Here is a 285,513-nt window from a genome sequence, read left to right on the forward strand (position 1 = left end):
CATTTTAAGAATTAAAATGAAGAAAGGTTTGATAGCTGCATGTGTTGGTTTGGCAGCACATTTATGTTTTACATTTCTAGCAGTATCTGTCACAATCTCCTGGTTTGACTCACACAATAAAGAAAGGGATAGACGAAAAACACAGAGTTATGTTTGTCTTACAGGTCAGAATATCAGCAGATGTTTAATATAAGAGAAACACATGTATAATATTCATTATTTAGACTGATGAAGAGCAAAAATTTTATACATATTTGGATAAAAAAATTAAAATAAAATAAATAGATGAAGGAAAAATTGAACATATTCTTTAAAAACAACAACAACAAAAAAACGTTAACATATTGTAGCACTGTAGATATTTACAGATCGCTAGGACCAGAATCTAGATTTACAAGAGCAGTTTATACTGGAAACCTGAAGTAACAAACAACAGACCATCGTAAATTTTGAACTGCTGGCTGTTTTATGGAAAATGGAATACACAGAAGTGTACGTACAGTTTCGGCACTTAAGTTGTTGGATCTAAATCCCAGAAGGAATTAAATAAAAGAAGAAAACAACAACAAAAAAAACCCAAAAAAACAAAAATAAATCTCTCTCACTTCCCACTTTAGGTTTGGTTTTAAATCCTGATTTGTGTCCAATACCAGTTAACCCTGATTAGTTCCTTTCAGGTTAATCTAAGTTTCTTTTAGTTGTTGTTCTAACTCTCTGATCAATATGAGCCAACGTAGTTCTAATGAGTCAATTTAATTCAACCTTATTTAGTTCAACCAACCCATTCGCTCACTGTACGTACAAAGTGGCTGGTTATGAATACTCAGTAACACTTCCATGAGTTACCAATGCAATTCCAACAGAATGAATGGAATTAGGATGCTGAACATGAAATCAAATGTCCACAGATTTACAAGAAAATCGTTTGAAATCACAATTCAGAAAACCACAACAGCTCTAATCAGGCTTAAGTCCTCAGAAGACTGCAGCAACAGAAATTATTATCAAGGGGTGCTGTGTGGTAGGTGGAGACCCAATATGCAGGACTCCTTAGACAAACATAAACTCAAAATAAGCTTTATTAGCTAAATAGAAACATAAGGCATAAGGCAAACCACAATGGAATTTTGTTTGATTCGCAATTAAATGTGTGTTCATACAGTCCATTATTTCCATTTAAACTATGACTACAGAAATATGCTACCAACCAAAGCAGTCTTAAGGAGGTTTTCACAAACTGGTCAGAATACACATTTTCCTTAATAAGACATTTTCTTAATTCTTCATTTGTCAGTGAATCTTCCTGTAAAAGGCTATATATATGGAGAGAGAAACCACATACATACATATATTTTACTTCAAATATCTGATATATGAGAAAACAGATGATTTTTAAAATAGCTCAGTATGGTAAGCAGGAGTCTTACCAGAAATGCACTGAGGAATGGACACACCCTTGTGGAGACCCTGTGAAGCTACAGCTGTGAAGCTGATTTTGACCCATCATCCATGTGGAAAGCATCTGATTGGACATTTGGATTATTCGGCATGGCAATAATCCCAAACAACTTGCCAATGTAGTAAAAGCAAACCTGTATTGAAAAACACACACTGGAACACTATCAGTCACAGATTGACCTCCCCGGAGCCTGGATCTCAACATTACTGAAGCAGTGTGAGATTATCGTGACAGAAAATGGAACAAAAGGCAGCCAACACCCAAAGAAAAGCTTGTAATATTCTTTAGAAATTCTTTGGAGCTATTCCTGAAGCCTACTCAAAGAAATTACTAGAAATTGTGCCTATGAGAGTTCAGGCTGTGTTGAAAAAGAAAGGTGCTCATACCAAACATCGACATTCAGTCTCCTTAGAATTGCACAATCTATTTCTTGCCTTATACAACGCATCCACTTAACACACTGTTTACTGCAACAGCTACACATGTTTCTTTTCCAAATATTTATTTATAAGTGACTTATTTATGTATGTATGTATGTATGTATATATATGTATATATTGTACTATTCTTAGTTAGCGTATTGTCTGTCTTGTCTTAATGTTGGTTTAAAATGGAGCACTGTAACAAAAAATAATTTCCCCCAGGGATCAATAAAGTATTCTGATTCTGATTCTGATTCTGATATGCCTTATTTCCGTGCATGTTTACACATGTTCAAAAAACATTGCTGCATTTATTTACAGTATTCTTGTAAAATATTAAAAAATGAGGATTGGCTCAAGACTTTTGACTTGATGTATTATTATCACTGTTATCACTGTTATTATTGTTGTTACCTTTTTATGACAGTGTTTGTTTTGTTGATCTTCCTGCGCTATTTACACCTTAAAGATTTCAGTCTTGCGCATTTATATTGTCATATTCATAAATGAATTTGTGGTTAACTATTGTCACATAGCAAATCCACTTATTCAGCAGATGGCAGCAAGCAATCTGCTAGGGAAAGGAAACGGAACTACGTCATTGTTTGCGTTTGTTTTGGTGCGAACAAAACAAGTTATGTGAAAGAAGCACGGATCTTCCGCCTGGATGTTTCAGCTCGGCGTTTGTACTCAAGAAAACGGGATTATTTGTACGTGTCTTATTTCGCTAAAAATGAGTAGAAGCACGGTTTAGGAGTAATAAACAATACTTATATTGTGTTTTGCTTTATGTAAGACACACGCGTAGAGTTTTAAAGGCTATTTGTGCTTTTATTTTGAAGTGTAATCATCATCTTCCGGTGAAATGTAAGCTAACATGTGTGTGGTTTAACTGGAGGCGTTAAGGCGCTGGCAAACCTAGCAACAAAATAAAATTTGCCCACCGTAACCTATGCACCTAAAATGCTCTGCAATGGATTCTTAAAAGAGTGAAGGAAGCAGCGGGTTCGCGTTCATTAGGTGACCGGGCCAGCCTACTTTTCGAGACCCTGCACCCCGAACCGCAAACGTCTGTGCGGACGCTGGAGAAGCTACAATGAGCTCGGAGCACCAGAGCGACAGCGAGGACGCCGACGAGTCGCGGGACAGGCCCAACGGCGGCACCGTCTCCGACAAAGAGGAAGACCCTGACATTGACGATTCGGATGAGGAAGATGACATCGCTCGGAGAGTTTCTCCTTCACCCCCCGCGAGCAGCGAGGGTCTAGTGGCTCCTATCGCGGGGTCTCCCGTATTGGCGGAGCGAGAGCCCCGCTCCAGACCGGCCGTCGCACCGCTGAAGAAGTGCACTGATGGTAGCTCCGACACTGGTGGTGGCTCCGACACTGACAGCTTCAGGGGTGCTAGCCTGTTTTCTTGGTTGCAGAGCAGGACTATAAGACGAGGGGTGTTTGTGGACCCAGCTCGGGATAACTTCAGGACAATGACAAGCTTGTACCGCTCTATGAATCCGGCTGTAGAGTCAGTTAACCTGGGCACTCAGACCCATGGAGCCGTGTTTAACCTGGAGTACTCCCCGGACGGGTAAGGTTTGTCTGCGTTTTAGGGTGTGAAGTTGAGAGATTTCCCGATATTTGTGCGTTAAAAGCTTGAATTTAAAAGCCACATTCGTCCTCACCTACCTACTTCAGCTCACACACACTCACTCGGTGTTTATTGATGACATAATAAATAGTTTCCAGACAAACCCCATCAGTTTGTTCACTGATGATTTAACAGTACGTTCTTAATATCCTCAAAATGTAACCTCCAACGTCTTGTACAACTAGTGAGCACTTCTCGGACTTAAGCCAAGAGACAGCAGATGTAAGAAACAAATCCTGCAGACAAACCAGGTCAAGCTGTGGCCAGTCTGGGTCACATTTGTTTTGTGGGCTCACACTTCCTGTCCTGGCTGTACCGTGATAGCGCTGCTGTGCACAATACTCGTCAATACTCAATACTTTGACCTGTGTCTGCATTTGACGCTTGAATTTTTTTCAATTTTACCTATTCTTGTTGTGCAGTTTTAGTAACATTGTTGTGACTCATTATTATAGCAAAAACGCAATGAGTAGTGTAGCGTCAACGCAAGTAAAATTCATCCTGTCTACTTATTAGATTGCCTATAAACCGAGAAAATATTCTCCTTTTCCCCCTTATGCTTTCGTTTGCTGCTGCATAACATCTTGTCACACATGGACAAAGAGATCAACTGTTTTTTTTCTTTTGATTAGGTCTGTGCTGACTGTGGCCTGTGAGCAGACTGAGGTCCTGCTGTTTGATCCAATCTCATCCAGACACATCAAAACCCTGACGGAGGCCCATGAGGACTGTGTCAACAACATAAGGTGCATTATTCTAATCTTGAATCTCTGGGGAAAGGTTTTACAAATTGGGTCTGTAGCTCAGTAAAAGGGAGCAAGAGACCTGTGGGTTAAGGTAATAAAACATAATAAACAGTCTCTATTACAGCATGAGTCTTTAAATCAAGTATGACATGCAGAGGCTAATAAAAACTACTTGGATGCATTTTATTGGGTCTGAGCTCTCGCTGTGAGGATGCAAGAAAGAGATGTTGGATGGAAGAGCTGAAGGTGCCAAATAAGAAATCCTTCCGCATTTCAGTACAACCTTAGTTGAACAACAACACATATCATCCATTGCCTTTATTTATATGAAAAAAATTAAGCCAAAATGCTGAAGCAGTGTGTGGAAAAACAAAGTACATATTTGCAGCTTCCATAGAAATTGAGCAGGTATGTAGCAGCCAATGAAATGCGCTTCTTTAATAGATAATTAGCAAGTGTGAGCACCTCTATAAGCGCAGACGTTTTGTCATTTTGCAGCTTTGGAAAGTCAGGACTGTCTTAAAACAAACCCCAGGAGGAAAGACAAAAGCAGTGATCTTAGAGAAGCAGCTGTTGTTGTCCATCCATCTGAGAAGGGTTATGAGGCCATTTCCAAACAATTTGAAGTCCATCATTGCAGAATGATGGACTTCAAATTGTGTGAAAAATATATTCAAAGCGTGACAAATATTATTCACAAAAGCAAAATATTAAAGACAGCCAAGGCTCTAAGGCCTCCTTTAGTGTGTTTAATATTAAAGTTTATGACAGGACTGTAGTGAACACTTATGGCTTGTTTGGAAGGGTTGTCAGGAGAAAGCCTCTTCTCCCTAAAAAGAACATATAAGCACAGCTTAGATCTGCAAACCAACACCTGAGCAAATTGCAAAGCTTCTGGAACAATCCCCCTTAAGACAGAAGAGACCCAAGCAGAGATGTTTGGCCATAATACACACGCTCACGTTTAGAGAAAGCGCCTCACAGCAGCTGTCAACGTGGTTGTGGAGGGCTGATGTTTTAGGCTTGTTTCGCAGTCACGGAGTTGACCATGGACTGTTTTGTATACCAGACTATTCAAGAGTCAAATGTGAGGCCATCTGTCTGACAATTAAAGCTTGGCTGAAATTGGATTATGTAACAGGACAAAGATCCAAAGCACAGCAATAAAGTGAAGCAACGTTGTAAAGAAGAGTGGGCCAGAATTCCTCCACAACAATGTGAGAGACTGAAAAAGTCGTACAGAATGTGAGAACATCACGTTATTGCTGCCAAAGGTGGTTCTTCAAGCTACTCAATTATTGGGCGTACTTAGATTTTCACACAACTGCTTTTGCATGTTGGTTTAGTTTCTGTTAAATAAGTAATGATGCAGTGTAATGTGTCATGTATTGTTCTTCAGTGGAAGTTGTATTTAAAGAGAACCTGCTAGGAACCAGAATTTTATTTTCACCTAATATGTAAAGCCATAGAATTGGAGCAGGGTGTATTTTCTTTTCCACAGGACTGTAGTTTCATTTTAGTGGCATCAGGTTCTTACAGAGATGTGGCATTTGTACATCATCCCACTTGATAAAAGACTTCTGTGTAGAATAGCTCTCTTCTCGCTCCTCACAGTGTCCTCATAGATCTTCACGAGGATGGCAGCGTAGGGAAGCGCCCCAGATTGGTCAACCTGTGTCGAAATTACTATCCACTGGGTTTCCTAAATCTGTGTTTCTCTCCCTGTAGGTTTTTGGACAATCGTTTGTTTGCCACCTGCTCCGACGACACCACAATTGCATTATGGGATCTGCGTAAGCTTAACTCAAAGGTTTGCTCATTGCACGGGCATGCCAGCTGGGTGAAGAACATCGAGTATGACACCAACACTCGTCTCCTTGTCACGTCTGGCTTCGATGGTAATGTCATCACATGGGACACTAACAGGTTAGCCATTGTCTACGGTATGTTTATTTTACGTCCATGTGCTCGTTGTGTCTCTGTGCCATGTGCAGTTATGGTGAAAATAAAGTATATCCTTATTAGAAGTGGCCTGTACTTCAAACCAATTTCAACATGCCCAGGTTATCTTATTGTGATCTGGATTTTGTTTCTTTTGGCTTTCAATCAAAATGCTTTAATATAGTTAGTTAGTTATTTAGTTTCATATATGTTACTACATGTTATACAAAAATGACAAAAATTTCAAATACTGATTTCAGTCATGAGCTAAAACCTCGGGTTTCGCACTGCACTAAATCTTTCAGTCAGTTTTTCCCGGTCTCAGATCTATGCGATATTAATGTGGGTGGATAGCTCTAATATGATCATCTCCAGGATACAGCTTTGGCTGAGATAATCATATTACGTCTGTGATATTAGACCACAGAAGCCCAAACCACCTGCTGGTCGACCTTTCTGTATGCAAAGGGCAACCAATCAGAAAGCTGGGATAAAGGGAGGGAGCAGGAGCTAGAACAGCTGATTTGAGGAAATGGAACTGAGGGTCTGCACCAAGGCTGATCTATACAGGAAGGGTTTTATAAGATATTGTAATCTAACTGTCTGTTAAACCTTAATTACTCCTCTGCATTTATAGGTTTACAGAGGATGGCTGCCCACACAAAAAGTTTTTCCACACTCGCTACTTAATGAGGATGCGCCTGACACCTGACTGTTCCAAGATGCTCATTTCTACTTCCTCAGGGTACTTGCTCATCCTCCATGACCTGGACCTCACCCAGTCCCTAGAGGTGGGCAGCTACCGAATGCTGCGAGCACGACGGACTCCCCTCAGCTCAGGTCAGATCAGGCTCATTCGGAAATTAATGAAGTGTTTTGCTCATGTTCCTTCATGTTTATCAGCTGGATTGTTCGCGTTAGGTTGGTGTTTATTTAAAAAAAAAAAAAAAAAAACTATAAATGCCTTTTATGATTTTGTAGATGGAGGCACATCAACGTCCAGATCCGCTTGTACTCCTCGCCAGGGAAATGACTCCAGCAAGCTCCACCCTCATAGAGAAGGTCAGGGCGAATCATGATATAGAAGGGATAAACTACTGACACATGAGGTTTTGTCTTTAATGTTATGAAAAACTGCGCTCGTAGGGCTGTCTCCCAGAAACAGTCTGGAGGTGTTAACTCCAGAGATCCCCGGCGAGAGGGACAGAGGGAACTGCATCACCTCCCTGCAGCTCCATCCCAAAGGCTGGGCCACACTCATCCGATGCTCCAGCAACACGGATGACCAAGAGGTGAGAAACATGGAGCGGTGCATGAAGCTGACATAATCACATTTTTGTTTATTAAAATGCCTTAAACCACCAAGATCCCTCTTCAAGCTATTTCTGTAATCTACACAGGCTAAAATACGCCTTCACTAATATTTGTTCCCTCTAAAAGTTTTGTTAGCCATTAACAAGCGTAATTCTGGCTGTATATTTGACCACTTTTCTTGTAGAACTGAAGTGCAGTGTCATACTTTTAAGCAGCTTACAAGTAAAAGGCCACTAAAGGCTGTATTTCCAGTGATGACGCTGATGCGATTGCGTATTTAATCATCTGGTATTAAACTGCATCACTTGTATGTCTGTTTTCTCACTGCCTTTCTCTCTTCAGTGGACGTGTGTGTATGAGTTCCAGGAGGGAGCACCCACTCGCCCGCTGGTCTCCCCCCGTTGCTCCCTCCGCCTTACCCACTACATCGAGGAGGCCAACGTGGGGCGGGGCTACATCAAGGAGCTGTGCTTCAGCCCAGATGGACGGCTCATCTGCTCCCCTTACGGCTACGGCGTACGCCTCCTGGCCTTCGACGAGCGCTGCGGCGAGCTGGTCGACTGCCTGCCCATCCAGACCAGCTGCCTCAGGGAGATACGCTCCATCTACTCGCACAGTGACGTAGTGCTCACCACAAAGTTCTCCCCAACACACTGCCAGCTGGCCTCGGGGTGCCTCAGTGGGCGTGTGGCCCTTTACCAGCCCAAGTTTTAGCATCCGGTGCTGTTGAAGAAAGAAGTGTCGCAGACCTCAGTGAAGAAGTACTGATTAGGGTTTATGCACAGCAAGTCTGAGAATATATCAAAGAAGCATTAATTTATTCGTAATCACACACAAATCTATAAAAACCTTGCATTGCCCAAGTTTAGTGCAGCTACTTAATCGCTTTGATTTTTACTGTTTTGCCATTATGTGTTTACAGATTGTTTAGCTACTGAGAAATATGCTTAGCTTCTGTCGGAAACATTAAAGGAAAAGTTGTCAAAAACTCTAAAAAGGAGAAAAAAACATGTAGCAATCCTAAATCGGATTCCCGGCATCTGTTTGTCTGAATCTTTTTCCGATAAACTAAAGAAACAAACCCTAAAAGTACTTCTTGACCCAGGTCTGCAGCAGCTAAGCAGGCAAAGTTAGTTTGGATTGTAAGTGTCAGCTGATAGCCATTGACATGGGAGAAGAACGGAGAAGACTTGAGCTGTGGACCGGTGGCCAGACTGCAGCAGTGGATGGAAACCTCACTGACCCTGAACTTTAAGAAGAAAAAAAGGCAGTGCAAGAAAGATCAGTTGGGTTTTACTTTTCTCCTCAGAGACAGTGGCGCAACGTGGCATCAGTGAAGGACAAGCTCGTTTTCATATTAACGATTCATTCTCTATAGCAGTAAAAAACTTTGATTTTGTTGAGACTCGGCACACCCAGATGTTGCTGTCTCAGGACAAAAACACTAAGGATGCAAGCGGACATGAATCCTAAAGGGACGAGTAAGGAACGGGCGCTTTCGTCTGTCGCTGGTCGTCTCAATTCAGCGTCCTCTGCTGCACATCGTGTCGCTCTCTGCTGCTCTGCTCATGCCTTTTCTCCACAGGTGCTGCTTCTCTGCTCATACAATCTGAACTTTGACCCCTGACTTCAAGTACGTTTTCTGTCTCCACCCTGTTTCTGCCTTCATGGTCTTTGATAGTGTTTTTTTAAAGTGGTTTTATTGGTGTATGAATTATGGCACTACTTGTAGCACGATGTTTGATGCTATTCTCACAGTCACTGAGGCTACTTTAAGAGTAGATACATTGGAGTCACTTTTCATTTCCTGTAAGTGGAAACTGCTGAAGTCCAGCTGCTGTCGGTGTCTCATTTTCAGATTTTTCCACACCCACTCTTTGTAAAAATGAAAATGTAGTAGCAGTTAAGTATTTTTCCCTTAAACATTGCTGGCATTATTATAGATTTTCCACATCGAGCACGCTGCTCTGGCTTCCCAACCCTGCCTGCGTCTCGCAGCATCTACATCGTTTCATCTGAGAATGCAACTCTTTAAAATATTTTCATCTGACTTACTTTTTTCTTTTTCACTTTTTTCCCCTCCAGTGTTACTCAAACAGAATGGTGCACTAAACGTATTTACAGTTAGCCTCAGTATCTATGTTCAAATAGTGAGGCTAACTAATGTGTTTCTAATGTTTTTGACTGCATTGGAGCTGTCAGACAGCTGGAGACAGACAAATAAGCTGTTTCATTAATGCTTGCTGTAGAATATTGCCGGCCTTTTTATTTTATCAGTGGCATGTTCACTTTTTGACTGAGAAAGATTCTTTACATTCTTTATTTAACATTTGCAAGATGAAATTGTGCTTTTTCTACCCCTGAACCTAAGTTTTTTTGGGTTTTGGACAGTGCTAATCCACACTGTTTTGTCACACCTAGTGTTTCACGTTTGCTTGTGTTAGCATACAGTTGATAAGCAAGGCTTTTCTCCTCTTTAAAGGAGCAAATTGCTTTGACTGTTCTGGTAAGAGCAATGCTTTTGTGTTTTGTATAGCTGCTGTAAGCACATGCCTGATTGTTACAACTGTAATGTATACTGGCTACAGTACATACTGACTGACTGCAGAGTAGATGGAAACTTGCTGTTAGGGAAACAAAAAAAAAAAAAAAAAAAGACAGAAGCGTATACTACTATGCATACCAGCCTCTTAAGATAATTCTTCTTTCTTATTTATGTGAGACTCTATGTTGAGCTCTTAGATGCCAAATGTTTTGTTTCTGTTTGTTTTTCTTTCTTTCTTTTTTACTTGGACTTCTCTGCCGTGAGCTAAAAGTGGGTATCTATTTGTGGATTTGGAAATATCTTCTCTTCTATCTATCTTTTGGGAAGTGTCTCATTCACATCTGGTGGGGTGTTGAGATGGAACTACATTCATGCCTTTGGTATTAAAGGGGGAACTGTTGCTTTATGGATATATTGAACACTCAGTATTTAGTGGTGTATATTTGACAGTGTTTAGATGCTCTAAATTCTGAACCTGTGTCTCTAAACCTTAATGTTAAAAAAAAAAATACTGCAAAGATAAGAGTGCAGCAGCACCCCCTACAGTCACAAAATGTTAAAATGCTGGCTAATCACTCCAAATATTCAGGGTTTTACAGTCATGTGACTACCAGCTCTACTTGTTTGCCATCTTGGATGAGTCTTGGACACAAGTTTTGGACACTGTCCTTGACTGTCTGTCATTTACAAGTTTTAGATAGAAGCTGATGGCGACACCTGTGAAATCGGTTGTTAAAACCCCCCAATTATTCCCCCCCCCCCCCCCCCCCAAAAGAAAAAGCCCTCCGTGTGATTGCTTTGATTGCTACCAGATTCCTGTGGTTGCATGGAGTTTGCATCAAGCAGCAACTTATCTGCAAACACTCACCAACTAGTCTGACTGCTAGTTTAACAAAATGTTCACCAAGTAAAAGTTTGCATTTTTCCAACCCACGCTCCAAAACTTTCTGGTTTTGTAGCGTTTCTGGTTTGTTTTGCACTTTTTTGCTTGACTAGTAGTTGGCGAGTGTTTGCAGACAAGTCGGTGTCTTCCACGAAGAGAACATCCAGCCCTGGCAATTTGAGAGCGACCAAAGCACTCTGAGATTTTGCAGTAGGACCCTCTTTGAGGCAGATTTTTACCTAGCAACAGCATGCAACCGCTCACCAACTGTTGGGGGAAATACACATTTTCTTCCTGTCCTGAATGGTGATTGTATCTCGTCCAATTTGGCTGACAACGAGCGCCTTGCATATGACCTCAAAAACCTTTATAAAGCCAGTGGTAAGATTAGCATAATCACTGGGAAGATTATTAATTAGCACTTCTGTCTCCCTTGGCTACTCAGTGTGCCAGTGGATAACATTTAATTCTGTTAGAGAAAGCTGGGCTAGCTGCTTCCAATTGTTTCCACTTTGTGCTAATCTAATGCAAACTGGCTGTTAGGGGTAATTTTATATTAATTGTGAGTGCTATTATTTCTTCTTTTCTGGTCTCAACTCAGTGCCACAAAATGTTGGGGGGAAAAGTGCGTGATAACATTTAACTTCATTTGGGTTTGAGGTGATAACACAGGTGGAGTCTTAGATTCTAGCTCACTGTATGGTCCTGCAAGCAATGAGAAAAGATGCTTTTAACACTTTGTACCTCAGTTACATGCTCAAAATGTGTTTTCAGTATGTTGCAAACGGAGTCCATTTCACCTTCAGCTCTGTCGTCTTTCTTTCCCTTAAAATTATTTAATTTCTCGGATTACTGACATTTAAAAAAAAGTAGACATTTCTTCTGTAAACAGCTACTTTAAAATGAACTGACTGAACTGATGGTTAAAGGATGCTGTGTATTCACCGCTGCTTTTATTTCACTTATTATACTCACGAGCTCTTTGAGGAAAAGTGTCTTATCTGCCATTTTCACTTCAGGTATAGTAACTAAACACCGGGTTCATTTTTAGGAATTTCTTTGTTGCTTTATTGCTCCGGTTCTGGGTTTTTAACCTGTTTTCAGCTGTGGGTTAAAGGAATGCTCCCAGTATTTGTGGCGATCACAGCTGGGGAGGGGGAAGGGTAGATGCACTGTTGTTTCCTACCTGGTTACACAGAGTAAGTAATCCTGACAGCGATACTAAAAATGGTACTTATCAGAAATAAAAACTTAGCTTCTTTTTCACTGCTGACTGCTCTGTGTTTGGGTCCTTTATTGTTAATTTTCTCTTCATTTATTGATTTATTTTTAAATTGTCTTTAGAATTTCTTCTCTATATGTCAGTCAAACTCTTTCGCATCTGTTGCAGTCCCAACTCTGAGAATGACTTTCCTCATGGGAGGATTAGCAAGTTAAAGGAAGAAATGGTTTTTATTTTTATGATCTGGTGAGTCAATTAAAGATTATCTAAAGGGGAGAAGAATCCTATTCATTCAATCACATCATATAAGGACTAGAGATGGCACGATACCACTTTTTTATGTCCGATACCGATATCATAAATTTGGATATCTGCCGATACCGATATGAATCCGATATAGTGTTTTTTAATCAACAAAACTGTTTTTTAAATATCTTGCTGCATTTTGTATAAGTTCATACTCAAGTTTAAAACAACAACTACACTAAAGCTATTCTGTTATACCTGTATCCAAAAAAAATATTTCATAGTTCAGCAATACTGATCAATCTAATAAACTTAAACCTACACCATCCTCCCTATTCTGGTATTTTAAAGAGTACTTAGCATATATATTAAGCAACCTAACTAATAGGGTTCCAACTCCCAGCAACAACAAAAATAAATAAATAAAAAATAGGGAACCACCCCTCACGCTCCACCTCATGATGCTTAATCGACGTAATCAACCTTAATTTGATGCAGTGTGGAAAAAAAAATGCACAGAAATCAATTATTTTTCAAGAAATATTAAATAGATTCAACATCTTTCTTCAACAAAATTGCAGACTGCACAGATGGTACCTTCACAAAGGAAAAAGTACTATAGCTTACTAGGGTAGTCTAATATATGTATATATGTATATACACATATATACATATACATATACATATATATATACATATACATATATATACATATACATATATATATACACATATACATATATATATACATATATATATATATTAGACTTAATAGTTACTATATACAGTAATGGACTTCTATTCATTTTGCATCAAATTAAAACTTTGGCTGTCAGATAATTATTTATTAAAAGCTGGACATTTTAAATGAGAATAAGAAAGAAAAGTATGTCTTTGTGCCCCCTTTTCCCTGTTAATGCCCTATCGGCCCCCCTGGCTAAACTTTGCTAGATCCGCCCCTGCACAGTTACCAGCCGTCAGCTACGTAGAAAAAGATCCTCGAGTAGAAAGTAATATTAAATAAATTCTAACAACAGCTTATAGAGCTTAAACGTGCTGCTGTTGTTCAGCCGCTGGTTTCCTCTTTTCTGGTGCAAAGTGGGCCAAAAGCAAACTAGAGACACGGACTCCCGACAGAAAAGCCGATCAGCTGATCGTTAAGCAGTTTCATGATTGAAGTAGCAGCAAGAAGAGGCAGTCGTTTGTTAAGCTTAATGCAGGAATGCTTTACAAACATTCAGAGATGGACTTACACACTTGCTGTACTTCTCTCGGGGATAACTTTGTCGGAGATGAAATGCCGGGTTGCTAGCGAAGCTCCAAATGCTATCCAGACCACCTACAGGTCCCGCATGCCACAGCCTCTCTATCACGTGATGCATACTGCTCCGACGTGCTAACGTTCTGAGGTGAGTTACAGCCTGTTGCAAGTTTTGTGAGGTGCTTTCGTGATATTTAATGGATCGGGTTACATTTTTTATTTTTCTCCGATATCCGATCCAGTAATTTAGGTCAGTATCGGACCGATACCGATACGTAATATCGGATCGGTCCATCTCTAATAAGGACTAGACTGAAAATGAAGAGTCAAGACTTTTTCACGGTGCTGTAAATACACAGGAGGACGAGCAATGCAATTTCTGACCACTTTCATGAAAGAAGATAATCCAGCCAAAAATACATGTAGGAATTGCAACAGTAGTAGCAAAGGATCTCACGTACATATGTACAGTCTGTCATTTTTTTTCTGTCAGTGGCAGAAACATGTTTACACAGGTACATGATTGGCCTGAAAATGAAAGACTTTGGTTGCACCTGAAACACCCTACATCACATTATTACTTGACTTGCAGGGGGTGTTTATCAGTGGGAAAAACTGTAAATCTTATGAAAATACAGTTAAAGTCCAAAATCTATCCCCTCCTTCAGATTTTCCAAGAGCCATCCAGTTGGACATATTGGATTCTTTGCTGGGGTGTTTCTGCCCCCTGGGCCTTATGTTTATACCCCTGCTCTATATTGTACAGATGTTAGCCTATCTGAGCTACCACAGGGCAAGATGTGTAATTTCATTTATTTATATATATATATATATATATTTTATTAGTTTCAGTTTTAGCTTTTCTTAAATATTTTTTATGGATGGAGGGCATATGTCAAAGGCAAGATATAGGAAAATCCGTACAGGTGTTATAATAAAAACAGTTGATGTTCAATCTTGCAGATGTGCAGAGTCTCAATAAAAGCACCTGTCAGTGAATAATTAGGCATGTTGTTAGCAGATTTCGACAATACTAACAGATAGTTACATAATCTATAATCTTTATATTTTTATTTTATTTTTTTAAGTTCAAGAAATCATTTTACTTTGATATTTTTCAAAGGTCTTAAATTTGTTTTGTTTTGGGAGGGTTTTCACATCTAGTTTTAATTAGCTGTGATAACTTTGGTCTGCATGATTCTTTGGGCTTAAGTTGCAAGAATTAAATGTGTACAATTGCAGACAAAGTTGTGATAACTCTTTGGCCAGACTGTAATTAATAAAACAAAGTTTTTATTAAAAGACATAAAAAATCCTTTTTGCAGAAATGTTTGTAGTAGATAGACATTTATTGTTTGTCTATTGGTTATCTAATTTGGTGTAGTATGAATGGGCATGGCAGTATTTAAGCATTAAAACAGATGTATTTATGAAACCTAAGCCATTCAGTGGGCTGGATTGGTGTCTAGCCACAGGCTTTATTTAGATGTTCACAGTGAAAATAAAATTTTTTATCTCATTTATTTGAATTCTTTCTTTTATTTTGACTACATTGTCCGTCTGTTCAGCACTTTAGCCAACGCTTGATGTCTTTTAAACGTGCTATACAAATAAAGCTCATTTGATTTGAGGTTTGTCCACGTGCCATGCAGATTTCCCTCTTTTTCATCCTTCCACTCATCTCATGTCCTCACTTTCAGATTGCAACCAATGGCAGTTTCTTTCATCTGTTCACTTCTGTTAACCTTAGGTTCAGATTAAATACACTGGATAACACAGTTATTTAACTTTATTGGTCCAGTTGGACTTTAGTCAGACAACCAAACTAAAAAATAAAAAAAAACACTTTTAGAAAATTTATGACATCAGACCAGCTGACACGGAAATCCTCACCTTAGTTAATGTACAAAAGAAAAAAAAACGGTAAATTCACAATTTAGGAACTCTTTGCGTAACTTTTAAGGATACTTGAACCAATTTAAAAACCTGTTCTGCAATAACATTGTCCCCAAGAGTTTATGTGCCTGTCATAGCCTGAAGGGTCCCCAAACTGAGAACAGTGTCAGAGACATAAAACGGTCTGCATGTTTTGATATCTGAGAAATACTTTTTGTTAACCAGGTAAGCTCCTTTAACAGCAGAAATGTAATTTTCCCAGAGGACAGTTCATGAACCCGTTCTCCCATCTCCTCTCATGCTTTCCAGGCTTGAGAGGACCGAGCTCTTCTCATCCGCTGACCCTCCCTGCGGCGGTTGATTGCCTTGGTGCTAGCCCGTAGCTTTCGGAGCCTCAAAGCACGAAGACGCAGCTGAAGATCCTGCGGGATCTTCCCCCCTTTGGCCCTGATCTCCTTCAGCCTCTGGATGGGTGTTTTGGTGAGGATGAAGTCACAGATGGTGGGATTTGGTTCCATGCCGACATTGCACCGACGCATGGATGGGAAGTAACCCACGGCCCAAACGATCACCTTGTACTCGCCTGGGTTCAGAAGACGCCAGTAGTCCCCATCAGTGGCTACAGAAAAAAATGAGGTTTGCAGAATTTTAATCTAAGTTTCTGGTTGTACTGGTTAATGCATCTGTAGAAGATAAATTAATAATTTTGCCAAAAACTGATTGCAGCTTCTATCTTGTGACGAAAATGTTCTTTGGGGCTCCAAATGGCTTGATATCAGAGATATGTTTGACGGATTACAGGTCAGTAAGTCATTTACAACAGTTCAAATACAGCAATTGTCAAAATTGTTCTTTCGGTGTGTTTGGTTACAGGCTGTTAACTTGGTATACACAGAAATACAGCTAAAACAAAGATGCATTTGATGGTTGTAGTTTGACACTTTTTACTTTAACACCCTGCTCATTAGAAAGAAAATCAACTGGCTGACCTGATCGGATGTCATGGTCATGGTCCTCCACCTTGATTATAGCATCTGCTATTCCTTTTTTGGTGAGCTTGTCCCTGACCACACCTTTGATGCCTCTGTGAACCTGAGAGAGGAGAAAATGCTGCCGTGTGAGCCACTGCTTTGAAAACCACGTGATAACTTGTACCATTTTCTTTGAACAGGTTTACCTGCTCCATGTAAACCAGCAGAGACTCCTTATTGTTCTCCCACTCGATGGGGAGTTCACTAACATGAGGAAACTTATCACAGGACAGCTCCACTGTCACCTCGAAGCAGTTGGTGTGCAGGTAACTGAAGTCGTTCATACCTGCAGGAAAGGCAGGCACAGAAAACACAGTGAATACTGAGTGAAACAGTCGTGCAATTTATAGGTTTAAGGGGAAAAAGAACTGAATTTGATCCTTGAATAGAGAGAAATATGACATCTGTCAGTGATTAACTTGGTTAAATATTGATGTATTTTTTCCATCCATCCATCCATTTTCATCCGCTTTGTCCGGGGCCGGGTCGCGGGGGCAGCAGCCTAAGCAAAGAGGCCCAGACCTCCCTCTCCCCAGCCACCTCCTCCAGCTTATCCGGGGGAATACCAAGGCGTTCCCAGGCCAGCCGAGAGATATAATTTCTCCAGCGTGTCCTGGGTCTGCCCCAGGGCCTCCTCCCGGTGGGACATGCCTGGAGCACCTCACCCAGGAGGCGCCCAGGGGGCATCCTTGTCAGATGCCCGAACCACCTCAGCTGGCTCCTTTCGATGTGGAGCAGCAGCTGCTCTACTCTGAGCCCCTCCCGGATGGCCGAACTTCTCACCCTATCTCTAAGGGAGAGGCCAGCCACCCTTCGGAGGAAGCTCATTTCTGCCGCTTGTATCCGCGATCTCGTTCTGATGTATTTTTTAAGCTTGCAAATTATAGCAAGATTAAAATTTGATATGTACTGGAGCCTAGTTTAATTTAAGGGACATGTAATTTGACAGGATGTTTGCACATTGGTAGTAAATGTTTTTAAGTGTTTCAATCTGCTCTCTTGTTTTGTAACACTAACTGAAATCACACAACATCCTCTGAAGAGGACGATGCAGCATTTTTTGGGTCTGATGAGTCTCAGATGGCGGAAATCATGCTCAGAACAGACTGATGAAACTCACTGCCAGGAACCGTGTGCCAGGCTCCGCCGTTGATGATGTTGTTATGTGACTGAAATTCCTCGTAGTGGCAGATACGTCGGTCCGGGTTGGCCATCACCAGGTTAGTCGAGGCATAGACCGAGGCCAGCCAGCGAAAGAAGGCGTTGTCTGCTGTTGGCGTGTCTTCCTGTGGCGCCCAGTCACGGGTGCAGTCGAAGGGATAGGTAACAACAAGCTCTCCACCATGGAGGTTGGCGCTGAGCACAAAGGGAATGTCCTGCATCCAGCTGATGACCGCACGTGTCTCTGGTGCAACCTGGGCAGAGGTAGAAGGAGTTTAGTTTAAGCATGTGAATCTGCAAAAAAGTTAATTGTTAAAAGTAAAAAGGCATGCAGTATTCAAAAAATAAAAAGCTGCAGTATTAAAAGTAAAGAAAAAAAGGTGAAAACATATTATTTTATTAGGTTATTTGTCTTTTACTACAGCGCATTATCATATTTCTCTTTGACTTTATATTTGATTCTTAGCATGCTTTTCTATTTCTTTAGCATTCTTAGTTGCAGTTACTGTGTGTATGAGAGTCTTAGGTTCATTGGGTTTTTTCCTTTATGTTAAGTTTACTGTGATGTCCAAGTTTCCCTGTTTAGTTATTTCCTGTTTTAGTTTTCTAGTTAGTTGTCTCCTGTGTTTTGCATTTAGTTTTATGTCCTCTGTTTTGTTATCGTGATTAGTTTGACCTGTGCCTCGTTGCCCAGATGTTTCTAATTCCCTGATTTGTTAACTGACCCTGTTTTCCTGTTACGGAGTGTGCGATGCTTTTGTTTTGGACTACTTTCTTTGTTCATGGAAGACACTGCCAGATACAGTCTGACTGATATTAGGCCAATATTAGCTATTTGCTGATCTAACACTGTTGGTGTTTAAAAATCAATGAATAAAGATTAGATGAAAATTTAAAGATTAGAGGCAAGGCGCTCCTTTCCTGCTGGCATCATGTAAATACTACAAATCCAAAAACCAGCTGGTCTGAGCAGAGTTGCTACGTTATGGCGTCCAAAACGATGAAGCAAGATTTCACCTTATCTGGGTAACTTCAGGGTTGACCTTGGGGTTTCAGTACTATGACGATGGATCACTACTTTCTGATTTTATTGCCACGGTAACTTAAACTGCAAACCCAACCTGCTCCACATGAGGTTGTGTTGCAGGTTAGAGATCAACGGGTATGAAATCACCTCCTATTGACCAATCAGTTCTCTATAAAATCACTTTCCCAGACCTCTCTCCTGAGAGTAAGAGGGTCTAAAGATTTTTTTAAAGTGTTTAAAGTCATTGTGTTTCACTGATGAGCAATTATAAGAAATATATGTTCTTAGACATAACGTTGTGGTGGGATTGTCTTCATGACACCCGGGACGCACTCTAGTATAACTTCATAAATCAGTTGTGTAACTTCTGTAAGCCACTTCTGACGTGTGATCAGCGACTGCGTGTTTGCCATTAGTGAGAGCAACTTTTTGGAAAATCTTTTCTATATGCACTTTAAAGTTCTTTTCCTGTTTTTCTAGCATGATCTTGACTAATAATTGTAAAGCCAACATGGCAAAGACTGTAATCTGCATATGTGCAACCTTGTGCAACCTGCAAATTGATGGCCAGGAGTGTCTCTACACAAAAAAGTCTGTATCGATATTGATTAATATTAATTCAAAATTGATTTAAAAGTCCAGTATTGGTCGGGCTCTAGTCAGAGAGTTAATGGAGTAAAGAAGGAGAGGAAAATTCTAAATGTTGCACAGAAAAACTTGCTTTTGTTCTTTTTTTTGTGAACTTTTGTGGACTTGATCTTGAACAGGTTTTTAACATATACCTTTTTCTCATTTGTTTTCCATTCAACAACTTTAATGTCTGATAAAACGAGCAATTTCTCATTAGATCTATGCACTGCTTACACTGATGAAACATCTAACAACTCGCAGACATTTTAAACGTGGAGGAGCCCTGTTTTTGTGAAGTAAATTCTGTTGTCAGATGTATGTGAAGAAGGAGGGAAGACAATACTGAACCCTGAAATGTCACAAAGTCAAACTTCTAACAACGAAGCAAACAAGTGGAAACACTAAGCCTAGCTCCTAAAACTGGTACTTAAGTACAGTTCTCAGGTGAAATAATCAGACACTGGAAAGATTTTCAGAATAAAACACAGATGGCAGGATTAATAATCCTAACCCATATGATGCAGTTAAATAAATACCCTTTTTAATAACAAAACACACCCAAGAAGAAATTCACCAAAGAAAAGCTTGTATATAGATCTGGTGATCTTTTTCTGTCATTAAGCAGGATTTCAGCCTGTGTTTGCCTTGAACACTGTCACCAGACACTGAGTGACAATCCTCAGGCTTTCAGGAAATCTAGTTTCTTGGCTCTGAAATGATTTCCTGATCTGAGCCTTTGCATGTCAATGAAATGAAAATAATGGCACGCCGACTAAAGCTGACTAAAGCTGACTAAAGCTGCTCTTTCTCACGACCTTCGTGAGAACAAAACAGTGAGCATTGTAACATTGTAGTCAATTCTAATGCTTTAGTTTCTATTTCCTGTCAATGTTAAAATAGCCTCCAGGTGGTGCCAATGAAATGAATTTTTCAAATGCACAAATGAGATGCATTTCCTTACTGTGGCGTCTTCTTTGGTGTAGTATTCTGGGATGGGGATGTAGTGGTTGGGCACTTTGGATTTATCTGCTGCTTTTTCTTCGGTGTCCCACATAATGTTGTTCAGGTCTGGGAAGTTATGATTCAGGTCGATTCCTTCAAAGCTGTATCGTCCCTCAGCCCATCCAGACAGTTCTGAACCCTGCACCACATTAACAAGTATAATGTGGGGATTATTAAAGAGAATATATATATATATATATATATATATATATATATATATATACACACATATTAGGGGTGCAACGATACACAAAATTCACGGTTCGGTTCGATACTTTGGTGTCACGGTTCGATATTTTTTCGATACAAAAAAATGTTCATGCCTTTTTAATTTGTCATTTATTAAAATTATAAATATATATTTTAACTCAAAAGTACAGTTTTTAAATTTAACCCTAACCCTTGTGCGCGTTTTTTATTTTGACAGCGAATGCGCACCTGCGGACCACTTATGTGCACCCCTGGTTATTTAGCTCATCATATTGCAGCCACAGAAATTCTTTTGTCCATGAAACCATAAAGCTGCACTTTCTTTTTGCCTTATAGTCTCATTTGTCATAACTTCTCCGTTTTGTGGTAAGCTTTTCTTTGGCTGTCACTTCTTCACCCTGACCTCTCTTATTTGGCTCAGCAGAACTAAAATATATATCCTGCTACTTTTACACACGGACTCACATAAGCTCAGCGATTCTCTGCGCGATCAACCTCTCACATGTTTAAGCTTGCTGCGGGAGATTTCACTTGTCATGTTTGCATAGTAAGCTAACGATTAATAAGACGGTGTCAGAGGAATTGGTGCACAAATTATCATCACTCACAGATCAGTGCTGTCATTACAAAGTGAAAGCAAAAAAACAAGCGCAAATTCAAACGCGATTTCAATATGTCACATATTGACAGTGGCTCACCGATGCCAATGACATAATTACCCAGCTACATTTCTGAAAGAATGCAAAAGCATTGACATATATTTTTCCTACAATAGCCCGACGGGCAGGGCAGAGAGATTTTTGTAGCCCGACTGGAAAGATCGCTAGCTCCGGGACATCGGGCTAGCGATTTTGCAAGCCCTGTATCTGATTGAGGAATCACTCATCTTTGGAAAAGAGAGTTTATTACAGAGAAATGTCTCTTTCCAAAATAAAAGCTATACTATCCGCTTCTTCTGGGCTATATTCTCAGCAGCATAAGGAGAATCACGTGCTAACAGCTGTCTAAATGACTCAGCTAAAGTTAGTAGCATGCTTGTTGTTTTTGTCTTTGCACTAAATGTGCAGTCATATTCGTTGTGTTCCCACTAGTGCTTTCAGGTTAATCTCGTTGAAATGACCTTAACACGGCAAATCTCCGTTAACGAGCTACCGCCGATCGCCCCATGGGGCTAGACGGCCAACAGTTAACGAGCTAACTGCGCTAACACACTAGTTCACATCAATGTAATTAAGCATTGCATGGCACATCCAACATACTGTTTTACTTTAGTCCATGACTCGCTTACCTTCAGGGTCATACGTCACATGAAAACCAAAATAATTCCAAACGCCAGATCTGAATGAGGGTGGGGGAGGTCCATCTTGCAAGGAGAGCTTAACTTCTGTCTCGCTAGCTTGCCCTGCGCTCTTCCTCCTGACTATGCCGTCTGTGTTGAGCGCTCAGTGGATCTGCGCTCCACAGTGCAGCCTAGGCGGAGTAGTCGAACGCAGATTCACTGAGCGCTCAACACAGACAGCATCATCAGAAGGAAAGTTGATAAAATAAATTACAAATGTTGTATTGTTCGATACATATGCGTACTGAACCGAAAGCACTGTATCGAACGGTTCAATATCGATACGAATATCGTTGCACCCCTAAATATATATATATATATATATATATATATATATATATATATATATATATATATATATATATATATATAATTTTTTTTTTTTTTTTTTTAAAGAACAAGACATGAGCCTAATTAAGATTTACCCACCTTCACATAAGCCTCCTCATATCCATCTGGGTTCATGGAAGGCAGGAGGTGGATTCGCGTCTCGGTGACCAGCCGTACAATACGCTGGTTGCCCTTTTTGTATTCTTTGCACATATACTGCATGAGGTTTAGGACAAGCTCTCGACCAAGAGCTTCATTTCCATGCATCCCTGCCACGTAGCGAAACTCAGGTTCCCCTGCCAAGAGGAAAATTTAGAGCCACTTTACATGCCAAGGAATAAAACAATGTGGAAGAACTGACTGGGGCACTTCTAAAAGGAGGTCATATTAAACATTATCTAAGATTTTAAGTTTATTTTTGTTTTCTAAAGCTCAGCAGCACACTAGGAGGACATTTAATTGCTCAGATAAAGCAGTCTGTGTTAGGCAACAGTTTGGCGCCAGGCATTTCTAAGTACATGACTCCAAAGACCTGAAGTCTGGGCTTTTACCACAAAAATAAAATATGTTCAAGGCCTCAGTGTTTTCTCTGAGACTTGGCACTGATCACTACTCCATGAAATCAATTAAACAGCTGCTGACGCATAAGAGCAAATTGCCTGGGAGCAAAGTGATTTTGAAACGTGTTTATGGCATTTCTCTTAAGAAACAAAGACAAGCTGTACCATACTTGATTTTACTAATCTTGCTGGCAGATGTTGAGTGGCCACAGATCACATTTAAACCCAAGCCTGTATCTAATGGCAATGGTTCAAAGAAATAAAATCATTTGTTTATACAAGAGAGGCCTTCTCCTCAGGACCCCTGCCTCCCTGTGTGGGGCTGCTGCAGAAATCAGGCTGTATAAACAATGGTGGACATTGAACTGCACCTCTGAGCTGCGAAACTCTGGGTAACTTGAGAAATATGACAAACCAGAAAGTTTCATTCCAATATCTTCAAGTCTTACCGATTTCGTGTTTGCCCGGGTTATCTGAGATCTCCATAACGTAGAGTTTGAGGCCCATGTAGCTCCTCCCTATAGTGTAGACGCGGGTGATGTCGGGACACTCCTCCGTCACAGACTTCATGAGCTTCAGGGTTCAGAAAACATGCTGGAGTGTAAGGCTTAAAAGGGTTAAAGCTGAACTTTTACCAAATCTGCAAACCGTTAAGAGCATGAGTAAAAACCCTGGTGTTTATGGGAAAGCCACTCATCCTGTAACTTTCCTAACCTTTCTCATCTCTTTGTAGTTGTGGTGTCTAAAGTCCAGAGCATCCTTGGATCCTGATTCATGTGCTGAGTAAATGTCAGATGGATCTTAAAGAAAGTAGCAGATGTTTCCAGTTACATATTTTCTTTTAATTGACTTTCGGAGGTCAACATCTTAATGCATTTGAACATCCACAGTAAATGCTGTGTCCCTCTCGACTACTGTTTTTTTTTCCTACCGTGAACACGGCAGCCAAGTATTTCAGCCCTGAGGCAGACGGTCCCGTTGGAGTACCAGGTCTGTGGGTTGATGCGGATGAAACGGGCAACGGTGGGAACAGGAAGGAGCCCAAGAACCGGCGTCTCAGGATTCTGGTTTCCTTCAAATAGCTGCACAATTCAATGTGAGTTCATATAAGTTTGTGGAGTCATGGAAAAAAGATAGCAGACCCTAAGGTTTTGTATATAAGGATAACATAATAGTAATCTGGCCTTATCAGGTTTTATTTACGATGTTTATTAGGCCATTTCCAAAGAACTTAATTCTAAAAATAACATGCCACCACAGCTTATGTGTGCAAAATTGCCTCAGAACAACCACAAGGCATCTGGAACAATGTCCTTTGAAGAGATGGGATGTTTGGCCAAAATGCACAGTGCTACGTTTGGAGAAAACTAAACACAGCGTATCGGCACAAACACCTCATACCAACTGTCAAGCACGGTGGTGCGGTGGTTATAATTTGGGCTTGTTATGCAGCCACGAGACCTGGGTACCTTACACTCATTGAGTCGACCACGGATTCCTCTGTATACCAAAGTATTGTAGAGACAAATGTGAGTCCATCTGTTGGACAGCTAAAACTTGGCTGAAATTGGGTCATGCAAAAGGAAAATGACCCCAAGAAAATCACAGCAAATCTACAAAAGAATAGCTGAAAAAGATGGTGTTGCAATGCAACAGTGAAAGTCCAGAGCTTAAGAAGGCAAACTTCAGTGAACTGCAACAAGATTATAAAGACTAGTGCGCCAAAATTCCTCCACAACGATGTGAGAGACTGATAAAGTTGTAGACAAAACAATTCAAGTCGTTGCTGCTAAAATAGGTGCTACAAGCTCTTGAATCGTGGGGTGACAGGACAGTGGAGGAAGAACATGCAGGAAGTGGGCCTGAGTTTGATTCTGCAGTTGCCTTTTGGCAGATGGTTTGCCTGCTCGGCCCACTGTGCTAATGATTACAACACAAATATAGCTGAAAACATGACCTTCTTGGCAGAGTTAGCAATGGCTTTAAAATGAAGTGGAAAACTTTTGTCTTGCCTTCATTTCCTTGGAAAGAGCTTGGACTTTCCAAAATATGTGACATCAGGCAAAAAAAGAGTTTGAACTGCAGTTTTCAGTCAAACCTTAAATTTCTTTGTACACACTGCATGCTGGAACATTGATCAATTATGTACTTTAGTTTGTTTATATAGTGTGTTATAATGAGTTAAAGGCCACCCCCGAATTTCAGTTTTTGCCGTACTGTATTTGTTTCACTCTGAGTCCTCTCTAATCTGCACCAATACTTAAGGTTTTGGTTTACAGTCTATATTTCACTTTGGCAGAGAAACTTCAAAATCTGTTTTCCATCTATGTTCCTTAAATCGCAGAATAGAAGAAGTAGTTCTCACCGCTTCCTGCGTCCCGTTCATGGAGGTATGCCAGGTTACAGAGTCATTACTCATCTGAACTTTGTAGGTTTCGACCCAGTCCCAACTATGACATAGACCAAAAAGGAAAACAAACATATATTTTTTTCAGTGAGCTCATTGCAGCGGGCAGCCAAAGAATACCACAGCACTCCATCTTTGCTTTAGACAGTATGTTCAATGAAGAGCTAATGTCCATAATGCTAACAAATTATTTTGATTTTCAGCTTTAATCCTGATACTACCTGACCTCCAGATGGAGTTTCGCCCTTGCAGAATGACTCCAGTAAACAGAGTGAGATGAAGGGCATCCACCTCGAGCCACTGGTGCCGGTCCTTATACTCGGCACACCAAGCTCCATCATACAGATCTCCATCCTCAATGCCAGACTTGGGAAAAAAAGGAAGAGAAAAAAAGAAAAACGCACGTCTCAAAGAATCCAAGAAACACTCCCTGAAAACTTGAGGTTTGGCCTTCTTGTAAAGCATTGCATAAGAGTGCTGACCTAATTTTGAAATAATTACTTTCAGACTCCAGACTCAAGATTTTGGACCGCAGAACAAGAGGAGTGGACGGCTGCAGCGATAAACACCTCTGGCTCTGCATTCATCAGATTATTTTATTTAATTTTTGTACATTTTTTTCTTGGAAGAAACAATGAATCGATTTTATTTTATTGGCTAATGAGCCTGCTAAGTTAAAGGGTGGATACTTTATAATTTATAGTTCCTGTAATAAACACTAGAAATAAGTATTTAAGTTAAATATGACAACTTGAAAGGAATGGCTAATCCCATTATGAGATCAAATTAGTCGAGATATCTGATTATAGAATAGAATAGAATAGAATAGCCCTTTATTGTTATTGTACATGTACAACGAAATGGTGGATTGATTTTGGCTGAACCAACTCAGCTTCTCTACTTTTAATAGAAATACACACTTACTTTACTTGCCACTTTATTACAGAAATACATTATTTCCTCACCGATTTATCAAGGTACTAGAAACATGTCTCTAAGATTTTGCTCCACATTGACATGATGGCATCACACACAGTGGCTGCAGATTTGTCAGCTGCACATTCTCAATGTGAATATCCCTTTTCAGCTGCATCCCAAAGGTGCTCTGTTGAGTAGGGCTCTGATGATTACGTAGAGTATTTGAGTACAGTGAACTCATTTTTATGTTCAAGAAAGAATGTTCAAGACTTTTTAAATGAAGCAGTGTCTTTCCAAATTTCTGTTTTCTAATTTTGGTGAATTGTGGCCTTAGTTTCCTGTTCTTAGCCAATAGCATTTGCATCTAGTGGGTCTTCTGCTGCTGTAGCTTCAAGGCTCGACTTGTTGTGCATTCAGAGATGCTATTCTGAAAGATTATTTGAGTTACGGCTGCCTTCCTATCAGCTCAAAGCAGTCTGGCTAGTCTCCTCTGACCTCTGACACCAACAAAGCATTTTCTCCCAGATAACTGAAGCTCACTGGATATTTTCTGATGTTTTTCAGACCATCCTGTGTAAACCCGATAGGTGCTTGTGTGGGTAAATCCCAGTACATCAGCAGTTTCTGAAATGCACAGACCATTTGGCACCAATAACTATGTCACATTCAAAGTCACTTATATCACCTTTCTTCCCCATTTTGATGTTCAGTTTGAACTTCATCAGGCCATCTTGACCATCTGTGCATCCTAAATGCACTCAGACGCTGCCATATTATAGGTTAATGAGATATTTGCATTAACAAACAGTTGAACAAGAGAACCTAACAAAGCGAGAATAAATTTCTAGTTAATTGAATAGACCCCCCCCCCCCCCCCCCCCCAAAAAAAAAAAAAAACAACTTCAAAGCACCAGACATTTAATAATGTATTACAACATCCCAGTGGACTTTCTTGTCATTTTGGACCAAATCCTTTATTCCACATTAATCTGAGTCTCAAGTAAAGTAATTCTAACCGTGACAAAAAGTAACTGTAGTTTTTCCTGGACCTTTATGGTGACGTTTCTCTTCACTATGGTGATAAATTAAACATCTGTAGATTTTGCACGTTGACAGAAGAATTTTTTTTTTTAACTGTTTTTAATACGCTTTGCATAGAAACTGGAGATTCACACACACACAACATTTGAAACATAACAAAATAGTATTCAGTTGGTTCTGCTTGATTCATCAAATTTAATCCATTCAAATTCATGTCTTTGAAGCAGCAGTCAATCTAAATTAACTAATAAAGGTAATTTTAGGTTGTATTTCTTTATTTGATTTTCAAAGGGGCCAAGTTTTTAAAAAAAATGTGTGCAGTTTGTTTATGTTAATAAAATTTAACAATGCTTTCCAAAATGCTGAGAGATGAGTGTCTGTAATAGCCTCTGACCCACTGACCTGGATATTCAGCCTCCCCCTGTGAGGACCCAGCCCCGACCGCTGGTAGGACGAAGCTTGAATCTGGCTGTCATCAACTCGCAGGGACTCCAGGCCGAGGGGAGGACAGTCTGCGCGGAAAACAAAAGTGAATCATCACGCGATAAGATCTTCTCTGGGTTTCTGTCTCCACATGTTGATCCTCTGCAGAAGCAGCTCTGAGATTGACAGCGGAAGGGTTAACCTTTCTCTCTCTTTGTGGTTTGTCTGAGTAAGCAAACACATGCCAGATGTAAAACGAGCTCCAAGCTGTTATGTGAAATATCTCTGATCATCTTGGGCCAGTTCTGTGGAAGTTTGGAGGCCCCTCACCTCCTCCTCCCCCTGCTCTGCTTGTTTCGGGGAGTAGAGGAAGCTGCAGATATTGGAAATAGTGGAGGCTTTGGATGTAATTTGAGACAAAGTGCAGAAAAGTCAAATGTTCAGCAGATCAGGGAGGTGAGAGCTACAGCTGCAGGGGATTCTGTGGTTTAGGGAACAACTAATAACATTCACATCAGTCACAAGCAGGTCAAAACAGCTAAATCCAACATAATGAGCAACAGCAAGTATTACAAGCAGTAACAAATGCTAAACAGTGTTATACAGCTGTGTATAGCTGAAATACATATTCCTTTAAGTGACTGACTGAGAAGAGATTTTTAAAAGCTAAGCTAAGCTAAAACTAAACTTCAAACTAACTTTACTGGGATTTTTTTGACCTTCTATGATTGTAAATATAATATAATAATAGCAATAATTATCTCCATCTACTTTTACAGCTTGATTTGTGTTAAAGGTTTTAAAAAGGTAGGTATCACAATTTAATTGCCTCTTTAATTAATATGGAGTTAATACTGGAGCTCATAACACAGCTTCATGCAAAAATCAGACTAAATGGGTAATTTTTTTCCTACCCAGTTTCGATTTGTCATCTTCAGTCTTGCGGTCTCTTGGGTCTTTCTCTTTCTTGTTTCTTTCTTTGCTGGTGTCCGTGGTGTCCAGCTGTTTGTCTCTGACAGTGGTGGTGAAAATGTCTGGCTCTGCTGTTGCTGGAGTCGTTCCGTCCCTGCTCTCGCCCTTCACAGCCTCGGTCCAATTCAGAGTTGGCCTTGTTGTTGTTGTGTAGTTGATTAATGCATAACTCTTAGTCGGTGCTGGGGTGTTTATCAGTGCTGCAGCACTGTGTGTCAAAAGTCCCAGAAAAAGCACTGCAGGCAGCATGCACAATGACTTTTCCATCCTGGTCTTTGTTGCTGGAGAAGAGTGAGGGGGGAAAAATTCCCCTTTGGTTTATGAGATGACAGAGCCAGACCTCCATCCACCTCCCCTCCTCCTCAGTCCCACCTCCCCTTACTCCCTCACTCTTCCTCCCTCCCTCCCAAAATTCCAGCTGAAGTCCTGCAAAAAATTGTGACAGCAAACGTATCTGTGCGTGGTTACAATATAGGCTGTGTGTGCCCGTGGGAACCAAACACTGAGCTGCCTTCAAAAAATTTGTTAAAATGATGATTAGAAATGTGTTTATTATAACAAAGTGAGCATGTCGTTTTATAGCACTTGACAAGTGGGGTTTCTAGTCCTCTTATAATGATTCAGACTTACTGTGCCAAGCTCTTTTGAACAGGACTGCACAAGTTGTCCACAATGAGTTAAAAAATGAAATGGTTTTGGTGCATGAAGAACCACCTTCAGCAGCAATAATTTGAAGTAATTGTTTTCTGCATGACATGAAAAATTCCCCTTTGGTTTATGAGATGACAGAGCCAGCTTCCGTGCAGTAAATGCTTTACTGGAGTTTCCCCCCCCCCCCCCCCCCCCCCCCCCCCAAAAAGAAATAATTAAAAATTAATTAGTAGTGGATGTGCATCTGAGCAGCAGAAAACGTGTACGACATATGCTTTACTGTGATATATTTGTATGAACAACTGTTCAAATTCAGCCTGACCTTAAGGCAAATATTCCTGTCTAGCAGGTACATGTTTTCACTGTTTTAGCAAACAGTCAGAATATGCTAGTGTACATGACGGTTTCATCTGATATCAGCCCACTCAGGATATCCTTTGAAACATTCAGGTTTAGGTTTCAAGCTTCTTACAGTTTAGAAGCAGCTTAGTCTCTGTTTCTTTGTCTTCCTGATGAGTTCAGGATCTGACATGGAAATTAAAAAACACACAGGTACGTCTCATATTTCTCCAGGTGTGTTTGGACTACTGGTTTATAGCAGTGAATACGATGTTTCTGAACTTCGTAACCACTTTTCGGCAGAACGTCTTTTTGCCTTGTGTTATTTAAGTACATTTGCATTCAGAGGGACTCTTATTTCTTGTGACTCATGTTTCCTCCACCTCTGTCTGGTGCTATGACTGTGAGAAAAGCTCTTTTATCTGTGTGTCATCAGGCTGTTGTGTTCATGAGTCTTAGTGGGTCATGAGATGAGCTGCTGTTTCATTTCCCACATAAAATAATCTAATATATCACAGCTTAGACAATTTTAACTGTCCAAACAGCCATATGCTTGTTGTTGACTCAGCTCTGTCTATGTAATGTAACATGTTGTATAGGGTTTGTGTAACGACAAATGCACTAAGTACACATAATTCCTCTTTGTTTATATCCACATAAACCTTGCAGCATTACACTCGTACATCTGTATTATATTTAAGCTGTACATTCATGAACTTTACCCATATGTCTGTTGTGGTTTGGGGAATTTAATTAACTTAAATTGAAGGAAAACAAGGAGTCTCTGTCTCTTGTGTGAAGCAGTTCATCCACTGCTACAAGTTAAATGGAAATACTCCACCTGCTGCTGCAGGCTGCATGTAAAAACAGCACAATGAAAGAATAAGTTCCTGAAGAGGTTCTATCAAATACATGACCTGCAGATACAGTTTGTGGGAAAGTATCTCTCTCTCTCTCTCTCTCTCTCTATCTCTCTATATATATATATATATATATATATATATATATATATATATATATATATATATATATATATATGTATATATATATAGGGGGCGTGCTGGGTGTTTTTATATATTATATAAAAACACCCAGCACGCCCCTGCGGGCGGTTTATCCTTCAAGCTCGGGTCCTCTACCAGAGGCCTGGGAGCTTGAGGGTCCTGCGCAGTATCTTAGCTGTTCCCAGGACTGCGCTCTTCTGGACAGAGATCTCCGATGTTGTTCCTGGGATCTGCTGGAGCCACTCGCCTAGCTTGGGAGTCACCGCACCTAGTGCTCCGATTACCACGGGGACCACCGTTACCTTCACCCTCCACATCCTCTCGAGCTCTTCTCTGAGCCCTTGGTATTTCTCCAGCTTCTCGTGTTCCTTCTTCCTGATATTGCTGTCATTCGGAACCGCTACATCGATCACTACGGCCGTCTTCTTCTGTTTGTCTACCACCACTATGTCCGATTGGTCAGCCACCACCATTTTGTCCGTCTGTATCTGGAAGTCCCACAGGATCTTAGCTCGGTCATTCTCCACCACCCTTGGGGGCATCTCCCATTTTGACCTCGGGACTTCCAGGTTATACTCGGCACAGATGTTCCTGTACACTATGCCGGCCACTTGGTTATGGCGTTCCATGTATGCCTTGCCTGCTAGCATCTTGCACCCTGCTGTTATGTGCTGGATTGTCTCTGGGGCATCTTTACACAGCCTGCACCTGGGGTCTTGCCTGGTGTGATAGACCCCAGCCTCTATGGATCTTGTACTCAGAGCTTGTTCTTGTGCTGCCATGATTAGTGCCTCTGTGCTGTCTTTCAGTCCAGCTTTGTCCAGCCACTGGTAGGATTTCTGGATATCAGCCACCTCCTCTATCTGCCGGTGGTACATACCGTGCAGGGGCCTGTCCTTCCATGATGGTTCCTCGTCTCCCTCCTCTTTCTTGGGTTTCTGCTGCCTGAGGTATTCACTGAGCACTCGGTCAGTTGGGGCCATCTTCCCAATGTATTCTTGGATGTTCGTTGTCTCATCCTGGACTGTGGTGCTGACACTCACCAGTCCCCGGCCCCCTTCCTTCCGCTTAGCGTACAGCCTCAGGGTGCTGGACTTGGGGTGAAACCCTCCATGCATGGTAAGGAGCTTTCTTGTCTTTATGTCAGTGGCTTCTATCTCCTCCTTTGGCCAGCCTATTACCCCAGCAGGGTACCTGATCACGGGTAGGGCGTACGTGTTGATGGCCCGGATCTTGTTCTTACCATTCAGCTGACTCCTCAGGACTTGCCTGACCCTCTGCAGGTACTTGGTGGTTGCAGCTTTTCTAGCGGCCTCTTCATGGTTCCCATTCGCCTGCGGGATCCCCAAGTACTTGTAACTGTCCTCTATGTCTGCAATGTTGCCTTCTGGTAGTTCAATCCCCTCAGTTCTGACTACCTTCCCTGTCTTTGTTACCATCCGGCTACACTTCTCCAGTCCGAACGACATTCCAATGTCATTGCTGTATAGCCTGGTAGTGTGGATCAGTGAATCGATGTCTCGTTCACTCTTGGCATACAGCTTGATGTCATCCATGTACAGGAGGTGGCTGACAACTGCTCCGTTCCGTAGTCGGTATCCGTAGCCAGTCTTGTTAATGATCTCACTGAGGGGGTTCAGGCCTATGCAGAACAGCAGTGGGGACAGAACATCTCCTTGGTAGATCCCGCACTTGATGGTGACTTGTGCTATGGGCTTGGAGTTGGCCTCTAGTGTTGTACGCCACATCCCCATTGAGTTCCTGATGAAGGCTCTTAGGGTCCCATTGATCTTGTACAATTCTAGGCATTCCAGTATCCAGCTGTGGGGCATTGAGTCATAGGCCTTCTTGTAATCAATCCAGGCAGTGCACAGGTTGGTCAGTCTGGTCTTGCAGTCTCGGCTGATTGTTCTGTCTACCAGTAGCTGGTGTTTTGCGCCTCTGGTATTCTTGCCAATTCCTTTCTGTGTCCCGCTCATGTATTGACCCATGTGCCTGTTCATCTTAGCCGATATGATGCCTGACAGGAGCTTCCATGTAGTACTGAGGCAGGTTATTGGTCGGTAGTTGGAGGGGACCGGTCCCTTCTTGGGGTCCTTGGGGATCAGGACCGTCTGGCCTTCAGTTAGCCATTCCGGGTGTCTCTCGTTAACTAGCAGCTGGTTCATTTGTGCTGCCAGACGCTCGTGGAGTGCAGTCAGCTTCTTCAGCCAGTAGGCATGAACCATGTCGGGCCCTGGTGCTGTCCAACTCTTCATACTGGAGACCCTTTCTTGGATATCTGCCACTGTGATGGTTACTGGACCCTGTTCAGGGAGGTCGCTGTGGTCTGCCCTCAGATCCTCTAGCCACTGAGCATTGCCATTATGGGTTGCATCCTCCTCTATATATATATATATAGATGTATATAGATGTATAAAGTTGCAGTGCATCAGTGCTTCAGAGCCACATCTCATGACCCTAAAGAGACAGTCAGAGAATGTAATTTGTCATTTGGTTAAAAGGAATAATGACTTGGAGAACTGACTAGGAGAAATCTTGTGTGAAGAATAAGTAAAAAGCAGTCCATGATGTCCAAAAAAACCCTCTTAAAGCTGGACAATGATTTCAGATGAAAAGGTCCAGTTATCTATATAAAATAGAATAAAATGCTATACATAATAGAATAAAATGCTATGTTTCGTAAGAAAAATTAAACTTAGTGGTATTGCACATGTGTGGATGCGTGTGTCTGTGTGTGTGTCTGTGTGCGTGTGTATGGTCATCTGTGAAGTCTCTGTTGTTGAGTCTGACAGCAGATGTAAGGAAAGACCAGCGAAATCACTCATTCTGTCACAGTCTACAATTCCTACAAGGAATTAAATTATTATTTTTATTATTTTTAATTTTTATTGTTTGATTCGACTCTGAAAAAGATATGAAAATATTCATTACTTAAATTAGGTGACTTTTTTGCTAGAAGTACTCATAGATCAGGGTAAAGTGGCTTAGGAGACAAGAAAACAAATAAACACACACAAAAAAACAACAACATTCCTCTTTAAATGATCGGGTACACGGACTGGTCTGAAAATGGGTGAAAAGCAGTCCATGATATCCAAAGGAAAAAACTCTTAAAACTATTTCTCAAGTTCACTTTAAAATATTTCAAGAAAATCTGGCTAACCCTTGGAAACAAAATACAAAGAAATATAAAGAAACGTGGCTCAAAGGCTTTTGCACATCACTGTATGCAATGATCATTGTGTCACTTAAGTTGCACTTTTGTATACAAAAAATATAATCAGCATTCACTTCTAGAAAGTACAAGCGCGAAATGCATTTTCTTCCTTTTGTCAACATTACTGAAAGTTGTAGTGACAGCCGTCGTGGAAAGACGTTACTTTTATTTTGAAATCAAAAATACTTGAACCTGATTGGTGCCTTTCGACGTGACGTCAGGACAGGAAATAGCCACGCAAGCCACTGGAATCATAACATTGCATTTGAAGAGTCTTTACTAACCCTGACATCATGGTTTTAGCTTTTTAATTTCGCTTTTTCTGATGACGGTTATTTCCGTTTATCTCGGAGAAGCGGAAGTTAGAGAAAAACTAAACTATATTTGAGCGCACTGCTAGCAAAACATGTCATTGGCCGCCGCGAAAGCAGCAACAGCAGCAACTAGCGATAGCTAGCAAATGGCTGCTTGGCTGTGATGTTTGTCACTGAGCGAAGTAAGTGTACCACTGTCACTTTTTTTTTTTTACACAGTATCTACTTTAAAATGTGTTTAATTCGCAGTAGTACTCATGCATTTATCCAGCAATAAATAATAGTGGCTGGAAATGAGGCGCAAAAGCAGCTAAATAACGGCCTGGCAGCTAAGAGGTTTCTTCTCATCACCCTAACTTGTGTTTTTGTGTGTTTTCCAGATGACAAGACGACGAGCAAAATAGTTGTGAAGGTGCTGGGGGCTTGTGTCCTGTACAGGGAAACTGTTAGTTAACAGTATGTGACACATTAGCACTCTGCTGACTAAAAAAAGGGGGGTGGGAGTTGGTTTAAATCAAGATGCCTCGTCTGGAAGTGTTGGCCAACGTTGCTCTCAGGGTGCCGAGCATACTGGTGCTAGACCTGCTCTACAAATGTGACATTGAAGGTGTAACGGAGCACCTCAAGGCAAAAAATGAAGACATGCTCTTCAAATACAAGTATGTCATCTGGAACATGTATTACATTGGTAAGTTTCATCAAGTAAGGAGCTGGGAGAATAAGTAAATCTCTCTAATGTTAAGCTCCATGGCTTTTATTTGTCTCTCCTAACAAGAATTACACTGAGTCGCCCTCCTTCAAAAAGCTGTTTGCTTCAGAAGAATGACCTTAGTCTTGGTTTTACTGGAGTTTACTGTGGTGGTCTAAATCAGGGGTGGACATTTAATTTTCCCAAGGGGGCAAATGAGAAAGTGGGACTGTTGTGGAGGGCTGCACTAATAAGCAGAACTCAAATCTACTCAATATTAATTGGGTCATTACATCTTAAATAATCATATTGTTTTTAGAGTATTTTCTGCTTAACCACCTCTGATTTGCCTGAAAATTTTATGGTTTCAAAATGTGAATTTTTATTGCTTTGTATATAAAATATTTTTCTATATGTTTATTTTTTTAACAGGCCCACCCACACACTTTCAGGCCTTTTCTAAAAAAATATTTTTCACTTTGAAATCTGAGCTGGTGTTTGAATATGATATGACTATCTTATTCAAACAGAGTTTTTAGGACTGATACATTAGAGACATGAATGGGTATTGGTTAGTTAAAGTATGTTTTACAAAAAAAAAATAAAGCCACCCTTTAAAAAAATAAATAAATAAAATTCACATGAATAGTTTGTAGTTATATTTACAATAATGTAAAATAAATCATGTGCAGTACTTTTTAACATGAAATTCTTAGTCACAATATTGAAGAAAATTCTATTTTCATTCCGCCTTCATGCTGATTTGAGCAAATCTGAATGAAACCAAATTCTGGTGCTTCCAATTCATATTTTAATCATAGCTGAGAAAATAATTGTCATAAATAAATGCATATTTTTCATTTTCAAGATCCACTTTTTAGGCATGCACATTGCTCTCGAGGAGTCTGATAATTCAGGTACAGCTTAAAATATACAGAAAGACGTAAAAACAAAACAAGTACCAATAAGATATTTGTGGTCTGACTTCAAAGTGCAAAAAAACGCGCAGGAAGTAGGTCAATTGTTTTTCTTAAAAAAAAAAAAAAAAAAAAAAAAAAAGAAAGAAGGAAAACTTGATAAGTATGTCAAAAGTTAAGCTAAAATTTTACAGCTATCATTATATATGTTTGAACTTTGGACTATTATATTTTTTGGCAAATCAGAAATGAATGAGCAGGGGGCCCATGATGATTTGAGAAGGAAAAACCAAGTTTTATCTCTTTATAAGATTATTGTGGCTCTTCACATCAGTCCCAGTTTCCCATGTGGCGCTTGTGAAACATAACTGTCCACCCCTGGTCAAAATGTTACTTCAGATTGCTTTGTCATCTTAAAAGACACAGACTTTATCCAAAGAAAAGCTAATGAAAATTAGAAAACCTACAGAGAATTACCTTTAAAAAAAAAAAAAGTTGAAAATGATCTGCATTTTTAAGTCTTACGTGCATTACTATGTTTTACTGCTTCTCTTGAAAACAAGAAACCAATAAAAAAATATTGAAAAGGGTCCTGTGAAAAGCAGCATTTGGGTGATTAGAATAACGGAATAATATCACATTTATAAACACTATAAATATTCTTGTTTTTATTCTGTTTCTCTGTTGTGGAATAAGCAGCTGTAGCTGATTAATTATTTCATAATATTTTCTGGGTTGTCATAGTGTGAGGATTTCCTGTGTTTACCTGGCTTGTGTAACCGTAAACTGAATCTGTTTAACTTTTGGACTGTTGGCGGGACATACGAGATTTCAAAACCTTATATTAACAGTTTTTAATCAATGAAATCCTCAATTAAAAACTACATAGTTTAAGTCATCGGCATGACTTTAAAAAAAAAAAAAACAGTTAAATATAAACTATTCATGTGGTTTTAGACTCTCTTGAAAGCTTAGTCAGCCTGATGGGGAGAGTCAGCATTGTCAAAATGATAATAGACATTTATAAGTGACAGTATCTTTTCTATTTCATAATATTTGCGTGCTTTTAGCTGTGCATCAAACGCATAAAAACATCACACTCATTCTTCTTTGTCTTCCAGGTCATTTGATAAATGTGGTGGTGTTAATCCTTCCATTGAGACACATTGTGACACTCTACCTCCATATTCTCACCGGCCTCCTCCTATACATGGGGCATCAGATTTCCAAGTGAGATCCTTTGGCACTATTGTTGCAATTCCTAGATGTTTGGGGGGGTTTTTGTTTGGTTTTTTCGATTGAATCAGCTTTTTTGACAAAAGGTGTCAGCAATTGCAATGATCCTGCTTTTTTTTTTATTTTTTTTATAGTACTATGGAAAAGTCTTGAGTGTCCTCTCACTTATTTACATTTTACTTCCTTTTCCTTCTAAAGAGTTTCTTGTATTTTTAAAGCAGTCTTTAGCAGTAGCTCTCCATGCTTTCTTGAGGTTTTTCAAAGTTTGTTTTTGGACATCGGCTGCTTTACCACTCATTTTTCATTCCTGGTATTTGACCATTTTCAGAGGAATGTGTTTGTTTGTGCCGCCACTTAACGCTGACGTATGAATCATTCAGACATTTGGTTATTGTCAAAGTGTTATTATGGGAACACTTCGTATATCTCAGTATGGTGTGCAGTGTGTTCTTAAAAAAGATGAGGGAACTGGACAAATGATGCAGTAAGTGACAATTTCTAAAAGTCATGTCATTAAGAACTGTACAAAAAGAAATCAAGCAAAGATCTGAAACAGCACCTGTGAGATATAGCATAACCCTTCAACGTACTGTTTTCTGAACTCTCATCAAAAATGGTTTAAGCGGCTGTCAAGAAGCCATTCTTAAGGAAGCAAAACAGGGAGAAAAGGTTTAGGTATGGCACAAGAATGGGACTTTAGTGGCAACGGGTATTATGGAATAATTAGTATGCACAGAGGGAGTCAGTTGAGAAGTAAGCGTCTACAGCCATCTGTGAAATATTCTAGAGACTCTGTCATGGTTTTCAGTCAGTGGTGCTGGAGATCTTGTCAAAATTGATAAAATTGTAACTTGAACCCCCAAAAAAAGTCAACATCCAGAAAAGCTTTGAAATGTCCTCCAAGAAGCCTAGAGAACTATTCCTGAAGACTACTTTAGGAAATGATGAGAAAGCCTGTCTTAGAGTTCAGACTGTTGATGAATAAAGGCAGTCACACCAAATGTTGATTTTTAATGTTCAAATTGTATAAAGTCTGCTGTTGCCTGATATACTGTTTGCACATGTTAAAATAAGCTGCTGCACCTGTTTCCCATTTTTATAGCAAAGTATAAAGACATGAGGGGTAACTCTAAACAAAAGCATGCAGTTTACATGTGATTGTAAAATGATTTTTTTTCTGTTTGGTTTATAGGGATTATGTTCATGAAGAGCTACAGTACGGTTATCAAGGAGCAGTGTATCGTGATTCTTTGGCCTTCAACAGATTTGTCTCTGCAATGACTAGTGAGTACTAAACCATGTATGTAATTAGTTAGAAAGTTCATTAGAAAGCTTTCGATTCCTATAGGCCTACGTTCTAAAAAGGTCTGAAATACATTTTTTGCACGCAGCTATGAATTTTGTTCACTCAAATTTAGCTTTTCTTCGCTCAAAATAAATTTCTCCTGAAAATGCAACACTTGAACCTGCAAAATTTTTTTACGTGCACTCAGAATAGTGGCACAAAAATAACGCCATATGTGAAAACTGGATTATTTAATGTTACATTAAAAGAAATCTGTGAATTAAAGCCACTTCTCATAGCGAACAGTTTATCCAGTTTAGGGCCTGCTGAAGCCTGTCACAGGTGTTACAGATTTAACAAATCAAAGTTCTCCTTAAATTCCTCAAAAACTGTAATCAGTTGTAAAATAATGCAGGAAGCATCTGTTGTATTTACTTTTTAAGGGTTCGCCGTTGTGAAGCTGTACTGTTACTTTCTGCCAGGTCAGATTATTCTCAGCACACTGTGTGCCTTCTTGATGAAGACCAAAAAGGTGTGGTTGTTCTCTGCTCACATGCTCCCCCTGCTGGCTCGACTTTGCGCCACGCCTCATGCCATGCTGCTAACGGTCAACACTTTCTCCATGGGCCTGACTGGAGTGGGAATCGCCGTGTTCCTGCTGTCAAATATCTTTGTGCCATACCGTCTTGCAAGGGCTGCCTACTCTGAGCTGCTTCACCTGGAGGTTCTCTTATTCTGATATTCTAATTTTTTTATTTTTCATATTTCATACTGGACTGTTTTTGTCTTCTGTCGACAAAATCACCTCTTATTTGGTTATTATTAAGTATACTAAACTTCTAAATTATGTTTTTGGTTTTCTTGATTATATACTAGACTGGAAAACAATCAGTTAATGAACAATATAAATGTAAAAATCTGTGGGTTTGTTTTTTTGTTTTGTTTTTTAACATTCCGGACTTTATCGTGTTTCCTTTCCTCAGGTAATTGAGCTGTACAGACTTCTGGGTGTGGGAATCTCTCTGTGGAACCAGTTTGCTGTCCCAGTCCTCTTTAGCGTCTTCTGGTTTATTCTATTCATTGTCCAGCTGTGCTCAGATATCATGTCCGCTGGCACCTCAATAACCCATCATGGGATCATGTTCTTCCTCCTCACAAGGTGTGAAGGTGTTAATTACCTTCCCTTCATTTTGTATATGTTTAATCCTGACAATATGAACATCATCGGTTTCTCATTTGCTTGAATCCTACAGTGTCTCTGAATGTTGTGCAACACCATACTCTCTTTTGGGTCTGACCTTCATGGTGTCCTATCTGGCTCTGGGGCTGCTCAATCTATGCAAGTTTTACCTGGGAGGTTTTGCCGCTGTTCAGAACGAGAATGTCATGCACAGGTAACTGATAATGTAAGCTGTATCTCTGTGCTGTACCTCCTTTATTTTTATTTAATCTTAATTCCTGATCATTTTTGTTCTCAGAGGTGTGACTGAGGGCGTCACTCTGCTCCTCCTCGCCATTCAGACAGGCCTGTTGGATATGCAAGCACTGCAGCGCACCTTCCTCCTCAGCATCATCCTCTTCATCGTGGTGACCTCAACCCTGCAGTCAATGATAGAAATAACAGATCCAGTTATTCTCGCACTGGGTGCATCACGAAACAGGTAAGAGCAGCAACAGTGTTTTTTCTTTTTTAAGCTTATTCCCGATTTCATTAATTTCTCCTTCATATGTGCTTCCAGGAGTCTGTGGAAACACTTCCGTGGCCTCAGCATGTGTTTGCTTCTCCTGGTTTTCCCAGTGTTTATGGCTTACAAGATCTCCCAGTTCTTCCACATGGATTTCTGGCTCCTCATACTAGTATCCAGCTGCATGCTTACATCCCTTCAGGTAGGAAGTATTTATGTTCTCTCTCTCTCTCTCTTTTTAGTGTGTTTTAAGTTATGAATACATTCAGGAAGCAATCTTAAATGCAGCTGTGGTAACAGATATTCCAGAAACTGAAATACAGGGTTAGTTTATTTATATGCTTTTAAATCACTGGTGTTAATTACTGTGACATTTAAAACAGGACTACTACTGTTGCCATTTAGTTCCAGTTGTAAATGTGTGTAGTCATGTCCCAGCAATGCAGTGTTGAATGTGAGAAATTTTATGACTTTGGCTCCACCCACTGGAGGTCAGATGTAGTGCATGTCTACATAGTTAATACCTTTTTGTTTGTTTTTTGTGACATCGTCCTGTTTCTGTACACCTGTGCAGTAACACTAATGTGACACCTCCTATAGTCATAAATAGAAAAAGGCATTTAGTAGACAACGTAAGGTCACCTTCACAAACTGAAAAACAAAGAAGCTGTTAACATGGCAGAAGCTGTAGATTTATACAGGGAGAGGAGGATGACTGCTGACTTGCACATGTAAAAGACTGACTGTTTATTCCAGGTTACAGGCACTATGCTGATCTACTCCCTCTTCATGGTGGAGCTGTTTCGCAGCGACCCAATTGAGAGCCTGGACGAAGTGATCTACTGGGTGAACGCTGTCAGCCGTGTGTTGGAGTTTGTTGTGGCACTGTGCGTGGTGGCTTATGGCACCTGGGAGTCACTCTTTGGAGAGTGGAGCTGGATGGGTGCCTCCGTCATTATCATCCACTCATATTTTAACGTTTGGCTCAGAGCTCAGTCTGGCTGGAGGAGCTTCCTGCTCAGACAGGAAGCAGCTAAGAAGATCAACTCCCTGCCCAGAGCCACAGCTCAGCAGCTGCAGGAGCACAATGATGTGTGCGCCATCTGCTTTCAGGTCAGTTACCCTTGTAGCTTTTGTTTTTAGAAGATGGTTAAAGCTGAGAACCAACAACATAAGATACTATAAAACCTCAAACCCAGTCCTAATCCTCATTTGGCTGTGAAAATTCATTTTCAAACTCGTGTAGTTTCTGCACAAAATGACACAAAGCATCCAATGAACTTAAGTAGGTGCTTTTTATGTTTTTTACTTATTTTGTTCAATTATCTGACCTGATTTAATTTTTATGTTTTTGGGTTTTTTTGTTGTTGTGGTTTGTTTGTTTGGTGGTTTGTTTGGTGGTTTGTTTGTTTGTTTGGGGTTATCATGACCTCTGTTTCCTCTAAACCATCACCTCTTTTAGTTGCTGTTCAAGTCTTACACAGAACTATGCTATGAAATAATGAGGGGAAAAAAACCCAACAACATTTAACTCTGTGGAATCACATTTTGTGAGTTTTGGCTTTTGAAAATTGATCTTCCAAATTTCAGCATTCATGATTTCAAAAAACCCCAAAAACAATTTAATCCAAAAGCAATCATCAGTGATGTAAAATTTGTGCATGTTACACAAAATAATCCATTTAAAAATTCAACAGAAAACCTCAAATCTCAAGTGGCTGACACGCCATGCTTAGGTGTGGTTAATAATTAGACTGTGTGGATTATGTAGCAAGAGGACTGGCAGGCTTTGAGTTGCTAAATGTGCCCTCAGTTCACCTCCATATCAGACACAAAATGCTTTCTTGATTACATTATTGATACTTATGAAAATACATAAATGCCTGCTTAATAAAATATACTTAAATTTAGTTGTTTTTTTCTCTGAATACTTTGACTTCCATGGTAAATTAAGGCATTTTTGCTAAAGTTTGCTAAAATTATTTAAACAATATAAAAAGAGTGTTTAATAAAATGATCCCAGATAGAGATGATGATGCATTTTAGTTGTTCAGTGCTGAAGGCCAAAATTAATTTACAGTATCGTTACATTAACATAAAAGTTGTCAGGTTATTGTAGGTGCCTTAGGTTTTACTTATTATAATCAGTGTGTCATTTTGTATTGGGGCATTAATTAAAAGTTGTCATGGGTTGATACTTGATTTTTGACAGTGTTCCCCTTTTGTTGTTATGACTACTACTTTGCATATATAATAGCTGGTGTGTGTGTGTTTTTGAAGTTTGTTAATCCTGTTTTTCCAGTTTGGCATTCAGGACACTTCTTTGGCCTTGAGTTTGTTTTTCTGGTCAAAACAAGTTAATAATATCTCTAGTAGAGATGGACCGATCCGATATTACGTATCGGTATCGGTCCGATACTGACCTAAATTACTGGATCGGATATCGGAGAAAAATAAAAAATGTAATCCGATCCATTAAATATCACGAAAGCACCTCACAAAACTTGCAACACGCCGTAACTCACCTCAGAACGTTAGCACGTCGGAGCAGTATGCATCACGTGATAGAGCGGCTGTGGCATGCGGGACCTGTCGGTGGTCTGGATAGCATTTGGAGCTTCGCTAGCAACCTGGCATTTCATCTCCGACAAAGTTATCCCGAGAGAAGTAAAGCAAGTGTGTAAGTCCATCTCTGAATGTTTGTAAAGCATTCCTGCGTTAAGCTTAACAAGCGACTGCCTCTTCTTGCTGCTACTTCAATCATGAAACTGCTTAACGATCAGCTGATCGGCTTTTCTGTCGCGAGTCCGTGTCTCTAGTTTGCTTTTGGCCCACTTTGCACCAGAAAGAGGAAACCAGCGGCTGAACAACAGCAGCACGTTTAAGCTCTATAAGCTGTTGTTAGAATGTATTTAATATTACTTTCTACTCGAGGATCTTTTTCTACGTAGCTGACGCTGGTAACTGTGCAGGGGCGGATCTAGCAAAGTTTAGCCAGGGGGGCTGATAGGGCATTAACAGGGAAAAGGGGGCACAAAGACATACTTTTCTTTCTTATTCTCATTTAAAATGTCTAGCTTTTAATAAATAATTATCTGACACCCAAAGTTTTAATTTGATGTAAAATGAATAGAAGTCCATTACTGTATATAGTAACTATTAAGTCTAATATATATACCCTAGTAAGCTATAGTACTTTTTCCTTTGGGAAGGTACCATCTGTGCAGTCTGCAATTTTGTTGAAGAAAGATGTTGAATCTATTTAATATTTCTTGAAAAATAATTGATTTCTGTGCATTTTTTTTCACACTGCATCAAATTAAGGTTGATTACGTCGATTAAGCATCATGAGGTGGAGCGTGAGGGGTGGTTCCCTATTTTTTATTTATTTATTTTTGTTGTTGGTGGGAGTTGGAACCCTATTAGTTAGGTTGCTTAATATATATGCTAAGTACTCTTTAAAATACCAGAATAGGGAGGATGGTGTAGGTTTAAGTTTATTAGATTGATCAGTATTGCTGAACTATGAAATATTTTTTTGGATACAGGTATAACAGAATAGCTTTAGTGTAGTTGTTGTTTTAAACTTGAGTATGAACTTATACAAAATGCAGCAAGATATTTAAAAAACAGTTTTGTTGATTAAAAAACACTATATCGGATTCATATCGGTATCGGCAGATATCCAAATTTATGATATCGGTATCGGTATCGGACATAAAAAAGTGGTATCGTGCCATCTCTAATCTCTAGTAGTCAGTAGTTAGTCATCAAGGAAATTCCTACAGAAAATATGTAGCTTGCCATCACCAGTGTGTGAAAGTGTGTGAATGTGTGTGTGAATGGGTGGATGACTGGTTGTGTAAAGCGCCTTGGGGTCATTAGGGACTAGAAAAGCATTATACAAATACAGGCCATTTTACCTGTAAAAGATAAGACTTTATTGACTTTCATGGAAACTGTATTACCTGTGTTAAAGCAGGATAGAAGTAAGCTGATGGGGGACAAGAAAACTATTAAATTGACTGATATTAATGCAAAATAAATTAGAGGTAAATGAAGAGAAGTCACATGAAAAAATAAACATCTCATTAAGAAATGAAAGGGGGGGGACCCAACAAAAACAAAGTTTTGTTCATAAGAGGAAGTAGGAGGATGCGAATGCTTAATAATTCCTACACCTGTCTAGCTCTTCTTATATAGATGTTTTGACTATTTATACAACCTAATATTTACACATATGATACAAATAAATATTCCTATCTAATATACAGACTTGTTATATTAATATAAACTTTTATAGTTTGATAATTATGTATCATTTTTCTATGCATTTTGTTTATTTTATTTTTTTAGTTATGTTTTTGTTTTTTTTTGTTTTTTTTTTTACAGGAAATGAGCTCTGCCGTGATCACATATTGTGGACATTTCTTCCATTCTAACTGCCTCCGCAAATGGCTGTATGTTCAGGAGACGTGCCCCATGTGCCACCAAACGGTACGACCGACACCGCCGGGTCAGAGCCAGGCATCAGCTGACAGCCCGGCCGCCCCACCTCAGAGAGACGCGGAGCCTGATCCAGCTGCACCAGAGGGAGATCAGAAGCTGGATACAGCAACAGTGCAGGAGACACAGAGCAACAGTGTAACTCCTGATGACACTGGGCAGCAGGAGGGAAGGGAAAGCTTTGAGAATGGAGAAAATAGTGAAGCCCATCAGGGTCTTCATTACAGCCCCAGTGGGGACTGTGTTGAATGTGTCCATGCAGTGCGTTCAGGGGACCTTTCAAGTTCTCATACGCCTCAAAATAAAAATCCTCCCAACACGCCCAACCAAGCTGAGGAGAGTGGTAAGGACTCCATACTGCCATCTACCCTGAAAACTGTTACAACAGAGGGCCAGTCTGCCTCTGAACTAGCAGAGGTTGAGGACAGCATTCATTTCAGTCCTAGATGTGATGGGACACCTGAATCATGGAAGCGCTTCAATTCACCAGAGGCAAACAATACAGAGAAAAATCAAGAGGGAATCTCAAGTGGAAAAACACTTGTTGACAGTCCATCATCTGTCCAATCGTGTAATAAAAACTCAGAACTCTGCACTGATCGTGCCCAAAGTTATAAAGGTAGCTGCACATATTCAGACTCAGAAAGCCTCAGAGAGGTTGAACCTGCTCCACAGAGCCTTGAGCTCAGCCTACGTAGAAGCACAGACACCAGTGACTGACTGCCCTGTACCAGTGCCTTGAAGGGTATAAAAGCATAATTCTCAATAATAGGAAATTAAAAACATTTGGCTTCTCTGTGTGAACCAATAGATTGGGGGGGGAAATGCCAGACAGTATAATGAATGTGCTTTGGTCTAACAAATAATGTGTATCTCGACTAAATAATGAGATTAAATTGTGTTCGATAAATGTACAACTTTAAAGAAAATGTTAAATAAAGATCATGTTTAATAAAAAAATGTAACTATAAAGCATTGATCTTATATTAGTATTTACTGAATTTTAGCAGGTCACAACTAAAGATGTTTTCTTGGAGAAATCACATTTGTTTTCTTTTCATGTCAGTTTTCTTGCTCAAGGTTGGGTAGCATTTTTGTGAAAGAAATGTGGCAAAGAGAAAAGCTTCAGCAGGTGTCTTTTTATTTATGAATCAGCTGTTTGTACTCACACACACACACACATATACATATATCTTAGAAATAAGATTTAAAAAAAACAAATAAGAATATGTTAATTTAAAGATATGGACATGTTTTTTTGTAGATGACTTGATTTAAAAAACCTCAGAAAGCCTGGGGATCCACTAGATCTATAAACACTGGCTGAGTAACAAAAACTTGAATAAAACACTAGGCTTAATGGCCTAAATTGCATCCGTCTTTTCCTGCTATTGAATGTTAAAATGTCTCCTTTGGAAAAAAACATTACCACAAAGCAATTACCACACAGCCCCCTTGAGGTTCAGAAGCTTTTGTTTGGTAATCCAGCGTCGTTATAATTTAGTTACTTGGATTAATATGAATACTGCCTGATTTACATTAACGCGATTAAAATTGTACAACTTGTGGTTGAAGCTGTGATCATGTGGGCAACTTTTAATCACTACTTGACAAAAATCCTAAAAAGTGTTCTCGTTTAATTGTGTCTTTCAGTAACTAAAGACTGGCATGTCACGGCTGGTCTCGCATGTATGTTGTTTTTCTTCAGCAGCAGGAACCAATGTGCCATCACAAACGCCCCGTCACTCAGCAGCCGACTGCACCGCCTTCACAACTAAGCTTCAAATACATGTAGACTGACGCTAGTTGGCCAGCGGCACCGACCGAAACCAACAGCAGAAGAGAGCTTTGTCGACCGGGTTACGCCACCTGGCACTCGCACTTATTCGGCATTGATTTTTGGGTTAGGTTTAATCCGATATAAGACGTGTAATTCACGAGGAAAGTGAGCGTTATTGAGGGAGTGTGCAACATTTGACGTTTAACACCGCGCATACGTAGTTTGAGCTTGCTAGCCGGCTAACTCTGCTAGCCAGAGAAAGGAAAAAGCCGTCGGGTTTGACCTACCGTCAGTTATTTCACCGAGAGCGAAGCATCTCTGTTTCTTCGTTTGGGATCGAAACACCGCCAACTTAGAGAGCAGAACACCAAGACAGGATGGCTCTGAAAAGGATTCACAAGGTAAGATAACGTCGTGAAGGTTGGCTAGCTGTGTAAGCTAGTCCCGCTAGCCTCCCACAATGCAGCGAGCCGCTGTTCTCGAAACAAGGCGGCGAAACATGTTCGAAGATGTGTTAACTTTACAGCTCGTTTTATTTAAAAATGTTAAGGAGACTTTGGTGTGTTTTGACTTGAGTGAATTAATGGTGGTTTTTACTACTTGAATCGGTTAGCACGGGCCAACACGGCTTAATGTTGGGCCGGTCAGCTAACGTTAGCAGTTTCACTTGTAGAGAATGTATGTTTGACGGCGGAAGGAGGCCGCATGAATTTCCCAACACTTCATACCTTTACACGAAGGCACATATGTTTGAAGGTTGCCTAACTGTAATACGAAACTTTTAACCTGATATTCTTTGTACTCGCTAGTAAATTATAAGTCGTTTAGTTATGAATTAAAGCGGCAATAATTCATGTTGGAGGGTCCATGACTCATATCAGTCCCTGAAATCTGTTAGTCAGAGCTGCCTTCATGATACATTTCTTTGGTATGTCATCGTATTTGTTCTTGGTCTGTAATCGTGATTGACAGAAACTGGCAGGAACAGAATGGAGTAACACACTCGAATTGCTGACATCTGGTTTCATTCCTTCACTCTGCTGTTTACGAGAATTTTCTTCCAAGAAAATCAGACACTACTTCTTTGTAAGTTTACGGAAGGCTAGGGTGGGGCTGTGGCCTTCACCTCACTCTAAAATAGTGTATACCCTAAAAATAACACAACACGTGTCATATTATACACGGTATATGCTCGGTTCTCAATAACTTTGCATGGAGTTGAATTTTGAGCATAGTGGCCGGGTGATGAAACCCGAAGTGAGGATGGCGTGAAATATATTAAGCACACACCTGTCAGGTAGCACCCCTCACCACCGCAGTCTCGGTTTCAGCATGTATGTCAATGATGTTAAAAGGCGCTCACGCCTATAGACAGATTTTTGTTTTTTTAGATCACATCTACTCCTTTTTTGTTACTTTTGTCTAACTGGTTATTGTTTTTCCTCATAGGAGCTTAACGACCTGGCTCGTGACCCTCCAGCACAGTGCTCAGCTGGCCCAGTGGGTGATGATAGTAAGTGTCCCAAACCTGCTCTTTATTTCATTTCTTTAGTTTCATCAAAAATAAAATGGCAAAAATCTGCAACTAAGGTGATATTATCTAATGTGTCATTTGAGATGTGCAGCCCAAAAAAAGAACAATTTTTCATTTTTGAAATGCTGTCATGTGCTAAACTTTAGCATATTTGCATTTAAAAACATGTCTTAAATATTATAAAACCATTTGGATGTTGATTTAAAGTGGAGAAATTGGTTGCTGCTGCGTTTAGAAAATTTACAGTGGGATATTAAAATTGACTTTGAAACAGGGAAATTGTGTTACTGGGAAGCTATGAGGTCTGTTTGGAAACCTTAGTTCCTGTCAGATCACATACCTGTGACCTTTTCTTGTTTTGTAACTTTTACTTTCTGTTCTCTGCAGTGTTTCACTGGCAAGCCACAATCATGGGGCCTGTAAGTAGATCTTTTATGACACAGTTGTTGCCCTTGTCAGGTTTATGGCAGCACGGTGCTGAAATTTGGCATTGGAGTAGTGTTCCCGAGTGCTTAAAATGTATTTGTAATAAAGGTTGAAATTTGACTTGATAATGAGTAGCTGTGTGTCTTCTGAAATATGTAAATGTCCCCCCCCCCTTTTTTTTTTTCTTTCTCTCTTTCTTTCTTTTTTTTTTTTTTTTCTCCATCAGAGTGACAGTCCATATCAGGGAGGTGTTTTCTTCTTGACGATTCATTTTCCAACAGACTACCCCTTCAAACCCCCCAAGGTAACTGTGGTTGGACTGGTCAAACCTTAAGCAGAGTTTCCTGTTTTGATAACTTAAATATGGAAATAGTCTGTCGTGCTGTAGGCAGTTGTTAGTATGAAAAAATGTCCTGTTTACAGCATAAAGTATCAACAACAAGGGCCAATTGTTATACTTTAAAATGCTGAACGGCTCTTGAGTGAGGAAGATATCTTCAAAAACACCACATTTATAGTAAATAGGGCCTGGTGATTCTTGCGCCATGAACATTGGCCAGTAGCCTACATGAAGTAATACCTGTCATTCCAGAACTTGACAGTCATGAGCGTCACACGTCAGTGCCTAGTGTCAAAGTTTCTGAGTTGCATAACACGGACATGTTGTTGTCACTATGTTTTGTATAGCTTTTCACAGTGTTTTTGTTTGTTTTTCTCTCAGGTTGCGTTTACGACAAGAATTTACCACCCAAATATTAACAGTAACGGCAGTATCTGTCTGGATATTCTCAGATCACAATGGTCTCCTGCGCTTACTATTTCTAAAGGTATGAGGACATCTGTTCATTAACACCCAACTTGTATAATTTACTTAGGCCCATATTTTTACCAGGTATTTATTTCCCTGCTTTTTGGATCAGCAAGACCTGTACTAATAATATTTAATGTCTACAGTTTGAGTTTAAAATTTAGAATATGGTAAACCATTTCTTTACCTTAAAATGCTCATATAAATCGTGTAAATAAATTGAAATGTCAAGGGAAATTAAACATTCCCTTTTTTGTGTTTAATTTTTTTTTAAAGCCATCTAAAATATAATAAATGTTAAAGAATGCTTAGCATCCATATGTTCCTTGCAGTTCTTCTCTCCATTTGCTCACTCCTATGTGACCCAAACCCCGATGACCCGCTAGTGCCAGAGATCGCACGAATCTACAAAACAGATAGTCAGAAGTAAGTATAAATATGTGTGGAAAAACTAACCTCTAAACATGTGAACTGACCAATTCTGTCTCCAAAAAGGAACATGAGAGTTTTATGGTGCTGTGTTTGCAAGAAGTGTTGCGGTTTCAAAGTTGCTGATTGCATTGATGTCAAATTCACCTTTATCTCTAGGGTATATTATAAAACCTAGTTTTATCCTGTTAGGTACAATAAACTAGCACAGGAGTGGACAGTCAAGTATGCCATGCTTTAGGGTAAGGCCAAGAGCCATCACTGCATCTTGGCTAGTGCTAAGTGATCGGATATGTTGTGATGCTCTGCTCAGTACATAACTAGAGGCTTGGATCTGTTCTAAAGAGTGTGACTAAAATGAGCTGCTTGTACTAATCTTTGTCTCTACGAGCCGAATAACTTATTGACCCTGCACTGCTCTCAGGGTGTGGGTTTGGATTTTTATGTGCACCTTGATTTCCTGCAGTTGCACTCTCCTGCTGGAAATAAACAAGTTAACTGAAAATTTTTGCCTGTGGATATAATGGACACTTGAGTATTGTGGTGTACCGCTAACACAGGGCAGAGGAAAATCAAGATGTAATAGAAAAACCCTTTTAGTGTTATATATATATATATTTCTTCTTTGTAACCCCACAAGTTTCATTCTTTGGTATGATTTCTAGCATCAACTTGTAGAGACTTGAGGAAAATCCCTCAGTTAATCATGGGTTGCCTGCATTTGTCAGTTGCATTGTTCAACAGATGTCACAGCATTGTGGAAAAATGTTCACGGTGATGCATTTAAGGACACTGCAACAGCTGGCTGTCAAAAAAGGCTGAATTCATGAGCTTGATGTCTAAAATTAAGGCAGGGCTGATAAACAAATAAAAAATGTGATATGATGGTTAGGTTTGTTAAGCGCGTTGCTAATTGGCCAGTATTTTCAAACATGTCAAAGGCTTCTATTTTATTTTTTCTCCTTTCTTCCCTTCCCTCTCCCCACACATGAACTCTGGACAGTGTGGAGAAAAATCAGGTTGTCTAAGTTGCCCTTTGTCATGTAGCACACAACAGGAAATGGTCTGCTTCAGATGCATTCTCGCTGCGGAAATACTCAATATGATTTAGACGGCGGTGCTTTGGGGTTGAGCGTGAAGGAGGCAGGACCCGACACCCACTCTATTCTCACATGCGCCCAATTGGACATCACACAGACTTTTACAGGGTTGACAATTTAATGTCTGTTTTGACAATGCGCCCTTTTTTCTTTTTTTTTTTTTTCTTTCTTTCTTCTTTTTTTTTTTTTTTTAAATTCCGTTCTTGCATTTGGCTTCTCAAGGTAATGTCGGAGTTCAGGGCTGCAGTGTGGTGTGAGAAAACTGCTTATGCAACAGTCTGCATCGGAAGTTATATCACCAGCAGTATAACATGTCATGTTTATCAAATGATTTTACTGTACAGGATTATTCCCAAGTGAAGAACAATTTTTAGTATGAGATTAAAATGAATGGATACCAGTTCCCGCTTAGATCAGTGTAAATGTGGTTTGAAAAATGATTCGGAGGATACACTATGGGGGGGATACGAATACAAATTTTAATTCAATGCTGGAACAAGAAATAAAACTTCCTAAAACCGGCGAGAAGCAAAGTAAGCTGAAACCATCCAAATGTGTAGTGTTAAAGTCCTTTTTATAATAGGATTAATTTAATCTGGGTATGAACATGGATATTGAGAGTAGTAATGATGGCTCGTCTCATCACTCGACAAAGTTCAAAAACAATATTGTTTTTGCATGCACACAGCTGCTAGTTCCAGCATGAAAAGGATTGTATACCCATCCCCCTCCAAAAAAAGTTCTGTTGCTTCAGACTTGGTCTTTTAAACATCTTATTTCTGTGCTAATCTGGACGTGATCAGTTAGGGCGCTAACTTGGCATGGCCTTCAAAAAAAAAAAAAATAGCAGTGTTTTCAGGTGCATGAAGAAATCCTGCTGATATTTTGGGTATGACTTGAAGACAGGAATTTTTGTATTAAATAGGTGAAGTTAATGTTTGCCCCCCTTTTTTCTTTGCAGATACACCAAAATGGCAAAAGAATGGACACAAAAATACGCAATGTGATGGGATCGTTTGGAACGCTGGTGAAAATGTGGTTGCTGGTTCAAACTTAAAATTTTGGGATTCTGTTTTACTTTTTCACTTTATTATTATTATTTTTTTTTGTTTTTCTTTTGTTTCAATTTTTCTTTTTGGTTAATCAGAGCATTTTACCCCTCCTTTTCCCACCTGCGCGCTCATAAGAAGATAGTGTTTTCTCTCTAGGACTTGTGCCAGTTTCTGTAAAGTTTCGACTCCTGTTTTTATACAGAGTTCAAATTTTAAAAAATGTATATAAATCACGAAAACTATCGTGGTCTATAGACTCGGCTTGAGCATGCACCGGTAAGAGTTTTCAACCCAAAATTGGTGATGATAGTCATTTACTCTGCACACACTTGGTAGAATCTGATGCAGCTGGTCTCCTCATGCTGAGCAGCATCAACCCTACGCTGATCCACTTGTAGACAGGCTGGATCCTCTGGGGTTGATACTTCGTCACAGGCCGGGCTTCTTTGAGCATTTGGGGCAAACGTCTGTGTTTTGCCATTGTTGTAAATTTTGAATTCTCAAATTGGTGGTATTCTGCTGCACTTAAGGAAAAAAACAAATATAAATCTGTGACAATGAAGAAACTGTTTTGTGGACCCTGTCTGCCTCCAGGGACCGGTGCGATGTCAGTTTGTTCTTCTGATGCATAGTAAATGAAGTTTATTATCTGAGGAAAGAAGTGTATCTTATTCCACTATCAAAGTGTGTACAGAGAAGCACAGCAGTATATATCGATGTTAAAGAAACCAATGTAAGAACTTCAATGTTGTATTTTATGCATGTTAATAAAGGTAGGCTATATTATCTGATATGTTTCTGCAAATTAAGTGGATTGTAAGGTTGAACAGTTGGAAAAAATTTGGTTCCCCTCAAAGGCTTTCTACTTTTGTTATTTAGAAGCCAGTAGTTGAGCTCTTAGTTTTACACCCACTCGAACACTGTCTTCTTGTAGCCCTAAAATATGATGCAAAGCTGATGGTTGATAATCAACTTGTCGCTCTGTTTCTTTTTAGTTTCCCTTCAATAAAGTTACTTAAACCATAAAACAACCAGTGTGATGTTTTGTAGTTTTCATTTGAGGCATTTAAAGAAATCCCCTGAACACTGCTAGACTTTGAAGACTATGCTGAAGTCTTGTCTTCAGTAAAACCATCTGTACCATGTTTTAAGTACTGTATTGTGTGTATGTAACTAAGACGCCTCTTGGTGGTTGTGTGTGTGTGTGTGTGTGTGTGTGTGTGCGTGCGCGCGTTTGTCATTTCTTTAACTAGTCTTCAGGAACACCTCATGAGGGACATTAAAGCTCTATGCATGTTTGCTAGTTTTTGTTCCTTCTCTCAGGATAATCCCACATTGCTTCAATAATGACATCTGCGTTCTGGGAGGGCAATCCATTACTGATGGTGCTATAATGGCTTGGTGACTACTCTTCCAGTGAGACCTTTTCTGATGACCCATTAATGAACAATAGATCAACTGAAGGATCATAATTTAAAAGATCCCTGAGTTAGGTGCCTTTTTTTTTTTTTTTAAATACTTGAATGATTCGTATGTCAGTGTTAAGTGTTTTAACAAAAAAATAGTTTTACAATGACTGAGCTAAGAATGAGTGAAAAGGCAGCAAATGTCCAAAGGAAAACTTCAAAGGACCTTCAGAAAGTCTGGCTCTGGAAATGTAAAGAAACAAAGGGTGACTCAAACTTTTTCACAATACTGTATATTGTAATATGTAATATGCTTAGAAATATTGCCTCCTAAGAGACCTACTAAATATAAAGGTTTTCTCTGACTTCCATTTTGCTTGAGTAGTTTTCCATAATTGCTTACCATGTCGGTAAATGTTGTATACACACCCTTGTGTTTAGAAATGCAAAACACTCCCTTATTTGGTTCCTCTAAAATAAGTACATATGTTTGTTGATTAGAAAATTATGCTTTAAAAAATCTAATTCATCTTTAAAATATATTTTTATATTAAACCTGTAGCAGGATTTTGTTGAAAGGTGAGTTAGAAAAAAGCTTCTCTTTTTCGCGCCTGAACTTCCTGCCTGCGAACAGCTGACTACCACGAGCAGGTCACGTGACAAACACGGAAGCCCAGTATGGGTAAACGAAGTTAAAACGAAAAGGGTACACAATTATGGAGGCTTGAGTGAACTCTCCGTGCCTACAACGAGATCTAAACTATGCTGCTGCATGTGCGCCTCTCTGGCTGGGCCTGCTGGTGTTTGTTTTCCGGTGTTTTCTCGGTATTTTCTCTGCAGCAGCGTCTCACTGTGAACCTGAACGGCAAATGGAGGCTGTCAAACTCCAACGGTTCATTGTTACTGCCTGCACAGGTCCCAGGCTGTGTCCACTCAGCTCTGCAGCAGCAGGGATACATCACGGTAAGACGACTCACTTCATGGTGTTAATTTGTAGTCTTTAATCTTTCATTTATGTGCATTTAAGTAATGCATTTTTAACTTATCCCTATAAATTTTATTCCATGTAGTCATTTATCAAATGTTTAGATTGTATGTAAAATATATTAGATCAGACAGCCTGCGTGGGTGCAAAGAGTGAAAGACATATACAGGTGAGACTAAAGGTTAATCCCAGTTCCAAGAAGGAAACAAATGTCAAAACTCTGAGAACATGTCTGCTGTTTGAAGTATTTACTGCAAGGAGCTATCAGGTTTGTGATAGATGACAAACGGTGTTGAGCAATAGTTATCCAGGCTTTCTGAAGGTCTAGGTCACTCATTTTCCGGTGAGTCCTTGATCCCGACCATTTTAAGAAGAATGCTTTTGTTCGTTTGTTCATTTATTAAAGCTCTTAACACTGATCTATGCATAAAGCAACTCAAGTATAAAACAGGGACCCAACTGCAGGGGAAAAAAGCCATTTTCTTTCTACACATAAAAACCTAGAATATAACCCATTCTTATATCAAGAAGGTGATTCCCAAAGAGCTAATAGCTGACAACATGGCATATCAGCATGATGTGCAAGGTGTCTTTAAAAAAAATTGAGGAAAGTGGAAAAGTGAAGGACAAATACAAAAGTGACAGGCCCACTAAACTACTTACAGTGGGTGAACAGTATCTGAAAGGTATGAAGAAATCCAGCTGGCCCTTCAGCTGATCCAGCTTCTGTTCATTGAAACCTGATCAGAAGGTCTCTGTGGACAGGTTGCTGTCAAGAACCCATTCATAAGGAAGGGAAGCCAAGAGAAAAGATTGGAGTATGCCGAGTTATACAAGAGCTGGACTGGGAAAACATACAGTGGAACACCCCTTAAACAGCCGCACCCCTTAAACACATTATGCACTGACATAAAATGTACTGCATGTGCTGGTAAAACATTTGACAGCCAAAAACTAAGAGGACTAGCATTTGTCATTCCTGGTAGATAAACCTTGTCCTTTTTTGTCTTTCAGGACCCGTATTTCAGGTTCAACGATGTCTCTTATCGATGGATTGCGCTCGACAACTGGACATACACAACCACATTTACATTGTCTGCTGAGCTGAGGTCACTATACCTGTATAGGTCATAATCTAGAGACTCCTTGTGCTCTCTGTCTAACTAATCTGTGTAATCTCTTGATAGCGTCAAGCAGAAGGTGCTTCTTGTGTTTGATGGCGTGGACACCGTTGGGTCGGTTTCACTCAATGGGATTGCTGTTGGAAAGACCAACAACATGTTTTGTCGACATGTATGTTTAACTTGAAACAAGCACACAGTACCGCCCCACATGTTCTTGCACATGTATCACCCGTGTGCTGTGCTTTTTTTGGTGTGTAGGACTTTTCTGTGAAAGACTTGCTGAAAGACGGCGAAAATGTTCTGCAAGTTGGTTTGCTGTCACCGATTCTTTACGCGTCTGAGCAGAGGAAAGCTCACACGTCTTACGTAGTTCCTCCTGAATGTCCTCCAGGTGTCCAAAAAGGGGAATGCCATGTCAATTTTATCAGAAAAGTAAGTCCCTCCCTTCTAGAAAATAAACTGGTAAAAACAGAGAATGAATACCTTCAAACATAACAGCAAACCCTTTATAATTAAAGCTTAAAGTCTGCCCTTCCATGGCATTGTGAAAGGTTGACTTTAAAATCCACTGCGGTGGATGACATGAGCCAATATGTATGGACCTGTAACTGTGCCTGAAGAAAAATAAACCTCAGTGTCTGTGTTGGTCCAGGAGCAGAGCTCTTTCAGTTGGGACTGGGGACCTTCGTTCCCCACGATGGGACTGTGGAAAGGCGTTCGACTCGAGGCTTTTGATATTCTGCAGCTCGTCCAGGTTTCCTCTGTCCCTCTCTACAGTACGTCCCATCTAATCTTGATCACCAACCTTTTCTTGGGGATAAATGGATAGTCAAACTGGGGGCAATTTCAGATATAAGGAGAATTTTATAAAGCCTTAGTGTCTCTCCTCTGATAGAGAGTGGTGCATTATTTATCGATTGCATAAGAGCAGTTGTGTAAGACGCAGGCACTCAACACAAAAAGGAATTTTATTTATTTATTTGTTGCGAGCTGCACTGAATTTAGATTTTTGGAGTTCAGTGTTCTGTTGTGACTTCCTCAGGAAGGATCTTGGGCTATTTTCCAGAAAGTTCTGAGAATCTTCGCGATAAAGCGCCCTCTCTTACTTATTCCAGTATTTCCTGTGTCTTTTTATGAATAATCTATCTGTCCAGATGATGCCTTCTCCCAGTGGAGGGTGCAGATTGAGCTTCTTATAGATGCGGTTCAGACAGCACGTGGCCAGCTCACACTCTCCATACCTGAACTGGATTCAGAGCAAACCTTCCAGACACACTTTAACCCTGGAAAGACCAAGAGCAACTTCACCATACTCATCAACACGGTGCTTGAAATGACTCCAGTCTCATTGTTGTGTGTAATATCAATTACCCGTCCACGCTCATGCTTTATTTTTTTTCTTCATTCAGGCCAGTCAGGTGAAACTATGGTGGCCAAATGGACATGGAGAACAACCGTTTTACCGTCTCACTATCAGAGGATTTCAGGATGAGTTTTTAATTTTCAGCACAGAGTCTAAGGTGAGAGTGTGCTGCCTGTCAGCACATGCAGTCTCCTCATTTTTTATTTATGGATTTTAATCACAGTGCAATTTATCGTAGCCTCCAAGTCTGACAACTGAAGACAATGCAGATAACTTAAACTTGTAATGTTTTTAAAGTCCAGCATCGAGTGGCATCTTACGGTTACAAGACAAAGTTTGGTTCTGTAGAAATGACCCTACTTCTCACATGGTTTATGACTTTATTGAAGAATAAAGTCATAAATATTTATGGTTTTTAATCCCAGTGCAGTTAATTGGGTCACCAGATTTAACTATCTCTTCTCTATCTATTGTTCTTTGTCTACTGAGTGAACAATGTCCCTGAGTTTCACAGTAGCTCGCGTGTGATGTCCAGTTTAACAACAAAAGTGCAGAATTTAATGCAGACTTCACAAACAAGTAGCTGACGTCACAGTGGATACATCTTTTATATACAGTCTATGGTTTCAATATAAAAATTGCATAACTGCAAAGTTTGAGTTTATATTGGATTTTCTCTAAACCTCACAGAATCAAAAGTATACTGCATCAGATATACACGTACACTCTCAATAACATTTGGTTAAATGTCCCTTAGCAAGTTGTGCCTCAACTAGAAGCTTTTGATTTCCATAAACAAGCTTCTACGACGGCCCCAGAGCATGATGCTACCACCACCATGCCTAACAGCTGGTGCAGTGGTCTTAGGTTTTAAAGCCTCACCTTTACACCTCCAAACATATCTCTTGTCATTGTCGCCAAACGGCTAAATCGATGTCTACAAATGAATGGTTCGAAAAGGAGACTGTCTTATTGACTAAATAAAAAGCTACTACCACAATACAGCTTACCTAAAAAGCTCTAAAATACTCTAGATTGAATTGAAAATTAAGCATTAAGAGCTTTTTCATGTTTTTTATAACAATAATACTTTATTAATGTAAGTTTTCACTTGTGCAAACACCTGTTTCCTTCTTATCTCATTCTCTCCCTGATGATCTCTTCCTTTTCCTCCATTGCACCACAGTCTCACTCACGAATGGGTGTTGAAATAATAATGAAGTAGACTGTTTTTCTCAGGAAAAGCACTTTTTGGATGTGTCCACTTAGAAAAGGAATAAAAACTATTTTTCTTTGTTGAAAAATAAAATACTTTTCACCCTTTTTCATTTTCATGCCACTTGCCCCACATTGAATGGGACAGTTGAAGTTTTCACTGATTTTTAAAGTAGCTGTTGTAGTAAATTGAAAGCGCTCATGAGAGTATCCCCCGCAGGTGTATTTTCGCACCGTGGAGCTCATCCAGGAGCCAGTTGTTGGATCCCCGGGCTTGAGCTTTTATTTCCGTATCAACGGGAAACCAATTTTCCTCAAAGGCTCCAACTGGATCCCAGTCCACTCCTTCCAGGACCAGGTCACCCCTGATGTGTGAGTGGACGTTGGTTCTTTTGAGTTCAGTCAAGTGGTCGCTGTTTAGTTTAACCTATATTCCTCTTTTGCCTCTTGTGTGTAGGTACGTGTCGGGTCTTTTTAGTATTTTATTTTCATTAATGCCGGATCTTTCTGCCTGTCTGTCTTGCAGCTTAAAGAACTTGTTACAATCAGCAGTAGATGCTAACATGAATGCCCTCAGGGTCTGGGGAGGAGGAGTGTATGAACAGGATCTCTTTTATGAAATTTGTGATGAGTTGGGGATCATGGTAAGTGACGCTGCCCTCTAGTGTTTAAAAACAAAACTTTAAATACTTATTTTGTTGTGGCCTAATAAATAAGAATCAAATGCGTTTGATTAGCTGATTATGAGCACCTTGATAAAAGCAGTTTGCTGTTCGGGAGCATTAAGGTGTGTTTTGACATCCTTTATCCTTTGTTTGATGTGAAGCCATCTGTCTGACACCTAACGTTTGGGGCAATGGGATGATGATCAGAATGAATGATGATCACGTTGTGATGACCCAGTCAAAGTCCAGACCTCAGGCTGATTGAAATGCTGTGGCAGGGTGTTGAAAGAGCTGTGCATAAAAACAAATGCCCCCAAAAGCTCAATGAACTGAACCAATGAGAGATCAATAAAGTCAGTTAGAGGCAGTTCTATAAACTACTGATTGAGTAGATGTAGTAGTCATTTTAAGACCTAATAAGGACTAAAACATTTTTTGTTTACCTGAAATGTAAACCTTTCTTGACAGACTGTGCACTGCTTTGTGTAATATGACATCCAGCTGGCATAAGCCAGTTGTTGTGCTCTTGCACATGTATGTAACAGTCTGTGGTATTTTTACATGATTTTGGTTGTGTAACATCACTGAACATATTGTAAACAGATGGTTTGCTCGCTGTGTTTAAACACATCTTTAGGTTTGGCAGGACTTCATGTTCGCTTGTGCAATGTATCCCACTGAGACCGACTTTATACAGACAGTAAGAGAAGAGGTCGTCCAGCAGGTCAGTTGATATACGGATGTGATTTTTCTTATTTCCTGAAGGTGTAAAATACTGGATAAACAAACCAAACGCACAGTTTCTCTCGAAAGGCTCCGAGAGGAGATTTAAAATCCTAAAGAAGCTTGAAGTGATGTTTCCCTTTATTTCTTTCTCTTATTTTCTTTTTACTGCTCAGGTTCAGCGCCTGAAGTCCCACCCCTCTATAATAATTTGGAGCGGTAACAATGAAAACGAAGCTGCTCTGGCAACAGATTGGTTCGACATCCCAGCTTCTCAAAGGCCGAAATACATCAGAGACTATGTGATGCTTTATGTAGATAATATAAAGAAGCTTGTGCAAGAGGTGAGAGTCTGGTTATGTCACACTTAATGTAAGGATCTGTGTTTTAAATGACTGATTTATCTGTATTGTAATTTACGGTACTGCCAAAGTGTTTTTCCCGTCCAGATTGATTAGTTTTTTACATATTTGCCACACGTGCATGTTTCAACAAAGATAATCGAGTAAATACAAAAAGCAGGTTTTTGTGTTGTTTTTTTTAATTGATGATTTAATTATCAGGAACTGGAGCAATACACTTGCCCAGCAATGTATTTTCAGTATTACTCCTGCAAATCGGTAGAAACAAAAGTCCCATCTCCTTTAGGAGGACCAGAGTCGCCCGTTTCTTGTCTCCAGTCCAACGAACGGGGCTGAATCGGAGCAGGAAGGATGGGTGGCGGAGAATCCCTACGATCCTCACTACGGAGACGTTCACTTCTACAGCTACATCCTCGACTGCTGGGACTGGAGGACCTTCCCACGGACGCGTTTTGCCTCTGAATATGGTTTCCAGTCCTGGCCGTCCTTTTCCACTTTGCAGCCGGTAACTAAATATTATAAAGAAGGAAGCAAACATGGATTAAAGTTGCTGACTGTTTGTGTTTTCCTTTTATGATGCTGCAGGTTTCCATTAAAGAAGACTGGAGCTACGGCAGTAATTTCACTTCTCATCGTCAACACCATGAAGACGGAAACCAGCAGATGATCCTGCAGACTGCTCTACACTTCCACCTGCCAAATGCCACTGATCCCCTGAAAAGATTTACAGATACTCTCTACATCACTCAGGTGAGGTGCAAACCGTCCATGTGTGTGATACTTTTAAGGTGGTATTTAGACTGTAAGTAAAAGAAAACCAACCTGAGTCGAGGAGAAGCTGTCGTGGAGATTTGCTTGAGGGACCTCTTGAACCTCAATGTTCCATTTGGGTGGTGCAGGTGGATGTAAATGAATGCAGAACTGATTGTCAGCAGCATCTTCCTAGATCTGGTACAAAAACCGTCGGTCATCTAGGCACCTCAGGCTGGGGGCGTCTTGTTGTGTGCACTAGAGCATATGTTGCTTATTGAATGAGCTCCTCCACATGCAGTGTAACAAAACAGCCAAAGCTAATTTGTCTGTATCCCAAGTTACAAACGCAAGAGTCGCTGACAAAAAAAAGAATAAAAAAATGTTCTTTTTTAAGCCGCTCAGCTCGTTTAATGTTGTCACACATTTTGCTGACTGTGCTGTATGTCCAGGTCATGCAGGCCCAGTGTGTGAAGACTCAGACGGAGTTTTATCGGAGAAGTCGGAGTGAAATTATAGAGGGCAAAGGTCACACCATGGGTGCGCTGTACTGGCAGCTCAATGACATTTGGCAGGCGCCTTCCTGGTCGTCGATTGGTGAGTGGCAAGACAAATTGTTTGTGTAGACTGCTTCAGAACTTTGTGTTCTTAGCTTTGGTAGTGTGGCCATTTTAACGTGGAGGTTGTTTTCTAAAATACTTACATAGTCATCTTTGTGTATCTGTTTGCACAGAGTTTGGTGGGAAGTGGAAAATGCTGCATTATTTTGCACAGAGCTTCTTTGCAGCCGTCTTTCCTGTTGCTTTCGAGGAAGACGACACACTGGTCATTTACGCCATTTCAGACCTGAGCCGTGACCTGAAGCTGAGGGCTGTGGTAGGCTTTAGGAGCCAGAATAATTTATTTATTTATTTAGTTATTTTAGTCCCATTTTTGTCTGTTTTCAGTGTTGAACATCTTTAAAGATCAAAGTCTTAGCTGCTGTTATGTGATGTGATGCTTCATGGTAAAATAAATGAGGGTGGAAATATGTGTGTTAAATATTCTGTCATTATAAAATATGACAGTTTCTATTGATAAAAACAGAATTATCTTCTTAAGTCTAAATGCTTGTAGGGGAGTGCAGATCAGTTGAACAGTAAATTTAAACTGGCGCTGTTAATATTGTCATACTTTTGTGCATCAGGTGAATGTGTTCTCCTGGACTGAGCTGGATCCAGTCTGCACGCTAAACTCGAGCATGCTGCTCGTGCCTGGAGGTAGCGCTGTGGCGGTCTTCAAACAGCCCGTCGCCAGCCTGTTAGCAGGATGCGGAAACTGTACCCGTCTTACCTGCCTGCTCACCTTCCAACTGGAGGACGACAGCAGCCAGCAGGGTCCCACTAACTACCACTTCCTCTGCTCGCCCAAAGATGCTCAAGGACTCCGCAGACCCAACATTACAGTAAGCATTGATTTTTACTGAAAATCATCTGAATAATTTCAGATTCAGGACAGGCATCTTGCCTTGTCCAGCTTGTGCCCAGAACTTGATTATAGACATGTCCTTCCATGATGGTTCCTTGCCTTCCTCGGTACTCTCATCCTGGACTGTGGTGCTGACACTAACCAGTCCCTTGTTTCTTCCGCTCAGGTTGAAACCTTCCATTCCACATACATGTGACTAGCCATTGTAGTTTGAATGGTAAATGGCCTGTATTTGTATAGCGCTTTCCTAGTCCCTAAGGACCCCAAAGCGCTTTACACAACCAGTCATCCACACACTGGTGATGGCAAGCTTGTACAGCCACCCTGGGGCGCACTGACAGAGGCTGCCGGACACTGGCGCCACCAGGTGAAGTGTCTTGCCCAAGGGCACAACGACCGAGACTGTCCAAGCCGGGGCTCGAACCGGCAACCTTCCGATTACAAGACGAACTCCCAACTCTTGAGCCACGATTTGATGTCATGGCCTGGCTTGCCTGCTTTCCTAGCGGCCTCTTCATGGTTGATTGCCTGTGCCTTCAATCCCCCGCAGGCTACCTTTCCTCTCTTTATATCGACTACTCTTTTCTCCAGTTCTGATGTTGTTGTAGTACAGGAGCTGTTCCTGTATCCAGCTTAGCCTCACAAGCCTAGAGACCTTCTGGTACTTGGCCATGATCCTACTCCTATCACGCTTGGCCTAATCTCGGGTGGGGGTAATGATATCTCCCCCCTGACCTGGCGTCTTGGCTCCCCCTTGCCGTAGCATTTATGTTGTACATCATCAATCTCTAGTTGTAAGGATACTGGATATAGACACCCCAGGTGGGAATCAAACATGCGATCCTCTGCTCCAAAGGTGTGTAGTCTAACTACTACGCTATCCAGCTATATACATATAGATATAGAGTTATATATTTAAGTTATTCCATAAGCCACTAAAGACTGATGTGTCCTTCCACACAGGTGAAGGTAGAAGAAAAAAAGACATGCTTCTCAGTGACCCTCCACTCTGACTCCGTGGCTCCTTTTGTCTGGCTCGACGTGGGAAACATCCCCGGACGTTTCAGCTCCAACGGCTTCCTGATGGTTTCCAGAAACAGGACAGTTGACTTTAACGCGTGGCGTCCTACCAGCGTAGCAGAACTTACTGCGTCCCTTACAATCACATCTTTAAGAGACATTTACTGACCTGAGACCAGCCACCTTTCCTGTTGAACTTTAGAAAACTGGAACGGTAAGACAAAAATCGAGTGAACAGATGCAGGCACTGCTCACAGGACATTCAATTCAACACAGAAGAGTATATATATATTTTCTTGTAATATGTGAATGTGTGTGTGAATGGGTGGATGACAGGTTGTGTAAAGCGCTTTGGGGTCCTTAGGGACTAGAAAAGCGCTATACAAATACAGGCCATTTACCATTAATATTGTAAAAAAAAAATAAAGGTTTTAAACTCGTAAAATATGAAAGCCATTTATTTTTGTGCACAGTACATACTGTTGTAAGTTCTATTAAAAGATAAACTTTTAACTGTCTCATACCATCAATCCTCTTCAGGGGGCTGGAGCCCATCCCAGCTGTCTTAGGGCAAAAGGCAGGGTACACCCTGGACAGGTCACCAGTCTGTCACAGGGATAACATATACACACAAACAACCATATGCACTCACATTCACACCTATGAATTTCCAGCTAACCTATCCCCACTAACTGCATGTCTTTGTGAGAGAACCAAAGCAAACACATGGAGAACATGCAAACTCCACACAGCAAAACCACAGCCTGATGGTGGAATTGAACTCAGGACCTTCTTGCTGTGAGGTAACAGTGCTAACCACTGTTCCACCCATCATTCTGTCTCATGCCACACTGGTTAAATCACAGGTGTCGAACTCCTCGAGGGCCGGTGAGACTATACATTTTTGCATTTAAGATATTTTATTTAAAAAAAATGTAACTCCAATATGGCATGTACACGATCAAAGGAATTATTTAGGGCTTTTCCTGGACAGATGTTGTATGGAGTTAAAAATGGAAAGCGATGTTTTTAAAATTTTAATGTTTTTTCCCCTCTTCAATAGTTATCATTGCTCACTAATAAGACCAAAGTATTTCTTATCCAGTCGATAGATGCAGCCCTACAACTGTAACAGCCCTGTAACTAATAAAGTGGCCAGTATCCTCTTAACTTGACCTGCATGTGATGTGAATTCTAACTACAGAAAAAGCACGAGTTACACTCTCTGAATGGGCACTGCACGAGTTGGGCAACTCAGTGATGAAGCAGCTTCTCTATCGCTGATGCGACAGTGACGTATTGATCTTTTGATGGGGTCTCTGCTGCTGGTCTGCTCACAGATGCAGTTTCAGAGTGCCCCGCTCAGAATAACAATTTGCCTCATTTCCACTGTCTACATATAAGGGAACAAAATGAAGAGAAAGGAGTAGTTCAGTACAAAATAAGACTGGGTGATTTATTAATCTCATCAAGACCATTAATACAAAGCAGTTAAAAGGCCACATACCATCAAATAAACCAAATGCTGGATCAAGCTGTTACATTGCCACCAAAAAGGTTCTGTTGAGGGTTTAAAAAGGAAAAAAAAAAAAATCTTCTGAAATGAACCCCAACAATCCTGATATGGGAAACTTGGGACAAAAACATGGGCAGAAACAGTCAAATGCAGTCACTTCTACTCTTTATAGAAATGCTCCTACGCACGCCTTTCATCCCTAGTTGGATCAAAAACTGAATTATCCACTGCCATCAAGCACGAGGAATAGAGGGGCTCTGTACTTTCAGCGCAAAAGCAAAGAGTTAAAAGGGCACGAGTGAGGCTTTTTTTTTTTTAAGCAATTCTGCTCACAGCGGTCGAACATGTCAGACCCAGCATGGGGGATAAAAGCGAGGCGGTAGACGTGTGTTTGTTCTGCCCTGATCCACGTAGAAAGCAGGTTTAACAGTTGCATAGGACCACTGTGTTTACAAACATGACCTATAACAACTGTGGCTCTTCAACAGTACAGCCTAAAGTGCACAAAGTGTGTTTCTCAGGAGAAAAAACAAGGAAAAAAGGAAATAAAAATTCTAATTATTCACTATGCTCCAATACTTGCAGTTGAATTTACGTCTGCATGTATTCAACTGGAACTTTAAAACAATTCCAACCTCTGTTTAATGAATGTAACTATTAAAAAGTCTTGGAGGAGGGGGAAAAAAAGGCAATTAGTAGGATGTACAAAGTGAAGGTCGCGTTAAGTGCTTGGCATACTGAACTGTAATTTCATTGCTTTGAAACACCTAAGGGGCAGGGAAGAAATAATGGCTTTCCTTAGTTAATAAACTGGAGATTGTCTGTGAGTAAGTTAGTGACGTTGACCTGCGTCTGAGTTTTTTCTTTTTTATCCGACTGTGGCAGCAGTGGATTATTAGGCAATATATGACTGAACAGATGTGGATGAGCGTACAATACAACAGAAAAAACCCCTTGTCACTTTATACAAATTATTTAGTTAGTGTATACATGTTATATATACACACACAGTATCCACAAACATGTACAATTTCATAGTGTATAGCTTTGTTCTAAACATTACATAGGCAACTTTATTTTTATTTATTTTTTTTAGCATTTTAGACACCGTTTACTTATTTCCGTGAAGTAGAAAACAAAATAAAAGGCACATTTTGAGCATGATGCGAGGATTATTTCAGTCTTTCAAAGGGAAACAAAATGTTTCAAGCAAATTAAAGAAAAAAAAATAAAGAGAAAGAAGAAGAAGCTGGGTTAAAAAGTTCCTTTTTCATGGATTGGTGGTTGTTTTTAGGTCTTTGGAGCAGCCACCGGCAGACCCAGCTTTGGTGGGAGGATGCGTGCTTCCAGTGCTAAGTTTTAATACCAAAGAAGAAGAGTTGGCCATGAGGGTGGCTTCTGGAGAGGAGCACAGTGTCAGACAGCAGCGCGCATCCTTAAGGGATTCGGTTAAGACATCGGCTTTTGAAGAGCAGGAGGACATGTCGGAGTCCTCGACTTCGACCTGGAGGTGCTGTTTGATATCGTGGCAGACTTCCCTCCGTCGTGCAGCGCAGACGGATGTTTTATTTATTTAGTAAGTCCAATCAAAACCTGCTGACTTTGCCCAAAACTGATGTGCAAATGGAGTGTTCTCAGCTCTCGTTTTCAAGACTGCGCTGAGAGAACTGGAGCCTGGGGTCAGAGGTCAACGCTGTTTGATTTATTTATTTTTAAAGGCAACGTTTTGTGGCTGTGGAGAGGCCCGTCTTCAAAAAGAAAGAAAAAAAGTTTGACTCATGTTCTTACAGTCACAGTGTTCAGCTGAGATACAAGGTGTGAGGGGGGAAGGGGATTCAGTGTCACCTCCTTGGTGTTTCTGCTAATGTCACATTTATTTAAAACAAAAACAAAAATCCCTTATCCCCCTGCATAAAAATAAGACTTTGGCAACTGTTTGCTTTCAGTTAGGAAAAACAAATCAATGAAAACATTTGCTGCTTACAGCCACTGTGAGTGAGCTACATCTGTGAGCTGCAAGACTCCAAATCACGTCAATGCCCAAAAGAAAACAAAAGCACGACAGTTGAAGCTACAAAATCCAAGGTCCCCACATTCTCCCCTCCTCTCCGCCATCCCGACTGGTGACGGAGATGTGGGGCTGTGGGGTAAGCGAAGTGTGTGAGACATGAGAACTTTTATCATCAGGAGCAGGAGGTAACGCTCCAAGCCGACAAACACTCCTTGGTGTTTAATAGCTGGCACGCCGGTGTGGGTTTCTCATTGGCACGGCGGGTTTTAACGATGGAGGTGGAGCTACCGATCCCCCTGAGAGGCACAGCGGGGGTTGGTGGAGTTTGTATGTTGAGCAGTGTTTTTCTTTCAGATCAGTAGCTTTGAGTCATCTGTGTTGTAGTTTGAAGGAGCAAGTTTGAAGTTTGCCTTTCGGTGGTGGTGAAGGAAAAGTTGGCTCAGTGGCTGCTGTCGGTGTTCTCCACCAGCGAGAGGCTTTGTACTGGCGCCTGTAGCAGCTCCCTTTTGTATGTCTTTGGTGGGAGTTTAGGGAGGTGTGGGCTGGAGTTGTAGCGAGGGGGGACAGGTGGAGCGGAGGTGGGAATAGAGAGAGGGCAGAGGCTATTCTGGCTGGCGCTGAGAGAGCAGCCCCGCCTGGCAATGCGAGGGGACGGTGTGCTGGGTGGCGTGTTTGGGGAACTGGGCGAGCTGCCGTAATCCCAGGTATATCGGCCCACGGGCGAAGGCTGGTTGACAGGGTAGTTGATGAAGATCTCCGGGGGTCGCTGGGGCACCGGGGGAGGCGTGTCTGGGATGGGGTCGCGGGGTGGTGGTGGAGGTGGAGGGCTGGGCAAGGGGCCATCGGTGGGAGGGCCGTTGTAGACTGGGGGTCGAGGCTGGTTCCTGTGCAGAGGAGGCGGCACCCGGGGAGGGATGGCAGGAGGGCTGTCGGACCTGGTGCTCAGCTGAGACATAAACACATAAGAGGTGTGTCAGACTTACTACACATGCTGCCCTGTTTATTGCACATCAGTGATTCCTAACACAGCGCTCTACATCCCCACAAGGGGGCTTCAGAGATATCAGAAAGCATTCATGCCATGTGAAGTTATTTTCTTACAAAGTTACTATGTGGAAAAAGCTGGTAGTTAATGTACAATGTAAGCATTCCAGTCCTTTCCCTGAGGCCTCAGAGCCGGTTAGCATCCATCTGGTAACCACCAGCTGCAAGTGGTTGTGGAGTGAAGCTGATGATAGAGGGTGCTGGACCAAAAACCTTGGCATTGCCTAACTGATTGCCGTGCTTGCCCATGGTTTGAGTGGAAGATGCCGAGTTGTGCGCAAATACGCATCGTTTTACTCTCCAAACAGTCTCCTTCAAAGTAAAAGCTGTTCTGACACCAACACATTTTAAAAAGTGTAACTTTTACTCTCTTCCCAGCATCAACCACTTGATGGGTATTTTACCAGTGCAAACTACAGGTGACTGCAGCAGTCTGATTACAAACAAAAGCGACTGCAGTTAGGTTTTCAGTGTAGCAGCATATACCCCTTTGTGACGGATTTTACCGTCGAGTTGCCCCCGACGCATCCATCAGAGTGCGAGCGTGTGAATGTGAAGCCGAAAACAGTGCTAGGCTTTAAATATGTTGGTGATGAGTTTGGAGCAAGGAATGAGCTCAAATTGGGAAGGAAAAGCACTGCTAAAAATATTCACTCGTCTAGCTTTGCATACATATGTACAGTGACATTTTATTCTTAATCCACCCATTCACAAATGTTTGCAGAAGCATGCCTAGGTGCTCGATTTTATACACCCGTGACCATTAAAGTGATCTTAAATGCCAAAACAAACTCTTAAAATGACTCCAAGTCTTCAACTTTAAATCATCTTGACTTCAGAGAACTGAGGCAAGTCTTTGCAAAACTCATAATGATGCAGAAACGGCGCACTGCTCTTACTTTAGTGTCCGACATGGTGTCTTTCCTTCGAGGCGGCAGAGGTGGTGGCTTTAGCTCCTCTCCAAGGTGGTGGAGGCTACCACATGACGCAGACTGTAACTCTGAGGAAAACGGAAAACACGGATTAAAACGGATGAAAAAGCTGACATGCTCGGCTACTTTTATATTGGCAGAATTGTGCAGAACTACAATCGGGAGCAATCAAAATAAACTTCACACTCACTTCCAGTAAACAGGAGAACTGGAGCAAATATGGAGTTGCTACTACCTGTGAAATTCAAACACAGAAGATTAAGGTCACATGTGGCAGAAGGAATTAGAAACATTTATTAACCTGAAACCTAAACTCTACTATCAGAGAATGTAGGGGCATAGTATATAATTTAACTTGGATCTGCAATACTTGGACTAGCTGCACGCTTTTCTTTGTAAACCATGGATCAAGCATCGGCCTCACACTCACCGCCGTAGGAGTTGCTGAGCTGGTCGTGCTCTGTGAAAACTGAGTTAAAGTCAGGAGTGGCCGACTGTGGGGGAGTGGGCGTGTTCGGAGAGGTGGGCACCGAAACCAGCGACTCCGAATCGTTCTCATTGATACTCCGGAAGGTGATCTTGTGTGGGGGGTCCCTCTCCAGGGGGACAGGGTGGCCCTTTAGGGTGCCAGAGGTAGATGTTCGCACGGGGCGGATACCCGGGGATTTCAGACTGTACACGGTCTTCCTGGGCTGCAATGAGAGAGGAGAATCAAGAGATAACACATTTCTCAGGATGGGATTGATCTTATATTGATTGAACTTACTGAGATCCAATTTAAATAATCCAACCTGCCCTTTCCAATCCGCAACTGAACTGGAATAATATAATATTAGAGCAGTAAAAACTTCACTAAATTATAAATACTCACAAATCGAGGAGGCTGCCTGCAGTTCCGAGGCTCTATTTCCAGAGACTTTCTGAACAGGTAGTCAGTAAACTCCTTCTCGCTCAGGTTACCCATCGGGTTCAGGTTCTCGAAAAATTTCTGTGCAACACAATCATTAGTCAGAACTCAGGTACTGGGCACAGTTAAGACAAGCTCAAAGACAATTCTGGAAAGGCGAGTGCTCACCCTCATCTCGGGCTCCACTTTCAGACAGTAGGGCTGGTTCTGATACTGCTGGATCTCTCCTGTGATTTCCGCCACTTTCCTCCTCTTGCTGAAGTTGATCAGATCCTTCCCGTGGCGTTTCAGGAAATCTGGGTTGCCTTCCTCCGTCTTCAGTATGTTGGTTAAATAGATACCTGAGGACCAAAAAACAAAAAATGTGAGTAGAGCTTGAAGTGTTTATTTGTTCAGTACTTTCTCACTTGTTAAGTCAATTTACTATTATAAAAACAACTCCCAGGACAAACAAGAGATTGAATTGTTTTCTGATAAATAATGGTGACTCACAGCACAGCCAGGATCCAGACACAACTACTTTAAGTCAACATTTTTTTTGTCCTGCCATCCTTCACTAGCACAGTCAGAAGACTGTAGAAGACTTACCAAAGAAAGGCACACAGGGTGGGTTTATCGACTTGAGTTTAGCCAAGTATTTCTTAAAATGGTCCTTGCTCAGTTCTGCTGCCTCTTCCAGGATCTTCCTTTTCCTCTCTGGTACTGCCTGCAAAGGTGAGGGAGAAGAGCTCAGACTGCAGTCTGATCACCACCTCAGCCTTACAGCGTAAATGCCAGTTTCAAAATCAACGCCAAACATTGCATGTAGACACACAAACACAGAAATGTGCAGAGGCCTTGAGCCCTCCCTCATTTTTGTTTTTCCTACTTTGCTATTAGAAAAAAAAAGGCAAAGGAATTTATTGAAACACATGCGAACACCTGGAAAGACTGTGTATAAAGGCAAACAGAGTTTTTAACAAGCTAGAACATCAATATTTCTTAGTCAAGTTCTCCTCCACTGTGTTTTAAAGGCTGGCTGCAGACACTGTTGTTACTTTCTTGACCTCTGATTTCAACCAAACAAGTCAAAGATGGATTCATCACTCCAACAGAGCTGCTGCTACTGATTCTCAGTCCAGTTCTGGTGTAATTTAGCATACAGCAGCAGCAGCAGATGCTTTTCTTCTCTCTTTCTCCACTTGTTCAGGTCCCTATACATTTTGTTTTTTTGGAAGTACACAGTACTGAGATGCCAAGATATGCCGAGTTATTGGCTGATATCTGTTTGGAAATCATTTTGTTGGAGCAAAACACTATTTTATCCTTGTCAAACTTTGTCATTTTTAGCATTTTTATGCTAAGTTGTCCACAATGTGCTGACATAGCACTGGTTCATCCCTTGAACGATTCCCCAGGCTTTCACTCATTTTCACTTAAGACCACTAGAAAAAGGAAAAGGTCTGGCTCCTCTGAAGCAAACGACTTCTGCTTTAATTTGTGTAGTCCTGTTTTTCTCCTCATATCTCACTCACCTCATAGGTGTGATCAAGTCTGTAGACTGCAACAGAGTTGATAGCACTGAGCACCTCCAGCACACCGTTGAAGTTATTGAGCTCCTGGAAAACCTGCAGAATCTCTATGACCCGTGTGAACACCGCCACCCTCTCTTCCAGGTTCATTGTCTCCACAATACACCTGAAACACGCAAACACATCCACGAAACATCGTTAGAGGAAACGGGACCTGAAAAATTAACGGTGAATTTTCTTATAAGCAAAGTGACTCACTTCTCAAACCACAGAGTAAGGTTGGTAGTGTGGCGAATCATGCGGAGCAAGTTTGGAGAGTGCTTCTCTTTGTCCTCTTTGGTCCAGACGCTGCCGACCAGCTCGGAGGGCCGAACAGCTCTGTGGAAGCAGAATTTTATTTCTCTATGTAAAGAAGCCGATTGCTACACGCATTTTCTGACTTCAACCTTCCACTTCTATGGCTATGAGTGACTGACCTGTACAGCTCAGACTCTATCAGTGTCAGCTGACGTGCAATCTCTATGGGGTGAAGGGTCATGAGGTCAAACAACTCCAGTTGGCCGCTTCTGCAGATGTGCCACTCAATGGAAGGAGGCGAGCTCTCAAATGTGATGCTGGGACTGACGCCGTTTGTCTGAGGCTGCATCTTTCTCCTGATGATCTTATTGATGGACTCCACCCACTTTCTCATGGACTTACCTGAAATAAATAAATAAATACATTAAAAAAAAAATCATCCATTAACCACTGGTGTGTCACTGTACTCATGTTTCACAGGTAAAACTACACTAGAGACTACATCAAGAAGCCCAGTGAGGCTTTGCTCAGATCCAAACAGACAGTAGTTGGACAAATCATCAAATCAATCATCACAGTAGTGATGTGGTCTTTTTAAGGCAAACAAAAAGACTATATTTTAAGTCAGAAGACAGGAAAAGAAAGTCAGCAAAGGCAGCAATTTGCCTGATAATGATCCCGTACAGACAAATTATTTATAGCTGCAATATAGTGTCTGAACCCTTTCTTTTCCTGCACATGGATATAGGTTAATATTTTTATACACACACAAAAATAACTAAAAATGCAAGAGGTGACGAGATAATTTAACAGGGGGACATAATTTCAGAATATCATATTTAAAGTTAGATTTTACCAAAATATACCTCAACTTAGGACAAGAAGTTATGAACAGCAATTAGATTTTTTGAAACATTATTTTTGGGGGCATTTTTGCCTTCTTTGATTGGACAGTGAACATGTTTCAGACAGCAAAAAGGGTAGAGAGAGCAGGGGAAGAGCCATGGGTTGCAATCGAACCCAGGACACGATATCGAACCTTGTCGTATATGGTCGCCGTATGATTTTGACGTACCAATATATGGCACAAGAGGATTTAGATAAAATAACATTGCTTGCTGTTTATTTGCAATTTACGCATCAGAGGTGGCTCAATAAACACCCTTTTGGACGTAGCTTTGATAGATAAACGCTGGAAATATTGCAAAGTTCAGCTGTAGGACGGCTTTTCCCATGTTGTGTCAAATGTTTATTTATGGAAGCAGCCGTTTGTGTTTGTGACTGACCTCGCAGTTGAATTTTGGTGGTGAAGTATTCTTCTAGTCGACTTCTAAGCTCTGCGTCGTTCTCAAAGTCGTAGAAATGATGTTCAACCCACTGACGGAAAACATTGAGAACCCTGCGAGGTGAAAAAGGTAGTTGAGTTAATTTATTATTAGAGCTTCACAGGTTTATTAGGACAATATGCATACAGTTTGCAAAGTACATCTACAAGGGAAGATATTTCTACCGTTTGTTGACATTAACAATTATATTTGGTATGTCAAAGAAATACATAAGATTGCCAAGTAGTTCACAGAGACATGCCTTAAAAGGGAAAAGCAAACGTCGAAAGAGGGACACCTTCTGAAGTGCCAGTGTTAAAATACACAGTCTGACCACATTTAAGTGCTTACTGAACAACAGACCACACATACTTTTGTCCTGCATGTACACTCTAAAACATCCTGAAGGCTTTGTTTAAGACAGACACTTCAAAGATTTTAAACTCTTCCTCAGAATGTAATATAATAGCAGTACAGGACTTTACCTAGTTTATAAGGTCCACTCGTTTTGTCATCGTTTCTGTGACTAACATTCACAGAATTTACAGGAGCATGTTTGACACTAAGGAGCTCCCTCTTTTTTAAAAGGGGACTTACAAGATTAGGTCAGACTCTGCTGCTCCTTATAAGGATACACAGTCAAATACAAAAGTAATTCTGTGACATGGTGAGAACATTTTTGCCTTAACAGGGCGACAGACACAAGAAAGCACTTAAATAACAAGTAGAATAAGCTTTCTACAAATTTGAGTGATGTTTATCTAAAAATGCAGGTTGTCCAGCTGTGTATTAAACTCAAAGTTGTGTTTTGGAGCTTAGTAAAACACATAGCACTTGAATTTAAAATGACCCAAACATGAAGTTCATCTTACGATGTCCCTTGCCATTGCCAAACCTTGACTGCATTCACAAGATTTTCAAAACATTTGACTTCTGACCTTTGACCTTTACATCGAGGCCACTAACATTAAAAACCATCTGAGATTATTAGGAGATAGACCTAGGGTGTCAATTTGAAAGTCGTAGATGACTTCCTTCGTGTGTCATGGCATTCACAAGATTTTCAGAAAACTTGACCTTTGACCTCGTTCTTGAGGTTGAGGTCACTGAGCTTCAAACTCATCTGAGATTTTTAGTACATACCCTTATGGGGTCAATTTGAAGCTCATATGTTGCCTTGTTCTCAAGTTATCGCATTCACAAACTCAGGCGTCCACATCGCCTGCCCTCCCATGTGCCCGGCGGGGTGACGACAATACCAGATCAGCCTTTTACGGCCGAGGGGTTAAAAATAACAAAACAAACCAAAAACGCTACTTTTTGCCTTACATACAGTATTTCAGTGTTTAAAATGAGTATTGACTCAAGACTTTTGAACAGTATATTATTTCTTTCACTGTTAGTGTTCCCCGTCTTTCTACTTTCACTCAAATACACAATTAACTTGCACATGAGCAAATTCTTCACCTGAGTTGGACCGGCTGTACGTATTCCTTTCGGAACCTTTGGAGCTGGGCTACCATCGGATGATCATTGGTCATCAGTATCTGTCTGTCTTCATCTGTTGGTTCTGGATCAGGAATCGTAAGCCTGAGAAAAGAAATGATCAGGTGTACCCTGACGTCAGTTACAGTTGTGCAAAATCACGAATTATAGCAAAAGAATTGCTGTAGTCACGGAAAAGACTGAACCTGTCTATCAGCAGGGTGAGAAACTCGTGTGGCTTGCAGAATGATCGGTATGTGGTAAGAAATGTGCGAACGAAATTGGGATCTAGAAAAAGATCAAACAGATGATAAACATAAAGGAAATTAAAATATTCATTGCCACTAGCGAAGCTTATGCAGCAGCTTACCAGCATACATATGGTATGTGAGCCTCTCTATGAGCTTGTCCACTGTGCCGGCTTTAATGATGGGGATTCCTGTTTTGCTCTGCACTTTGTCCTCAAACACTATATTCTCCTCAGAGTCCTGCACCGCAAAACGGTACACCTCTGGAGAGGGCAGTCTTAGAGGCTGTGCCTGCTCCTCTTGCTGCAGCTCAGTGTCCAACATGCGATCTAAAGTAGACCGGTATTGCAGAGTCACCAGCGCTGCCATCCACGCTTCCTTCTCCTCTGCTGTACGAGCACAGAATACGGCACGGGTATCATCTTTGGCTACCAGTTCAAAGGCGTTCCGCAGCTCTGGCGAGTCCTCGCGGTCCGTAATGCTGACCTTCCTCAGAACAAACTTCTCTTTCAGACGGAACTCCGCCCCGCTACCCGCTCCCGGGAGCCGTGAACTCTGATTGGCCTTACAGCTGATCATCAGGCCATCAAAAAGGAAGTTGTGTCTCTCGTGTTTAGCACCCGCACGTATAAGCGGGCCCTCCAAGATGAACTCGCTGCAGCACTGACCGATGTCTTTTCCCTCCCAGCCGTCGATGCTTTTCTGGATCTCGTTCATGCGTTTGATGGCTAGCTGTTTGCTACGAATCTGCCTGCTATACAGACGATACATTGGCTCACTGTGAGGGAGGAATAAAGTTTGGTCAGAAAACCCCAAAGCTCAGTGCACAAGTTTTTAAATGCTGAACCACTGAAATATAAGTAGACAAACATAAGTCTTTATTGCTTATTAATAGTAAGTAGACGTACCCAGGTTTACGTCGAGGCTGGTGTTTGGCATAAATTCGCTCCATGCTAGATTGAAGGTTAAGCAGAGCTGTAAGCGCCTGTTTCAGACATTCTCTGTCGTCTAGGTCTTCACTGCGCTCTTGAAGTTGCTGTAAAACGTATCAGAAATATTCACGATTACATAATATCAACGTCTTCAGCTTTAAAAAGACAAAGTGCAGGTGTAGCTGATAATGGCACCAAAGGCTTGTTCATATGATGTATGAATGGCTTACTGGGACACTTAATGGAGTTGATTACATTATTTTAAAGTCCTACAGAAAGCCTGTGTTAAATGCAATTAAAATAGTATTTGATGTGTTACATTTCATATTAATTGTTGGGCAATCTCAATCTAACGGCTGCGTTTTCCTGGAGCATCAGGCTCAGTTATTACATCACTCTGGCATGATGATGGTGCCACAGGACAGAGAGCTTTCTCTCGTGACACCATGTGAACATTGCTCAAAAGTTATGTACCGTGTTGGATGTGATAAGTGTGTCTTTTGTTGCCTTTTCCTTCCATAACGCCAACAGGTGGCGGCAAATGGCTACCCTGCCCTGAGCCTGGTTCTGCCAGAGGTTTCTCAATATGAAAAGGAGGTTTTTCCTTCCCACTGTCGCCAAGTGTTTGATCAGAGAGTCGTTTGATGGTTGGCGTTTTCTTTGTATTATTGTATGGTCCTTACAATAAAAGCACTGTGAGGCAGCTGTTGTTCCGATTTTGTGCCACTTAAATAAAACTGAACTGAAAAAAAAATTTCATTTAAAGCAAAAAGGTCTGAATTTGTGGTTTGTGTCACACTTATTACCATTTCACTAGCACTCGAAGAGGGGCGGACGAGTGTTTGCAGGCAACTAGAGCTGATTGTGACCAAAGCAACAAGGCTTTTGCCAGCTGGATGGGGAATACTATACTATGACTGGTAGTTGCCAAGAGATCAGCAGCCTCTAGGTTAATTTGAGTCTTTAGCAATCGATTTCCTAGTGACTGCCATTAACCTCCAGCAACCACTCTCCAAACTTTCAGGAAACTAATCTTTTTTCCCCATATGACCGAGGCTTTATTCACCAAACCCTACACTGTCGTCATGGTTGTCACGTGTCAAAAATGCAAACAAAACACCACTTAGAAACGTTAAAATTACTTCATATTATGCAGTATTCTATAGTTAATAAGCTGCAGGGGCGTATTATTTCCCATTTTATTTATTTGAGGTCTTAGGAAAGTTTGGACTTGGAGAAGGCTTTGTAATTTTGTCAAACTTATCCATCTTTTACCTAGCGCCTGTGTCCTTTTTAATGGCTCTAGCGCTTCAGAATATGCACTGGAGAGATATAACTGACAAGCAGACCGTATCATAGTATAAAAGGACTTTAAATAGATTCAGTTCCCTACAATAGTTTTGCAAGCCGATGATATGCTTCTCTTCATCTCAAAATTGGAAAAAAAAAAATCTACTCCCATGTTGATGTCAAAATTAAGGATCTCTCCCTGGCTATAATATTCATTTTGATAAAGCAAGAGCAATGCCAGTTGGTTTTGATAGCAAAACTTCATATCCATCCATTTCCCCTTTCTCCTGGTCTGACTTGGGATTTTTATATCTAGGGATCGATATAAAGCCTAATGTTAGGTACCTCTTGAGACACAATTTGACCACAGTACAAAAAGAAATAAATAAAGACCTTGCAAGATGGATGAATCTGCCAATTTCATGGATGGGTAGAATAAGTCTAATAAAGATGAAGAGGCTTTACTATTATCTTAAAGGTGATGGAACTCCTTTTGCAAAATTGGGATGCAATCCCTTTGATTTAGTAGGAGACATGCAAAAATAAATCTCGCACAAAAACAAAAGACAAGCCAATTCTTCAAAATACAATGAAAAGCTGGCAAGATATAAACAACTGTATTTGAGGAAGAATTCGTTTACCTACATTACACTGCTTTCAACAATAGAGATTTTCTCCCTGCCATGAATTTGGTTGTATTTGGATCCTAGCACAGAAGAGGTATCAAAATAATAATAGCAGGCCTGTTTGATAAAAACTACATACATAAGCTGTGCGCCCAACTTCAAAATACCTTTGGCCTTCCTCAGAAAGACTTGTATATCTTCAAATTCATCACTATGTGTCACAGGATTCTCGCTTGCTTCCATAGAAAAAATTCAAGTTTACTTTAAAAAAAAAAAAAAAAAAAAAGGTTTTATTTTGGGTTTTTATAACATCCTGCAGAAATATGATAATCAATCAATATTGGGAATGGTCTCAGTCAATGGGTCAATGGATGATTTACAGAAAGCCTATGGTGAGGACGATTAAAAAAAAAAAAAAAAAAAAGTAAACATGATAATATCATGTGGTCAGTGGTCACATATCTGTAATCCCCAACATCCATCAATTGTGTGCATCATTAACAATAAATCAGGGTTGTGATGGGCAGTCAATTTGGGGAAAAAAAAAAAAAAAAAAAAAAAAAAAACAGAGAGAAAAAAAAAAGTAAACATTAGGACAAACCTGCAGTAGCTCAAAGTAGTGCATACAGTGGTACACTGGGACCATCATCAGCTGGGGAAGGATATATTGCACAGCTTCTTTAAAGCCTTCTGTAACTGACTGCAGAAACAGAAAGAGAAAAATGAATAATAAGAACACTATGAACAGATTTGACCAACCAACATAACAGCAAATTTTCCACCTCAATACAAAAAGTCTTTTTCCCCCTAAACAGCATTTAACTCAGTAAATCTGTTTCAAAACAAAAACATTTTCCTATCCAGAAAAAAAACCAAAAAAAAACACAACATTTAGAAATGTGATATGCATTTATTCATATGTAAGTCACAGAGACGTTATTTTAAAGTGAAACTGAAAGTTGAGTGTTTATATTGCAGTTAGCTAAACCACCAAATAAGTTGTTGCTGGATGTGTTTAGACCTGTCTAAAGCTCGCCTTTCATGCCTCCAGGATAAGCCAGTGTACAAGTGTATGGTTGTATTCAACTCAAATGATAAATGAATGACAAAAATTGATCATAAATAAAAAAAAGACTAAAATGTCGGCCCTGACTAAAAATATTGTACAAAACGTACAGTCGGTCAGCAAAGACAGATAAAATGGGTACATCCCAGTCTGTTAATGTAAAATCAGCCCAAATGAGAGGGTACAGGGGGACCAGGGGGAGCAAGAAGCAGTTGATCAAGTAAGGCAGAGGTAACCAGAAAGGGAGGGGTGTCACAGTATCCTTTTAAAGCTCCTGTTCCCCAGATAGCCGAATCAGAATCAATACGCTCGTACTCAGACTCCTCTGCAGCGACCACAGTCTCTGCATGCAGGGAAGAAGTCTGGGGGAAGGGGGATCGTGTGCATTAGAGAAAGGCATCAGCTGCCTGATGCACCCAGATGGACAGCAAGGAAACAATGATCCAAGTTTAGATCATGTTATTGATACGTCAGCATCCTGCAGATTCACAAAGTGTACACGTGCTTTTTGTCACCGTTTTGAGACTCATCAGTTTCGAGATATAACGCTTACAGGGAACCTAAGGAATCCGTGTATTTATATTCATGTTTGTCACCCAATTCATGAGCATGTAGTTGACTTATTTCTGTCCAGAGTGGGTGCAATCACACAAATATAAAATAGAGAGAAATGGACTTTATGATTTACTGACTATTTTGTAACTTCTTCTGTAAATCTGATGTCATCAGAAATCTGGAAAAGGTGCTTACATGCCACAGGATCCTGCTTTCCACTGAAGCAATGCAGCTATGCAGGTATCACAAACCCAGTGTGAAACAAGCATTTTCATACACAACAGAAACCTCACAGATAAATAATATGCTAGCCCTGATCTAGATGCTTTCAGCGAAGATTCGACAACTTGGTGAGACTATTGATCTTAAGAGTCTTTAAAGAAAACAAAACTGGATTTCCATTTCTAATCATAATTTAAACTTATCATACATCTCTAAAGGGATATGCATCATTTTTGCTTTTGGCCCCCGACCCTCCTCTTCACCAGGAGAAAAAAAAAAAAAGTCCTGCAGTGTAGCTGGCTGTTCTATTTTTAAAAGGCGATGTAATTTACCCACAATAGCAGACGCTGCAGAGTGCAGGGGCTGAGTGCTCGACAGACGCATCTGTCTGACAGAGAGGAGGGGCAGAAAGTCAAGAAGGGTGGAAAAAGAAAGATGAAGCACATGCTTTGAGACAAAAGCTGAAGAGGAGAACCAATGTGGCCACTGCCACAGGTTTGACTGGAACATGTGCCATTTCATCCAGGTGTCCACATAACTGAGCGTGCTGGATAAAGAAGGTAGAAAGAAGATGAGATGAGTAACTGGTTGGTGGAGAAACACCATTACACCATCTCCCGTTAGGACAACTGATGATCAACATGTATACATGTACACGTGCGCACGCACACACATCTCCGATTGTGCACTCGAGCAAAGTGGATTTGCAAGATCTCTTTCCATCAGATGCCGTAAGAGCTGAATGTCTTAGCTGCTGGGTTAACGAAAAGGCACAGCCATGTATCATTTCCTTAAATTTTGCTTCCAAAGGGGTCTTTATGAATCGTTCTCCAGGATTTCTGAAGGTCTCTCAAAGTCTTTCTTTGGACATTGGCTGCATTTTCACCTGCGTTCAGTCCAGTTCTTGTACCTGACCTTTTTTTTTTCTTTTTTTTTTTAAAAAAAAAAAAGAGGATTTTTATTTTTGTTAAGCTGCTTAACACCGAGATATAATTCAAATAGCCCAAAAAAGGCTCAAGGGATAACTCATAACTCAAGGGATGAAAGAGTGTTGTGTATACACATAACAGAGAATTCTTTAAGTAATTTGTTACTAGGAGCCAATCACAAAAACACATCATTTGTTCCAGTTTCTAACAGTTTGACAAAAAAAAAAAAAAAGTATTTTTGCTCAAATAACAATGTGATTCCCAAAGAGCTAATAGCAGAAAACAGTGCTGTGGCAGTGTGCCATTATAAATTTTGAAGAAACTGGACAAGTAAGGTGAGAAGAGAAGTCGTCTCATGATGTCAACATCACTATCTACAGCAGATGAACACTACCTGAAAGTCATGTCCTTAAAAACAATTAATTAAAAAATAAAAAAGACCTGATAAAGAACCTGAGAGATTCATCTACTGTTCACTGAAGCCTCATCAGAAATGGTCTCAGAGGAAGGGTGGCTTCTACTGAGGCCACTGGATTGAAAATAAGTGGCAATATGATGGAATAACAAACACATGGAGGTGGGCAGGACAGAGAAACGTACCATCAGATTTTGCTACACCACACAATGCTTTCCAGAAAGTGTGATCTGTGTTTTTCAGCAATGCGAATGATCCCAAACACACCATCACTGCAACCCCAGAGCCTGGACAGCGTGGGATCATCTTGACAGCCAACATCCAAAGAAGGGCTTCTTCAAGAAGCCTGGAGAACCTATTTCAGAAGATTCCTTCTAATGGAGAAGCTGAAACTGAACCCCTTAGATTATGAATCTTAATTGCTATTTTCTGTTGACTGAACTGATTAATTGACTGATACGTTCTTACATATATAAATCGATATATACACTCAAGCAAAGACACTTTTTAGTTATGTGCTGCTGCTTTAGCTTGTGAAACAAAACAGTTCTTTGTTTAAAAAAAAAAAAAAAAGTCTTATCAATATGGTGCACAAATAATGCTGTATTCATACAATACAGTTGTATTGTATGAACTCTCATACAATGAGTATATGGAAATAAACACTAGGTGTGAATAATCAGAAGACTGTGCCAGCACTCTAACTGTGGTTAGTCTAGCGGTTCACGAATAAACACAGCGAGGCCTCAAAATGAGGTACAGGCAAGGCTGCAGGGCACTCACTCAGCCAGACTTGGTTTCCTCACTGCCAACAAGATACAAATGAAGCCTAAAGGTAGATGATTCGTAACAAACAGAAATTTGACTAGAACAAAATTAGACACTTGTTTTGAAAAGCTTAAAAAAGAAGAACAGAAAACAGTCTCATTCTGCAAGTGGTGTTACAGTGACTCTGGAGCTCTGATGCTGCATCATGTGAGCACTCCACCTCACTGGGCTTTGGCCTGAGAAAACACCAGAAAATATTTAATCTTCAAAGGCTGCCAAACTGCACCCCACTGAGCATAATTCAATGCTATTCTTGTGAGGAATGTCCAAATAAAACAATGCAGCAGCAGCGAATAAACTGTACACAGGACGCTGGATATGTCATGACATGCACTCGGCGATATTAAGAGGAATTCCACCCGGCATGCAGGTTGACTTCAAAGCAGAACAGGAACAAATAATGAAACAATGTTTGCTGGGTATAAACTCAAAATGACCTACTTACACCTTCATATAAAAAAATAAAAAAAAAATACAGATTTTCCCTTTTTTATTTTACAGTATTTTTCAGTCTGTAAAGTTTATTTTTGGCACTGACAGAAAGAACTGATTCTCAGTTATAACAGCTGTAACCGTTAATTCTCGTACCTAGTGATAATACAAAGTCAAAGTAAATAAAAGTCAAATGCACACTGTAACACAAGTTCCAAAAAGTTAGGACGCTTTGTAAATGGCAAATAAAAGAATGCAATGATTTGCAAATCTCATAAACCAACAGTAGAATATTAAAAAAAAATGTTTACACATGTTTACCACTGTGTAGCATCCCCTCTGCTTTTAACAACAGTCTGTAAACATCTGGGCACTGAGGAGAGCAGCTGCTTGACTTGTTGTCCCATTTCTGCCTGTAGAGGATTCCAGCACCTGGACTTATCTATGAAGCTATGCCATTACAGTAGCTCTAGCATGTGGCATTGCTGAAATATTAAAGGCCTTCCCTGAAAAAGATAATGTCTATACGGAAGCATACGTTGCTCTAAAACTTGTATATACTTTTTAGGGCTTATGCCCCCTTTCCAGATGTGCCAACTGCCGAATCCATCATCACTAATGCGCCCCACATGTTATCAGAGATGACACCTTTTGAACTGAGCCCTGATGTCAAGTCAGAAGCTCTTCTAATGCTTTAGTGAGGAAGAGACAGCATCCAAGTTTTCCCCCAAAAGAAACTTAAAAATTTTAAATTTTGAGGCACATTGTTCTGAAGTTGTTCCACGATTTGTCAATGCAGATTTATTTTTTAAATACCCGATCGTTTTATTCACTTGTTACCAGTTGCAAAATGTAATTTTCTTTTCAGCACCGATTACATTTCCGTCCCTTTTTCACACCCGTCCCAGCTTTTGATTCATGTGGCTTCCAATAAATTCAAAATGAGCAAATATTTTCATGAAACAGTCCAATGGGCCCATCTTTTGAATTGTGGATGTGAGGTTGTATAAATCTGACAGTATGTTTTTAAACCAAACAAATGTAGAGACCCGAGCGTCACCTTTCCAAACTCTTATGAAATCTCTTACCTGGAAGTAGAGGCCAACTGTTGGTCGTGCCATCAAGCTGTTGAAATGTGAATGAAATTCCCCGCCGAGGATGTCTTGAGACAAAGTCTCGTAGGGATCGAAGGCCTGCTCCTGCACACACATGCAGAATAATACAAGTCTTAAGAAAAACATCACAGAAAGACGGTGTCATATCTGAGTTATCAGCGCCGTCTCCATCATAACCACAAGTTACACAAAGTAGTTAATCAAGTAATGACTTACAGTAATAAGTGTTTTTACACAAACAGATGGGTTTCATTGGAATGTTCTTAGTTCTTAGAAAAGATCCTCAGTAATTAACCTTCTTTTCACCCATTTTGTTGTTTATTTGTGTGTGTTTCCGTTAACAGTCTCCTAAACTGCTGTCCTAATGTCCTCCTTAGAAATTCCTCATATCCTTTTGAATCCATTATTCTGATCAACAACTGCAAGATATACAAGCCCTAAAGTAACAGAGCAGCCCGAATGTTGATTCTACCTCCATCATATTTTACAATGGCTGGATGTTGTTTTTGTGTTAGTGTGCGGCGTCTTTTTTTTTTTTTCTTTTTCCTTTTTTTCTTTAGTCATAACACTATGGGTACCAGAAGTGTTGTGGTAAACCAACTTTCAAGTTGCTTTTCTCAAGAACACAATTTAAAAGTTTCTTTCTCAGGAAACCGATTTGAAAGTTGCTTTCCTGAGAAAGCAGTTTTTGCTAGGAACCAAGCTTCGTTTTCTTTATTTATATGGAGAAATACCTTTATAACCACTGGCCAAAGTAGCTTTTCAAGACGTCGTTAGCACAGCTTTTCGCTCAGCTTTTCCCAATATGTGATCGAATAAAACATAAAAACTAATTTTGTCTTATTAGTTAGATTTGTTGGTCTATGATTCTGACTTGGATAATAATGACAATTTTTTGAGCAATCAAATGAAGAAACTTAATTTAATTACAAACTTTTTCTCTTTCTGCAGTAAATCCTAGATTGACTTGATTAGTTTGCTGTTAATTATCCGTCAGAGAAATAATCTCTCAAAAACTAAGAATTATTTTTGTTTCTATATTTTCCTAAAACAAGAATGATGCACTCATGCTGACATGCTGGTTTAGAATGAACGGATTTCCAACAAATCTAATAAATTCAAGCCATGCATTACATTTTTTTAACAACCACATGACAACCCAACACAAAAACAAAGTACCAAAACTGTTTTTTGTACAGTTTATTGCATATTGTGTATTTCCCAACCATACTAGTAAAAGCTCAGACAATATTTGGTGCGGGCCAAATATTGTGAACTTGTGTGTTTTAAGATTTGAAAATCAGAGTGACTTCATACCTCCGCCAGATCTTCAAAGCAGCTGCCCACCAACGGATGAGGGCTGCCATCAGCAGTCATCTCAACAGCGTCCTCAATCAACCCGAGCAGCTTCACAGTCAACTCGTGGATGTCTAGGATGTTACTGAAAACCACCTCGACATCCTGCAACGACAGGACAACATGAGTGCCCGTTTCACTGTTGTGGTGTGAAACGAGTAGCTATGTTAAACTGCTGTGAGTAAGGATTTTTATCCTCCAATGCTGAAACCACAAATAAGTGAAAGGTCTTTCTACGCTGGTACAAGGCACAGAAAGAGAGTCCACATGACGAGGTTATGCAGTTTGTTAACACATGGACATGAGGGGAAAAAGGATAGAGTTACAAGATTATATGCATGACATTAAGATCCACTGGATGTCACACTAGAGCACCTTTATCTCAGACCAAAACAAACAGGCCACACTTCCGCCCTCCTTCCTTTTGTCTCTCACTTAAAACTTAGATGAGTTGTTTACAAGAGAACACAAAAAAAAAAAACCCAAAAAGCCACAGCCATCTACCCAAGCCAGCCCTGAAAATACATGAACGATTGTGATGTAATGTAACCCTGCCGGCACTGCCTTTTCCAGTCAACTTCTCTTTATTTGGGGGGGGGGAGCACACACACACACACACACACACACACACACACACCTCTTTAAGGAGGCTAAATCAGTTGACCAGAGTGCAAAAACATAACACAGTCAGAAGTAGAAGCAGAAGCTGTCTCAACATAATTGCATGTTCTGCATTCCACTGGGCCTCACAAAGTTGAATCCTCCTCACCCAAATGATACCACAAATTACCCAACCCAAAATATGCAAAGCCACAGCGACCCATTAAACTCGACTTTCCACTCAGTTCTTCTCAAACTGTAAACAGTGTTTAATCCCTTCCCTTACCTATACATTTCCTCCTTTTTATTTTTAGGGAATTTAGAGCATTTAAAAAAAAAACAAAAAAAAAAAAAAGCTCACTGCTTACCCCCTGTCGCAGAGCGAGACAACATTTACATCATATCTGCGACTATGTGATGATGTTGCAGCAGCGTGCAAAGCAACCAATGTGGAAAAGTGTACAGCAAAGTATACTGGTGCTTTCATTGTCTGTGTAATTCACACCTCTGCCTATTCCTCAAAGCATTTATCTCAGTTGATTGGCTTGTGATCAAAAAGACCATGTCAAGTCAAACCACCCACCCTCAAGTAGCTTGTGCTGCTCTCCAGGCATGATATAATTCACCTATTCTGACTTTAGAGCTCATTTTAACCTGCAATATAGTGTAATTGTCCATAGGCAGGAGTATGTTTTTTTTCCTGTATGGGGCTTCTACTCCTCAATGAGCTGATCCCATGGAATAGTAGACATTTCCCTTTTCTGAGGGCAACATGTCCTGATCTCTCTGAATCTGGGCCTAGATCTGCTCCCCAGAGGCACTGTGTATGGAGATCTGCATCAGACTGTTCTTGAACAGTGGCTACGCTATCAGGGACGATCAAAGCGCACAAGGTTGAGTTCATATCTCTGAAGACATTGTTAACAGTCTAAGCCTGTCAGTACCCCCTTCAAACACTAAGTCTACCCCCGAACAATCCAGGGCTTCACTGAAGCCTGACCTGGCATTTGTGTCTGGAGTTGTTGGTTCATTTGTGCCTCTTGACAGCTGAAAAACATCTGAAAAACAAAAGGTTCAACATGCAGTCTCCTGTTTTTGTTTTGCATGCTTTTTTGGACAGGAGCTTTGAGCAGTGTTTTCAAGTTGTGCAGCATCAAGCTGGTCCTCACCACTCACCTTTTGTTTAAACTGAACAGCTTTCCTTAAAGTGTATCCCAAGCAGTGCAAATCACTGTGTCCTCACTTGGATAAAGGGGCTACTTGCTAACTTGAGACTTTAAAATGAGACATTGAAAATGCCAAGAATGACCACTTTAGGTTACATGCATAACCTCCGTTCTCAGAGTAACATGCGTAAGCTCGCCTCAGCCCTTCTTGTTGGGGAAATATGATAAGTGCTTACCTTGAGTAATGACTGCATAGTAGTTCAAGCCACTTAAGGGTTGGTGGTTCAGTCTGACATGGTCACCAGCCATTCAGAATTGGCATACTGAGGCAAATTCCTCTGAGAAATGTGAAGGGAGGCACATCCCACAGTAAGACATCTCACTCATGTTACTCTGAGAACTGTGGTTACGCAAGTAACCTAAAGTTCCTTTGGTTAGCCTTCTGTAAGAAGGATATGAATTGCTATTTAATGGCTGTTTACTGAGTAAGAGGGAGGAGAGACAAATCCCTTTGGGGTTGTGTCAGGAAGGGTATCCAACATTAAAACTGCCAAATCAACCCACTGTGACGATCCCTTGTGAATAAGGGAGCAGCTGAAAGTAGGTTTACTATATATGAGTCAGAGAGCATGGGTCATGCTTTGTGTGATGAAGAGGAACTGTAACCTTTTAAGGCCAAACATAATGACATGTTTCTTGTATGATGCTGATACTGACTGCCGATTATAGGACAGTGCATTGAGAAATGACAATACTTTTTTTAGATTCTGATGCTTCATTCATTTTGACATAAAGTCATACTGTAAGCAAAGCAGTATTGATAGTCAATACTAAGCCTTAGTAGAAGAGACAGCCCAAAAAACACAAAAGTAGAAAAGAAAAATGATGAAAGGTATAAAAAGTATTTCACACTGCTTCATGACGCTGAGTACAAGTTAGCCGATTACAGAGTTTTAGTTGTAATCTTTAGATGATCTTAAGTTGGATTAGACTGAAATAGCTTTGATGAAAACCTAACTGTTTTCCAAGCTGGCTTTGCCCACCGCTCATTTTGTAAGCATAAGACTTGATCGTGTTCACTGAACAGTTTACTTTGTATTATAAAACACTGGTCAGTGATTAGATCAATCATTATGTTTAAATAAGTCGTAACCTGATTCTTTTTTGTCAAACTGAGAAATAAGCAATACTGACATGTGTATTTCTTTTAATTCAAGTTCCTCACCTCGTTTGTGAAAACTTTGGAGTGAAGGAAGTGTCTGCGGAACACTTTGACAATGAGGTCCAGCTCTCTCAGGTACTGCCGCTCCTCTGCGATTTCAAGCCTCACCAGGTCATCATACGTGAGCTCCCCCGAGGACAAGGGCTCCTCTGCACACTGCGACATCAACCCAATATCCTCCTCTTGGTCAAACATGTCCATCAACACCTGGAAACAGGTAGCAGTGACAACCAGTCAGTGTCATTCAAAAGAAATTCTTCTCTCCTAATCATGTTTGACAACTTTAGCTTCTCACTTTGTCTGCACACATGGACACTTTGATGTCCTGCTGGGTGATTTCAAAGTGCCGAATGTTGCCAACATAGTTTCCTGCCAGTTTCAGTATATCTGCTGATATGTATTCAAGCACTGCCACAATGTATAGGGACACATGGTAGTCCACTTTGTAGCCCAAAACCTCCTGTTGAAAGAAAAAAGGAAAACCCACAATAAGACATTAACTATAACACAGAAGTTCAAAGGGTTGAAAAATAAAAGCGAGGACAGCGCTGAGGATGAACAGGACAGCGAGCTGTCAAGCATCCTTACCTTGAGCAGTGGATGTATTTTATCCACAGGAAGTAGTAAGGGGTGTCTTCTCCTGCGTTTCTCAATGGCTGACTGGGCATCTGCAATTGCCCACTTATCTATAGGGTGGGGGAAGGTTTTCTGGACGCGTTCCTGATTTAAGAGAAGAGGAAATGTTACTTTTCCTCATCAAGAATATGAGTACAAACATTAAGAAGGATGAACTTATATTAAAATAAAGTAAGTGTGTTTGAAATGCTTCTGTTGAATCATACGTTTCCTAAATGGAAAATGCCGGGACACCCAGTGGGAAAATTAGCTCACAATCTGTTTCATTGTTCTTCCTTACATCATTAATATCTACTTAGAAAATAAATACTACAAGAGATTGTAAAGGCCTTACGTCTACATCTTGCACAGTGCGAGGCTGGGCCACACACAGCATGTTGAGAAGCTGCAAGATCAGCTCCTCGATATACTGGAGGGCATCCTCCTTTGCTGTCAGGTTTGGGTGGACCTGCTTCTGTACCTGAAAGTTACAGGAAAAACAAATAAGTGTCAGATATGGCAAAAAATTTGTCAGTCACCATAATGTGGAGTGATATTATTTTTCATTCAGTAGGACAGAAAGAAAAGAAAAGAAAAAAAACCCCAACATGCTTCTGGCACTGTTGACATGACGTAAAGTGCAACTGTTTAATATATCAAAGTGATGTTAACATCTGGTATGATGCAGCTCAGCTGGCCTCACGCACAATTACATCAGCCTACAGTTACAATGACTGGCTGAATATAAACATTTTTTCTTTTTTTAACAAGGTGTTTATTCAGATTTTAGCCCACACACTAAATCTACTAGCTCAGTTTCATTCAACACTAACTTGAACATTACAACTCACTTGTACATTTAATTGGACAAAGCTTCTTCTTCTGATGTGAAACCACATAAGTTTTGTTTTCCTTCAGCTGAGTTAAACATGAAGCCCACAAATGACTAAGCTATGATTAGCCAGTGATGCTCACTGATACTCAGGCGTAAACACAATCATCATATGACTTTCTGCAGAAAATGAGACACAACTTTAGTATCAGGAAACATCTCACTTAAGTAACTGGCAACAAAAAGCATTTAATATACTGAAAAAGTTACCTAATGCAAGTTTTAATGAAACACTCTTTTTGCTGCTTCCAAGGGAGCTCAGACAAATGCATGTCTAAACTCATACTTACTATACTTAAAAACTATACTTTCTCTAAATTTAGTTTTGTACCTACATTTACGGGAAACTAGCCAACTCTGTCGACCCTATAAAACCACTGATGACTATGAGCTCATGCACAGCAGATGATAGAGTGACATCATAGCAGGAGAGGAGGTGTGTAGATGGCACCTGGCAAAAAACATTACAACTCTGAGGAATGTGATTGTGCCTGCAGTCCTCTACAGATCCATATAATTCTGCATTAGCCATTCCCAGAGAATAATCATGACTAAATATTTACAATGAAGTCTTAAATATTCAACTCCAGCTATTATGTATCTATACACTGAAAAACAAGTAAAAATGACTGCTTTTAAGGTTGGAAACAAATCTAAAAGACATACAAGCGATTAGGCTATGGCACACAAATCAACAAGTAAGATTCATAAGTTTCCTATAAAAAAATAAAATAAAATCAGGAATCAGCAATCGAACACACGAATACTTCTCCACAAAATTAACTGCAAGACAATAAGTCTTTTAAACAAGTATCATCTCAACTGAAAAGGATTTAGAGCTCTTTTCTGCAGATATATCAATTCACCCAGGTTTGCTCTGCAGCGGGACTCCTGAGGGTGCAACCAGCCTGACAGAAGGTGTGATTTTACATGCTGACAACAAAGAAGGTGTGGCTGCATCAGGTCTACTAATGGAAAGAGAGTAACACCACCGCCCCCAAAATACCCTCCAGCTACCCAAAAGTTGCCGTCATTTGGGCCGTGCCCTCTCACAGGAATGCTGTCAGTTGAGATACTATTATAGTATCCAAAGTAGTCTTGGAGGAGAAGGAGAAAAAAAAAAAAAGTTGTGGCAGAAAAAAAAAAAAAAAAGTTGTGGCAGAAAACACGAGCAGAGAGGTGGATAGAAAATGAACCTGGTTTCTTACAAAGCCTGTTCACATGCTAGTGATGGAATTACCCTGGCATATAGTAAAAGTGATGAGTTATGATGACAAAACTTTGCCCCCGGATTAAGGAATGTGAGAGGACCGTTAAAAGGTCGATGCAGATCGCGCTTCATGCATTCCTCTTCTGTGACTTAACAGAGACTCAGCAAAAGCAGGATGTCCCCCGTCTCAAGTTTGACTTCATTTATTTGGGATAGAAAAATGATCAGAGAATAGAAGAGTACAGAAGTGTCTCTAGGGGATTATAAAAGACCCCTTTCTCAGCCCTCCTTTTAGTTTACATTCTGATTAACTGAATTCAGATGCTTTTCAAAACGAATGGAGCTGGAAAGTCTGAAGCTACAGCTTGGTCTCATTGAGGTTTCTGTACATCATTTCTGTTTTGATGCACACTCACAAGACCTAACAGTTAAAAATATCCCACACATATAGGCTCTACTCGGGAAAAAAAAATACATATCAAAGCAGAAGTACGTTATGAGATAGATCCTTTTTAACCACAAATAGGCATTTGACCAAATTCCACAGGACACCAGGAGCTGTGAGTCACCACACTGAAACTACGGGGGTTTCCCCTGACTCCATTCACAGAATAGTTGGCCCGTTTCAGAGAGGCCCACATCCAACAAGTGTCGGCTATCTCCAACAATGTCGGGATGGGAAACATTGTAAGAAAAAGACATGAAACTGAATGCTATTTGAATAAAAACATAATAATTCAAAGACAATGCACAGAACTGGAACAGAGGTTAAGGCGTAATCAAATAAACTGCTGCATACACCCGCAGTACAATACAAAAAGGAGTTCAGTGTAAAATTCAGTAGGGTTACTAACTAATTTCAATTAACGGTCAATTTTCTACAAAACATAAGAAATAAAAATACATAAAAGTTCAGTGTGTTTGCGTTTCCTCTTTCACAACACAATAAATTTATTTTTCAATAGCTGCAGGTATGTCAGTTATTTTCTTACAATGTTGCTATATGCTAAATCTACACTGAAATGACACCAAGTGAATCTGTTTTCAACAAGGACATCTGACGAGAGGACTGACAGAGCGGTGGCATGTGCAGGTATGACTGTGGCTCAGTGTATTATTCACAGTACTGTTGCAACTTGATCCTAATGGGTAGTGGATGTAACAAGGTCTAATATAGTTGGCGGCGTACATCGAAGTAAACGCAAGCAAAGTGAAAGTAATCGAGTGGAAAAATGGCTGGGGAACTCCTGAATTTGAAATGCATTCAGCTCAACTCAGAGAATCTGCGACGCAGAGAAATTCTCAGGGTAGGAAAATCAACTGTTTAATCTGAGAAGCACCACAAAAGGTGTACACAAAACATGCTTCAGACTAGGGCTGTGCAATTATTCTAATTTTAATTTCAATGTCAGATTTGGCTTCCAGCAAATATTAAAGCAAGACGCTCGACATAAAGAGATTATTGTGGCGCATTCTGTTTTGCCTTTCAGCACATCTTTTTCCCCTTCTTCTGTCTTGGCCTATCCATAATAACCCTCTATAATTAAAGCTCAAGGAGCTATACCAAATAAAAATATGGCTTAAATCCTCTACAGTATTGGGGTAATTGTGTTAAAGTACTGCAGCTGTAATAATCTAGCAACCCTACTTTAGATGCAAAACTAAAAGATTAGTCAACATTATGAATTCTTATATATATACCCAATATTTCAAAGGCTGAAAAGCTAGTGCAAGCAATGCATTATCTTTTTAATAATACCTGTCATAATTTTTGTGCCATTTATCAAGCAAAAAATACCAAATATTCACCCTCACAGTATGAGTTGGGTGGTGGTGATGTTGCAGCTCATGGCCAACAAAGAAAAAGTTATCAACAATGTTTAGGTGGGTGGCAAATCACCCACATAAATGCCAGGAGTTCTTAGAAGAACATCATATTGTAAGGAAATCAACAGTTGCTCCCTTAAGGGGTCTGCCTCCATCTCAACCTATCCGTAGCCTCCTCGTCTGTCACACCAACCCCCAGCATGTCTTCCTTCACCACATCCATGAATCTTCTCTGTGGTCTTCCTCTCTTCTGCCTGTCAATGAGCTTCATCTTTTACATCCTTTGTCTTTCAATATTCTTCCTTTGGACACTACCAAGCTCCTTTGTCTCCAAAACACTCACCCTGAGCTATCTCTCTGATCAACTCATTTCTAATCTTGACCCTCCTGGTCACTCACAATAAAAAGCTTAACATCTTGAGCTCTGTCACTTTCAGCTCTGCCTCCTGTCTTTTTGTCAATTCCACCATCTGTAAGCCATCATAGGAAGTCTCAGTACCATCCTTTTCCCTCTTGATGCTAAAGTGCTACCAACTTTCAGTGGTCTTAATGTTTCTTTAAAATTTAAAGTAGGGTACAAGCTTACTAGATAGTTTCCAAATTAAAAATGATTTAATTGAGACCCAAAGGTGAGCCATGCTGTAGAAAAACATTCTTGGCCTTTCTGAGAGGAGTCTGGTTCATCATTAATAAAAATCAGTCAATAGAAACAGTTAATTAGATTGGTAGTTTACACCCAACTGCTACATGTAGGCAAAGACAATGAAATTAAAAGCACCTCGACCATATGTAAAGCTTCATGCACACACTCCTATGCCATGTTAAGGTGTTCAGTTTCATGGGTCAGCTCCATTAGGAGGGGAAAAGCTAGAGTACAGGAAGTCCCAGTGCTCACTCACTCTCACTTTCTCTCTTCCAACCCCCCCTTCTGCTCGCTCTCCACCCGCACAGAACAAAGCCTCCAGGGAGAGCAGCTCATAGCAGTAGGCTGAGAGATATTAATGTGCATGTACAAGGAGGCAGCAGCAGCAGCAGCAGGTTCATGCTACACACAGACTGGACAGGCTGGTCCAAAAGGAGAGGGATTCAGAGGCACACAAAACCCACTCAGTGTCTACATGCCTGCCAGGAATTTTAAACACAGACTGACTGGTTTGATGAGGAGAACTAGCACATAAGTTAGCGAAAATGTTGTCCAACAATCATTTGACAGGGTTTCCACCAGAAAAGTATTCAAACCTGGAGGCTGCAGTTGGGTGGGGTTGGTTCAATTTAATGTTACATAGGATTAATGCAAAGCTACTTTAACAGTAATCATTAATTGTGTGGCGACACAGAGAAACAAGAAAGCTGTGTATGTGAAGTTCTACCGAGGAGGGAGGAGCGATTATTGCCAGTATGTGCGTGAAATTATATTTAACTGTGTTTATATGCAGGAATAAATGATTTAGACTATTGGTGTCAAACATAAAGGACCAGGGGCCAAAATCTGCCCACGAAAGACTTTATTTCAGCCGACTGGACAGCTTTGGAAATGTGAAAGAGGGCATAAATTTTGGACTTAAGTGTATTTTTACGAGTTTAACTGCTTTTCCTACTGATTAACACCTCCAACATTCCCATTCATATTACCCCATAGTAATAGATAAACAATTAAATTACAGAAACCTTCCTGTTTTTTTCACGCCATTTACTATAGGAATGTTTCAAAATTGTTCTGCAATCATTAAAAAAAAGAAAAAGAAAAAAAGAAAAAGACATTTTATGTGTATTAACAAAAACTTTGTTTTATAATTAAGATGCTTAGAAACAGATTTCCTTTATTTACTCCCTGAGAAAACTATGTGGTCAGTAGCTGACGTAACTGACTAAACAAAATTAAATAATACAATATATTTCAAAACTTTATTTTCTCTGCACACAATAGGGCTGTGCGATATGAACAAAATTTCATATCCCGATAACGATATAAAATCACAAAAATGTAACATTTTCTGTAAATTCTGTGAATCTCGGGCAGCTCGTCTTGCGTGAAGTGTTTCCAGCTGTGCGTAGTGTACCTGGAGTCGAGTGTTTTAACCGATGCATGAAACTATACATATTTAGACATAAGTTGTAAAGGCCGCCATTTTCTTTGTGAGTATTTATTACACGCGTGCTGCGGGGAAAAGCCTGTTCTAACGTTTGAATCTAAGGTTTATTTTTAAGCACCTGGCGGCTCTTTTTTAATTCTCATCCGTAAATAATCTGCTCTTTCACGTGATTCAGTTTATTTTGAAAAGTCTCAACAGGATCTTGAGCTTTATTGTGAAAGGTTTATGTGAAATAGGGCTGCCACAAACGATTATTTTGATAGTCGACTAGTCACCGATTATTTTTGCGATTAGTCGACTAATCAGATCATCATCCATTGGACGTAAAACTACAGCTTATTGCACCAGCAGCATCTGCTCTTATATAACTATCATTAGCTTACAGCTTTAAGTGTTTAAGGTCTGTGCTAACTAAAAATAAAGACAAGATGATAGTTTATTAAATTTTAATGAAATTTGCAGATTGTTTCGGTGAAGTTTAATAAACTCCTTGCTATCTAAAATATAACAGGACACTGGAGTATATTCTGGAGCATCTCACACTTCTGATAATCAGCTGTCTGCTTGACGTTTATTCAGCTGTGTAAAAGCTATAACTTTAATCTCAGACAAACTGATTTACTCAGGAACAAATAAAATACTAAAAAAAAAAAGCCAAACAATAACATTTTAAGTTATCTAAGTGACTCATATATATTTAACCTGAGTAGCGAAAGACGGTGGTGGGTTTGAAAACGATTTGCGGGAGTCCGGTGTTCTCATGGCGCTAGTGACCTAGCCCCCGGCTCGCTAACGAGCTAGTGGGTAACAGATGTCTCCGACAACGTCGGAGCGCTTTTGAAAATATGTGGTGTCCTGATAAACTGAGCAGATATTTGAGGTTTACACGGCTACATTCTCGCCTGAAAATATGTTAAACGTTTATTTTGTGACCCAGAAAGAATAATAAGAGTAACATTAAAACTAACTAGCTACCGCCATTGTTGGAAACTGCGCTGGGCCGCGCTATGAATTCTGGGACACAGCTGCTTCTTCTTCTTCTTCTTCGGGGTTTAACGGTAGCTGACATCCTTGTACATGCAATGCTGCCATCTTCTGTTTCAGTCCGTTATTACACTCTTAAATCCTGCCACTTATTCCTGCGTCTTTTGTGATCTTACAAAGCTTCAAACGACGCGTCGACTATTAAATCAGTCGTCGACGATTTTGATAATCGACGTAATCGTGACTAGTCGACAAATCGTGGCAGCCCTAATGTGAAACATAAACAAGCGGACACGCGATGGTGTTACCGTCGTTGTTGCTAACCACAACGCATAAAAACAGGTGCTTGTCAGTCCATAGTGTGGTTATATTAAATATACCGGTAAGAGAAAGCGAGAAAGAAGAAATTAATATAGCCACTACAGTGACCATCAAAAGGATGAAAAAATATTGCTGTAAACAGTTTATTTTGCGACACCACAAAACAAACTATAGCATAAAATGAAACGATAGACGTTTTTATATCGTCATGCGATATATATATATCGTTATATCGAACAGCCATAGCAGACGATGTCCAAACATTAAGAGTGTGACAAATATTAAGGGTTTAAAGACTGGGTTTGACACTCCTGATTGAGATGTAATCAAAGGAAAAAAAAAAACAAAAACTGGTTGGATATTATCCATCCATCCACTTCCGCTTATCCTTTTCAGGGTCGCAGGAGGTACTGGAGCCTATCTCAGCTTCATGGTTGGATATTAGCTATTAAAAATTGTAATTGTTTTTTTTAAGCATTTTTATGCATTAAAACAGGAACAATATGCTAATGAGGTACATTATGCAATGGAATATTTGCAACGTTGGTCTCAAAAATAAATTTTTTGAAAAAAAATCCCCATTGCATGTCTACATGACTTGCAGTGTTCAGCCAGTCTTATAATAAACTCGGGAAAACCCTGTCTACAAAAAAACCTGGTAAAGCTTAAGTGAGGTCGACAAGGGCTTTGTTTAGTCCAAACCCAAGCCACTTATTTATTTTTGCATTACTAGATGCGATGATATGAGCAAGAAAAGATCACTCTTCTTTTCTTTTAAATGTAAACTATTTCTTTTTATACAGGAATTATATTGTACCAATGAGCTAATAAGAAACTCTATTATTGTTTCTTTCATTTAATAGATGCAATGACAACTGAATAACTAAAAGCATCAAATCATCAGCTGAATAATCCTGTTTCTGTTTCATCCACTTGTCTCCAATAATAGAAAATCTGTTCTGCACATCAGAGTGCAGTGGATGCAAAAGGCAAAAACAGATGCAGGTCAGTGGTACACAAAATCTGCTTGCATCAAGTTTCATCATCTTGGTTACAACTCAGTTGTAGTGTGATCAGGTGCTGTGTGTCTTCACAATAGGAGAACAGAAAGGTTGGAGGTAATAATAGAGGCAGGAGGGTGTTGATACAGGGTTAACATTTCTAATTCAATTGATTATTCTCCTAGCTGTGTATATATGCCCTGCATCAGGCTCAGGTTGCAGGTAATATATGTGTGTGTGTGTGTGTGTGTGTGTGTGTGTGTGTGTGTGTGTGTGTGTGTGTGTGTGTGTGTGTGTAGAAGAGGTGGGAGTGGGGCTTGTTATTATACCCGAGCATGTGTCACTGTTTGTGATTCATGCCATGACATCATCTGCATTACAACCAGACTGTCTGGGGAACCATGAGGCAGAGATCAACTCTGAGACAACAGGCACACGCAAACGCATTAAAAATACACAGACACAAAAGACGCACAGATCTGAGACATAAACAGATACAACTTCCACTACGATGCTAAAAAGCAAGCACATATATACACACACGTCCCCTATCCCTGCTCACATTCAGATAATAAAAGACAATAGGTGGTGGACATGAGGCGAACTGCACGTGGCCATGACTTGACGCCAGGCTTGTGTGACCCAGTGACCCTGGCCGCCTGCCTGCATCCACCCATCCTGACTGAACCCTGTGTGAGGACAAGCTGATGTTCAAAGCCCTGATTTAATATTGTGGGAAGGGCGGGGAACCTCTGTTTTAACCAGCAACATCTTTTTCTGTGGTAGGCCTGAGCCTGGTGTACAGGAAACGCAACCTGTTACCAGAAACATCCTGCTGTCATCACATAGGCTCATCCTGGAGGTGCAGCAACTCACTCCTGCACATTGTGTCCTCCTCACATATGTTTACCATTTGCACTTTGACAGGATTACTGCAATCAACAGAAACAGCCAAGTTCACACAGACAGACATTCATATCCTGTCCAGTAACCACGACGACTACTAATCATTACTAAGTACTAGTGCTGTAACTAATCATGTGACCAAATGTTTTGGAGGTTTTTTAGAATTACCTGGAAATGCCTTTTAAAAACTTCTTAAAGTAACGCTGCCACAAAAATATTCAAATCAAGACAAAAAAAGACCACCAATTATTATAATTTCTAGCAAATAATAATAAGTAATATATGCAAATACAAATTTTGATAATCATGACCTTTTGCTGTTTAACTGCTGGGAGGTGAAAATTTCATCGAGACTGGCCCGCCAATTAAGGAGATGGGGTACATACAGACATACATTCACTACAGTGATTATAGTAAGATTATTATATGAATACTGCAGCTATTCTTTGGGCCTGGTTTATTTTCAACCTTTGTCCTTGCACATGACCAAGTATACATAGTTTCAAGTCCAGCCCAGGAACTTTGCGCAATTATATCACCCTCTTCTCTTTTCTCATCATTTTCTCTCCCTGTCTAGATTCAACCTGGTAATAAAGGCATGAAATATTTAATTGGCCAATCCCACGGCAGCAACTCGGGGCATTTAGGCATGTAGATTTGGACACAGCGACTCACTGAAGTTCAAACAGAGTGGTGAAGAAGGGTGACTGTAAGTGGCTCTCAATGTTGGTGCCAGACTGGCTGGTCTGACTATTTCACATACTTCTGCTCTGCCAGGATTTTCCCACACAACTATACTTCGGATTAAAAAAAATAAATACATAAATATCGAGTGAGCTGCAGTAACCACACTGCTTTAAGCTGATAAGAACAAAACAGTAAAACTACAAATGCAGAAGAACATCTCTGAATGCACAACCTTGCAGTAAATGCACTGTAGATGACAACCAATATTGGATAACAAAAGATTAGAAAAAGATTGCCTGGTCTGATGAGGTAGGGTTACAATTTGGAGTGAACAACATAAAAATCATAGATCAACCTGAGCTCTTTGTTACTGCCTTGTATCAAAGAGCTCAGGTGGGAGGTGTAATGATGTGGGGGATTTCCTTTGCATATTTCGGGCCAAAAGTCATCAACAAAACACAGCCCATCTGAGTATTGTTGCTGATCATGTCCATCCTTTTATGACTACAGTGCGCCCAACTTCTACAGGCTGCTTCCAGCACAAAGCTCAAATCATCTCAATCTGTCTTCTGAACATGATAATGAGTTCACTGTACTCAAATGTCCTCAACACTCACCAGATCTCGATCCAATCCTTTGGGATGTAGTGAAACAGGAGATTCACATCATGGATGTGCAGCTGATGAATCTGCAGCAACTGTGTGATCCCATCACGTCAACATCGACAAAAAATCTCTTTGTACTTAGTTTTCATGGCATAGATTAAGCAAAGACTTCTCTAAAGAGCAAAAAGGGGGTCCAATCCAGAAATAGCAAGGTGTAACTAATAAAGTGGCTGTTAGGCATAGCATTTAGCAGTCATTTAAGGTCGCAGAGTCGGTTCTTTATGCAGCGTGGCACAGAGAAGCTGGAGTTGAGCTCTTATTATTTGGTATAAATGTTTATCCATTTTTTTTCCTGATAAGCACTTTTTACTTCAAGACAATAAATTATATGTTAACACGGACATTATTATTTACACGCTACTAAAATGTATATTTTTTCTGTAAATCTTTCTTTTTTCAACAGCGGGTTACTTTAATCTACATTTACAGAAATTTATCTCACCATATAAACAAAAATAAATAAATAAATAAATAAGATCTCATGTGATCGTGGGAAACACAGGAGGACTTTCTTTCAACCACCCGTTTACTGATTTCACAGAACCTGTGGTTACAGAAGATGAACACAAAACTGTGGGGGTTTTGTACTACTTCCTGGCTCTTTATCACTTTCAATTAAAACCATTTGATTTGAGCTGTCAATGTATAAAATGCAGCACTTAAATGGAAGACGCAGTTTTGATGACTGGCTGGAATCGAGCGCTGCAGTAGAGTCTCGCAATAAATCTCTGATGGTGAAATGACAAGAGCTCTGTCTAGTCTGAGTAAAAAAGGCAACAAAACCATGTGACTAAAATAAAACAACTCTCTCAGCTTGGGCCCCAAGTGAAGTCACCCTTTCAGAATTTAACCGACTGCTCATGCTGAGACTATTAAAAAAGGCAACACACACAAACATAAAGCAGGCTTGTAACCTGACCAATCACGGTTTAAAATGCTGGCCTGTGAACTCAACTGCACCAGGCTGCTCTAACTCAACAAGGCAATGGAATGAAACTGTACCCAGCAAACCTCTGGCCCATTTCTCAATGCCAATGAAACAGCAGACCTGGGGAATGCACAGTTATTATTAACACCAGCATGTCAGGGTGAGATAGAGATCGTGCATTGCACCAAGCATGAGCCATATAATCGCCAGCCAGGATATGTAGATGCAGCAATATGAATCAACAGGTTTAGGGTTCATGGCAATACATGACTTAAGTCTCAGTAATATATGCAAAAGCAATGAGAGCGATCTCGTAAGGATTTTTAATAAAATAGAAAGATCAATGGAAAACGAAAGGTTATTGGTGAGCACAGTAACAAGAGAGCTGCAACCGCTGCAAGCACCGTTTTATGGAAGCAACCCAATGCAAAACGAAACTTAATTCTATTCTCTAATCCTGTTAATCTTTTGGAAATATACAGATAAGGTTTTTAAAACCAGTTATTGTCCAACCTTAACCTGGAGACAAACACTGCACTTGTGTCATGGTGAAATATTCATTTATAATATAAAATGAGCATAAATGACAGACGAAAGCAGGATTTGAACTGTTGCATTTTATATATGTGTATATACTTCAACTGCTTCACAGCAAAGCAACCAAGTACTTAATTCTTACAGACATGCAATTAAACTTACATCAAATTAAAGACTTCCTGAGAACTGTGCATTGCAACTAACAATTACTGTTTTTAGTTCATCATTTGATGCACAAATCTTCCAACATGATGTCTTCAAATCAGCTTTTCTACCCACCCTACAGCATAAAAACAACATTATATAAAAAATAAAGAGAAAAGACAAGAATAGCACATCTTCACATTTGACAGTATTTCTGCATTTATTCTTTGCAAGTGATTCATTTTTTGTCAGAAAACTAACAGATTACACCATGCAAAAATTTAGCTGCAAAATTAATAGATTTTTAATCTCGCTCAAGATTTTGGCTACCCACGATCAAATAAACACGTTCCACTGATTTTGAAAATGCAAGCTCCACCAAATCAAACGCTCCCTAAAGCACTGCCTGGCGCCAATCACAGCTGTGATAAGACTACATTAAAAGACAGATGTCTAGAAAATTTCTGGCACAACAGAAGGCGAAAGGCTAGTCTCTAGAAGCACAGCAGCATTTGTTGTTTGGAAATAGAATTTAGAAAAGAAGAAAGAAGAAGAAAGTGTACTTTATTGGTCCCCGTGGGGAAAATCCCTCTCTGCATTTAACCCATTCACTCAGTGAAGCAGTGGGCAGCCACTGGGCGCCCGGGGAGCAGTGTGTAGGGACGGTACCTTGCTCAGGGGTACCTCAGGGTAGCTGTTCAGGGGAATCGAACCCCCGACCTTCCGATCATGGGGCCACCACTCTACCTACTGAGCTATCCCTGCCCATCACCCCCTAGGGCAAGTGATGTAAACAGAGAACAAATCACATGCAAAGAGTACTACAGAGATGTGTTCCCACCACAAAGAAACACAAATAATTTACTCAACCACCTGAAAAACACACCACAATCTGAAGTATAACGGCAACCAAGAAAAACAATGCAACGGTTGCTAACGTGCATCATCTATGAACTCACATATCCACAACGGTGAGTCTGTGCAGCGTGTCAGCATGTCCATCAAGATAAAAGTTGGACAAAAGATGCGTTATGACACACAGTTACTTTTCCAGAGTGCCAATACCAAAGAATTCAGGTAAATACGGAGGACTAGTTTTATGTTTAAAACTGGAAAAAGGGTTGTGTTAACAAAAACATTTTTGTCACTTAAATAATCGTGACAAATAACTCAATTCACCCATCAATTTTCTTCCACTTATCGAATGCAAGGTCGTGGGAGTGTTGGAGCCTATCGTAGGGCAAGAGGTGGGGTACACCTTGGGTAGGTCGCCAATGTGTGGCAGGTAGGGATGGGTATCGTTTAGGTTTTATCCGATACCGATGCCAAATCGGTACTTTTGAAACGGTGCCGGTGCTCAAACGGTCCTCAAACCGGTGCTTAAAGACTGGAGAACACAAAATTGGTCCAAAAACCTCTCATGTTCAGCTGGTTTTTTGTAAAAAGATAACAATGTTAGCCTTTTCTGCAGCTATGGGGCATATATGGTATCACTCATGTGTAACTGTTTTCCACTTTTTCTTTGGTCATTTTAGCCATTTTGGCCAGGGTGAAGGGAGCATCTGCCATCAAACAAGAAGACAGCCGCATGTAGCTATGATGATGTTTGCTAGTTCACCTTACATGCATTAATGTAATAACGTGGTTAGCCTACTAAACGTAAATTACACACGAACAACATGAAGCTACTCACGCAGAGAAGAACGGCTGCTGCTGCCATCATCATCCGTCATCATTTCTGCTACACTGACAGGGCTAGGGGCCAGGACTCTCCTCTTCGTGTTTTTGGGGGATATTGCTAACTCCGGGTCCGATAACAGGCAACCCACGCACAGTAGATGTGCTCGGTGTGAGGTCTCGCAGCAAGCTATCATACGGCGCATTTCTGGGCTTTTAAAAAAAAAAACGCTATGCATCGCCAGGTGTTTCATCGGATTTGAGGTGTTACCTCCTTTGACAGTATCACAGTATCAGCTTAAAGCACTTGTTGCAGGCTGCTGAGTTTGCATATTTTGCTGTGAAGTACAGCCAGACTTTTGACCACTTCGCCTTGGGCATATTTAATCTGTAGCTCTGCTCTAAAAGAACGCACGTACCTGGACCCGCCTACTATCCTCGGAAACGTAAAATTATTGGCTAGAAGTGTATCACAGCTCAGGAAAAAAAAGCACCGAAATAAAGCACCGAAATGTGCGCTGCTTTTCGGTCTGGTTACTACCGTTTATGTCAGAACCGGTGCCATCATGACACCGGTACCCATCCCTAGTGGCAGGGCACGACAAATAATCTTGACAATAATTTTGGCCAAAATCATGCAGCTCTAGCCTTAAATCCAATAATGTGATGTCATGGTTATTTGTTAAGCCTCAGTAAATCCATCCATCTCATTTATGATCTACATATATCCAAAACCAACCACCACCTGGTGACACATCTCAGAACTAGCTCCCTGCTTGATAACAAACTTACGTCCCTGATCTGGCCTTTACAAGTTTTCTTTATTTATTTCATTCTAGAGGATGGAGTCATCCACCACAGCTCCTGGACAGCTGTTTAAAAAAAAAAAAAAAAAAAAAAAAAAAAAAACAGCGAGTCACAGTCAGTCAAAACCATAACAAACTTCTCTTGCGTCAATCTCTGACAGGCTCTCCCTCTGGCAGTTGTGCAGCAAGTTGAGACAATGACACTGTGGCATCGCGACAGACCACCTGCTTTCTCAGTTTCACCTGATTCATCACACCATTTCTGCAATACTGATCACTGACAAGAACAGGGCAGCGTTATTTATAAGCATGATGTTGCTACACAGCTAAATCCACAGACAGTAACCTCTATAGCCACAGTGCTGCTAAAACTAAAACATGTCCCAACAAAAAGCACATTAAATACAGGTTCAAGGCTTTTCTGTCAGATACTGAAAGCACGTAAAAAAAAAATAAAAAAAAATAAAAAAAACTTTATAACACGACCAGTGATAAAGTTAAGCACAAAACCATCTTTCAACCTTGACAAATGGCTTGTTGTTGATATTTATTTTAAGAAAGGAATTATTTCAGTATTTCTATCAATGTTAAATTTCATTTTTCAGTGCGTCTGTTTTGTGTAAGGGGCTTAGTTTTAACTTGGAACCAAAGCACTCAAACACCAATAATGAATAGCAGGTTAGGTGAACCACAAGTCTCTAAAGGTCACCTAAATAAGCAATGCCATTTTCCATTCTGATGCAGCACAGTTTGCCTGTTTGGCCAGTGTATTTCTTATAGTGGAAGAAGAAGAAGAAGAATCTAGTTTCTATTTTGAACTGTAACACAGGCTTTCTTGGGACTCTCCAGCCACATCAGAACACTAAAATTCATGAGTAGGTCTTGACGGGACGCTGTAAGTTTATACACACAGCCAGTTCAAAAGGAAACGCAGCATGCAGATCATTGTGCACCTTCCAGTTTCTAAACAGTTTGGCCTTGTGTGTAACCTTACAGAAAAGCAAGGCAAACAGTCCCCAGTGAAACAGAAAGAGCAGTGACAAATGCGTTTTTCTCCATTAGGAGTTGTTACCAGACTTTCATGACTCTGCAAGTCTGAGCAGAAGGGGTGAGGGGATGTGGAGGGGCCACAAAACAGAAAATAAACCTAGGAGAAGCCAAGATGATGCAAGAAAAAGGAAAGAACAGGGCAGTCAAAAAGGAACTGATACAGATGTGTCCTGCTGACCAAGGAAATTAAAATGCAAATGCTTCCTATTCCGAAGAATTCATTTTAAGTTTATAAGAGTCTAAGCTGCATTGCTTGGGGAAAAAAGGCAGATAAGTGTGACCAAAAGCACCCGAAAACAGCTACAGAAGCTCTTTGCTCAGCAATGATGATCTTTTGATGAAATGAGGAACAAATAAAGAAGGCAACACGACACTCAACTCAAGCTTCATTGGTATTCACCCTGGATCATGCAAGTCGTTAGCACACCCTCGAAACGACGAAAAACTCGTTACAAAGGAACAACTTCTTCAAAATCACTGTGGGAAGTCATTATGAGGAACTTGGGTGACGAGCATATTGAATAGGCACAGCAGAGACATGTCAACAGGCGCGGGATATCTCCAGAGGTCTGCAAAACACTAAATGCCTCACAAATAAGTATAGTGTTAATATAAACACTTTGAAGTTTTTGCTTCTGAGCCGACTCAAGTCAAGAAGTGTTACCAAAACTTTTGTTCTGGTAAAGATGCACAGATGAAACCAGTGTTCAAATCGGTCACCCCAATACGGGTGTTTTGATTTATAATAGTGCATAGAGAAAGCTGGTGGTCACAGTCGTACCTTTCGTAGAGCTTGCACGAAGAGGCCTCTCCATTTGTGACTATTCTCGTCACTTGAAAAGTCGTATATCTGCTGGGGCTGCATTGCTGAAGCGGCTCCTGGTGTTGCCGTGATCCGGGCTGAACCGTCAGCATCGGCCCCGGGTAAATTGTCCTTATGGGTGGGTCAGTCCCGGCTTTACAACGGTGAAACAACACAAACTGGCTCACTTAATAAAAAGCAGAGTAACTAAAGCAGAGTGTGAGTCCGAGGTCAAATCGTGCTAAACAGCGGAAAAAATATCTATTAAAAAAGATGGAAAAAAGCACATGTAGCAATAAAGTTAAGTCGCTAGCTTTGTGGCTATGTGGCCAGCCTGCTGCTCCTGTAAACACCCAGCAGCTGCTAACTGCTAATAAGAATGCTGCTAAGTGTAACACTTGCTGCTTGGCGTTTGCTTAAAAACTTTAAAGCAGGCACATTGAGCTCAATGTTGAGGCAAGACGTTGGAGCCGAGGTTGCTGCCAGCTAACTACAGCTACAAGTTATGTTACGTTGTTTACAGCCAAAACACCTGCACGCTAGCGTTAGCTGGCCGGCTAACGATTGCTACAGGCTGCTGGGGCTGGCCTCCGCTGCGAGTACTATGTTGTGGCACACGACCCGTTCAGCTCCAAACAAGGCACACTTTCTCCTGCGCTGCTTGCTCCGAATTCAGTCATCTTCCCCGCAGCAGATAAGGCGCTAAATCCCGCGTACACCTCCAAAGCAGCGGCCGGTCCGAGGCATATTTGCGAGCAGAGCCGCTGAAGAGCAGCCGAGGTGTTTTTGGTTCGTGAAGTCGAAGATGTTCGTACCAACTCCGCTGCCTGCCTACAGCTTCTGCTCGCTGCGCCGTGCGTCCCTGCGTAATTTCACATTTTATTGGACTGAAAAAAACAAGGCTGGACTTTTGTCTACACACAGAGTAGACTCTTAGCAGCGAAGAGTAGCGACACACAGGGATAGACAGCAGGAAATACAATAAAACTTATTGACTTTCCCTTTGAAGTGTCGGCCACACTAAACACATTTCTAATTACGTTTTATATGACAAGGAGGCTGGATTAATGGGAAAAATGCGCATAAATAAATATTATGAGTGAAAATATTTTTTTGAAAACTTATGTGCCCCATACATTGTCTTTGTTGCTGTGATTCAGCACATGAAAAAAAAATGATTGACTTCATTTTTAATAATTAAATATTTAATATGTATTTAATTTATTTTGGCTCTTCCAGTATGTTGCCTCCTTGTATCCAAACTTTATAATTCATTGACTTAGCCATGGCACAGAAGGGCTGTAGTCGCCACAGTGGACCATCTCCCTAGCATCCTCCCCCTCAAACCTCTCCATGTCCTCCTCCACTACATCCATGAACTTCCTCCTGCTAGCTCCATCTTCAACATAATTTATCCAGTATATCCACTATCCCTCTCTTGTACGTGTTGCATCTTTAGAGCTATTTCTTGACATGAAGCCATACTGCTGCTTGGTGATCATCATCTCTGTCCTGGTATGGCTCATCAACTTTAGTCCTCTGTAGTTACAACAGTTTTACATATCTTCCTTGTTCTTCAAACAGTACAAGTACACTTCTCCGTTGCTCAGCCATCCAATCAGTCTCCGGGACTGTGTTAAACAGTGTGCTCTGGTTAATTGTGGTTCCCTAGGGTAATTAAATGTAAAATGGCAGGTAGAAACTTTCACTTCAGGCCCCTCTTTTGTGAAACCAGCTCCCAATTTGGAATAGGGAAGCTACTTTTAAGATTAGGTTTAAAACATCTCAGTATGTAATCATTAGTTATTATTAATCTATGGCATGTCTTTGTTCTGTCCTCTGACGCTCCCCCCCCAACCAGGGGCTGAGGCTAATTCTGCCAGCGGTTTCTTCCTTTTTAAAAGGGAGTTTTTCCCTCCCACTGTTGCCAAGTGGTTGCTGATAGGGGACAGTATTAACCTTGCAATATAAAGCACCTTGAGGCAAATGTTTTTGGGATTTGGTGCTATATAAATAAAATGTAACTGAATTGGTTAAAAAGTCCACAACTCTCTCCATACCACCACTTCATCCTCTTCAGTGCAGTGAAAAATCAGCTTTAAACACAGCAAGGTTGTGTTTAAATATTCGAAGTTGTGGTCAATTCCCATATTAGTCATTATATTTAAATATAAAAGAATGTAGCCTACATCTTTAAAAAAAAAAAAAATCCTCCAAAAAAACTAACCTAAAACAGAAACCACAAAAATGGCACATTTGTTTTCAAAAATATATATTTTAAAAATTACCTTAACATTCATTTGTCATAATCAATGTAATGACAGAGAGACAAACAGAACAGTTTTAGGAACATGTGCAGAGTTTGAAACAGATTCAAGAGAAATCACCAGCAGCTCCACAAAAAATATAAATTTGCCTTGATGAAAATATAAATAAGACAAAGACACTATTTAGTCATGATATAATTTAACAATCTTTGTTGCACAACTGTCAAATGGAGTAAGAAGAACCGATCTTTCTTGGTAAACCGTGTGGTACATGAAGACTTTCATAAGCCAACATCTAGATAAAAGCCTTCATGATGACACCGAAACTCTTCATTCATTTATAGCAGACTATACAGTCTTCAAACTCCTCTTTCATACAGGTTGAAAAATCACATTGAAAAATTAAAAAGAAATCGTTTGTACTGAAATGTAACCATTAGAGAGTCCTCGTTTAAATCTAAAGTGCACATTTACGCACAGTTGATGTACTTTGATATTATAATTTTAATGTTAGAAACTGATGATAATGCTATTGAAGTTACAAATGTAAAAAGCAGGTCATGGCAAACTTCATTTCTAGACAGAAATGTAGTGCACAAAATAAACTGTACTTTCATACGTGGTGGAGTAAACATACAACCCGAAGTAGCACCACGAAAATAAAAAAGTGTTAAAAACAAAACCGCAGCAGAGAAGTCACTTTATTCTGTTAAATTAAGGCCTGTCCTGTAATAAAGAAGTCATGACAGCTGGACTTTCTTTGGTTTTCTCTCCTCCCTCTGCTACAGCGTAAAGCGGTTCTCCACCTCATCTGCAATCATCTCAGCAATGGCGAGGGAGGAGGTGGCTGCCGGCGAAGGAGCGTTACGCACGTGGAGCACTCGACTGCCCACGTCTCCGACCCCGCCGTCAAACACAAAGTCATCCACGAGGTTTCCGTCGCGGTCGAGGGCCTGTGCTCGAACTCCCGTTGGACCCCTGGACAGGAAACAACCGGCGGTTACAGAAAACCGGTCCTAACATTTATCCTAATATTGTGTAACAAGCACCAAGAATGATTTCTCTACCTGATCACATCACTCAGGGAAAGTTCAGGGATGTACTTCTGCAGATTTTTAACCTGTGCACCAATGAAAAGTCCTCTATACATTTCTCCAACTCCGAATGTAATGTTCCTCATTATTAGCTTCTGAAGGCCTCTGCAGGTAAACAAAACAAAATAAAACACAAATTGGCATCACACACTACGCAGCTGTTACACTGTGACTGAAATCGTCACATCTTCCAGGACAGACTTGCTACCTGAACAAGAGCGCATCAGCAAAGTCTTGAGCACTGAAGTCGTACACTTTGTAACCCTCCCTTTTAAAGGCGAGGACAGCGTTGGGGCCGAGCCAAATACTTCCATCCATCCTCGGGGTAAAATGAACTCCGAGGAACGGAAAACGAGGGTCAGGAACCTAATGAGAGATTTTACAGAATGTATTAGAAAACACAGACATGTTAAACCTGCAACAAGTATTAAAACAACCCACAAATAATGTGGATGCAACCGTCAGAACTCTGCTTCAGAACTACTAAATTGGAATCGACAAGAAGTCATCTTTTTAAAATTCCCCTCAAAACATCTCCAGGCAGGAGGAAAAAGAAGTCCACATACTGTAACTCACTTATACTTTTTCACATATATCTGGGATGTTCTGCAATTGAGATTGCCAAAAAATGATTTAAACAAACAGAAAACACCTGCCTGTATATGTTTGTACCAGGAAAACATTTTCAGCAGACTTACAGGGTAAATATTTCCTTTGACCAGGTAATTCTTCTCAGGTTTCAAGACTAAATAATCTCCTCTGAACGGGACGATCCGTGGCTCCCGACTGCATCCAGATATCTGTGACAAACGGTCCGAGTACAGGCCCCCACAGGTCAGGACGTAACGGCACCGCAGCTCATTACCCTGTGAGAAAGTAATGATGCAAAAACTGTAAACAACAGAACACGATCTGACCGTGTGATACCTTTGTTTTAACATGTCTTACTTTGTTATCTCTGACTGCAAGTGGATATTTCATTCCTGCAAATGGAATTTAAATAGGGAGTTGTGTTAGCTATACAATTTTTATGACAAGTTATGACTGTGTCAACACTGATGTGCACAACCAGCTTGTTACCTTCTGTGCTTCCTGATGGGCTCTCCTTGATCATGGAAATGTCATTGACCTCATATTCAGTTACCACAGTGCCACCTGCCTCCTTGAAGTCAGTACCATAACTGAGAGCCACCATCCTCCAATCGACAATGCCAGTGTAGGGCGAATCCAAGGCCATTATCCCCTGAAAAGACGAAATATCAAATATTACTCTGCATTAACACGTTTTTGTCCAAGTAAATGAGATGATGTTTGTTTTCTTTTCACCCTGCAGTAAGGCTCTCTGTCCCGGATGCCCTTGCCATCGACAATGGTGAGGTCACGCACATTGTTCTTCATGCCGCGCTCATATAAAGCCTTCAGTCTGGGAATCTCTTCCTGCTCCACAGCAACGATGAGCTGCATGGTTTAAGACAGAAACACATACTGTATACTTCACTATTACCAACTGAAAAGTTTCAGAGTACCAACAATCGCTAAAAAAACAAGCAGGCATCAAATCGTTGGTAACATACATGGTCCTCTTGTATTCTAAATAAATATAAGATTTTATTTTTTGCAATAAGAATTGGCGCTCAGTCCTTTTCTTTACTCTACGGGGCAATAAAAATTAACATCCAAGTCAAAGATCTTGATTTGGATTTAATCTTTAGGGGGAGACATCAAAGCTGTCTCCAAAACACTCCAAATATTTGATCCTTGCATTGGATTTCATTCAGCTACAGAGCTGACTTTAAGACCCGTGTCTGGGAATAAATATACATTTCAAAGATTTAAAAGCTAGTTCAAACTTCCATCCATCCTCCCATTCCACACTGCAAACTCCAGACAAAAAAAAAACTCCAGAAAATCAATTTGAAGTAGGAACCTACCAGGACCTGCTGAGGTCACAGGTTAACCACTGCCACCTAGTTCAATTTTAGTTGCTTTTAGTCGTTATGCTGCCTCCTGCTGGATTAAGCTCACCATGAAATTAGTTCCAACTGTGGGTACCGACTTTTCCCCCACTGCTTTTAATCAATATGCAGTTTTATTTTTTCTATAAATTTCCTGACCTTGTCACCCATTTTTGCTTTACATTTCACAGTGGCTCCATAGCGTGGTGCTTAATAAGCAAGAAAATATCTGTTTTCTATCACAGATATCTGTTCTCACTGAGAACATATAGAACCAAGAGTACAAAACAATTAGCCCCTGGTAAAAATGGGTAACATTAATTAAACTGTGTAAATATGGATGAAGCTGAAAGGGCAGTAGGCTACTGTTAAATACAGTTAAACTAGTAGTATATTTCCTTCCCAACACTGTTGATAAATGTCTGCTGTAATTTCAGTCACTCAAGGTGGTCACTGAACTCTAAATCTATCAGCTTAACATACAGAGACAAACCTTTCCGCATCTCTTGTAAGGAAGTCCTTTCTTCTCACAGTACTCATAGGCTAAAGTGGCTCCTCGCACACACAGGCGAGCCTTCAGTGATCCCGGTGTGTAGTAGATCCCACTGTGAATGACTCCACTGTTATGCCCACTCTGGTGTAAAGCTGGTAGGTATGGACAAATTGAAGAACAATAAGAGAGAAGGGAGTATTAAGTCCTACGGAGTGATGGGGGGAAAAAAAACTGACTGAAATAATTTTTTTGTTTCGTTTATTTATCTGTTTAAATGTTGATCATTTTAATATGCAAAAGTTTTAATGAACTTTATTTAACTTTCTGTTTGGTAAATATTAGGGTACACCTAGGAGATTAGCATAGCATAAAAGAGTGGAAAACAGTAGTTAATAGTCAGGTGTGTTAATACAAAGCCACTATCTTCCCAGGAGTTGATGTCTCAACAAATTCTTTGGACTTTGGGCAAACAAGAACAAAGTGTGCATTATATTTGGCCACAGTGCACAGCGCCACATTTGGGGAAACTCAGCATAACAGCGCAAACAACTCAAGCACAGTGGTGGAGGGCTGATGGTCTGGGTTTGTTTTGCAGCCACAGGACCTGGGCACAATCATTGAGACAACCATGAGCTCCTCTGTATACCAAAGTATTCTAGAATCAAACGTGAGGCCATCTATCTGATAGCAAATGAGTCACGTAGGATTAAAATGATCCAATGCACAGCATCAAATCTACAACAGAAAGGCTGAAAAAGAAAAGAATCAACATGCTGCAATGGCCCAGTCCAAGTCCAGACCTCAACCTCACTGAAATACTGTGGTGGGACCTTAAAGCGGGGATTCTGTTAGGGTCCACTTGGGTCCCAGAGTCATCAGACAGTTAGCTGAGGGTCTGCCCACCTGCCTTTTTACAATGCATCAAATAAGAATGCGTCCAGACGGCAGACTTAAAAGAAGTATAACAGGAATGACAAATCAGCCGTGGGTTCTCCAACTGTTGACTTCTGTGTCCACAACAGTAGAATCAGGCTTAAGAGAATAGTGCACAAACAAATGCCTGCTATCATCGATGAACTGAAGCACTGTTTTAAATAAGAGTGCAAAGTTTTACCACAATGATGTGAGAGACTGAAGTCACACAGGAAATTATTAATTTAAGTCATCGCTACAAGCCATTATATCATGCATCTATATCTATATATATCTATATCATGCAAGTTTTTCACATGACTGCAAATGTAGTATAAATATCTTATATACTGATTGGGGTAAAGTGTTGTCATACATCCAAAATCCTGCAATAACTTCAGAAAACAGTACCAGAGTATGTTTGCTGGTTTGTTACATTTTTACAATGTTTTGGCTCTGTTCTCCAGGACATTTGATTATTAATGAAACAGTAACTAAAGGGAAAGGGCTGTCAAGTTTAAGAGTGTCAGTGAGTGGGTCAAAAATGTAGAGATTTGTGGAGAACACAAATCTCTACATTAACATGTTGTTCCGTGTCTTTACATCCACAACACTCCACTCACAAAGCTCCTTTTCTTTCTCCAGGAGGACGAAAGTGAGCGACGGGTGTCTCAGAATCAGCTCTCTGGCTGTGGCCAAGCCCACAATGCCAGCTCCCACCACAGCTATGTCATATGTGCTGAAAAAACAAAAAGCAAACAGACAGGACAAAATTTAAGGTGGCTATTAATAATCGACTAGCTGTACAGATTGAAAAGGTAGAAAACAAAGCAGAATATTTAGGTCAAAGTCCAGCCATGGATGAGAAAGAGACCTTTGACGCAGATCAGTCTGGAGACCTATGACACAGATGTTTGAGTTAAAGAGGTATTTGCAATTACAAATAGGATAGAAGAACCCTTCACCATATAGGCAAGCTAGAGCAAGCAAGGATCTGCAAGAACACAATGTTCACAAACATTTAAATCTTGTAACCAAGTGAGTACATTTTGCGGCACTTTTGCAACAGCCAGACAAAATGTCTTAAATGTCCCACAAAACATTAAAGCAATAAATGCAACCAGAGATTAAATCAGGGACTATCACCAAATTGGTTAGAAAGTGTCAATGTTCAGAGATGAAACCTTGCTCGAGGGTTTCTATCATAACTAGAACAGAGTGCCAGGACCTGTACAAATGCGCACAGGTGTAAGTAGTTAAACCTGCCAAACATTTCACCTGTCAACCCGAGGGTTATCTCTGAAGAAGCTGAATTTAAGTAGGAAGGTTTCCCTTGCTCTTAATAATAATTAACTGTAATTTCCTATATTGCAGGGCTTCCTTAAAGTAAACTGGAGAGGGAGCGGTAAGCTGTGTGCAGCCTCTGAAAATACGGCAACTCTAACAACCGTCCTCCCTGCTGGACACTTATTAAGAAATCAAGGGAGCTTCTGAAAGTTTAAAATGACTTAGTGAAATGTGAATGGAGCGCAGATGACTGGAAAGGCAGACAGATGTTTTGTGTGAGTAAACAACGTGGTGTGAGGACCTAGCTCATGCAGAGGGTACAGATGTTGTTGAATCTATATCTTGGGGGAGTTGGGTGTCCTTGGCAGTGACTAGGACACCTGTGCTGGATTTCACTGACAGCTCAGTGAAAGTTGCATATTTGGGCAGGCTCGTCTGCACATTTTCCTACCTATCTGTACGCATTAAAGAAACTAGCACCCCACCACTACTTCTTCTCTCACATATAACTGAACAAGCTCACACTTATGCACAAGTCATTGTCTTTGTGGTGTCAGCCTCACCCGTGTAGCTGTCTGCTTTGAATATCCTTTAACAGTCCACCAGCAGCCTTAAAGGACGCCCCGCTCAGGATCCGGATCATTGTCACAGCGTTTAATAGCAGCTCAAATTAGCTTCTTCATTGTATAAAAGCCAGGAGCGACTTTCCTTAGCTCCTAGTGTTCGTGTTTCCTCCTCTCGCTCCCGTACGTAGAGCCGCTAACGTTCCGCTCTGACGTAAGCGCGTCCAGCCAATTGGATACCGCGTTTTTTTTATTCGTGATACGTCGTTAAGGTTAAAGGTTAGAGCTATGATGGCTGCGCTCTGAATGTAAACAGTAGTGTTTGTCAGTTGTCCTTTGCTTGTGGGAGGACAGGTGAGAGACGGGATTGTTTATGTGTCGCAGTCCTGCGCTGTTTGTCGGTGAGAGCCAGCAGAGGAGATAACTCCCAGTGCGCAGTTTGGCTTTCAGATATGAGACTGTTGTCGCAGGCGGTGAAGTTTGCGGTGACTCACCCGGAGAGGAGCCGCAGACACTTCTGGGGCTGGCTCAATGCCGTTTTCAACAAGTGAGGCACCTTTTTATTAACTCACCTCCACCTTAACAATACATCACTATACGAAAGTCTTGAGCCATACTTTTCTTTTTCTGGACATTAGCTGCTTTTTCTCTCATTTTGAACCCAGTCCTTGTACCTGACTATATTCAGAGACTTAACCCTGACCTATGAGTCAGACAAACATAAAACAGGCATTTAACTCAAGGAATGAACCAGTTTTGTCAACACATAACAAAAAACTTGGCAAACACCCCTTTAAAACGTGTCTTTAGGCACTTTGCTACTAGCAGCCTGTAATTTGTTCCTGTTTCTGTAGCTGAATGTATGAAAAATGCTAAATATAATACAGTTTGATAGGCATAAAATAGGATTTTCACACCAACAAGATGATTCCCAAAGAGAGATTAGCTTAAAACTTCTTATATCTCAGCGTGGTGTGTCATTAAAATTGGAAACTGGACATGTTGAGTACAAAATAACAAGTGAAAAGCCACTACAGCTTCTACAGCAGACAAACCTATCTGAAAGTGATGTCCTTAAGAAATATAAAAGAAAAAGAATCCAGGTAAGACTTGACACAGGACCTGAGAGATGCACCTGGATCTTCTGTTGATCGATCTAGTCTTCACTGAGGCCTCATTGGAAATGGCCTCGGTTGAAGTATGGCTATAAAGAAGCCGTTCTTAAGAAAGAAAGAAAAAGCGTGATGTATGCTAAATCATACAAGAACCTGACCAAAAATCAGTGACAACAGGTCTGATGGAGTGATTCATCAATATGTACTGAAGGGGTCAGAAGAAGGAAACAATAGTGAGTATCAACAGCCATCTGTAATGCACGGTTGAGGCTTTGTCATGGTTTGGAGCTGTGTTTCAGACAACAGTGTTGGGATCTTGTCAAAATTGATGGAATTATGAACGCAGAAGAGCAAAAGTCAGTTTTTGATCCCCCATGCAATACCATTTAGAAAGGATCTGACTGCCAATGGCTTCATCTTAAACACATCGTCCATCCAGTAAAAGCATAGCTGGGTAGAAATGGACACAATGGGTCAGCTACAGTATTATTTTTTTCCCTAAACAAAGAAAAGAAAGCCCACATTGAAACATATCCATTTATCTAAGATCATATAAACAAAGTCTAAACAAACACTTAAACAGAAAAGCTATTTCTAGGCCTGTATTTATAAATTAATTTTCACTTTTGTTTCATTTACAGAGATTTTTGCTTGTAACTGTTTAGTAAAGATGAGGAATTACAGTCCAGTGGCGCTTAAAATAATTTTTTTCATGTTAAATAAACTAGAATAGAATAGAATAGAATTCAACTTTATTGTCATTGCACATGCACAGGTACAGGGCAACGAAATGCAGTTTGCATCCATCCAGAAGTGCTTTAGTGATATAGATATATTACAATATATATTAGCAATAATATAGATATGTAAGTATATTACAGAAATGGGTCTATTATGTTATAATGTACACGGTATGAAGTATGTTGTGAATATTCTATAACTATAAGTATGTACAGGCTGTAGTGAGTACAAGCTATGTACAGGCTATGAACTGACAACATGTTTGTTTTTGTAAACCGTTGATGATTAGTTCAGGTTTTAACATTTGCCCTAGTGGGGAAGTTGTCAATAGGACTTTTGACTTTTGTCTCTTGACCCTTCTTCCCTTTCTGCACCCAACAAATGTGACCCGTCACATTTCATCACATATCAGCATGTGCAGTACTTTGACTGTTTGTTGATCTTCACTCAGGGTGGACTATGAAAGGATAAAAGCTGTGGGCCCAGACCGAGCAGCAGCAGAGTGGTTGCTGAGATGTGGTGCTAAAGTGCGCTTCCAGGGTTTTGATCGCTGGCATCTCGACTACAACGCATTGCCAACTGGGTCTCTGGGCAGATACAAGATCCAGGCGATTGACGCCACTGAATCCTGCATCATGTACAAAGGGTTTGACTACCTGGGTCAGTGTGGAGAACATCATGTTCTTGTTCTAGACTCATTGACGTCTTCACCTAATGATCGCGGATGTTGTCTCAGATATATTTAAGTGTACAGTCACACACCTGGTGAGGCTGTTGTCTTTTTAATTAACAGAAAAAATGTTCATGGGGAGGAAAACATTGATGAATTAATATTGTGTTTAATGGCTGATCTCATATCACAGAAGAAAGAAAAAAATCCATATTCTTAGATTCAGAGGGTTCGTCGTCTGCACTTAAATATCTTTTGGATGCCTTTTGGATAAGTACTTTGTTAACCTCAGATATACATGCAGTTGTAGTCAGAAGTTTACATCCATGGACGTGAATCTCACAATTATTTTGAGCTTTTAATGATTCCTTTGAACTGTGCAGATGTCATTAAAGATGTGCAGCATACACAAATGTACAAATTTGAATTTACTTCAAACTTTGGGTCAGAAGAATACATACAGGCTCAAATATATACATACAGCCTTACAGATTTAAGGTTAAGTTGAACAATTTGGAAGTAATCTTAAGATATTCCATCCACTTTCCAGCTTAATGTCCGTGTCGTCTGACCATTAAAGGTTTCTCCAGAAAGCATTTAGCTTGTCCATGTTAGGTGCTGCAATTCTTCAAAGTATTGATCAATCCAATGAGTGCTGGTAAACAAATCCTTGTTGTGGTCGATCATGATCACTAATGAGAAGTTAATAGGCCCTGTCAAGTTAAAAGACATTGTAGAACCTTCAGCGTACTTATTAAAAGATTTAGGGGAATGCGTATATATATAGTTTTGAGTGTATACATCTTCAGCCCTGTATGGATTAGAAAAAAATCAAAAGCAAATTCAAATCTATGCACCCAGTTTTTGTTTTTAAAGTGATTAAAATGTGTGCTGTGCAATCATTCCACCCTGGAAAAAGAACTGGTCAAAGAAATCATTAAAAAAACAAAAAACAAATTTAACTTTAAAAATAAAGTTATATATGTCTCGTATATAATATAACAAATTAAAAGCAACATTGCAACAAAAATATGTTACAAAACTGACAGACTGTGAACTTTAATAAGGGACGCTTTGATCAACAAGGACAGAACTCAATATTCTGTACTTCCAGCTTCATAATGATCTTGTTGACCTAATGATGGCACTGGGGGAACAGAACATAAGTCATTAGGACTTATGTTCTGTTAACATCAGTAAATCCAGATGTTGACATATGTTAACATAGGTTATTTCCCTTTGAACTCGCTTTGGATTAACATAGTAAAGAGTGTGTTTAAATTAAAAATTAAAGCCAAGTTCAGAAAGTGTAAATTTTGCATTAGCTTCGACCTCGACGGTTGACCTGAAAGCGATTCCCTTCCGTGGTGTTAACAAGAAAGGCGAGGGGAAAGTGCATCTCTCTTAGACTAATTATCTAAAAGTGACGCAAGTGTCCGGGATATTTTACACCAAGCAGGCACGCACGCTTTCTCTGACCTTGCTGGCTGCTGAACTCCAGTATATATATATTTAAAGGAGAGCATGCCTGAGTCCCTTTTCCTAAACGTGCTGATGCCATTTTTTTAACGTTGATTTTTCTAGATGGTTTGAAACATTTGGAAGAAGTCAAGTTCAATAAGTGTATCTACATTGAAGATGCCTGTCTGGAGAGGCTGACCTCCATAGAGAACCTGCAGGAGAGCTTGTACATGATGGAGGTGGTGTCGTGTGGAAATGTGACTGATAAGGGTATTATCGCCCTGCACAAACTCAGGTCAGTGTTTATTGTTTGCTCCAAAGGAAACAAATTTAAAGTACTGCTTGTTTTAATGGTGCTTTTTTTAAAAAAACAATCTTATAACGAATGAAGTAATTAGGCGATGCTTCCTCTCAGGAAACTGGAGTATCTGTTTCTCAGTGATCTTCCCGGAATCAAAGACAGACAGACAACAGTTGACAGGCTGCAAACTGCACTTCCACATCTGGAAATACAGCTGGACCTGGACTGATCGTGTGAATGGCACACAGCACAACATCCATTATTCTTAGGTTTTGAGGGTTTTTTGTCGCGAGAAGGTGTGGCGTAATCATTCACAGAGTTGTCATTTCGTCAGTCCAACAAAGAGTCAAATGAAATCGCTGGTGACACTAGTTCACTGTGATATTTATTCAAAGTAACTCCATATGTGTGTACATAGAGAAAGCAATTGAAAAGGTTTATTTTAAGAGTAATTTACATCTTCTTTTTAGATTATTTTGGCATTCATCATTAAATATCTGAGGACAAACAGATGGCTGAAAACATCCTTAGCACCAATATTCCAGAGACGTTGAGTACAGTGCGACTGCTGCTAATAAATGTTTGTGAAAGTGGGATAAAGGATGTTTAATGTCTGTATTTACTCCTAATGTCAATAAATAAGATTTTCTGAAACGCTCACGAGCAGTTTAACTTCATGTCCTGCATTATAACTTACTAAAATAACAAACAAGTTGCTCTTATAAAGCCCGTTATTATATAAAAATACATTTGGCAAACCAGGCAAGGCAGTACATTGGAGTTTTTCCTTCAGTCTACTGTGCAGCTACGAGCGGAGCAGCTCACTGCTTCTTGTCTCTATACAAAATCAGCCTGAAACGACGGCGACATACATAAACCAACATGACCTGCTGGGAGTAGTGCATAGACTGACATCAACGAGAGAGATACTAGAGACACCTCATGTGATACACCTCATAAAAAGTGGTTGGAGCTTCATTAAATGTGTTTAAAAAGTGCTACTGGAGTATGCGTCACGTTACTGAGCTCTTGGTGGTGGTTGGACTCGGATCAGGACCAGCGGGATTAGATGTTCGGTAGGTGATAGTTGAATTTGCGCAGGTTGTTGTAGTACCTCTTATTGTCCAGAGCTGGAAAGAAGCTGCTGCTGGTCAACTGTGGCAAATACTGTAGAGCACAAAAATCAGTAAAAACAAGTTTACAAGGGCATTTTTTTAAAGATCGATGAGTTTTACAACCTGAGGTTTGGACTCTGACTGGGTCTCTTTTTCAGAGAGTCTGTTGTGGATTTGCTGCCGTGATTATGATCATTGTCCTGTTGCATGACCGGTTTGACCAGTCGGACAGATGGCCTCGCATTTAATTCTAGAAAACCCCGGAAAACAATTCACGGTCGACTCTATAGCTGTAAGGTTCTTCGAGTGCAAAACAAACCCAGATCTTCACTCCTCCACCACCGTGCTCGACTGTTGGTGTGAGGTGTTTTACTGACGCACTGTGTTTGGTTTTTACCAAATGTGGTGCTTATGGCCAAACAAAGTGGAACTTTGGTCTGATCTGTCCAAATGGTATTGTTCCAGAAATCTTGTCATCTGTTTAGTTGCAACGTTGGAAGCTGAAGCTGTGCTAACATGTCCTTTTTAGAGAGAAGAGGCTTTCCTTCCAAACAAGCCACACTTGTTCAGTCTTTTTCACATTCAACATGCTAACTGAGATGTAGCTCTTGTTTTGTTTTTTAGTTTCTCTGAGCATTGCATGATTTGACCTTAGGATGAATTTGCTGGGATGTCCACTTCTGGGAACATTTTGGTTTTGTGTTAACACACACCTGCATGCTACAGTCCTGCAAACTGCCAAAAACCTCTGCTTGTATGGAGTCGGTGACCCTCGTTGATGATCATTAGATAAGTGCACTTTATTAGTAACACTTGACTGCTACTTACCCTCTATGATGGAGAATTGGGGACAAATTAAGAACAAAAATATTGATCATTTTGAGAATAAAGTTGAATTGTGGCGATTGCAGATGTTCTTTCGGGACAAACTGTCATGTTATGTTTTGTAGTTCATCGATGTTGTATTTACCTAAATTTCAGACCTCGGGACCTGATTATCTTTTATTATATCCTGATATATAATAAGTAGTATAAGTGGTATAAGTAGTCATCTATTAATAACATATAAGAAGTAGTTTTTGATTTGTAACTTTTAAGTGCTCGTTTTAATAGTATGAGCCGATATAGATATAACCACTGACAATTCTGTATTCAAGTTAAAACACAACCAGTTTGGCACCAGTTATCCCAAATATGATACGTCATCTTTATCATTGGAACAGAAGGCTGCTCACCCCGGGGGGAATGTGTCTGCGAGGTAAACGTGTCCTTTTGTTGCCGGAGCGGTCCTGCTGTCGAGATGTGCTCTCGTTTCTTTCTCTCAGGCTGTCGAAGTACGGATGCTGGAGGAGCTGCTCACAGGTCAGCCGCTCAGACGGGTCCATCCGCAGACAGCCCTGCACCATCACGTGTGGACAGAGCACCAGAATTTGTCAGTTTTGTAAAACAGCAGCAGGAAGAACTGCAAACATTAAAATAAAAACAACTTCACCTTCATCAGGCTCAGAGTTTGATGTGAGAGGTTTGGATACTTTTGCTCCAAAGATTCCTGCAGAAACCGAAGAGCAAAAGGACTTTTTGAAAAGACAGTCACAAGTTTAGATATTTCTTTTTGTTCATTTATTATTTCAGTGAAATGATCTTTATTCGGCCTTTTCTGACTGAAATAAAGGAAGCAAAACTCGTCGTCACCATCTGTTGTGGCTCTGGAATGGATACTCCACAGAAGAACTGGTTGTTGCTGAAGACCTGCTGGTGTCGAGGAATCAGATCTCCTGGAACATAATCACACAGCGAATAGCGAGTATAACGCATTATACCTCACCGATAAAATTAGGGAAAAAAATCGCTATAAGATATTGTTTCTCCGAAAATGTAAAGGCATTTTACGCAGGAGGCTGATCTTACCGAGGGTCTTTATGATCAGGTACAGCTGGTCCATGTCCGACTTCCCGGGCCACAGAGGCGTCCCCGAGAGGAGCTCAGCAAACAGGCAACCGATTGCCCACACGTCCACCGGGGGGCCGTACTGAGTGTCTCCCACCAGCAGTTCAGGGGCGCGATACCAGCGGGTCGCAACGTAGTCGGTGTAGTAGTCACACGGACCAGCTGCCAAACACAGAAATGCACAAAATCCAACATCATTTCAACTATCAGTGAAAACACACATAGTTTCTGCAAAGACTCATTCAGTGAGTAATCCTGGAGCTGCAAACATCATTTAGCCGTTTTCCTGTAATTCAATAAAGCGAATGTTGTCAAAATTTAACCCAGAAAGAGACACTTTGCTCTTTTTCATTGTGTGACACTGAACTGAATATCTTAAGTTTGTTGTTGGGGATTTCTGTTGGTTTTCAGGGAATCATTTCTGAATGAGGGATTAAAACAAATATTAGTAACAAGCCTTGAACTCTTCTATGTGAATCTGAAGCACTGAAACTATCCAGCAAGTACTTAACCAAGTTTAGGGTAACTTTCATTAAGTTGTAAATATGAATATGCACTTGTAATGGTAACAGTGACCACTAAGGGGCACTGTCAACACTGTTGCAGCTGCTGATGAACTTACTGAGTATCCTGGCAAAGCCAAAGTCGCAGAGTTTGATGACTTGATGCTTGGTGATGAGAATATTCTCCGGCTTGACGTCTCTGTGGATGCACTGCAGAGACAGTACAGTAGAGTTACACCACTCTATGAACTTAACCACATGCTTTCTGATGGGAGTAGAAAGAGATTGTAGACTTCAAGCCACATTGTTATACGGGGGCCGTTCTAGCGTTTGTTGTGTCTTGGTGATACATTAACTGCTGGTCAGCCACGGGAAAGGAATTCTTGTAAAAAAAAAAAAAAGAGCCATAAAGCAGAGTGTTTGTTGGGTGGTGGAGGAGGGAGGAGGGTAGTAAGGAATTGAAAAACAAAGCAGAGGGGAAGGTTTGACAACTGGGAAATACGCTACGTGAGGAGTCAGGTGGGAGAAGCGAGCGTGACGTCACTTACATTCTGTTTGTGGCAGAAGTTGACGGCCTGAAGCGTCTGCCAGGTTATACTTTTAACAAGATGCTCTGGGACGCTGTAGGACAAGGAGGAAATCAGTTAACTGATAGACAGAAACTTATTCGAGCTTGAAGGGTATTTGTTGATCTTGGAAAAGATTCTTAGAACAAAATGGGGTTTACTGGAAAATTTCCAAACACGTGATGACATTGTCAGAGACTGAGCTTGGAGCTTCACGCTTGCCTGCCTTTCTTAATGTAAGGCCTTTTATTGGAGGGAACAAGCTTCCTGATACACTATCAACAAGCCCAAGTGATGCCAAAAAAACAGACATTAAGATTTCTGCCATGTTTACTAGATTTAGTATTTATATTGTTTATGTTTTGTATCGTTATATTGTTTTGGGTCTGTGTGGTGGTGAACAAAAATATAAAACCCCTGGTTTGGTAAAAAAAAAAGTCTGGGATCAGTAAAATCTGTAAGATGCATGCTCTGGGGGTCATCAATGTCTGTGCAAAACTTTCAGTGTGGTCCGTAAAGTCATTGATGAGGTGGGGTGTGAAGGTGGTAGACCAGGGGTGCCCAATCCCAGTCCATGCATCTCTACTCCAACACAGCGGAATCAAATGGTTTGATTACCTCTTCAGCATGCCATCAAGTTTGGCAAAGGCCTGATAACAAGCCATTCATTTGATTCAGGTGTGTCGGAACAAGGTGCATCCAAAAGCTGCAGGACAGTAGCTCTCAAGGACTGGGATTGGGCACCCCTGTGGTAGACTGACCAGCAAACAGACATCCCTGGAGTGGTGCTGCTAAAGAGGCCAGTCATACAGTATATGGATAAAAGGCTACCTACACTTTATGCCTACGGGAGCTGCTGGGTCATGGAAACCCATGTCACGAAGCTCCCGGCACTCAGCTTTTGTGCTGATGTTAATGCCACAGAAGGTTTGGAGCTTTGCAGTTAGTGAATAAGAAGAATGTTAGCATCCTTCATGCATTCAGCGACACTCCTCTGTAACGTTGCGTGATCTGACACTTTGCAGCCGAGTTGCTGTGGATTCCAAGCACTTTGTGGAATCTTGGAATATCTACGAGGAAAGAAATTTCACAAACTGACTTGCTTTTTGTACCCGATGAAGGTCAGTAAGACCATAATGTTGTGATTTGATAAAATAATGGTTTGTGAGACAGTTTTGGGAGGAGCTTGGAATAGAAGTCGCGTAGCTCGTCACGGTTCATTTAGCAAAACACAAAAAAATACATTTGTTCTGTTTTCTGCTCTGTTTTGTTTCATTTCTAGTTTTCTTTTGCCGCTCTGTGGCTGAAGATGACAGTCAGTAATGGCCAGCCATTTCTTTCTTGAGGCACAATGTTCAACAACTGAGGCTTTGTTGGTCAAGGGGCCGCTATCTACCAGTGTTGCTGGGGAAATGGCTAATTCGAGCCTTGTGACTGGCGATTTATAACAATCTCAGCCCCTTTCTATCTATTTTGTTGTCTCTTCTTTTGAACCCGTCTGTGGCCTGAAGGCTATAGGCCAGGACTAGAGGAGGGCGGGGGGACTGGAGAGCCAAAACACTCCCTATAAAATGTGGCTCCCTTCCAGCAAAGCATTCTGGGAGGGCATCACTGTAAGCATACCACAGAAAGCCAGTCAGTCTCCCAGGAGATGAGCGTTGTGCCCATCAGAGCTGGACAAAGCGGCATACATGTTATATAAATGAAGTTTGGAGATAGCCGAAAGCCAGGTGTTTGCAATGCTGTTCTTTAAACATGTGCAGTTACAAAGCAACTACCAAGTAAATGCATGCATCTCTTTCTTTCAGGGAGGTTTTGTGGGGAGACACACCCACCCTCTGGGATGGCGGTCCAGCTCGTTGAGGACGGTGTGATCGCAGTACTCGAAGACCAGGTGAAGCTTCCGTTTGCGTCGAAACACTTCGATCAGATTCACCAGGTTGGAGTGTTTCAGTTGCTGCACAGACAGAAAACAGAAATCCCAAACAGACATTACAAGCAGAATCTGCTGCACAGAGGAGTGGCTCATCAGTCTCTGTCTGTATCTCAAACACACTAAACTGTTAAGAGAGGGTAATAAACATGCTGTTGCCCCTGACAACCTGTCCTATTTACGAGCTCCTGATGTCCAGCAGGCCTCCAGCGCTCCCACCCACTGCATGACTAATTAAACCACCAACAAACGCATCGGTACATCTTTGATAAATATGTACATCGTTAACAAAACACATGACTTGACCACAACTGAGCCTAAGCTTCCAATTTACAGCCTAAGAAAGATATTCAACTCGTGCCAGAGGCTTTTTTAAAAGATAACTCAATGTTCACAGACATGTCACACTGCAACTGAAATACTGGAGTCAGCTCTGACCCTGCAGGGTTTTGCCTTCATTTGATTACAGCCCTCTAAACCTTTTCTCAAGTTTGCTGGTTTGAAAGCGAAGTGTTTCCCCTCTGTCGGCAGAATTAATTGCACCGTGTCCCTCCCGCTGGCTGCACAGGAGGAGGAATGCTTTACATTTCCTTGCATTAAAAACAAGATTTAAATCCTCTAAAGACTGAGTTAAAGTTTCAAAACAACAGTTTGGCTGAGAGTTATGATAAAAACTTGATTTGTAAAGTAAAAAAATGTGAATGTTTTACGCTTCCTGCTAATAATTTTATCCTGATGAGTTTTTTATTTGATAAATGTAACTTCGTAAGTCATATATTTCGTTCTTAGTCACATAATTTTATCTTGCAACTCTGCATTAAGAAGACCAGTTTTGTAAAGCAGACTTTAGCATTACATGCCTCTTTTATTCATTTATCATTTTGATGTTTTTCTCTCGCAACTTCTGTACTAATTTGCAAGCTTCTGTCAGACAGGCTGCGTCTTTACCTTGAGCATCCTGATCTCCCTCAGTGCAATTTTTTTAATGATGGGATTATCCTCTGACTCGACAAACTTCTTGATGGCGACGATCTGGCCCGTGTCTTTGTTTCTGCACTTGAAGACGACTCCGTACGAGCCCTCTCCAATCTTTCCAATCTTCTCGTACTTCTCCATACTGAGGAGGAAGCAGTGCTCCTCTGAAAGGAGACAAAACAAAAACTTTACAAGCAGCAGTGGCAGCCTGAAAACAGACAAAGAGGAAAAGAAAGGAAGAAGGGGGCTTTACTTGATAATCTACTGCTTTTATGAATGGTTTACACAAGCCAAGCTGCAAAAATTAGCTTTTTTAAAAACAAACAAACAAACATGTTTTTGCAGCAATAAAAAGTATGAGCAACTTTTGACCCGTCAAAAGCATGCCTGCATGCAAGCTCGTTTTACAGGGATGAAAATGTTAGGGTAACTTCCTAAATGGCCCTGCACAAAGAGGGAACGTTACACCCATCTCCCAGCAGATTGCGTAACAAAAACATTTGCAATGCAAAGTATATTCGGTCATTTCCCTGAGGGGGACACAAAGATAAGACTAATAACATGGTGAGGAGAATATCAAAGTGCTGCACTGAAAAATTTGAATGCATTTCAAAGGGGGAAATACCACCTCTGATTAAAATATAACCTCTAAGTATAACGGCTGATATTTATGATTAAAAGCTGTTATTATGGTCCAGATATCTGAATGAAAGGTGACTCCTGAAGTAAGCAAACATAATTTAATATTTATGAGAAAAGAAGTACAGAAATGTCCACTTGGAATGGCCACACATTATTACATCACTTGCTGACTTCATGTATACACACAAATGACATCTTAATTATTATCTTTTTGTGTGCATTTACATCCTGAGCCACAAATCGGGAGATTATCTTTAATTTATTTGCACCTCAGTCCTTCTGTGCAGCTCCGTGCAACCTACACAAATACTCTGCAGTGGATGGATGTAGTAGTGAGGGGCCTTTAGTGAGAATCATCTGCTTCTGAATGGGAATAAGATGATGACAGATATGATCAACTTCAGAAGAAAAAGGATGGCCACACTAGCTATATCTATCCTGGGACAGTAAGTTGATGTGGTGGAGGAATGCAAGCACCTGGGAGTCCCATCATCAGACAGCAGACTGAACTAGAAGACCAACACAGAGGCTGTATTCAAGAAGGGTGTGAACAGGGTCTATTTCCTGAGGAAGATGAAGATCTTATTTATCAGTCAGTTGTAGCAAGCACAGCTACAGCTGACTGAATAATCTCATCCAAAGAGGCTGGCTCTGTGATTGGCTGCAAACTGGAAGCACCTTTGAAGCTGTGGTGGAGAGCAAGTCCCTGAACAAACTTCTATTGATCATGGATAACATGGATATTTTGATAGAGGCATCTGTCAGATAACATGATTGTTATTATCAACTATTCATCATTACTTCAACTGCTATAACAAAATAATGTCCCAAATAATGGATAAATACAGCACTTCCCATTTCATCTCTTTACACCTGCCTTCTGTAGTGCCTGGACACTGTATAATTTATTAGAAACAAAAAAAACAAAATTGCTAAATTGATGCCTCGAGAAGGTGCAACTATTTTTTTTTTTTTTTAAATACCCATGCTACTTAATTTTAACATGGAAATAAAGTGTTTCTGTAAAGCCTATGGACGAATAATCCTGACCATTAAAGTAGAATAACCCAAAATAAATCACATTTATAAACTTACTGTCCGTAAAATGCTCGCAGATGTTTCTTTAAGAGGAAATCCAAATTCAGGAGGACCCTTTTCTTCCTCCAAACAACATCAGCCTGCGAGGTAGACGATCACAGAACAACTACTCCTGCAGCTCCAGCGAGCTCCTGTTTTTAATCCGTAAAGGTGGTTAAATGAAACCTACATCCGGTCGCGCTTTTCAAAATAAAGTGACCCAACTGTAACTGCATTTTTTTCTTCATTTTTAATGCTGTCACTTCTTTAACATTATCATCATTAATATCCCTTGACTGTGCTTCACTTGCACACCTGTTAAAAATGAAGTATGAAAAGCATTTTATCTTAAAACAAACTCAAATCTTTAACTCCTATTTTGATGAATCAGCTGCGTGTTTAATTTTGGAAGTAAGATCACATGACTTCCGGTGCTGCCCACTGAATAAGTCTCCCTGAACAACAACTTAACACTTCTGCTTTTTTCCACCCTTGTGTCCATAGGAACCACTGACTCCACCCCCCACCTCCAGAGGAAAAGGGAAAGCAGGACTCCTGTGGATTATCACACCTGAGAGAGTTACCTTTGTCAGGCTGTTTACCTACAAACGTCATTATCGTCATGCCTGACTCATTTCAGTCTAACAGGAGAGCTCAACCACTGACACATGGGAAACATTTTAGGGTTGTTTTCTCACACATCTGAGTCCATGTTTACCCGACCATCAAAAACCCTTAAACCACATCAGCCTGATATCATCCAGTACGTAACACTGAGCTGCAAATTTAGTCTGGTCTCACTGCGACCAACTAGCCCAGGGAGTCACATCAGACTGAAAGCAGAACGAAAAAAAGAGGAATAATGGAAACTAAAACTCACCATCACCTGCTCTCCCTAACAAGAGATTATCTCACGACACAAGAATAACCCACAGCTCGTTCTCATGTTAACAACAGCTTTTATTATAAAAACAGTACACATTAAGCAAAGGGAATGCAGAGATGTTAATAAAACCTAGCAGTCCCTCATTTTGTCTTTTTATTTTAAATAAAAATGTACAAAAGTGCTTACATGGTGCAAATAATGATAAGTAAAGGGTCTATAAAAGAGGGAGGGGTAAAGAAAAATAAAAACAAAAGCATGTACAGTATATCCAATTTCTAAAAATAAAATAAAATAAATGCAGCAGAGCAGGAGATGCAACTATATTACAGAGCAGTAAAAATAACCGAAAGCTGCTTAGGTAGTTAATTTTAACACAACAGACCGCTCCGTCACCGTGTATAAATCCAACATACCCTCTTACGGAAGATGAGGTTAATAAATATTGCTTAAATAACCCACAGCACTTGTGAGTTTCTGTTTCAACTGATCTATTATTCTCACTACAGAGCTTGTAAAATCTCCTCTCAAGCTTACTAAGGTTTGCCACTGGCAGTAATTATGAGTGACAGACAATAACACAACAAATCTCCCATGGTTTCCTAATACAATCACAATTCTTGTGAATTTTAATGGCACTTTTGTAATAATACCGCTAGATAATTTGTTTGTAACTCAGTCCACAGAACAGGAAAGTGAGGAAAACGCTAAGTAATGATGATTATTCAAGCTTTTTACTGCTTCTCCTCCTGCTCGTAACAGTCCTCGCATTGTTTGAGATGACGGAGGCTACAGTTAACGTCTTGCTGGTGAAAGGCTACGTATGAATCCGAACTGACCAGGCTCCTCTTTTACTGACCTGCAGATCCCGTGATCAGTAACAAAAGCTCCCAAAAACGCTTTTAAACCGGACAATTCTCGTAACAGAAACGCAGGTCTAAGAGTGTCATTTTCTCCCAAAAGTGAGGCCTCTTATCCACTTTTCAAAGACCTGGCGAGTCACTGGCTGAGGATCAGTAACTGTTCTCATGACCTGCTAAAATATAGAGGTTGCTCAGGGCCGTGGGGTTGTCGGTCGGTCGACTCTCTAAGACCACCACCCTGCAACAGAAACACAGGAACAGCAGTTTGTAAGAAAAACATAATATCCTGTTTCTTTACACAACAGTCATTTAATGCAAGGAAGCCATTTTTCCCCCACTCGCTTTGCTTTTACTGGAAATCCCTGCTGCTCTCTTGATTTTCCACTTCGATCACTTCCTCTCGTCTACACAGCTCTGACAACAACGTGTCTTCCCGGTAATTACTTTTCCAAAAACCCCTACAACACGATCCAGGTGTTTCAACTAAACCCTCATTCCCTCATCATCTAAAATCCTGGAAGATTCTTCTTATCACTCGTTGTTTTCCCCACACATAATCTGATCAAAAAGGTCTAAAGCCCTGATTTACATTTGTTGGGAATCTATATAAAGCCTACAACGTAACCTACATAAGTGGTTGACGTTGCTAGCATTTATGCTGGTGCATTACGTGTTCATTACCACGTGGTTGTGTCCTGGTGTTTTATATGTGGTGTCAGTCATGATAGAAATAAAATGCAGGGACTTTTTCATATTCATGTTTGTTCCTGGAGTTCTACATTCCTTGACTTCCTGATGTCGTTTCAGGAATTTGCTGACATTTGTGAGTCCTTACTTTAATGCTATGATTATTATTTCTCATATTAAGGGGGTGACCGTTATTCTGTCACTAATAAATCAAAAGCTGTGGCGAAACAGCACAGGAGGAATTGATTGTGCTGATCAGGCAAATCACAATTACATTGACCTGAGATGGACATGAGATTATGCCGTAAGATTTCAGAAGGGTTATAGTGTAGCTAGACGTAGATTCCCCAGTGAAGCATTAATCTTATGTTACTGTATTGTTTTTTTAAATTGATAAAAATGGGTAAAATTGATGTTTTTAGTGATGAAAATTATGCATATTTTATGTGTAACACTCAAAGATCAGTTTGAAAAATGCAGAGAAACAACGAGAAGACAGCTGGTTGACTTCGTTCACCCACAGCTTTGATCAGATTATTGACAGTCTGATAAAAAAAAAAAAAGAAAAGAAAAAAGGCTGAACTGCACTGAAACTGACATTAGCGACGTGTTGCATAATGTTCGTGGTTTCAGTGTGCAGAGTCATGCATGTTAAGTAATCAACAGTCAGATGACGGCCAGATCAGGACGGCAGTGGGTGCATCTTCAGATGCCATCGGCCTTGTGGCGGTGACAGCTGAGCGGAGAAGCTGCAGTCTATACTGCCCGTTCCATCAGATGAAATTACAGAGGCGCGGAGAGACACTCAAACCAGGCTGGCAGTGCCCAGGCGGCGGTGAATAAAACATGGCGGGCTGGGCAGCAGAGAGTGGCCTCGCTCTGGTGCCACAAGTCGGGGCGGCTCCATCAGGAGTCACCGCTCAACGAGAGGTGCTGCTGGGAGATCGTCCTCCAGTTTGAGCATGCTCTGTTTGACTGAGTCTAAAAATCACATCCTGCTTCATCTGCAGCTGAGAGCAGTCACCACAGAGAGCGCAATCGTAATTTACTACAGTGTTACCTAAAAGTAAATCAATAAGACGATTTGATGAGGGACAACCAAAGTAACACACTTGAAAGTAAATGTCTGAGTGCAGTGACAGATGAGAATTGTCTGCTCAAAACGTTATGGGTGAGGAAGTTGTTTGGTGGTTCTCAGGTAATGGAAAAACACACCTGAGGGATAACGGTCATAAACTAGCGGGACAGGTTTCATGGGAATTATGGGATGAATAAATAGCTATACCAAAAAATAATACCAAAAAACAAACAAAACAATTAATAATAGAACAGAGATGCTTAAAAGAGGAGGGAATGTAGGCTGTGGCTGTACTTCCTCTACTGATGACATATCTGAAGTGTAAGGATCTGTACCAACCTGTCAGATCCAAGGAGGCGGAAGACTCTGCTTGGATCAGAAATCTCCTGGGTTACCTTCAAAAGAAACACACACACACACACACACACACACGCACACACACACACACACTTTCATGTGACAACTGGCTGTATATCAGAAGTACTGCTGGCAGTGAAGGTAAACTGTAGCGCAAGAATAACAAAATATAAAGCTTCTTAAACTGCATGGGGACATACACGAAAGGCTCTGTGGTGTTACATCACACCTCTCTCATTAACACACCTCTCTCATTTCACTATCATCTATTAAAAGATCTGCAGAATTCCCAAATTACTCCATCTCCTGTGTTTAAATTTTGAATTCACAGACTTCCCCTTTTATAACAGACTATCTAATGTTTTTAACAAGCCCTCAGTGCCATCTCTGCTGTGTACCTATGAGCCTGGAGCTTACTGTTACCTCTACTCACAATATGTAGCCTGACACCATGCAGGGTAAAGGACAGGGGCCCCTTCAAAACACTCATATGCTGGCATGTCATGAAAACTTGTTGACAGATGTGAGACAGTGAGTGGCTGACACCTGCTAGGTGTAAGACCTTGGCCCTGGGAGAGATCTGATCTGTTTAAGTCTAAACGAGAACAAGGTCTCGGGTGTTCACAGATGCACCCACCGAGGAAAGCACGGATCACCAGACCCGCCCCCCCCTCTGAATGCCTTCGCTTTTCACAGGAATCATAACAAGACAAAGGCTGAATTATTTAGCAGCTTCTCCCTGTTGTGTGACGGGTTTCGCTTATGATTGAGTATGAATTTTGCATGACTGCTGACATTTCGAAAATCCTTGCTATGGTCGATCTGTCAAGCTGGGCCGGGCACGGACTCGGGGCACAGACCTTCTGTTTCATTCGAGTGCTGCTGGACCATGTCTCACACAGCCAGCTTTCAAAAGGGCAGCCCCTAAGGCCATATCAATTTTCATTTAAGCAGAATGCTTCACCTCTCTGCGATCCCTTGAACTTTTATTGTACCGCTGAGCGCATCTCATGATCAGGTTAGCTTGGAATCCCTCTGTGGAAAGGTGGACAAATTCATTACCACGCTCTAACACAAAGACACGCTGTCTGCTCCACCTGAGGGCTAATCTCCTGGGATCACCTACAGCTTGCAGCCACACACATAAACAGACACTACGGGTCTTTGTTGACAGGAGAGAGAGGTGTTTGTTCATGTGTACAGCACACAAGCCTGTGTCAAGGATGTTAACACATACTGCATTCACAGTTTCCACCCTGGCACCTATCGAGGAACCATGAAAATGATGGTGAAATTTTAAATATCACGGTTCTTGTTAAGAGCACAAGAAAAAGAAAAAGAAAAAAGAGCAGGTTTTATTTTTCTCCCCAGGGTGATTAAAATGACTGTATTTTACCTCATTGGACTTGAAGCTCTTTCCTTGCATGCCATGTTTCCAAAAGGCCAGAACGCTGTCCTGAAGGCACACTGTTACAATACAGAGGAAACTGTGTGTTAGTGCACAAACAGGTCAAACATTACCCAAGACTAATCAATTTAATGCTATGATACATTTACACAGCCCTTTTTTACAACTTCAGTCTGCGCTTATAACTGGGGCGCTGCTTTACAGCTCACTCGGCTGGTTGGGTGACCTAAGTGCCGAGTGGGGTCCTGGCTTTGACTCTGGACCATTTCCTGTGTGTCACAAAAGGACCCCCTGATGATCCTCTAATCATCATCAGGGGGTCCTTTTGTCCCTCTGTGGGGGGTTACTCCCACTAGGTTTATATCTGGGACTCCCCACCATTTGACCTTAGAACTGAAGAAGCTTCTCGGATGAGAGGTGAAACGTCTTCAAGCAACTTAAAGAAGTCCAGACGCTTTTCTTTGCAAGCTCCTTTGACTACGATGACCTGGATGACTGAGAACCTTCACAGACATATGTGTCATTAATGGTTTCCTGTCTGTGCTCTACTGTCCCTGTCCAATGAAAATGTCCAAAAAATTATTATAAATCTGTTTCGCACTGGAGTTTATAAAACACTTCCTTTAAAATTAAGAAATGTAATCTTTTACTAACAAGAAACATTTTCCAGAACCAAAACTTCTTTTAAACACTGATGCCTTTCAGAAATCTCACCAACAGCTTCGATGCAGAAGTCAAAGCTGAGCTCAGAAGCCAGCTTCTTGTTGGATTTCAGTCTGCCCAGGAGATTAACGATCTTCACATTTTCTGGGGAGAGAAATATAATTATTGTTGTGCTGTATGTATATGTGTATTCTCCTCAGCGAGTGGGCCAATCTGAATGAAATCCGATCACGAATTTGAAAAAGTGCCGCAGGGATCTTGCTACTAGTAGTAATGCTGGTTGATACAGTTTGTGTACAGTGTACAGACACTTACGGTCCAAACACACCAACACTGTGTCTCTCTCCAGCTGGGTGACATGGATTGCGTCCACCTGCTGATTACCTGTGGGGAGAGAAGTGCTCAGTAACCGTCCTGCTCTCCAACTCTTTCTTCTATTACTTAGTTTATTTTGCAACACTACTGGATTTGCCATCAGTTCACTAATGCTACACACGCTTTTGTTTTTCTTCAATTTTTTTATCCAAGCATCTTGAATTCTTCCACAATTCTTAAAACAACGCACATGTTAGACTTACCTGGTCCAATTTCTGTGAACCATGATGAGCAGGAGTTGAGGTTGATAGTCTCAAAGCAGACCACCTGACTCGGCTCTGTGGCCTGGCTGATGGCAACACACACCAGAGGATACTCCTGCTCTGGAACCACCAGCATCTCAAACACCTTTAGCGGGCTGGGAAGAGGGAAGTCAAAGTGCTGCGCCAGGAAGAGAGAAGCAACATGTTATCTATGATCACCGGTGTTCCGCTGTTTAAAGTACAAGAGCATCAGTTTTATATAATTATGCTTATGGAGACACTTTCACAATGAGCTGTGGAGCAAAGGAGTAAAATCAAACATGCATGCAAGTTATGAAGCACAACCTTACTGGAAAAGCAGAGGCTTAATTAGAGATGTTCATGTTTCTGCTGTGAGAAAAATAACCAACTGACCTTGATGAGCATAAATCTCTGCATGGGCTCATACCACTGCAAAAGGACAATCCCAGACTGAAGCGCTCCACACAGGTACTTGTGGCCAGTATACGGGTTTCTCACTGTGGATCAGAACAAAAAGTCAGAAGAGCATACAAAACTAAAATGTTGTGGCAAAAAAAGGAGGCCATGATGCAACTTTTATACAGACACGGTTTAATATGCAGGGTTTAAAGGGGAAAAGCCACTCACCAATGCAGCACTTGTGACAGCCCTTTGTGTCAGGGATCTTAGTTGTCAAGGCAAATCTCCTGAGGAGAGAAAGAGTCAAGTTGTCGTGACCACAGTCTTAAAAGAGCTGATGACGTCTAGAATCAGGGAAGTTGGCCTGTGGTTCTCTTTTTCTCTGTACCGCTGCAGCAGTTTGTCACAAAGGTAAAAGAACAACAAAAAGACTGCACAGCATGGGCGTAGCAGCAACACTTTAAATGAGAAAACCAGTGGTGTGATCTTATCACAGTGTGTCAGGCGCCTGCTGAAAATGCGGTTAGATAATCTTATTTATGAGTTTCAGATACCAAACCAGGCCTTTCGAGCTTACTTGGGCAAAGGGAAGCGATGAGTCTGGAACTGAGCGGCCAGGCCCGGCTTCTTCATCTGCTCGAACAGCCCGATGAGATTGTGGGAGTACAGCTGGAAGGTTTTACCTGCACAGCGTGGGACACAGCGTATCCCATCATCAGTTTCATTACGGGCAATAATTTCTAAATATTTTTGACAAACTTGGATCTCCTGAAGCAGTTTTCACATGTAGAAAGGTTAGATGTGGACAGGGGTAAAAACAGAAGTGTGATGATGATGATGTGAGTCATGATTACCTTCTGATGAAGCCAGTTAATAGAATATCAAATCAAGCCAGGGGAGAGGAGGGTGGACAGTGTCCAAGGGAAGAGGAGAAGAGAACAGAGGTTAAGTAAACCAAGGTGCAAAACTGCTGAAGGTAAAACCGAAAGCAGACCTGACGCTTCATAATCCCATCTTCAACTCTTAAGATGAGAAAAGGAGAAGTCGTTGGGACATCCAATTGAAGACAGTTTGGTTTCAAATGATAGCTAGCACATCTGATTTCTATATGGAAGACACTGCTCTTTGTAAGCGTAGCCAAGGGTAATATAACTGCGTTTCTTCAGTAAAGGGACAGGCCGTAAAGCCAGATGTGCCCCTCTTGGGTCACTGCTACAAGTATAAAGCTATTAGAGAGGCTTTCTGGGGCTAAACAAAGTACACAGTTATTTTTGGGCACAGATATAGCGGATGTGTTGCCTCAGGGGAGCAGCCAGATAACACAGGACAAAGAAGCAGCAGGTTATGACTGTGGCTGTTAAAGCAGGAGGTTGTTATAAATCCATCACCTACCTGATAAAGACATCAGGTTGTTGTTGATAACGTACAGCCACGTGCATTTCCTTGGGAAGAGCTAAACAGAGATTCAAACACAATAATTCAATAACTAAACATTGGCTTGTAAAAGAACAGAGTCAACAGTCAAACTGTCCAATCAGAGCTCAGCAAGTTTTCTCCACACCTCAAAACACAAATAATTCATTATGATGTACCAAACTCTTTATTGTGTTTCGGTTGTTTTGCTCCACCAACTTTAGGATTATGATTAAAGATGAAAAGTGACGAGATCGGTTCTGTTTATCAGTCTGACTCTTTAGCAGATGTCTGACTGCTTTCTGTATACACAGGGTTTCAGTACAACAGCTCATTATGTCTCAACTTGACACTGAAGTAGAAAGAGAAATGAAAACTTAAAAGGGTCAAAATAAATTCTTAAAAAAAATAAAATAAAAAACACTACAATGCATGCACACACTTCTGATTATTTAAACAACTAAGATCAACTCACATTGCTTATTAGAATTGTGTAATGCACTCAAGTTCCGAAATAGCTGGTGTTCTTTGCACAAAGCCCAAACTGACTGAGATGTTGAAAGCTCGTTTCTTCCTCTCTGCCATGATTGTGTCAAAATTTGATAAAAGAACGTGATCAGCTTGGATGTATATCAATCAGAAGGAACTAATAATTTGTGACCAGTTTGTGCAGGCTACAACTGCCAGCCCATGAATAATTTATTTTAATTATGATCGATTTATCTCTAACAAAATATGTATCACAGACTTTGTAGGTAGCTGCAGTTAAACCACAGCTTAAAAAACCATTACTTAAACTGGGGGTCTTAGCTATTATAGACCAATCTCCAAACTTCTTATTTCTAAAATTCTTAGTAGTATTTATCAAACAATTAACTGATCATTTGCAGAGGAATGGTTTATTTGAAGAGTTTCAGCCAGAATGCAGAGTACATCAGAGTGCACGCCACAAACCGCACTAGCAAAGCTTACAAATGATCTCGTGGCCTCTGATAGTACACTCATCTCTGTGCGTCTGTGTTTTATATATTCAGCTATGAAGTCAGATTAAAATTAATTAGTTAAACTACAGGCATATAAACTGGTGTGTGAATGTGTGTGTGAATGGGTGGATGACTGGATGTGTAAAGCGCTTTGCGGTCCTTAGGGACTAGTAAAGCGCTATACAAATACAAGCCATTTCCCATTTCCCATAAAGGCTTGGATGAGCTACTATCAATCTTCCAAATTCTGAATTCAAATGAAAGTGAGGTTTGATCTGAATTCGATGATTTTTGACCATGATATATCCTTCAATGTGCACATTAAACAACTATACAGGACTAATTCATGCATTCATTGTTTCTAGGCTGATCAGGTTGCTTTTACAGTTCCATAAAAAGCCCCTAGTTAATCTAAAATGCTGCAACAAGAGTACCAAAAGGGACTATAAAAATATATATTAGCTTCTGGTCTTTAGCTCCCTGTTGGATTGAAAATCTTTTTCCTCACATATAAAGTCTTGTGTAATCTGGCCCCATTGTAACTCGAAGACCTCATACTATCATATTATCTCAACAGAGCACTTTGCTCACAGACTGCAGGCTTCCTTGGGTTTCCTAGAATTTCTAAAAGTAAAATGGTTTCAGAGCCTCCCTCCTGTGGAACCAGTTTGGATTCAGGAGACTATTAAGATTAGATTGAAAACTTTCATTTTTGATAACGCTTTCAGCTATGGGTGGATTCTGAATTATCCCTTAGTTATGCTGCAGTAGAACACCCATGATAAATATAATATAAAGCAGCTTTTGTGTATTCCTGCCTGAAATCAATAAAACAGTTTTATCTGTGTGCGTCCCATAAAGACTCCCAAGCAATAGAATCAGGGTCGAGCTTCACAAAAAATTACAATTTCATTTTCAAGCAAGTTTCAGCTGCTGTTACCTGCTCCATTGTAGCTTCATGCAACTCATTAAGATTCAGAGTATAAATGCCATCTTCTGTCCCAAAGATTAGGTACTGATCTAGAAGAGGGATTAAAAAACAACAACATTGTGTTAGTAAAATAGCCGAAACCCTCTGTGTGTGGTATGCTCACTGCTCTTTGTGTACCTTTGGTGTCTGGATGGATCCATGACGTGGCACAGTTGATCTTCAATGGACAGCCATCAAACACTTTAGAGAAGCAGGCTCCCATCTGCAATGAAAAGCAGCACAGCTCAAAGCAGGCAGCCTCTTAAATGTCAGCCAGAGTTTAATGAGCTGAGCTGAACCACAAAGCAGAAAGCTCTGTGGACCCCAAATATCTACAGAATGTACAGTAGAAGCTCAGACGAGAGTTTAATAACAGTCTCAGTGAAAGCGGGACGGCGGGAACCGTGAAGGACAATACAAATGATTCACTCACCAGTACTTTAGGAGTGGGTGGCAGGCCGTTGATAGCTGGTTTCTAAGGAGGAGGGGAGGAAATGAAAACCATAAGATAATATAGATGCAAAAGACAGAACAATTATCCTAAACTTAGCTCCATAATTTTAAAACCAGCCTGAACAATAAGCAAAAGAACAAAATGCTTGTGTGAGTGTCCTGTCAAAGTCAATTAAATATGAAACATGAATGGATGCCAAGTTTCCCCCATTAACCAGCCACATTTGGATATAACAAAGGAAAAGCATCATATTTGAGGTTTCAGTTTGAGTTCAGTCAGCTAGCTGGAGGCTAGCTGGAGGCACTGCATGTATCAAATGTATGCTGTATGTTGTAGTATCAAATGTATGCTGTATGTTGTAGTATCACATGATACTACATTGGAGTCTCATTGGATTATCCTTAATCCAATGAGACTAAATGTAGCTATTATGTGTTACAATCAGAAACTATAAACTCACAGGGAATTCCTTTTTCTCCTTCCGGTTTTGCTCACTGGATGGTGGCTTGGGACTCCCTCCATTCACACTGCCATCTGAATCATTATCTGTAATGAAAAACCAGGCAGGTAAAATTACACTTACACAGTATTAATATCAGTTCACGCTGTCAAACAAGGAGGGTGTGAATCCAAAGATCAACCATGTTTACATCAGGCTCCCTTACCTTTAAGTTCAGATTTACTTGGAGCTTGCAAAAAAAATAAAACATTTCAGCGCTTATGAAGAAAAATGAAGAAGACAAAGTATGCAGACTCATACTGTGAATAAATCTGGATTTAGAAATAGACACAGATATGCTGAGACTCACCAGGATCCGAGGAGTGCGACAAAAGGCCGGGGCTACTGACGCTGGCTGACAGGAGGTCTGGAGATGAGTTCTCCACCTTGTTGCCCTGCTCAGGTGTGCTCTGTCTGCGAGCCACTTGGCTCGGTCCATTCTCCGAGTTAGGGAACCTCTTTACTGTCACAGACCTCTCATCGTTAAGGCCCATTTCCTCTGATGAGGTGCTTGAAGTTGGCTGAGAAGAAACATAACACTACAACACATTTAATCTTTACTTAAACCTAAAAAAAATTACAGCAAAAGTAGACATCTTTAAATTTAGGTGTTACCTTTGGAGGCAGAGGAGGAGGAACGCCTGGCTTGATGGTTGATCTGAAATTGAACCATTTTTAGCAGTAAGGTGTAAACCAGCAGAACAAAAGGTCATGCATTCATGATAAAATTTAAATCTGATGGCATAACTCACCGCTCCGTATCATCAAAGGCATCTTCAAGATGGGCGACGTGTCCCCTATAGGACAAACACAGTAATGAGTAACGCGGAAAGTAAGACTCATTTGGGTTTAGGAGGAATGCAAATGTTTATATGAAGTCCTATCTTTGAATGAGAACAATGAGGGGAAGATTCTGTGTTACTACAGACTTTAGATCACATTTGAGGTGACCTAAACCTACTGGGGACAATGATATTATTATGACTATGACCACTACTATAAACTACCAGTTAAAAGTAGGTTTCAAAACAGCTTCAATGCAGTTGAGCCCAAAATGGTTAGGCTGACACTTCAGCACTTTTTCTCTTCACACAACAGTAGTACACACAGCTTAAATCTACAGTAATCGTCACACCACACATGGTGAATGAAGAGGAGGCAGAAAGGGAGGTGGCCGGACCACGCTGAAAAAATGGTTGTGGCGCAGCAAGGAGGGTGTGGATTGGATGGCGTAGCTTATTACAGCACATGCAGTGTTAGTGTTACCGTTGGAACAATTCATCCTCAACGCTTTTGAGAAGGCTCCTTCGAGGGACAAGACGAGAGCGACACCGACAGTCAAAAAGAGGACAGAGAGAAGGTGAAGGAGGAAAAAAAACCCAAAAAACAAACAAACAGTCAAAGCACATGGACATGTGAGAGGGAGCTTAAAGACCAAAGTGACATTTCAAAGTGCAAAAGGGGGGCAAGGGGAGTAGGGGAGTGAGCTCATGTACAGCCATAGGTTAGGTCCAGTGAGCAAGCATGTTAATATGAGACACAGTGAAGAAAATCTATATACACAGAGAATCAAGAATGAGTAGTTTCTTTAGGACTAACATGTTTTGACTGTCTCAAAGTAAAAAAACAAACAAAACAAACTCAGACGATGTGAAATCCAAACAACAACAAATCTTTAATTTGCCTTAAATTCATTTGTCTGGTTAAGCCTCATGAGGCGCATTTATCTAAGACAAACCAGGTAGAGACTGAATGAGAACAACTGGGGGTAAATGGGAGCAGTTCCCATGACAACAGTTTCCATGGATCACCTGGTTGTTATTCCTCCTTCTGCAAAAGGACTCCAGGGGGAGAAGTCATTATCTTTGACATCCTGTGGAAAAGCATACATTCACAGAAATAGATATTTACATAGCTGCAGTTTTGTTAATCATCTGATATCTTTTTACTCCACGCACGCACGCACGCACGCACGCACGCACGCACGCACGCACACACACACACACACACACACTACAAACAGAAACTAAAATTAGTGTTAAACAGAAAATGATTTAAACAGAACATGATAATCACCGTTTCATAATGAGCCGCAGTTTCCTTCTGTACTGGTGCTTTAAACTGGAGCTTGTCAACTGTAAAAAACAGAGATGGTGTTTCTTTTCTTTTCTCCCTTTCTTTGCGCACATCTTTGACACTAGAGGGCATCAGCATCCAACACTTCAACACACACAAAGCACTGGAGTTATCAACATTGGGCATTAGTACCAGAAAACTTGGGAAAAAATTCCTTCCTAACCTAAAAACAGGTGTAAGAACAAACCCAAAGCAGATCATCTGCTTCCACAACAGTTAACCTGCCAAAACACTACAGAGATCCCTCACTGATTTACGATGTTACGACTTGAATGTTTGGTCTGTAGCTTCGAGACGAGTTGCTCACTAAAGACAGACACAGGTTAAACTTGACGCTGACCAGACCTGTTCCCTTTGGGGAAATATTAGTGTGAGGAAACATGAATTACAGATACATCACAGGACAGATTCTTCAGCAGTTTAGACTTCAGGTTGCGTTCTGTCAAACAGTTGATCCAATAAGGGTGTCTGGTTTGCTGTCCAGTATAAATACGACATGATTCGGCTGTAATTATGAAGGTGAAAGAAATCAGCCCACATAATCACCTTCGCTTTAACAAAGACGCGTTGTATTAAAGAATTCAGACCACAGATCCCTCCCCACCTCCCCTTTCCCATGTTTTTCTTCTCAACATATCCAGATAGTGTGGAGGTTGGGAGGTAAGAAAAACAATAAAAAAGTTTAAAGAATTGAAGCCGAGTGATCAGGTGAGTCTTACGAGGCAAGCTTTGCTTTCTTGTCAGGGTAAGATTAGTCATTTAAATGCAATTTCAAGTCAGTCAGCCTAACAGGAACCAAGATGTCACAATATCCAAATTATTCAGCCTTACAAAAAAGCTGAAGTTACATTAGGTAGCCACTATATGCAGACAAAAATCGCCTTATTAGTACCATTTAAATGTCAAACCGAGTGTTCCATTTCTACAACATTATCATATTTCTAATGAAATCTTAGGGGTGAGGGTTGGAATTAGACAAACACACACTGTCTCACTACTCTCACACTGACCTGCATCCACCCTGTGTCCCTCAGTGAAGCTAGGACTTGAGGGTGGCTCTCTTTGGTCTGTTCCATTGTTTGCTTCATGGTGGAGGGAAGGTCATATAACAGTGAGAAATTTAGATAAAAGAAACCAGACAAGAAGTACATCTGATACAAGCGATCACAGCACAGACGAGCACAAAACACAATGCAGCATGGTATAAATACCACACCTATCTCAACGCCAGGCAGCTGTTAGGTCATTCTAAAATGATGAAATGAAGAAATGGCCACAAACTACTGACACAACAGGCACAACACTGCATTCGGCTTTATCTATCACAACTAACGGCGACACAAAAAAAAACCAAAAAAAAAACAAAAAAAAAACACAGCTTCCCTGAAGGGGCAGGGGGCAAGATGTAGAACTGTGACAACTGGACCCATCGCCAAATTCTTGAAAACAAATTCTGGCTAAAAACTTGAGATTTTTAGGAAAACTCAGAGACCCTTCAGACAAGCTATTTTGCAGGATTCCTTGAGCAACAGATGAGACAACACTTAACATGTAAAAATAGCACAAGCGACTTTACTTTCTCTTCCATGAATCCACAGACTTTTTTTTTTTAGACACGCCAAAACATGCTGTGGCCTGGAAAGGTGCCAGCCTCTGCTGCAGGATTAAAGGAATGACCCTTGGTGATGCCACCAGACCTAGATCGACCTAACCACTCACAACAGCTAACACGCAAACCAACGACAGGATAGAAGCACAGCGAGCGATTGCGGAGAGGGGCTGGCCTTAATGATCCATTTAGCTTTGATGTTCACTTACAGTCGATCTCTGAGCGCGTCCTCTCAGCTCTGGCATGCTTGTTGGTGGAGCGGATGGTGTGTCTGACTTCGCTGTTTCCCTGAAACTGATGGTGAAAGACAGAATTTTTATTGAGGGAGCAGCACTTCAGAAGACAGTAAAATGTTAGGAGCTTATATAATATTCAGTGTGTAATTATTAGTTATCGCATTATCTTTTTAGATTATCTACAAAATTTGAGTTACGGTTAGCCAAAGCTGAGCTGAGACCAGCTTTTCTGGAGCATGATCACATTATTATGCATCCCAGTGGCTGTTTGTTTGCAACAAGCTCTATTGCTTGCAGTCAATAGCCTTTAGAGTTTTTTCACTCATCGTGGCCAAGACAGTGCTACTGCTGTCAGTGGGAGAAAAGCACAATGGTCCTTTAAAAAGCGCTGGTACCACCTCTTTGGCTGCCACATAGATGTGATGTTGAATCCAGTCGGAATAATAATGTCATTGGAGAGAATCAGGAAGAGGGGGAAGGGAAGTTTTAGGGGAACATGAAAAACCTGAAAGAAGCTCGCTGGTTATAGTTCACCGCTGAAAACATGTCACACATTCTAATATTTACATTCACTGATAAGAATCTGTCGTGTAGCTCAAACAGCAAGTGATAGTTTAACGTACTTCTTTAAATCAGTTATTTGCAACAAGTTCAAACATGTTCAAACAAACATGTACCAAGAACTGCATTACAGGTTTAATATTTTCAGGGTATAAATAAAAGTTGTGTGTTTATATTTCTGATTACTAGCTTGTTGACTGGGTTGGCTTTGATTTTCTTAGACAATCTCCTAACAACACACATTTCTATATATGATTTGGAGTCAGTTATTACCTCAAGGTCATCCTCATCCATTTCTCCAAAATTCTGGTGGTTGTCCGGGTTGTTCATCTTATCAATAAGCTCTGTGGCAAGTCTCCTCGTCAAACCCGTCTGAGCCATAAACACATGCTGGGAGAAACACTAAAGAGTTAGAGATCTTTACCAGGATCATAACAGGAAAACAGCTGTTTGTGTTAGACACCTGACACTAATTTGACACATAAGAGTCATAAAGGTATAGAAGCAAAGAATTTAGATTCATGTGGGGGTGGATGAAAAGGAAAGCACACTCTCTGTCAGTTCAAAGATTTTTTACAAATCATGACCTTATCAGGTCTTAAATTTAGGGAAATACTACCAGAGTTGTTAAATAATGACATCATCTGAGGTTGTATTTACCTAATTTTAAGACATGCAAAGAACCCCATTTCTTTTATTATGTCCTGATGCATAAAACTTTTGTATTTAAAGAGGGTGTACTTTCTTTTCAGATTGCAGATTGTAGGTAGTGTTCTACCCCAAAAGCTTGTTACAGATCACCAACTCCTAGCTATAAGGATAAATCATCACATTCCAGGACTTCTGGGATGCAACTATCCTCAGAGATACATGCTGTACTAATGAGACGAGAATACACTGTGCTTGTATACCTAAAAATTAGAAACAGGTGCTAACTGAACTCTGGCTCCCATCCTAAAGAGCTGAAACTAAGATAAGCTTTAATAAATACGAAACACTGAAAACAGTTCAAGGCCAGAGTCTGACGGCAAGCCAAACACTGAGAACGTCAGCCAAACCACACAGAAGCTGAGGAGGCCAGCTGGGGTTCATAAGGCTCTGCTGAATTTGGACAGAATGACAACTTCTATTTGTTTGTCAGGTGTTTTAGATTTGCAAAGGAACATAGGCCAACAAGCAAAAGAAAAAAAGAAGACGAAGAAGACACTGCAAAAAACAACAGACTCTCCGAAAACATTCACATTTTTTAAACATCAGCGCTCATACTGCACTATATTTTTTTTTATTTTGAACATTTCAACCACGCATGGAAAACCAGAGTAATATTTATTACCCCTAGAATTTTTTCTGCAGTGGGCCGCTTCTTTGGGCTCTTTGTTAAACACACTTTCACAAAGTTATGGAAGGCAGGAGACCTGTTGGATAAGATAAGTTTGTTTAAAACAACGATTATTCATATTATCTAAGAGCAAGGTATAAAGGTATAAATTATATCGCAATCCAACAATAGCATTGTGATTACTTTGGAACACTCACCATTTGCTCTTATCTTTTAGCTTCGGAGGCTGGAAGCTACTCTTCGACATCAAAAACAAGGCCCTACAGCAGATAAAGGAATGAGGATTTAATGACGCCAAGGAGGAAAATGTATTAATATATTATGTAAGGGAGCTCTAACTGATCATTTATGGGGAGGAAGTAAAACATACCTCATTGGATGCAAGTCAAACATCGGAGGCTGGAGCTCAGCCAACTCTATGGCTGTGATGCCAACAGCCCAGACGTCACACAGCTGGTTGTAGCCCCCGTTCTTCTCCACTGCAGCTACTTCAGGAGCCATCCTAAAGAAAGTGAGGACAGAGATTTAGCAGTGGCTCATTTGTTAGAATAAAAAGCAGAAGTCAGCTTTAGTGAAAGAGCAGAGGCCTGAATGTACCAGGGTCTACACATCTATAGCGTGTGACATTGAACTTTCATCTAGAAAATGGTGAAAAATATTCTAGGATGGAGCTGAAAAGGCTTAGAGTCTTTCACCAGCGCTCTTTAACCAAACTAACAAAAGCTGTCAAGGGCCTAGAGGCCTGTTTTACACAGATGACACACTCACCAATAAGGTGTTCCGATAAAGGACTTTCTTTTGGCAATGGTGGCTGTTATTTTGGCTGCAACTCCAAAGTCAGCTGTAAGAAGGATAACAGGGCTTTTCAGATTATGTAATGCACATACAGCTAAAGGCTGTTCAGGAGTTCAGGTTCTTATGAAATAAAGATGCTGAAGAGGAACTTACCCAACTTCACGTCTCCGTTGTCTGTCAGCAGTATGTTGGCACCCTGTAAAGAGTAAACATTTGATTTATGCTGAGAAAATCCATTTAAAAAACATACAACAAGAATTTATAAACATTAGAATGAAGCTTGATTCTCATGTAAAACAACGTTTCAAAAATGTACATTAGATTCAAACAGTTGTATCTATTATGGATCTCAATATGATCACTTCAGGCACACACTGTACTGCTGTGAGCACAGGAGCTCCGCCCACCTGCTCCTCAAACCTTCTGTTTGCGAGGGGGAGCCAATCAGAAAAAGTTGGCTTAAAGAGTGTTTCAGAGATTGAACTGAAGAGCTATATCAAAGCAGATAAGGATCATCTTATAATGTTAATGACGTAAAGTCGCTCAAGCAGAGTCTAAAAAGATAAATACAGGGCCAGAAATAACCACAATAACAGCTTTATATGTGTAAAGATTTCTCAGCAACACCCGGCATGTTACTATCCTGGCGTCTCGTAAACTTGGAGTAGTATCACAGCCTTTAATAGTTTCACTAATATTGTTTCTGCTGGCTGTGACTGACGGTGTCTCTGGTGGCATCCTGCGGTGAGAGTAGAGGAAACAGGAAGTGCTTGCTGCATAGAGCTGAAAAAGATAATAGATCCAGCCCTGACCTTTATGATAACACATGAGAGTGAAGTTCCAGGCTTTAGTGCATGCATCGAGCAAAGTTAACTTCAGCTCAAAAGTGCAAAAGTAGCATCAGTCACATGCTTCCGAGCAAGCACACCCAGTTATGCTTTTCCTGTGACTTTGGTTTTACACCTATGCTGCCATGTCTGACCTCTGCCCCATTTTGAGGGCCACCAATGCATTCATGCTGACATTAATAGTACTGAAACTGCTACTTGTGCTGCTGCTTTTTCTTGAGATGTTCTGAAATTTACTGCTTAAAGTATCATCAGACGGTCGGTGTTTGTATGTGATGTATTACAACAGCCACGATAAGGAGACAAAATTCACATTCAAAGAAAATGAAATAAAAACCAATTGTACCTTGATATCGCGGTGCATCTTCCCCTTAATGTGGAGATATCCCAAACCCTGTAAAGGAAGGCACAGCATTACGTAATGACCACATTTGAAACCACAAACTCTGTAACGTTTCCTCAAAATATTCCAAGTAAATTACCTGTAAGGTCTCTCTGCAGACGTATGCTATTTGAAGCTCTGACAGAGGTCCAGTCACTATTACACACATTCATTCAATGTTAGTAGGGCTGAAGACAGAGATGGCACAAGGTGCATAGCAATAAAACGTAGTTCATGTCTGCACCTTGCCATGTATGAATAAAACTAAAGCTCACCATGATAGATGTCCTGCAGAGATCCTCCCCCGCAGTACTCCATGCATATCCAAAGTTTCTCTCGACTAGAAAAAAAAAGCAGAATTAAGAACATTTTAACCACTTATGCAGTCACAAAATACACCAGAGCAAACAAACATTTTGAGAAGCTGCGAAGCTTGTTTTAGAAAAAATAAAATAAAATTGCTCCCTGATAAAAAACAACTAAGAATAAGAGGTGTAAGAGTTCTGAAACTGGAAATGAATCCTCCATAGAAAGTTTCTTCCTGTTTCACATGAAAGCTGAACATCTAAAAAGCCTTCAGGTAAAGCGTGTGCTGAAAATACAACAAGCGATCGCTGCTGTGGTGAGAAGTTTTCTCTCAGCTTTGTTGTTCACACGCTACACCCTAAAAAACATATAAAAACAGACCAAAAACAGTAACAAGGCCTTATAATTTAGAGAATGGTTGCAGTCCTAATAAAAACGACACGTGAACCAGTAGAGGGGTTGCTCACTGCCACCTTGTTTCACTCAACATTTAGGTGGTCATGGAAACCATTTCAGGTAACTAAAGGGGTCAACAGGAAACTTAAAATTTCCCCAGATAAACAGGGGTTCCTTTGATTAAATTAAGGTAGTTTTATAATAATTAATGCACAGTTCATTGCTCATTAACGCTTTACTGTATCCAGTTGAGCTCTGTGTGGCAACGCCACATAAGACATGCCTGCTGAGATAAGACATACAGCTCTCTGCACGAATAGCCAAATAAAATAGTTCAGAGGCTTTTATTCCATTTAAACCTGCTGGAAGTCTAAGGAAGATGTGGGCGGAACCGGGCCAACTTCCTCTGAAATACCAGCCACAAATCATGGACTCCATTAAAACAGAAGAATAGCATCCTGGCACCGAAGGGCCTAGTCAGCACCCGTCTGCCCAGTTGAAGAGTCTGAGTCATACTTTCACACACACAGGTTTACTAAGTAATTAAATACATCATGTGAGTTTCAGGCAGTGGCTTGTTAAATCCTTTTGACAGTTACATATGAATTCCACAAATGTTATGCACTCGACTGGCTGTGAGAGTGAGGAAAAAAAGAAAACAAACTGTGAGGGTAAAATGACTACGCAGGAGCATTTTGTGCTGGCTCTTACCAGAGGTAGCTCCCAAAGTAGGCCACAATATTGTGGTGCTTGCATTCCTTCACCATGAAGATTTCCTGCTGTATGATGGAAAAGTCATCCCCTGGAAACAGAGAGAGAAATCACAGACACACGGACCAAAAAAAAGTGTTTATTTCATTTTCTGCCCTGCTTTGTTTTAAAATGAAAAATTACTGCAGTCTTAAAATAAAAACCATTTAGTTTAAAAGATCATGTAAAAACCCTCAGAGGTAGTATGTTTTTTGGGCACTAAAGTCTGTTGACACAAACGACCACACAAGCATCCAGCGTGTGACAATGCTTGCATCTTCCTTAAACTTTAGGCTTTAAAAAGGCAAAAAAAACAACCCTAAACCTTCTCTTTGTTATCTTTTCAGTTCAGTAAACAAAAAGTCTTCCCATGTTTGCCAAGGTTTCACCATATTTTATCCCTGTGTAAATACAGCAGGATACAGAACACTCAATGACATGAGAGGTTTTAAAGTTTATGTGGTATAGGTCATTATCAAAGCAGCATTCCAGCTCAGCAAAGATCACCACCACATTTAACCAGTAGGAAGCAAAAAGACAAAAATATGTAAGCTCAGCTGTCCCAGTTGAGCATAGAAAGACAGCCCTGGAATACATTAACAGCTGGTTAAGATCAACTACACTCTGTGACTGTCATCACAGGCAATGCTTTAAGCTTAAGTTCATATATAAATGTCTTTGGTTCCGCGATCAATCATCCAGGTTAGGAAATGAAGAAGTACTCAAACTGATGAAGCTTTTCTCCCAGTGAAACGCTACGTGCAGATGAACAAAATCCACTTTCTTTGATTCACACATAAATATACTCTCTGCTTAAATAAATAGTAGGTTGCACATCATTGGTAGTGACAGGAAATTACTGAAAACAAACTTATTTCCTTTCCAGGCTGTGGTCAAACCTGTGAATTCTTGTAACTGAGGTGGTATGTGAACAGACCTCTTTTTTTGCTTCTGTTATACAATCATCAGAGTAAATTAAACTGAGCTGCATTACACAACAATACTGTGCTTCAGACACCAAACCAGGTGGTTTGGGGTCAGCTTTTCTGATACAGGGCTAGTTATACTCAGAAAGAAAGCATGATCAGCAGAAAAACTTCCTGAAGCACAGCGGCTCGTTATTGTGCACAAACACTTTGCAAGCAACTAGGCAACTTGCGTACAGCCAACCTGTTTTCAGTGTGTCTGGGACAGTTTAGGCTTTTTCACGTGCCTGGAATGCAAACACGAGTCAAACTATTTAAACAATACACGAGTCGTGTCTTAAAATAAACCAAACACTATCTATATGCCTTTGATTTTCCTACATATAACTCAGTATAGCAGAAAGCACACATTTCCGTGCGTCACATTATTTTAAGTGACACAGAAGGAGACTTTTTTCCCGAAAACTCATTCAGTCACCAAGGTGGCATGTCAGACATTCTGCTTACAGCTTTTACATAGCTGAAATGTCAAAGAAAAGTTTACCAGAAGGAAGACGTATTGCAAAAGTCAAATACACCTCCAACTGCTTTTTACACGCACGCTGGGATATTCCTGTTAATGTGCCTTTAAAAAGCTTTAATCAGATTCACAATTAAATCTACTTGGTAAAGTTTCTTTTTCCATTTACTCAACACACTGCCATAGTTTTTACTTCTGTCCTTTTTGTTACACATTCAACATGTGCAATGATGACGATTGAATTACTCGGTGCTCAATATGGTCAAGAGAAGCCTCAACAGGAGGAAGTGGAGCATTGGCGTAATTCTGCTTGACTCCCTCCACTCCATTTGTTAAATGCCCTATAGATAAGAGGCTATAATAAGAATATGAGTAATGCCTCACACTCACCGGACCTTGTGAAAGCAACTGCTTGACAGCTTTGACGCAAAGCTCCAATTTTTTTCATGGAATCCTACATGAAGCCTCACCTTGGCGAACAGGGTTATAACTATGTCATACCACATGTGTACAGGGAGAACTAGTGTGGATCACAAACAATCTTAAATATATCTGTTGACTGACAGCAAAGGGTTTGAAGAGCCACAAAAATTTGAGCAGGAGTAATTTTAGTGAGTGAGCTTAGTACAGAAAACAAAATACATAACAAGTCACCCCACAATCTTCTCTTCTTGGTGAGCAGAGGCCTAAGAGTTTAGCCACTTCCTCCCAGATCGAGCGCTTCCCCCTGCTCTGAATATACACTATGCCTCTCATCGTGTCAAGTTTCATTTCAGTATGTAGGACTTTTGTCGAAACCTGTTACCGATAATCTCAGAAATAAAGTCCTTTTTTAATTTAAAAACATATCTGACAGTAGAAGAAGATGGCTTTATTTTAACTGACTGCTAACTGGAACCATCCAAAGATGAGAAACAAGATTAGGAAACATTAAAAGTTACTGTTTATGTGTTGAAATTTAAAAAAAAGAAAGTAAAATAAAAAAAAAGGTAAGTCTGGTGACATAGTTCTGAGAATCTCTAGTGGAAACTGCTGGGAGGTTTTTGCAAACACACAGAACTTAAAAACTACAGAGTCACAAGACGACCAGACTAATGATGAAGTGATTATGAGTTTGTACCAAAAAAAGAAAAACAAAGAAATGTCCTTCTCCATTTGTCATTAATGGTCACACAGTGACAACCCACACCAATTTGATTCAGTGGTTATTTTTCTTTTAATGCTGCAGTCAAAAGCCCCACAGTCTCACCGCCAGAAGGTTTTACCACTCCTAACTCTTTTTCTGTCCCGTATTTTCTTACGGGCGTCACTCCTGGTTAAACCTGTTTGATTGCATGGTCCACCCAAAGCTGTTTACCTCGAGCACAGAAAGGAGGGCCTCTTGCGAAAGATTAGGTAAAGAAAGGAGTCCTTCTTTGACCAAAGCTGGGTCAAAAAAAAGAAAAGAAAAGAAAGGAACTCTGAACACAGGTTTAGATCATCTTGATAATCTATTGAGTTAACCTGTAACAATTTTTGCTTTAAAGCCTTTGCAGTCCAACCTTCTCACTTCATCTGATATTTTCTGATCATTCCTATATAACCTGTCAAGTCTGCACAAGTCATATCGACCATTTTGCACAGTCCATCATAAAAACAAGAAACGTTCCTCCCTCGCCAAGTCTGTCTTTTGGCATGCAGCTCACTTTCCTAATTTTTTTTTTAACAGGTTAAGTGTGACAAGAAAGACGAGAAATGTTTCTTTGCATCTGTTTACGACCAGCCTGCCAATTTAAAAAAAAAAAAAAACTATCTTGAGCAGTCAAAACATGTGATGCACGTTTTTATAAACTGCCTTTCGTTCAACTTAATCAACAAGAACCTTCATCAGAAAAAAAAAATCAAACAAAGAAAATACGTTGCGGCTCAACTGCATTACATAACAAGATGGGACATGTTTTGGCCCTCAACCAGCTTCAGCTTTCTGAAATTTGTAGTTGAAATATTCAGCTTGTGGTCTCCATCAGACAAATTTAGCACCATTGATCTCAGTCATTGTCATAAGCCGAGGCCACCAAGTCAGGATAAATTCATACTTTTATGCTCTGTCCTGCAGGAATCCATACTACCGCACAATAATATATAGAATAATAATAATATATATCAAGTTCATGGATCAAACATTTAAACATTTGACAAGAAGAACAAATGTAAACACTGATTAGTGATCCTATGATTCTTCATTGACCCAGACATGTGATGAATGAAAGAAAAGCATAAACAGGAGTGAATGTCCTCCTTCGCTGTTAATCAGCTGAGCTCTGTCTGGTCGCTGGTGGTACAAAGCCCTCTCCGTAATCCCACTAATCTGGATCGTGCTAACTCTGTCACTAGGTCATTACCAGCATAAACCCCAAAGTGGAACCAGTCTTTCTGTTCCTTGTACACAAAACCACACATCATACTCCTGCTGGGAAATGAGATTTATTTTTCACTGTTTAGATATTTGCCTTTTCTTGATAAATATTATATAAAATCTTCAGTTTACGTAAGAAGTCCAGTTTTGTTGCAGTAAAAAAAATTTTTTTTACAGTTATTTGAGGGGAGTTTTTTTTCTGTAAAATGCTAAAAAGCTGTGTGTTTTCTTTTCACTGCGATGAGATAATGAAATAAAGGTAACAGCTCTTACCTGGTTCCAACTTTATGACCTTCACAGCAGCAAGCTCTCCGGTTTGTATGTTTCGAGCCTGAAAAACACAATAACACAATTTTAACTGAGGCTTTAACTGTAGGTTGCTCACCGCCTGTTAACTGTATTGACTGAAACACTGACTATAGAGACCAAATAAACTTGAACACAAAAGTCAATAAAGAAAAGAAGTTGTGGCCAACCAGCATTATAAATTAGCCACCAGGGAAAGGCCGGACACCGTCTGTGACTTATGAATAAATGTCTGAATGTCTGCATATTTTAGTCATTCCTCAGTTAATTTTTTGTTTCTTCCCTGAATCACTTCATAATGCCGACAAGCATGTTTGTATTTCATAGATTTTACGAAGCATCCATCATGTGTAAAAGTCCTGTGCTACAGCAGGTTTCACTGAAGTCCAAATCCAGGTCAAGACGGGATGCTGCCTAATCCGAGAGAGTGAAATGTCTGGACGAGCGGCTAAATCAGCCATAAACCACAAAACCCAGCAGCCTGGGCATCTTTCAGTAGTGGAATGTGGTGGTGATTCACACATGTAAACAGCAACCCAAACAAAGCTTTAAACTGTTTAAAATGCAGCTGCGTGCACACAAACATAAAGACATTTAAGAAAACAGAACAATTTTTTCCTACTGTGCACATATTACGAGAGCATGTGACTGTTCTGCTTTAAACTCAAGTGTGTTTAGTATTTGTGTTGAACCTCTGTTTGTTACTTCCTGAAGCAGAGGTAACCAACCTAAGAAATAAGCCACTAAAGGGGGGAGTTTTCATTATAATACCCACATACGAGATGAAGCAGAGAATATGTAGCATGTGACACTGTTTCTCATTTCCATTAGGATTCTTTCCATCTCTCTCTCACGTCTCTGGTCTCATGTTTGCGCAAATTCAGGGTAATTACAGTGAGGCTGATTCCTTCAAACTGAACATATACATAGAACAAAGTGAGTAAACATCATAAGTGTGAAAGACCTGGCACTTTTCACAACTCAAAATACCTCCAGGTACCCCATTATTTTGGGAAAACAAAACTTTTCTAGCATTTTTTTTTAAGTCAAATTTGATTGTTGAGCCTATAAGTGCAGTTTTAATGCCCTTGTGACAATCAAAATATAAGTAATTTAGATAAGGCTGTAAAATAGCTGGTCAAATAATGGATGTGTAACTAAGATGGCTGCTGAGTGGTGAGACTAGCTTCTAGAATGATTTTACTACAAGTGACTGACTATTTACAGTATCCCTTAGTTCCCTCTTTGTCCCTCAACACTTAACTTTGATGCAAATATTTTCAAAGCCATCGATACTCCATTCATCTACTGGCCTTCCAAGATTGGTTTTTCCCTTTCTAATTGTGTTATATGACAGGAAATTGACCAGAAAAAGATTCACAACCTGGGGAATTACTCTACAACTAAAGAAAACCAAAATAACCTCCACAGAGATGCCATGAAATTGTTAAACCAATATATTCACATGTAGTAAACATTCAAAGGTGAGGAATGCCATGCTGAGGACTTTTCCCAAATCTAAAGGCGCTTTCTCTGTCAAAGGGCAGAACACACCCATAGTGAAACGCATGTTTAGACAGGGGCCTGATCATATTTCAACTCACTGCAGCTCTGAGCCTGTGAGCTCCGGGAGAATACCAGGCGCAGCATACCACCGGTGGCCTGTCTGGGGGTGGAGGGTGGGCTGGCTCGCTGGCCAGGAAGGCTTTGTATGGAGGGAGGCCATGTGAGCCCGGCTGAACCATCACGTCTACATCAGATGGTTCGTCTGTTTGTGTGCGACAGATGGATAAACAAGAAAATTCTCCAGCAAAACGCACCTCGCCGCAGCCAGACAAACAGTGGGAAACATCTGGCAGTTAGTCGGCTATACCCAGCAAATTAATAACACATACGCAAAACAGCATTGGCTTGAAACAAATACATCAACGCACTAATATAATCATTCGATTTTCTATGGGGATTCTCCAGATGTTTGAGATTCACAACAATCTGACAAAGAAAAGGAGCAAATCCTCATAAATGTGCAGCTGGAACAAGTAAAGCTTTGCCATTTTTCAAGAAGAACATGGTAACAAATCACCCGAACAGTCAATTACTCTCTCTCTACTCTTTCTTACTTTGGACCTCTGGTTTTAACTGCAATAAAAGACTGTAGACTCAAGACTATTTGCCCAGTTTTTCCACAAAAAAGGGAAAAACCCCAAAAAGAAAAACTTACGAAACTAGACTGTCTCACAAAAAGCTGCAAAATAAATACAGCGCATATGCAAGTGAGAAAAAGGAACCAAATAATCATATGTTATTGCTGACAGTCTTTCTATATCCATGTCCAAAAACTAAACACAAATTTGACAGCTGAACTCTTATTCTGAAAAGTTATGCATCACACAATGTACTGTAACTGACCACTTTATTAGGTACGTCCTTGTACTGTCCTGGAGCCACTTTCGCTTTCAGAACTGCTTTAAATCTTCACAGCACAGATTCAACAAGGTGGTCAAAACATTCCTTTGGCCCATATTAACAGATAGCATCACACAGTTGCTGCACATTTGTCACGTGCACATCCATGATGTGAATCTCCTGTTCCACCGCATTTCAAAGAACAATAGAATAGAATAGAAATATCCTTTATGGACCCTGACTGGGGGAAACTGTAGTCTTCCAGCAGCAAAGTGACAGGCAGATGGAAAATGCAAATAAAAAATAAGAAATAAGAGACTGTACACTAAGTAAGGGCAATTTACAACATAAGCTGGTGTAGCCCATCTGGTTCAAGGTTAGACATGTTATGCATTCAGAGATGCTCTTCTGCATACTTCTGTATAACGAGGTATGCTGAACGAGTGGTTATTTGAGTTACTCTTGCCCTTCTATTAGCCTAAAGCATTTTGGCCATTCTCTTCTGATATCTGGGATCAACAAGGCATTTTCCCCTGCTGCTCACTGGGCACTTTTTGTCTTTTTCAGATATTATCTGTAAAGCCAACCAATGATAGTGTGGTGGAAAATCCCAGTAGATAAAGAGTTTCAAAAATACTCAGACTATCCATCTGACACCAACAACCACATTCAAAGTCACTTAAATCACCTTTATTTCTTCCTCATTCTGATGTTCAAATTGAACTTCAGCAGGCCATCTTGACCATGTCCACATGCCTATCTGTTGAGTTACTCCCATGTGACTCTCTAATGACATATTCAGTTAGCAAGCAGCTAAACAGGTGTACCTATTGAAGTAAGTGGTGAATGTATTTCTGATGTATGTTGCATTGTCTCCACCAAAAGTGGTAGAGCAAACTAACAAGAAGATACAAGCAACGACCTGAGCACAACAGTCAAACTGGTTTAGCAACACTGCCTCCACAAGCAGGAAAATACAGGTAACAAACTGATCCAACCAATAAAATAAGATAACAAAGTAAAAAACAGTAAGCGCCACCATATGCAATGTTTGGCGCATGAATGGATGCACAACCTGGCTCTCACTCAAAAGCTCCTGTCAATGTGTTTGCCACATGTTATCATGGCTTACAAAGCAAACACCACTCTGGCTTAAATTACAGCGACAGCCTGATTAGTCATGATGTGGTGGGTTATGTTATCTCTAGCTCTAATGATAGACTGTGGGAACATCACTGTACCTTATACACGTCTCCATATGTGCCACTTCCAACCCTCTGAATGAGTTCAAAGTCATGCTGAGGGTTCCTCCTTTGGATTTCATTGCTTGGTCGGGTAAAGATATCCATGGTACCTTGACCCAGAGATGCCTTTACATTTATTTGGACTGACCAACGGTGGTGTCGATGATCTGATGCAACAATGGTTTTGAGTCAGTGTTACTCAGACTGCCCGTCCCTGTTGTCCATGTCCTGAAATGTGGAAAGTTTTTTGGGGAAAAGTGCACAAAAGAAAAACAGCGAGTATTAATCTCTATTAATAACCCTGGACGAGCTTAGCTTTGACATCTGTCACGCAAGCACTAACTAATTTACCGCCAACTACTCCTCAAAAGTAATAAAGAGACAAGCATTTAAAAGCAGTGACTATTATAACGGTATTAACATGCAGGTTGTGGTCATTCCAGCAATTAGCCAGAGCCGGTGAGAGGCTTAGCATCCGGGCGGGTCAGCTAACGCTAGCTAACTGGCTAAAGTTAGCTTCTCGGCTGGCTTTAACTTCAACAGTGTATACCTTCAACAACACAAACACGGCGGGAGCATGTCTTGAACTCCGAATCGTTTTCAGGCTTTTAACTGTGCGATGGCGTCGAATAGTTATCCAAAAAACAAACAAACAAAGGCGGTCCCCCTCTTTTGTTATCGAGGGAACAGTAGTAAACTTCACTCGCTTGCTGGTCCTGCTGCTGCTGCAGTTCACTCCTTCAGAGAAAAAGCGACAGGGTCGACTTCAAATCCCCGCAAGCCAGCGTTAAGTTTTGCCGTTGCCATGTCATTTCCCTCGGCTGACAGTTTTAGATTAGCCTCGGGCTCATGGGTAGAATACTAACGTTAGACTACATAAACAATAAACTGTTGGATTTACTGAAATAACACGCTCCCTTAAAAGCAACAGTGTGTTACTAATCTTTGTGGAGTCGCAGTTATTGGACGCTGCTGCATTCGAGTGCATCACGGAAAATAATCTAACCACAATCACGTATTTATTACATCGTTAATAATATAACAAAAGTATTCGATTTGTAATAAAGAAATAAAAATATAAAGGGCATTCAAAGCACATGAAATGTATCTAGACGTCTCATTTTTAAAATAGTACCTTTTCTTTATTATCTATTCGAACCAAATTTTGATTTATGGGCTCGTTTTTGATGTAGTTATGGTTTAGTATCTCAGCATATCTTTTCAAAAAAAGTTGGATGAATAAAATTTCTGTTGAGATGTAATTATGACCCCTTAAAGTTATCATTTGCAGGTATTACTGTATTTGAAAATGCTTTACAAGCATAATTTCATGCCACAAAATACAATCAGGAATAATAAAAATATTCTAAATAAGAGAATATCTTTATTTTTCAAAGGGTTGGTGGAAAAAGGTCTGAATTTTTTTGATGTATGATTATAGTAATATTTTAGGTTATTCTTTTTTTTTTTTAATACAATTTAAGTGAAATAATTATCTGATATCAGTAGGTCTAAAACCAGATATCTGTAATTTCCTTTATTACCCAACATGAAAGTGGTTTATTTTAAGGCAATAATATTTATCCATGTGTTAGAATATGATATGGGTAATTGTTTTAAGGAGTTGATGTTTTCTTTTCATAAAGTTACAGTTCAGTTCAACGTATAGTAACAGTTCAATAAAGAGGGGAATTTGTATTTATTTATTTATTGAATGTAGTATTTTAACAACATACTGACTACTGCTTTACCCATTTGGAATTTACATTTTTACAAAAGCGCACATGAAGGGGGCATACCTTTCAACCTCTGTGTAATTACCGCCACCTGCCGGTAGAAGCTAAAATTTCAAGTGAAGGCAGCGACAAAGAAATGCGTTTCTGGTCGCACTTTCAAGCACATAATCGTTAATCATTCTTTTCTGTAGACATTGCAATATAAGCTGAACTGCAGCTGTCGTCCCATGCCTCAAGCTGCTGCTTTAGAACTGCGCCCCCTAGCGAGATACAGCATGGCTGCATCGCATTGAGGATAAAAGCTCCATCATCCTCCTGCGAGACGAGCATCGTTTTGGTGGAGCCAGGGCATTCTCCCAGCCCACGATATACACTCATGACTACCGACTAGGGTCGCTCAGTAACCCACAATCAAAGGGATATAAGGACAGTATTATGGCGAAACACCGTCCAGAAAGAGACAGCTGGGGTGAGTGTACGTACAGTATTTCATATTTCATTGCTTTTCTTGACGGCACAAACCGTTTTTTATCCTCCCTGCCGAGGAGGAGAGGGTGTAAGCCAGTAAGATGTTTATCTTAGACTCCATGATGAAAGGCTTGGTTTCGTTTTGACCGTATCATGACCAGTGTTTATTTATTTGAATGCAGCAATACATGACGCCATTTATCGTGAGAAATACGTGCTTTTGTGAGTCTCTGCAGGAATATTGTCTAATCAGGCATAAGCAAGCACAGACCTGTATTTCTAAGACATATTATATTTTTATTCAGTAATCAGCGCGTAGGGAAATGTCTGTTAGTGCTCTCTGGACCTCCCTAAGAGGCCTGAAAACCAGCTTCTGGTGTATTTTGTTTATCACAGTGAGCTTCTCGTGATTGTACGTGGTGCATCTGGCATACAATTATGTAATATTGCATCAGAAGATAGCCTCTCATCATCCTCAGGACCACCATCTGCACCCTGACCGTTAATGCCATCATCACTGTTGGTGATTGTCACTGACATCACGCTATGCTCTGTGTTAACTATAAATTCAGGCCTGCAAGGGGAAGGAAGGGGCTGAATGACTGCATTAGGAGTGAGGGGGGAAAGGGTGAAATGCTGCTGTTTGTCATCAGAGAGTTTATCTGGGCTGACCCACTTTGAGCAGACCGCTTCTGACGTCTTTGGCTGTTTTAAGAGCAACAGCAGCAGCAGAGGAACACGATCAGGTTAACCAGGCAGGCTCATGATGCCAGGCCTGGTTGAAGAGGCCATTGCAAGAGATGTGAATCCACCCCGATAGTCCCCTTCAAGCCTGAGACGAAACCTTGGATGATTCCTTGCTGAATTATTCACCGTGCATTCTTGGCACCCTTTATTAATCATTTAACACATCCTTAAAATTTTGTCTGCTACTCCTTAATCTGTCACTGCTGCTTTTTTAAAGAGTTGTATCCATGCTTTGATTTGCATTGAAAGCTCAAAATTAACACCACAGCTGCAGTGACTGGAATTAGTGGTGTGTGTTTGGACTTTGTTTCGTCTTCAGTAAACACACATTACAGTGTGGGGAATTTGGGAGCTCGGAAAGCCTCCAATCATTGCAGGAAGCCCATTTAGCCCTTACACTGTACATGAGACAGCAGAGACTGGAAAGACACTGAGTCATTGCATGGAAAAAACCTCTGAATGCACATGATCTCATTCGATAAAAAGAGTGTGGCCTGATTCATTAGGAATATTATTAACAAGCTTGCAGGCCATGCTATTGATCTGGAGCTGAAACAGGAAGGAGTAATGGACTCAACTTTCCTGTTTCCTCACTTAATGGACTGCTAAGTGCGCTTATCATCACTGTGAAGACGTTCTCGCTGTTCAGTAACTCACACAACAACATTTTAGTTGGTGTTTCATTGACACAATAAATTCTTTAAATAAAACATTTTGCCTCCATCTCTGTGTTTGACTGTAATGTTAATGCTGTTTTCTTGCTTCAGGTTTTATGATTTCCCACGACTGTCTTCTCTTCCAGGGTCCCTCAGTGATAAAAATGTCTATGATTGGAGCTCAGAGGAGGAGGAGCCAGACGGACGAGCTCGGCCCATCCAAGTGCTGCTGGTCAAAGATGACCACACCTTTGAGCTGGATGAGGCGGCGCTGAGTCGCATCCTGCTGTCTGAGGAGGTCAGAGATCGTGAGGTGGTGGCCATCTCCGTGGCCGGGGCTTTCCGGAAGGGCAAGTCTTTCCTCATGGACTTTATGCTGCGTTACATGTACAACCATGTAAGTCTCTGCAAAAGCATTACTCCAGTCTGCGTGGTATAGATCATACAGTCTGTGTGCGTGAATCGGCTCAGTCGTGCTGGTGGAAAAGTTCCCGATTTAGCTTGTGAGTTGATGTAGCACATAAAAAAATTGAAATATAGCAAAGGAACTGGCAAAAAAAGAAGAATATTTATGATATTATATTACTACATGCATGCACCAACCTGCTTATGTACAGTAATCTTGGAATAAAATGGCTATGCATTTCTTTATCTTCCTTTATCCTATTTATACCTTCTTTTTTTCAAGCAGCAGATCAAATTAAAAAAAAAAAAAAAAGAGCAATATTTCAAAGCCACTGAGGGTAAAATGACCTGTTAGCCTAACATGTGATCTGTTGGTGCTCAGGCGTCTGAAAACTGGCTCGGCAATCCAGAAGAACCTCTGACCGGCTTCTCCTGGAGGGGCGGCTCAGAGAGGGAGACCACTGGGATCCAGATCTGGAGCGAGGTCTTTCTGGTGGACAAACCAGACGGAAGAAAGGTGAGACTGTATTTCATCCCACGACTTGACAAGTAGGCTAAAGTGCAATTGAGCGCTTAATTAAATATCACACATATACTTGTTTAACCTCTTTACAGTGACACCTTTATATTCTCAATGAGCCTGGCAACAGGTCGTCTTAAAGCTTCTCACCTTCACAGTCGTAGCTGCAGCTTTGGTTGGATAACTTGAAAGGAGTCTTTTGTGGTTTAGGACATTTTTTATACCTGCATCAGCCAAATGTTTCTAACATTTTGCATCAAAGGTTGGTCGTTCTTTTTAGTTTCATTCAAAACGAGCTGCTGAACATGAATGGTTGCTTTAGGCACTTTCTGTTCTCTGGAGTGTAAACACTCCACACGCTGTATTAAAACTCACTTTCCTCAGTACAGCACATCCACGGCGAACATATTGACTCCTGCAGCAAAGGTGAATGCGTTCATCTGTCTCCTCACACAGGTTGCTGTGCTGCTAATGGACACGCAAGGCACATTTGACAGCCAGTCGACGCTGAGGGATTCAGCCACTGTGTTCGCCTTGAGCACCATGATAAGCTCCATGCAGGTGCAGTGACCTTCAGTCATCTGATCCAGCTTAGCTTTAGAAAAGACTAAGTATTTGTAAAAATGCATGCATGTACTTTGAAGTTTGTTTGGGATGGACTATCTTAGTGATGATTTTTTTTTTATAATAAAACTGTCATGAAATTCTTTAGAGATGTTAATGACCCTAGAAGTTTTCCTATAGCGCCACCACAAGACTGACGTCTAGTTTTGGGTGATAAGTCTCCAAAACTAGTTCTTTTCTTTCTACTCAAGCACACCTGCCAACTGCATCATTGTTCAGAAGAAATGGCCCATCTGTCCCTACCCTGTTTCCTCTTTCGGCGGAGGTCTAATGTTAATTAGCTGCATGCTTGTTTTGGAAATAAAATAGTTCCTCTGTTTGTAACAAGCTCAGATTTATAACAAAGGTTTCCATGCTAGCACACCAAACTAAGACACAGGTGTTACATATTATGCCTGCTAGTCCCGTTTGTTCCTCAATGCCTAATGGACTATTTGGTCAATAATTTAACCTGGACAAATTTACCACATTCTTCAAGTTGTACATGTTTAAAGAAAATAACCCTCTAACTCAATGGCCTCTCTCAGGTTTACAACATCTCACAGAATGTGCAAGAGGACGACCTTCAGCACTTGCAGGTAAAATTGCCTTTCAGTTATTACAGGGAAATACAGTACTGCACTAAAGTCCTCAGCTACCCCCCTCCTATCGTTTCACCAGACCTTCTTATATATTTTAAAGTGGTCTTGATCAATAGTTCTCCAGGCTTCCTGACAGTCTTTTAAAGTTTCTTTTTCTTTTTGGACTTTGGCTGCTTTTTACTCATTTTCAGTCTAGTTGTTGTGTCTGACCGTTTTCACAGGAATGTTTTTTTGTTTTGCTCGATAAACCACTTAACACTGACCTATGAATCATTTAAGCATAAAAAGAGCAAATAGCTCAAAGTATGAGCATGTCATATCTCCGCATGGTGTGCTGTATGTCCTTAAAAATTTGAGGAAACTGAACAAGCGGAGGACAAAAAAAGAAATGAAAGGTCTAAAATAAACCATCTACAGCACGTGAACAGTATCTGAAAGTCGTGAACTTAAGAAACCAGAAAAAAAGAACCCAGCAAAGATCTGACACTGGACTATACAGATGCATCTGACCCTTCAGTTGGTACATCTACTGTTTACTAAAGCCTTATCAGAAATGGTCTCAGTGGAAGGGAGGCTGCTGAAGCCATTTATAAGGAAGGGAAACCAAGTGAAAGGACTGGTGTAGGCCAGATTACACAAGAACTGGACTGAAAATCAGTGGCAGCAGGTCTTAATTTTGAACATGACTTCTTCTTTTGGCTTGTCCCTTTAGGTTTGCCACATCTTCCTCCATCTCTTCCTATGTCTACCATACTCTTCTTTCAGATTATTTTTTAACAATGAAAAGGATCAAACACAAACACACTGTCAATGCAGCAAAAGCATACCTCGAAAGAAAAAAATACAATGAAACACTGCAAGTTGTAGATTGGTTTCCCCACCTCAATATTATTGAAGCAGTGTGGGATTATCTTGAAACAAGACATAATAAAAGGTGGCCACAATCCAAAGAGGAGCTTTGTTTATGCCTTATAAACTGTTTTCATATATGGTTTCACATGTTTCAATAACTGGAGCTATTTCCATTTTTTCCTAGCAAAATATAAATAAATTGGGTGTGGTTCAAGACTTTTGCACAGTACTACAACTCCTTCGACTTGTTTATATATTAATATCAGAATTATCATCCTCACACATTAGTTCTTCAAATTACTTGTTACAATATTGTTACTTTATTTCAGCTTTTCACTGAGTATGGAAGACTAGCTATGGAGGAGACTTTCCTGAAACCATTCCAGGTATTTTCTATTTAAAGGAAATATATTTAGTATTTCTATTAACACATTTTTATGTCTCAAAATTATTTGAGTGTGTGAGCCCACTTTATAACACAAGAATTATAATTTCCTTTCTAGTCAATGATTTTCCTGGTTCGAGACTGGAGTTTTCCATATGAGTTTCCCTATGGACAGGAAGGCGGCATGAAGTTCCTCGAGAAGAGACTTAAGGTCAGACATCACAGATGTTACTGAGATAGAAGGTCACACCACTTTCAGTCCTGTCACATCAGTTTCCTGTGCAGCCTTTGCAGTGATGTGGTTGCTTACGGCTGCTGAGACTAGCTTAACCAAAGCACATCTTAAACTTGGTGGTTGTCTTCGTGTTTGCGGTCCAGATCTCAGAGAACCAGCATGAAGAGCTGCAGAATGTGCGGAAACACATCCACTCCTGCTTCACCAACATCTCCTGCTTCCTGATGCCTCACCCTGGCCTCAAAGTGGCCACCAACCCACACTTTGATGGGAGAATCAAAGGTACATTTTCTTCATTGCTCACTTACACCATATGCACCTTTCATTCAGGTATAGTATTGTTTGTGAAAGGCTTGGGAAAAACTTCGCAGCCAAATTTCTTGGAACTTGGTGAGGAGGTGACGCTCGGGCAAAAGAAGACCCCATAAAATTTGAAATACTGCATCAGCATTGGACATTAACCTTGGCGGAGGATGCACTCTGCAAATGTACTTCTAGTTTTGAACACCTAATATTGTTTAGTTCCCTCACTTCAATCATGACATGGAACCTCTCGGTCTGTCCTGCGATATCTGCGATCAGGATATTAGGTCTTAAAAGATGCTGGTGGGGCCTCTATAGATCAGACATGTTTAGATATATCTTGAAAATGCTCAGATTGAGATATGAGGGCTCTGGAGGTTTTTCTAATGCTCGTCGAGGCCTTGCTGGGCAGGTTTTTTTGGGGTCTTGCATTTTGTCCCAAAGAAGGCTTCTGCTGTCAGTGAGTGACTTTGCCATGCTGTACACACTCACCAGTCGTTGTCCTCTCTGTCTAGAGATTGATGGTGAGTTTATAAACAACCTGACGGTCTTGGTCCCCTGGCTCCTCAGTCCTCGCAACATCGATGTGAAGGAGATCAACGGCAGCAAAATCACGTGCAGAGGCCTGCTGGAGTATTTCAAGGTTAGAACAAAGCATCGTGGTGACGTGCACAACAACCAGACTCTGTCCTTTCTTTATTTAAAGTGCCATATTTCCGCATATGACTGATCAAATGTAACAAATTAACTTTTTCATTTGTATTTGTAGGCTTACATCAAAATTTACCAAGGCGAGGAGCTGCCACATCCAAAGTCAATGCTACAGGTATATTTTTAATGATTATTTTGCTAACATACAATAAAGCTTTGCACTCAAGATACACCTATGGTCAGAGGTTTACATACACTCATCTGGACATTATTTTAATGGTAATTTGGAGATTATAATGGTTTCTTTGAACTGTTTTTTTTTTCAGGATAGGATGATTGGATGGCATATATCCTTAATGACTTTAAATAACAAAAACCAAGTGCACAATTTTAAATTTAATTACTGTAATTTTTGGATTTTCTCTACTCCACAGAGAGTCAAAAGTATACATGCATGTTGAAATATATATTTACAGTTACTTTAGTCTTGTAATTGATCTCGCAGTATTTTAAACTGTGACAGCGAGGTCTGTTAACTTTTCATCAATGATCATGATTGACAGCAACTGGTAGTTTGTCTTTGCCGCATAAAAAGAATTTGTTTGACAGCAATCATTGGATTGATCAATACTCAGAACAATGGGAAACTCCAAGGAACTCAATGAAGATCCAAGAAGTAGAAATGTAGAGTTAGATAAGTTAGGAAGATCTCTTGGAGCCATTTCTAAACAACTGCAGGTTCCAAGATAATCAGTTCAAACAAATGTGTCACCACTTTGCTAAGGTCTGGAAGAAAACCCAAACTTGCCCCTACATGAGAGGAACTTCATTAGGATTTTCAGGAACAACGCAGGAACCACCGAGGCTCAAGCCTTCAAACTTAAGAACACTGTACAAGCTGTTCAACATGGTGGTGCTAGCATCATGCTCTGTTTTGCTGCTAGTGGTACTGGTACATTGCACAAAGTGGATGGAATAAAGGAGGAGGATTATCTCCAAATTCTTCAACTTCGTCTCAGATCAACAGCTAGAGGAAACTTATGAGACAATGTTCCTAAACACACATCAAAAGTTATGAAATGGCCTTCCCAAAGCCCCAACCTCAACCTTAGTGAAAATTTGTTGACTATGCTTAAAAGCCAGGGCTGTGGTCAAATATCCAGCCATAATTATGCCAGAAGGTTGTTGATGGCTACTAAAAATACTACAAAATATGAGCTTAGATGTATGTATATATTTGAGCCTGAATCTAATAATAATATAAGAAGAGTTCAAAGAAATCCTTAAAAGCCCCAAATAACCATGAAAATCAATGATGAGTGGACGTAAACCTCTGATCACTGCTGTAAGCTTATCCATACTGTTAATTTCTGGTTGCTGACATTGATCCTTACATGATATTTCCATTTGCTTCCCCTCAGGCCACAGCTGAGGCAAATAATTTAGCAGCTGTTGCAGCTGCAAAAGATCTGTACAACAAGAAAATGGAGGAGGTAGGTGAAAACAGATTTGTAAGTGAATGTCCAGTAGCTACCAAGTGACTTCACCGACTCACTGCTGTCACTTCTCACAGGTCTGTGGAGGTGATCGGCCTTTCCTTGCCCCCAGTGAGCTGCAAGCCCGACACAGCGCCATCAGAGAGGAGGCGCTGCAGGTGTTTAAGGGTGTGAAGAAGATGGGAGGTGAAGAGTTCAGCCGGCGCTACCTGCAGCAGCTGGAGGGAGAGATCGACGAGGTGTTCGTCCAGTACATCAAGCACAATGACTCCAAGAACATTTTCCACGCAGCCCGCACGCCGGCCACACTGTTCGTGGTCATCTTTGTCATGTACGTAGCCGCGGGTATCACAGGCTTTGTGGGCGTGGACATCATTGCCAGCTTGTGCAACATGATCCTCGGCCTGGCACTGATCACTCTGTGCACCTGGGCTTACATCCGATACTCTGGGGAATATCGAGAACTCGGTGCCGTCATTGACCAGGTTGCTGGTGCGCTGTGGGACCAGGTAAATAAAAAGAATAACCTGTCTAACTTATCAGTAGTTAGATGGTAATGGTGGCTGCTTAGACTTTGCACAACTTATAAAAGTAAGAAAAAAGGAGAACGATTTGTTTGGTATTGAAAAGATGTCAGGTGAGTGAAAATCATCACATGCATTCAGGTTTTGAGCACTTATACTGTTATCAGGTCTGGTATCTCTTGCGGTTTGATTAGTTTAGGGACGATTGTAGGTTCAAACTTTTACGGGGGCTCGACTCCCAAACAGAATGTCCTTACAGTGTCCTGTAATGTTAATGGAATATGATGTTTCCAGATGTAATCAACCCTTTTCACATTTGCAAACCTCAATTCAACTGGATAAACATCACAATGTTACCCTCAAAAGCAAACTGTCTAAGAATATTTCAGAGTGAATAATCAAAGATTTTAATATATATTCCACCCGTTTTAGGGTGGAGCCTTTAGTTATCAAACCCGAGACAAGACTCTGTCATTAAAGAATTTAATGAACCATTTGTGGCAAAGCAGATAAGATGAAAAACATGCACAAAATTATTTCAGTCTCTTAATCAGATTGAGGCAATCCACCAAATCATCAAGCACTGACAGTAGCATTATTGTACAAACCCTCCCTTTATGCAGATGCAGCCGAGAGCAGCATGTACCCCACTTTTACGAGTAGAGAATAGATTTGTAGTATTATAAGAGCAAGTGGGACAACACACTGCTTAATTATGTGAAATCTTCATCAATGAATGTGGGAAAGCAGAAGCTACAGCTTTATTGGGTGAATTTAAATGTCACAGTAAATAAAAGACATAAATGGATCCATAGCAGTTTATAGCAATATTCAAACTGAATACAGGCTGCTGCTGGACATCTGGATCTGAAGCTGTACTGTAAACAAACACTAAAGAGCAATTTCATCCAAATAAGCATAGAAATTTTTAACAAACTAAAATAATAATGCATATCAGCTCCTTTCCTGTGAACTGCAGTATATCAGCAGACTAGGGGATCAGAAGGTTAAAATAAGCTAATAATCTCTAGTGATTTAATGTTTTTGACCCTATTTAGAGAACAAATAAAAATAAGCAGACACTTTAAAGGTCATGCCATATCCCCACTTTATCAGAACACTTTGAACTTTTGCTGTATTTTAGTTAAAGTGTGTTTTGAATCAACTTCACTGATGTGTGTCATTAAACTAGGGGGCAAAAACCTCCTTTATTAGTGGCGGCAACAAATCCCTACAAGCCTAAGAGCAACAATTGTGCACTGTTAACGAAGAATCTGTATGTGCTGTTTGTGTTACATGTTCACTACATGTGCTCACACTGTATGTTTGTTTCTTTTAACGCCTCTGCAGGGGAGCACAAACGAGGTAAGAGGAGCAAATCAATTGGAAGTATTAACAAGAACACATTGCTACTGGTGCATTTCTATGAGATTGTTGTCATCAAACTCAAGTTCTGCTCAAATTATCTGAGCTACAGTTAAATTTCCTCTTGTGCAGCCTTATGTTCCCTGAATGAAGACACCTCAATTCACACCTTAAGGCTGCTTTATGAATTAAAAATTCTCTGTCTTAATTTTCAATGACTTTATTTGACTGTTATGATGAATAGTATGAACGCCTGATTTTTCTGTTACAGTAAACCATCTCAGTTTAGCAGATATCACGGCCTCTGCTCTCCTCTCCACTCTAAGAGATTTGATACTGTTGATGAACAGGTTGCTTTCAGCTTTGATGGTTGAAATCATATTGGGCTCTTCTATACATAGTTTAAACAGTTGCTGAAGATATTTTTCAAATTAAGATTTCAGATGATTTCCCTCTTGGATCAAAATTTGCATTGTTATATTACTCTATGAATAATAGTTATTATTAGGCCGATCAGCACTTTGATGAAAGGCCTATTTTTATGGTAATAGGGCAGTTTTTAATGCCGTTGGCCCGATGCAAACAAAGCTTTTTCCAAACAGACTGCTTCCCTTCCTGGTCTAAATTTCTGAAACAAAATGTGCCCAGGACTGAAAAAGCCGAGACTCATAAATCCATGGCATTTGACTTTAAAGCAGATTATATTACATATCTTTAACCTTCTATAGCCTTTTTAGTTGTGAATGATTGTGAATGACGTGTTAATCAAATTCAAATTGAGTTTGTTTTCATATTTTGTGCAGAAAATATACTCGGATTGTCCTGAAAAATGACCTAAAGTTTAAATTTTATATGTAAACAGTGGGCTGTGTATAGACATCAACTGAGTGCTCCCTGATTTCCCATTTTAAGCTTATTAAATCAGGCTTAAATCAAGCTGGTTTACAACAGCTCTCAGGGAGCTTACTTTCTCCTTCCATTTTTTGTTGTCAGAATCAGCAGATGTAACATTTATGAAGCAGCTGATTTAGTGTTTCAAATCAAATATGAATGAAGAAAACTGATAAAAGTAGCCACTGGAAGCCTGCTGTGCATGTTTCAGCAGTGTGGAAATAAAGAAAGCAAACAGAGTGAATAAGTTATATAAGAATAACTTGTTTTCAGGTCTACAAAGGTACAAAGGAAGTCAAAAAAACATCAGTATTGAAATGCTTCTAATCCATATGACTAGATTAAAGAAGAAACCCAAATCCTAGCTCCCGGTTTCTGTTTCTAAAAGTATACAGATGCAGTGATAAACCACTTGATATGCACTGATCATTGTACAAAATATGTGTGCATAGCTTTAGCTTTACCAGCTTATATTAGAAATATAAGCTTTACCAGCTTTCTAATACTATAAGCATGTTCATGCATGATGGGTAAATGAATGAATGGACTTTGTTGTCGTGATCTTGTGTATGTGTGAAAATGTAACTCTGGTGTTTCCTGCAAAAGTAATCCATAAGATAAATAACTAACCAGCTCCATGTTCTCTCCATAGGCTCTCTACAAGCTGTATAATGTAGCAGCCAATCATAGGCACCTGTATCACCACGCCTTCCCCGGGCATCAGGTGGAGGAGGTGGCTGAGGAGCAGGACAAGAAGAGGGACTGATTAGTTCAAAGACAGAACATGTCAGAGATTTCCTCGTGATGGACCGAGGGAGGAAGCGGAGGAGGAGGAAGGCAGATGAATGCCCTCATCCATCAGGCACTCTTTAACTCTGGTACTGGCTGCTGCAGCAAGCCACTACTGGTCGTTCACTTCTTTAACCCTTATAACGGACTGTTTAATGTTCATGCATATGCCGAGAGCATCTCCTCAGTGGGTGGCTGCTTCTAAGCATTGGATGCAATGTGTCATGGTCTTTCACCTTTAGTTCGTGAAGCAAACACACCTGTACAAATACCGCGGGCACTCTGCTGGAGGAGACTGCTGCTTATTTCTCATCGAGCGTTTATTTTTATTTTTTTCTCCATCATTCGTCACTGACAATGATTTTTAAAGTATATTCAAATCTGTGAAACCCCCATTTGTGACAATTGTTCTGTTCTTTGAAGTTTTAGTGTTGTTTATAAGGAACAATATCTATGACCTGCAATGTTTGAAAGACAAAATATGTACTGTATATTAAATAATGAGGCGTTACAAACATCATCAGCATGGTAAGTGGTTAATGTCTGTCATCTTTAAGCTCTAAATGCAGGTATACTTTATAAAAAAATAGCTGAATGGTTGTGACTAACTGGTATTGTGCCATAACATGTAAAAAAAAAAAGAGAAAAAAAAGATTTCTCACCTGCTGCAGCCTGGCTACATGCAGACACTCCATGGCACACGAGTTAGTTTTAGGGTTTGGTGTATCTGTGTGCTACGGCACTGGTGGGAGAGACACAAGTTTACATAACATAGCCGACATTATCTCACTTTATAGTCTGCTTGCAGTTTTGTAATCACGCATCATCCCAGTGATCGTTATATGTGCGTTTGGCTTTTGAGGTTTGGGAGGAAAGAGCAAGGTTAGGTTTCCATTGTGATGTAGTTGGGGGGGCGGGGGCTGCCGAAGCCATTGTTGTGTGTTTCACTGAATGTTCGAGCAAATCCGAGGAATGTAGCTATTCTGTGGCCACCGGGGGAATCAAAGCTAGATGCTATTAGGCGTGGCGACAGGCCTGCTTTGGAAACGGAGCCTCATTCCACATCTCTTTCATCATCTTCTCACACTTAAACCGAATCATCTGTGCAAAACTGCTGCATGGTGAAAGAGGCTTTTCGTGTTTCCACAACAGCTTGCATTTTTAAACAAAAGGCTTGTATCGGTGATGGCTCTTTTTTGGTGTTTGAATACTTCGGCTTAGTAGACTGTTACTGTATATTTGTACAACTGCGGTCACTGTTTTAACTCCTTGAGTCACTGCGCTGTAAAATGTCTGCATCACATACAAAGCTGCAGCAAAACTTTTCTATGTCTTTTTTCTTTTTCTTCCCCCCTCCCATTTAGATCTGCTCACCAACCGTACAGGAACACTGTCATGCATATTTAGCAAGTTTATAGTGAGGTTCGACCTCAAGGGTTGAAAATTTAAAGGCACTGCAGCAGAGTGGCTTCTAGAGTCTTCCACAATCTATAATCAACATCAGCGAGGCCTTCACACAAAGAACCATCCAAGACCAGTTTAAGATTCGTGATGTTCTGAAATCCCTTTCTATTTCATGACTATGTTTTTGGGTGTTGTGTCCATTAAGAAGTCAGAAGAACAGTATTTGTTTACACTGTGTTGGAATATCTCGTCTGTGAGACAGAGCTTTTCTTTCATTCCTAAAGCATCACCTCTCAATGTGGTGGGAGGACTGAAAGGTCAAATGAATCAACCTTTTTTTGTGAGCTCCTTCAAATTGACTCTGCTTAGTTTTCAGCACACGCATTGCAAAAAAAATTCAGTTGCAAAGAAAAGACCTAATAAAGATGGACCAAATTAATGAAATCTAGACTTGAGTTTTCTTACAATCAGAAATGTTTTAAATACAAGTCCTACGAGGCGTACCGGCAGTGTTTTAAATGGCTCTGCAATTATAAAACGCTGTGGGAAGACCGGCAAGCAGCAGGAGGCAACAACTGTACATCCATACGTGTATTTTTCTTCACTGCAGACTTTATTGCTTATGTCCTGTAATTGCAATTCACAAAATCAGGTATGAACAAACTGTAGACATTGTTCTGAGGCGATGTGATAGAGGCCCAAAGAGAAGCCCAATGTTCTGTACAAACCTATTCCACTGCTCCCAATTAGGACATTCAGAAATGTTTAGGTTCCTCTGATACACAGGACTCCTTAAACATTTTATATACTGAGAATAACACATTATCACTGGTCTCCAGTAGACAAAAAAAAAGTAAGAAAACATTTCTGAGTATCTTAAGAGGAGATAAAAGCTGATTAGTGATCAGTAGAATATGTGTCCAAGAACCTGGACTTCTGTTATATCAGTGAAGCAAGATGTCAGGCCATAAACATAAAGCATGAAAAACTGAAACAAAGGGAAAGTAAAGTTTTTGGCAAAATGAATGTGACTTCTTTAAAAAAAAGTTCCAGTAGCTTACTTGTGTTTAATTAAATGCACAAAAACGTGTATTTTCCTGACGAACAATAATGCCGAGAGACGCTCAAACCACCACATCAAATCTGATGCTTCATCAATCAAAAAAGAAAAATGTAAAATTATATATCTGTTAAGGTTTTGGTGGATTGTCTTAAAAGTATGTCATAAAAAAAGGAACAATGTACACTTTCTTTGTGTGGTTTCAGTTTATGACAGTAACAGAGCAAAGGAAAGAAGCCATGAAGTCAAATTAGAAAAAGCTGCCTGTCGCTTTCTCCCACAGGAAAAAATGACGGAGTAGCTGGCGTATACACGATATGAGCAGACGTAAAACTGCTGCACTTTGTTTTATTAAAGGCACAATGTCAGGATGCTTTTGTAACAAATACCCAGAGCTGATTTTTCACACTCTCTGCTTCTCAGTCTTTAAAAAAGGAATTCAAACAGCAATTTTCCCAGGTCGGTGGATTTCAATAGAACCACAAGCAGTTTCCCATGATGCAACACATTTTTTCTTCATTCTAGTGTTTTGTTTTTTTGTTTCTATCAGTCATCCATAAACAGAGTGTCACATGGCCCCCACCCTGGCCATATATGTGTCTCAACCTCCTGGCTGATATATTTGGATCAAGCAAAGGCACAGATGTGTTTGGTAAAGAGGCAATTAAGAGTCAATCATGATTTCAAAGGCAGCTCTGACCGCTCCCAAACTGAGGAAACCTCAGAGAGGTGTGGCACTGAGAAGTCCCTGCTGCACACACACGCACACACACATCACATGTTCCCTATGAAGTTCTTGTTGGACTGCTGGGCGTACCACTGTTGCCGCTGTTTGCGTGCCTCCACCTCCGACAGCAGCGCCTGCCGGTACGCCTCATAGGACTTGACGATGTGTTCGAGCTCCTTCATGAAGAGCAGCTTCAGCATTCCCTGGTACGTGTCCAGGTCTGCCAGCTGGAACAGCTCCCACTTCAAGATGTGGTCATACCTGATGTAAAGGAGAGGAGAGTCACTGTACCTTTAAAGTTACCCTTTGGGCTGGTTTGAAGATCTATCAGTCACTTCTTTGTGACAAAAATACTTTTATTTGGTAAGATTTTTTTTCAGGGCTTCTCTATTCAATATGTACAAACCCTGAAATAAACACCGATTTGGAATGCAGTTTTCCACAAATAAACATACATGTTTTTGAGGTATTAAAAAACACTATACAATAAATACATTACATATTTAGGTACCTAAGGATAAACATCATGCTTTTCCATTTCCATAAGTATTGTCAATTGACCAAAACTACCAAAAAATACTGATTCTACACTTTTGGAAGGAGCTTGAAAATAACTCGCCTATTTGGTTACTATCAAAAAAAATTATGTCCAGGATTAAATAAAAAGTAGAATAAGAAACTTAGAATTATTAAGTTGAAATTTTGAGATACTAACCCCGAATTTTGACTTATGGGTAGCATTCCCCCCCGCCAGTGGCTTCCATAAATTCCTCCTTTTAGTACCTCTCTTTGTTTGTACATTTACCGATTACTGACTGACCAGAATACTATTAACTAGACAAATGTCAGGTAAGACTGAGTTAGACTCACTTGAGTGGTGCACGAGCATACACCTGCAGCCAGTCTGGGATCTCGGCTGTGTGGTATGGGTTAGCTGGCACGAGGACTGGCTGGTTCCTCTCTGCAGGACGTGGCTGATAGGCCACGGGAGGTGGTAGTGGTGGGGGCTGATCGTAACGAGGTACGCTAGAATACAAAGAAACATCATCTCTATTGTGATGAGGTAAGTTTTCTACTAAGTAAAGAAGTAGTAGAACTTTAGTTGCTTAAAAAACTAAAAGCAGCGTTTTTTAATGCTTCATACCTTGGAGCACATGGATGACGGTATTGTGCCCTCTTGTTTATGTGATCCACATAGTAGACCCCAAACTCAGCGGACTCCACCTTCTCCCAGCCTGGAGGGAGCCCCTCCCTCTCGAGAGGGTGGCTCCAGTGTGTAGTGTTAGTGTTGTGGTCGATGTAGTACTTCCTGCCACGGATGGTCCAGTCAACGGTCCAACCGGCCGGAAGGGGGAGGTCCTCCCCTGTCAGACTGGACAGGTTCCCCAGAGACTTGGCCTGTATTCGACCTATGGCTGAGAAGAAAAAACATTTCTTTTTTAGAAACCCTAAGGGAGAGGCAGAGATGTCTGACCAATCATACAGAGGAGCAGCTGCTGGCTAACAGCGCCCCTGGGAAAGAAGAAATATTTGGAGAAATTTCTTAAAAACTGCCTGTGTGGGAAAGTGTCATGTAAAGCAGAGGACAGTACAGAGTTTAAACTTTAAAACTAAGATTGCTCGACTCTGTGATTGTTGTGACAGAGGGCCATCTTATTCTAAGTGACACTGTGTGATGAATGGTAGGAAATGGGATTGTTGATACTTTTAGACAGGAAGGCAGAGAGCTCTGCATGGCCAGCCATACACACAGGGCCTTTCACTGGGCGAGAACAAACGGCTGTAAGAGCCGACAGCAGAGAGGGTTCATGCAGCGGGTCCTGTACTTTTATTGGAGAATAACGTCAGCGAGGAATGTCAAGTCGACAGCTGTGTGGATGTGGATGAGCGTGACTCAAAGCAAATGAGCTTGCAGAAACCAAGAATTCCAAATACAGGGGAACGCTAAAGGATCTCAGCGAAATGGCGGCTACAATCTGATAAATTCTACGCTAGAGTGACAGCAACAGAGGTGGAGCTCTTTGCCAGCTGCTGAATGAAGGGAAGGAATGTGTGAGAGCTCCACAGAAATGCACTCCTCCTACACCACCCCCCATCTCATCATCATGATCATCATGTTTGCCCTTTCCTTCAGAAAAAAAAATGCTCACAGCAGACCTAAAGCTCAAAACATCACAGGAATTTCTTAGATTACAGTGAGGTGGGCTGAATGAAACAAAGTGGGTAGACTGATAACATCAAGTTAGGGAAAACACCACTGAAAACATGGAAAGGAGAGAGAGAGAGTGAGAGAGAGAGAGTCTGGGATAATTTATGAAAACATCAATCACACACAAGAAAATAACATATGATTAACTATACCAGGCTCATCCTTTCAGGGTTTGCAGAGGGACAACTTATGCCATTTCTGTTTGACACCTGGACTCTAGTAGCTCAGCAGCTTTTTGCACAAGTTCAAAATAAGCCTAAATTGTCTCATATCAACCCCTTTTATCAGGTGAGGAACCGCATATGAGATCAAGCTATGTGACAGACAGTGACATCTGATAAATCTGCAGTGGCCCAGAACTTTTCAAACTTCCAAACCTTCACCCCTACCTACTCCTACACCTGTGGTCCTAACATTAAAACAGTGGTAAATTAATGAAATGCTCAGATTATGTGTTTGCAACATTGTTCTACATGTTGAGACAGGTGTTGTTTTATGTAGGATTTCCATAAATTAGTAAAATTTGTGGCATGAAAAGTACAGGCCATTTACCATTCTTAGTAGATATTTATTTGTTATTTTTTGTTTTCAGTAAATCTATACTTATTGACTCAAAAACATTCCGTCCCTTTTTTTGCAGCTGTCTGATCAGGTTGTTTATGGAAAGAGGGAAACTGCTGTTGTGTCAAAGAATCATGTCACAGAACAGGACAACCTGACTTGAATTTCCAAGTATTTCAATGAGTGCCCTATTAAGAGTTAAGCCTTGACAAAGCCTGTCACTTCATCCACAGCTAACCCCTCTTTCTTTTACCTGGCTGCCATTTGCGAACAGGAGATTTAAACAACAGGTGTGTGGGGCTTCAGTATAGTATAAGACACCACTTAAACAGTATATACTCTTTTATTTCCCAAGGGGTTGCCACACAAAACCTTCATACCCGATTTGGCAGAGATTTGGCAGAGATTTTCCAACAGATGCTTGTGTGATGCAACCCTCCTTATGTGGGCTTGGGCGCTACCTTGTGCTTCTACCCGACTGCCTGATAGACCAACAAAAGGACAGGCAAGAGTAGCCCACAGACCGGTTGTACAACATACTTTGGACACTGTCCAACAACAGACGGTCTCTGCAGGTAGATGGGCCAGCATGCCACCCCCACTGAACAATAATTTCAGCTTAAACCAAATGTGTGACCAACTACATCACAGAGCCACGCTGTAATAACATATAGTGGCATTGTACTGACTGGGCTTCGTACACAAACATGCTGCAGCATCTCAAACCTCACTGTGTGTCAAATGTAAGTATAATGAGATCAGCACATATGTAACAAGGATGATTCATGCCAGCGAGCAGTTTGAGGCTGAGACATTTGACTGGGGGCAGTGTGCAAATTACTAGTTTGCTGGCAGAAAGTTTCAGCAAACACAGAGGTGAAAAATGCAGAGCCTCTAATGCTTGTTTAACTTTACTCCAAACAAGGCTACGTGATAGGCAGGCCTGACATAATACTGAACTGTATACATGACGCTGACAAGCCAGCCACAAAATAAAGAGTGTCTTTATGGTAAGAGGAGGACAAGAAGCATTCCCGTGCCCCCCCCAATCTCAATGTAATTACACTTACATCATCGCAATGTTTACAACACAGAGCAGTAAAATAAAGACTGAAATAAAATTGCTCTTTTCAATTTGACAACTAGTGGCCTGCATTCCTTTCAGAGTAGCCTCTGTGTGGTTGGACAAGAGTTCTCCAAGAGGAAATTTTAAAAGTTGTAGAGTTGCTGATGGGATGTCAGTCATAAACTTTCTAAAACTAGGTGTTTCTTGCTTTTATCACTAAACTTCCCTTAAAATATATAAATAAAGACATGAACAGTGTTAAAAGGGAGCTTCACAAAATAATGTAAAATCTACCTGAAGGGGGTCTGTTTGGAGCTGGGGGAGTATGTTGTCGGGGATGTCTTTGGAAGTTGTGCTCATTGTGCTCGTAGTATCTATAGTCTTCAGGAAAGCGGTCTGGGACTCTCCTTGGCTGGCGCTGCTGCTGCTGTTGATGTTGCTGGTTTTCATAATAAGGTTCAGAGGGGTAATAATACCGGGCATCTCCATTCTCAGACATGGGGCTCACGTCTGTAAGGAAGGACTGTGATGAGCCTCCATACTCATGCGAAATGTCTCCCAGACTGCGAGGCAGGTACGGAGGTGCAGATAAGCGGTGGCTCTCTGTGCGGGCCACCTCGTGAGGAGTCTTCTGCACATGGGTACGGAGGACACTCTTGTTACGGGACACCACAGGTTCCCGGCTGGGTGCCAAAGGGTAGGAAGAAGGCACCATTTCTGGCAGAGGGACCTCTGTGCGTCTCGGTATAGTGGGTCCATGACGGATGAAGGAGGGCATAAGATCTGCAACCAGGTCAGCAGAGCAAATGTCAATAAAAGGCAACGCAATATCTGGGAGCTGCTCATGCCTGATGACTTGAAAATAAATAAATAAAACACCATAATAAAAACAGAGTATTTTACTAATAGGAGCCAAATCGCGTACTTTTACTTTTCATACCTGAATTATAATATTAACTGACTCTCGAATAAAACATTTACACGAGAAGGTAATTTAGTAATACCCACATTTCTACAAAATACTGCTAGTTTCTATAGATACTCTAATAGAAACAGCTTAACAGCAGCTATCACAATAATCATAAGTCAGTACAGACACTAAAAATACGTTTAACTAAACTAATCTACTAGTATAATATGCCTTTAGCTGAGTAATTTAAAGCTGTAAGCATTATCTTGTAACTACTGCACTACAACTGGCGCTCATGTAGCATTTAGCTACAATGACTATCATCCTAGCTGTGTTTGGTTAGACTGTACAGCATTAAACTGTTTTTTACAATCGTGGAGCAAGTATAAATGTCCCCAGAGTCGTTCTACAGTATTTGTTAATGCTAGCTCACTAAGGTTTAACAGTGTTTAACTTTAACTAGCGAGCAAGTTAAGTGATGCTATTCGGGGCTAGCTGATAAGCTAACCACTTGTTGCGCTTACTTCTCAGGAGCGGCGACGTTTCCTTCTTCACATACTTCCCGTGTACCTCGGCTGGTTTGGACGCTTCGTTCTTACTTTTCTTTCGTGAGAGCATAACTCCAGGCTCGGAAAACATCAACAGCACGGTGGGGTAAAGTCATGACACAATCCTTCGACTTTGCAACCATACCGGCCAGTTAGCAAAGCGCGGAAAGTCAACATTTTTCCCCGCAGCTTTGGATTAGCTAGCCGCAGTTAGCCAGCTAACTGAAGCCACAGGGAGCATCTGTGCTGCTGCAGCGGGTACAGTCCCACTACTGGGAAGTCCTTCCATCTGAAGGAGGAGGAGAGAAGAGCACAAACCACTGTGGGGCCCTTCGGTGACATAAGCACAGTATAAACTGTACTATAGTTAGAAAATATCCGTTAAAATTTTCCCATAATTTAATCACTCACATGGCAAAGCTGAAACTAATAAAAACTAGGCTAAAACGGCACAGAAGGAAGCAAACCCCCCTCTAGAAACTAAACAATGTAAAACAAATATTCAAAACAAAATAAAAAAAAAGTCATATTAAAATGTATACTAGGGACATTTAACCAAATACTAGTGGGGTATATGTGTATATTTGAGCCTGTGTGGATTGGAGAAAATCCAAAATAAATTCAAACTCTTGCACCCAACTCTTGTTTTTTTAATCATTAAAGATGTCTGCTCTTCAATAAGTTCATCCTAGAAAAACATCCGCTTCAAGATATCAATAACAGCCCAAAATCACCACGACTTTCATGCTCATGATGAGTGTATGTAAACTTCTAATCACAACTGTATGTCCAGTTTAGTATCCATTGTATTAATTTACAACATGCTTATTTACAGTACAGTATAAATCTCTTTCTGTTACTTATACACGTTTTCATATATATTGTTTAATGCATGTCTTTTTTGTGCAAACTGTGATCTTTTAGACTAAAGTGACTAAATTTCTGGCCACACCTGTATGCATAGCTGGACTGGCCATCGGGCATACCGGGCATTTGCCCTGTGGGCCGATGGTGATTTTTTGTTTTTATGGGCCGATGATTTTTTTTAAGTTATTTTTTTTTATAACAGTATAAACAATGACAGATGGTGGATTGGCCAGATGCTGGCAGATGTGTAAACATAACTCAGTTGTTTGGCGGTGGCTGTGGCAGAGCTGCCACAAGAGGCCAACAGGTGGATGAGGGAAAGGGGAAGCAGGAGGAGGAGAGACCCGAGGTGGCCGCCGGTCGGAGTGTCAATCAATCAATCAATCAATCAATCAATCAATCAATCAATCAATCAATCAATCAATCAATCAATCAATCTTTATTTATAAAGCACTTTTCATACAGAAAAAATGTAGCACAAAGTGCTTTACATAGTTAAAAGCAGCCCACCCCACCCTCCAACTCACTCCCCACACTCTCAATACACATATATCCCCCCACCCACACCCACCCACACACACGCGCACACTTAAAGAGTAAAAATTGGGCTGGGCTCGCATGAGCCAAGTGAGGAAACATTATAACAGAGAGCCGTCTGCACCGGGAGCCGGTCACAGACCGCAGCCTCCGGGCTGGGCACACAGCCGGAGGGAGGCAAAGGAACCCCCCAACCAGGCTGAGAGGACCCCAGAGACCCAGCAGCCACGGTCAAAAACAGCCCCGGTGCAGAGAGCGCCCTCCGAGGAAACACTGGAGATATGACGCAATACGATGTATACAGGGTAAAATGATAAAATAAATAAGAACAGGATACAATATAAATATAAATATAAATAGAGTAAGAAGATTAAAAAATGAATAAGAATAAAATCAAGAAATATTAGGTAAATCCTAAATTAATAATAGAATAACAGGATAGAATAAATAAGCATAAAAAATAAATAAACGCTAAGTAAAAGCTAAATTAAAAAGGTGGGTCTTGAGCCTGTTCTTAAAAACATGTACGTTCTCTGCGGCCCTGAGCTCCTCCGGCAGGCTGTTCCACAGACGAGGACCATACCACTGAAAAGCTGCCTCTCCGTGAGTATGTGTCCTGACTTTAGGGACAATCAAAAGGCCAGTACCAGAGGACCTCAGGGTCCGCGAGGGTTCGTATGATAAAAGCAGATCTGAGAGATAAGAAGGCCCAAGACCATTAAGACATTTAAAAACCAATAAAAGAACTTTAAAATCGATCCTGAAACACACGGGGAGCCAGTGCAGCGATTCTAAAACCGGTGTAATGTGGGCCCGCCCTCTGGTCTTCGTCAGCACACGAGCTGCCGAGTTTTGCAAGAGTTGTAAAGTTGAAATATTCTTCTTAGGAAGACCAGAGAGCAGGGCATTACAGTAATCAATGCGACTGGTAATAAAAGCATGCATCAGCATCTCCGTGTTGGCCCGAGAGAGAATAGGGCGGACTCTGGCTATATTTTTTAGATGATAAAATCCAATTTTGGTTACATGTTTAACATGTGGGATAAAACCAAGCTCAGAGTCAAAAATAACACCCAGGTTTTTCACTTGTAGCGAAGGACATAGTGAAAATGCCTCTAATTTAGACAAGAGTTTCTCTCTCTGAGCCTCAGGACCGACAATTAAAACTTCAGTTTTGTCCTGGTTAAGCTGTAAAAAGTTTTCTGCCATCCAAGATCTTATATCCAAGATACAGTTAAAAAGGGCATCCATTGGTCTGGTGTCATCAGGAGACACGGAGATGTACAGCTGCGTGTCATCAGCGTAACTGTGGAAGTTCACTCCATGCCTCCTGATGACACTGCCGAGAGGCAACATATACAAATTAAAAAGTACAGGGCCTAGAACCGACCCTTGAGGCACACCACATGTCATTTTGTGGATCTTAGAGGAGCATGTATCCATACTCACCATAAAAGATCTGTCAGAGAGATAGGAAGTGAACCAGTTGTGTACAGCACCAGAGAGGCCCACCATGTATTTTAGTCTGTTTAAAAAAAAGTGTCAGGTGAACTGAACTTCAGGTAAGAAGTTATGACCTGCAGTCTATCTGGGTCAGATATAAACCAAGTTTAGGTGTAGTTTATTTTCGTTGTGCTGAGTTTTTACCGTCAGTTACAATAACTTGTACTGCGTACTAGCTTGACGGAGTTTCTATACAGCTGGGTGGGTGCTATACTGATAGTGAACTTTATTTTATTCATAAGGTTAGTTAGTAGAGTTGCCAACCACGCCGTAAAAACCGAATCGTCCTGTATTCAGAGAAAATAATACACGTTTTGTATTTAGGTGAAAAGGAACACAGTTTGTCCCAGACTTCAGCTACAATGAAAAAAGACACAAAGCTGGATTTATTCTCTTTATGCTGCAGCTGCCTCTTCTTCTCTCATTCAATCGTGAAACTGATCAATGATCAGCTGATCGGCTTTTCTCTCTTGTTTGTCGCCCACTTCGCGCCAGAAAGAGGAAACCAGCGGATGTCGCGCTAAACAACAGCAGCACGTTTAAGCTTGATCAGCTGTTGTTAGAATTTATTTAATATCAATTTCTAGCATCAGTTGATGTTTGCTGGAGCTGTAAAAGCTGCTGGTCATGATATCGGTTTGGTTATCTGGCGAGAAGGAAACATGAAGATGAAACCAGGAGATGTCCTTACGGGATCATCAGAGCTGAACAGGTGATGGAGAAACAGGTTTAACTTTTAGGTGACATGAACGAGTTGAAGGGAAGTTATGAACTGTTTCTGAGAGACAAATAACACCAGGATCCTTTTTTAAGTAGCTGACAGCTGGTAACTGTGAACTGTGCAGGGGCGGGTCTAGCAAAGTTTTGCCAGGGGGTCAGGTAGAGCATTAACAGGGAAAGGGGGGCACAAAGAAATTACTTTTCTTTCTTATTCTCATTTAAAATGTCTAGCTTTTATTAAATAATTATCTGAATCTTACAACCAAAGTTTTTATCTGATGTACAACATATAGAAATCATACATATACCAACAAGACAGTGTACATCATTGTCACAACAGCGTTTTTTGTTTTCATTCAATGGCTTTATGGATTTTCCTATAATACCTGGTGGGCCGGTCTCTAGTCAAAATGCCCGGGCCCATTTTTTGTCCCAGTCCAGCCCTGCCTGTATGTCAGGGATGTTAAATGGCCCAGGGGTTGGAACAGGCTTCTCAAGGGTCTATACTGACCCACTAGATGGCTTAAACACTGTGGAAATTGCAGAGATTCTTTTTCTGTATTGTCCAGTTTTACAGCGTGTCTTAAAAAAACATATTATCCTTTCATACACCAAAGTAGGTATTGAATAAATGACACGAAATGATTTTCTTTCATTGTTTACATTTGTTTTGTATTGGAGCTACAGTTAAACCCCCCCCAAAAAAACAACCAACAATTGTATTTACAGTATAACGTGTGGGATGCCAGTGTTTTTTTTCTGTAGCTTTAATCATTTACTCAGACAAACCTAAAGAACGTACATCATAAAGAAATTTGACAGCAAAGACTGAGACGCACTGAGGGAAAGTGGAATAATTAAGAGGCATCTTCTAGCATGTTATTAGGCCACAGCTTTAGCTGGATGTAGGACTACAATGTAAAATAAGTTTGACATTCCTGGCATGGAGGGGTGGCATGAATTTTAAATATGTTGATTCTGCTTGAATCACATTGTTATCATGTGTATGTGCAATCAGATAACTGTGGAAAAAGCAGTAACTTACAAACCACTAAAAACAATCCTTTTATTTTATTTCTACCTGTAGCACAGCCATTACCCCATCTCAACCATAATGACATAGCATATACACCTTTATATATTGCAACAGATCATACAATTTCCTTTAAAAGTAAAATGACATGTTAAGTATTGCCACTTGACAGACATTTAAAGTCTTTTCAACTTCAGGTAGTGTTAGGTAAAGCATGATTCAACATCTCAGTTTGCGTGATTTTACTAGCGAACAACAGGTTTCTATTTATTCTTTTACAATAGGGCTGGAGAAAGAAGAGATACACACAACTTTTGGACACAATTGTATAAAAAGTACACTTCATTGTTTTTCCTCTCTTTGGACAGAGAAAAAGTTTAAAGGTAAGATATTTATTAATAATAGGTAATAGCGTTTTAAAAATATAAATTACTGCATAAAGACATGTCTTCTTTGCAGTTTGACCTCTAGTTATTTATGGGTCCCATTAATTACTGGTTAGAATTAAATGGACAAAAATACTGCATATTTAACATAAAACCACCAGTTCTCATGAATTGGCAGAATCTGCTGCATAAAGTTTGCAGCAGTGATAAATATAATAAAATAAAAGTATTTACTAAAGATAGAGTGCAAATATCGACTTGGACACACATTTTAAGTTAGTCCTTTGTGATCATTTATAATGGTACGGCAGCGGAAGATGTGACGGGTTTAGGTCACACACTATCTTATTGAGGCTAGAGATCTTCTCCTCCAGCAGGTAGTTCTTCTTCTCCGCGATTTTCTGACGTTGCTCAGTTATCTCCAGAGCCTTCAGCAGCTGGGCATTCTCCACATACAGATCTTTGATTAGTACGTCTGCTTTGCCGTTCTTGTGCAGCTAGAAAAGTCAAAGTAGATAATTGATTGTAATGGGTTACACTGAATGGCAAGGTTTTGAATAATTTCAAATTGTTCATTAAAACAAGGAGTTTAGTTATGGAGTTTCACAAGGTTTTGTACCATATGTCTGTGAAGGTTCTCAGTCATCCAGGTCATCGTAGTCAAACGAGCTTGCAAAGAAAAGCGTCTGGACTTCTTTAAGTTACTTGAAGATGTTTCACCTCTCATCCGAGAAGCTTCTTCAGTTCTAAGGTCAATTGGTGGGGAGTCCCAGATATAAACCTAGTGGGAGTATCCCTCCACAGAGGGACAAAAGGACCCCCTGATGATCCTCTAATCGCCTGAGCCAAGGTGTGAAACTGGGTGTGGGTCCCAATCAGCCAGAGTTTCGGGTGAGCTCATTGTGAAACCTTGATAAGGTGGGGCCAGGTTTCACAATGATTAGAAGATCATCGGGTGGTCCTTTTGTCCCTCTGTGGGGGGGTCACTCCCACTAGGTTTAAATCTGGGACTCCCCACCAATTGACCTTAGAACTGAAGAAGCTTCTTGGATGAGAGGTGAAACATCTTCAAGTAACTTAAAGAAGTCCAGACGCTTTTCTTTGCAAGCTCCTTTGACTACCAGGACCCATACCATTTCCCTTAGGATACATTTCAATTGCTATGAAGACTAAATGGAGTTGGAATTATCTAAGAAGACAGAAAACACAATATGGGTGTAGTTTAAATTAATGACATAACCTTTCTAATTCTAAATTCTAAGTTTCTTTCTCTCTCTTTTTAAAAATTTAATCTCTGTGGAATTGCAAAGCATCTCAGAGTGATGTGGAAAAACGAATTCATACATTCTTGGCTGGACTCCTGCAATCACTCATTATCAAGCTGCAGTAAATGTTCCTCTTCACATATAAAGTAACAATGAGACCCCATCAGGCCTCCTCTTCTGTGGAAAGAGCTCCAAATTGATGGAGGCAGATTCCCTTCTCTACATTTAAAATTGGATTTAAACCTTTAAGTTTTGATAAAGCTTATAGTTTGGGCTGTATCAGATGACATTGAACCATCCCATGTTGATACAGGCTTAGACTGCTGGAGAACCTCCCATTATGCACTGACCATGTTTCAGTAATGAATATTATTAACTTTTGTCCGTCTTCTCCCACAGGTTGTGTTGCATTGTCATTATTACCATGTGCCCCCCCTCTTTTTCATTTCACACTAGAAGTAATCGTGGCAGACGTTTGCCCCTGTAGTTTGACTCTACTGGAGGTTTTTTTCTGTTAAAAGTGAATCATATTTCTCCATTGTCATGATTGCTAGCATTTCTGATATTGCAGGATATTACCTTACAATATAAAGCACAGTGCAAGAGAGCTACAGTTGTGGGCCGGTGCTATATACACAAAGTAAAAATAAAACCAAACTAAATTAATAAGACTCCTGAAAGGTTGTGTTTAACAATCCAAATTAGCCAATGTATAATAGATTTTCTTCAAAACAGCAGTCCAGCTTTGAACAGCAGCTTAAAAACAAATTAGTGGAAGCCAATGAACTGAAACTGAACTGACCTGGTCTTTGAGTTGAGCAACCTTCTCTTTGAGCAGCAGCTTGACATTATGCAGAGACAACTCAATTTCCTTCATTCGTTCCTCCATGCGCTTCATCTTCGACTCCCTTTCATCCTGGGGAGAAGACAGTCAAGGACATCGTCAAACTGCTGCTGATGCAAGACTACCATGTAAAATGAGATTTTTAGCTTCTGAAAAAAATGGAAATGTGAGCGTGAGATGAGTCAGACACCATACAGACAGCATTTCTTGTGAGCTAGTTGCTTTATTCTTTATTATTGGATTTCTGTTACATTTCTTAAGAGAGGATGATTCACTAGAAAAATAAATACAAGTATAAAATTATGACTTATATTCCAGATATAGCTAGAAAAAATATTAATTAATGCATAAATAAAACAAACTAATAAACATGAAAAAAATAAATAAAATAAAACAAATGTGCATGTGTAGGAAGAAGAACAAAAATGCACTAAATGATTAAAAAAACAAAACAAAAACGCAGACATAATGACACACTGTACTAAAGACACACTACCAACCTCACAAAGATTTAATAAATACCAGCCAAACACTGAAATTAATTACCAAACATGTTTGATCAGTCCTTGCTTAAAAAACAAAAAACCAAAACCAAAACATCAACAACAACAACAACAACAACAACAACAACAACAACACCAAAACAAAAAGATGTGATTCACTTTGGGTGCTCAGCAGCAACAAAAGACGCCCAGAACACAAGTGTACAGTAGAGGACTAAAAACTTGGTACCTTCACTGAAAAATCTCCATGAACCCCTGACTGCACATCAGGTAGCATCACCTGGCAATAACACGTGTGAATGGTTTGATTGTTAGAAAAAGACTCAAAAGGCTGTCAGGCACTAACCTTGGCCCTTGATGACAAGATTTTTCCTCCGAGGATACATACATACCCTGTCATAAACCCTTTCAAGTTTTAAAAAGACAAGTGCATAACAGTCATTCCCAGAAAGTAAACCCTGCATTGAAAAGACTGATCAGGATGTATAATGAATCCACCAAAGGTCTGGTCCTACATCTTTCCAGTCTATATAAGCTCAATAGATTTTTATTCATTTATTCTTTTTAGAAAACAGTCTATCAACTGTCAATGCAAGTATTAGCGTGATCAAAATCCCATTGGGAAAACAAGCCAGGAGCCTTTTCTGTGTTTTCCTGCCACCTAGCAGCAATGAAATACAACTACAAGTTCATGCCATTTATCTCAGGCACCACGAATGTGGGGCTTCATGTGCCACATTCAGATTTTTACTCCGGAAACAGAGGGAGAGCAGAATGTAAGCAGTCTCTAAAGCGTAGAGCAGGAAATGACGCTGGCGTTACAATCCACCGATCCGCCGGCAGCTGTCTGCGTGTGCCGCCCGCTGCTCCGGCATCGCCCCCTGGAGAGAAAAGGCAGGTACACTTCACCAGGGCTCTACCCTCTAATCCTAAAGATGGGCTTTTTATGCCTGAGATGTGTGTAGACTATCGAATAAATTAAGATAGACGAACTAGGAATCCTAATATGAATGCAGATTTATTAATCTGCAGGATGTCAGCATTCCTCCTGTTCATACTGGCCAAGAAAACATCTCTTTAGTTTTGCGTTTTCAAATTTATAGTTCACCGTTTAAGCACTGCGAATTTGGAAAGTGGTATAAGCCAGCATGAACAGCAGGACTAATCATACATACAGGGATCTCAAACTTCAATCAGTAACTGATCCGCACTGATGACGTGCTGAACAAAGATGTGGGCAAACTAGGACTAAGTCAGCAATTACTAAAAAAAAGAAAAACTTAATCTGCAAGTAAACTAGAAATGGAGTTTTCTGCAGATATTGTGCATAATGTTTTTGTTTCAAACAAAGTCCACGTGTTAATGGCAACCTGATGATGACAGATGAAGGTGGAAGATGCCACTTACACATATGATAACTATAAAAGGACAACTTGTATTTGTTGGGAAATGAAGACTTACGCAGAGTGTGGGAGAAAACATGAAAAAAGGAAAAAATAATAAAAAAAATAAATAAATCAGCCACCTCACCCAGATGATCACACCATGGCAACTACTTCAGCCTATTTCAACCAGCATTCAAGGTTGAAAATAAAAGACAATGAATTCAGAAACAAACAAAACAAAAAACAAAACACATAAGTGCCACAAGCTAAAACACCAGACCCCTAAAGGTAAACTCTACAGATATGAGAAAAGGAGATGAAGACAGATGGGTGCCAAAATGAATCTACGACAGGTATTAAAAAAAATAATAAAAAAATAAAATCTCAAAAACACAGCAAACACAGCTTTAATAAATAAAAGAAAAAGAAAGGAGCGGAAAACTCAGACGAGGAATGGAGGACACTCAGCTCAGGTACACTTTTTTTTTTTGCTATGATGTTGAAAATGTTAATGATGTCTAGTTTTTCCATTGACATTTACAGCCACAAGTACAATATGAAAATGTGGTACATTATTTAATATCTGAGCAAGTAACAGCAGTTAGGGAAATAAGGAGGAGGTAAACACAGGTGCTTCTAATCACATTAATGGAGGCCCTGTGAATACACAGAACAGAACCTACATTAATTAGAAAAACCTGCGTTTAACTACGATTTTATGGCAAACTGAAGCTGCTGTGACAAAGGTCTATGTATCAACTCCCATTACAACAAAAGAAAGGGAAAAAAGTGCAATGTGATCGAACAAACTAAGTGTGAGAAAAGAACGTCAATCTATAATTGTACCAATGCAGTACTTATTTAATATATCCAAGCTTACTTAAGCAGTAAACTATATTTGGTCGGGTTTGCCATTGTGGAAGTTCTGAATTGCACTGTACCTGCATGTTGTCTGGATCTTCACCACGGTGCTGTCCTCTGGGCATCCTGTGAGGTGATGGAGGCAGGAGTCCCATGAATTGTGCCTGAAAAGTCTGGAAATAGGAAAAAAATATTGTTTAAATTATTTTGCTTTCTTGTTAAACTGTTATATCCAAAGAAAGCTTTTAAAAAAAAAAAAAAAGCTGGAGTACCTCGAGCAGCTGTGTTGTTAGTCGAGCCAGCTGAGCCTTGAGCGCCTCGTTTTCTTGCTGAAGGCTCTCCAGCTCAGTGCGTCTTTGTCCACCTTCACAGCCCTGAATGAAAAGCACATGTAGTGAGAATTTGAGGATTTTATATAATCGGAAAATTCTTTGGTTATCCGGTTGTTCAGTGATGACGCGACGAATCCTACTTCCGGGTCTAAAGTAGTCTGCGTTTAATATGGCTTTTGTGTTGTTAACATGTTTAATGTTATGTATTTTCTTCTATTTGATCTCAAAAAGCTCCTAAAACAGTCAGTGATCCCTGTTGACCTCCCTCGGCTTTTATTACTGCTAATCATTTATTTAAGCTCAGTTTTTAAAACCTTAGGATGTAACTACAGCCCAGCCCATGCAGCAGTATATGAATGACTAACCTCGTATTGTGGATGGATTATCTCAGTTGTTCTCCTGGCTGAAGTTTGGTCCTTTTACAGCATCCTGCCATGCGATTACATTTGTTTCTGACCACCGAGAACACTCACGTTAACTTTTATCGAGTGGAAAAAAAAGTTAGCTTGTTTATATTATGCTAACATAGCTATGTCGCTAGCGGTCACGTAGCACATCATTATATACCAGCTAGCCCAACTTCAGTAACCCTACAAACGTCACTGCTGTTTAGTTTTCTGTCTTCATTTATGCTGGAAGTGATAGCAGAGCTGTACGTTTCAATTTGTTTCCAAAACCCCGCAGTCAGGACATGCTATATTGTATTTAGATAGAAGCTAGCGAGCTAACTCCCTGCTAACTTCTAACTCCGTTAAATGTCATAAATTCCGTTTTCATGGATGCCTGGATGTTAAACTCAATTGTTACACCTGGTAGAGCAGAACGCTGATCATTTTATTAAAGATGAAAGACTTTAGACAGTTTTTCAACTCTCAGTAATGCCACAGTGATCGTTTGATATATGGACCTGCAGCGGAGTTTAGACCCAGACACGGCTAGTGACGTCAGACTGAACAACCGGATAGTCAGCAGCATGCATGCACACCATGGTAAGCTCCCTTTGTGCTTCAAGCTCCTTTTTAAGAAAGAAGTTTTCCTGTTCCAAGGCCTTCATCAGAGAGGACGGACTCTGATGTTTGTGCTGCTTCAGGGAGAGTATGGTAGCATCAAGCTGACGGACCTGCAAACACAGAAAAGAAAACTCACATAACAGAGGAAAAAAAAAGAAGAAAAAAAAAGAGGAAGAAGCAGCTTTTAAAAGCCTGCCATTTTTCTGTGGTGCTCAGCTCACTTTTTCTCTGGACTGGGTGAGGTCTCCTTTGATGCTGCACACTTCTGCTTGAAGTCTCTCGTTTTCTTGCCTCAGTAGCTGCTGCTCCTGCTCCATCAGCCGAGACATCTCATCTCTGTACAGCTTCTTGCTGTGATTCTGCAGACCGCTTGAGTGCAGGGCCATCTCCAAAATACGGTTCTGAGATTAACAAGGGCAAAAGGTCAGTCTGTTCTGCCCTCAGCTTGTCTTTTACCTCACTATAGAGAAACAAAAACCTCACTTTATCTACAGCATTCTGCAGCTGTTTGTGTAGCAATGCAACTTCATGTTTTAGAGAATCCCTCTCTTGTTGCGAGACACGAAGGTCCGACTTCAGACGAGTACTTTGATGGTTGACAGTCTGAAGAGTTTCTTCCATAGTCTTGACCTTGAGTGGAAAGAAGCATATTAGTACTAATTAATGCACCAAGTTAGAGTCCTTTGTGTGCTTTGCTAGAAATCTCTATAAATTCTATTAAAATGCTGTGAAATAAGCCCACTATACCCCAACTATTGAAAAATTACCAAACGATTTGTCATCTATCTGGTGACCGAGCGAGATCCTTTAGGCTACAGCAGCCTTACCTTCTCTTGAGCTTTGGCTAGCTGGTTGCGCAGCCCTACAGTCTCCTTATCCACACTCTTCCGCTCCTCTACGAGGTGGCTGAGGTGACTCTCCATTGTGCCCGCCGCGATTGCCTGACAACCAAAAGACACCTACAGGTGTAAGGAAGCAATCTTTTGCATAACTTTAATGGTAAGGGCAGATAACACCCAAAGATCTCAGCAGATCACAGCTGGCTTAAGGCTAGAAATGACTTAGTTTGTATTTTTTCCTGCATCTTAATCATTGCAGGTATTCAGAGATGGGGATGAGATTGGGTCATTTAATTCTAAGAAGGGGTGGTGTTAGGAAGTTCTTAATATTGTGTCTGTGTTATATTATGGTGGCGTTGGATGTGAAGTGTTTTGGTGCCCATAATCTAATGCTCACCTTCTCTCTGAGGTTAGAGAGCTTCTGTGACAGCTGGATATTCCTCTCCTCCAGCTGTGCAGTGTCCTCCAGAGCTTTGGTCAACTCTGCCTCCAGAGCAGACACACAAGCTGCCAGCTAACACAAAACAGCCACCAATTAACTACCCGCTACCACCGCCACCACACCGTGGCAACTATCAGCTGGTCATTAAACGCCGTTTACCTTGTTTTTCTCTTCAGCAGAAGCAGCTTCCCTCCTCTCATTTTCCTTTATCAATTCTGCCAGCTGCTGTCGTAGACTCTCCGTACCGGCAGTATTTTGGGCATTTTTCTCTGACAGCATCCCATTCGCATCCTCCAGCTGCTGACTCTGCAAACGCAGCTCTGCAATCTGTGGAGATTCATGTTTTTAAGTAAATATCTTGGTCCAAATAAATCGAATCCAGTGTGTAAGGACAAATTGGTTTCTTTTGTATATTTAAAACTTTTTTATATTTATTTTTGCACGACATTACCTGTTTTTGGAAATTCTGTGATGCTTTTTGAGCTGCTAGCTTCTCTTTCTTCAGGTGCTCCCATGTTTGTCTGTAATTAAGCGTGAGAAGAAAATGTGATTATGCATAAAACAAACTAACAAAAAAAAACCCTACTGTGGTGGTTAGCCGCAAACTATATTTGGTGCTTCTTACGTCAACTCTTGCTGGACTTCCTTTAAGTCCTCTTCTTTCAATGCAGAGATCTTTTGCCTGAGGATGACGTTTTCTTCAGCAAGACGACTGGCTTCAGATCTGGAGACAAAAAGTCAGAAAAATAAATTCAGTGAAACTGCAGGAATCCATCACACACGATGCATGTTGAGTACATATGAGAATCACCAAACGGACTGCAGCACACCGATTATAAACAACTCTACAGTTTACACACACTAAACAACTTCTTGCTTCTCCGCTGATGACCTACGGGGACAAAAACTGTCAGGCTCTGCTACAGAGGGTTTAGAAGCTCAGTCGCAGCTAGAACTTCACAGCACTAAAGGATGGTGGTAACACCGGCCACAGAAGACAAAGGGATCCTAGTTTTCTCCATGTTACCTATGAGCCTGCGTCACTTCGTTTAATGTCTGTGACTTGTCTTGTAGCTCTGTGATGGTTCGGTGAAGTTGCGTGTTCTGCTTCTCCAACGCCTTACAGCAGTCTTCAAGATCAGTCACTGCATCAACATTCGCCTCCAGTTCCCTATCTAAATCCAGAAAAGCCTCCACTGAGGGGCTCTCCAGTCGTTCAGCATCTAGGCCAAAGGCTGAAAGAATTCCATCCTGCCTTTCTAATTCGCTGAACAGCTCAGACAGTTTAGTGTTTTCTTCTCTCATCCTGTTGATCTCATCCACAAGTGAAATTTGCTGCTCTTTGAAACTGTGGAAAATATTGATCCTGCTCTCAAGGCTCCACACCCTTCTCTCAAGTTCACCATTTTGCTCCTTCAGTTTGGCATTTTCACACATGCAATCTTCATACCTAATTTGAAGATCTGTCATTTTCAAGGCCTTTATCTCCAGCTCTTTGACATGCTCCATTAACAGCAACATTCTAACTTTGAGGCTGTAGTTTTCCTCTAACACCTGGTGCCCAGCCTTGATCTTTTCATTGTTATGAGCCAGCAGGTTCTCTAGTATTTCAGTCTTCTGCTGAAGCAAAGAAATCTTCTCATGCAGGAGAATGTTCTCCTCTGTGGTCGTATTATAGAAAGCCTGTAGTTTCAGCAAAGGCTGCCGCTCACAATCAGAGTCTTGATCCACACATTCATGTCCACATTTAACGTTTCCCCCCTTTAGTTCTGCGAGTAAATGTTCACAGTCTGAATCCAGGGAGTTATTCAGTAAACAGTTAACCTCAGCATCCAGACACGGTTCACCAGGGTAACCCGTCTCCTCCAGCGCTGAGGACACAACCACAGTCTCATGATGCTGCTCATCTTCCTGGGAATAGCTTTCAAACCCCACTGCTGCTACATCTTGAGGATTGTTCTCTTTACATAATTCAAGAGTTGCTTTGTTCTCACCATCTTCAAAGGCCTCAAGTGATGAGACGGGCCCACATTTCATCTCTGGGAAAACTGCTTCATTTGGGTTTTCTGTGGATTCGGACTCGGGGTGATCAGAAGGTGCCAACTCACAGCCTGCGTGATAAAGTTCAGCTTGCTCGGGGAAATCAGTAACATAAATATCATCACCACATCCCTGAAACCCATCAGCATTTGCAGGACACAATTCACGAGTCTCTTTCATATCTTCTTGCACGATATTTTGTCGGAGTTCTTGGTTTTCACTAGCACCCATTAACTCTCCGTCTCCCCGAATGTCACTGGTAGCAGAGCCATCTTCATTGTTTGCGTCAAAAACATCCACGTTTTCAGTGGCTTCCTCTCCTGCATACAGAGTCCCCGTTAGAGTCTCTTCATCGCTATCTTGTTCATCCAGAATTTCAGGTGTTTCTTCACAAAATAAAGTAACGCATTCTCTGTTGTGTAGCATCTCCTCCATTAATGTGTTCATCCCCTTCAATTCCTTCATCTCTTTGTCTTCCACTTTTTCCACAGAAGATGAAAGCTGTTGGATTTCCATCCCCAGCTCTTTAACTCTTACTTTAAAATCTTCTGCCTTAATCTCAACTGCATCTTTTAACTTTTGCTCAAGAATCGACACACTTTCCTGTAGTTCACACCTGTCAAGCTCAAAGTCCACTGCGGCCCGCTTAAGAAGCATCTCCAGCTCTTCGATCTTCATCTTTAAATCATCGCGCTCATTTAGAAGTTCAATTCTCTCTGCTGTCTGCCTTTCTGAAATACAAAGCATCTCATTGTACTTTGACTCAAGTTCTGAATTACTACTCAGAAGTTCTTCCCTCTCCTGTTTAAAATCATCGACTGTTTCATTCAACAGGAGCTCTGTCTGAACAAGAAGATCATGTTTGGTTTTCAGGCTTTCCTGAAGCCTGTTATGGAGATCATTCAGCTGCTTGCTGAGCTCTATTTCTTTGGTCTGGGCCTTGCTAATCAAGTCATCGAGCTCATGTTGCAGCTGCTTTTTCTCATTCATTAGTGCTTCCATTTGCTCTTCGTGAACACTTTCTAGCTCCCTTCTTTCTTTTGTCCACTCCTGATTTAATCTCTGTCTTTCCCCCTCCGCTGCCTCCTCCATCATTTTTCTTTGTTCCTCTGCTCTCTCGAGAGCCTTCTGCATCTCTGCTTCCCATTCGAGCTTCTGCTTGGCGTGGCTTTCAGAAAGAGCCTCCAGCTCTCTTTGGTAGTGCTGTTCAAGTTTCAAAACATCAGCCTGAAAACGCTGTGCAACAAATTCCTGATCACACGAGAAACGATCTTCCACTTCTTTGATTCTCAGGTTGAAACTGATCTCGATGTCCTTCCTGCACATGGTTATTCAAGGGCGGTTACAGAAGCAGTTTGGAAAGTATTACATTATAATTGCTGACAATCCTCAACACAGGAGGCTTTAAAAAAAATAGCTTAGACACCTTATCTCTTAGCAGAATCATGTTCGATTGTTTGGTGTTACATTAGAGGATTAACACTACTTTCATGTGATGTTAGCTTGAGATTAAGGCTGAAGAATAAATTTTGATAAATTTAATTAGGTAAAATGTTGTTTCTTACCTCTCCTGGGCGATGTCATCTCGTAGTTTGTCTAACATGGCGCTGAGTGTGTCCCTTTCCTCTATATGCTTGACACTCAGCTCCTTCACGGCTTCTCGATGGCTCTCCTCTAGACGCGCCTTCTCCTCTGCCATCAAACTTTCCAGTCTTTTCTCCACCTTCTCCCTCTCCGTCTCAAACTTCTCCCTCTCCTCATTTATCCTATCCTGGATCATCCCTTCATAATCCTCCTCCAGTTGGAGTCTCTCCCTCTCCCACTTCTCCTTCAGCTTTTTCTCCCTCTGCTCAAACTTCTCCTGTAGCTGCGACCTCTCGAGTATTTTTTCAAGCAGCGCCGCCTCGTGATGCTCCTGAAGCTGAGCTCGTTCCCTCTCCCACTGCTCCCTCAGACTGTTCTCCTTCTCTTCTTGCTCCTTGACGAGTCTCAGCATCTCTTCCTCCAGCAGCATCTGTAAAGACTCGCCGTTCTGCTGATCCAGCTGAGCCCTCTCTTTCTGCCACTCCTCTGTCAGCGTCTCCACCAATTCCTCACGCTCTTCCTCAAATTTCAATTTTACCTCCTCTAGTTTATCACTTAGTTTCTCCTCATGGCTTTCTAGTAACAATTTCTTCTTGCTTTCCCAATCATCTAATAATCTCTTCTCCAAATCAGCCTTTTCCTCCTGTAATTCCTTTCTCTCCTCTGCTAGTCTGGTTTCAAACAGCTCTGCATGCTCATCCTTTAGTTTCTTGAGCTCTATGGCATGTTGAGTCCTCAGCTTCTCAATCTCAAGACTTTCATCGGTCTCTGTCTGTTGAACTCTTAGGGTCTTCAGCTGCTCTTCCAGGTCTGCAGTGCGAGTCTGGGCCTCCAGGAGCTGGTTTCTTAGTTTTACCAACTCCTCTTCTTGGAGGTTCTTAAGCTCTTCCCTTTCCTCTGTCTGTTTCTCCTCCAGTAAACTCCTCTCCAACTCTACCTCCTCCAGCTGGCTCTGCAGCTCCTGTGCATGGCTCTGAATGTTGACCATCTCATCTCTTAAAGCCTGAACCTCCTGCTGGTGGAGGTTTGCCAAGGAAGCTTTCTGGTCTTCATGGTTCAGCCTTTGTTTTTCCACCATGTTGTTAAATTCATTCATCTGTATGGATAAAAGATTTATATAAACCTTGTAGTTAATTTCTGAATAATAGTCACATATTCCCTTTCCCCATATTTTAGATTTAATAATCATTTTTATTTATTTATTAAAGCACTTGGGAGTGGAGATGCAGAGGACCCTGCAGAGGTCTCACCTCCTCGTTTCTTTCCAATTCTAAAACTTCTCATTTTCTTCAGCAGATTTACACATTAAAAACTGGTGGTGCTAGCAGACTAACCTTGATTTCCAGCTGGTTTCGCAATTCCTCGATTTCACGCAGGTGCTGCTCCTTCAGCTGCTCCAGCATCATCTCTGCTTCTAGGCTCATACTGAAAGGCTGAACCTCCTCTGAACCGAGACCTGTGAGAAGTCAAGTTAGAAGTGAGGGGTTGGTTGATATTTGACAAAGGTTAAAAAAACAAAGCAGGACAACACAAATAATAAAACACCAATAAATAACCTCTAAATAACCAGTGCAAACAGAGTGAGTCAGTCAGTTATCACTGCATTAATTTATCAGTGCATTTAAGTGTTCAGGACCCAGTTAGTCTTTAGAAGTAGATAGTCTCTGAAGCTATAGCTGTGTACTTTGGGTGATCTGTATCGCCTGCCTGAGGGCAACAGTCCAAACAAACTGTGAGCGTGGTGAAAGCAGTCCCTGATGTTTTGTGCTCTTTTAAAGTAGCGTGCAATGTCCTCCAAGGATGGCAGCTGGCAACCAGTGTTTTTTTTTATTCTTTGCTGTTTGTACCACTCCTTGCAGCACCCTTTTGACTGCTACAGAGCAGCCAGCATCCCACACCTATGTGTGTTTAGTTGCTGCTCAATGTTGTTTTTCCTAAGTAGTCTCTGATGTGCCTTTTTCCCCTGTTCCAGTACTGTTGTCTGACCAGGAAAGGTTCAATGATAGGGGGAAACCCAATTCAAATGACCTTACACACGCTACACACTTCCTACTAATGCAGAATGAGACTGAGTCAAGCCTTTTCCTGTAGTCCATTATTAGCTCTTTGGTTTAAGTAATGTTCAAAACCAGGTTGTTTACTGACAGTTGCTGTAACTCACCTCTGCATGCTGACTCATCGTCACCTGATATCAGGCCAACAGCAATTGTGTCACCAGTGAATTTAATAATACTGTTGCACGATAGGTCATGTATGCAGTTGGTCCTCTTTAATGATTTTGAGCACTATTTTACTGCAATGTTACACTATAGGCTTACCTGGGTCAGACTCCATTCCAGGGCTTTTACTCTCCAGCTCCTCAGAGAGAGGTTTCTGACAAGACTGATGAGTTCTGCCGAGGCTGTGGAACTCCCGCAGCTCTGACTGCAGCTCATCGATACGATCCTGTAATTCCTACGGAATAAGAGTACTTAACGTTAAACATCTGTGTCACATCAGCACATTTTACACGCTCCTGTGTGGAAAAAACAGTCTCTCTTAGTTACCCTGCACTGAGCTTCATAGCCGCTGCGTAGCTGTTTAATGCGCTCCTCTTGGAGGAGGAAGTCTGCACTGTTAGGGTCCAGATCACCAAACTAAAATAAGAAAAGATCATATACTAATTATCATGCTAGCACAGACAGATATTTAAAAACCAAAACAAATAACAATAACAAAAACAACAACAAAACAACAAACAAACATGAAACTCAAATTGCAAGCGAAAAAGGTGAAAGTCAATATTATGAAAATCCATTATATAGCATCTTAAAATGTGTCTGCACCTTATCTTTCATAATGTTGTCCAAACTTGTCTGGAGTTTAGTAATTTGATTTTGAGCATCAACTAGTTTTTCATTGCAGTCCAGTAACTCCATCTCCAGACGTCTGTTCTCCTGAAAATGAACAACATCATGATTCTTATATTTTCAAATTATTTTTTGGGGATAAAGAACACAGTGTACATTAGAAACACTGACATATTCCATGCTTAACAAAATAAAAAAACAAAAACAAATACACTTGCACACCATGAATTATTCGGTTACCTTCACCGAGATGGAGAGGTGGTCTCGGATGAAAGATTCATCCTCCCTGATCTTCTCGATCTCTGCTTCCAGCTCGTCACGCTGCAGGAAAGCCTGTTGCTGAATCTGCTCCATCTCCCTCATCAGCTCAGATTTTACTGCCGCTAGCTTCTCTTTGTGGTCCTGCTCAAGCTTCCTGCAGATGATCATCCACAGCAGAAAAACTCAACACTTAATATACATTACTTAACAAATTTATTGAATCACCTGTCATAAAAAAAGCAATAAAGTACAAATATTTTAGAAATCTGTCAAAAAAACAAAACAAACCTAAAACAAACCTAAAAAAATAAAAAAAATAAAAAAATAAATATTGTAAGTCACTGAACTCTAACTGAATTCACATTTTTAAACTCAAATTTGAGCCGGCACACCAAACTTTGAGAGATCAGATATTAATCAAGCAGAACCATTAAAGAGGATTTTTCTGTTTAGGAAAGTAAGTAAATTTGGCATCTTAAACACAAAAATATTAAAGTGCGTTACCATTTTTGTAAAACACAATTTTAAAAGTCATGGATAAAAACAATAACAATACTTTACTTGTAAAAATGTCATTTCAATTAAAGAGCTTGTTTGGGAAATTAACCATTATAAATACAAAAAAATATTTTTTAATTATCTATACTGTTACGGTAATTTAGGGCAGCTGTGGCACATTGTGTTTTGGTCTAGTACACTGCAAGTAGATTTAATATTTGCTCTCAACTTTTCTTCACAAACACTTAGAGTAAACAAAATTTCTTAGTTAAAGTAAAGCAAGCTAAACAGGCTCAACTGCAGTTTATCAATGAATGAAATTCATTCAGATAACAGATGTAATAAATTAAAACCTGAGGAATGAGGTTTTAATTTAATAAAAGTTAAACATGACAAATGTGTTTCCAAACCTTCCGTTTAGTCAGTCACTGGACTTTATAAAATTTAATAAAAAGCATCTCAAAAGACGTGTGGTGCGACTGGAATGATAAATTACCTGAGATTGAGGTTATTCATGTGCTCAATTGCAGAGTGATGCTCATCCACCTCATTGGCAAGCTGCGTTTTCTGCTTCTCTGCTTTTTCCAGATCAGATCGGATTTTCTCTTTCTCTCTGAGCTCTCTGTCTACACGCTCTCTGAGATCAGAAAAACCAACAGGAACAATAATTGTGCACGAGTTACACGGCACGATAAACAAAAACAACAATCCTGCTGTTTTTAAAAAAAGATTTGATTTCAATTTCAACACTATCAGCTTTAAGTAGTTCACAATCCAGTTAATCATGGATCAACAGATTGTATTAAGATCTGTATGAGCTGTATTATGATGATGACTCATACTCACAGGAGATATCTGATCTCAGCTTTGAAGCTCGCCAGTGCCGCTTGGTGAATCCCATTCTTAGTAACGAGTAGCTCATTTTCAAGTGCCATGGTGAGATCACCAAGACTCAGTTTTCCATCTAGCTCAAAGTTCAAAGCCTGCAAAAAAGTTTTCCAATTAAAATCCCATTTTAAATACATTCCAATTATATTTTGAAGATGAATTCAAAGTCAACAATTTTGTGAAACACTGTTTGTTTCACCATAAATAAACTAAGAAGAGTAAGAAGTGTAACTTCAGTAATGTACCTGCAGGATATCAGTGCTGTTTTCTATTCCGCCTTCTATCCAGGCATCCAGGATGTACTCCACAGGAGTGTAACCGGTGCCATCATCAAGAGAGGAGAACAGACGCATGCCAATGGTGCTGGTTAAAGAAGAGGGCGTAGCTATCCTCCGTCCCCCCTCATCAAAAGGCTGTAGGTAGAAGAAAAACTTTTTTTTTTTTTTTTTTTTATACATCATAGCAGAGAAAATACAAAATACTACAGAGATTGAGCCTTTTCTGAATTTCAAAAAGCATCAAACACAACCCTGAAATTAGCCCCAAGTCTCCTAACCTGGTGAAGCTCAAACCACAAATAGCATACCTGAGTGGAGTGATGCCGTTTAAGCTGCCTGTAGGGTGTTGAGGCTGATGGCGTGGGGGGTTTGTTGTGGTTTGCAACCCTGGATACAAACTCCTGAACAGTCATCATTCCATCGGCAGACAGGCTTAGGAGCGCATCTCCATTCACCTGATATATATATTTAAAAAGAAAAAAAATGAAAACGCAAGATTTTTTTATTAATACCTTTATACTGCATTTTACTTGAGTAAAACCAAATAAAATGCAACCATCTTTATGTTATCAGAGAATGGTCGGAAAAAAGAAGACGTATCCAGTGTAGAAATACGCTGGGTAGAAAAGAACTTGTTGATGGCAGAGCTCAGAGGAGAATGGCCAGACCGCTTTAAACTCATAAGAAGGCAACATTACCTCAGTCATTACAACCAGGGTATGCAGAAGAGCATCTCTGAATAAAACACGTCAAACCTTGAAGCACATGACCACACCTGGTGCCCCTACTGTTAGCTAAGGTCAGGAAACTGAAGCTACTTTCAGATGGGCTCACAAAAATTAGACAGTAGAAGACTGGAAAAACATGGTTGGATGGTAGAATCAAAATTTGGCACAAGCAGCTGTAAAGCATGGATCCGTCCTGCCTCGTATGAACCTTTCAGGCTGGTGGTTGTGTAATGGGGGAGATTATCTTTGCACACACCAAGCCTCTTAGTACCAACTAATCATTATTTAAACACCACAGAGTATTGTTGCTGACCATGTCCATAACTTTTTGACCAGAGTTTACCATCTTCTGATGGCTGCTTCCAGCAGGATAACGAGCAATGTTACAAAGCTCAAATCCTCTCACACTGGTTTATTGAAAATGAGTTCACTGTACTCAAGTGGTCTCCAAACTCATTCAGTCTCAATCATATAGAGCATCTTTGTGCAGCTGACAAATTTTAAGCAACTGTGTGATGCCATCATGCCAACCTGAACCAAAATCTCTGAAGAATGCAGCACTTTGTTGAATCTTTGCCACGACATATATAAAGACCAAAGCGAATTCAAATCGGTGTAAGCAGTTAGTTTATATGTAGAAGTGCAGTAATTAGTTAATGAAAAGACAGAAAATTTGCTAACAACTTTAGATGATAAAGTAATAATCTCTAATAAATCATGAAATTTGTGTCTGTTGATCCTCTTCCTTTAAGATTTACTGCTGGGAACATGATTAAGTATTGTGCCAGAGGTTGCTTAGATGAGGGACTATCTAAATTCTGGGGATCTTTTCCGTGTTGCAAGGCCATCAAATCAGCAGACAATATCATGCCTTTTACTAGGAAAAAAACCCAAAACATTATCAAAGGCTCTTAAGTTATTTAGAAGTTTTGAAGGACCTTTTCATATCAGTAAAAATAAAAAAAGTAAAAGTCTGTGGAAGATTAAAAAAAAAAAAAAAAAAAAAAAAAAAGGTTTTTGTTTTGTTAACCATTATAAGTGCCCTCAGAAAAGGAGGGGAAAAAAACAACAACAAAGAATAAAGAAAAAAGACCAAGGCAGATATGGTTATTTTAAATCATGGGTAATTTCAAATCTTTGCATTTTTCCCTTTAACATACCTCCAGACCCAAATGCTCACAGAGAGCAAGCAGTTCACTGTGACCAGCACATCCGTCCCATTGTATTTCCATCTCCTCGCAGGCTTCACGCAGCCTCTCCTCTAAATGAGCTGATAGGGGAACAATGGATCCCCGAGGCGTGTTCGGCTCATCCGGGTTCCAGAGATGCATCTGACCTGCACACAAGACAAAAGTTAGATCATGCATCAAAAAAAAAACAAAAAACAAAAACAACAAAACCAAACAAAGCTATGTCCTGTATGAAGTAAAATGTCTAAAATTAATTTGAATATAACGTACCTTCTGCCTCATATTCCTCTGTGCTTGATTCGTGAGCATTCCAGCGCTGAAACAAAAACATATAAAAGATAAAATGAGCTATAATCAGTTCCGTTTGGAATCAGTTAACCATTAAAATATCTACTGAGAACAATTGTCCCAACCCCCCTCTGATTTTCTCATGAGACAATCAGCTGAGAGTGTGTGTGTGTGTGTGTGTTTAAGCGTGGTTTTAAATCAGACAAGTTTGAGTCTGAATGCAGGGGGGGGCTGCAAAAAACACACATACATAGGACCTTTTGTAATAGCACGGGCCCTGACGGGGGAGGTCTGAAGGACTGATTTCGGCAATAGAAGAATAGAATAGCATAGAAATCAAGCAAATAAATCAAATAACCTCAACCATCTGCAATTTCGTGAAGGTATTTACTCAAAATTATTAAAATTATTGGGGGTTATTCCTGACAACTAGCCTCACAAAAAAGGTTTTAAATGATTTTCAATTCGAAAAAATAAAAAAAATAATTTCCTTGTGAAGAAATATTGAAGACCTTAATCGCTGATCTCCAACTCCGAACCCAGAATTCCCAACTATTGTTTGGGAAACCAGCAGTGAGGGAATGAAGAGCAGATGGGATTCTGCAAGTGGCGTTTTGATACATGAAGTGTGGGCATCCAGGAGGGAAGGGGTAGCGGAGCTCATTGTTTCCCTGACACAGGCCTACAATCTCCTCCCCAAGCAGCGGGCCTGCAGTCTCTGAGGCAGAGCCCCCTGACCCAGCCCCATCTGCTGGTCCCCAGGCTGGATACTTTCAGCATTGTTGCAGCAAGATTATTCAATGCCAAGATGCGCTTCAGTTTCAGCATCTCCAATAGTGTTTGCTTTTGCGCTGCTTGGCATCTCTGGGTGGAGTCAGAGACAATACACAGAATACTAACATCTCCATCCAAGCTTAAACTTACCACCATTGCACTGGTGAACACTTGGAGGAGTTTCTTTTACTGCAGCCCAGCTTTGCAAAGTTCTGCACAAGTAACTGAATACTAAAGGCATTATTTTCATAAAGATTTGTCAGAAGGTTCAATAAACACTCAGTCATGTGAATTTTCTGGCAATTATTTCATAGTTCAGGCTTTACAGGGTTAAACAACCTGCTAATTGACTATGTATCGTCGTTCGGAGCGGATTTAAAGTAAGCTACTAATAACTGAAAATCTCTGCTGTATGCTATTTGTGAGAAAGGACTGCGTGTGGAAACATGTCAGAAGTGAGTCTGATTAACCAAGAAACAGATCTAGAAGATCAGAGTAACCACACACCCACACCGTTCAATTGTTCACGGACATAAATGACCTGATAATAAAAACTGTGACAAGTCTCATGTCCCTTTCCTTTTCAGCATGTGCCAAAAACACAGGATGTACATTTTTAAAACCTCCTATTCTTAAACTTCTGCATAGCCGCCAGCACATAAATCGTCTGATGAAGTCTGACGTTACACAAACGCTGTGGTTAGGTGTTAATTACTCAAGGCTTATCAAACACTAATTATCCTCACAATGTTATTTACAGACAGTACTAATTTGTTATGCAACTAATAGGACCTTGTGAATCTTGCGTTGGAACGCTTATATTACACTACAGGATCTGCCCTGCATGCCGCTAAGCTGATTAGCTAAGAATAACGCCTGAATGCCGGCCCGTGGCTGCAGGGAATCACGCAAGGACAGGAAGCGATAAGGATGGCACTCGAGATGAAAAAACCGATCGGTCTCAGCCTTTTACCTCACGTTTCCTGGGAACAGCTGAGTCATAGTTGTCCTCCAAATCCTCCTCGTCGGCTGGTTTTACGTGTGTGGTTTCAGTCAAGTCTGAAATAGGCTCTATTAACTCTGGTGTGGAACGGCGGCCATAACGTTTACCGCTCTTCACAAACTTTGGTTTGATCTCAGGAGACTCTGAGGAAAAATAACAAGAAAGTGTCAAATAATATGCATAGAGTATTTATTCGCAGTTTAGCACAACAAAAACAGGAAAAAAAATGTGATGACTAGCATTTAGCAAAGCCTCCGGTATGTACTTCTCCAAATAACTTCTCTAAATCTTGTAACTTTAGGATCTTTTCAAAGCCACATCTGTTTCAGTAAAACAGCCATGAACTAAATGTCAACCTTTAGAGAAATTAACAGGAACCACATAGGTTCAATATACATCATGCTTCACTGACAGGCATAAATATTGACAATGTAGTATTTGCTTTGATGAGGTCCAATCTTTGTGTTGACATATAACAAGGATCTTACACAATGTAATGATGACAGATCTGTAAAGAAACTGAACTTACATCCAACCTCATCTGTCATCATCTACACAATAAGTAGCATGGTAATAACATAACAAGTCATTTCAAAGACTTGCTTTGGGTCCCGTGGCTGTGCATAGGGGCTTTTCCACTTGTGCACAACCATTAAGACTTTACCTGGTTTTGGCAGGACTTCCTGTTCTTCCTGAGGTGGCTCGATGGATGAAGACAAAACCAGAATAAGAGCATCCTTGAACTGTTCAAAGTCAACCTGCAAATGAATTAAAGAAATACGTCTTACAGAAAGTTCATGAAATTCCTTACAATGGGTGCTATTCTCTGTGGGTGAGGTGGAGTCTGGGTGTCTGTGTGGAGGAGGGTTTGAGCAGGGGCAGCAAGGTCACATTTTAAGAATCAACAGCTGCCAACCCTGAATATGGTGATTTTCTTTGTGCTGCGGAGGCTGACGGCTCCCGGGTTTAGATGGTGTTGGAGGGGAGGGGGATACTTGGGGCTTTTTGACTTTATTGTTGGATGCCGTGAGCAATCATTTAGGCGGCCCCTCTGCTAACATTTACCCCGTCCACTAACACCCACACCTGCCAGACAATAGCCACCCGTCTGTCTACACGCTTACATACAAACATACATCCATGCCAGCATGTGGAGTTAAGCTGTTTGGATACGTCTCATCTTTATTTATGGGTTGAACTATCAGAACCACTGTCCTTAATTTTTTTTTTAATACATTTCCAAACGGCCCCTCTCTCAAATAAAAGTGTGTGTGATCAGCACATAGTTTGACTTGACACCTGGGTTGGAGCTGACCAGGGGTTGGTATCTTAAGCAAACAATGAAATGGCAAATAAATATGAAAAATCCTGGCGTGCACAAGAAAAAGGGGCACAACTAATACCTGTTCTACCTCATGGCTGTAGCTCAGGAGGTGGAACCAAATATCACAATGTGTGTAAATGGTAGATAGAAAGCACTTACGTTTTACTAATCTCGTAAATCCATATTTTAGTCACAACAGAACATACTGAAATATTATTACTATTTAATGACAAATACTGGCTTTTAAATTTCAAAATCAGCTACATGTCTCTGAAAAAAAAAAGTTGCCAAAGGCTGACAAAGGAAGCGTTATGAAAAATAAATAGCTGGAGAAACTAATTAGGTTATTTGGTAACAGGTCACATAACATAACATATAAAAACAAGCCCATCTTAGAGGGAGAAGCAGAGTTTCTCAGAAGTAAAGCTGGGCAGAGGTTTACCAATACACAAAAAAAACCTGCATCTACAAAATTGTTATAATATTGTTCCCAAATCCAAAATTGGAAAAACTTTGAATATCTCATAATCTACAGCATGTAGTATCATCAAAAAACTCAAAAGACTCAGAGAATATGAAAAATAACTGTGTGCACATGGAACAGGCCAAAAATCATTACACAGCATGAAATTGGGATTGTAGCATATATTCAACACTAGTAATAGAAATGAATATTGCTGCATAAATAACAGCTTTTTAAAAAGGGGGTGCGTGTCTCATTTCCAACCAGGTAATGTATAATTTCAGACTTCACATTAGCAGTATGACGATTGTTTATGATGAAACGGCTGCTTAGCAGCAGTGGAATAAACTCACCCTGGCAGTGAGGCGGTCCTGGCTCTGGAGCAGAGTCTGGAGAAGAGCTGGAGCGGTATCATTAAGGTGCAGCGACTGACAGAGGTCGGAGAGCTCCTCTGGGCACAGAGAGCCACAGCCGCTAGTGTCAAAGCTGTTAAAAACTTCTTTCAGCCGCTCCTCGTACTGGTCCTGCTCATGCCCGTCATCCATCCCACAGGACAGCACCCTGCCCTAAAGAAAGAGTGAAAGAGATGTCATACTTTCCATTACAACTATTGGGCCTCTCGAGGATGATATGCCAGACAATAGCAGACAAGATGAAGGCAAGACATTAAAGTACCTTGACAGGGTTTACATATTCAGTCACAGTGCTAACAGATACTCACAAACAGGATGGCTTCATCAATCTCAGCAGCATCTGTTCTTACCAACAACTTCATCTGAGAGCACTGCCCTGCAACTGAGCTTTCAACGCACTGCTCCAGCCTCATTTGCAGTGGAGGCTTTAGGTAATCCAATTACAATGATTAGACAAACGGATAAACTGATAGACACGAAGATATCCAACAACAACCATGACTTTCTTTTAATTCATTAAATAAATAAAAATGAATCTTAATTTATTTCACTTTGATCACCAAATAATTTGTTTTTTAAATATCTGTAAGTATTTAGATTATATGCTATTGAAACAGCTAATCAAGAAAACAATGAATACACAGTGGCACCAAGCCAAGTGGACAGAGCAGCCAGGGACTAATTGAGAAAGTTAGACCAGAGCAGTGTGCCAGCACTTCCAGACTGGCAGATTCAGTTACACATGGACCACGTTTTTATGTCAATTGGGTTGCATCATTTCTCTAATTGAAAAACAACAGAAGCAAATGGACAGAGAGCAGCGCCTCAAAACACAAGTCTGGAGTTCAAGTCAGCTGTAAGCCACGTTTCCCTGAAGTAATGATAGCAATGCAGACAATCAACCTTGGCGAATTAACTACAAGGCTAATATTTTAATGTGGGATTGAAGTAAGAGAAGAAGCTGACATTGGTCCAAAGCAAAAAGACAGAGTCTTACTAACTTAAGCAATGACATAACTTCCAGACACAACAGCTGAGATCAGCCACATGAAGCTTACCAAAGGTGATGCTTAAATTGGGCTGAGCAGAGTTAGAATACATGTTTCTATTTTTATTTACATAAACTCTAATAAGATTTGTCTGTTTGTTACATTTTTTAAATTTGTACTGTCCACTTTTTTCTTGAATTTCAAAAATATGATATTTTTCCACCCTCCTTAGGTGTCTTTATATATTTTATATATTTTGATCACCTAACTTCAGTTTGTCCTAACATAATATATATATTTGTGCATAAGACAAATTCAACATAAAGAACATACCAGTATGTCTAATGAGTTGAAACTCCCCACTCAGGGCTCATCTATACAATAGATATGCTGCCTGACCCTTTGCTCTTCCAGCTGCTCTCAGTGAAATCATCAAGTGCTCGGCCAGGTGTCCCCCCACACTCCAGACCCGGGGTGCCCATTCACTGCACACAATAGGCTGTCCACAAAGGCCAAGTCACTATTCTACATCTGCACATTTGTGCAGCTTATGGCACGCAGGAAAATAATGGTTCAGCAGTATGGCAGCTTACAGAAAACTAATGTTTGGTAAACTTGCAGAGCAACAGGGCGACAAACAGAAAGCAAAAGCAAGCATTGGGCAACTGCTTAGGACCGCTGTATTTTACATGCGTGACTCCTGAACAGATTACTAAACAAAAATCTCTTTGCACATCTTGCTGGCATTGTTGAACTTATTCAGGTTTCTGCAAACAAACTTCTGAGCCAATTATCCAAGCAGCCCTTTACCTCAAGCTTGGCCACAGAGGCTCAAGGTGGCTGTGGGTTGACAGCTGCTGTAGCTTAGGAGTAAAACCAGTTCATATTAGGAGGGGGGAAAAAATAGGTTAATCCTAGAACCATCCCAGCATTCACTGGTCATAGTGTCAGTAAAAGATTTTAGCCAGTAAAGACAAAACTTAAAAACCTGATGATTGAACTAGAGATGAAGCAACTACATTTTAATCTGTTTTCTCTGAGGACTTGATATTCTCTCTCTATACAAACCTGTCCAAAGAAACTACATAAAGATAATTCCCATATTCCCATTTTCTGTAGATCTATGTGAGAAAGTTTAGAAAAAGAACAACTTTGAAAGCCTGCAAACAACCCATCTCAGTCACATTTAAACAACTCTGGGTGAAATGTGAGGGCAATTGTTGGTGATACAAACTGCAAAACTGCATTTTATTTCCATTAGCGCGCTTACTTAACGCCATTTAAATCAAAATGGACAAAAGTTAGCAGTCAGCTGCTGCTCGTGTATGTTTTGCTTCACTGACTTTTCCCTGTCTTCATCCAAGTAAAGATTTAAAGTCACTTGTGAGAATAAAATAACTGTAATGCAGTTTAGCTAGCTTCACTAGTCATAAGGAAAGTGATGGGCTATGCTAACCGCGCTAGTTCATTTGGGAACGTGAGGGAACACTTTTTTAGGATGAAAGAAGCTAAGTACCCAGAGCTGGAGAAGAGAAAGAAAGAAACAAAGAAATGTCTGAGAAAAAATAAACTCACCAAAGTGTCGAAACTTTGCGGACAGCTGGCTCCTTCCTCGAGTCAAATTTGCTGATTAAACACACCTCTAAAAAACTTTAAACTACAACATTTCTCCCGCTACAGCGCAGGTAAACCTTCTGCTCCAGCAAGTTTGACGAGCAGCTAATTTGTCGATAGCAGCATTTTGTTCCCTAACATTACCGAGAAAGTAGCTGTCAGGGATTTGCTGCTGGCTGCTTTGTGTCCGCGGCTGTATCATCCTCCTCCGGCTTGTAGCGGGTTTTGAAAAGCGGTTGTAAGAGGAAGGGGCGGTGACCGACCAAGAAGCTGCAACGCAGTCCTGCCAGCCCCCAGTGGACCAAACTAAAACGTCCGAAATCACTACAGTCTTTTAAACTGATAGCTGTGTCTTGTTTTGAATAATGTGTGTTGCAATGCTATCTTTTAGGCAATATTCAAGCACAGAGGCTTTTCAAAACTGGATGCAACCATCTTTGGATCAAACAACCTCTATTAGATTAAAGTTGCACAAGACATTATACTGGCTTTGTTGAATCTGCACACTCAGCAATACAAATCTAAATGGCCTGCATTTGTATATCGCTTTTCTTTCCTTAAGGACCCCAAAGCGCTTTACACTACATTCAGTCATTCACACACACACACGATAGCAGCCACAGCTGCCCTGGGGCGCACTGACAGAGGCGAGGCTGCCGGACACAGGCCCTCTGACTACCACCAGTAGGCAAACATGGGCAGCCAGGAGGCAGCCTGGGATCGAACCACCGACCTTCTGTTTAGTGGCTGACCTGCTCTGCCACCTGAGCTACCCCAAATATTATCTGCCCTTTACTTAAAATACCTCAGAGTGTTTGGCCTGTTTATATTTAACTTCCAAGGAGTGAGACTTTGCTCTCTGAAGGGATTTGTGTTTCTTCCTTCATTGGCTACTTTTTCACTTATTTTTGTCCAGTCCTTGTACCTGAACATTTTCAGATGAGTGTATTTTGTTTTTTATTATGCCTCTTAACACTTACCTATGAATTATTCAAACACACAAAGGGCATCTAGCTCAAGAAATGAACCAGTTGTAGGGGAGACCGGGGATAGTTGTAACATGCTTCAGTTGTAACACTTCCAATTTCTCCAATCAGGGCTAAGTTTCAAATGATGTGACTCATCCTGTGCATGCCCAATTCAGTTCTGCTATCACATGTGAAAAATCAGCACATTTTGTCAAACACAGACAATTTAACACCAAAAAAAGTCATTTGTATGCCAAAAAGTAAGTTTTTCTACTTTATTTCAATTTCTAATAGCATTATCTGCTTTGCAGTTAAACTCATCAAACTTGAATTATGTTATTTGTATGTCTATGGGGATATATTCTGTGTAAGTCTTTAGTGCTAATGTTTTAGCCGTTGGCTGTAATGTTAGCTAGTTCATGGCTATAGGAGTCTGGGTCAGTTGTAACAGCAACAGTCTGGGTTAGTTGTAACAATAATGCAGATGTTACAACTTACCACACTATTACTTTAACTTATATTAAACAAGTTGGGGAAACGACATCAGCAGAGAGAGGTTCACTGGTCGCATTTGTATATGCGGTTAATGCCATTGGCAACACAATTCCTCCACTGTTTGTGTTCCCACACATACACATTCTCACACTGTGTCAGAGATGGACCAGTAGGAAGTATTGGTAGTGGAAATAAATCAGGATGGATGCAAGAAACAGATTTCCTCATCTTTCTGAAGCACTTTGCAAACCACACCAAGGTAAGCCATGATAAAAAGTAATGGAATTGCGATGCTGGTGAACAACTACATTTTTTCAGCTTCATTGTTATTTTCAAAATTGGTGCAAGAGTTGTAGGTTATAATGCCCACTGAGCCAATGAGGCCAAACTCAAGGAAGACCAGCCAAAATTAATGAAATATTCAGTTGCAGAAAATTCCATAATTTGTCTTTTTGGGGGGTTGGAATATGTTCAAAAGCTAGATTTCTGCATTCTGTCACACACACACACACACACACACACACACACACACACACACACACACACACACACACACACACACACACACACACACACACACACACACACACAGCTACATAAATGGCTCTAAGTGCATTCATGTGTTGAATAAACAAAGATTACATGTTAATATTTTGTTAGTACCCTTATTTCATTGTGTTACATTTTACCCCAGGATATGTTACAACTAACCCGGACTATGGGGTTAATTGTAACATTTCACTCTTTGTGTTTGAGACCATACCATGCAATGGGTAATTGTGCTGCAGAGAAAATAGCTGCACTATTTAATAGCCGAGACATGTAAATACTTTGCATTACATTTTGAATCCACTACCTTAAAAGAGCTTCAATTTACAGACAGAAATGTCAAAAATGTTACAACTATCCCCGGTCTCCCCTACTTCTAGCAGCAAGTCCAAAAACTCATCATTTGTTTTTCACAATTCCTTTGGTTTAATCTATGAAAAATGCTAATGATTACACTGTTTGATAGGAATAAAATATTTATGCACCAGTAAGGTCAATTACAAACTTGAAAACTTGCCATATCTCATCGTGCTGCATTTGCGTGCTGTACTGTGTGACTTTAAAGGTTTTGTGGAAACTGGACAAGTGGAGGACAAAAAACGGGCAGACCTTAAAAAAAAAACCTATCTGCAACAAATCAACGTATTTTATTCCTGTGTGTAAGAAACAGGAATCAATCCGGCAAAGACCTAAAACAGGACCTGAGAGATGCAGCCAGACTTCAGTTGATCCATCTACTGTACTGTACAATGATCCCAAACACACTTTCAGTGGAGTAAAAACTTACCTATAAATAAAAATATACAATGGAAGACTATCAGTCATGGAATGGCCTCCCTGGAGCCTGCATCTCAATATTACTGAAGCAGTGTGGGATCATCTTGACAGAGATTGGAACAAAACCCAAACAACTTCCAAAGAAAAACAAATGAATGTCCTTCAAGAGGCCTGGAGAACTATTCCTGAAGACTCTTTAAAGAACTTAGAAAGGCTGTTGCAGAATAAAGGTGCTCATACCAAATATTGACTCTTAAGCTTGTTAGAATTGTACAAACTGTGTTTTTGCTTTATATACTCTGGTTTCATGGATGTTTGCAAATAAGTCACTACTGCTTAGCAAAATAAAAAGAAATGAGGGGTCTCTCAATACATTTGCACAGTACTGCATAAGCCATAAGCTACAAGCCAAAGAGCAGTTTCAAAAACCAGAACACGAATCATTCCTGAATATAAGTGTGTCAGTGAAATGCTGTAGTCCACATCCACAGGATAAATGTGAACAGTTTCACTACAACTGCTCTGTACTGATTTCTACTGTTTATAGCATCGGTTCATGGATGACCAGGAGTGAAACTAAGTTTATTGGAAAAACAAGAAAACAGTAGTTTTCTGATACTTTCTTGGCTTTTAATTTATTTGCTAGCAATTTAAAAATGTGTGGGACACTGAATATCAGCTCAACCAGCACTGACCAGACAAACGCTTCCCCTCCTAGAAAAATCAGTTAAACCCCAGGGGATCTAATAATTGCATTAACTGTCTTATCTTCCTGCTTTCTTAGATACAGATTGTTAGTTGTTAGTATGAAGGGATGAATGATTACCTATCACAATGCTCTTACATTCAGTTTTGAGGGTTTTTCTAGTTCTTAACATATAAAGCCAATCAATGTCCAGTATTTCAACTCATATAAACCCTGAAAGCATCAGCATCAGTTGCTAAACTCCTGAAAACAAAATTATTTTCATAGTTATATCTACTTTTACCCTCAGCTTTCTTTCAGTCCAGGTGGAGGAGTGGATTTATTGCATTATCTAATACAATATTGCCTTTATCTTGGTTTAAAATAATTTTAAATATTCAGCTAACTGTGGAATAAAGATGCATATACTTAAATGGTGTAGTTAACGAAACAAATGTGAAATTGTTTTAAATTTATAGTAGTTTTAATATGCTTAATGTTTACACTAAAAGAAAACATCATCCCTTAAACACCTGTTGCATGAATTCTTTTACATTTTTAATTCATGAAATTATTTTTGAGCAATAAAAAATTTTAATGAAATAAAATAATCTTAGTGTTGACATTGAAAAGAAACATAATTTAAACATCTGCCATTTGCATTTTTAAATTTGCCTTTAATTTTTCTTCTGTTTTAAGAATTTTAATGATATATAGTTGTGTTAATATGTTTACACTGAAAGGAAACGTAATAACTTATGCGTCTAACGTGTAGATTTCAAAGAACTTATAATACCCACAATTCCTTGCGGCCACTTATCAGCCGGGTTTGTTCCTGTTTTGTTGATTACATCGGCGGTAAGGGAGTTTGTGTCCCTAAATATTCTTTATGCATGTTTTCTTCTTCTGATGTCCACAGGCAGGGAGTTTTTGCCTTCTTTGGAGAGCACTGCACTTTGATCGACTTTATTTCTACATGACTGACTTACTGCATGAAATATTAACCAATAGCAGAGCGGCAGAGGAGATGATTAGTCTGAGAAGAACATTGACCTCTTTTCACTTTATTTCACAACACTCTTGCTGTCAGGACAAGATCCCTACCGGATTCAGTTCACTGGAAAGAGGGAAATTCGCATACCCTGATCTGGACAGCGGGCCAGATTGTGTTGCTCTGGAGTGGAAATAATTTCACCCGTGGCAGAAATGAAGAGAGCTATTTTATTTCTGATAACTGTCTATGTCTCGGTGCCTGTCATTTTATACCTGTTCCCTTGGATACTGGGCCAAGTCATATTTGCTCACTTGTGTAAGTAATGTGTCTCGAGGCCTGGGTGTTTATTCAGAGTCAAGTTATTACATGTCGGATAGAGCAGATCTATCATTTAAATGACGTAATATATTTAAGTCACGTAATACTAAGGAGACCAAATCGCCATACGCAGTGTTGTGTACTGTTTATGACAAATGTTCTCATGGGAAATACTAATGCTGAAACAAACACTGTTAACAAGTTAACAACCTGTTGATCAAGATTATGTTACCGAACATCATTGTCATTATCCTGTTAAGTTCATTATATTAATATTTAGATTTGTAAGGCATCATCAGTAGAAGATTTACCCATTTCATTTGATATGTTACTCTGCTGTCAAAAAGAATTCAATCAAGGAGTCCTCTGAGATTGGTGTGATACTTAAGGTGTTTTAAATATCAGAGTAAACACTTGAGATTTATTAGGAGTCTGGGTTCCTAGAACAACACAAAAGGAGTTAATTGTTATACAACAAAATCACAATAATAGTATTTTGATATAATGATCATTTGTCTCACACTGGAAAAAACGTACCAAATGCTAGTGGCAATTGACTGCAACCACCACAATAACAAAAGTTTTTAATTGTCTTTAAGATGCTATTAAAATTGGATTCAAACAACTTCTATTTGAAGGGATTTACGTAGCTTGATAACAAAAGTTTGTTTGTCTTTACAATAATAATTAGTATTACAGGACAGCCTGGCCAATGACATGCCATCTTTCTGTAATTTTACACATTTATTTCTTATAATTTAAGCCCAAAGAGTCTGATTTCTTTCATTTATCAGAGCACAATTTTTCTGTTATGCCGAAAAACTGAGGTGTGCTTTTTAAATTGCACGCTTTCCCCCCCTAATACCAGCGATTAAGTGTGTAGTTAAACTTTGTTTGACATCGTTGAGGTAGAAGAAGATAGAAATAGGAAGAAGAGAGAGGGATGATGGCGAGAAAGCATAATAGGAGAAATCTATCAATCTATAAATTCTGTGGAACTGACAAAGCAACAGCACTGAGTTTTTACTTATCATAACAGCCTGGTTCATAGTAGAAGAGTACAGGTGCTAGACAAATAAGACTGCTGTGCAGCTAAAATCCCATATCAGACAAGGACAGGGCAACTTTCCTCTCCCAAAAATCCAGCAACTGTCTCCTTGGTTCCCAGATGTTCACTGTACTGTACAATTTGATATTTTACAGTTTAATGTAGTTTGATATCTCATGGCATACAGTACACTGCAGCATAATCTGATATAATCTAATAATTCATAACACGACATACAAAACATGCTGACCTTGTGTGCTTTTGTTTCCTGTAGTGAGGTTTCCATTCTTTGTGGATCTCAGCAGACCTGAAGATGTCCTAAACCACACATGCAATTTCTACCTCAACACAGAGGAGGGCATCTCAGTTGGAGTGTGGTAGGTCATTTTTGGGATCCTGTTGTGTCCATTTATGTGAATCACCCGAAAATACCACGTGCATATTGAGTACAGTTGGCTCCAGACTGAATATAGCAACGGTGTAATCATTTAGCTGGACAAGAACCACTCAAAAGCTGCCTGCGTATCTTGAAATGTAAGTGGATTTGTTTGTATTGTTCACTCTTTCCCTTTTGTCCCTCTCCGGCTTTGTGTCTAATAGGCATACGCTCCCTGCCAGCCAATGGGAGAAATCCGCCAGGAGAAGCCCTGAGTGGTACCGGGAGACTCTGGGAGACGGCACTCCTGTTATTATCTATCTCCACGGCAACATAGGGACCAGGTGGGATAAGAGCAGTAGGATAGAGTCCTTGAACTGATCCTAATGGAGTCTAGTGGGTATTACAGGACTACTCAGGCCCCTGGTTTTATCCACAGGAACAAAGCACACAGGGGTTTGTGGGTCAGAGTAAATGAGACTGAAAGCCACTTGATTACTTGTATTCATTGCTCTTATTTTGCTTCTGCAGGGCAATAAATCACAGAGTACAACTGGTGAAGGTAAAATTCATAATCTGAAGTATGTTTATTTTTTTAAAATTCTGGTAAAATGCTTTTGACTCTAAGCGTTACGATGATATTCAGATGTTTTTCTTTTGTAGATCTTAAGTGCTGCGGGGTACCATGTCTTATCTTTAGACTACAGAGGTAAGATGATTGTTGCTCATTAAGGGATCATTTTTCTGCTACACACAAACCAGATCTTCTGTTTGTTGTCCTGGAGGTTTGGAGCTATATATAAAAGCTCAGAATAAACACTTATATAATATATTTCTTTCCTCTGTCAGTAATAACTGCATATATATCTGGACATAATAAAGAATTCACCCGGTCCTTAGCAGGTCTTTAAATCATTTAAATACAACACATGACATATTAAACAGACAGATGGCCTTGTGACTGACTGTAGAATACTTTGGTTTGCAGAGTAGTTCATGCTTGACTTGCTGCAAAATGGGCCCGAATCCTCAGCCCTCCACCACTATGCTGTGCATTATGGCGAAACATCTCTTTGGGCTCATCTGTCCAAAGGACATTGTTCCATGAGCCTTGTCATTTGTTCTGATGCAACTTTGCAAAGTTTTATTTATGGAGAGAAGAGACTTTCTCCTGACAATCCTTTCAAACAAGCCATAATTGTTCACTTTTTTTCTAATCGTACTGTCATGAACTTTAACTTTCCAACTTGAGGCCTTTAGAGTCTGATATGTGTTGCGGGTTTTTTGCAGTTTTTACAAGAAGTGCATGGTCTGACCTTTAGAAAATATATAACAAAGGAGAATCTGTTTAAAAAAGTCATCATAAGTCTGTCACTGTCAGTGAGTATACTGCATAATCAATATCTTTTAACAAGGTTTTGGAGATTCTACTGGGGACCCCAGTGAAGCTGGATTGACCAATGACGCCCTCTACCTGTACCACTGGGTAAAGAAACACAGCAAGGGGAGTCTCGTCTGTCTGTGGGGACACTCGCTTGGCTCCGGGTCAGTTTCTCATGTCACGTCAGCCATGTCCACCACTCATGATGCAAAGCTAGATGAAAGCTTTAGTAAGAAAGGAGTTTAAAACATAATTGTTTTTTTTTTGTAGGGTGGCAACCAATGCAGCAGTGAAAATACAGGAGCAAGGTAGATATTTAAGCTTACTTTAAATGTCCACTCTACCATGGGAAATATGACTTTTAGGGTTACTTACGGCTGTGTGTGCATGCACGGCCTGTCACTGCCATTTTTCAACCTATCCCGAATCATTTATTTGTTCACGAAGTCACCGTTACACATCTTTTCCACAGGAGAAAGTTTTATAGATTACAGTAGAAGTAATAACAATTATCTATAAATAGGGTAGAACTACCTCGGTTCAAAGTGCCTCACTGTTACAAACCCCTTTGGCTTAATGTGCATTTTGCAGTTAATCACTGAACAATGCAGCATGATGTTTCATTAGCAAGAAAACAGATTATTCAAGTCTATAAATGTAGTTTTTAAACTCCAATCATTCATTTTATTTTCTGTTTTAATCAACTGCACTTCAATCTATTTAATCAGAGTCTGCTGTTGATGCTTTGATCCTTGAAGCTCCATACACAAGCATCGGAGAAGTCGTAGTCAACCATCGGTTTACGAAGGTGTGGACAGTCATTGCACATTTGTTTAACTGCAGCTTGCAGCCCTGTGTTTTGCTCATGTTTTCAGCAAAACACAGCTCTGTTCACTTTTGTCTTGTTCAGAAAAAAAAATTTCATTCCTTAATGATGTGATTGCTAAGAGATTAATCACTTCGTCATCTGTTTGTGTGATTTAAAAAAACAAAAAACAAAAAAAATAAATCACTGGTTATTTTTAATGAACCACTCCAGAATAGTGAGTTACAAAAGACAAGACTATAGATTCACCACAACTTTTGGTTTTTCTCAAGCCCAGTTGATTCCCTGTTTAATCTATACCAATAAAGCAACAGTTATATAAGAAAAATTGTATTGTTAAAGCCCCTCAATCGCAGCAACAATTGTGAAAGTTAGCTGCTCTAAACTGAGTCTAGCTTTGTTGGCATTCTCTTCCTGTTTATGAAAGAGGTTTTCCTCACCAGCATCGCCAAATATTTCCTTACAGTGGATCACTGGGATTCTCTAACGTTGGATCTTTATCATAAAGTATGAAGTGCTTTGACGTGACTGATGCTGCAAAGAGGGATTATATAAATACAATTCAACTAATACAGTGTAATTTTGTGTATGAATTGCTAATATTTACTCCACCTCCACACATTTATAAAGTAGACTGGAGTCTCTCACAGAACCTTCTGTTCTGCCAGTGTTTTTGAAAGGATATTGCAGCATATTTTCCATCTTTTTTTCCAGATGTACAGGTTCCTTCCAGGATTTGAGAGCTTGCTGTGGAACATAATGAAAATGACCAACATAGTATTTGCTAATGATAAAAAGTAAGTGTGGCATATTTTACTCCGAAAGAAATGCAAAGAAGTGTTCTGCATTTCCACATTAGATCTCTCTCACGTTTTTACTCCAACATCTTTGCAGCTTGAAGTCCCTGATCAGTCCACTTCTTATTCTGCATTCAGAGGATGATAATGTTGTTCCTTATCACATGGGCCTGGAGGTACAGCTGGTACTCTTCCTCTCCATTTGGACAATTTCCTCTAGTGGACTTTGCTGCTTTTTTGCTGAATACTCTGTATTTGTTGTCTCCAGCTGTACGAGATATCACTCCAGACTCGGAGGAAATTAAACACCGATGCACACGTCGAAATGATCTCCTACAGTGCAAGTCTTGGATTCTCCCACAGCAGCATCTACTTGGATCCCAATTTATCAGGTGTGGTTAGGTAAGGCAATATCTAAAATTGATTAATTGCTTTTCCATTGAAGGTGGTCTATTATGTTCATTTTTAGGTCCCCTTAACCCCTAAAATGAAAGCTTTTTCTGTTTTGGTTGCAGGAAATTTCTAGAAAACCTGAGACACTAGAGTGGCGGTCCCTCCTCCGGGCTCACAGTTCCTCGTGGTCCTCATTGCTTTGTAGGTTTTGTGAAAAAAGTCCAACACACTGGCCAACTTCTTGCACAAAAGCTTCCATATCTTACAAAGATGTCAATAAAAGCACAGTACTGTATGTCGTTACACTCTGTTTTTATTTCAACACAGAGGAACACATGTTGATCAGAAATGTAAGTTTGCATACTTAACTAAGTTACAAATGCCTTTAAATCCTTGAAATTGTTCTGAGTTTCTACAGAAATGTAACAAATGTGAGAACAGTCAGCTGACTGTGATCCTACTGGATTCCTGAAACCTCCACCCACCCCCATAATGTTAAATATGAGCAAGTTATTTGGAAATACTGAAGCTTGCTCAGCACAGTGACTCGTAGTTTAAGCCTACTACATGCATTGTGCTAAAGAAGTATAACAGTGCGTTGACAGCAAAGTAGTCCTCAAAACAGTTCAGTGATATGCAAATTGAAGGCTTAAACCAAACAGGAACGGTTAACATGCTGTAAACAAAAAGGCAGCCTCACAGTTTCTTAAGAGCTTTGACAGTTTCTTCGATGGCTTCCCTGGGCTCGCTTGGTGGCGGGATTTTGAGGTTGGTCGGCTCCACGCCCCACACCTCTGTGGCGTACTCTTTGATGGTTCTGTCACTGGAGAACTTTCCCGTTGCAGCGATGTTCTTGATCACCATCTTCGTCCACTCCACTGGATTCTTTTAGAGAAAAATAAAAATATAATTTATCATTTTAGGTTTTATATTTAGTCTTCTAAAAAAGTATGTTGGTAGCAAATACTTAATTTTTTTTGAATGGGTGTGCAAGTGCATGCATCATGGTGAGAGTCACACTAGCCAGTTAATTTTGCAGGTTTGTGTATGCGTCTGTAAAGTCCTTTAAAACTCCATTATTTTTCATTAACCAGCAGGGGACTTTCTCACTTTCCAAAAGAAGTCCAACTGTTTTTTGACCTCAGTCAACATATTTTAGTGAGTTTTTGGACTCAGTTGCTAGTGTCAGGTGTTATTTAATACAGCATGATATTAATTTGGTAAATGATGGCCCACTTTAGAATTAAAGATAATTGAGAAAGCAGGATATGGTTTTGGGCGTGGCGACCCTGTGGTTGATAAGCTGGTACTGTATGAGTATGAGAACCCTCAGTTTCTTCAAAACAATGTCTGTCGCTAAGTGCCCATCTTTTATATGCCAAACACTGCATATCTGTCTGAACAGATTTGTTAATACCTGTGCAACCCTGTGATTAAGGGTTTAAAAGCTACTCATGCTTTGGTTTAATCAGCAAAAGTCAGCTGGTGTGCTCCAAGTCCATGCAAGATGTTCTAAAGTTTTTGTATTTGTAAACAGCGAGAACTTCTTCCTGTGGGAAATGGTTAGAAATGGTGCAAAATAACAGTGTAGAGAAGTACAACTGTAATTAGAGCCGCATGTGCTACATTAAAGAATTTGATACTGTACAGATGCTAAATGGGGAAATGTAAAGCAGCTTTTTTATGAGAAACAAAAGGAGCAGACAAATGAAAACTTTGCAAAGGTGTTGCAAAGCGAATGTCACCTTGTAGAGCTTGCTGACTTTTTCTTGGCATTTCACGTAGGCTTCAAAGTCTGCGAAAACTTTGAAACTGAAAACAAACAGACAAACGAACCCAACAACCGTCAGATTTTTATAACATTTAATTGCTAAAGACAGGATCAGCTGATCATGTAACTTGAAATTACTCACCGGTCATATTTGAAAAGCATCTCGGTGAGGTCTTTGAACAGCTCTGGATTTTTGGGGCTAAAGAATCCACTTGTGATCTGATCCATCACTTGCTTCAGCTCAGGAATCTTTTTGTAGTATGCCATGGCGTCATACCTAACAAAGAACAAGTAAGAAAGTTGGGTTTTCGCAGCATTAAGTTACAGATCAAAGTCTGTGAGAGACTTCCTTACCCCTTTTTGTCCATTTCAGCTACATCCTCTACCCTCATGCCAAAAATGAAAAGGTTCTCCTCTCCGGCCTCCTCGGCCATCTCCACGTTGGCTCCATCCATGGTGCCGATGGTCAGGGCTCCATTCAGCATGAACTTCATGTTGCCTGTTCCTGAAGCCTCTGTGCCTGCAGTGGAGATCTGCTCTGACAAATCCGTAGCAGGAATCACTGAAGAAGAGCACATGAAAATTTAATTACTTGCAAAACATCTTTCTCACTTTATCTGAGTTGCATTTTAAAGCGAATGGTACCTTTCTCTGCAAGAGACACTCTGTAGTTCTCAAGAAAGATGACCTTCAGCTTGTTGCCCACCACAGGGTCATTGTTCACCACATCAGCGACGGAGGTGATCAGCTTGATGATCATCTTTGCCATGTGATACCCTGGTGCAGCCTGCAGAGCATCACACAATCATTACCCTTCTTTGTCTGTTCATCGCACCAGAGTGTTTGATTTGGCTGAATTGCTACCTTTCCACCGATGATCACAGTTCGTGGTACAAAAGGTGCGGTAGGGTTCATTTTGATGCCTATGAAGCAAATTAAATAAATAAAATAAAGAAACTCTATATTAGTGATTTAAACAATAACCATCTGGACTCTATTCATTTTCAGAAAGTTACTGATTTAGTCAAAATTAATGAATTAAAAACCTGCTCACACATTTAAGGCATAGAGCAAAGCACACAAAAATCAGCATTTTACGCACTCATACAGTCATTTTAAGTAATTTTCAGTGTTTCAAATTTTGGGGATTTGCATTTTTACTTCTTGTTTTACAGATCCATCATTTTCCTGCTGATTTGTTTCTGAAATTTGAAAAGAAAAGCATTTGGGAAATATTTTTTGCTTTCTTTTGAGAATTTGATGAGAAAAAAAAATGCTACCAGTCAATTTCTTTTAGCATACAGATCAGAAACAGCTTAAAAAACCCACACACAAAACAAAACAACGGCCTAACAGTGCAGATCTGCTAGGCTGCTGCATGCTCCAGCTGTACATACAGTTCTCAAACTGAGGGGAGCAGTGAGCCACTGCAGGTGAACAAACATGAAAAATATAGATTGAAAGAATTAGTTATGCAGGGAACAACAAGTGCCTCATTAAAATTCAGCTCTGATGCTTTTCATTGCCAAAAAACCGACACACGGTCAGCAGAAAACTTGAGAATTCCTGAGCTGAGCACATCTACATAAAGCCAAAATGTAATCTTATGCAACTCATTGGCGTGAAGCTCCTGGATTGCCACATTGCATGACATATATGGCATGTGTGTGCAGAACATTTCCAAAAAAGGAAAGGACTTTAAGTGCAGGTATAGTCAGCATCATGTTGCACAGAATAAAAGTGTTGATGAAACTGCTGCTGTCCTGTTTATTACAACCTCAGGGCTGCATGGAAAATTCCCACAGCTGAGTCAGACAGCCACATTCTTCATGTTTGCTTTAACATGCACAGCTGGGTGGGTAGTCTGCCACATCGGGACATGTCAGATTGTGTCATGTAAATTATCACTCAGAAAATCAGCCATTATTAAAGCTTTTGGCACTGAGCAATCAAACTGCACGTGCTGCACGTACGGTTGTACATAGTGATGATGTGCAGGCAGTTAAGGAGCTGGCGCTTGTATTCGTGGATCCTCTTCACGTGGACGTCAAACATGGAGGCTGGGTTGATTTTCACTGGGTACTCCTTCTCCAGGTACTGGGCAAATTTCACCTTGTTGTCCTGTGACAAAAGGAAAAGAAAAATACATACCAAGTATGTGACTTGGCAGGAAGATGCTGAGGTGAAATTGCTAAATAACTGACGAGTGCCGCCTGGACACGTACCAGGTTTGAAAACCACAAACTGCAATCATGCACAACACAATCAGATCGTTTGAGCCTGCAATGATGTGCACAGGCATTGAAAAATGATATGTAATTTTCCAGCGAAGATCAAATTTTTAGTTTCATGGTGCAGCAGAACAAACACTACCATGCAATCATAAGCTACATAAGTGTAAGGGCTAATATTTAGAATCATTTCATGTAAGTGGAGATCATTTATCTGCATTTCAGGAGCGGGACCACACCTGATACCCTCCCTTTCCGGTCCTATGTCTATCTATGGCTCACATGGGTATCTGCCTACCCTGGGAGCTTCTGCCAGTCTGCTCTGAGGCCTTCCCCAAACTGCATCATCAATTTACGATGGCCCATCTGCCATTGTCCAATCTAAAAGGAGGATGTGATCTCAGCTAGTGAAACTTATTTTAAAGAAAAAAAAAAAAAAAGTATCAGAGGAAACCAATAAATGCTATATGCAGTTCTGAGGCGTTCTTGAATCCAATGCCATTACCTCATTTTCTGTCTGAATAGTGGTGCAAGGAGTATTTACTAAAAGACTGCAGAACAATGCTACGACTGGTATTAACAGATATGATTTCAGTACAAACAATAGTGATGCAACAGTGTGTAAACCAGAACCAGTCCAGTGGCAGATGGTTGTGAAATCACTGAGCAAAAAAGATTTTACAGCACAACTCCTGCTTTACTGCAAGGGACAGACAGAAATTTTTAAATATTCCACAACTATTATTTTATTTCTGTAAAGTAAAATGAATCAATTATGTCTGCCAGATGAATGAAGCTCAATATCATCTTTCAAGTGTTTGAGCATTAGAGTGTTTTTGACTGCTCCCTTATTTCCTGATGCCCTTGCCATTTATCCAGGCTTCATACCATCGCTGGGACTTCACAAACTCGTGTCCTCCCAGTTTCAAATCGGGGATCATGTAAGACACTACATCTGGAAGCCACTCCCAATGAAGCTGAAGTATAAATGCCCACTTTTTAAAATTTTACTCTTAAAAGCACAGTAATTGAATAAATCTACTCAGGTACTTTGCAGTGACACCTTCCACGTTACCTGTTTCACTTTAGAGACATCGCGGATGAAGGTACCATCATTAACAAGGTCATTCAGCTTCTGCAGCTCATCGAGGTCCCTCACATAATCCTCCCCGATGGCCTGAAAGACACTTAAGGTCAGGCTAAAATATGCAAACACACATCGACAGTTTACACTTCAGCAGACTGTTTGTAAAATAGCAAGTAAATGCACTGCCAAGAACACAGCCGCTTGATACATCTCTAAAGATTTAGGGGTCTTAAGCGGTCTCTTGGCATCATTACTGCAGCTGAAACAGACCTCGGCTATAAGCTCCGCCAGTCCAGGGTTACAGAGGAGCAGCCAGCGTCTGGGAGTGATGCCATTGGTTTTGTTCTGAAACTTGTTTGGTTCTAGTTCACTGAAATTACGAAACCTAAAGGAGGAAAGAGAGAAATGTTCAGAAGGATAGCTGTTATACTAAAGCTTTTAAAACCAGCAGCAATACTACAGCATTTGTAATGGTCTCCTTAACACATAGTATTCATATACAGAAAAAAAATGAATAATTATCATCTCCTGCTGAATTTGTAAGTTTGCTCACTACTTATTTCACTCAGGGACATGCAAATCAGTTGATAACTTTCATGTTTTGTTCTGGATCTTTAGGTGATATTTTGTCTCTCTCCATTAAAACGAAACTACCCTAAAAATTTGTGTTGTGCTTGCGTGTTTGGAAGCGAGCAAACATAAGCGTTACCCATTTAGCTTTGGTTTTAGGAAAAAAAAAATAAAAATTGGACAGTACACATCAACAAGCAGCCACCTGAAAATGTCTTTCAGCATTACAGTACCACACAGGTATTGAGGGTTTTGGCCTTTAGGAGAGTTTCAACATGCAGTTGATGTAATGGTGAATAAAAGAGGTAAAGATTCAGTCCTGTTGTAACATATGAAGCCATGCTCATTTAGCAACAAGTGGTGCAAACTTTCTCTTTTAAAAGCATCTGTTATAATGACATTTAAAGATTTCCTTTTTTTTTTTTTTACTGAATTTAATGGCAGCTGCAGCGCTCGTTTGGTCTTTAGTCTGATATTTGATTGACTTTTTTACTGCATCCAGCAGCAGAGGGCTTACACTTGGGTCTTGATGATGTTGGAGTGTATCTCAGCGACTCCGTTGACTGCGTGCGATCCCACGATGCACAGGTGCGCCATGTTCACCCTCTTGCCTCCGTCCTCTTCAATCAGAGACATTTTCCTCAGCTTGTCCATGTCGTTTGGATAGAGAGCTACAATATTCTGCAGAAAGAGAATAGATGGTGACATGTCCATCCCATGAATCATCAATGCAGTTTGTCATTATGGACACTCTTAATGCAAAACTAAAGAAAAAGTCCAGTATACGTACATCAAGGTGGGCCTGATTGATCTGGTAGATGATTTGCAGGTGTCTGGGTAGGAGTTTTTCCATCAGCTGCACAGGCCAGCGCTCCAGAGCCTCGGGGAGAACTGTGTGGTTAGTGTAGGCAAATGTTCGCGTTGTGAGGTCCCAGGCCTGAAAATAAAGAGAAAGTTTATTCTTTTGCAGTCATTTACACACATTCTTGATTTCATCTCTTCTCCCAGTTCATTAAAAGCCTCCAACCTCCTGCATTTTACTTCTTAACATGGCAGTCAACTTCTTCTGCTTTGCCTATGCAATACTGAAGCATCTGTTTCTTGTGCTACCTTACTTGCCCATAGTTGTTCATGATTTCCTAATTAAAGCTTGTTTTAAGTCGGTCAATTTCTACTAACCGTGTCCCAGTCGATTTTCTCAATGTCCAGAAAGATTCTCATCAGTTCGGGGATGGCCATGGCTGGATGGGTGTCATTTAGCTGGATGGCTACCTAGAAAACACGGCATCCTGCAATTAGATGTTGGTTTCCTTCCCGTTGACCTCCTAAAACACTACAGGTCGTGCATACATTTAATATGCATGGTGAATATCTTTCTCTCATCTTTCTAGTAGATCACTGTTCTGCTTTAATCTTCTATGAATAAGGAACTTTATTGTGCAAGTGAAGAAGTATCTTGGAGAAAAACTGACTTGTGCTGCCACACAGGTTTGTTTGGAAACAGCAAAAAACTGCTCCTTGTTACAACAGGATGGTCAAAGTTACAAAATACAATGAAGTAATGAACTGCAAATGCACTGAAACAAATGCTACCATTTTGCCTTTATTATTATAATTATTAGAAAACTCAGAGTGTTACTTTGTCTGGGAAGCTCTTGAATGATGTGCGACCGGGTACGCCTTTCTTAGTGGTCTTGAAGCGACGGATAATGTCTTGGAGTGTGGCTGCCACAACAAAGTATTCCTGCTTCAGACGAAGTTCTTTTCCTTCAAAAAACTGTAACAACAAGTGTTATAAGTGGTGGAAAAGAAAAGAAATATGTGACTTGCACTTAATGCAAAAGAGTGACGATATTGAAATTGACTGCCTATAAACTTACATTGTCATTTGGGTAAAGTACACGGGAGATGTTCTCCGCCAGGTTTCTGTCCAGAACGGCTTGGATGTAATCTCCCACATTAACTACAGACAAATATTACAAATTCAATGCTTTAAATTTAAAGTAAAAGAACAAAAATGTACAGGGGGGGGGGGGGGGGGGGAATGCAGCGTTTGAGGGATTTGGCAATGCATAAATCTTGTTGCATGTTTCCGTTCTGCAGCAGTTGTGCAAAATTTGCCAGTTGAATACTAAAAAAAGGAAACATGACTTTAAGCAACTATGCATTTGTTAAGTGTAATTTCCGAGTTTGTTCTTGCAATGACAAAAAGTAGTTGGAGCCTCACACCACTGTTGGCAAAATATTCAAGCAGCCTCACACAGAGAAATTTAAATGGACAGTGAAAATTCATGACCTACAGTCTTTCAAGTTAAAATCATTGGGAGCGCGGGCAGACCACAGCCTCATGGTGTTCACAGTGTTGTTCATATAGCCAGGGATGGGTGTGTCATAAGGCATTGCGAGAACCACCTGCAAGTTAAAACACACAAAAACCCCAAAACACATTTATAGAATACTGTGATGTACTCTCCCGTTTTCCCAACTGCCCCAATAACCAAAAACACACCATAAATTAGCATTTTTTATGCCTTCTTAACAATATTCTTATAGTAGGATACTATGTTGAAGAGCTGGTGTGCATACATTTATGGATGTTTGTCTGTTTTGCTGATTCTCATCAGCTGTAACTACTAAAGACTTCCATATTCACGCATTGCTGAAATAACCTATAAAACCTATTTCTTATTTCATCAATATTTCAGTATCAGTACCTGAGTGTCAACCCATTTTGGGCCAGCTCTCGTTTCCTCCACTCGTCCATAGAAGTGCACGGGCAGCATGTACTCGGGGCGAGCCTTCTCCCAGGGGTTTCCATGTCTCAGCCAGTCATCTGCCTCTTCCACCTACAGTAGGTCACAAGTTAGAGCTCCAGGATAAGAGTCACTGAACGAGACACAAACTCCACTTAGAGCACGAGGTCCAATCAGGGCCCTATTCCAAGTGACATGTTCAACAAACCAAGTTAAATAATTAACTCTGAATCGATCAACTCAGACTGGAGTTGAGAATTAGTTCAATCAGCTCCGAGTATATTGACCTTGAGTAAAGCATGTGCATGAGTAGACAAAAGAAAATCATCACGATTCATCGTGGCAACAGATAAATAAAGAGCAGAAGCTTTATTTTAATAATAATAATAAAAAAAGAACATGTCTCGGTGCTGATTATGATATTTTACTATAAAAGACAGGAGAGAACAAAGGAGGTATGTTAGTTTGCTTGGTGACAGTGGGATGGACCTGCCCTCAAGTCAGTTTTTCATTAAACAAAAGCTGTTTTGCAGAAGTTAAATATGTCAGGAATATAGGTCATCTTGGGACAAACATGCTGCAATAAATGCTGGGACAGAATAAATAAATAATAACATAAAGGAAACATAAATGGTTTAGGACAGGATGAGCTGAGAAAGAGTTAGAATAGATCTAAGTAGATCTTTTTTGGATCTATCCTGCTGTGAAAGTGGGCTCTGACCTGGACATGGGTGGCTGATCTGTTATGTGGAGTCACTGCAATCTGACCCACTGAGACTGAATCGGGTGATTTTGAGTGAAATATACAAACTTTTACAAAAGTAATCAGATTACAAGCAGACTGTCTGCAGGCTACTTTTTGAAAATTCACTCAGTTCAGCCTCATCTTTACTCCAAACAGTGTGGCAGACTTTGTACAGAGAAGTTATTTAAACAGTGATTGCTACAGTGTTGTAGAGTAAATGTTTCCAGTGGGGACCACACATGCAGTCTGACAGCTGCATTAGTGTCCACAGAGTCACAGGGTTACAAAGAGGTAGGCTACAGAGCATGGAACATAATCACCGCCTATGTTCTCATACATTGATGAGTGAACGATTATGAAAGTGTTCATCTTAAACATAATAAAATAGTGACCTACTATCCAACTGGGATCTTTGATAGCAACTTTATGAATGAGGAAATTAAACTGAGCGTCATTCAGCTGGCTCGTGCGCTGCAGGAGGGGAGGAGTCAGAGTTTGGTGAAGAAAACCGTCCAGTGATCAGGTGAAGTTTACAGAGTCCGTTACCCCCGTGATTGACTCACAGTTGATGTGAACCCATCTCAGGGTTCACAAACTTGGAGTTGCTGGCTACAGCAGCTTCCTCGAGTAGATTTTGAATTTACGCTGTTCACCAGCAACAGGGATTGATACATGCAGGTTCAGTCACACTGTGCAGGTTTATAGGTTGCTGTTCAGAAGTCCATGTTTACACTGAGAGTTTGAACTTCAAATAAGCAGCAAAAAAAAAAAAAAAAAAAAAAATCCAAAGGGCAGAAGCCTTTTTCTTTATCACAAGATACACAATGTTTTGTTCCTATACAATCAACCAACCAGCTTCTTGCATCACTCGAGCAGTGCTAAACACAGGTTTTTATTAATGATTAGCTTTATGAGTATTCTGACCTAATAATTTCTACTTTGGCCCAAATCAGCCTTGAGTTCTAGAAAAGTGAGTTTAATCAGTTTCATTGTAGTTTAACTGCAAGAGTCCACAAAAAAGGGTAAGTAATGTAAAGCTTTGAAAATAAGATGCAGGTACCTGCCAGCCATCTCTTATCTTCTGGTTAAAGATCCCATATTCATATCGAATGCCATAACCGTACGCTGCAAGTCCCAAGGTGGCCATTGAATCCAGGAAACATGCTGTGTGCAGAAGAATTAGACATGAAATCAGAAACATAAAACCCCTGTAGTGAAATTAGAATTGAATTCATTTTAATGGCTGGAAGTTGATAGAATAGGCACGCAGAGATATTTGATAGAGGAATGCCAAAATAACCTGGAAATAGCAATGACATATTGCTGTAGTGGAGATAAGGAGATAAGGAGTTCGCCTGCAAAAAGACTCATCTTTAACCCTTTTGCAGAGTTGCAGCATACTGAATTTTATTCTCTGTTTTCCAGCTTTTCCTGTTAGTTAGGACTCCCAGAGGAGAGGCTGGGCAGTGAAAACCTTTTCCTCCCTTTCTCCCAGCCTCCTTTTAAACACTTGCATTATTTTACCTGCCAGTCGGCCCAGACCTCCATTCCCCAGCCCTGCATCCTCCTCCATCTCCTCCAGCTCTTCCATGTCCAGGCCAAGCTACAGCAAAGCATTAAAAAACAAAACAAAAACAGAAAAAAAATCAGCAGTGTCATTATGTGCGGTCAGTTTGTGCGGCTGTGGATGCTGCAGAAATTGCTGCAATAAACCAGACCTGATAGATGGCTTCATCGCAGGCGTTCTGCAGCCCGAGGTTGATCATTGTGTTTTGGAGTGTTCTGCCCATGTAGAACTCCAGAGACAGATAGTACACTCGCTGGTCATGTGAAAGAAACAGAAACACTAAATATTTGCACCTGCTACATCATCAGTCTTCAACTACCCCAAAACACTGATAAAGTCTTTGTGGCTTTTGTTGCAGTTTCAGAAATGAAGCAGTAAGTGCAACAGACAGCAATTTTTTTCTGCATAAAAAAAAAGAACAGTGGCTCATTCTAATAAGGAAAGTTTTATGCAGCGTTTAGGTACCTCCCATAAAAAGGGAAACACTAAAGCGCATAAAGTTGTGTTTTTTTTTTTTTTTTGTTCTCTCGTTTTAAATTTCAGGAAATGCATTCTCTGAGAAAACAGTCTACATGTAAAGATATTTTTAATCTGCCAGTTTGACACTCTGCAGAATAGGTTGGCTGCACTACAGCTGTGTGCGCGTTTGTGGTGGAGTTTAACTTTGACACTAAAACTTCTTGCTGTTACCTTTGGGTCCACCTCATAATAAAACTGCTGTGTTCTGATCCATCTCCCCACCAGGTGATCTCTCACGGTGTGGGCCAGGGCAAAGTAATAATCCCTTGGTGTTGCAATGTTTCTGTCTTTCACCAAAGTGAAGTGCAGGTGTCGATTAAAGCCCTTTTTCAGCTCTGCCACGTTCTCCACTCCCACGATCCCCCTGATACTGATCTGCTTGCGCTTCTCCTGGTCGGTGAGAGGTGTCGCCATGGTGGGTGCGCAGTTTCGGGGCTGGGAAACCGTGCCTGTCCTGGACTGAAAGTGAAGTTAAATGGGAAGAGAGTTGCCGTTTTCATGCACTAGTCTCCTCCTCATGCTGGTTGTTATTGGTGAGTGCAGGGGGAGGGTGGTGCCTCTGCTGACCTGAAAACGGCAGGAAGCAGAAACACCACAGATAAAGAATGAATGGCTCTTTATCTGCAGGGTTTTTTTTTGTTTGTTTTGTTTTTGGTATGATTTGATGTTATATAAAGGTGAGCAAGTGCTGACTGCCCTGAGTGCTTTTATATGTAACGTAACAACACATGGAAATATGTATACATGCATATAATAAATATATAAAATATTTTTTAAATATAATATAGAATTTTTTGCACGCTGTCATTTTGGGTAGCTTCCAAACTCTGTCTGGCCCCTCCAGTAGGTCCCTAGAGACACACCAGGGGACAAACTAATGATTTTATCCGAATCGAAAACTTAACTTTTTTATTCTTCAGATAATTACTGAGGAGTTAGAAAATCGCTAATTTGCTGTTCTGCGCACCTCATTATTGGAGTCAAATATAAAACTGAATTCTGAGCCACCAAGTGGCTAAAGGGGGTAATGCAACAGCTAAAACTTGGGGCTCTTCTGATACTTGTAAGAGAATTTGCAAACCGCTTTCCATTATTTATGTATGTATCCATATATTGTTATCTGAACAGGATTTAACAACAACCATTAACTATTATGATTTGTTCATAGCTCAGGCGCAGGAACTATAGTGTGCATCTCTTGAATTGTTTTCAATGTAATTTTTGTATTATGATGTTTAAATTAAAAATAAAGTAAATAAAATAAAGATATATAAAGTAGAATAAAATGGGACACTTGTGTAAAGTGCAAGAGCCTAAAAATTATACATAACAATGATGCTTCAAATTAAAACCCTATGTCTGATTAACTGACAAGGTTAGTGATTTTATTTGGGTAGACTCATCTCTTGGTTGGTTTTACTTCCTGTCTTTGTCTTTTCTCCTCTCATCTGTAATTGTCTGCCCCATCCTTATTGGCTCCTGTTACTCATTTCTCTGCAACTCCACATCTCAGCCTCTTTAACTACCCATTTACCCAACATATCTTAATCCACTCGCTGCTGTTCCTTTTGTTGTCTTTTTGCTTTCCTGATGTGCACATCTTCCATCCAGCCTTTTCAGCCTGCACTGAATCTGTCTTGCATGCCTCCCGAATCCTTCATTTAGGTTCTCATATCGACTACAAATAACAATAACACATTGTTCACACCTATTTATTGAATATTCACACATACAGAAAACACAGAGGCTCATATTATACTTCAAATCATCAGAATAATAGCAGTAATATGGTAATGATAGACACCGGAACAATCATAGTAATTATACTTTGATAAAATCATAGTAATACATTGATAAAATTCTCCACAGAGATATTTCAGGTTCACCGGAAATAATAATAAGCGATGACATTCCACTTCGGATCAAATGGGGCAAAAAAAGAAATCACTTTGGAGTTGAAATGAGGTCATAATGAAGGTAATACACACACATATTCACAGGCGCACACGCACACACGCACACACATAGACTGTATGTATGTACATTTGGAGATATAACACCCAGTGTCGCCCAGCGACTGAGTGCAGTCCTTTTAAGAAATAGTTTCCATATTTGGCGAGGCTTTACAGTAGACTTAAATCATCCCCGTGTTAATCTATTTAATGTTGTATAAGTATATATGGCTGGTTTAGAAACAATAAGTGTTACAATCACACACTTTTGAATGTCAGCACCCCAAGTGTTCAGTTCAGAAACACAGATTCAGGTCATCTTTTTAAATCAAAGAAGTTTAAATATTCTCACAGAATATTACACAAGTGTGCGCAATCTCACATTAGACATATGGAAAATGTCTCCGATGAACTATTTTGCTGAGTTAAAGCCACATTGTTCACATGTCCTGGATTCTGAGGTTGTGTAATGCTTTGATAATGGCTGCACTTGTCTGCGTATGATTGAAAAGAAGCTCTCGTCGCTCAGTGACCCACTGCTGAATGCGTTATTTTCCGCTATCATAATTATGGCTGAACAAAGGGCTTACCTTGAAAAGCAGCCAGTTAAATGTTGCATAAATCAAAGCTTGAATTCAGCCTTGGAACGAAGGCTGTGCAGCTTGCTGCAGTCAGTATAAATGCACGTACTCTGTCATACTGTACGTTATATTTTCTTTGTGCAGCCATTTTAGCAGTGCCACATGAATTACAATCACTGTAATTACACAGGACAGGAAAGGAGCAAAAAAATCAAACCTGACTGTGATTTTTCTCCCCAATGCTGCTGTTGTATTAGGTGCAAACATAATCACTGTTTCATTTTGCCCTTTCACGATATAAAAATATGTAGCAGCAGGTGAATTCAGGCATCGCGGATGTTACAGATGACTCTGCTGAAGCAACGAATCTAGTTCTTAGCAAAGTTTCATAAATCTTTTGGGTACTGAAGAGGGGGAAAAGGCACCCCCATGAAGCTCAAACACAGGATAGCACCTTCTGTGTATGATGTATGTCTCAGGGCTACGATGCTCCAGGAAACTTTACAAGCAACCTGAAGGGGCAGCAGTTCCTTCAAATGGATCATTCTACATTTTGACTTGAGCATTGACTGGCAGCGTCTTGCAGTTGGTTGAATTCGGTAGCTCAGATACATTCATGTTCCTCTCAGGTTGATTTACCTTCTGGTGTGAGTTATCAGGCACACTGACCGAAAATTAAATCAGACTAACATAGGAGCTCTGAGCAGAATCTCATCATCCTGAAGGTTATGGTGTCCAATGAACTTTGCGGAAGAAAAAATTTGTAGCGTTACTGAACTGTTTGAACTTTCAAGTGTCTTGCCCCTCATCGTTAGAAATACAGTACCGACTAAGGTGGGTTATCTGCCATCAATCCAGTCCTATGTTGTTGAGGGGCTCAGTGTAAAAATCTAGTCTTGAGCTACCCCTCTTTTCTTTATATCTTGCTTGGTTTGGACTCTGGGGAGTTCAGTCCATGACCGATAATTTTCCTGATGATGTGCGACTGATCTGTTGCTAGTCAGATGCTTTCCAGATGGTATTGCATGTTAGATCAAAATCTGTTGGTATCTGCTGTAGAGAGTTTTTTAGGCCTCCCTTTTTCCAATTTCCTTAAATGCTTTAAGGACACACTGCACATCATGCCAAGATATGTCACATTTTCAGCTAATAGCTCTTTGGGAAACAACTTCCTGGTGCAAAAATACTATTTTTCATCTGCCAAACTGTGTTATGTTTAAGATATTTCATAGATTTAACTAAAAAATTGGAACAAATGATGCGCTTTGTGACAGGCAACTAGTAACAAATTGCCTAAAAGTGGTTCTTTGTGTAGACACAGTATTGTTTCATCACTTAAGTTAGATGTCTTTTAAATGTTTTAGTGATAGGTCAGTGTTGAGAAGCTTAACAAACAAAAAACATTTTTCTCAAAATGGTCAAGTACAAGGGCTCAACTGAAAATGAGTGAAAAAGCAGCAAAGCCTTGAGAAAGTCTGGAGAACTATTGCTTTAAATATCTGGTTAATTGGAAGGAAAATGTAAAGAAATACAGGGGTGGCTCAAGAGTTTTGAATAGTACTGTACATCATGGTATGCACTTTCCAAAACAAACTAATATTTAATTTAACCATAATTTAAGAGAACTTGGAGGCAGCAGGGTTCATATTTTGAGGGAATCAGAGAGTATGCACATCTGTTTTTTTCCCCAGGGGCCCCTAAACCAGTTGAAACTAATCATGATTTAATGTATTAGTAATTGTAGCTAGCTTCTAATACAATTTGGTGCTAATATAACTTTTTGACTAAAAAAATGCAAACTAATGTCACTCACCTCAACCTTGTGTGCTTTTTTAGAGCTTGTTAGCAAGTGTTCACACTTTTGAGCTAAACAAAGTAAACATTATCCCTGCTAAACACAGCATGTTGGCATTTTCTTTGTCATAATGTCATGGTAACATTAGCACTTAGCATGGCTTAATCTTAAATAAATCAAACTGCTGGTCTGACATTGTGGCCCACTGAGGAAGCCAGATGTGATGCCACAAAAACAGCCCAGCGTCTGCTTTCCTCTCCTGTTGCTCTCTAATGAAATTCAACTGAGAAGCTTCCTCAGCACGAAAACAAACTCTGAAGTACATTTTCAAGACGACAAAATGTTTCATTTCTTTCTGTAACAGCTATGTATCAACTGAAGGAAACATGAAGAACTTTCGTTGAAAAACTCTGAACATCAATAACTTATTTAGCTATACACCTCTTTGTAATAGATCATTTCAATAACAATAATAAAAAACTACCAGTACTCAATCACCTACATTTAAAAAAGCCAGAACTAAGCGAGCTGCTGTAGCACCTTATTCAAACTCACTTCTATAAATGATATATATGATATATTAATCCAAAACCCCCTCTTTCCTGTTTTGAGAGCTGCACTGCAGAGAAAGGGTGCATGAAGGCCTCGCTTCCAGGAGTATCTCAGGCTGATACTGTAATTTTTCCTTTTTCTTTATACAAACGATACAGAAGGTTCACACAAGCTAAGCCACTAAGAAAAGCGTTTCATTTATACGAACGAGGATATGACAGTGACACGGCTGAGAGTCAGGCTATTGCTCTCGTCCTTGGATCGTTACGGCTGCTGACCCATCTCAACCAATCCTCACACGCTTTCATACACATGACCTCTCATTCTCCCTCCCTGTAAGTGTGTTCATGAGGAGGAAAAGACATGTTTTTGAAAAAGAAAAGAGAGGGATGAGCATGAAAAATAGGATATATTGAAGTGTATGTGGATGGTATGATGGGGGCTCTTTTTTTTCTTATAAACTCATTTACAAAACAACACCACTTTCTTGGCTATCCACTAAATATGAAGCTACAGCCAGATGTGCCTTAGTTTAGCTTTGCATAAAGACAGGAAAAAGGGGAAATGGGCAGCCACACTCTATTTAAATATGTATATTTAAATCAAAATATTTTTAAAAAGGTTGAAAGTTGGCGCCCACGCTAGCTTCCTCCCTGTTGTTTTCAGTCTTTATGATGAGCTATGTTAAGATGGGCTCCATAATCCAAATCTAAGTCTTGGAAAAACAAAAGCAAAACAAATGAGTGTATTTCCCCAAAATGTCAAACTATTAATTGAAGCCCACATTATAAACACTTTTCTAAAAACATTCCAAGTCCATCAGCTGGGAAATTTTCTTCTTCAACCAACTGGAACACATCATAATATCAAAATACAGGGTACAGACAGCAAGGCACCCTCCATACTGACAGTGTCCCAAGGATGGACCACGAGTCCGGGGTTTAGGCATGATAAAGGCATGGCTCAGCGCTGGATGGGACCTCTTCCAGATTGCTTGGGGTCAGTTGGTCAGGAACAAAAGAGAAGAAGAAGGGAAGAAGGAGTTGGCGAGGGTATTAAAGAGTTTCTGACTGGCAGGAGGAACCTCGGGAAAGCTGGGGAGGTTTCCTTAAATCGGATGGTGTTGAGTTTTCAGCACACTGAGCCAGTTGGATCAGCCTCCCCAGGAGTGTAGAAGTCAGGGATGGGTAGACCAGTGTGCAGTGTGACCTAAAGAAAAACACATTTACACACAAATGGGTTACTAAACTAAATCTATTCAATATATTTTTCCTCCTCCAGGGGGAGCTGTGGAACTATTCCCTCAAAGCATGAAGACTATTTTTCCTTCCCTTTGGGAGGCATTTTACTTCCTGGATACAGCACTACAAATGAGAAAACTGACTGGGAGCAAAAAAGAAATTCAAAGCTTCTCACTGATGTTGACTCTTTGAAGCTTTTTCTCTGTTAAGATTTAATCTCCCGAGGACATATTTGTAAAAGTTAGATAGTTGTAATGAATAATAACTGAACTCATGTGATGCTTTATTAATTCACAAGCAGAATCCTCACTTTCTGTTTGTTGCGGCGCTCCGGCAAAAGACAGAATTAGCAAATTAAACATCATCCCCCAGAGCGGCTCAGCACTTCCCCAGCATGAGAACAAATTTAAGACTGAAAGAAGAAATTAAAATCGAAAGGAAAACTATAAACTTGTTTTCTGCAATACCGTGCAGAGTCGGTTCATTATTTAGTCTGCAGTATTTGGATGTAAAAAATATATCCATTTTTACTTTACTTTTCGCCTTTATGCCTCGGTATGAACTGAAGTTTAAGGTTAGAGAGTAAATTCAGTTGGAAACAGATGATTGCAGTTACTTTGGTGCATGCATGGACTGAAATTTTCTACCTGGACGTTTCGGTTGAGGCTGATAGCGGGGTAGTAAGCGCCCTCCAAGCCTTCGAATGCCACTGGGCCCTGCTGCTCATCGTTCACGAGGAAGATGAGAATCCCACGTGTAAAGTCCAGCAGCACTCCTATTGTAGCTCCTTTAGTGATGCCACCGTCTGTCCTGTGTGGGCACAGGAAAAAAAAACAAAGGATAACCGTGTTATTAATTTACCACGGTAACCCTCCAGTTCTGAGCTTAGATTTTCCATCAAAACATGGTAAAAAAAATTAAAATCTAGCAGTGACTTATTTTAAGTCTTTGTCACTTTAGAGTCTGGATTCTTTCCAGCCTGTTAATCATATTATCAGTGCTCATATTTATCATGTAGCCTGTAACACTACTACTACTACTACTAATAATAATAAAAGTAACTACACCATGATCACATTGACCACATTTAAAAGCTACTTAAACATTCATTTACAGATGACAGACAGACATTTCGGTTGCTAGGATCAAAATTTGGCTTAAACAACATGAAATCGTGGTTTGGTCAGTCTGGTTGTATTATGTTGGTGTTTGGTGTGTTTAGTTGGCACACTTTAGGCCCCAAAGTACAAACTGAGCATCAATTAAATGGCACGGCCTACGCAAGTATCGTTAGAGCCCATGTACATCCTTTTATGGCCAAAGTATACCCATCTAATGATGGCTGCTTCTGGCAAGTTAACATAGAACGTCAAATCATCTCAATCTGAACATGGCGAAGAGTTCACCATACTTAAACAGTCTTCAGAGTCACCAGATCTCAATCCAATAGATCATCTTTAAGACAAATCTGCAGACACAGTGTGACGCTATCATGCCAATATTGTCCAGAATCTCTGGACAATGTTTCCAGCATCTTGCAAAAGGGAATCTTTTTTTAAGTGAAGCATTTTCCTGCACCTACAGTAATCTTATGCTAGAAGTAAACTTTATTTTACTTAGTGGCCTTTTATCCTGTGTTATGACAGGACAGTTGAGAATTGACAGGGAAGCTTGGGGCAGATTTAAACCCAGGCCTCTGCAACAAGCTTAATAAGTAAAACTGGTGTCCCTTTTCTAAACACTATTATACTGTACATGTAAAAGCAGAAGACTTCCATTTGTGATCGAAGAAATTACATCTGCATTAGTACATGGACAATCACTTGTCACTTTCTTTATTACCTATTGGTGTGCGAGTTGTTGTGCATGAACCAGGAGCGGTTATTGTCCACATACATGGCCCAGGCTTTGTCATCCTTCCCTAGCATCACATCCTTCAGGACGTCACTCCGAGCGATGCCGAAGGCTGGGTCAGGGTGGTTGTCATAGCGGTCAACGGTCATTTCCCAGTAATGAACACCTCGAGAGAAAGCAGTGTTCCCCAAGACCACTCGGTCATCATAGCTGTTGCACGTCACCGTCAGGTTGTCGTTGGAGAAGATGATGTCAGGGTGAGCGGACGCCGGGTCAAAGGTGAACCAAGCTACTGCACAAAGGGAAATGCGTACCATTAGGTTTTTAGTGTTAATAATATCAGTGACTGCGAGATGAGAGGCAATGATCATGATTTTACAAACACCACATAAAACCAGAAGGTAAAGGTTAGATGAGGTGAAGTTACACTGTAAAAATATCTGAATGGAGGGAACAGTAATAACATGAAAGACAAGAAGAAGACTTACTATCATTGTTATGATCAAACACGAATAATAATACCTAAACTATATACTTATACTACATAACTTAATCTATAACTTAATAAGCTTAACCACTTTTAGATAATCAAACTTGTGTCAAACAGTCTGCAAATCTTAACCGGTTCCTGCATGGAAAAGCAGATTAGTTTGATAATTATGGGTAAGGAAATTGTTAATAAAATAAAACTTAACTTTAAAATACATAACTAGAAACTTCTAATAGTTATTATAGTAAGAGGTCAGTTCACCCAAACAAGAAAAGAAACGTGAAAGGTGAAAGGTAAAAGACTCTGTGTGGATGTTCATTTAGACTGTGAACTCAAGCTTGCTTGAGCCATCTGATAACCTCCACTATCAGAGCAGACTCTGCTGTGTTGGTCTACATAAGTTAAATTTGTATTGTCTTTAGGTGAACTGCTCCTTTTCTCTATTACAACACATTGCTTTTAAACTTCTTAAACCACATGCTAATGATAATTTTGCAATACTGCTTGACTCACAGCTGAAAGACACAGTAAAAGATCTCTATGCAGGAAGGTAAACAGGCGGGCTTTTGCTGGGCTCCAGTGGACCTGCTTTTACTGGTGTCACCATGTGCAGCGACGTTCCATTACACTGCTTTATTTCCCGAAGGAAATAAAGCAAAGACATTTATTGTAGGCTTGTATTGCACGTTTAATAAGTGCAGCCCACAGAGGAGCAAACTGCCCACCTGCTGGGTTGAGTGTGAAGACCTCATTGATGAAACAAGCAATGGCCTGAAGGGGATCAGAGCAGAAACAGTGTGCAAGGAGAGTCATCCATACCTGTGCCTATAGACTGAATATCACATGGAGGGAGTCCAGCTAAAATGTGAAATGGTGGGGGGAGTGAAGAAGAAAAAAAGGAAAAGAAAAGAGGAAGAGGAGGAGAGCAAAGCGAAGCAGTGAAGCAGAGGGGTGGGAAGGGCGGTGGAGAGGGTAAAAAGCAGATTTGATCAGGGATCCTGGTTCAGCTCATTGGACATAAGACCAGAGGAGAGCCCCAAAATGAAAACAAAAGAGCTCCTAGAAACAAACCACTGCAGACTTAGAAGGAACAACGAAGGAACAATGAAAACAAAGCAATTGTTCTGAATAAGAAAAATAAGAAAAGGACAATCTGATCTGGAAGAAGGGTGCAACAACACTGAAAACGTCTGCGTGGTTAGATCACTTTGTACGCCTCCAACAGCTGCTGAGTGCTTTCTGTGTCAGGTAGGGAGGCTGTCTGGGCCTTTCAGGTCCACTGATGGATGACAAGCTTCCCCATCTATGCAGATTACCATTTAACTAATGGGAAAGCCGGTACATGGGTGGATTATACACAATCCAGCTGCTCCTCGAGGCCCTTGGGCTAAAAGGCGCAAAACACACCTTCGAACAGAATTCACATCCTGCTGCTGCCCACTGGATGAAAATCTTGTGTTTTGGAAGCCTTTAATTAATGTGATCATTTATTGTACTGCGTGAAATATAAAACAACAGAGGCTTTTTTCCGGATCTTTCAAATCCCTATGAAACTAACTAACTCAAAAAGCCTTGTGTCAGTCTGAAGAACATCAAAGAAAGAAGATTTTCTCTGCAGACTTAATATATAATATAATGTAAATACAGCATAATAATGAAAATATAAGGGTTTAACCAAGCAGCAGCAGGTTATGATTTCTTTAGATTCTCTGGAGTTAAATCAAGATTTCTCTGGTGTAAACTCCCAAATGTAGAAAGAAATGTAACTGAACTGTGATAATCAGTAAAAAAAAAGTAAGTAAGCCATTAGATTATATTACAAATGTTGTTAGAAACACCTGCCAGCTGTTTGCCAGCACGCAGATCTTCTTCATTGCATGACGTTACATTAACTACAACCACAGTGGTAACTACCCTTTTTTATGTTCATATAAAACACTTTGAAAATAATTCACTGTAACATTTCAGCTTATAATAATATCAATGGAAATACAGCCAACAGGATAAGATCATGCAAGAAAAGTGTCGGCATATTTGGGAAGATGTCAGCTGCACCTGAGGAACAAAAACATGAAGACAAACACGTGGGTGTTAAAAATGCTGAAAATATTTGCCTCTAAGAATAAATCTTGGTGGTTTGTAGAGCATCATAATTTCCAGCTTTCCATCTTGGGATAAAAAAGCTAACTGTGTGCCTTTTAAAAAAATGTTATAATGCTGTAATATAAACCTCCTCTCATTCATTTCCCCCACTTGTCATGGGAGCTACCAGTTCTTATATCATTAAGAACATCAGCAGTATTCTTTCTGTCAGCCGTGCTTCTCACCTCTTTAACTGCCAACACACATCTGCTCATTATGCCCCTAATTAGCTCCCCTTGTAGATATACCGACTGGCTTTTGGCTCCTGCCTGTTACTGCCTTACATACACCTTTGCACGCCTGCCCAGCTCCATTTGCTTTCCTCGCTTTGTTTCTTTGCTCTTGCCACCTGCTGGTATAGCTTGTTTTGAGCTGGCAGCATACGAGCCCGTTACCTGCAACATGGATATTTATGACATTGATTTGATAATGATATTTTGCCTAGCAAGCAATCTTGGTGTTTATTTTAAAGATCAATCTACAAACTGAGCAGGACATTTTACAGTGTGGTAATGGCAGACTAAAAATAAAAGGGAAACGGCGAAATCTTAATGGAAGTGAAGCAAAAGTATCTGAGTATCTGAGCATTTGTAGCCAGAGGCTGCTCGACCAGTGGTGCACCCAACCTGGTTGGAAATTAAAATCACCAATAAAATATGGCAGCGCTGCAGTGTCCCACTGTGCAAGGACGTGCTGATGGTTTGACCATCTTTATTTATTGTGTATGATAAAAACCTAATTGCCAATGTTCTCTGTTCTCACTGTTTAAATGGAGACGTTGCAATTTCTCGTTATTTCTCGTCTGACCTATACAATACACTGCCACTGATAATTAACTAATATCAGCGCTGGCCTGAGCAACCCAACATGTAGCTCTATTTTAAAAAGCACAGTGTTCTGAAAGCTTGCTTGCTCAGTAGCAAATATAAAATAAACGATGGCTGAATTTTGATTCTCTTTTTGCTCAAAACTGTCAGTGAGGTAGCGCTCTTAAAAAAACAAAACACCAATTCATACTTGAGTCTTTGCTCTTTCTAGATTCACAGTGATTTAAATTTACAGTGAAAACAAGAGGAAGAAGGAGATGAGGCTCAACGTACTCTCAGAGGTCTGCATGATCAGTGTCTTGCTGTACTGGCCGACTCCGCTGGCATTGAAGGCCTTCACCCTGGACTTGTACGTGCTGTTGAAGTGGAGCCCGTCCACTGTGCAGATGGTCTCCGTCCCCACGTACACTTCCTGTAAAGACACACAGTGCTTCCTGTTATGCTGGCAGATGCATCAAGTGCGTAACTATGACACCAAAGAGAGTCCATTTCTTCTGGAGGAGTGTCCCATTTGAATTTGGTGGAGAGGGTAATAAGAGAGAATGCGAGCTTGTACAACTGAACGTGGGCACGGCAGCCCACACTTGAGTATAAATAGACATGGGGACACAACTCGCCAGGCTCAGCGTGGAGCTGCGTAGGTGTGACTCAGTGAATCAGAGAATAAAGGAGGAAGAGAAAACTTCCCTCAGAATTTTTTGGCATAGTGCTGCATCAGATGCAGGTACAGCAATACAAGGATTTTAGTTTATATTATAGAGACGCACAGACCAGATGGCAAATTAATATTTAAACACACACACACACACACACACACACACACACACACACACACACACACACACACACACACACACACACACACACAAACCCCAAACCAAATCATCACAGATGCTGCAAAACATTCGCCACGACTCTCGTCTTGGTGCGTTTGTGTTGACGATCACACGCTAACACAAAAAGTCTCCAGGCTGTAATACAATTTGGCAATGGCTCTCTACCAATTAGCAGTTAGCAGATACAGTTTGTGAATCAGTTGGCAGATTGGATGCGAATGCTCACCATGTTACTCCACACTTGTAATTAAGAAACAGACAATTACAGAACACAAAAAGAACTTGAAGGGTGAACGACTACGACCAGCTGCTTTTAGCTTACAGTCTGCATTTAGGACGTAAGTGTCTGCTTTTCATAAGTTTGAAAAACAAAACAAAACCGGATACGTTAAGAAATAGCTGCTATCCATTTCTAGTCTCCTTACAAACCACTGAGCAAAGCAACAGCTTCACAGTCAGAATCTGCAAGGGATCTCTGCACAGCAGGGATGAAAAAGTCCAATATTTTTCGAGTTAAAAGCTCTAGTTACTGCTGCCGGGGGTGTGCGAAATACTTTAATTATGCTGCACCAGCTGCTATAATGAATATAATGGACATAGTGCTTCTTTTTTTGGAGTAATGAGAGGATGCTGACAGAAAGTGCAGACTAGAATATCGAAGATGAGATGTTTATGTATGTGTGTGTGTGTGCGGTTGGCCTTCGGGGATTTGCAGGCTGCTTTTTATTGGCTTGTGTTCTTTTTATTAAAGGAGACCTATTACACTAATTTCCGACTCCATATGTCCCAGCTCTGCATGATTCACAGTTTAAAAAGTCATTATTGATGTTATATCTGGGCATCAGCCTCTGTCTGAAACAGAGGGTTTGAAAGTGGGTGGGGCTTCTCTGCTCACAGCTAGAGTGTTGTGCCCAGGATAGCCATATTAGGAAACATGCTCCCAATGACATCATACAGGGCCAAGAACAGAAAAAAAGAACTGTGAGAAACATTTTTTGGGTCTGATCTTGTTATCCAAAAGCTGTAATAGTAAAGAGAATGGCTGCGCCATATCACACTGTCCATGTTAACATTGGTATAAACTTTTAAATGGTATCAGCGTCCTGCGACAACATCAATGATATATCAACAACACAAGCCCAGACATGTCTGCAAGCAAGAGCAGGCCATCATTACCCCTCCCCACTCTGACTGCTTTATCACCTCTTTATGTGTTTGTGTTCATATTCAACATTTGTTGTTTTTTTCGCTTGGGTTCTGGGTTAAATTATTCTTCTTTTTAAGATTTAGTCACTCCATATTTCCGTTTAATTTAAGTAAATATATATTCTGTTAAATGCCATTAACTGTCTGAACCTCGAGCTGGTTCATGACAAATATTTATAAAGGGGCAGCCCCAAATAACTTCATCACCTATCATCGGAAATATCATTTGCTTGGAATATCGTGATATAGTGCTTAAACAAATGCAACACCTAAATCACAGAAGGAATTCGGTGAACGAAATACTGAAGTTGGAAATTTTTACTGACTTTTATTGAGGATTTTTTTTTGTTTTTAATTAAGCAGCGCACATTTTTTTCCTAGGTTACATATTGGAGATCATATATAGAGGAAGATATGAGGAGCACTTTTATCTCTCTTAATTTGCTCTCTTTAAATGGAGACTCATACTACTAAAGAAGAAGATTTTGTTTTCCCCTCTCTTCTTCTTCTTCTGTTTTTAATTAAACATTGCTTTCTTGCCTGCTTACAAAGTGTGAGCCTCAGGGCTATGTTGAAATAAAACCACATTTATTCCGCAAACCAAGTAACATGACTCATTTGTTTCCAACTCCGCGAGTAGGCTACTAATAAGGTTCTTGCCTTGGCGCTGCATCCGGAATGTTAATATCACTTTTAGGAAGCCTCCCAGATTGATTGTTGCGAAAATCAACAGGCCTACTATACGGAGGTTTAGAATTCAGACACAGATATGCTTTGCCATTGTACCCAGGGAATGGCTCAGGAGGTATAAGTTGCTGTCGTAACAAAGCAGGGGCTTCAGTGAATAGAAGCGTGGGGAGTATCTTATAGGATGGATTACATGCTAAACCTCTGTGAGAGTATGGCGACTGCTTTGATGCCGGATCACGCTTCCTACAGGATCATCCTAGCGGTGGTACAAATGCTTCCTCCTGACGCCGTGTCATTCAGGGCCTTGTCACGTGACGTGCTCTGTACGACTGTCACACATTAACTTGAGTGATTTCAGCTACAAAATACTGCTGCCACATTCCCCTGGCTGAGCCGGTCTCCTCCCTGGTATCAAATGATGGAGTCTTTGCCCAGACAGAAGGAAAGCATGTCACATAAAGGTGATTTATACTCTAGCTGGTCTTGTTTTTCACTTTTTGTTTTGGGATCTAAATGTAAATATCACAAAAGTTCTCATTTAAAGAAAAATACTGCTGAAGCAGACAGATAAATTCCAGCCTGCAGGGACAAAACAGTACCTGCACTAGGAAACCTACCCTGAATGGCCCCCCATTTCCATCGTCCAGCTCTAGGATGTATCCTTCCACGGTGATGGTGGAGAGTGGTGGCTGTTTCCATGACAATGTGGCGCTGTTGTTCTGAGTGCAGCATTCCTCCAGCTGGAGCATGGGAGCAGCTGGGACTAAGAAGGGGACAAACGAGGCCAGATTACAGCCCACAGAGGTATGAAGAGACACACACTCACTCCCCAAGTGGATATAACGCTGCATTACAGCAAAGACAACTTTTATATGTATAAAAGGACACATAGTGAGAGCCTTATAATGTAAGAGTGTAAATGTTTTAGATAGAATTTTGCACATTTAAGTAGAGCAAACAGTGGTTCTTAAAAAAATATCAGGCTCTCTGTCTGTGTACCTTTCATCTGTACAAAGTCCAGCTGGTGGATTGTTTGCAGGAGAGGTCCACTGTCCAGAGTGAGGTCAAAGTCACTGGTCATCCTGGGGGTTAGGGTCCCCTTTCCCCACTGACTCTCTGTCATGTGGACTCTCCGAATCAAAGCATCAGAGATCTGTGAGACACACAGTACAGATTAATCTACCGCTAAATCTCTCATTAATAATAAGCCTGCCAGAACATTTCAGCCTCCGTTCAGATGAAGAAATGCAGATAAAGATGCAATGATCCATAAATGCAATAATGGGATTTTTCTTTTCCACCAAGTGTCTAAAAGGTTTCTAGTTGTATTCCAAAAAATGTTTTCAAACTTGGATAGTTTCTCATTAAAATTTAAAGAAAAAAAAAAGTTATAATAGGTAAACTATGTTTTCTCCCATATGTCTCCTAATTCAGGGGTGTCAAACATAGGGCCCAGGGGCCAGAATCAACCTGGCAAAGGCTCTAATTTGGCCCCAATCTGGCTTTGGAACATACGAAGGGAGCCATAGATGAAAACCTTATGAAAAGGTTTACAGGTTTTCCTCCTGATAAAGATCTTCGCCTTTGCTATTCATACTACATTAAAGTAATTAAATAATAGATAAACATCTAAGTGACAGAAACGTTTATTCTTTCTTTTATTTCATTCTCTTTATCATCAGCATTTTGAATTTCGGATTAAATGCATAGTTAAATGTCTTTACACTGACAGAAAGGGGAGTTTCTCTGGTTCGACCCGCTTAAGATCAAAGACGTGGCCCACGACGTAAAATGAGTTTGTCATTCATGATCTAATGAAGAATTTTGAATGGTGTTAAAATCACTTGCTGAATAATTAAGATATCAATTTAAAAAGGTCACCAAACACGTAATGCTTGACTGGTGTCACAAGTGTGACACAGCATTTGCTCATCACCTCATCAGAACAAAAACGTCAGTTAGAGGCAGCTTTAGAAAGAAACATAAAGTTTTTTTTGCCTTTAAACAGATGTCAAGCAAGGTTTGATTTTAATAAGGCAAAATTGTTCCCCTAAAAAGCAGAGCTTGGAAATATTTGGTTTCTTTGGCAAACCATCATTTTACGTCTTTCTAATGAAATTATGGATCAGTTTTCCAACAGTTTAATTCCAGTAATAGCCGGAGAAGTTACTTTTTGATGTCAGCTGGAGGTGTTGTACCACCTTGTTTTAAGAAATCTTTCGTCCAGTTCTACTTCATTGTTTCAGCTGTAGCTTGTAAAAGTAAAAAGGATGTCTTGTGGCCATCTTACCTGCAGGAAACCACTGGGGTCATTTTCCTTGATGACTTCCAAACAGTACTCCATCAGGCCTGTGGTCTGACGCAACTTTACTGTACAGTGGGAGATTTGATCCCGCACCACCTGGAAAAACAGGGAGAACAGAAGAGTAAACATGTATAATACACTTACAGTTCATAATCACAAGCTAATCGTCATCCCTAGAAGAAAGACAAGTAATGAGAAGAAGGATGGATGTAGACAGACCTAAAGAAAACAAGGAAAGAGGGGAGAAAAAGCCAGAAGTTCAGACAAAAGATTAGGAGCAGGATCGTCAGAGTTATTGATTGAGTAACTCTTTTTCTCTTGAGACACAGATTGAGGGAGGAAGAAGAGGCTGACGGGACACTAGCAAATGATCCTGTAACTGACGTTAACGGAAGGAAAGTGACACTGTGTTTTCACACCCGGGCAGCCTGAACAGTCATCAGTAGTTACATCACAGACAGGGATGAGGAAAAAGTTGCCCTAAAATATCTTTATGAGTTATGACACGGCTCTGAGATGCATTCAGAGTTTTCAGATTTTCTGCCCTGTATTAGTCGTTTGATTTAACAAAAAATATAATTTGGATTAGCTCCATTAATCCTAATCGAGGGGACAGGAACAGAAACCCTTCCAGAGTAACATGTCGTCTAGAAATTCCCTCTTTCTTACCGAGACTGATGTCCGCAGCTTCTTTGCAACAGTGTGAAATAAACACAAGTGCTGGACAGGGGGTTGCTAGGAAACAGAAACTTCACCGCCACAGCTCCAAGGCTGAATGGAGAGGAAAATCCTTCCTGAAGCCGTTTGCCGACCAACAGAAGATGATTTACTGATGACTGCAGTCAGTGCACACCGATACGCAATACTGTACCATAGGTGCACAGTGACTGCAATGGAATTACACCTCATTATATGTGAATTAAATTGCCTCTTGCTGATATAATCAGTTTTTATTTTACTGTGATTATTTAAGGAACCATTTCAGAAGAAGCCAACTGTATGTGGTTGTTTTAAACACTGCACCATTTTAGGATGATAATCCATTCAGAACATGAGAGATGACTTAACGGATGCCCTCTGAATGGGATCATGGAGACAGACAGTGAAGAGTAAATCCCAAACAGGGCATGATAATTCTTTCTTTTGTAATTTTCAAATTTTAACTGAGAGTTGAGACACATGGAAATAATTTTTATGGTCTGGTATTGTTTTAGGTCTTTAGTGTATATTAATGAATATCACTATTTGTCTATGTGCTACACATTTCCTCCTGTCTTGGGCTTTTTCCCACCACCATGTGATTGCCTGATTGTTTGCACATGTTTTCAGTTACGTTTGTTTTTCTTGTGCCTTTCCCTCTCTTTATAAATATGCCTGCCTGACCTTGCACACCTCCTGTAGGCTTGGCACTTCACTGCGTTCATTTATCTTCCAGTCTGGATTTTTGTTGCATATTTTCTCCCCTGCAGCGACTTCAATTCTTTATTCCTTAATTTCGAGAGCTCATTTAAGTTGGTTATATTTTGCAACCTCCCACCTGTGTCCCTGGTGTGCCGGATTTGGGTCTTATTGTGAACGCACATGAAACACATCTGATGCAACAGTCTCAGAAGCCCAGTAATGTCATGAAGCATTTAGAGATTGTGCAATCAAAGCCACCGTGAGAAGATGTAGCCAAAAGGGGCGGATTTAGAGGTTCAAACTTTCTAACCCTCCTTCACTGAAACACACACACATGAGTCTTGTGCATAAATTTGCAGCAACAGTGAACAAAAACAAAGTATGTGGTCCTGATGGAATAGGAGTTTGCCAGCAGACTCAAATCTCACTTTTACTCACATACTCACTTTTCTGGATAGTTATTGCATGGCAGCCTACCTGACTCCATGTTAACTGTTCTATTGGTGCCTTTAGTCAAGGACAAAACTGGTCAAATATCCACCTTAGAAAACTACAGCCCAATTTATCTGGGTAGCATACTGTCAAAAATATTAGAAAGAATCTTTTGGGGATAGGCTTTGAGAATATAAAACAACTATTGACAATTAATTTGCTTTAAAAAATAAAGCACTAATTTGTGCATATATGCTGTGTATATGTGGTGCATTTATGTGCTTCTTCGATGGACCAAAGGTTTTGACCGTGTTAATCATAGTTAACTATTTACTAAGCCCCCTCATATCTGATAAGGATCTTGCATTATTAGTATTCATATCAAACTATGCATGTCCAGTGGGGAAGAAGTACAACCTTTCCTCGTCAAATTTATATGGATGATCTTTCTAAAACACTAAACAAGCAGAATACAGGATACATGATGGGGGAGAGCCTTATTAATAATTTGTATGCTGATGATTTAGTTGCTTTGTTCCTTATAGAGCTGGCTTGCAGCAGCTGCTTAGAGTCTGCTCAAACTATGCTTTGCAGTATGATATGAAATTCAACTCTGAAAAGAGTGTAGCAACGATCACATCAACTTACGGAGCCCTGCAGGGGACATGGGAGAAAAAAATATTAAGACGGACTTTTGCGAGATCTCGCAAAACTAACTCGGGATCTTGCAAAAGTTGAATTCCAACAATGGCGGCAGCTACTTAGTTGTAATATTACTCTTTCTGGGTCACAAAATAAACTTTTAAGATATTTTGAGGCGTGAATGTAGTTGTGTAAACGTCAGATATCTGCTCGGTTTACAAGACATCACATATTTGCAAAAGTGCTCCGACGTTTTCGGAGATCTGACACCTACCATCTCGAAGCTAACGGGAGGTCGAGACCTACTACAGCCGGGAGGAACACCGCTTTCCCGGCACATCGTGCCTTGACCTCCCGGTCGGCTTCGAGCTGGCGGCCTCCGAAGAATGCGGCTAAAACTTTTGCGAGATCCCGAGTTTGTTTTGCAAGATCCCGAGTTTGTTTTTGCGAGATCTCGCAAAAGTCCGTCCTAATTTTTTTTCTCCCATGTCCCCTGCGGGGCTCCGTAGGGCTCCGTATCAACTAAAAAGAATCGGAAGCAAAATTTTCCCATTTTGTTTGGAAAATCTAATTTTTAAATGCACTGACTAAAGTGAAATATTTGGGCCATTTCATCAGGAATCTTTAATATGTGACAAGCAAATATGCCAGTCCATAAATTATGTTAAAATGACATGAAAACGTTTCAGTTGGGCTATAATGATGCATACAGGATCAAGATACAAGTTTTTTCTCCTGCTTTTGTAAACGCTGAAATTATTGGTTATTCATTTTGTATATTTATATTTTTATTAAAATGGCCTATAATGTCTTAAATAGAGTTTGTCTTCCATGTGGATAATATATTTGGCTCATCCATGAAAACACAGACATGTATGTTAATTTGTCCTGTTATTCTTTTGATCTCCATTACATCACGGTATGTAACTCTTTTTGCCAGTGAAATGTCAAAAAAATGCTGTTCATAATAATAAAAAGGTGTATTTATTGTTCTTCTCTGCAAGCTATATATTCATTAATACAAAGTAATCGATTACAGGCACTTTTGGCAGCATCACTGTTTGATAAACACTTATTTACAGATATGGACTGCACTGCACGGAAATTCATTTAGCAATTTTACAAACAGCATCACTGAAGATAATAATTCCTAAAAGCTTTATACTGATAATCCTGGTACCCTAGGCAGTTTATATAGCAAGTTTTATCCAGATTGATTAAAGCATCTTTAGGGAACATACATCATTATAGTAAAATAAAATGCCCTTAGTTTGGCTTACTCTAAAAACTATTCAACGATTCACTGGATACTCCTAAAAATCTTTGGATTTGTGTTTTTAAGCAAAATCTCGAGATCGGTCAGCCCTGCTCAGGTGACATTACAGATTCTAGTAAAAATATCTGCAGCGTTTCATCCTTTTGCTGGGCTTTAGAAATGAGCGAGCACTTACAAAGCCTTACTGAGGCGGCGTGAACTTAAATGAACCAGATTTAAAAATTCGGCTCCACCTCTGACATTCATACAAATGACAACAAAAAGCAGGCTTGACCGCTTGCCTGGTGAATTAATATTTACTAGGACACACTGAATCATTTTCAAACAACTCTCTGGAATGAATCAACGTTTCTCTCTCTGGTGAGAGAAGATTTCATTTCACCTCTGACAGTTCGGTTTACATTTCTGTGGCTGAAGGCCAAACCATCCCTGCTGTGGCAAGCTGGAACATCCATAGCCCCGCAGTGGCCTGGCAGAGCTCCAGGAAAAGGCTTCTTACTGCTGTCGCTGCCTGCTTAACAATCACTTCACCGTCCCTTGTCTGCATGTGAAATGTTTTAAATTCAGTGTATAAAGAATATCTCTCTTCAAGGTGCAAAAGAAGTGCTGCCAGCTTTCATTACATCCTTCCCTTATTGTCATCCTCCTCTTTTCTCTCTCAGATTCGATGCTCCCTAACAGCTTCTCTCAGCATTCTAGCCATCCTCCCTGAAATCTGCTTTAAATCAGCTTCCCAATAAGATATAAAAACTGCCGCCGGCAATAGTGCTCTGCCAGATGATCTCCGGATAATCAGCGCAGGGAAGATTCATTCGTCTGAATTTAACCGAGAATGAAGGGGCTGCAGCAGCTTGTGGTGGGACGGCAGTGGAGCAAATTTAGCATCTTGATGAGAGAAATTAATTGAGAGACAGAAAAAGAGAGTGAGAGATGGTGGATTGAGAGCCAGAAAACACAGTGCAGGACAGCGGTAGAGGAAGGCAGAGTCTGCTGCGTTAAGTGGGCCACAGTCTCTGCACAGCGGATACAAACTGTATCCTCTCATGTGGCTGGTAGGGTGATCAAGCACTTTGTCACAGAAGCTCCACAGTGATGGTAAAACAACAGGAAACCGAGGGATGATGAAAATGTAAGACAGTGATAGTGCTAAAACAAACAGCAGTTTTGATAGCACGTTTGATTTCTTCATAGTAGGAAACACTGAGAAACGTGTTTGCAGTGGAACAGGTGCTTATTAAATAAATGAGCACATACTGGAGTCACAAATACTACCTCATAAAAACACACTAAAGACACATTTTACATGGGAAATGCACTGGAAACTACAAACCTCATTCACCTATTCATACAACTGCTTTTTTAACCTAACATCCACACACTCACACTCTGATGGATGCATCGCGGGAAACTCTCTATCTTGCCCAAGGAGCTGGGGATCAAACCTCTAACCTTCCGGGTGGTGTATGACTGCTCTACCTGCTAAACCACAGATGCCTTAAGATGCAATAACTGTTCTGTAGTTACTTCAGCAGTTACTGTTTCTCTGTGTTGTTAGCTGCTGAGGAGGTAAAGCTTCTTCTACCATTTTCTATTTGTATCTGCTGTAGTTATTAGGCCACTGCAGCACTTGTGTCTGTGAGCTACTGTGGCTGCAGTCTTTGAAACTGTCCCCTTCCAGGACACAGGATAACATTTGTAGACCGACAAAAGGGGTGTGTATGACAATCATTAAATGAGGGTCAAATATAAAAGAACACACAGAAAAATAGTTTGTTATTAGAAACATTAAACATTAAGGTGTGTGTGTGAGGATATGCTGCACAGTGGAGTGACGATAAGAGGAAGTGACAAGTGCCACATCCACTGAAAATCAGCTGTCAGTGAGAATCTGTTAGCGTTTACTATTAGAACTGAAGCAAATACAGCAGTAAGCGACCCATGCATACATGCATAGGTCAAAATAACAGATTTGAAATGCATTTTCTTTACTGACTGATCTCAATTATTTTCTCTTGTTTTTGCAGAAGTCCACACGACAGACAAAAACCCAAACATGTTTACCCGGGAAAACCAGTCACGCATTCAGAATAATAATAATAAGCAACTACCTTCAACAATTTTCAAGCAAAACTACTGCCTAAGTTTCATAGTTATAGCTTGAGTATAAGACTATTTTCATCACTTTTATAGCGCTATAACTGTCATGGTCTTGGATCTCAGAACAAGGGTTGTGAGTCAGGAATTTCTTTTTCTGTGTCTTCATTATGGTTTGATGCTCTCAGGTATTACTGGCTGAGGGTCTGTAGCGTATTGTTGTATCGAAGCTTTAGTCATACCTCAGGGTTTTTGAGGTTTCTGGAGTTCTTTGTGTTTTGTTGGTTCTGTTAGGGTTCATAGTTCTTTTGCTTTTAGTTTTGGCTCATGTTTGAGTTTTTTTTCTTTAAATTACATTTTAGTCCAAGATCGATTTCTTTTTGTGTCTCTACTCTTGGTTGGTTCATTTACTGTATATAATTGCACTTGAGTCTTTTAGTTTTCTTTTAGTATTAATAGACTTTGTTATTTGAGTTTTTCGGTTGTGATTTGGTTTATTTTTCCTAGTTTCCGCGGTGTTCCTCATGTCATATTCAGTGCGTGTTTATTGACTCCATTATTTCCTGTTTTAGACAAATAGGGTGTGTCTCTTGAGCATTAATATGAGTTTTACTTCCTGTCTCTTTGTCTTGATTATGTTCTCCTGTGTCTCCTTCCTAATTAGCCCTCTCTGTGTATGAATAGCACTTTCTTCCTTGCAGTCTGAGTTGGCTTGCCTGTTGTACTTGCCTTTTCTAGTTTCTCTGTCCCTGCGACCACTACAAACTTTTATACATATTAACTAGCTATTTAAAATGTTTATCTATTATCCATCTATTTTCTTTTGCTTATCCGGTTTACGGTCGCGGGGTGGCTGGAGCCTCTTCCAACTGCCATAAAGCCAGGGGGGAGATGCACCCTGGACATCTCCAGGGGGGGAAAAGGACCATACTAGCAAATGGTTTCAACAGGTTGTTCATAGCTTACAATGTCAGTTGTTCAGCCATACTTTTAACGAGCTATGACAACCATTTTTTTCATTACTTACACTGATATAATTATAATTATAATCTTCTGAGTGTCTTTTTCTACTGCCTAGCCATTACTTTTTACTCAAACTTATTCAGTTCCAATCAATTCTTAAATGGTAATTCTGGCTTTTGTTGTAGATTACCTCCAGACTACTGCAGAAGTACCCCTTGAGATACAGCCCTTGTTGGGAATCTCTGAATTAAACTCTTAATAGAAAAAGCGATCATATATCTTGAACATAAATAGCCTTTAGATCTAGAGTTTCTTGTCTTGATTAGTTCTCTATTGATTGTCAGGATCTGACAGAAAAGATACAACTGTAGTGGCGAGTAAGACCCTTATACAACATTAGCAGTCTCAACATTAACAAGTAATCCTCCCACACTGAATAACCTTCAATAACAGGCTCTGCTGCCTATCTCGCTGCAATGAAAACTGTCATTCACAATAAGAAAATGAATCATTTGAAATCTGCCTCCGCTTTTCTTTATACTTCCAACCACATCTCTAAGCATCCATTCGGTCCAAAATACCTCCCATGCCTAGTTAAAAGTGAGAAGGACCCTGAGAAGGAGGGTTCCCCTGGAGTAACACAGTCGGTTCAACAAGGGGGAAAGCAAGTGGAAATAAAAATAGCCGCAGAGCCGCTGTACTCATTAACCAACCCGAGCTGGGTGAACAAGGGACCTAGCAACCAGTGACAAACTTTGCATGAAGCAGGAGAAGATGCAGACTGACTTCGTTTCTGATTCACTTTGTGTTGCTCTAATCAGCCTTCATCTGCTGAATCTGTTCCTTGAAGAATCCAGTGAAAGAGATTGAGAGCATAAGAAGTGGGCCCCGTTTTGATCATATTCAATACAATCTTCACATTATATTAGAGGACCGTGCTGATGTTTTCTTTTTTCATGTTTCCGTCAAATGAAATGTGCTTTACAGAAAAAAATCCATCGCAGTGAATTTAATTACATTCAACATTTTTGCTGAGATGTATGCAGTTAAAAGCATCAGCTATATCAAAGGAATAGTTTGACATCTTGAGAAAAACCAGGCTTTCATACCAGGAGTTAAAAGATGCATGCCCGAGCACTATATCTGATGATAAAGCCAAGAGACATTTAGCTCAGAATAGCAAGTGGCGCAGTTGAAAAGTGATCAATATACACAATAATATACACAAAAGACTGAGGTGACTCGTGTTGTTACTCTGATGTTGCAAGGGGGTAAGCTTGTTTTCCATGAAAAGACTTGCAAGAAAACCTCCAAGGCTGAAAACCAAAGCCACCTTGGAAATGCCAGATCTGCAGTTCTTCATCATCCCAGAAGTATAGAGTTCCCACTGGTTCATGAATTCCATCATTTTATTAGTAAATTACTAATTAGCATGTATCTGCGTCTGCAATTCATGCACCTTGCTAAGGCTTTAGCCACACAGACCTAGAGGCAACCTCTCGTTGCCGGGTAAAATTGTTCACAAAGAGGGTGCTGCACCCAAAAAATCTTTTTGATTACTTTGGTCACCAGCAGACTGCTGTGGTCACATGTAGGTTGCATGGAAGACGCTAACTTTGGTGCAAACACTTGCAATCTACTCTCAGAGCAGTAGTGAAACTTGAAAAAGTGCAATGGAAACAGAAAGCGGAGAAAGTTTGCCTTCTAAGTAAAAGCTGTGCCGTACCACTGCAACCATCACAGCAGACTCTTTTTCTGTGTCACATACATCTCTGGGACCAGTTTTGTGCTAGTGATTGCAAGCAACCTTCAACTACTTGCAACTAGCCAGGGAGTACACATTACTCTGTGGGCAGGACTCTAGGCCCGAGGCTTTGCCAAGTGTGCTAACTTAAGAATCAATAATTTGGTTTAAATATTGACACTGTTTCTCTAAAACTTTAAGATAGAAGCAATCAAATGCTAGAATGGAGGCGTCAAAACAGGATTGAACAAACCAATAGGTGACATCATCCATCTTTTATATACAGTCTGAGAGCCTTTCTCTAAACCACAATGTTTTCATATCTAATGAAAAGATGTGAGCTATGAACAGATCTGTAAGGAACCGAGTGTTACTGAAAATGTGAAGTCACTTTTTTAGATCTTTTCTTGTTGGTGCATTAAAGTGCTTGTTGGAAATTTGAGCCTCTGGTCTATCAGAGTCTGATGGAGAACAGAGCTTTTTTACACACTGACATTCATGTTTTTCGGGTAGCTTGAGAATCCACAAAAACTTTGTTCTGCAGTCGACTCAAGGAAACCACACATCAGAACTGCTGGACACTCAGTCCTTAGTATTTACAGCAAAAGAAATAACAAAAAGAAAGAAGACTATAAAATGCTTATGGTGATAGATTATCAATTAAGCCAGTTTAAAGGCCATGTGATTTTCCATCTGACAGAAACTGTGAAAAATTGCTTCCTGGAGGGAAAAAAATCTGTCAGAAAACTTTTGAGGTTAAAAGATTAAGCATGCGGTTTATAGCCAAAGCCTGCAACACAATCCTTCAGGCTACAGAGAGGGCTGCAGCCTGCCCTGCTCATGTCCGGCTTTGCGTCTAGGAACCCGAGGGTGAATGAGTCGAACAGGAAATTATATTAGGCTGTTGGAGACCTATAACAGATTGCAGGTTTTCAAAGGTGACTCAGGTAATTTTTTTGATTATAATTCATCCAATTGAATAATTCTTTTACAAGACATCAACATGGCATTTAGTATGTCGTGTTTTAGCTGTGCACAGATGGTTTGAATCAGCATTTAGAAGATAATCTTTACAGACTGTCTGCTTAAAGGAGACCTATCTGGGGTTCCTTTTGTATCCACTCCAAACCTTCTGCCTCTGCTGCTTCTCTACACAAACACATGGGTCAGTCCTCCTGATGTGCTGGAATAAATGAACCTGACTCATGCTATGAAGGACTACTTCTCGCCTCCACAGCTTCAAACAACAAGCCCAACGTGCCTCAGTCACCATGGCGACCAGGCTTCCTTGTCAGGAGCCAGGACCAGAGGAGAGCAGCAGGAAGCTCTGCTGGAGATGCCAAGTGATCTGCAGCAGCCTCGTTTTAAAATCAGACTCAATTGATTTAATGTTTTCTGCTCTTTTTACAGCTTTTATTGTGAACCTCGTGTGCTTAAATAAGCTGTATTATTCAGGCTATATCACTAGTTGCTCAACTGGACACCATGTTTTATGCAGCTATCAGCATTTATAAGCACAGACATCAAAAACTTCAGCATCACCAAGAGCGTAGCAGGACAGAATTGTGTCTCATTCAGCCACAGCTGCAGGATGAATGTCCATGCCAGAGTTAACACAGTTCCTGGAGATGACCTCAAGAAAACAAGCTTCATCTCAAATGATCCTTTCTCTCCTCTTTTAGCTGTGCCTCGTATCTACACGAGTGAGCTACGCTGCCCTCCAGGGGACAATAGGAAATAAGAGAACGCACAAAACTTCGTTTTCTTGCATCACTGACTCTGTGGGAAACTCCTATGATTGAAGAGGTACCCCTCAGTAACCGAGAAGCACATTCACATGTGAGATCAGCGCGGAAAGCATGAGAAAAATCTGACATCTGCGTTGGAGAAATGTGTTTCTCCAACATTAAGATTCAGCGTACGACACATGCAGACACCGAGCTGACAGGCGGGATCAAATCAGTACTGACATGCATTAAAATTCATCTGTGTTGGAGGTGTGAATCTGTCCAGTGTCCCTTAAGATCCATCCGTCTTTGAAAATTCATCCACTGAGAGGACACAGTTCATTTTTCATGTGCATCGTGCCGCACACCACTGCAAACTAAAATCATGCCTCCTATAGGCAAGAAAACACTGCAGCAGTGACGGCACTTGTAATAGCCGAGTTTCTGAGAATCACTGTAGTTTAGCCAGTGGTGAGGGTTTAGTGTCCCTATTCTCTTCTATTGCAGATCCTTAGGAGAGTATGACTATGTGGTGTTTATTGTGTCATTTTTTATTTACAGTTTCAGGAGATTACAGGAGGCAAGAATGTCACATCAAGGATGCGAGTTGAATGTAACTGATAGCCACAGTGCCTCCTGTGGAAAAGTAATTTCCATGAACATCACATCTAAAACATATATATATATATATATATATATATATGCTGGTCCTGTATGCCCACATGTTGCCATGCACAAGCCATGTTCCTCAAACCACCTACACGTGTGAAACCTCAATTCTACAGAGCAACCAAGTGTGAAATTGGATGCTGTACAGCACAAATGTATCTCTCCATCCTCTCATCTCACTTATGTCCCCCGTTCAACGTGTTGCAGATGGCTTAAAGAAAAATGCAGCTCTTTATGCATCTGAAATCGGTGGCACGGTGTACGATTTCTCATTAATCTTTATCAAAATCGTTAAGATACTGCAAAACCTAAAAAATGCAACTGGAAATACATAATACATAACTTCAGATTCTTTAAGAGCGAAGAGATTTTCCTCACGACTTTGTATTTTATCCACTACAATATGAAACTTCACTTACAGCGCCAGCTCATCCATCAGTCACAATCACCGCCCTCAATTTGTCAAACCAACACTGCAAGATTATACAGCAGCAAACAACCACTATGAAGCAGATCAAATTTAAAGTCCCAACCTGGCAACTTCTAAAGAAAAACAAGGATATTTTTAAGATAATTGTTTCGGTTTGCACTTGTGTGGCTCATGAATCAATGCCTCATTAGGGTTAACGCCTCATTATCCATTTAACGCATCCAGCCTTCTGATGCATACAAGTGGATTCCAGGAACAGATCTTGTCATGCTCACTCACCTTCAGCTTGTGTTCGTGCTCTTTGTTTACTTGAGACAGCAGCTGGGCCTTGCGCCGGTTCAAGGCGTCGATGAGGGCGTCGCACTGCGCCACCAAGCAAGCCTCAAACTCCACACCGTTCTCCTGCAGGAAAAATTTACAAGAAGCTGGAAAAGCAAAGCATCTGAAGACAGAAAATATGCAGGAATTTGCAGCTGGAAACAAAACAACAACAACAAAGAAAAAGATGGAGGATACTTTTAAGGCCGTGTGCATCACTTTAATAGCAGGAGTAACAGTGAAATACAGGAATGACACAAGAGTTTAATGATGGGATGGATAGTTTGCTGAGATACCTCCTCCTCAGACGAGAAGCGTGAGTAAAATCATCATGATTCATGCATCAGCAGAGTAATAAACTTGACGATTACGCCTCACGCTGTCACTTTTTCACACATCTTAAGTTTTTTTTTGTTGCTCGTCACCTCCTCTCTACTCTTTTACCTCACCCTCACCATTTCACACTGCGTGACAACTATCTACGAGAGGTTTTAATCCCACCTTCCTCCTCTAATCGCCCTCATAAGCTGACCAAAGCTTTGTCTCCACATGAGCATCTAAATTTAGACCTGGTTAATGTGTTAGATGGAAGAAAATAATATAGATGAATGTGATTAAAGGGGAATTCCCATTAATGCTAATATAACCATGTGTTTCTGTAAATGTTAATCTTTATAACCACCTTTGTTTTGCATCCTGAGCTCAAATTTGATGCAAGCATCTTTTATAGTTTTATTAAGATAGTATCTTCCCATCTGGCCCTGTGCAGAGTTCAAGCCAAAGATTAGAAATTGAGAAATTCAAATGAATACAATAAGCCTTTTTGTGTCTGCTGCTCACGGCAGCCAGTGGACAGTCTGGGATCACAGAGGGGGATTACAGCTTGGTAGAAGAAAATATTCATGCAGATTATGGGTGTGTGCAAAAAACCAAACAAAACAAAAAAACCCACGTGTGTGCGTGTGTCTGCGTATACCTGGATATGCTGGACCATATTTTTTAGTTGAACCAGGAACTCTTTGGCCTCAGTGGCTCGATCTGACAGGCCGTTGAGGGCCTGGGACAGTTGACCCTGTGGAAAGAGACAATAAAGTATAATTACATGGACTTGCAGTACATTCAAATAACAGATGAAGTGCTGAATCCTCAGAATCTAAAGAAGGAAATGAATCTAAATTATAATCAGAGCCATATTAGTATTTAAAAACTCCAGGGTCATACACAAAGACTGCAAAGATCTAATGAAATATAAACTTAATTTTGGGCCAGTTCATAGTGATACAGAACATGAACCTCTAGCTTTTATTCCATTAATCACTTACTGGGTCAGAAGATTCAGTAACAATTTTGTTTATTTGCAGCTTTCTTCATTTCATTTGAAAACAAATTGCATATCTTTGTGTTTTTGGAAAAAACGTGTAATTTTGTCACCTTGGTCAGCCTTTTGAAGATTCAGCTGGGCCTTTCCCCACACAATTTTTGCATTAAATTAGATTAATGGAAACTGAAGATAACCATGTAATTGATATGCCTCGTGGACTATCAGCTGCTCTGTCACGCAACCATCCTTTTTGTAGTCCTTCATCCTTGTTGAATAGGGGCTAACAGTGGATTTTGTTGTCTTAACTTTTTAACTCAAACCTCACCTAAATATTTCCAACCCCGACATCCTGTTTTACACAACAACTAAGGCCCCAAAACTATTCCGTGAGACCTTTAACACTGACAGGAAAGACACATGGAGGCAGCCCAGCAAGAGTTATTTTGGATGCAGATTCCAGCCCTGACAGTTCATCATGTGCTACAACCCCAGATCAGAAAAAGTTGGGATGACATGCACGATGCAGACTAAAAAAAACACTTACATATTTACTTTGGCTTTTGAATGCAGACAATATGATCGACTTTATTTCATTCCTGCAGTTCAGGCTTGCAACAAATTCCCAAAAAACATTTGAATAGTAAAGCAATAAACACATATGAGACATTTAAGCACTGAGGATACCAAGCAACAAAATGTTTCAGGTGTTATTTTTTACCTTTCCTCCTGCAAACACATCTTTGTTGCATTTTTGTTGCGTTTTAAAATTCTCCACATATTTTCTACTGGGGATGGGTCAGGACTGCAGGCGGGCCTTTATTTTGTTTTGTTGAAAAGTGCATAGATGTTGTTTTACTTGTTGGTGACAACAGTCTGGATGGCGTTTTTGTCTTTGGTTCAGAGCACACGGTTTCCATGTCTTCTAAACAAAGATCTGGGATACCGATTGTTGTGACCAGAACATGTTTTCATCGTCACAGATCAACATGCAGTAAAATTTAAATTTGCATTTGTGAATGTAATTGGGATTGTAGTGCTTCATAAAGGTTTCCCACAGAAATCCTTTGCTTTTATTGTTATATCAGCTGTTGACGGATGACAGTGATGTCTGAGCGACTGGGGTCACGAGTGTTCAGCGTAGGCTTCCACCTTTCCCCTTTATGCACTGAAATTCCAACAGATTTCTTTCTTCTTTGAGGAACACCATTTTTAAATATTTCTACAATTTTCTCTTGCATTTCTTGAGAAACTGGAGCAAATCTGCCCATCTTTGCTCCTCAAAGACTGCAGCAAATCAGGATCACGATCACCTGTTGACATCATGTTGACGGAAGTCCTGTGGAACGGTTGTATGCTAACAAATTAAATGAAGATGAAAAAAGAAAAATGTGAAATATCTCGGGTTCACACTGAAACGAGTGGGTTTCTTTCTTTCTTTTTTAAATGATTAACTCAAAGGCACTCAACATGGGCCGACTTACAAACAAAGCTGCTTTTGATAGCGGCTGAGAATCTGACATTTTAAAGTGTCTGAGCTTTCACCCCTGAGACAAAATGCACTGACAGCCTAATTTTCTCACACAAAATGTCATTTTCAGCTTAAAACTGAGATGATATGTACATCTATAAGCATTTAACTTTTGCACTGTTAATGTTATAGCTGGGACTCTGGTGTGTGAAGCACATATGACGGGAAATGACATTGTTGTCCGTGTGCGCTGACACAGAAACGCTTTTGAGATTAGTTTTTCATGTATGTGAAGCAAAGGCTGTGTGAACATGGAGGTGACAGGGAGAGAGGACTTGGCCTGACCCTGTGGGAAACTCATTCGCTTGAGTGAACAACCGTCAAGCTGGTGGGTGTATTGTCTTCTGGGAGTAAACGAGGGCACTGGGCCTTATCTAAGCAGAAAAGAAAAACTCCACTTCAACGCAGGAAGACAGCAATAAAACCAGCGACTAGCTGATACAGTAGAAAACGCTGTGAAAACAACTCATCACACGCAGTCTGCTCCTCTTTGTCAGCCCAGCTCGTGGAATCTGACGTTGGCCGGACGAGTGGGAATCAATCTGCAGGGGCCGACAGCTGACCTTCGACCTTGATGTTTGGGAAACCATGACAGCTGCCGTTAACATGAGTCTACTGCACTGCGGGACAGTAAGACCTGGTAACAGCTGAGCAAAGATCCAAATGTAAACTTTCTTTAATTGTGTGGGATTTCAAAAAATGTCCTCTGTGTTATTTAGGGCTGCATACTTCAACACTGCAAAGAAAAGAAATGAAAGAGAAGACTTGAAGTGTAAGTTTTCTTTCATATAAGAATAAAGTAACAACAGATTTCTATGAATTCTGAAGACCTGTTTGACCTCTTATAAGTATGTACTTATCAAACATTAGTCTAAAAAAATGGCAAACACTTGTAAAATCGGAAAGTCTCAAGAGGAAAAACTGAAGTCTTTAAATTGCTAATCCTGTCTTATCAACTAAAAGGTAATCCTTTTACAGTGCAATAGCACAACTGCAGCACATTTTGAATATTATGAAACAATGAATCCAGCAATTTGGCTCTCTTGACTGATTACCAACATTTAAGCATAAAAGAAGAGCGATAATTTACTTTATTAACCCCCAAAGGAAAATGTATTGTAGTAGCTGCAAATTCACACAAATTACTAAAAAAGCATAAACTACATAAACCAAGAAAAACTCATGCAAGCTACAAATTTAAGTAAAAGATAATAAATATATGATAAAATATGGACTATAGCTAGAATTTAAGATATTTGAATTGTTGCTATTGTAAAATTTAATGAATTTCATAATTTTCTTGTACATTTACAATGACAGGGCTATTCTATTCTATTCTACTTACTGTTATGAAATAACCCGAGCTCTTTGGCTTCCATTGAATCCACTCACACACTTCTGGTCATGTGATCACTAGCCACGACTTAACTGCTATTTTGGACATGTGACAATGTAAGGTCAAACGAAAAAGGCCTGAAACCATCTGGCAGGCAGTGGTCAAGAGGGAGGAATGTGTATTTTCTAACCTGTGGACGAGTCGTTGGTTGGCAACTGTTGGGAAATCGATTGGTGAGGGCCCCATTCGCATAGGCCTAGAAACTGGTCAGTGGTCCCCTGGCAACCACTGGTCACTAGTGAAAAATGCGTATTCCTCAACCTTGTGATTGCTTTAGTCACTAGAATATTGCTCTTAATTTGAATGAAACATACCGACTTGTCAACAACTTGTTCGTCATGTTACAATCAAGATTACAGTTTAGCCTCAGAGAGACCAGTCAGTGATAGAAAAATGAGTATTCCCTGAACAGTTATGAGCTGTGCGTGATTGCAGTTGCAGGGGAAATGATTGATAAACTACAGCCTGGTCAGGGGCTACCTGGAAACCACCTGTTGCTAGGCAAAAAATGTGCAAAAAAACCTCCTTGTGATTGTTTCGATTGCTAGCATTTCCTGTGATGATGTTTTGAATGGAGTTTTCTACAAACACTGGCTGGCTAAATTCTGAGCAGTAGCGAAATGTTGAGTGCATCACTGAGGCACAACTTTTACTTTGGAAGCAAACAATCTCTATTTCTGATTTATGTTTCATTATTTCAAGTTTTATTACCACTGGGCTAGCCAGTGACTAACGAGATCACAAGAAGCTTTTTGGTGAAGCGCCCTTTCTGTTACTTTGTGCATGTGACTTCACATAGCAACAGCCAGCAACCATGAATCACTCGCCAGCAAGTCAGGGAACACACTTTTTCCCCTAGCAACCGTTAACCAGTATAACGAATAGCTCTTCACACAACAGCGTGTTTCTTCACAACTGTAGTAAATTTACCAATTTTTTTCAGTTTTATGTTCCAGGTTGTTTCTAGGTTGAGCTAAGTGTCTTTCTTGCAGAATTTTTTTTTTAAAACTTTGTTTTGTGTACAGAATAAACAAACAGGATTTAATGAGCTTTAGATGTGCTGGTGGGCAGATTTCCATGTTTTCAGTCATCTTTATGCAAAGCTTTCCTGGCTCCAGCTTTATAGCTACTGCTCAGACATGACAGCGTTACCAATCAAACTCTTGGCAATGACAGAAATAGAAGAATTTACCAAATGTCAAAACATTCCCTTAGATAAGGAAGACATCTTCTGATTTGAATTCAAATCCACAACAGAAAAGAAAAACTTTCTTTTTTTCCAACTCACTCACTTTTTAGGACAACCCTTTTGGGTTTCTGAAATCAATCGGCTGCACTCTGCCTGGATCGCTAAGCCGCCACCATCATTTTAAGATCCTGTCAATCACACTCTGGTGACTTCATCACCGATCAGCCGGTCCTTCACACCTGCCCTTTCATCTGTCCTAAACTGGGAGCTGGTTTTCACTCTCGGTTCTCTCATTTTGCTCTCTGATACAGTGATGGATACTGTGAGAGCTCGAGCCTCGCCTAGTTAACAGTCAGCTTGCGTTTGGTGACAGAGCAGATGAAATGAAAAGCACTCGATTGTCCGGGGGCGTTTTTCCGCAGTGTCTGTTTGAGAGCCTGCAGAGCTCAGTCCTCAAAACCAGGTCAAAAAGTGCCACGAAAGTGGAGGCTGGTTTATTTTTGCACAGCTCACGGCGACTTCCTGCTCTGCGGTGTCCACGGTGCCAAGACCGGCAGGTCGGCATATGGGAAGACAGACTTTAGCAACAAATCAAGAAAGCTGAGGTCAAGTAGGAAGAAAACTTGTTGTTTGCACCTCAAGTTCTGTCGCAGATTTTTTACATTTAATGACTTATTTTTAAGTAAAAGCTAAACTATTCATGACAGGGAAAAAAAGACTGAGGCCACATCTCTAAGGCAAATATATAATTTGCTTTGATTATTTTTTCATCCAAGTGCTCTTCATACAATTCAACTACACAAGCTGGGAAGCCATTTTCCCAATTTTGCATATAAATGAGAATGAGAAGATGGAAACAACATGGAAGCTACAAAACAGTTTATAAATTTATGGATCAGAGTTTTAAACGACATGCTGATATTTGTTTCCAGTATATTTGAAATATATTTCTTTATATCCTCCTGAGAACTAGCTTATTCATTTATGACCTCTGTAATGGACATTTGTTTCTGGTCTATATCTTTTGACATATTTGAGCTACCCTACTAAGTCCTGATGTAATAAATAGAGGATATCCTGGGCTTTCAATTGATATCTTGTGTGTTTTCGTTTGGTTTGTAGGTACTAAGTCAATCAGCTACAAATACCGAGGTTAACTGAAAAACACTCAGGTCTCTGTTGAGCCACACCTCTTAATCTTTGAATTCAGGTGTTTTCAGTCTCATAAAATCAAGAAATCAGCCAGGCAGGCTACCTTTACAAGAATTTGTGGAAGAATAACTATTCTCACTAAATTCAAGTGTGATACTGTAAAATGATGTCGTGAAATTTCATCCCTCCTAAATGTTCCACAATCAGCTGTAACAGGTAAAATTGCAAAGTGGAAGCATTTAGGGACTGCACCAATTCATTCATAAGCAGGAGACCACCTAAAGTTGCCAACACTCTGCTGAGACAATAACTACAGCGCTCCAAACCTCATTTGGCATTAACATCAGCACAAAACCTGTGTGCCGGGATATCATGATAGCATGGGTTATGATGGCTGAGCAGCTGCATGCAAGCCTTACTATTAGATAGAGTGGTGTAAAGCACACAGGTTTGGTAAAAACCAGAATGCTGCCTGACTGCATTGTACAGGTTGTTTTTCTAAAGTTGGCCTGGGCTTCTTAATTCCAGTAAAGGGAAATTTTAATGTTTCAGCTTACTGTACCAAGATATTTTGGGCAAATCTAGGCTTCCAACTTTGTGGGAACATTTTTGGCAAGGCCTTTTCCTTTTCCTTTTCCAGGATGACTGTGCCCTAGTGCACAAATCAAAGTCCATAAAGGTATGGTCGGATAAGTTTGGCGTGGAGGAAATTGACTGACTGGCACAGAGCCCCAACCTCAACCCCATCCAACACCTTTGGGATGAATTAGAGCAGAGACTGCGAGCCAGGCACTCTCATTCAGCACCAATATCTGACCTCACAAATGCTCTTCTTGATGAACAGACAAAACATTTCTATAGATTTGTGTAGAAATATTTCCCAGAATTTTGGAAACTTATATTTGCAAATGAAGGGCCAACTCAATTTTAATGTCTATGGATTAATGTGTAGGTGGCCCGATACTTGTAATGTGTGGAAGACTTGCTGATGATATCCCAAGGAGATATTTTACTTCATCCATTTGTTACAGTTTTTATTCTTGTGTTTTTGGTTTGCATGCAGCTTGATGAGATTTTCATCATTTCTAAGATGATTGATGAGAACATTTAGCGATAACTTAAAATGCACGACATTTACATCTCATCTTCCTGCATTTGCATTTTCATTGCTTTTAAAAGAGAATATATTTCACTGTCATGGCATGATTCATGCTACTGTGATATTAGTTCTGGATGATACTCTCAGAGAGACTAGGGCTTTCTAAAAGTTTCAGCTGAATCCTCTACTTACATTAATGCAATGCAACTTCAAGCTTGCCCTGGGGATAAAATACATCTTGTTCAGGGATAGTGGAAATAAAAGCATCATGCAACGTTAGACTGGAGAAGAGGATGGTGCAATGTTTTGGGATGAGCTTCGAGGGGTTGTTGAGTTAGTGGGGTGGGGGGGCTTAGGATATAGCTGCTATTTGGAAGTACTAATCATCTTATTAATTAAGCCAAGTGGGAACACGTGCATAGGATGAATAATTCACCACCAGCTCCGGGGCCATTCTGCATGTTTCATTTTCTCTCCGCGGCCGAGTGAACTAGCCAATCTGTCACAGGAAAGCGCGAATGTCAGAAAGGCATCAGAGCCATTTTGGATTAAAGCACCCACTAGGAAGTGGGAAGTGCAAGGACAGTAGGAGGAAGGTATAATGTCACTGCATAGCTCTTAAAATTAGAGAGGTAGAAAAGTAAAAACACTCCGTGCTAATTAAAAACACACATAGGCACAAAACTTTCCATCCCTGTCACTGCAAAGATAGCATTTTGAGTTCCCATAACCTACTTTCAAAAATTGTGGCGATACCTCTCTGTGAAATGCTCCGCTCTCAGTCTTAAGTACTTTCTTCAAGTACTCTCTTTATGCACACTTAATCCCGCGTGTAATACACAGTCATTTTGGCTACATACTGTAAACAGACATAAGCTGACAGAAGGTCAACTTCTGGATGACAAAGACACAAAACAAGCAAACAAAATTAAATAATACATTTTTCTCCACAGCTTCCAGATGAAAGAACGTGAAGATGAATGCAATTTTACACAGCTTGATTACTGATTGTGCTTTTCTCTACAGAGAGACCAACCGGAAACTTTAACATGAAAGATTGTGGTTGTTTACATGAGCTGAGGCAATCCTTGGAGAACTCAGTCTGCAATATTCAGCGGGCGACTTGATGATATTTTGTATCATGGGAACCTTTTGTTGTTAAAAATTTAAGCCCTGACATGTTGGAAGAGTTAAGAGTCGGCACAGATTGTGTTTCTCCTCTGTGTTTAACAAGATCCCGTACGACACTGTCTTCTGCAGGGAGAACCTAAGTGGCTGGTGCATTATTCATCGCTTAAGTCATCAATAATGCACAAGGAGCTGTTAACTATCCACACACACACACACACACACAAAAAGACAGATAAAACTAAAATAATTATAGTAGGGGATTTGAAAGTTGCCACAGTTTCTCCATGTGACAAACTGAGTCATTGTGTGAAGGACCCTTGGGACAGCACCGCAGGAAATGGGGCAGAAGTGATCTATTCTTATCAGTGAGGCCAGCGTCTGCTGCAGATGATCAAGAGGCTTACCTGCTGGTCTAACTGAAAATGTCAAATGGATAAAATCAGGCAGAAAGTACCTGATGATTGGAAATCATTTATTTCTTTACTGACAAGTGCACGTGTGGCAAGTGTCCATTCTAGGTACTTGGATGGTATAATCTTTATGATCAAATTGCTGGTGAGCTTGGCTACACAGGGGAAGTGGAGGGACCACTAAGTAGTTTTAAACAAGTAGGAATATATGCTCAGTAACTAACCAGCAGCAGAATTATGGGCAGTGGCCTAAGCAGAGAAGCCCAGACATTCCTCTCTCTAGCCACCTTCTCCAGCTTATCTGGGGGAACACCAAGGCTTTCCTGGGCAGCCGAGAGAAGTAATCTCTCCAGCTTGTCCTGGGTCTACCCCTGGGCCTCCTCCTTGTTAGACAGGGGTGGGGAACTCCAGGCCTCAGGGGCTGGTGTCCTGCAAGTTTAGATACCACCCTGGGTCAACACATCTGAATCAAATGATTAGTTCATTACCAGGCCTCTGGAGAACTGCAACATGTTGAAGAGGTAATTTAGCCATTTAAATCAGCTGTTTTGGATCAAGGACATGTCTAAAACCTGCAGGTCACTGTCCCTTGAGGCCTGGAGTTCCTCCACCCCTGCTGTACGACATGCCTGGAACACCTCAGCCAGGAGGCGCCCACGAGGTATCTTAATCAGCTCTGAGGCCCTTCTTGTATGGAGTGGTAATGGACAGGCTGACAGATGAAGTTAGGCAGAAGTCTCCTTGGACTATGATGTTCACAGACGTGATCTATAGTGAGAGTAGGGAGCAAGGGTAAGAGAGCCTGGAGAGGAATAAAAGTCAGCAGAGACAACACAGAATACATGAATGTGAAAGAGAAGGAGACAGGTGTAACAGGCGCCCACGAGGTATCTTAATCAGATGCATAAACCACCTCAGAAGACTCTTTTTCATGTGGAGGAGTGTTGGCTCTACTCTGAGCCCCTGCCAGATGGCCGAACTCCTAACCCTATCTAAGGGACAGCCCAGCCACCCTGCTCATTTCCACAGCTTGCATCCGAGATCTCGCTCTCTCGGTCACTACACACAGCTCGTACCAGGTAAGGGTAGGGATGTGGATCGACCAATAAATCGAGAGCTTCGCTTTCACAATCAGCTCTCTCTTCAACATGACAGCGTCCACATCACTGCAGCCATGGTTCCAACTCATCTGTCGATGTCCTGTTACTGTCTTCCATTTCTTGTGAACATGATCCCGAGATACTTGGGACAGCAACTCGTCTCTGACGCGGAGTGGACACTCCACCCTGATCCAGCTGAGGACCATGCCCTCGGTGCTGCTAATTCTCATACATGCCACTTCACATTCAGTTGTGAACTGCTCCAGTCCGAGCTGGAGGCCACCACCTGATCAAGCCAACCGGAACACATCAACCACAAAAAGCAGAGATGAGATTCTGAGGTTGCGAATGCAGAATCCTTCAACCACTTGGGTATGCCTAAATATTGGCATTGTTTGTTTTTAATGCATTTTGAATCGTCGTCTTGGCATAGGCCAAAGATGCCTATGACAGTCTCTATTAGGTATATAAACTGGTACTTGCACCTTTATACTCAAGTTGAGTACTTTTCACCCAGTCGTGCACACATTCACTTTGAGAAACACTCACTCAGACTCTGATGGATGCATCGGGTCTGATTTGGGTATTTGGTTGAGTATTTCGCCCGAGTATTTGTAGACGAACTGCTCTACCACCTGAGCCACAGTCACAGCAACATTTTGTGCCAGGTAGAAGGCCCTGGACAGTTCATCATTTCTATTTCATTCCTTTAAGCAAAAACAACCTACAGATGTCACTGAAAAGCCTGAACACTGTTTCGTAACTGGACCGTGTAACTCTTCCTATTAAATTAATCGTTCAGCTATATCCATACTTGAAGCTAATTAGACAAGACTCTGAGAACAGATTGATGATAATTACATCAGTGCCACTTCAGGGTTTGCCACTTTATGGTCAGGACAATGATGTTGATGATGCTGATGATAAATCTGTGAGTTATGCCAACAAAAACAAGGTCAGTGCACGATTTAACTTGTGCTGCCCACGTCTCAGTTTGAGCTCACTTTTTTGGTGTCCCTATTTAATAATGTGGGCTGACTGTTTCAGAGCAGCCAGATGTAGCAGAGCAAAATAAATTATGCCGTTTAAAACATTTGACTGCTTGAGCTGAAAAGAATAACTCTTTGTTTGTTCCTTTCCCAGTTGGGTCACAAAGGAGAAATGGCACTGTGGATTTTCTAGGCATTTATCTCTCTCCAGTTCCATGCCTGGAGCAAGCTATAATATTCAGACAGTCTGTGTTCTCACCCGGAGAAGTTATATAAAAATATGTCAGTGTTTTCTGTGCAAACCCGACTCATTTACCTCACTGATGAGACCTTCAGTGCGGCTCTGCCTCTCCTTCCTGCTCATTCTCTGGTTCACTTCTTCTCTTTGGGGTGTTTGGGGTCATTCATCGCTCTCATTTTGCTGCTTTCTTATCTCCCTCTTTCATTAACATTTACACAGATAATCTCTTTACATGGCAGCTTGAGGGGTAAATATCAGCGCCTTTAATGGAGCAGCATCAACCTAAACGGCTTTAAGACACTGAAGCTTACGCCCACTGTGAAAATTCATTCTTGAAAAACCTCAGGCCTGACTTTGCCCTCTGCATTTATTAGTGCTTTCTTAAACAATTGAGCAACCGTGTCTTTTATCTACACAGAGTCACTTATAAAAAAGACATATTTAAGGGTAGTGTGAGCTGTATCACTGCACGGCGTTGGACTATTACTGAACAATGTTCTTATGCACTTACACTAACTAGACACTTTATTAGGTACACCTGTTCAACTGCTTATTAACATAAATTTCTAATCAACCAATCACACGGCAGCTCAAAGCAGCAAAATGCAACTCAATGCAATTAGGTATGCAGACATGGTCAAGATGACCTGTTGAAGTTCAAACCGAGCATCAGAATGGGAAAGAAAGGTGTTTTAAAGGATCTTGAACGTGGCGTGGTTGGGCTGGTCTATTTCAGAAACTGCTGATCTACTGGGATTTTCCCACATAATCATCTCCAGGGTTTACAGAGAATGGGCCGAATGGACCAGTGAGAGGCAAAAATGCCTTGTTGATGCCAGAGGTCAGAGGAGAATGCTGGCTGCCTTGAGCTGGTAGGAAGGAAACAACAATTCAAATAACCGCTTGTTATTTGAAACAGATGGCTACAGCAGCAGAAGACCACTTCTGTCAGCCAAGAACAGGAGAATTAGGCAACAATTTGCACGTCTCACCAAAGCTGGATAACATAATATTGGAAAAACCTCGCCTGGTGTTATGAGTCTTGATTTCTGCTGCAACATGTGGATGGTAGAGTGGTTTAAACAACATAAAAATTGAGCCATCCTGCTTTTAATCAACATTTTAGGCTGCCGGTGGTGGTTCAAACTGGATAACACGCCATAAAGCTCAAATAATCTCAAACTGGCTTCTTCAACATGACAATGAGTTCAATTCAATTCAATTTTATTTATTTAGCGCCAAATCACAACAACAGTTGCCTCAAGGCACTTTATATTGTAAGGTAGACCCTACAATAATACACAGAGAAAAACCCAACAATCTTATGACCCCCTATGAGCAAGCACTTTGGCAACAGTGGGAAGGAAAAACTCCCTTTTAACAGGAAGAAATCTCCGGCAGAACTGGGCTCAGGGAGGGGCGGGGCCATCTGCCGTGAGTGGTTGGGGTGAGAGAAGGAAGCCAGGACAAAAGACATGTTGTGGAAGAGAGCCAGAGATTAAAAACAAGCAATGATTCAATGCAGAGAGGTCTAAGTTCACTGTACTCAACTGGACTCGATAGTCACCAAATCTCAGTCCAGCAGAGCAGCTTTGGGATTTGGTGGGACAGGAGATGAACAACCAGCAGATCTGCAGCAACAATGTGATGCTATCATGTCAATATAAACCAGAATCTCTGGGGAATTTTCCAGCAGTTTGCTAAGGCAGTTCTGAAGGTGAAAGAAAGTCCATACCAGAAATGGCAGGCTGTAACTAATAAAGTGTCCAGTAAGCGTATTTTGAACGAAGCCATCATGCAAAACACCTTTGAGTTGAAACATTTGTGCAATAATTAACTGTAAGCATGACACATCCTTCTCATTACTAATTAAATACAGTATTGGACAGTTTTTTTCTGCTTCTCTTTATGTGGCTGTCCCGACAGTCCGACAGAAGGGTTAAAGCAGGAAAGGACAAATAACCTGCTTCTTGTATGTGAATTTTTAAGGCTTTTCCTTCTCTCTCACTGAGTTTAACAGAAGCTCCAGGTAGCTTCTTCTTCTACCAAGAAATTACAAGTAATTACATCAGCTTCAAGGCTGAAACAAGACTTTAAAATGTTTCCCGGCCACGTGACCTGTTCTGTCTGTCCTCATTAGCTTGCTTTTGGGGCCACCTTGAATGAGAGCTTGTAGAGCATCAGTTTGGGTTAACTTAGTGTCACTTTCTGTTAGACCTTTTTTTCTTAATAGGAGTAAAGATAAAAGATAGCACATGTGCAAACCCTCAGAGTCAAACCTCTTGATTTATCTCCCTTCCTGTAGCAGGAAAAAGAATCTGCTGCAATCTGTTACCTATTTTCTACACACACACACACACACACATGCAGTACATTCAGTTTGATTAATCACCTTTAATTGCCACTAAACATAATGAGTGGCAGACCGTGACTTGGATTGCATTCAGTGACCTGTTATGACATCCGTGAAGAGTTGAGGACCACTCACTGTGTAGCAATTTAACACACTGATGATACCCCTTTACTCTTTTTAATGTGATTCATGGAGATCAACACTAAAGTCCTGCCACCACATAAAACCTTCCAGTACAAAGTCACTCTTTCATTTCTGCTCTTTCTTGATGACCATTTTGGTTTAGAGTGACCAAAAGGAGAGCTTGGAGATAAATCAGGGTGTTTTATTGCCTATGAGACTAGAAGAGAAGCCAAGAATGCGTTTGAACTAATGCAGGAGGAAAGCATGTAGAGCGCAAGTGATCTGAAACAGCATTCATTTTTAGAACGCAGCAGAGGGGAGAAGTGTAAAGCATGTGGGGTGGATTCCTCATGGGGTCCAGTATCTTAGAGACCTTTGCTGCTTTGTACTTCAGGAAGAGGGATTTGGCTGTTATGGCAGCAGGTGGTTAAAGTCGTTTACAGCAAGGAGAGAAATGCTGCAGAAAGATGGAGAAATCACTGTTTTTCTGCTCAAAAAGACAAGAAAAAATGCAACTGAAAAACAGAACAGATCCTATTAAATGATATCACCACATTTCCAGCTCTGAAGTGTAAATGCTGCAGGTGTGGATTCGAGATCAAGATCCTTAGTGTGGTACTTTGTGCATCAGCATTAGACAGCAAAGATGAAAAATTCGCCGGCTCAGTCACAAAAGCGCACAGATCAAACAACCAAAAGCTTTGATCAGTTTAAACATGAAGGGGAATGCAAGATGTTTATGGGCATTTCTAAGGCTGTGTAAGTATATGGGTAAGCAGGACATGCTTTTTGAATACTGGTTGGTTTTTCTATGGCTACGGCAAAAACCTTGAAGCTCAAATAGTTTTCTTGAAGTTTGCAACTGTGCTGTTTTGGTTCATTTTTATTAACCCGTCTTTCCAGAGGTAGGCTTTTTGGGAAAATGCTGAAAAATGTAAAGCCTGCTACTTGCCCAGTAAGGAGAGTGAAAATTTGATTCCATAGGGGGCCAGATTCTATCATGCTGGTTTAAAGATGCTCAGGTGGAGGAAATACACAGAGCTAGGACTGTGTGCAAAATGTGAAGCTTTATGAGATGATCCATCTCTAATATTTGTGCAAGTGAAGAAGAGAAATGACCCCTAAAAAGGCACAAATCCATCATTTTCCCTTTGCAATGTAACTTAATCAACATTGTTTGATAAACCTGTGTCTGTATTTTGGCATTAGCGCCAGAAATCTAGGTTTGGTCAGTCTCTACTTCATACTGGAGGGGGGGGGAATCAGTAAATAAGCTAAAATAAGTTGAGATTTCTAATCGTTACATAGAATATTTGTTTGTATTCTTGTCATTTTGCAGTAACTATTTATCAAGATGTGAAAAAGCTTTTTCTCCCAAAGATGACCATGCTCAGCTCTGCCAACTCTGAGCTTTGAGCCATCTGTCACAGCTCCGTGGGCAGCTTCAGATGATCAGATGATAGATCAGAAATAACCAGGTGCCGTGAGATACAGTCAAAAAAAAAAAAAAAAGAAAAAAAAAGTGCCACCTGCTGAATATTGGCACTAAAATTCCTGGTACCACTGATTGGTTTCTAAAAATACTATTTTTCCCATTTTACATCCAAGCATGATTACGCAGAACAGATTGGCAACTTTTCATGTGATGGAAATTTGATATGAGCGAAATGTTCGACCCCATCTGATATTCCCAGCAATTTTACAGTTGTCTATCGCATCTGAAGTGACACTCTATCTCCCTACAAGGAATGATCGGAGTGGGGTGCTTTTAAATTGTTGTTCTGGAGACATATAAAACCAGATTGCTGAGTATAAATGATGAGGACGGGGAGATAATGATGTGCTTGTGTTGCTTGTGCACCAGCACTCAATACATTCATTGTTTGGTTTTTTTTGGTTTTATCATGGAAACCAGGAGACACCTCCACTACACAGCATGCTCCCTGTGTGTGTGTGTGTGTGTGTGTGTGTGTGAGTGTGTGGGTGCATGTGTGAGTTATATCTAGCTCTACATTCTTCCCTTCTTCATTGAAGGCTGGAGTGTGGAGGTGAGGGTTGCTGGTGCAGAGGCGTAGATAATCTCAGCTCTGCCTCTCCTGCCCACAACAACTCAGCTTCCAAAATAGCTTCTCAATTCACACCACAGGCCTGCATCTGTGCTTCACTCCCCATTCTCAATAAAGCATAGCTTCAGTGTTTGCCATGCCTAATGATCTTCAGGGCGCCTGTGAGCTGTCAAAGCACTGAAGGAATTTGATGTTGGCATCTCGTGAGACAGATGGTCATCATTTACATGGTCATGCAAACAGAAAACAGCAGCTTCTAGTTGTCCACTTATGAGGTAAAATTAAAAATGAGCCACTGCCTTTCGGGTTTGTTTGGCAGTGTTTGGCTAAAGGCAGCGTCACATGAAGCTGGACCGTGTATCAGGCAATAAAATGCATCCTCTTACTATTGTTAAACACTCATTTAAATCCAAAGCGGCAGAACGAACACCCCACAGCTCTGTACCTCTCTACCGGATGCTAAGCAGAGCTGACACGACAGCGCAAATTATTTCGAACACAGACTTGTTGCTCAGCTCAGAGGATGTTGAATCATTGCACAGAGCGGCCAAAAACATAAATAAAGACAGAAACAGACGCACTTGTAAGGGACGAAGACAAATCTTAGCACCCCGATCATTTTTACGCACGTACCTTGTGCAGTTTCCACATTGCGCCTAAAGCTTTGACCTCATGCGTGCCGTGTTTCCCTTCCTCCAAACACTGATAACATACAGGCATCTTGCACTGTACACAGTACATGCTGAGATTCTCCAGTTCGTGCTCTGTGCAAGTGGAAATTTTGCGGGGACTGGCGCGGCGACTTATCCGCCCCTGCGCCGGCGGCACCAGGCGATGCTTGGCGAGTGGACCGCGGGGAGGATGGCAGCGCAGGCGGCACGGGTCGCAGTAGAAGACGTCGCACTGCTCGCACATCACGGTGGCCTCCTTTGGACTCTTCTCACAGAGCTGACATTTGAGAGCGGCCGCTTTGCTCTGCTGATACCTGTCCACCACCCCCTCCAGCACCCTGTTCTTGGGGAACCCGCGGAGTCCCCTGTCATCCAGGATGAGGCTGCGGTGACACTGCGGACAGGTGATGCAAGAGTTACGAGGGATCGGAGTTAAGGAGCCGGGGTGCGGTAGAAGGTGCTGCTGCTGCGGCTGAGGGACAGTCGGGGGGAAAACCCGAACCCCGTTCGGTGATTTTTGGCAAGGGGTGGTCGGAGCGCTCACGAAGCCCCCGTAGGAACCGTAGCCACTGTCCGCCTCACTATACAAACTCATTTTATCCAAATCCAGGTAATCATAATCGGAGACCCCGGACCCGGAGGCTCGGCTGCTCTGTGGAGACTCGGCGTCGGGGGTCTGCACAAGAATATTCCGAGCACAGGCTAAGCAAATGTTATGGGAGCACGGCAGTATGATGGGCTCCCGGTAAAATGAGCCGCAAACAGGGCATTTTAACTCTTCCTCCATTTCATCCATGGTTGCTCCTGAGAGGTGAGAGATTCCTCCGGGGTGTGCAAATAGAAACGGGAGAAGTTTCGGCAGAGTTTCGGCAGAGCCTCGGGCTGCTCTCTGTTTGCGCGTAAACGAAGCTCCAGTCGCGTTCTGCTGTTAAAACTGCAAGTGCAACCTTGACCAAATGAAAGGCATCAACGAAAAGGAGGCATACTAACACTACTCACCAATAAGCACGCAGCGTCAGCTCAGGCTGGATTGCTATTGGACAACCAGTGGATTCCAAACAACCATTGGACAAATGAACTGTCGGCGTGAAGGTCCGTTAATGAGCTCTAGAGCGATATACACAGCAGACACTAATGCGTGTGGACATCAGTGAATGCACAGGATAATTGTTTAGAGCCTTAAAAGGAAATCAATAGAACAAAATGATTACTAAACACAATCTGAACTCAACATCCGTCCTTCATATGCTTTCATTTAACATGTGACATCTGTAAAAAAAACATTTGTCCAACCAGTGGTTAAGGAAAGAAACAAAAGCTAAATTGCAGTGATATAACACAGTTTGGGAGTATGATATAACATTAGAACCAGAGAATATTTGACATTTATATCATTACTAATTTTCTGTATTTAGTTCTCTGTAACTGCTGCACAACATAAACTTGCAAACTTGCTGTTTGAAAAGCTCCTTTCATCCGCACAGGGAGCAAAGATCACTGCTGAAGCTGAGCGAAAACATGGAAACTGACACCTTGTGAGATAAGATAAAGCAGCGGCTCTCAAATGCACTCCAAAGTGTTTTTTTCCTTGAGTATCCAGAGCCTCTTTATTTCTCTGGCCAAATACCTCAGTCATTTTTGAGACATCCATGGCAACGTGAGCAGCTAGTCTTCAGTGAAGCTGTTGACCGGGAAATGAATTGGAATAATCCCATTTAAAAGAATACTTTTTTCTCAGAGGCCCAGAGGGCGACATGAGGCCACTTAGTGTGATTATATTAGCATATTTCCTAAGAAAGTTTGGGAATAGAAATGGCATTAATTAGGAAATTTTTGTTAAACATAATCAGTTTGTCATAGTTCCAGATAAATATGTCAAACTTGAGTGTGAACAACCACACAATCACATACACAGTTGCATTTTCAGTGCATCACCTGGAAAATGGAAAACGGAGTTTTTGAACATCTCTTTTGCAACACTGTCAAAGAGTTGTTTAATTTCTGCCAGAGCTTCCTGTGCTGTCAATGTTTCTGCCCATTATCATCTCAGATTCGTGAAAATATACAACAAATGGTGAGTTTATCCCTGCAAATGCATCCCTGGATTAAACCAAATACAGTGTTGACTTCAACCAAATGTTTGTAACAAGTCCATTAGCTATTTTTGGATGCATGCTCGCTGCCTCCTCTGGCATTATGGCGTTGTTCTCTGTGTAATCTCCTCATTTGGGGGCTACAGTGCAGCTTCCTGTTTGAGTAAATCTTTACTTTGTATTCTTTCTTTCTTTTTTTTGTTCTTCATTGCCAACACTCTCCTTCTGCCAGGACACACAGGCCAGGCAGCTCTCACTGGGAAATCTTCACAGATTTCTTTTTACTTTTCATGGATCCCATCCCAGAATGCTCCTGTGTCTGTGATCGTTCTGATGTTTTTAGTGACCTCATGTGCACCAACATGGGAGAGAAAAGACAACAGTACCAAGAAACCATAACCCCCCCCACAAGGTCAAGTTATGGGAGAATATAATTCTAATTATAAAACAATTATTAATTATAGAATAGAATAAAATAGAATTCAACTTTATTGTCATTGCACATGTCACAGGTACAAGGCAACAAAATGCAGTTTACATCCATCCAGAAGTGCTTTAGCCATGATATAGATATATTACAAACATATATTAGCTATAATATAGATATGTGAGTATATTACAGAAATGGGTCTATTATGGTATGTTATAATGTACACAGTATGAAGGTATGTTATGAATATGCTATAACTATAAGTATGTACAGGCTATGAACAGGATATAAATATGAAAAACTATACAGAAATATGAGATATACAGCTATACAGAAATGTGAACTATGCAAGTAATAAACAGTTGTAGAATTAAAAATTATCGTATTGAACAGAATGATTATTTATCCAGAATTATACAGTAGTGCAGTTGAGATAAGTGAGATATGTGGATAATTTCTACAGAGGCTATATGAAGTGCAAGTGGTTGAGAGTGGTGGTTCAGTCCATGTTATTATTGTGTGTATGAGGGTACAGTTGTCCGTTGTGTGTGTGTGTGTGTAGGTGGTTGTGGGTGTGTATGTCCAGTCCATGTGTTTAACGTGGGTCAGATGTCAGGAGGCAGAGTTCAGGAGTCTGACAGCTGTGGGGAAGAAGCTGTTCCGGTTCCTGGTGGTCTTAGTCCACCAGGTACCGGATTCATAATTCATAATTATCAATGATGACCTAATATGAATTGGTTATTTTTTCAGAAATAACTGATGAGCATTGAAGAGTTTTACTTAAAGATAACAGCTGCAGATTTTAATTCCCATTACTCTTATTGCTAATTCTTTAAATACCCAGCAATATCCCAAACAGCAGGCCCATCATTTTCAGTGAACAGAAATTAAATCTAATTTCTAATAAACCTTCAATGAATGCTTTGAAATCATCTTTCTTCTCACAGTTCATATCAGTGAGTATTTAAAACTGTCTTCAAAACAAAAGGCAGCCCAAGTTTATTTATAACTTGAATTGCTTTATTAAACATACAGTATTGTGCATTTCTTCCAGCGATGAACAATATCTGAATAAATATAAGAAAACAAAAAATCCTGACACAGGATCTGAGAGATGCATCTTCATAAATGTTTACTGAAGGCTCATCTGGAATGCTCTCAGTGGAAGGATGACAGCCAAGATGCCATTCTTATGGAAGGGAAACAGGGAGAACCCGTGCACTTGGATTTCTTTGATTGCCATATGAAAGATGGAGCACATTACTTCAGAAACTACTTCACCAGCCTGGGAACATTCTGCAGCAGCATTTATTTTATACCGATGTGACAGTAATGTGTTTTTTTTAACTGGACAGCTAATTTATAAGCAGGTTTCCTACCTTCCCAGCAACGGCAGCTTTACAGTGGAAGCTATCATTCAGTGCTTATAGTGGGAGGAGGCATGTGTTGTTAACAAGATATTGCTACATTAATAACACAATAAAGGCAACTGCTGCACTGAACAGATGCTCCGTCTTCAGGGAACTGATCAAACACATTCCAGCGAGACGTACAAAAGACAAATGCATATTCATCACTTTTGTTGAGTCACGCAGAGGTTCTGATGAAGTGATTTGCTGCATGTATGTTGTATAATATTAAATGACGTCAAAGGCTTGACTGGCTCTAAATATATGCGTATGCATGGTCTGAGGTATGTGAGGGCCACACATTGTCACTGCACACTGTTTATGTATAAATACATGTTTATGTGTCAGAAAAAGCATACATATTGTTTTGTTTACTGCATATATTCAGGTGTTAGTGTATAATTTGGTTTCTTTTAGCTCCAATATGCCATTGAAGAGGTGGGTCCAAACATTGCTCTCCTTTGAATGCTCTTGAAAAAGTACATTAATGCAACAGTTCATCGTTTCACCTTCAATACCTGAATCACTAACAGAGATAAAAAGCCGCTTTTGTCAGTTGAAACTATTCAGCTCAGAGTTCAGTCATCCTGCTCGGAGTCTGCACTGCCATCGATAAGGGATGAAGTCTCCTTTGTGCGTTACTCTGAGTCTATTACCTCGTTTCTCCACAGACTCCCTTTGCAGCCCCAGAGGCATCCTGCCATCTGTGTAAAGAAGCGCACAGACTGAAGGATCTTTATGGTACACAGCTCAGCCTAGATAGCAATCTTTATGGTACAAAGTGGTGATATTGTGAAGATAAGACTAGAAGGGATACGTGTGCTTTTGTTCTTGACCTCTGGCATAAGAGAAATTGTGGTTTGATAACTTCTGGAAGAACGAAGGTACTGTAATTTAAAAAAAATGAATGGTTACACTGAATCCAAAATTGTGCAACACAGCAAAGCATCTTTATAAACCACCTTTAAAGTTCCTTTTGTTTTGAGCTAAATTTAAAGAGTCAGATTCAAACTTCCAGCTGTCCATGTACGATAGATTAGAATTCCTATTCATCGGAATAGGTGTCAAATATTTAGTTATAAAAACATTTCTGGCACACATATGCTCCTTAAACATAAAGGTTATAAAGGGGCGGACGTGGTTAGGAACAATATGCTATGACTGGCTCAAAAGCTCTGCAAAACAATGGCCAGGTGTCCAGCAACCCCCTGCATCGAACAGGAAACTCAGGCAAAACGGAGCACAACTAACACTGCAAAAAGCCCCCAGACCGTATCGCAATATGAGGATAGGCTGTGGCATTTAAATGGTTCTCCGCTGGTGCCAAGAAGCCTAAAATGTTCCAAGAAAATATCTTCCCACACTATTACACCATCTGAAGCACTGATTCAAGACAGGAAATGTACATGTTTTCATGTTGTTTAGACCAAATTCTGACCCAACTATCTGAATGTTGGGTCAGAAATCAAGACTCATTAGGCCAGATAATGGTTTTCCAAGCCTTCTATTGTAAAGCTTTGTTGAACTCATGTAATTGCAAAAGAGTTGCAGCAGAAGATCAGACCAGATGTGGTCATCTGCTTCAATGTGAGTTACAGTTGCCTTCCTATCAGCTTTAAGCAGTCTGGATGTTCACCTCTTTACCTGCATATTTTTTTCTATTTTTCTGATTATTATCTGTAAATCCCAGAAATGGTTGTATGCAGGAAAATCCCAGTAGATTAGCTGTTTCTGAAATACTCAGATCAGCCTGTCTGGAACCAACAACCACACCATATTCAGACTCATTTAAGTTACCTGTCTTCCCCATTCTGTTGCTCACTTTGAACTTCAGTAGGCTGTCTGGATCATAGCTACAGGAGTTGCTGTTAGATGATTGGCTGGTAAGATATTTGCTGTACCTCATAAAGCAGTCAGTGAGCGTAGTAGCACAGTGTGAGATGCAATCTGGGAGAGGGTGCACGGAGAAGCAAAACCAAATTTGTTCCCAGGTCCAGATGGTACACACCACTGAAGATATTTTGAGAGCAGCAAATCTGAATGCCTACAAGTCCCAGACAGACAAGCAGCTGGTGGCTTACCAACCAGACATCGTGGCGGTTCACATGAAACAGAAGAGAGCATGTTATACTGTAGATGGTTAAAAGTAACATCAGGAAGAAGGAAAGTGATTCAACTGAGTAAAGTATCAGTGGCAGAAGGAACAACTGGTAAGAGGTGTAGAGGATAAAGTCCAAAATAGTCTCAGTGGGGTTGGGTGTCAAAAGTGTGCAATTTAGTCCAATTCTGCTCATATTTCAAAAGCTATGCACAAGGAATAGTTTTTCTTAGGTGCCTGGCACACCTTGCACACAGTGAAAGCGGTGAAAAACTATCTGGTTATGTTTAGGCACCAAATTAATCAACTGAAAACATGCATACGCAGTGCAATTAAATGAAAATCCAAAGGGTTCTTTACGAGCATCCGCGTGAGCGTTAATGTTGCATCAAGAGCCACTAAAGCACACTTTGTGTGTATTTGTGAGATGCCAGCAGCTGTGTCAGAGCCGTTTCTTTCACGATGACAATCCGCTAAGTGTCACTGAATGGTTTGATGAGTATGAAAAAGCTGTGACTCATATGCTAAGCTCTTCACACTCGTCAAACATCGAATCACTTGAACACATATGGGAAATCCTGTACTTATGAGTTAGACCACTCTATATACTACCAACATCAGAATATGCAGCAGAATCGATGCCACGGTGCATGAAGCTGTTCAGGCAGCACGTGGTGCCCCAACAATAAGACACTTTATCCTTCGCTTTCTTTTATTTGTCAGCAGATATCAGGAAATTAATAATCACTGACACTTAATTGTTTTACTAACACACCGTCAACACCATTAATATCCCGAGATCACTCTACTTATCCCTAAACTTATTGAGCTGCTTGAGTGAATTTGAAAGGTATGCAAGTCACTCTTTTATGTAACCTTCAGTGACCATGGCGACCTTCACCAACCTTTTCCTTATGCAATAGTTTGTATATTTTACCATCTGCTATTAGGATTCTCTGCAGGAGAAAGGACACACTGGGTGACCAAAGCCCACCATCACCGTGCTTGACATCTCCGCACAATGCAGCACCTTCCCAAAGCTCAAATGAGCTCATGTTTATGGATTCAGAACCATCTGTGCCCTTCACAGTGACCTGATAAATGCATTTTCCTGATGCAGTATTTGTAAATTAAGCCTTCAGGGAAAGATTCATGAAGTAAACAGATATTTGAGATGTTTTTGTGCAATTATTAAAGTGTACTTTTAGTCCGACCTTTCCTTAAAGAAGAGGGAAGTGTTGGAGAGTGACTGAAGACTATTGTGATACTGAGCAGGACAGAAGAAGCAATGGCAGAGAAAGAAGGATATAGATTGCAACAAAGATAATCCACCTTAACAAATCAGATGCTTTGTGAATACAACTGAGTACAAAACAGGTTTCAAAACATGACCTGTGGGCATAGGGCAAAGTGATCACCTGAGAGATCAGATCGTAGTTCTGTCCAACCGACTTACTTTCATTTAGGCATATTACACCTTATTATGTCATATTCACAAGAAAGAATGGACTCAAATACAAGACTCAGAAGACTAATGCAAATTTTAGCTCTTTATTTACACGAGCAACTCAGGCACGTTTCAATCTGTTAAGTATTGCAAGAGATCGAGCTGGAGGACACTGGAGGATTGCATTTTCCTTGTAAACTTGCAGGTGGGGGAGGTAGGTGACAGTGACAGAGATAATTGGTAGACAGCTTCGTTTTTCATTTTTACTTAACTTGGAGGTTCTTGATCCATCCAAAACACACATATAGGAGAACTAAGTGAGCAGATGAGAGGGTAAAGTCAAGTTTCTGAAAACAATAAACTGGACCACTTGCAGGAACAGACCATGACTCCCACTACAAAGCTAACAACAATCTGGCAAAGAGGAGGTTTGAGCTGGCCGTTGAATCTCAGGATAACAAGTAGATGCAGACAGGTGTGCCGGATGGAACAGAAGGCAGGAGAAACCCTGCCAAAGGAAGGCGGGGGTAAAACCAGAGCCTGGTTCAACTCCCATCTGAGAAAGAAAAGAAAGTGAAAAGAGGAAGGGAAAAAGTAGAAAAAGAAAGTAAAGTAAAGAAAAACATATTATATGTCTTAGTTTGGAAGAAAGGTTGAACTAAAAATGTTTGTGGAGATTTTTACATTTTGCTTTGACAGCAGAGTCATGCATTTTATGTTTGACCTCACTCACTTCAAGAAAAACACAAAACAAACAAGTAATATTTGATCAGTAAAAGTGGATTTTTTAAGTGACTCTGTGAAAAGAGGAATTTTGAGGTACTCTTTTAAAGTTTTGAATGCTGTGTTTGCTTTTGTTTGCCATAAATGAGACAACAGGAATGTTATAATGATGTGTTTCTTAGCTGCTGGTTTGGTTTGGCTCTTGGCCGGTCTGTGCCATGCTCTCGGTATAAATACACAGGTTGGAGCAGCTGTAACTGAAGCTGAAATGCTGGGTTTTTTCCCCCTCTGTATTTCTGCACACAGTCATCCTGTGAGAGAGGCCGAGGTTGATGCTACTGTGAATTTCCACAAAAACAACCAATTGAGAGTGCACTGCATCACTAATGAAGAGCAATTTCACTACATGCGTGGGCTGTCTGAAGAGACATGTGGGGCCTCCACGTGCACCATCACTTTGCACCTCTCCCGTGCAAACTGTCCGGGCTCCACAGGGAATTTGTGCTGCAATTAATAGCGTAATGATTTTTTAAGAAATCTAAGTGGGTTGGAGGTTTGCTTCTAAACCCAGCTCTCCTGTTGCACGGGGACTCACATGATGTTCTCCTAACCCAAAGAAACCAGAGGAACTGAGCACAGAAAGGACAATATTGATCTCTTCCCTGACAGTCAAATCAAGAGAAAAATGAAAAATGTCATGGGGTAAGGAATACAAAAGTAAATAATAAAGCTGAGTAGTTCAGAGAGATGCTGGACCTGCTGGACCTCTTTCCTCCTCGACTAAAAGCTCTCATTAAGACAGAAGGGTCAACAAAATAATACTTGTGGTGTCTTCGGTTGTCCTTTCCTTTGTTTCAGCACCCCCAACAACAACATAGACGAAATGTGCCTCACTGGCCACAATCCATACATTTACTCCATCTCCCAACCCCCACCAAGGATCCAGCAGGGACCCCTCTAATGGCACCAGCTCTCATTACTGCAGGCTATATAGCTTTCTCGAGGACTCCTTTGTTTACCTCTGATTCAGTAAAAACAGATGAGGGTTCTACTTTCACATTATATGCTTGCAAAAATCAGAGATGGCCAAAATATATTGCGACCCAGTTAAAGTTTGATGGAGAATGAAAAAACATGGGAACTCCGCTGAGAGTGATTCATGAATATTGGTCAAAGGTTTTATTGCAGTTACTTGTATAATCAATGGAGATTTTGTTTGAATACAGCAGAACTAATTCATGGATGAAAGACGTTCTGGTAAAAGAGAGAAACGGACAGAAGCTGTGAAAGTGGTTCACTTGATGTTGACCTGCAGCTATTGTGTGAAGAATTTGCATTGTATCTCTCCATTGTCTACTGCCCATTAGACCCAAAAGCAAACAAAATATTAGGCCAACCCTCACAGAAAACACTGGTTTTGTAGGGTTTATGGGTGATGTCATGCTACATATACCTATATACTTGAACTTGTTCTCATAGTAACAAGAACATGGGGGAGAAGCTTGTAGCAAGCAGCAAAATCTAAGAGTCCTATGGAAAAAAAATAGCTAATGCAAGAGGCCAGCCACTTAATAGAAGCTCCAGAAACTCCCATGGTTCATCCTGACAGACACATCCTATTATAAAATACATTTTTGTTAGATGTAGCCTGTGTCCCACTGATATGCACAAGTTAAAGATTTAATGTGCAAATATTTTACAAAATAAAATCACAGTGGCACCAACAATAGTGATCAGAAAGAGCAGGTTTATGTATTGATAAGATGAATGATAAAAATCCTGTGAAGCCCCATTCACCTGCACTGTAACTTGGCCAGGTTTGACTGTTCTGATCACCCCCCCCCCCCCCCCCCCTTTATTTTTAAATGTGCCTTAATGTGATATTTCTTACTGCTAAACTTCACCACAGCAAAAAGATAGACCTGGTTACCTTTGATTAACATATTCCCAACTATTGTCTTGTACTTTTTCTTATTCGTGTGTTGAAAAAGTGTTCAAATAAAAAAAAAATATATATAAAAACACAAACTAATACAGATAATACACTGTGTAACTTTTTTTTCTCTCAGTCTAGCCACTTTTTCCTCGTTTCTTTGTTTCCTTCTATTGTTCTTTGATTTACAGCTATCCACATCCCTGTAAGTGTCCCCCCCCTCCCCCCCACTGACAGCTGACCTCCCACAGGCACAATAGATGCGGACTGGAGAGATTGGTGTGGTGACCATTGATCCATTGGGACTCTCGCCGATGCCTCCATCATCTCAGTAACAGCAACACTCCTGGAAAATGGGGGGGGGGGGGGTGTGTGTGTGTCATGATTGACTCTTTCTGCGAGAAACATAAATCATTTTGTTTATTGACACAAACATCAGCTGTATATTCAGTGCTTGTTTATTAAGTGGCATGCCATTTTCTTAATGCTTTTAAACCTGTTTTAATGTATTCTTCTCTGCACCACACAGTTCAGTTTTTTCAAAATCCATTAAAGCAGTATTATTCTTCAATATGAAAAATAATACCATTGCCTCCACACAGTTGCTATTGTGCTAAACAGATCGAGTACAGAGTGCTATTCCCAGCCTTTGGGGGGCAGTGTGTTCAAAAATAGCAGCTGTAAATGGGCCAGAGGCAGCTGCAAGAAAACTCCTTCTTAATAGACTACAAATGACAACTCATCAGTATCAAAATAGTTCTCACACAGTCGCTCTTCTCTCATACTGTACTGAAAGAAAACACTAAAAACAAAAACGTACTGACCGGGGCACAGAGACAGTGTCCCGCGAGGGTCCAGTTTAGCCCACTGAAGTCATTAATTACTCCATTTTTAAAGTAATATGCGTTGCTATTTCTAGTGCAATGCCAGTGTTAAATAATGAATGGAAATGCAATATTTTTTTGAAATCTCAACAAACTATTTGAAATCATGCTGGTTGAAAAAGACAAGTTTTTATTATGTAGTTACGAAAACATGTGAACTGGACGTCTGTCTTTTCATTGTGCTTTTACGTGGTACATGCATGTGACGACAGTAGACTCATTAAACATAGAAAACCTCTGACATGTTGATGAAATTATCGTTATTTTTGTAAATGGTGATTCATTAAATAAGAAAAGATGATTTTTAGAATGTACTTCTGTAAATTTATTAACCTTCGTGTAGAGTTATGTTAAAAAGAATCAAGCCTGTAGAGTCTTAGATGTAGCTCTTGGGTTTTTTGCATTTTTTCTGAGCATTGGTTTTGAGCAATGTTTTGAATTTGATAAAACTGTAAATACAGTTGGCTTTGTCTCAGCGGAGAACGATTGCAACAGATTGCAACAGAAAAAGAAAAAAACATTTTGACAGACTGCAACAGCCTCATGTTAACTTTGGCCAAACCAGAGCTGGAGATTGTTGTTGTATCATTTGAGGATTGTGAATTTGTCCTGGGTAAACCACACTGGTGAAGCTGCATGGAAAATTGAATGACCCTACTTTAACTTGTAAGATGTGTCCCAATTCTTTGCTATTGAGGATAAGATCAAACCAACATTGGCCCAGATGAGTTCAGTCAAACGATGATTTTATTAAACACACGCGTGGGAAGATGTATACTGTAACAACATCAGCATAGATCTTCGCTAAAAAGCACAAAATGGTTTTAATATGTCAGGGTTCAGCCCCTTCTTGTGTCAGCAAAGAATATTGTCACGGCTGCGGAGGCGAGCCGTGTGGAGTTGGAAAAAGGACCCAAGAGCAAGCAGTGTATGAAAAGATTAGTGGAGTTTATTTACAAGGTGTCAGTGGCAGCAGGGCTGGACTGGGACAAAAAATGGGCCCGGGCATTTTGACTAGAGACCGGCCCACCAGGTATTATAGGAAAATCCATAAAGCCTTTGAATGAAAACAAAAAACGCTGTTGTGACAATGATGTACACTGTCTTGTTGGTATATGTATGATTTCTATATGTTGTACATCAGATAAAAACTTTGGTTGTAAGATTCAGATAATTATTTAATAAAAGCTAGACATTTTAAATGAGAATAAGAAAGAAAAGTAATTTCTTTGTGCCCCCCTTTCCCTGTTAATGCTCTACCTGACCCCCTGGCAAAACTTTGCTAGACCCGCCCCTGCACAGTTCACAGTTACCAGCTGTCAGCTACTTAAAAAAGGATCCTGGTGTTATTTGTCTCTCAGAAACAGTTCATAACTTCCCTTCAACTCGTTCATGTCACCTAAAAGTTAAACCTGTTTCTCCATCACCTGTTCAGCTCTGATGATCCCGTAAGGACATCTCCTGGTTTCATCTTCATGTTTCCTTCTCGCCAGATAACCAAACCGATATCATGACCAGCAGCTTTTACAGCTCCAGCAAACATCAACTGATGCTAGAAATTGATATTAAATAAATTCTAACAACAGCTGATCAAGCTTAAACGTGCTGCTGTTGTTTAGCGCGACATCCGCTGGTTTCCTCTTTCTGGCGCGAAGTGGGCGACAAACAAGAGAGAAAAGCCGATCAGCTGATCATTGATCAGTTTCACGATTGAATGAGAGAAGAAGAGGCAGCTGCAGCATAAAGAGAATAAATCCAGCTTTGTGTCTTTTTTCATTGTAGCTGAAGTCTGGGACAAACTGTGTTCCTTTTCACCTAAATACAAAACGTGTATTATTTTCTCTGAATACAGGACGATTCGGTTTTTACGGCGTGGTTGGCAACTCTACTAACTAACCTTATGAATAAAATAAAGTTCACTATCAGTATAGCACCCACCCAGCTGTATAGAAACTCCGTCAAGCTAGTACGCAGTACAAGTTATTGTAACTGACAAAAACTCAGCACAATGAAAATAAACTACACCTAAACTTGGTTTATATCTGACCCAGATAGACTGCAGGTCATAACTTCTTACCTGAAGTTCAGTTCACCTGACACTTTTTTTTAAACAGACTAAAACACATGGTGGGCCTCTCTGGTGCTGTACACAACTGGTTCACTTCCTATCTCTCTGACAGATCTTTTATGGTGAGTATGGATACATGCTCCTCTAAGATCCATAAAATGACATGTGGTGTGCCTCAAGGGTCGGTTCTAGGCCCTGTACTTTTTAATTTGTATATGTTGCCTCTCGGCAGTGTCATCAGGAGGCATGGAGTGAACTTCCACAGTTACGCTGATGACACGCAGCTGTACATCTCCGTGTCTCCTGATGACACCAGACCAATGGATGCCCTTTTTAACTGTATCTTGGATATAAGATCTTGGATGGCAGAAAACTTTTTACAGCTTAACCAGGACAAAACTGAAGTTTTAATTGTCGGTCCTGAGGCTCAGAGAGAGAAACTCTTGTCTAAATTAGAGGCATTTTCACTATGTCCTTCGCTACAAGTGAAAAACCTGGGTGTTATTTTTGACTCTGAGCTTGGTTTTATCCCACATGTTAAACATGTAACCAAAATTGGATTTTATCATCTAAAAAATATAGCCAGAGTCCGCCCTATTCTCTCTCGGGCCAACACGGAGATGCTGATGCATGCTTTTATTACCAGTCGCATTGATTACTGTAATGCCCTGCTCTCTGGTCTTCCTAAGAAGAATATTTCAACTTTACAACTCTTGCAAAACTCGGCAGCTCGTGTGCTGACGAAGACCAGAGGGCGGGCCCACATTACACCGGTTTTAGAATCGCTGCACTGGCTCCCCGTGTGTTTCAGGATCGATTTTAAAGTTCTTTTATTGGTTTTTAAATGTCTTAATGGTCTTGGGCCTTCTTATCTCTCAGATCTGCTTTTACCATACGAACCCTCGCGGACCCTGAGGTCCTCTGGTACTGGCCTTTTGATTGTCCCTAAAGTCAGGACACATACTCACGGAGAGGCAGCTTTTCAGTGGTATGGTCCTCGTCTGTGGAACAGCCTGCCGGAGGAGCTCAGGGCCGCAGAGAACGTACATGTTTTTAAGAACAGGCTCAAGACCCACCTTTTTAATTTAGCTTTTACTTAGCGTTTATTTATTTTTTATGCTTATTTATTCTATCCTGTTATTCTATTATTAATTTAGGATTTACCTAATATTTCTTGATTTTATTCTTATTCATTTTTAAATCTTCTTACTCTATTTATATTTATATTTATATTGTATCCTGTTCTTATTTATTTTATCATTTTACCCTGTATACATCGTATTGCGTCATATCTCCAGTGTTTCCTCGGAGGGCGCTCTCTGCACCGGGGC

The 285,513-nt window shown here is 40.4% G+C and overlaps 16 protein-coding genes across 39 annotated transcripts; 7 read left to right on the forward strand and 9 right to left on the reverse strand.

The window, feature by feature from the left end:
• Positions 1–2,647: 2,647 nt before the first annotated feature.
• Positions 2,648–12,227, forward strand: wdr32 (WD repeat domain 32). The gene is made up of 7 exons (XM_026151516.1): positions 2,648–3,465; positions 4,158–4,271; positions 6,000–6,197; positions 6,850–7,052; positions 7,194–7,274; positions 7,359–7,504; positions 7,869–12,227. The coding sequence occupies exons 1-7, from the start codon at positions 2,978–2,980 to the stop codon at positions 8,238–8,240; spliced, it is 1,602 nt and encodes a 533-aa protein (XP_026007301.1). The 5' UTR covers positions 2,648–2,977; the 3' UTR covers positions 8,241–12,227.
• A 3,230-nt stretch (positions 12,228–15,457) lies between these two features.
• On the reverse strand, positions 15,458–28,954 carry cpxm1a (carboxypeptidase X (M14 family), member 1a). The gene is made up of 13 exons (XM_026151502.1): positions 28,573–28,954; positions 27,638–27,747; positions 25,503–25,642; positions 25,235–25,319; positions 23,801–23,951; positions 23,584–23,669; positions 23,319–23,442; positions 22,409–22,605; positions 20,390–20,569; positions 17,731–18,025; positions 16,757–16,896; positions 16,569–16,671; positions 15,458–16,198 (listed from the first exon to the last, which is right to left on the reverse strand). Exons 1-13 carry the CDS (start codon positions 28,895–28,897, stop codon positions 15,876–15,878), a joined length of 2,259 nt encoding a protein of 752 aa, XP_026007287.1. The 5' UTR covers positions 28,898–28,954; the 3' UTR covers positions 15,458–15,875.
• A 5,106-nt stretch (positions 28,955–34,060) lies between these two features.
• LOC113011770 (RING finger protein 145) lies at positions 34,061–46,049 on the forward strand. The gene is made up of 11 exons (XM_026151501.1): positions 34,061–34,340; positions 34,539–34,846; positions 36,885–36,993; positions 38,192–38,283; positions 38,767–39,008; positions 39,268–39,443; positions 39,538–39,678; positions 39,763–39,945; positions 40,024–40,171; positions 40,726–41,082; positions 44,362–46,049. Exons 2-11 carry the CDS (start codon positions 34,678–34,680, stop codon positions 45,193–45,195), a joined length of 2,451 nt encoding a protein of 816 aa, XP_026007286.1. The 5' UTR covers positions 34,061–34,340; positions 34,539–34,677; the 3' UTR covers positions 45,196–46,049.
• Positions 46,050–46,197: 148 nt separating this feature from the next.
• On the forward strand, positions 46,198–52,635 carry LOC113011791 (ubiquitin-conjugating enzyme E2 D2-like). Of its 2 annotated transcripts, XM_026151537.1 has the most exons (8): positions 46,198–46,656; positions 47,705–47,768; positions 48,177–48,208; positions 48,442–48,519; positions 48,937–49,042; positions 49,356–49,449; positions 49,645–49,694; positions 51,514–51,565. In XM_026151537.1, exons 1-7 carry the CDS (start codon positions 46,633–46,635, stop codon positions 49,691–49,693), a joined length of 447 nt encoding a protein of 148 aa, XP_026007322.1. In that variant the 5' UTR covers positions 46,198–46,632; the 3' UTR covers position 49,694; positions 51,514–51,565. The 2 variants fall into 2 exon arrangements, with proteins under 2 accessions (XP_026007322.1, XP_026007323.1); XM_026151538.1 differs by lacking the exon at positions 49,645–49,694 and having other exon boundaries at positions 46,204–46,656; positions 51,514–52,635.
• Positions 52,636–53,568: 933 nt separating this feature from the next.
• On the forward strand, positions 53,569–63,013 carry manba (mannosidase, beta A, lysosomal). Its single transcript, XM_026151498.1, has 17 exons — positions 53,569–53,973; positions 55,010–55,104; positions 55,183–55,288; positions 55,378–55,551; positions 55,772–55,895; positions 56,274–56,443; positions 56,529–56,639; positions 57,918–58,069; positions 58,224–58,341; positions 59,000–59,086; positions 59,262–59,429; positions 59,734–59,952; positions 60,033–60,197; positions 60,650–60,794; positions 60,931–61,073; positions 61,384–61,641; positions 62,628–63,013. Exons 1-17 carry the CDS (start codon positions 53,773–53,775, stop codon positions 62,850–62,852), a joined length of 2,661 nt encoding a protein of 886 aa, XP_026007283.1. The 5' UTR covers positions 53,569–53,772; the 3' UTR covers positions 62,853–63,013.
• Positions 63,014–64,114: 1,101 nt separating this feature from the next.
• Positions 64,115–104,825, reverse strand: sos2 (son of sevenless homolog 2 (Drosophila)). Its single transcript, XM_026151483.1, has 23 exons — positions 103,839–104,825; positions 87,685–87,810; positions 87,303–87,434; positions 87,010–87,174; positions 86,718–86,921; positions 83,688–83,831; positions 82,344–82,454; positions 77,410–77,508; positions 74,869–74,996; positions 74,083–74,738; positions 73,919–74,000; positions 73,695–73,817; positions 72,189–72,301; positions 71,082–71,304; positions 70,864–70,983; positions 70,609–70,771; positions 69,683–69,800; positions 69,263–69,435; positions 69,059–69,175; positions 68,618–68,879; positions 68,378–68,422; positions 68,155–68,255; positions 64,115–67,157 (listed from the first exon to the last, which is right to left on the reverse strand). Exons 1-23 carry the CDS (start codon positions 103,920–103,922, stop codon positions 66,651–66,653), a joined length of 3,996 nt encoding a protein of 1,331 aa, XP_026007268.1. The 5' UTR covers positions 103,923–104,825; the 3' UTR covers positions 64,115–66,650.
• A 1,463-nt stretch (positions 104,826–106,288) lies between these two features.
• On the reverse strand, positions 106,289–112,639 carry l2hgdh (L-2-hydroxyglutarate dehydrogenase). Its single transcript, XM_026151518.1, has 10 exons — positions 112,431–112,639; positions 111,204–111,319; positions 109,669–109,820; positions 108,547–108,678; positions 108,301–108,463; positions 108,169–108,203; positions 107,919–108,086; positions 107,429–107,586; positions 107,194–107,325; positions 106,289–107,104 (listed from the first exon to the last, which is right to left on the reverse strand). Exons 1-10 carry the CDS (start codon positions 112,508–112,510, stop codon positions 106,909–106,911), a joined length of 1,332 nt encoding a protein of 443 aa, XP_026007303.1. The 5' UTR covers positions 112,511–112,639; the 3' UTR covers positions 106,289–106,908.
• A 71-nt stretch (positions 112,640–112,710) lies between these two features.
• On the forward strand, positions 112,711–117,372 carry dmac2l (distal membrane arm assembly component 2 like). The gene is made up of 4 exons (XM_026151531.1): positions 112,711–112,977; positions 114,738–114,946; positions 116,541–116,712; positions 116,833–117,372. Exons 1-4 carry the CDS (start codon positions 112,883–112,885, stop codon positions 116,945–116,947), a joined length of 591 nt encoding a protein of 196 aa, XP_026007316.1. The 5' UTR covers positions 112,711–112,882; the 3' UTR covers positions 116,948–117,372.
• On the reverse strand, positions 117,086–125,655 carry cdkl1 (cyclin dependent kinase like 1 (CDC2 related kinase)). The gene is made up of 10 exons (XM_026151524.1): positions 125,495–125,655; positions 123,731–123,921; positions 122,685–122,806; positions 120,832–120,904; positions 120,403–120,493; positions 119,742–119,942; positions 119,526–119,608; positions 119,326–119,382; positions 119,069–119,230; positions 117,086–117,885 (listed from the first exon to the last, which is right to left on the reverse strand). The coding sequence occupies exons 2-10, from the start codon at positions 123,896–123,898 to the stop codon at positions 117,784–117,786; spliced, it is 1,059 nt and encodes a 352-aa protein (XP_026007309.1). The 5' UTR covers positions 123,899–123,921; positions 125,495–125,655; the 3' UTR covers positions 117,086–117,783.
• A 763-nt stretch (positions 125,656–126,418) lies between these two features.
• On the reverse strand, positions 126,419–154,861 carry map4k5 (mitogen-activated protein kinase kinase kinase kinase 5). 10 transcript variants are annotated; one of them, XM_026151488.1, is made up of 37 exons: positions 154,438–154,861; positions 153,885–154,115; positions 150,205–150,262; positions 146,052–146,142; positions 144,914–144,978; positions 144,739–144,794; positions 144,603–144,650; positions 143,562–143,604; positions 143,382–143,454; positions 142,984–143,115; positions 142,811–142,873; positions 142,608–142,689; positions 141,548–141,664; positions 140,687–140,771; positions 139,879–139,950; positions 138,809–138,867; positions 138,544–138,605; positions 137,999–138,037; positions 137,485–137,529; positions 137,348–137,390; positions 137,043–137,271; positions 136,899–136,922; positions 136,694–136,779; positions 136,213–136,254; positions 135,918–136,002; positions 135,750–135,829; positions 133,806–133,866; positions 133,268–133,270; positions 132,991–133,096; positions 132,642–132,700; positions 132,408–132,511; positions 131,994–132,171; positions 131,731–131,799; positions 131,467–131,559; positions 130,741–130,811; positions 129,327–129,382; positions 126,419–127,460 (listed from the first exon to the last, which is right to left on the reverse strand). In XM_026151488.1, the coding sequence occupies exons 2-37, from the start codon at positions 153,990–153,992 to the stop codon at positions 127,373–127,375; spliced, it is 2,775 nt and encodes a 924-aa protein (XP_026007273.1). In that variant the 5' UTR covers positions 153,993–154,115; positions 154,438–154,861; the 3' UTR covers positions 126,419–127,372. The 10 variants fall into 10 exon arrangements, with proteins under 10 accessions (XP_026007273.1, XP_026007275.1, XP_026007274.1 ...); XM_026151490.1 differs by having other exon boundaries at positions 137,043–137,253; positions 154,438–154,860; XM_026151489.1 differs by lacking the exon at positions 133,268–133,270.
• Positions 154,862–155,858: 997 nt separating this feature from the next.
• Positions 155,859–168,963, forward strand: atl1 (atlastin GTPase 1). 2 transcript variants are annotated; one of them, XM_026151514.1, is made up of 14 exons: positions 155,859–156,098; positions 157,641–157,891; positions 158,282–158,416; positions 158,876–158,980; positions 159,571–159,621; positions 160,806–160,862; positions 160,980–161,072; positions 161,240–161,378; positions 161,915–162,042; positions 162,169–162,225; positions 163,472–163,543; positions 163,624–164,055; positions 165,421–165,435; positions 166,979–168,963. In XM_026151514.1, exons 1-14 carry the CDS (start codon positions 156,059–156,061, stop codon positions 167,090–167,092), a joined length of 1,689 nt encoding a protein of 562 aa, XP_026007299.1. In that variant the 5' UTR covers positions 155,859–156,058; the 3' UTR covers positions 167,093–168,963. The 2 variants fall into 2 exon arrangements, with proteins under 2 accessions (XP_026007299.1, XP_026007300.1); XM_026151515.1 differs by having other exon boundaries at positions 155,860–156,092.
• Positions 168,964–169,109: 146 nt separating this feature from the next.
• On the reverse strand, positions 169,110–175,903 carry sav1 (salvador family WW domain containing protein 1). Its single transcript, XM_026151519.1, has 5 exons — positions 175,577–175,903; positions 174,437–174,925; positions 171,451–171,721; positions 171,177–171,332; positions 169,110–170,567 (listed from the first exon to the last, which is right to left on the reverse strand). The coding sequence occupies exons 1-5, from the start codon at positions 175,689–175,691 to the stop codon at positions 170,354–170,356; spliced, it is 1,245 nt and encodes a 414-aa protein (XP_026007304.1). The 5' UTR covers positions 175,692–175,903; the 3' UTR covers positions 169,110–170,353.
• A 4,376-nt stretch (positions 175,904–180,279) lies between these two features.
• nin (ninein (GSK3B interacting protein)) lies at positions 180,280–205,602 on the reverse strand. Of its 5 annotated transcripts, none has more exons than XM_026151476.1 (29): positions 205,273–205,602; positions 202,649–202,861; positions 201,173–201,266; positions 200,479–200,651; positions 198,714–198,759; positions 198,414–198,589; positions 196,834–196,980; positions 196,493–196,660; positions 196,206–196,342; positions 195,856–195,996; positions 194,841–195,015; positions 194,577–194,687; positions 194,298–194,387; positions 194,070–194,205; positions 193,086–193,207; positions 191,733–192,847; positions 189,155–191,485; positions 188,753–188,851; positions 188,579–188,648; positions 188,287–188,454; positions 188,083–188,199; positions 187,674–187,787; positions 187,330–187,476; positions 187,068–187,247; positions 186,822–186,956; positions 185,777–185,878; positions 185,585–185,677; positions 182,714–182,827; positions 180,280–181,143 (listed from the first exon to the last, which is right to left on the reverse strand). In XM_026151476.1, the coding sequence occupies exons 2-29, from the start codon at positions 202,838–202,840 to the stop codon at positions 180,937–180,939; spliced, it is 6,900 nt and encodes a 2,299-aa protein (XP_026007261.1). In that variant the 5' UTR covers positions 202,841–202,861; positions 205,273–205,602; the 3' UTR covers positions 180,280–180,936. The 5 variants fall into 5 exon arrangements, with proteins under 5 accessions (XP_026007261.1, XP_026007260.1, XP_026007265.1 ...); XM_026151475.1 differs by lacking the exon at positions 205,273–205,602 and adding an exon at positions 203,017–203,079; XM_026151480.1 differs by lacking the exons at positions 189,155–191,485; positions 205,273–205,602 and adding an exon at positions 203,017–203,079.
• Positions 205,603–209,580: 3,978 nt separating this feature from the next.
• Positions 209,581–215,213, forward strand: LOC113011786 (monoacylglycerol lipase ABHD12). Of its 3 annotated transcripts, none has more exons than XM_026151526.1 (13): positions 209,581–209,643; positions 209,876–210,094; positions 211,420–211,522; positions 211,746–211,865; positions 212,053–212,083; positions 212,185–212,230; positions 212,937–213,066; positions 213,173–213,210; positions 213,631–213,710; positions 214,443–214,525; positions 214,623–214,701; positions 214,794–214,927; positions 215,041–215,213. In XM_026151526.1, exons 2-13 carry the CDS (start codon positions 209,992–209,994, stop codon positions 215,066–215,068), a joined length of 975 nt encoding a protein of 324 aa, XP_026007311.1. In that variant the 5' UTR covers positions 209,581–209,643; positions 209,876–209,991; the 3' UTR covers positions 215,069–215,213. The 3 variants fall into 3 exon arrangements, with proteins under 3 accessions (XP_026007311.1, XP_026007313.1, XP_026007312.1); XM_026151528.1 differs by having other exon boundaries at positions 214,794–214,917; XM_026151527.1 differs by lacking the exon at positions 209,581–209,643 and having other exon boundaries at positions 209,650–210,094.
• Positions 215,214–226,685, reverse strand: pygl (phosphorylase, glycogen, liver). The gene is made up of 20 exons (XM_026151499.1): positions 226,333–226,685; positions 225,794–225,895; positions 225,600–225,678; positions 225,136–225,239; positions 223,292–223,423; positions 222,878–222,989; positions 222,458–222,540; positions 222,217–222,354; positions 221,757–221,849; positions 221,368–221,514; positions 221,095–221,258; positions 220,278–220,392; positions 219,996–220,097; positions 218,663–218,810; positions 217,554–217,612; positions 217,335–217,476; positions 217,044–217,251; positions 216,832–216,966; positions 216,664–216,730; positions 215,214–215,803 (listed from the first exon to the last, which is right to left on the reverse strand). Exons 1-20 carry the CDS (start codon positions 226,573–226,575, stop codon positions 215,615–215,617), a joined length of 2,562 nt encoding a protein of 853 aa, XP_026007284.1. The 5' UTR covers positions 226,576–226,685; the 3' UTR covers positions 215,214–215,614.
• A 3,152-nt stretch (positions 226,686–229,837) lies between these two features.
• trim9 (tripartite motif containing 9) lies at positions 229,838–272,110 on the reverse strand. 7 transcript variants are annotated; one of them, XM_026151508.1, is made up of 11 exons: positions 271,060–272,107; positions 255,305–255,400; positions 254,290–254,412; positions 242,618–242,728; positions 241,327–241,480; positions 240,945–241,090; positions 237,869–238,007; positions 235,446–235,484; positions 234,179–234,428; positions 232,930–233,092; positions 229,838–232,250 (listed from the first exon to the last, which is right to left on the reverse strand). In XM_026151508.1, exons 1-11 carry the CDS (start codon positions 271,891–271,893, stop codon positions 232,173–232,175), a joined length of 2,133 nt encoding a protein of 710 aa, XP_026007293.1. In that variant the 5' UTR covers positions 271,894–272,107; the 3' UTR covers positions 229,838–232,172. The 7 variants fall into 7 exon arrangements, with proteins under 7 accessions (XP_026007293.1, XP_026007290.1, XP_026007289.1 ...); XM_026151505.1 differs by having other exon boundaries at positions 234,125–234,425; positions 271,060–272,106; XM_026151504.1 differs by having other exon boundaries at positions 234,125–234,428; positions 271,060–272,106.
• Between the last annotated feature and the right edge of the window lie 13,403 nt (positions 272,111–285,513).

Source organism: Astatotilapia calliptera, chromosome 19, assembly GCF_900246225.1.
Source record: "Astatotilapia calliptera chromosome 19, fAstCal1.2, whole genome shotgun sequence".
NCBI lineage: Eukaryota > Metazoa > Chordata > Actinopteri > Cichliformes > Cichlidae > Astatotilapia > Astatotilapia calliptera.

Excerpts from the sequence above, each read along its gene's own strand:
- cdkl1 (XM_026151524.1), bottom strand. The coding sequence starts at position 123,898 with ATGGAGAAGTACGAGAAGATTGGAAAGATTGGAGAGGGCTCGTACGGA. Across the intron at positions 119,943-120,402 it reads TGGCTTTGCCAGGATACTCA|CTGGTCCGTGTGACTACTAC; the intron begins GTAAGTTCATCA and ends TGTGTTTGGCAG. Across the intron at positions 117,886-119,068 it reads GCAGACACATTCCCCCCGGG|TATTTGCCACAGTTGACCAG; the intron begins GTGAGCAGCCTT and ends TGTGCTCTACAG.
- map4k5 (XM_026151488.1), bottom strand. The coding sequence starts at position 153,992 with ATGGATATCTTTACCCGACCAAGCAATGAAATCCAAAGGAGGAACCCT. Across the intron at positions 132,512-132,641 it reads CTGTCACAAGTGCTGCATTG|TGAGAAACCCGTATACTGGC; the intron begins GTGAGTGGCTTT and ends TCTGATCCACAG. Across the intron at positions 131,560-131,730 it reads AGTGTTGGTGTGTTTGGACC|AAAATGTGAAGATCGTTAAT; the intron begins GTAAGTGTCTGT and ends TTCTCTCCCCAG.
- l2hgdh (XM_026151518.1), bottom strand. The coding sequence starts at position 112,510 with ATGATCCGGATCCTGAGCGGGGCGTCCTTTAAGGCTGCTGGTGGACTG. Across the intron at positions 108,087-108,168 it reads TTGCAGTCAGAGATAACAAA|GGTAATGAGCTGCGGTGCCG; the intron begins GTAAGACATGTT and ends ACTTTCTCACAG. Across the intron at positions 107,326-107,428 it reads GCTGATGCGCTCTTGTTCAG|AGGCCTTCAGAAGCTAATAA; the intron begins GTAGCAAGTCTG and ends GTTTACCTGCAG.
- wdr32 (XM_026151516.1), top strand. The coding sequence starts at position 2,978 with ATGAGCTCGGAGCACCAGAGCGACAGCGAGGACGCCGACGAGTCGCGG. Across the intron at positions 4,272-5,999 it reads GACTGTGTCAACAACATAAG|GTTTTTGGACAATCGTTTGT; the intron begins GTGCATTATTCT and ends CTCTCCCTGTAG. Across the intron at positions 7,053-7,193 it reads ACGGACTCCCCTCAGCTCAG|ATGGAGGCACATCAACGTCC; the intron begins GTCAGATCAGGC and ends ATGATTTTGTAG.
- manba (XM_026151498.1), top strand. The coding sequence starts at position 53,773 with ATGCTGCTGCATGTGCGCCTCTCTGGCTGGGCCTGCTGGTGTTTGTTT. Across the intron at positions 56,444-56,528 it reads TCACCATACTCATCAACACG|GCCAGTCAGGTGAAACTATG; the intron begins GTGCTTGAAATG and ends TTCTTCATTCAG. Across the intron at positions 60,198-60,649 it reads ATACTCTCTACATCACTCAG|GTCATGCAGGCCCAGTGTGT; the intron begins GTGAGGTGCAAA and ends CTGTATGTCCAG.
- atl1 (XM_026151514.1), top strand. The coding sequence starts at position 156,059 with ATGGCGAAACACCGTCCAGAAAGAGACAGCTGGGGTGAGT. Across the intron at positions 162,043-162,168 it reads GCCTGCTGGAGTATTTCAAG|GCTTACATCAAAATTTACCA; the intron begins GTTAGAACAAAG and ends TTGTATTTGTAG. Across the intron at positions 162,226-163,471 it reads ATCCAAAGTCAATGCTACAG|GCCACAGCTGAGGCAAATAA; the intron begins GTATATTTTTAA and ends GCTTCCCCTCAG.
- nin (XM_026151475.1), bottom strand. The coding sequence starts at position 203,070 with ATGAAGTTGTTGGTAAGAACAGATGCTGCTGAGATTGATGAAGCCATC. Across the intron at positions 198,760-200,478 it reads CTGTTCCCAGGAAACGTGAG|CGCTGGAATGCTCACGAATC; the intron begins GTAAAAGGCTGA and ends TTTTTGTTTCAG. Across the intron at positions 187,788-188,082 it reads TCTCTAACCTCAGAGAGAAG|GCAATCGCGGCGGGCACAAT; the intron begins GTGAGCATTAGA and ends TTTGGTTGTCAG.
- LOC113011770 (XM_026151501.1), top strand. The coding sequence starts at position 34,678 with ATGCCTCGTCTGGAAGTGTTGGCCAACGTTGCTCTCAGGGTGCCGAGC. Across the intron at positions 34,847-36,884 it reads CTGGAACATGTATTACATTG|GTCATTTGATAAATGTGGTG; the intron begins GTAAGTTTCATC and ends TTTGTCTTCCAG. Across the intron at positions 36,994-38,191 it reads ATGGGGCATCAGATTTCCAA|GGATTATGTTCATGAAGAGC; the intron begins GTGAGATCCTTT and ends TTTGGTTTATAG.
- trim9 (XM_026151504.1), bottom strand. The coding sequence starts at position 271,893 with ATGGATGAAATGGAGGAAGAGTTAAAATGCCCTGTTTGCGGCTCATTT. Across the intron at positions 241,481-242,617 it reads ACCCCAGTGGTTTCCTGCAG|ATCTCTGATGCTTTGATTCG; the intron begins GTAAGATGGCCA and ends TGTGTCTCACAG. Across the intron at positions 233,093-234,124 it reads AACAACTCGCACACCAATAG|GACAGACGGTGGCATCACTA; the intron begins GTAATAAAGAAA and ends GTGCCCACACAG.
- LOC113011786 (XM_026151526.1), top strand. The coding sequence starts at position 209,992 with ATGAAGAGAGCTATTTTATTTCTGATAACTGTCTATGTCTCGGTGCCT. Across the intron at positions 213,711-214,442 it reads TCAACCATCGGTTTACGAAG|ATGTACAGGTTCCTTCCAGG; the intron begins GTGTGGACAGTC and ends CTTTTTTTCCAG. Across the intron at positions 214,526-214,622 it reads GTATTTGCTAATGATAAAAA|CTTGAAGTCCCTGATCAGTC; the intron begins GTAAGTGTGGCA and ends ACATCTTTGCAG.
- dmac2l (XM_026151531.1), top strand. The coding sequence starts at position 112,883 with ATGAGACTGTTGTCGCAGGCGGTGAAGTTTGCGGTGACTCACCCGGAG. Across the intron at positions 112,978-114,737 it reads CTCAATGCCGTTTTCAACAA|GGTGGACTATGAAAGGATAA; the intron begins GTGAGGCACCTT and ends ATCTTCACTCAG. Across the intron at positions 116,713-116,832 it reads ATCGCCCTGCACAAACTCAG|GAAACTGGAGTATCTGTTTC; the intron begins GTCAGTGTTTAT and ends GCTTCCTCTCAG.
- cpxm1a (XM_026151502.1), bottom strand. The coding sequence starts at position 28,897 with ATGGAAAAGTCATTGTGCATGCTGCCTGCAGTGCTTTTTCTGGGACTT. Across the intron at positions 20,570-22,408 it reads ATGAGGAGGCTTATGTGAAG|GGTTCAGAACTGTCTGGATG; the intron begins GTGGGTAAATCT and ends AATGTGGTGCAG. Across the intron at positions 16,672-16,756 it reads TGCTGGTTTACATGGAGCAG|GTTCACAGAGGCATCAAAGG; the intron begins GTAAACCTGTTC and ends CTCCTCTCTCAG.
- sav1 (XM_026151519.1), bottom strand. The coding sequence starts at position 175,691 with ATGTTTTCCGAGCCTGGAGTTATGCTCTCACGAAAGAAAAGTAAGAAC. Across the intron at positions 174,926-175,576 it reads AACGTCGCCGCTCCTGAGAA|ATCTTATGCCCTCCTTCATC; the intron begins GTAAGCGCAACA and ends ACCTGGTTGCAG. Across the intron at positions 170,568-171,176 it reads TATGCTCGTGCACCACTCAA|GTATGACCACATCTTGAAGT; the intron begins GTGAGTCTAACT and ends CCTTTACATCAG.
- sos2 (XM_026151483.1), bottom strand. The coding sequence starts at position 103,922 with ATGCAGCCCCAGCAGATATACGACTTTTCAAGTGACGAGAATAGTCAC. Across the intron at positions 83,832-86,717 it reads CCAAAGTTTTCACAAACGAG|GATGTCGAGGTGGTTTTCAG; the intron begins GTGAGGAACTTG and ends CTGTCGTTGCAG. Across the intron at positions 69,176-69,262 it reads AAGTGGAGCCCGAGATGAGG|AAATTTTTCGAGAACCTGAA; the intron begins GTGAGCACTCGC and ends TGTGTTGCACAG.
- pygl (XM_026151499.1), bottom strand. The coding sequence starts at position 226,575 with ATGGCGACACCTCTCACCGACCAGGAGAAGCGCAAGCAGATCAGTATC. Across the intron at positions 223,424-225,135 it reads AGATAAGAGATGGCTGGCAG|GTGGAAGAGGCAGATGACTG; the intron begins GTACCTGCATCT and ends GACCTACTGTAG. Across the intron at positions 221,850-222,216 it reads TCAAGAGCTTCCCAGACAAA|GTAGCCATCCAGCTAAATGA; the intron begins GTAACACTCTGA and ends CGTGTTTTCTAG.
- LOC113011791 (XM_026151537.1), top strand. The coding sequence starts at position 46,633 with ATGGCTCTGAAAAGGATTCACAAG. Across the intron at positions 48,209-48,441 it reads AAGCCACAATCATGGGGCCT|AGTGACAGTCCATATCAGGG; the intron begins GTAAGTAGATCT and ends TTTCTCCATCAG. Across the intron at positions 49,450-49,644 it reads TACAAAACAGATAGTCAGAA|GTACAATAAACTAGCACAGG; the intron begins GTAAGTATAAAT and ends TTATCCTGTTAG.